The sequence below is a fragment of the Canis lupus genome, chromosome 16, assembly GCF_003254725.2.
Source record: "Canis lupus dingo isolate Sandy chromosome 16, ASM325472v2, whole genome shotgun sequence".
In the NCBI taxonomy this organism is placed as follows: domain Eukaryota; kingdom Metazoa; phylum Chordata; class Mammalia; order Carnivora; family Canidae; genus Canis; species Canis lupus.
The window spans coordinates 36,262,319-36,499,896 of record NC_064258.1 but is presented as its reverse complement, the minus strand read 5'-3'; the positions used below and the strand labels follow the sequence as shown (position 1 = coordinate 36,499,896).

The following is a 237,578-nucleotide window of genomic DNA, read 5'->3' as shown; positions in this document are numbered from 1 at the left end:
AACTAGTGGATGCCTGATATTTTCAACTTAATGGTGACTCTTGAGTTTTGTTGTAGCCTTTGCTCTGGTAGGCAGTCAGGTGAGTTACTGGAGCAGCTTGATCCTCTCAGGGTTTTAAGGTTTGAAGGGTCTACAGTAGCCTTTACTCTAGACCCCCCCCCCCCCCCCCAGTCTCGGGCTGGTTTACCTCACAACTTATGCAGGACACCTCTGGTGTCTCTACAGCATATTCCACGTCTTCAACCCTTCCTCCCCTCTGGCTGTGGGGCCTCCTCGTGTGTGAGGCTCTGGGAATTGTTTGGCTTACTGTTCCTTTTTATTTATTTTTTTATTTTTAAGATTGTATTTATTCATTTATGAGGGACACACAGAGAGAGGCAGAGACACAGGCAGAGGGAGACGCAGGCCCCTTGCGGGGAACAATGCGGGACTCGACCCGAGGCCCCGGGGTCACGCCCTGAGCGGAGCCACCCGGCCGCCCCGGCTTCCCGCTCCTCCCGACTGCTCTTTCTGCGCCTTGCGGAATTTCACAGGCCCTTTATCCACTGACGTGTCCAGTCACAGGCGCAAGAGCACCCCCGCGTGACTCTGAAGCTCTTCCCCCACGAAGCCCGCTTCACCGACTCCCAACAGCTCGGCCCGCCAGGCCCCCTAAAGGCCAATCGCTGTCCCCTCCACGCTGTGAGGCCTCGGTCTTCTCGGCGAGACCCGCGGGCCTCGGAGTTCCTCCTTTTCTCTCAGGCAGTTTCTCAGAGCTGCCTCCCGCTCCGCGTCTGAAAACAGCGGTTCCCTCTATTCTGGTGAGTTTTTAGTAAGTCCAGACCCGCTTGCTCTTGCCCAGGAGCGGACGTGTCTCAACCTCCTCCTGGAAAATGCCAACGGTCTTACGGCTGTTCCCCGCCCGCCGCGGTCCAAGTTCCCCTCTCCAGCCACCGCACGCCTCGTTCCTCTTCCCTGGTGATACGGCGACGAGCCGGGGCACCGCGGCGGGGGCTTCCAGGGACTAGACTCCCGCGTGAAGGCGACAGGACGGCCGCACGCCCGCCGCGCCGCGCCACGTCAGCCCGGACTCTCCCGCGCGGGCCTCCGCCCCCCCCCTCCCCGCCCCGCGGCGGCTGAGGCGCCAGCGTGCCGCGCGCACCCGCGCACTGCGCCTGCGCGGCGTGTGGACGCCACACGCTCCCGGAAGTGGGAGGTGTCCCCTCGAGTTTGTGTGGCCGCCGCCGCGGGAACGCGAGCCCGGTAATTTTTCAACGGAGAAAGGCGAGGCTTTCGGGCTTGGCCGAGTGAGAGTGAGAGGAAGTGTGGGGCGCCCGCAGCTCTCTTCTGAACGTGACAGCCGGCATGGAGCAGGAGCGGAGCACACAGCCTGGCGGCGAGGCCGTGGCTCCCGCGCGGCTGGAGTCGCCCCGGCCGGAGTGTGGGGAGGAGCCGCAGCACCCGAATCCCGAGGTGAGTCGGCCGCCCGCGCCCCGCCGTGGGTGCCCGGCGCTTCCAGACGCCCGCACTAGCCCGCCCGCCCGCGCCCCGCTCCTCTGGGGTGCTCCTCAGAAACCGCAGCCTGCGCGCGCCCGGCCGCGCCCTCCCCCGGCCCCGGCTGCGATGCCTTGGTTGTCACTGGGGCGCCTCTCGCGCGGGTTGCCCGCTGGTCCTGAGGAAGTAGAGTCAAGACGAGAAGCGGGTGAACTGTGCTTTTATAAGTTCTGGTGGGAATTCTGCCCCAGCTCTTCTGTGCACGCTGTTGCCGCGGTCCCCCGGCCGAGCCCGTAGAGGTAATCGGCAGCGTACGTTTTAAAAATCGCGCCCTGCGCTCCTAAGACCCGAAGCCCATGACCTCTCAGCCCTAACAGAAGGTGGTCGCGCCCATGGGTCGGAACTTTTTGCCCATTTGCTACTTTTTCATGCGGACCTATCCCGTGACTTCCTCTCGGTGGTGATTTTGACAGCTCCGTGGTAGATCCTGGTTACCGAGCAAAAGTGTAAAGACGGCCTTAAAACTCATTTATTCACCTTGTCTGACAGAAATCATTGTTGACCAGCGAGGCCGATTGTAAATAACCGAAGGCTAAAACCGGTCATTGCATTTCAGGAACGTGCTGAGCAACTTAATAATGGGTACTTGCGGGAGGCTTCGCTACTCTTGGTCTTGCATCCACAGTGAGGTCTCCACATAGCAGGTAGAATAATTTTTTTAAGATTTTATTTATTGGGATCCCTGGGTGGCGCAGCGGTTTGGCGCCTGCCTTTGGCCCAGGGCGCGATCCTGGAGACCCCGGATCGAATCCCACGTCAGGCTCCCGGTGCATGGAGCCTGCTTCTCCCTCTGCCTGTGTCTCTGCCTCTCTCTCTCTCTCTCTATGTGACTATCATAAATAAATAAAATTAAAAAAAATTTTAAAAAAAAAAAAAAAAAAAAAAAAAAAGATTTTATTTATTTATTCATGACAGACACAGAGAGAGAGAGAGAGAGAGAGGCAGAGACACAGGCAGAGGGAGAAGCAGGCTCCCTGCAGGGACCCCGATGCGGGACGCGATCCCGGGTCTCCAGGTTCTCGCCCTGGGCCCAAGGCGGCGCTAAACCACTGAGCCACCCAGGGCTGCCCGTAGAATAATCTCTTAATAACATTAAGTCTGTGTTTCTTCCCTTCCTAGTCTGCGGTTTGCTGCCCTGCAGAACCTGGCTCCTGCTTCCATTGCTGACTTCATACCACACGATTGCTTTCCTTTTGCTATAAGAGCCCCTGGCTTCACTTTTCTGCTCTTGTGTTTTTTTGTTTGTTTGTTTTAATGTGGATAGTCTTTCCTATTAAGGGTCTTTGTATGCTCCCTTTGCCATGCATGCTCTTCTTTTGGATCTTTGCATAGTTATTGCATTCTCTTAAAGATGCTGCTTTCCAAGAAGCCTTCCATGCCCCTTCTCGCTAAAGAACCACTTTTTTACTCACCTTTCTCCTTCAGTCTGAGATACTGTCAATAACATCATCCTGTAAGTTGGTTTAAAAAAATAGTTGAGTATACTTCATTATATTTGAAAGTCTTCAAACTTTGAGATCTAGGGACTTAAGTTTATGTTCCAAATTGGTTTTAGTGAATTTGTTAAAAACTTACTGTTGGATACTATTAATAAATGGTGATACAGTTTTCTTTTTCATTCTCAATCAAGCAGAGTATTCTGTTGGAACTCAGCTAAGTACATTTTCATTATCCCTAAAGTCAGTTGTTTTTGTAAACTAATAGGTGTTGCATTTTTATTTTTCAGCAAGTAGGTTCCAATTTCATCAGAACTATTCTTTTGGAAGAATTTTAATCAAGCTAAATTACACTTCTCAGGCTTTTTTTTTTTTTTCATATGTAGTTGCAGGGGTTATTTTGTAAGTAATGCAATTTTTGGCAATAAAATAATGAAGACATTTCCAAAATAACTATTTTTAAAATGTTCTTGCTACAGAGAAACATTTCTTTTGATAAGTATTTACCTTTTTATCTTATTGTTGAAACATATTTTCTTTCAGGTTGAAATGACAAGTTGTGTTTGTTAAAAGAAACCTAAATTTCAAGCTATTATTCCCTTTCTCATTACCGAAATGACAGCAGTTTTGTAATACCTGTCTTGTAAATGAAAGTACATAACTCAACTTGAAGACCAAAACCATTTCTAAGTACTTAAGGCAAGATAGTAAGCCTCTTTTTGATGTAAAAGATTTTTATGGTCATTTCCAATATCTTCTTATTTAGGATAACAAAAATCAGATAGTCATTTACGTGAACACAGGAAGATTGCAGAATGTCACAATACTGTGAATTTTCATACTATGGAATCTGTCTACCCTTTCCTCATTGTATGTCCGGTACTTTTTGTGAGGTGTGACAGGTGGACATAGACATGTGGAAGGTGCCATTGTCAATCTATGTATTATTAGTCAGCTAATCAGCATTTTAGTAGATTAATAGTACTGTGGGGTTTCTAATATTTTCCTTCTTTTCCTTAGTGGATTGATTCCAATTCGGAAACCATTGGTGTAGACCTTAAATTTGGGAGAAGAGGCTGATCAAAGAAAATCGGACCTTGACTGCCCTGAGCTTCCCTGAAAGAGCTTGAGTTGGATCTGAGAGAGGAAGCAGATCTTCCTTTACAGAAATCAAGATTCACTGCAGATTTAAAATAGGCCTTAGTGTTATTTGTGGGTAATTTTTATAGCTACAGTTTTAGATAAGAATTAAGCAAGTGAATCAGAGAGAGAGAGGACTTAGTCAAAGAGTAAATTTACTTAATTGACTGAGCCATCTGTTTTGGTAGAAAAACTGTTATTCATTGCTGACCTAAATTTTAACCTGACTGAAGATGAAGTTCAATTTAAAGACAAAAGAGAAATTATCCTGAGTAAGTTCTAGTGATAAATTTAATGGTATAAATTTAATGTCTTACTGAAAGCTAGTTATTTTCTTAGCTTGAGTCAAGGATCAGTGTAATAAAGTTATTAAAACATTTGTCAACAAGAAGCTTCAATATAGTTACTCTTCAGTTTATGGACAGTTCACACAGTGGGATTGCTGATCTTTTCCTCTGAGGAGACAGGAGTAATTCTTGAGTGCTCTAGTATGATACCTAGTGTTACATTTCTAGTAAGCATGTGTTGTATTAAATTGAGAGCTTTGATGGGGATCCTTGGGTGGCTCAGCGGTTTAGCACGTGCCTTTGGCGCAGGGCGTGATCCTGGAGGCCTGGGATCGAGTCCCACATCGGGCTTCCTGCATGGAGCCTGCTTCTCCCTCTGCCTGTGTCTCTGCCTCTCTCTCTCTCTCTCTCTCTCTCTTTGTGTCTCTCATGAATAAATAAAGTCTTTTAAAAAATAATAAATTGAGAACTTTGAGAAAAGAAATAGTTCCTGAACCATTAGGATTAGTGCTAAGTCAGGGTCTTTGGCATGTCCCTGGTTATCCCTTCTTTTTTTTTTTTTTTGGTTATCCCTTCTTAATCTGTCATTAAAGTTCACATGGGGACAATGTGAAAAATTATGACTAGGTTAACAAATTTTAATATGGATTAATGGGAAGTTCCAAAGTCTTTTTGAAAATTCTGGAACATACCTAATATTTGTGACATTGCATATGGAAAATAATTAACTTACAAACTTTAATATTAGCAAATTAATAATTCTGGACTACCAATTGAGTCATGTTTTTTCTTAACACGGATTTTGATTTAAGGAAAGAGGAAAGATTTATGATACAGTAATTGTAGTTCTTCTGAATAATTGTATACATATGAGTTTTAGAAATTGTGTGTTTTAAAACCAAATACATTTCCTCCTTTGCTTTGAGTTCTAGGAAGTTTTGAACTAGATTTCTATCTAGTCCATTTTGTCCTTATATTGGGCAATTTCTGTTAACTTCGTGAAATGAAATCAGGTTAAAAAATTCTAAGGGGACGCCTACGTGGCTCAGTCAGTTAAGTGTCCAACTCTTGATTTTTGGCTCAGGTCATGATCTCTCAGGGTCCTGGGAACAAGCCCCGCATAATTCTCTGTGCTCATGGGGACTTTACTTGAGATTCTCTCTCCTTCTTCCCCTACCCCACCCTTACAAACTCTCTCTCTCCCCCTCTCTCCCTCTCTCTTCCCACTCCCCCCTCTCTCCATAAATAAAATCTAAGAAAAAATTCTAAGGAAGTCATGGACAGACACGCATAATGTTGTAAAAGTTCACTTAAAAATTGGTTTGTTTGTAAATTTTAGAATGTCATTTGTGAAAAGGTCTGTTCCCCAGTCTATGATAGTAGTAAAATTTCCTTTAATAGGCACAGTGGGTATGGTGTCTAGAGCCTGATATACATAATCTCATTTAATCCTTCTAATAACTTTGTTTTTTAAAAATTTTTTAAAAAGATTTTATGTGGGCGGGGGGTGGGAGTGAATGGGTGACGGGCACTGGGGGTTATTCTGTATGTTAGTAAATTGAACACCAATAAAAAATAAATTAAAAAAAAAAAGATTTTATGTATTTGAGGCAGAGCATGAGTGGGGGTTAGGGAGGGCAGAGGGAGAGGGACAAGGACAAGGACAAGCAGACACCTACCCACTCCCTCCTATTGAGCAGGAAGCAGGGTGAGGGGCTCTTTCGAAGTACCCTGAGATCATGACCTGAGCTGAAGTCAGACGCTTAACCAACTGAGCCACCCAGGCACCCCTACAATAACCTTGCTTAAATACTATTTACCATTATCAAATACCAAATGCCACTTGGAACAGTTATTATTCTTTATTTTATAGATAAGGAAACTGAAGATCAGAGGCTAAAAGTAATTATCTAAGGTCATGCTGCTAGTAAATGGTCAGCTGGGGCTCTGTTTTGATGTGCTCCCAACACCAGTGCTATTTTTACTTAGCTTCATTTCCTTTAAGAAATCTCATGACTCAGAGCAGCAGGGTACATTATATTAGAAACGTCTTTCTTCTTTCTATGCACTTTTCATTGAACATGTATCATGAATAGGCCTCAGGAGTTTGAATCTTTAAGATGTTTGTATTAATTTAGCTGTATCTTTTTTTTTTTTTTTTTAGAAAAAGCAACGATGTAGATTTGATGGTCAAGAAACAAAAGGATCTAAGTTCATTACCTCCAGTGCAAGTGATTTCAGTGACCCAGTTTACAAAGAGATTGCTATTACGAATGGATGCATTAATAGAATGAGTAAAGAAGAACTCAGAGCTAAACTTTCAGAATTCAAGCTTGAAACCAGGTAATCAAAAATAACTTTTAAAAAAATTGACCATTGCCTGTAATCCTGCTGTAAAGAGATAACTATTATTAACCATTCGGATAGAGCTATAATTTATATTCTTGTAAATGAATATTTATATGTAACTGATTATTTCTGACAGTCTCTTAGATGACAGACTAAGATTGCTGAGTTGAAGTCTGAATATTTTGACAATCTACCGACAATGTATAGGAGTAGCTATCTTGTACTACATATGTTTTGAATATTTTTAGTTGCTCATTTGATTGATGGTCAATTATACCTTATTAATGAGATTGGATATATATATATTTTTTATTTTGTCCATTTGTGTTATTTTTATAAAGTGGGTTTCTTTGAAACCAAGTAATTCTTTAAAAAATCACCTACAGGGAAATATTTTTTTCCATGTTAGTTTCTAAGAGTATGCAGAATGATAGTCTGTATTATGTGTAACTGTATATTGAATGAGAAAACAATGTAGCTTAGCCAACTTTGTGTGGGTATGTGTGTATCTTCAATGAGATATATACATCCTAACTTTTTAGTAATTTTTTGCAAAACAAATACTTTATTTCAACTTGGGGCATGGGCAAGAATGACCTTTGGAATCCAGAAAGGTATACATATATTTTTTTAAGATTTTATTTATTTATTCATGAGAGAGAGAGAGAGAGAGAGGCAGAGACACAGACACAGACACAGAGAAAAGCAAGCTCCACACAGGAAACCTGATGTGGGACTCGATTCTGGAACTCCAGGATCATGCCCTGAGCCAAAGGCAGGTGCTCAACCACTGAGCCACCCAGGCGTCCCAAAGCATGAATATTTTTGGTAGACAATTGAATTGCTAGGCATCAAGAAAAAAGTTGACTGCCTACAGTAGATGAAATCTATTACTACTTTTGGGTCTCCCTATATCGTTTTTCTCTTTTCAGCAATATTCCTCCTTTGCTTTGAAATAGAGCTTCTCTGCTTTTCAAAAGAACATATGTGGACTTTTGTCCCTTCTAGATTGTCTGCATGATAACTTGTGAAGAAAAATTTTACCTCATTTCCCTTTGACTTTTTTTTTTTTTAAAGATTTTGTATATTTATTCATGAGAGACACAGAGCGAGCAAGCAAGAGAGGCAGAGGGAGAAGCAGGCTCCATGCAGGGAGCCCAACGTGGGACTTGATCCCGGGTCTCCAGGATCACACCCTGGGCCGAAGGCAGCGCTAAACTGCTGAGCCATCTGGGCTGCCCCCCTCTGACTCTATCACGAAGATAGAGCCTGTGAGGATTTTCTGAGCAAAATTTTTGTCTTTCCTAGGAGTGAAGATCAGTTGCTTACTTGTGACTTGCATGGCAGTTAGAGATCTAATTGTATGTTTGTACATTTTTTCAACAAGCACTTACTGATTTCTAAGCAGCAGACTAGGGACTAAAGTTATAAAAGTAAAATAGATATGTATATTCCCCACTTTGGAAAGTAGACCGTCTTTTGGGAAGGCACACAATCACAATACAGTGTGACCAGTGCTGTGTTGGGAAGTATGGCCAAGCACAGCATGCAAATAAAGAATAGAGTCTGTCTTAGGAAATCAGGAGTGACAATTGATAGGCCAAACAGAAAAGGGATAAAGGGCCAATTCAGGCAGAAAGAACTCAGAACTTTTCTAATTTCTGTAGGTATGCTTTCTGCTAAGTAATCTTGCTTTTTCATCAGCTGCTGTACAAGCAAAGTCACAAAACAAGAAAGCATATCACATATTAGGCAGCAGCTCATACAGTGTTTTATATGCAGTGTTAGTTGTACTATGGGGGAGTGGGACCATCTGAAGATGATACAGAAATGATAGGTTGTAGCCAAGTTGTGAAGGAACTGTATGTTGACGTCTTTGTAACTTCTAAGTACAAGGGAGTCACTGCAGGTATTTTAGCAGGAAATTGGCATTAATGGGTAGTTCTCAAGTAGGATAAAGAATGAAGAGGAGGGTTGTGCATTAGAGGTATTTGCCAGAGTCCGCAAATGGAGCTCATGGGCTCCATACCAGAGACAATTCAGAAGAACCAGATTCTGAATCTTTTTCTGAGTTAGAACTGGCAAAAGTAGGGATTATTTACATGTATATTAGCAAAGGAAATGTTAAAGATGACAAGTTTCTCTCTGGAGCACTTGGTTATTTTTGTGTTGCCACGAGGTTTGCAGGCACCCCTTTAAGTAAGCATAGCTTCTCCAAGAAAGAGAGAAATTAAGACAAAGTAATCAAGAGCTGTCCCATGACACAGAAGTCGCTCACAATAGTATGAAGGGAGTTAAGGGATTTCTGTCCTAGATTTTGGTAATTTAGAAAATTTCAAGCAAGTAAACATATTATTATTAAAGATTTTATTTATTTATTCATGAGAGACACAGAGAGAAGCGGGGACATAGGCAGAGGGAGAAGCAGGCTCCATGCAGGAAGACTGATGTGAAACTTGATCCTAGGTCTCCAGGATCACGCTCTGGGCTGAAGGCGGCTCTAAACCACTGAGCCACCGGGGCTGCCCACAAATAAACATTACAACTTTTTGGTTAAAACAACTTGGTTAATTTCTTATGAATAGGATTCCTTTTCATTGGTAGTTTAGAAAGGAAAATAAAAGGTTAAATTTTTTTTAATAGTTATCACTGATGTGACCAAAATGCCTGAGTTGTCTAGTGCACACTAATTACAATTTAAGTCCTTTTATTTTTACTGGCATTTTGTATTTGTTAACCATTAATAGGACTCAAGTTTAACACTGAAGGAAATCATGAGCACTTGTGATTTTTAATCTTTAGAAGCACATATGTTTGAAAACGTGAGTGCAATTGCCAGCCATCATTATCTACTTAGAACAACCCTTTTTCCAACCAACATTTGTGGAATATATATTTTGAAATACTTATATCTCCTGAATTAAATTCTACCCATGGTAAATTAAGAAACCTCCTTCCCATTGAGAACCTACTAAGTATGACAGTGTTCTTTTGGATGTAGTTTACACTAGGGTATCTTCTAAATGAATTTTCTTAGGTAAGTAGCTAATAGACTTTCAACTTTATATGCTAGGCTCATAATGTTTTCATATTCATAGAGATATTTTAGTTATCTGACCTATAGAAACCAAAAGAAAGGAAAGAGACAAGCATAAATGTTCCATTTACCTGAATTGTCTTACTCTGAAATTTGTGTTTGGTCTGTAGAATAGTTAATTAACTATTAATAGTTAATAATTAATGTAGAACATTAATTTCAGTTTTTATAGTACATAAATGTCATCTTGGTATATAAAGCAGTATGGCAGTGGAGGTGATGTATGCTAACAAGGCTTAACGGTTTGAAATCCCAGTATAGGAGAAATGTTCTTAAGTACTTCAAAAACAAAAAGTTACTTCTGAAGGAAAATATTGATGCTGTGTTACACTTGATATTAATTCTTTGCTATTTTAGCTTTAAATCTTTCTTTATGCTTAAGCTGATATCTGCTAAATTACGCTGTGACTGCTCATGTTCATCCAAGTTCCAGCATGTAAAGAGTTCAGATTCTTAATTGCAAAATTCACCTAGGAGTTAATTTTCTTCTTCTTTCCTTAGAGGAGTAAAGGATGTGCTAAAGAAAAGACTGAAAAACTATTACAAGAAGCAGAAGCTCATGTTGAAAGAAGGCAATTGTGTTGACAGTTACTACGACTACATTTGTATCATTGATTTCGAAGCCACTTGTGAAGAGGGTAACCCACCTGAGTTTATACATGAAATAATTGAATTTCCTGTGGTTTTACTGAATACCCATACCTTAGAAATAGTAAGTAAATTATTATATTTCAGTTTTATTCTTAGCAGCAACTATTCTGGGGCTCTCAGCAGGATCTCATCTGCCGGTTTAAAGCTAGAATGAGAATTCAGAAATGGGCTGTTTGCTCTTCTGTATTTTGTATCAACGTGATTAATAGGAAAGCTATAATGAAGTAATTTCAGGTTATTTCTCTTCTTTTCCAGTAGCTAAAATTATAGTGTTTTTTTGTTGGTTTTTTTTTTTTTTTTTCCCCTGTTTGCTTGGAACACTTATCTGGCTGGACATCAGAATCTCCTAGGGAGTGAGGAAAAAAAAAAAAAAAAAGATGCCTGACCCTTATCCCAGAGATTCTGATTTAGTTGTTCTGTGGTGGAACCCCTGACATCACCATGTTTTTAAAGCTTCTCAGTTGACATGCAGTCAGGGTTGAGAACCACTGCTATAGACTGCTGTATGCTGTGATCTCTAAAAATGGCAAATTATGGAAATCAACTTAGAACTGACCATCTTTCTAGTAAAAAGTTTAGGGTGGAAATGACACTCCTAACCTTGGTTTCAAGCCATATAATACATGTGCTTTAGATATTTGTGGTCACTGTGTTATTAGTTCAGGAAGTCAGCAGGAGTTCTCTAAACACTACTGTTTGCCTTGTAAAATCTGAGCAAGGTATATCAACATCTCATCTATCCAGAAATTACTTCTGTGCCACCAACAGTTGCCACCAACGTGTTAAGAGCAAGTATAAAAAGGCTTGTGTGTGTGTGTTTTTTTTTTAGATTTTATTTATTTATTCACAAGAGGCAGAGGCAGAGGGAGAAGCAGGCTCCTCACAGAGCAGGGAGCCAAATGAGGGCTCAATTCCAGGACTGTGAGATCATGACCTGAGCTGAAGGCAGACACTTAACCGACTGAGCCACCCAGGTGCTCCGAAAAGGCTTTTGTATTAAAATGCATAGTTTTTTTTTTCTTAGTGTTGTTCAGAGCATCTTTTAGTTATAATTAGACTATTTTAAATAATTTCCTTGTCCAAAGAAGATTAAAGTCAGTAAATTAAAAGGAAAGTTGACAGCTATGAAGGTAATAAGTTTGTATAATTCACTAGGTTCCACTTTTACTAGATTCCACATTCTCTTTCTTAAGGACATTGCTCTAGCAATTCTTCTTTTCTTTTTTTTTTAATTTTATTTATTATTCATGCAACACAGAGAGAAAGACAGAGAGGCAGAGGCACAGGCAGAGGGAGAAGTAGGCTCCATGCAAGGAGCCCGACATGGGACTCTATCCCGGGTCTCTAGGATCGCGCCCTGGGCTGAAAGCAGGGGCTAAACCTCTGAGCCACCTGGGCTGCCCACAATTCTTCTCTTTTGTTTAGACATTAATGATTTATTACTTTCTACTGTATTGTTCTCATCACATACAGACATGCTATTTTTCACATTATTATAAACCTTCACCCTATCCCACTTCTCTCCCAGCTACTCTATTTTTTAGCTCTTTGAAAAAGGTTACAAATCTCTGTTTCCTCCCATTCTCTCTTAAACTCACACTGTCTTCAGTCCCAGCACTCTACTAAAATTACTCATTTGTATCACCTTTACCTAATCCTGGTCTAGACTACTCTGTCCTTGAAATATCTTCTGCAAGTTACTATCAGTACACCTCATTCTCTTGTTTTGTCTTTGACCTCATTGGGTTCCCCTTTCTAGTTTCCTTTGCTGGTTCCTCCTTTTCTTCATAATTCCTAGTATTGGATGCTCCAGGATTTAATCCTAGGTCCTCTTCTCTATATAGATCGTCTCCCTTAATCTCATCTACTTCCATAGCTTTTAGAAACTGTTTGCTAATGACTTCCAAATCTATATTTCCAACCTGGACCTCCATCCCAAATCCAGGCTGCTTATTTATCATTTCTACTTGGATATTTAAATAGACCTCTTAACATGTCCCAAATGGAATTTACCCTCAACCTGTTAAATGTTCAGCCTTCTGAGTGATGGCAGCTCTGTCTTTCTAATTACTCAGTTCAGAAACCTTGGAGTCATCCTTGATTCCTGTTTCTCTCCCAACACGTATCCTGGCGAGCAGCAGCTCCTGTTTGCTCTGCCTTCTGAATACATCCAGAACCCCAGCCACTTAACTGCACTGCTATGACTCTAGTCTGAACCCCAGTAATTTCTTGTCTGGATTTACTGCATTCACCATCAGACCAGTATCTGTTTCTTGTCTTCTACAGCCAATTCTCAACATAGTGGCCAGAGTGATCCTTAAATGTATATATCTTTTAAGATTTTATTTATTTATTCATGAGAGACACACAGAGAGGCAGAGACACAGGCAGAGGAAGAAGCAGGCTCTATTCAGGAAGCCCAACGCGGGACTTGATCCCAGGACCCCAGGATCATGCCCTGGCCAAAGGCAGGGGCTAAACCGTTGAGCCACCCAGGGATCCCCTAGAGTGATCCTTATAAAATACAAGTCAAATCATTTCCCTTCTTTGCTCAAATCCCTTCAGTGGCTCGCGCTTACCAATGCACCCCTTATCACCTGTTAACTTATTATGTAATTTACTTAAGCGATTGCTAAATATTTGGTAAGGGAAGTTGCAGCATATTTTTGAAAGATTTTCTTTGAAAGTTATAAAGATATTGATACTTAAAATACTTCATTTATCTGAAATTCAATCAAGTATAATTTTTTATTCTGCAATATATCTGGTAAGTAAAAAGCATCTAACTTTTAAAGTTCAAACATTCTTTACTGTTCTTTAATTTTACTCTTTTACAATAGTAACCTTTATAAGTCTTTGAGTTAATACACTAGTGTGAAGTAAGAATTTGTTCTTAGGAAATGAAACCTTTACTTTTCTTAATATTTGAATTTCTGTCACAAAAAATGTTCTTTGTCTTTTTCTCTGTATCTACCTGGTATTAATGATTGCTGCCTTTAGGCTTTGAGGTTGTCCTTAAGTTTTAACAACTGATAGCATGTTTTGTTTAGGGAGACAGTATTAGGCTCTAGGAAAAAGTACTTTGAGATCTGAGCTTGATGGTAACAGGACTGGCCTTAAGAGTTCACAGACTTGTGATTATAAGTTGAGAAGGCAAGTGTGAAAGCTTCTTGAAGAGGTTAAAATTGCTACAAAAATATAATATTATTATCACCCTTTAAACTACTTTTAACTACTTTTAACTACTTTAAACTACTACTAGTTCAATTTGATTATTCAGAATTTAGTTTAATGGAGTCAATATAAATAAGGAGTAGTCAAGAGTAAATGAGAATAGTAATAACTAAAGGTTGGCATTTCTTCAAGGAATTTATTATTATTTAAAAAGCTGTTAGTATATTGAAGTTGAGGTTGCATTATTAAGCTTTATGGTTTCATATGATATTACAAACAAAATTATCAACATTTGATCCTCAAGAAAATACTTAATCTTTCATTTGAAGTCTTGCTTTCAGATACTTGCTTTATCTTAAAAAAAAAATTTTAAAGACTTACTTATTTTAGAGTGTACATGCAAGTGGGGAGGGTAGAGGGAGGGACTCTACAGCAGGCTTTGCACTCAGCATGGAGCACATCATGGGGCTTAATCTCATGAGATCATGTCCTGAGCTGAAATCGTAAGTCAGTCACCTAAAGACAGAGCCACCCAGGTGCCCCATCTTAAATTTTTTTTTAATTAATTAATTTATTTTAGACAGAGTGAGCGCAAGTTGAGGGAGGGCCAAAAAATGAGAGAATCTCAGGCAGACTTCCCACTGAGTGGGGGGCCCCAATCAGGGCTCGATGTCATGACCTATGAGGTCACAGCCTGAGCCGAAACAAAGAGTCGTGGACACTTAACTGACTGAGCAACCCAGGCAGTTAAAATGTTTTAAACTATGGAACATAATTTTAAAAATTTTAAACTATGAAACATAATTAAAATTAGAGTGCTTCGGGAGTGGAGAATTATCCTTAAATTGTTAAAATTCTAGAAAGGGTTATACCATGAGCACCTATAAAATTACAGCCTTCTGTGCCTTAATGTTTTATTATGTATCTTGTATAATGTATCTGAAGTCATAGAAAATACTTTAACTTGTTCTCCTTCTTTTGTAGGAAGATACATTCCAGCAGTATGTGAGACCAGAGCTTAACACACAACTTTCTGATTTCTGCATCAACCTAACTGGAATTACTCAGGTTCTAATTCTTTGTTTCTTTTTCTAGAATTTGAAAGAGGTTTTGAAAGTAGGGTTTATTTAGTAGTTTAACAACATTATTATTGTAAGCAATTAAATTAATGTACTTTTTTTTAGTTGATAAATATCTTTCATATTAAAATATTAAAGTAAAAAAACACATTTTGTACCTGGTAAAATCTTGCCCAGCCTTTCCTCTTAAGGACTTGTAGTGATGAAACTAAAGGTTTAATTTGGATCATTAGTAAAGTAAGTTTTGAAATTTATCTGTTTATAACTTGACATGATATATAGCTTAATTTTTTTTAGGTCTCTAATTTTTTTATTGTAGTGCAATGTGGTTGGCTCTTTGTTCATTTATTTAGTTCCTTTATTCATTTACTCATTCATCCAACAAGTATATGAGTGCCTACTGCACTATTTGCCAATGTGCTGGGGATACAGAGATTGTCAAATCAGTCTCCTCAGCTCACTCAACAGTTTATATTCAGGAGGACAGATAGACTAAACCAGTGGTGACACAGTATGGTTAGGAAGACTGACAAGTTGGTGTTTTATCTGGGTATCATGGGCAGCTTATGACTGAGGGAATGGAAGGCTGTTCCGCGACTTCCTCAAGTTAATGAACTTGGCTGAATCATGATAATAGGAAAGAATGACTGGGCATTTCAGGTATGGACAGCAGAACTGTAAGTAGTCAGGGATGATTCAAGTGTGAATGGGCTAGTAAGAAAGTGGTTGAAAATAAAGCTTAAGTGGTAGATGGAGGCCACGTCATGAAGAGTCTGTGTGTCTTATCCTGAAAGCCTTGGGGAATGTTTGGAGGATTTTAAGTATGGAAGTGATGTGACAGATCAAATTAGGAAGATCAATCTGGTATATCATCTGTTGTGCAAAGATCTGAGCTTTAAGATAGAGAGACCACGTTACAGAGCCATAGCTTTCAGCTATTTCCCTTTTCTCCATTCTGGAGAATTAGCCATTGGGTTGAGGTCTTAAAAAAAAAAAAAAAAAAAGGGAGAAACACTGGGGATGATCTTGAATCTTAATTTTGGGAGGATTATATACTTCACTTGAAAGTGTCCCTAATGCCTGGCTATGAAGAATTTTTAATTATCTTAAAAACGAAATGTTAGGTGGATCTCAGCTAAGGAAATCATGTAGAATTTAAAATATCATAGTGAGGCTTTCTTTTACTGTTTCTTTCCTTTCAACATTCGTATTTGGGTATTTGTAGGACTACATGTAGCTACCCTTATTTTTATAAATTTTACTTTTATATCCTCAGGATCAGGTAGACAGAGCTGATACCTTCCCTCAGGTACTAAAAAAAGTAATTGACTGGATGAAATTGAAGGAATTAGGAACAAAGTATAAATATTGCATATTGACAGATGGGTGAGTATTTAGGAGAATTATCTTTTTTATCTACTTTTTTAAGATCAAAGATGTTCATATCCATTTAACTTTTAGGATAACCACAAAAAACTGTTTTCTGATAGTACTGGGGTCTCCCACAGGAGACCATATTTTTCCTTTCAAATTTTTATTTCTGCTTAAACTTTGTGTTTTTTTGTTTTGTTTTGTTTTTTTTGTTTTGTTTTTTTTCTACTTAAGCTTTGCATCCTAGAGCTCAAAAGAGGAGGGAAAAGAAGGATAATAGTCTAATTCAGGACTGGAGGACTAGGGAAAGATAAATATTAATATGTAAAACGAAAATGCCTTTACTGAAACTTTTTATCATGACACTTCCTTGCTCAAAGAAGTCCAAACTCTTCAATATGGCTTTCAAGGTTCTCTTATCTAACCCCCGCACTCCCCCCACCCCCACCTGTGTAGCCTGATGTACCTGTCATTCTTGTCCACTCTGTGCATGCTGGCTAATGAATCACATGGTGTTTCCTTTCTCTGTGCACTTATTCCCTCTACTAGAAGGCTCTCTTCCTTTACTACTTCTTTATTATTATTCAAAGCCCTTCTTCTGTTTTACTCCACATACTACAACTCACACTTATCTTTTTCTTTTTTTCGATGTCTTACAATTTTTATATATACCATTTGTGTGGCCATCTAAGTATTCTGATGTCTAAACTTTATTTATGTAAGACTTGTTTGCAGAGAGATTAAAAATCCTTTCAGAGTAGAGACTTCTGCTACTTGATAGTCTTCCATAATGCTTCTTACTGTAGTCTGAACTCAGAATGTATGCTCAGAAAGCATTTGTTAGATGAAAAGCTTAGAGGGAAGATCAGAAAGATTGAAACAAGGATTATAGGCATTGTGCCAAGGCAGCTCCCATACCATAATACTATTAAGATTGAAGAAAGTCCTAATCAACTTCTGTTTCAAACTATGGACAGATTGTACACTAAAGCTGAGATGTCACTTACATAAAGGGTTTAGTGACCCTTACATAGGAAAAGTAGTCACATTATAATTGTGTTTAAAAATAGAAATTGGGGGAAATGTTGGTGGACCTCTTTAGAAATCTGTCAATTTTAAACGTGAATGAGCAGTTTCCTGCTAAAGTATGTAGATGTTTCTGTCATAACATAGTATATGTAATTCTGTAAAAACCTCACATTCTGGGACATATCTCAAACATCCAGAAATAATTTGGACAGCATGGGCAGGCAGCTCAGAATTAGTGGAAGTTGCCTCAGAGGATATTATAAATGTACAGAAGCAATAGCATCCTGGGGACAAGCACTCATTTTTTATTTTTTTAATATATACCTGAAAGTACTCCTGTTGGTAGTACAGTAGCTGAGTTGAGAGCTTTCTTCTTTCCTGCTGTAGGTTATAATGTGTGCAGGTGTTGTATTGCCTTCTTTTCCCTAGGAAAAACCATGTATGAACCAATACAATTTCCATATTATACAATTAGTATTTTCCTACTTATTTAAGTTGATTAGTGTTGTAGAAACATATGCTGTAACAGAACACATTGTGTTCTTACCACTTTATACCAACTACTTTCATTTTTCATTTGGTTTTTTGTTTTGTTTTGTTTCAAAGCACACTCCAAAAGAACTTCCTAATACCATAAACCTGGCATTAAAAGTAAACTTAGCAGAGGTATTTCAGGATTATGAAAAAATAATTAACAAGATAGAAGTCTGCCCAAGTAATCAGAACCATGACATTGATCATGATAAGTCTAGTAAGAATTGAAAAAAAAAAAACAAAAAACCGGATGTACTTGACTTCTACTTCTCTTTGTTATTTTTGAATTAGTATTTTGGAGCTAGTGAGGTTATTTTTCTAAGCTTGATAATATATATAAATATCAGAAAGAAAGGTGACATGTAAATAAAAAATAAATAGAATGACTTAATATACTACTAAGAACAGTACAGCATTTATTTTACCATTTTTCCACCCCTGTTTTTGATTTTACAAGTTCGTGGGATATGAGTAAGTTCCTGAATATTCAGTGCCGGCTAAGCAGGCTCAAATATCCTCCTTTTGCTAAAAAGTGGATCAATATTCGAAAGTCATATGGAAACTTTTACAAGGTAAAATTTCTCTATTTTATTGATTATACTGCCCTTGATGATAAATTTATTACATTTTGTATATATGTTAAGTTGTGATTTACTGGGTGCTTTTCACAGAAAAAGGCCATATACTTCAATTGTAATTTTTTATAATCCAAACATGAGGATGATCATATAAATTTGGAAAATTGAGCTATTTTTCTTTCAATCTGTTACTATTATTTGAATAGGTTAACTGTAAATACATGATCTTCAGGAGAGGTTTGAAACTGTAGGGATATTCAGTATGTGAATTGTTTATGGAGCAAATATTCCTCACTGAATTTTATCAGTTAGTACATATGCATAGTGTAAATTTTTAAGTAGCGTTATAAGGTTTATGGAAAGTGGCATTCATCCACTAAGGCCCTCACTGGTACTGGTTCCTATTCTCCTGAGGCAACCAGTTTCAACTTTTTTTAGCTATTTCTTCTAATATTTACCTTCGTATTTCTAAATGATTTGTTTTCCTGTTTCTTGAACTTTTTGTCTGAGGTATCTGTGGAGTTCCTGCAATGGAAGATAAATAAAGATTTAGTTCTATGAAAAAACCACCATATCTGCATGTCCTTCCTCTCTGTGTGTCTTCCTAATTAATTAGTTACATTATCTTTATAATCAAATCATTATTTACTGCTTATGTTCTTGTAGCAGTGGAGAGTATTCACAACTTCTCCCTAGATTTTACAAGGGCCTTTAGTCGTTTTCTTATCCCATTAACTCTCCATTCAAACTGTAAGTCATTCTTAGTATTCAAAGCACTTAGTGGTCGGTCCATTTTCTTTTTTTTTTTTTTTTTCTTTTTTTTCCCCCCTTTTTCCTTGGAGACTACCTTCCTAGAGCCTTTAATCCTGTTCTAATCTGAACTGTTTGTTCTTCAGGCTTCTTCTAAAATCATCCTAGGAGATGTGTTTCTTGCTTTTCTATCATGTGTTAGACTTTGTGTTGGCTTTCTTCCTTTACAACCTCTTTTTGGTGAAGTATATCCTAAAGTAGTTTTGTGAGAAAAGATGCTTTCCCTTAACATTTTTTGTACTTTTAACATTTTTTAAAGCTAAGAAATGTACATTCAGAAAAACGGAGTTTTAAAGTGAAATTCATATAACTTCCATTCACATAATCCCTTTCCTTTCTCCCAGAGCCCTCCCAAATAGTCCATACTTCCATGGAAATCATTCTCTTGTTTTTCTTTATAGTTTTAATATTATGTGTGTATCCTTATACCATGTGGTTTACTTTTGCTTTTTTTTGACTATGTATAATTAGCATTGTACTGGCTATATTGTTCATTTTGCTTTTTTCCTCAACATTGTGTTTGAGATCCATTGATGTTGTGTATATAGCTGTAGTTTATTATATTGCTGTGGAGAATTTCATTTTGTGAATATACAGGGGTTTGTTCATCTGTCCTACTTTGGCTGGCCATTTTGGAGGCTTTTAGGAACAGTGGTACTCTAAACATTTCTTGTGCATCATTTCTGGTGCCTTTCTGCGCTCATTTCTCTAGAGTATAAACCTGTGAGTAGAATTGCTGGTTCATATGATATTGCATCATTGATGTTAGGTAATGCAAAAATAGTTTTCTGAGGGGGTTGTACCAATTTGCACTCTCCCCAGAAGAGTGGGTGAATTTATAATTGCTCTAGGTCTTCATCAGCATCTGGTATTGCCAGACATTTTAAATGTTTATAAATCTGGTTGGTGTGGGATGCCACCTCATGAAGGTTCTAATTTGCATTTGCCTGATTACTCATGAGGTTGAGCTTGAGCTTATTTTTCTGTGGTTATTAGCCATTTGAATTTGTTTTGTGTAGTCCCTGTTTAAATCTTCCCATTTAAAAAAATTGAGTGGTCTGTCCTTTTGTAATTGTAGATTACAATTTGTGATTATTTATACATATTGTGATTATTTATACATATTTATTATGGATACTAGTCCTTTGATTATATTTGGTAAAATTTTTTCCTTTTCTGTGAATTTATCTTTTCACTCATTTTGCGAATTCTCAAAAAAAACTTTTGTTATGGAAAATTACAAATATATACAAAAGTTGACAGGTGTAATGAATCCTCTTGACCCAGGTTTAAGAGGTATAATCTCATGGCCAGCCTTGTTTCATCTGTATCTCCACCCACTTTCCCCTTTCCTTACTTTTTTTTTTTTAATTTTAAGACCGTATATATTTATTATTATTATTTTCTTTCCCTACTCTTTTGAAGCAGATCTCAAATGTTACTTCATTTGATCTGTAAACATTTCATTAGTAACCCCCAAAAATAAGGAATAGTTTTAAAAAACATAACCATCATACCACTATCACACTTAGAAAAAAATCAACAGTAATTCCTTAATGTTGTCAAAAAGTCAGAGTTTTCAGGATCCCTGGGTGGCGCAGCGGTTTGGCTCCTGCCTTTGGCCCAGGGCGCAATCCTGGAGACCTGGGATCGAATCCCACGTCGGGCTCCTGGTGCATGGAGCCTGCTTCTCCTCTGCCTATGTCTCTGCCTCTCTTTCTCTCTCTCTCTCTGTGTGACCATCATAAATAAAAATTAAAAAAAAAAGTCAGAGTTTTCTTTTTAAATTTAATTAGTTAATTTTAAAAATTGAAGTATAATTGACATCAGTGTTATTAGTTTCAGGCATAGTGGACAGTTCTGTATGTTACACCATGCTCACCACGATATGTGTTACCATCCACTAGCATACAGTGTTACTACAGTATTATTGACTATGGCTGTCCTGTACTTTTCATTCCTGTGTAACTTATTTTATAACTGAGAGTTTGTACCTCTTACTCCCCTTCACCTTATCTTTTTTTTCTTGTACCTTTTGTGTTTTGAATCAGGATCAGAATAAGGCCCACACATTTCCAGTTGGTTGACATATCTCTTTTAAGTTTTTTTTTTTTTTTTAAAGATTTTATTTATTTATTCATGAGAGACACACAGAAAGGCAGAGACATAGGCAGAGGGAGAAGCAGGGCTCCTTGTGAGAACCCTGATGCGAGACCCGATCCCAGAACCCCAAGATCACTCCCTGAGCCAAAGTCAGACAGATGCTCAACCACTGAGCCACCCAGGTGCTCCTTTCTCAGATTTTTAATTTCTAAATTCCTTTTCCACCTCCTTTTTCTCTCTAGTGATTTATTGTTACTATTTTTATTAAGAAATGAAGTCATTTATCTGGTAGGTTTTCATACTGTCTACATTTTGCTAATTGTGTCTTGTGATATTAATTCAGATATGCCTCTGTTCTCTGTGTTTCATGTAAATTTGTAGGGGCGCAGTTGTCTTTAGGTTTGCTTTTTAAAAAATTTTTTAATTTTTTTGCTATACTTCCCAGGTGACAATGAATCCTTACATTAGGATGTCTTTCTCAAACCTTTAACTTTATTCTAAGGATAATTATTTGTGATTAATAAAGCCATAAAGTAATTTTCACACTGCATAAAAATATCCACAGCTCACAGTACATTACAGTATTGAGAAACTTGTAGATACATAAGGCAATAATGTTGCCAACACTCTTGAGTAGAGAATGGTATTTTTTTGTGGATCTATTGATGTTGACCAATTTATTAGGCTGCTCTTTTCTGTGTGGTTTTCCCCTGTTCATAATAGTTATCAACAATAATGCCAATTAGTGGAAGTTGAGGAAACTTAACATTTTTCTTTTTAAAATATTTTCTTCTTTTGTTTTGTTTTGTTTTTCTTATTCAAGGACACCTAAAAGTCTTATCACAAATTTTTACTGTATAGGATGCTAACAATGTATAGTTTTTGGTATGTACAAAGTATTCTTTTCTCCTTTTTAAAACTAAAAATGATTTTTTACCCAACCTTTCTTGGGAATGGAGATAGATCATGACATTTGAAATTAGGGGTGCCTGGATAGCTCAGTCAGTAAAGCATCTACTTTTGGCTTAGGTCATGATTTCAGAGTCCAGGGTTTAAGCCTCGAGTAAGGCTCCCTGCTCAGTGGGGAGCCTGCTTCTCCCTCTCTCTCTGCTTCTCCCCTCCTGCTTGTGCTCTCCCTCTCTCTCTCTCAAATAAAATCTTTTAAAAAATTAATCTCTTTTTCATAATTTTAAGAGATTTATAAGGCAAGCATAATACTTTTCTGTTTAATAGCTGGTTTGAACTTAAAGTAGGTTTGAGTTTTCTATAAGTAGGCTAAAACAATATGAATAAAGAAAGATACAGGTTACAGACATAATTTTAGACAAGATTTTAGAAAATAAACTTACGTGTGGCATGATCATACTCAAATGTAGGTTTAGCATTTACAAAATTATACAAACATGTTTTTTATTTCCTTTGTAGTTCTGTGTGTGCATTAAAATGTCGTTTTTGAAGTAAAAGTAAAGCATAAACTATATTTTGAGAAGGCAGAAGCTGTTTGTTTTTGTTTTTGTTTTTCCTGTACAAATACTCACTTCTGGGTTGGATTTGAGATAAGCTCACACAGATTTTGTTTTCCACTGAAATTAGACAACTTCTGCCCTTATTCTTTATATTGTTAAATAAGTAGATGCTTACTTACACATATAAAAGGTTGAAAGCTGCAGCAAAATGTTCATTGCTTTTCTATGAATGACTGGACCCTGTTCTTATGCAGAAATCCACAGCTATTCTAAAGGCAGGTCGGTAAATCTCTCTAGTGTATGCTCAGACTGTTACTGTTACTGGCTTTTTTCACTTACCAGTGTCTTCAGGATTCATACATGTTGTAGCATATGTAAGAATTTCCTTCCTTTGTAAAAGGCGAAATAATAATTCCATTGTTTTAGAAGTTCCTTCTTTTTGAAGGCTGAATAATATTTCATTGTATTTATATATCACATTTTGTTTATCCATTTATCTATTGATGGACACTTGGATTGCTTCCACCTTATGGCTGTTGTGAATAATGCTACAGTGAATGTAGATGTACAAATAACTGAGTCCCTGCTTTCATTTCTGTGGGTATATACCCAAAGGTAGAATTGGATCATATGGTAATTCTGTGTTTAATTTTTTGAGGAAATTCCATGGCACAGTGGCTGTACCTTTTACATTCGCCCAGCCAACACACAAGGGTTCCAATTTCTCTGCATCCTTGCCAACACTTATTTTTCATTTCCTTTTTTATTTTCTTTTGTTTTGTTTTGTTTTCTTTCTTTTTTTTTTTTTTAATAATGGCCATCTAATGAGTGTGAAGCAGTATCTCATTGTGATTTTGATTTGTATTTCCAGAATGATGAGTGATGTTAAGCAGCTTTTTGTGTGCTTACTGGCCAGTTGTTTTTGTTTTTTTTTTTTTTTTTTTTTTTTTTTATTTATTTATGATAGGCACACAGTGAGAGAGAGAGAGGCAGAGACACAGGCAGAGGGAGAAGCAGGCTCCATGCACCGGGAGCCCGACGTGGGATTTGATCCCGGGTCTCCAGGATCGCGCCCTGGGCCAAAGGCAGGCGCCAAACCGCTGCGCCACCCAGGGATCCCGCTTACTGGCCAGTTGTATGCCTTTGGAGATAGGTTTATTCAAGTCCTTTGCCTATTTTGAAATCAAGTAGTTTGTCTTTTGTATTGTTAAGTTTTAGGAATTCTTTATATATTCTGATTATTAGTCCTTTTTCACTCCATGATTTCCAAATACTTTCTTCCATTCTATGGGCTTTTTCTTTTGATAGTATGCCCTTTGATATACAAAAGTTGTAAATTTTTATGAAGTCTATTTTTTCTAGGTTTTCTTTTATTTCCTCTGCTATTGGTGTTGTATCCAAGAAACCATTGCCAAATCCAATGTCATGAAACTTCTCCCTTTGGTTTTCTTGTAAGAATTTTATAGTTTTGACTCTTAGGCTTAGGTCTTTAATCCATTTTGAGTTAATGTTTTATTAGTGATTGCATTGTATTTAAATCAAGTTGGGTATTACTGATAGCTGAATAATATTAAATCTTTCAATTTATGAACACAGATGTCTTCCCATTTATTTGTATTGTCTTTAATTTCTTTGAGCAACATTTTGTAGTTTTTTATTTACAAGTCTTTCACCTCTTTGGTTAATTTTTTTTTTTTCTATTGAAATGGAATTGTTTTCTTAATTTCCTCTCTGGATTCTTCATGGTTAATGTATAGAGATGCACCTGATTTTTGTGTGCTGATTTTGTGTCCTGTGACTTTGCTGTCTTTGCTTATTAGTTCTGATAGTTTTTTGGTGGAATCATCAGGATTTTCTACATATAAGATCATGACACCTGCAAAGATCACTTTACTTCTTCCTTTCCAATTCAGATCCCTTTTATTTCTTTTTCATACTTGTTCTGGTTAGAATTTCTGATACTCTTTTGAATGGAGGTTGTGAAAGTGAGCATCCCTATCTTGTCCTGATGTTAGAGGAAAAGATTTCAGTCTTCTCACCATTGAATATGATGATGTTCACTCTAAATTTTTTATATATGGACTTTTTATTTTGAGGTAGTTTTCTTCTGTTGCTAGTTTGTTGAATTGGTATTTATGAATTGGTATTTAATTTTATCCAATGCTTTTTCTGCATCAATTCAGGTGATCGTGTGTTTTTTCCCTTCATTCTGTTAATGTGGTTTGTTATATTGATTGTTTTTTTGTATGTTGAACCATCCTTGCTTTCCAAGAATAAATCTCTCTTGGTCATGGTGTGTAATCCATTTGATATGCTGCTGAATTTGGTTCACTAGTATTGTTGAGGATTTTTGCATCAATATTTATAAGGGGGATAGAGGCTCCTGGGTGGCTTAGTGGTTGAGCATCTGCCTTTAGCTCAGGGTGTGATTCCGTGGTGCGAGGATCGAGTCCCACGTTGGGCTCCCTGCAAGGAGCCTGCTTCTCCCTCTGCCTGTGTCTCTGCCTCTCTCTGTGTGTATCTCATGGATAAATAAATAAAATTTAAAAATATATATTGATAAGGGATAATAATGGTCTGTAGTTTTCTTACAGTGTCTTTGGCCTTGATATGGGGATAATACTGACTTTGTCAAATAATTTACGAAGTGTTCCTTCCTCTTCAATTTTTTGCAAGAGTTTGATTGGTGTTACGACTTATTTAAATGTTTTGTAGAATTCACTGGTGAAACCATCTAGTCCTGGGCCTCTCTTTGTTGGGAGGTTTTTGATTACCAGTTGAGTCCTCCTTACTGTAGATCTGTTCAGATTTTCTGTTTTCTTCATGATTCAGTCTTGGTAGATTTTGTGTATCAAGAAATAGTCCATTTCACCTAAGTAGTTCATTTTGGAAGTTATTTTTGGAAGTTTTTTTCTAGATGATATTTAGTGAAAGGACCAGAATGCATTACAGCATTATAGTTTTAGGATAATTATTGATGTTTATCATGGTGCTTTTATATAATTTGATTTGTGATTCTCCCAATAACCTAATGAGTAAGCAGTATGACTATTAGTTTTATTTTACAGAAAAAGTAGCTGAGGCCCCAAGATGTATAGTTGACATAGCTATACAAACTATAGAATATAAAAGTTAACATATACAGAAGATAAAATAGTGGTCTCAAAAGTGGAGGGGCATATTGGAGTTCGGGGAGTGAGATTTTTACATTTATCAAATTGGAGCAGGTATTTAAATTGGTTGAAAAGTACCATATGATAATTTCTTTTCATTCTTGAACTTCATCATCTTTAGTCATAGAAAGGTTACTTGTGTGTGTGTGTGTGTGTGTGTATTTATCTAAGGATTCTGTCAAGTAAAATAATATATTGTAGTAAAGGGACGCCTGGTGGCTCAGCGGTTGAGCATCTGCCTTGTGCTCAGAGCATGATCCTCAGGGTCCTGGGATTGAGTCCCACATCAAGCAGGGAGCCTGTTTCTCCCTCTGCCTATGTTTCTGCCTCTCTCTGTCTGTGTCTCTTGTGAATAAATAAATCTTTTTTAAAAAAACATTAGAGTAAAATACCATGGAAAAGAATATTTGGGTTAAAATGGCAGAGCTTTGGGCACCTGGGTTCAGGTGGTTAAGTGTCTGACTCTTGATCTTTGCTCAGGTCTTGATCTCAGGGTCATAAGTTCAAGCCCTTTGTTGGAATCCATGCTGGATATTGAGCATATACTTACAAAAAATGGTAGAGCTTCTGCTATAAATCCAGAACAGTATTTCCTTTCATAAATGATTGTCACATTACAAAACTGCAAACTCTTTAGATGTCTTGATGATTCTACCTATTTGTATTTTCATCTATAACTTAAGTTTTTTTTAAAGCTCTGAGGGTTTGAGTTATTTATTTGCTTCATTTAACTAAGAGTATCTGCCCTTTGCTTAACTTTAGCTATTACCATTAATTTTCATTTTCTTATTTTTCACAGTGACTTAATAGAATACGAAAGAATTATTTACCAAGCTGTTTATTTTTCAGGTTCCTAGAAGCCAAACCAAATTGACAATAATGCTTGAAAAGCTAGGAATGGATTATGATGGGCGGCCTCACAGTGGTCTTGACGACTCTAAGAACATTGCCCGAATAGCAGTTCGTATGCTTCAAGACGGATGTGAACTCCGAATTAATGAGAAAATGCACGCAGGACAGCTAATGAGTGTGTCTTCTTCATTACCAATAGAGGGCACTCCAGCTCCACAAATGCCACATTCTAGAAAATGACAGCATTTTTGCCCTTTGCCCATGGATCATTCACTCTAACTGGAGTTGCTACAAAGAGGTAGCAGATGAATACTTACTGAATTAGTCCTGCGGTGCAAAATTTTAAGCACCTTAAACATTTACAGTCTTACTGCAGTTAATAGTTCTTTATATAAATGTGTGTGAACAGATCTGTGGGGAGGGCATATTGAATTTTTTGTCACCAGCACTTTTGATATGAGCAGTATTTGTTACACAGTAACAGTTCCTGCTTAGAATTGAATTTTATAATTTAAGGTGTCCAAAACGTATCCCTTTTGGTTTTAAAATGTAAAGGCTTATTGGCCTTCCCCCATCCTTGAGTGTCATATCTTATTGATGTTAAAATATATAATGTATTTCTACATTAACATCATTAGATCAAGTCATTTCTTACAATGCAGGAAAGGCCTTATCTAGCCTTTGGGTTTTAAGAATATCATAGTCCTTTTGATTTTTGAATTCTGTATGTGAAGTTCAGCGGTGCATGGTGAATTTCATAAAGTACTTGGTACACATATCTGCCTACATTTCTTTTCAATTTATAGTTGGAAGACTTGTGGTGGCTTATAGGGTCTTGTTAAAAATTCAGTTACTGGTGAGGTTAATGGAAAGTCAGAAGAAAATACCACTTAAAGGAATATAAGCTCTGTAGCTCAAACTTTATAACACATAAACATATCAGTGGGGGTTTTTTTGACATCATTTTTTGATTCCCCTCCATCTTTTGACATTTATCTGCTCTAATTCTTAAATCTAAGAGACCATGCTTTGAAATAGACTAAAAATAAGGGTCACCATTTAATTTTGTATTTGTTTTCAACATTACAAGTAAGGTTAATAAAGTCAAATAATGCTTTTTTTAACATATCATGTGTTTATTATAAGTTGATGTAGGAGTGACCACTAAATATTGAATAATTCTTAACTAATTCTAAAGACGTGTGTTTATGGAGTTGAAAAAGCAAGCAAAACTCTTATTTAGAAGCTAAAAATATTTTCTCAGTTGAGTTTCCCCAGATACCTTTCATGGAACAATTTGCTTTTTTTCTTTTACTTTCTATTAGTAGTTGTGATGCTGCTTTATTTTATTGATTTATATATTAATTAAATGAATTTAAAGAGGCTTCTAACCCTGCATAGAAAAAAGGCCTTTTTCCTCGTCTGAGAATTCTCTCCACAGTGCTGTAGAAAGATTGAATTTCTGCCTTTGAGTGGTAGCTGTAGAATAAGAATAAAGAATAAAAAGTGGGTAACAGAAGGCACAGGGGAATGTGATACCCTCAGACAAACTGAGGTAATAAAACAGGGAAATCTAGATGTGTTACGTTTATGTAGTAAACTTTGGTAGTGAAATGGATATATGCTGAAATTTTTGTGAATCCCAAATAGCACCATGTAATATACCATAAAGTATTACTGAAAGTTTCAAAGGATTTCCTTCAAATCCTTACTGAGTTACTGGACCAGGGCAGAGTAGTAGAGAACAACAAATCATTGTTGAGATGTGGAAGCCAGGAGGTCCACTGGCATATTTTTTAGGTGATTTTTTTCCACATGGCCACCTTACCTTAGAATTCAATTTTATGGCATAGCAAAATCATAATTATCTGTTGCCAGCTTCTGTAGTTGCTCATGAGCAACTGAAATTGCAATTGGGAAATCTGAGAATGGCAAAGAAATATTACATCGCCCTATTGTTTTGTTTGTTTTTAAGTCTGACTTCTGATTTCTCTGCCAGTTTTTCTTTTTTGTGAAGTAACCTAAAGTACTGAAAAACTATTGTATTTCTTTTTAAGACTTTAGCATTATAAGCTGTCAGTATCCTTTTGACTCAGATATTTTATTTGGTGATGCTTTATTCTCATTTTTTAAAATTATTGAGGAGTATTTGACAAATGTAAGTGTATATATTTAAAATGTAAATGTGATGATTTGATATACATTGTGGAGTCATTACCACAATCATATCACCTCATATAGTTAACTGTTTTTTGGTGGTGGCGAGAATGCTTAAGGTCTACTTTCAGCAGCTTTGAAGTATACGGTACCATGTTATTGACCATAGTCAGCACTGCTATACAGCAGATCCTCAGAGCTTACTCTTTTAACTGAAAGTTTGTACTCTTGGATCTACATTACCCTCTCTCTTCCATCCCCAGCCCTTGGCAGCCATCATTCGGTTATATTTCTATGATACTAGCTTTTTTTTTTTTTAATTCTACATATAAATGATACCATGAAGTATTTTTTGTCCATCAGGCTTAATTTCACTTAGCTCTCCAGGCTCATCCACACTGTTGCAAATGATAGTATTTCCTTTTTCTTTATGGCTGAATAATAATCCATTGTATATGTACCATTCATTTCAAGATTTTTTTTTTAGTTCTCTTGATTTCTTTTTTGATCCGTTGGCTCCTCAGAAGTGTTTTGTTTAATTTCTACATACTTACAAACTTTTCCAGCTCTCCTATCATTGATTTGTAATTTCATACTATTGTGGTCAGAAAGATAGTTGATTATGATTTCAGTCTTCCTGTATTTGTTGAGACTTATTTTGTGTCTTAACATATGATCTATCCTGGAGAGTATTTTGTGTGTGCTTGAGAAGAATGTGTATTCTGCTGCTATTGGTTAAAATGTTCTGTATATGTCTGTTAGGTCCATTTGGTCTAAATTATCACTCAACTCTGTTATTTTCTCACTGATTTTCTGTCCAGATGATCTCTCCATTGTTAAAAGTAAGATATTGAAATCCTCTGCCATTACTGCATTGCTATTTATTTTTGCTTTCAGATTTATTCATAATTGTTTAATATTTAGGTGTTCAATATTGGGTACATAAATAATTGTTATAGCCTCTTGATGAATTGGCCCTCATTATTTGTTATATAATAACCTTCTTTGTTTATTGTTACAGCTTTTGAGTTAAAGTGTGTTTCGTCCCATATAAGTATAACTACTTTTGTTTCCATTGGCATGGAGTATCTTTTTCTATCCTTTTACTTTTAGCTTATGAGTGCCCTGAAAGCTTAAGTTAGCATCTTATTGGCGACATATAGTTAGGTCTTGTGTTTATATCCATTTAGTCAATCTGTGTCTTTTAATTGGAGAATTTAAACCATTTACCTTTAGGTTAATTATTAATAGGTAAGGACTTACTATCTTCATTTTGTTAATTGATTTCTGATTGTTTTTCAGTGCCTTTTTTCCTTCTCTCTGTCTTTGTGAGTTGATTATTTTTGTAGTACTATGCTTTCTTTTTATCATTTGTATATTTCTTAGCGGCTTTTGCTTTGTGATTACCATGAGGCTTTCATAGTACATCTCAGTTACGATAGTCTTGTGTAAGTAAGCAAGCTGACAACAGCTGAACTTCAAAGGTTAAGCATTTCTTTAGCTTTTCTTATAAGGCAGGTCAAATGGTGATAGATTCTCTCAGTTTTTGTTTGTCTGGAACAGTCTGTATCTCTCCTTCATTTTTGAAGGACAGCTTTGCTAGGTAAAGTATTCTTGGTTGACAGTTGACAGTTTTTTCTTTGAGTACTTAGAAATATATCATCCTACACTCTTCTGGCCTCTAAGGTTTCTGCTAAGAAATCTGCTGATAGCTGTATCAGGCTTTTTTTCTTTTGCTGCTTTCAAAATTCTTTTTTTTGTTTGTTTTTTGAGATTTTTTTTATTATAATGTATCTCAGTAAAGAGTTCTTTGGGTTGACTGTTTTTGGGAATCTATGAGTCATTTACCTGGGTGATCATATCTCCCCAGATTTGGGAGGTTTTTAGGCATTATTCTTTAAATAAGTTTTCTATCCCTTTCTTTTTTTTTCTCCTTCTGAGACTCCTATAAAGCAAATATTGTTTCAGTTGATGTCCATAGTACAAATAGGCTTTCTTTACTCTTTTTAAAAAATATTAAAAAAATATTTATATGAATGATAGTTTTCTTAAGGATTTATTTATTTGAGAGAGAGTACAAATTGGGAGAAACCGAGGGAGAGAGAGAATCTTAACCAGAGTCCCCACTGAGCATGAAACCCAATGCAGGGCTTGGTCCAAGGACCCTGGGATTATGACCTAAACCAAAATCAAGAGTTTGGTGCTTAACCCAATGAGCCACACAGGCACCCCTGTGAATGATACTTTTTAAAGGGAAGGCGCACCATTGAAGCCTAGTGAGGAAGGCATTAACAATTTTACTTTCTGAATTGTGAAGCCAGATTCAATGGCTGAGCCAAAGATATTCTGCTGCTTAGAATCCAGGTCCCCTTTTCTAAGTCTTAGGGTCTATAAGAACATAAAAGTTCCAGTCCTGTGGGCCCAGAGCAGGGGCTTCCAATGGTTGCTGGTTGTGGATTTCAAAGAAAAGGGCAACCTGCACACCAAGATTGGGGGCAGAGGAGAGGGTCCTAGTCCTCCAAAGCCCTTGGTGCCCAACTCTAGCAAAGGATGTTGGGGTGGGACAGTGAGACCCAAATGAGAATCCCCAGTAAGGCAGCTTTCTGTACCTTGTCCCTACCTAGCACAGTGCGCATACCAGTGTGGACACCAAAGGGTCCTGCACCTCCCAACCCTCCTTACAGTGCAGATCATCAGGCCCTTGTCCTGAGCTCAGGGGCCAAGAAGGGAGGACATCTGGCCCATGGTGATCTGAGAAGTGGCAGAGTACTGTGTTCTGGGTGCCCAGCTGAGTGCAGAGTCACCAAGGAGACTAGTCTCCCATGGGCAGTGCCATGTCCACTGCAGATGAAGGTGTGGGTTACTTAAACCATGAACACCAAGCATCCTCTCTTCCCAGCAGTGGTGGTCCTTGCTACCTTCCTCCTCCTTCCTCCTGCTATCCAGCTCATACCTCTTGCCACCGTCCCTCCTCTGGCCGGAATCTGTGCTGTCTATCCACACTTTTTTTTCTCTACTTTTTTTTATCCTCTGGATAGTATCAAGAGAGCTCAGATTTTTTTCTTCTGCCTTTTTGAGCCTGCTGTTGAAGCTGTCTTGCATTTTTTATTTTATTCATCATATTGTAGTCCCCCCTCTATCCATTGAGGATACATTCTAAGACCTCCAGTGAATACCTGAAAACACAGATAGTTCTGAACCCAAATATGCTGTGTTTTTCTTAAGCACACTTACTTATGATGAAGTTTAATTTGTATGTTAGGCACAGTAAAAGATTAACAACAGTCACTTATAATGAAATAGAACAATTAGAACAATATGCTATAATAAAGGTTATGTGAATGTCATCTCAAAATAGTGTACTATATTCACCTTTCTTCCTGCGATGATACAAGATGATACAGTGCCTATATGATGAGATGAAGTGAGGTGAATGATATAAGCGCTGTGATGTAGTAGTGCTAAGCCACTGTTGTCTTTCTGACAATACGTCAGAAGGAGGATCATCTGTTTTGGATGATCCTGAATCATTGAGCCATAACGATGTCAGTGGTTGGATATCAGGAACAGACAATGATGATTGAGGATCCTCAATAGTTGAAGGTTTTTTTTGCTGAAATCTTTTAGAAGAACATTATAATCAGAAATGATTGTCTTTCTAACTCATCAAAGTATGATGTAGAGGTTATAATCCTTTGGTGATCATATGGGTGACTTTAATGCTGCATTCCATCTAAGGATTGTATTCCATAATTTTGTCCTTTAATGTTTGTGCAATTTGATACACATCAGCCAATTTTGGGATTGTCTACATTGCTGGTTCTACTTAAGTTTCTTCTTCATATTCCTCTTCCTTTTTTATTTTTTTAAAGATTTTATTTATTCACGAGAGACACAGAGAGAGGCAGAGACATAGGCAGAGGGAGAAGCAGGCTCTCGACCTGAGCCAAAGACAGATGGTCAACCACTGAGCCACCCAGGCACCCCTCATCTTCTCTTCTACACGTGATTCCAGAAGTTCTTCTAATTCTTCATTTGTTAACACTTGTTGATGGCTTTCAGTATGTTCTTTCACTTCATCAAGAGTGTTGGTAATTCCTCTTTCAACAACTTGTCTTGCTGCTGAAGGATTCTCCTAACTTTTCCATCAGTCCCCAGGAAGCCTTGAAAATTAACCACGACTTCACTTGATAAGTTCTAGCAGGCATTTACAGTTCCTGGTTTTAATTCATCCACTGCAGCTTTGATGAATGTTACTGCATCAGCATAGTGAATGATTTCCAGCCCTGCGTTATGCCCAGATTAGGGTCTGCATCACTTGATGGTTGAATGCAATCAAATACGAGGCAGGTGTATGTGGCTTTCTTTTTTTTTTTTTTTTTTTTTTTTTTAATTTTTATTTATTTATGATAGTCACAGAGAGAGAGAGAGAGAGGCAGAGACACAGGCAGAGGGAGAAGCAGGCTCCATGCACCGGGAGCCCGACGTGGGATTCGATCCCGGGTCTACAGGATCACGCCCTGGGCCAAAGGCAGGCGCTAAACCGCTGCGCCACCCAGGGATCCCTGTATGTGGCTTTCATAAAGCAAATGATGCCCTGGCCATGGGGCTGAAGCAGTGAGGTATTTGGAGGTTAAAATGTAACTTCAACATTTTCATTTTCATAGCAAACATTCAAGATGGCCAGGTACTGGCACTGTTATTAATAGGACTTTAAATTCCAACCCTTGCTCTTCCAAGTATTTTTTCTCTTTCAGGATGAAGCACTGGTGGAACCATTCCAGAGAAAAGATAGCTGTCACCATGCTTTCTGATTATGTTGCCAGAACATGGGCAGATAATTTTTGTTTTCGTTTTTGAGAGCGCACGGGTTCTTTGCTTTGTACGCTCTGCGTGGGATTATCCTATGCCTTGCACAAATGTTAACACATAGTAGGAGTTAACTTGTCTTATGTTTTCTGCCCTGGTACCCCTCTTGCACTTTTATGAAGGTATGTTCTATTGGGCATCTTCTTCCAGAAGAGCCTGATTTCATTGCAGTTGAAGACTTGCTTTGGATGGTGGTATCCTTTCTCTTTTTTGGTGGGGAGGGTAGGGGCAGAGGGAGAGTAAGAGCAAGAATCTTAAGCAGGCTCTACACCCAGCATGGAGCCCGATGCTGGGCTCAATCTCATGACTCTAAGATCATGACCTAAGCCAAAATCAGGAGTCGGAGCTTTATTGAGCCATCCATGTGCCCCAAGTATCCTTTCTCTTTAATCAACTTTTTCAACTCTACCAAACATGTAGCAACACCTTCTTCATTGTTAGTCATAGTCTTTCCAGTAGTTTTTATGTTTTTTAGTCCAAACTTATTCTTGAATCTATGTAATAACCATCTGTTACTTGTGGTAAATGGCTTGGCATCACTTGTTTTAGGAGATCCCCCATCATTGGAGGGGCCAAGCTCCCACTGTCTCTGCAGAGGTCCTGGGTGTGGCAGTGGTGGCAAGGGCCATTGGGATCCTCAGAGCCAGAGGCTCCTCATCCTCCAGGTCTCCTGAAGCCTTTACAGGGCTCAGTAAATAAAGCACAACATGCTGGCACAACATGCTGCCATCAGTCAAAACATTTTGTGTTCATGTCCTCCACCCATAAATTTGATGCCTTTTCCATCTTAACTAAGCACTTATACACTGTGCCTGTAACTTCTGCAGTTTGAGGTGCAACAGCAAAACTAGCACAGATTTCTTTTTCCTTCTTCACAAATTTATGGGTGGAAGATTAATTCTTACTGGAGATCTTAGCAGCCTCAGCCTACGATTTTTTTTTCTTGTTAAGTCGAAAACTTTACTTTTCACCGAGAAGCATCTTAAGGCTTTTCTTTAGCTTCTCTGATTTGCCAGTCCTGCCCTTAGGGGCTGTTATTTCATAAAATAAGGGTTACTTAGACACAAGCACCTCAAAACCACAACAGCCCATCTGATAAAGGAGGTGGCTACTCGGTGACTAGTGGGCGGGTAGTTTGTGCCATGTGAATATGCTGGACAGTGGGATGATTCATGCCTTCAATAGGGTGGAGCAGGACAGCTTGAGATTTCATCATGCCATTCAGGGCACGATGTAAAACTTAGGAATTACTTGTTTCTGGAATTTTCTGTTCCCTATTTTTGGACTACAGTTCACCACAGATAATTGAAACCGTGGAAAGCAAAACAAGTGTCTACTGTATTCTTCAGCTCCAGAGTTTCTGTTTGGTTCTTTTTTATGATTCCCATCTCTTTCAAACTTTTGTTCATGTGTTGCTTTCCTGAGTTCATTGAGTTACCTATTTATGTTCTCTTGAATCTTGCTGAGCTTCCTTAAAATGATTATTTTGAATTCTTTTTCAGGTAACTCAGATCTATAATTTTGGGTGCTCAGTTACAGGAAAATTATTGTGTTCCTTTGGTGGTATCTTCTTTCCATGCTTTTTCTTGTTTCTGATGGCTTTGCATTGATGTCTGTACATTTTGCGGGAGCAGTGACCTCTTCCAGCTTTTTTTTTGGCCTGGCTTTGGCTTTGGTGGGAAACTTTCACCTGAAGCTGGCTGTGAGAGCCCTGGCTGGCTGGGGTGCAGTATCTTTGGTTCCTGGGAAAACACAGCGGCTTACTCTCTGTGCAGCCCTATTAGCCAAGGTCAGTGTTGGTACAGACCTGAAGGGGTCTTCTGTGGCCAAGACTGCAGAGGTCCTGTGGGTGGCAGTGGTGGTGAGGGCTATTGGGATCCTTAGAGGAAAAGGCTCCTGGAGTCCTTCAGTTCCCCCATTTTGCCCATGGGAGAAGCTGTCCCTTCTAGCTGAGGGGATACCTCCTGGCACTTGGTCTGCCATCCTGGCACTCTGAGCAGGAGTAGAGTGGAGTCTTGGGATCATGGATATGGAACCACCACAGCAACTGGGTCTGTGGGCAGGGGTGCACTTGGCAGTAGCACTGGTGTCTGAGGTGCAGGTATGTGCTGATCTTCTGTGAAACCAGGGTGCTAGTTGGGCTCCTTTCAGTGACTCAGGTGGAGTGGTGGGGAGGGAGACACAGCAGCACAGGCCCTTAATGACAGGGTGCGGGAGTGAGTGGCTTGGGCCCAAGGGAGTAGAGTGCAGTAGCAACATGGCATAGGGATGGTGGGTCTGAGTTCTAACTCTGGGCCCAGGAGGCAGTCTTGGAAGAGCAGCCACAGCAGCACATCCCTAGTGGAGGCCCACTAAAGCCACATCTTGGGACCCAGGGGGAAGGTTGCAGAAGAGTGGAAGCTTAGCCATTATGGTGATTTCAGAGCCGTGATCTGGGACCTGTGGGGGCCCATCTCTGAGTAGTGCAGCCTGACCCCGGTGCTGGCAGGGAAAGCGTGACCTGGGATTTTGAGAGCAGGGCACAGAGCAGCAACAGGTGTCCCAGAGACAAAGTTGCAACACAGTGGGTAGAGCACAGAGCACTAGCAGCTCTGGTCCTGTACATGGCAAGGTGCTGTGGCATCCAGAGCTCTGAGAGTAGGGCATAGCCACAACAGGCCTCTGGGGGAGGAGGAGATACAGCAGCTAGAATTGGTGTTGGTGAAGACTGTGAGGTCTTCAGCAGCAAAGGCTGCAAAACGTCCACAGCAGTGAAGCTTGCTGGGGTTTCCCTCTCCTCATTCTCATGAGGTGAATCTCTGTGAGAACCCCTCATGGTGCCCAGCTGCTCTGTACCAAGAGGAGGTGACACAGCTAAAATGCTTCCGGTGCTTTTCCAGATGGCTTCCCATGTTTTGTTTTGTTTTGTTTTGTTTTTAAGATTTTATTTATTTATTCATAGAGACAGAGAGAGAGAGAGAGAGAGAGGCAGAGACACAGGCAGAGGGAGAAGCAGGCATCATACAGAGAGCCTGATGTGGGACTCTATCCAGGGTCTCCAGGATCACACCCTGGGCTGCAGGCGGCGCTAAACCGCTGCGCCACCGGGGCTGCCCTTCCCATGTTTTTTTTTTTTTTTTTTAGCTCTGCAGGGTTTTTGCTGCTCCTTAGTCCTCCAGAGTTCTCCCTGTTTTAGGGAAACATAGTTTTCCCTGTTTTTGTCATTTTGTAATTAGTTGTTTATCATTTTTGTTATTTTTGTGGGGGAGATGAGCCTTAGTCACCTCTTAGCCCCTCCATTTGCAGACACCACCCTCTTCCTAACCATTGGTAATTGCTCTGTTGAGTCTCCACCCTCCTCTCTAATTTGATATTCCTTCTATCAGATTGACTTCGTGTTTGGATTTTGCTGAGACTAATCATGCCTGTTCTGATGAGATGATCTTAAACATCAAGAGTACTGCTTTCTGTGGTTTGACTTTTGTTGTGTTCTCTTATCCTTGAGGTATTCAGTATTGCTAATTCTTGCAAAAAAAAAAAAAATGCTTAGGAGACGAATGCCATTTAGTATTCCAGAAAATCAGCAATATTAGTAATATTTTATTCTTGTCATTTTTTTTACTATTAACATTTTAATGTATACTATTTACCATTATGATATTAATATTTATTAATTATTATTTACAAACAACCCTTTGTTTTTTTCTTAGTCATTAGCTATGTTAATTTCTTTGCTTTCTGATATTCACTTGTTAAGACATATTGGCATACTGGTTTCTGCTGTATTATTTTCAAATTAATGATCTTTCGAACTGAGATATATGCCAGAGCAACTTTGTCTGTGTTTTGTTTGTTCCATGTTCTTTTGGATAAAGCACTTCAAAACATAAGCTGTGAAAAAATGTTTTTCTGAAGTGTCCTTTTTGCCTAACAATGTCCTGTTTAATCTGCCTCCTGGGGACAGATTTCTACCTGGATTGAAATGAAAGTCCATAGAAGCCTCTAGTGAATTACCTATTAAAAGGGAGATGTTGGGTCCCCTGGGTGCCTCAGCTATTGAGCGTCTGCTCAGGCTGTGATCCCGGAGTCCTGGGGTCGAGTCCCACATTGGGCTCCCTGCATGAAGCCTGTTTCTCCCTCTGTCTACCTTCTTCCTAACCATTGGTAATTGCTCTGTTGAGTCTCCACTCTCCTCTCTAATTTGATATTCCTTCTGCCTATGTCTGTGCCTCTCTCTGTGTGTCTCTCATGAATAAATAAATAAAATCTCTCTTAAAAAAAATGTATCTTTGGAGACTAGGTTAAATGGTCATTTTTTATAAAGGTAGGACCAGTTGACCTGCTTTTTAATTTTTTTTATATATATACTTTTAAAGATTTTATTTACTTATTCATGAGGGACACACAGAGAGAGGTAGAGACATAGACTAAGGAAGAAGCAGGCTCCCTGCGAGGAGCCTGATGATGGGACTGGATCCCAGTACCCTGGGATTATGACGACCTGAGCCAAAGGCAGATGTTCAATCACTGAGCCACGCAGGAGTCCCAACTTGTTCTTTTTATTTAGTAACATCACTATGAATGTTACTCCCCAAATGGTCATGCAAAACAATAATTTGGGGGAGAGGGAAAGAGTGGGTCGTGAAATTATTGAGAGGGAGCAGTAAAGATAACTGCTGTTTGGTGTAGGCTGCAGGCGGGCTCACCAAAGAAACTACATGCTGTGAATGCTAATCGGATATGTTGTATTTTGAAGACCGACTTCGTTTCTAAGACACTGTGGAGAATATAAACTCCTTGAGAGCAGGGACTGAGACTTCTACATCTTTGATGCCAACAGTGTGGGATCCCAGGAATGTTCTGCACGTGGTTGAGTCCAGTGTTAGTAAATGAATGGCAGCATTAAGTAGTTCTTTTTCTATTATATACTTAGAAGTTTCCTCTTTCTTCTGCACCACAAACCCATATTTCAAATTTCCCTGCCCCCACAAAGCTTCCAAAGCCGATACACTTTTGAGTCTAGAGCTGCTGGTAAACTACCACCCATTGGCCAAATCCAGCCTGCCATCTATTTTTGTATAGCCTATGAACTAAGTCTGGTTTTTACATTCTTAAATAGTTGAAAAAAGTCAAAAGGATAATATTACTTTGTAATATGAAAATAATGTGAAATTAAATTTCTGTTTCTGTAAAGTCTTACTGGAACACAGCTACCATGCTCATTTATTTCCTTGTCCTCTCTGGCTGTTTTTGGATTGCAGTAGCAGAGTAGTTGGAATAGAGGCCATCTGGCCAGGAAGGTTGAAAACATTACCGCCTGGCCCTTTGCAGAAAAAGTTTGCCTACTCGTACCTCCTTGGTCTATAGAAATGTAGAAGCTCCATCAATAAATAAGAAGTCAACTGTGGTACCATGATAACCTAGAGCTAGATGTTCAGGTGCTTATCACTGAATACTGTGAAAGCACTTCAGTCTATTATGAGAATCCTGTAGGGAAGGCATTAACTCCATTTTACAGATGAAAAAATTGAGGTATAGAGAGGTTACCTTGGCAAAGATTAAGTATGAAATTCCCATACTTAATATGAATTTCACACTTAGGCAGTCAAACTCGAGTCTTTGCACCTTACTCCTCTGCTACACCACCTCCTCTTAGAGACCTCAGCTCATTTGATATTCTGAGAACAAATAGGTTATTCTGGATGGGATGAGTGTTCTCTTGCTGCAGCTTAGACTTTTCAATATCTGATTGTACTAAATATTACATGTCAGAAAGTAATTCGGTGTTCCTTTTGAATGGAATTATGAAATACTCAACATCAAAGGTAACAAGCTTGCAAGACTTGTTGGGGATGGAGTCAATGGGGAAGGAAAGGGCTATAAAATTTTTTCACTATGTTCTCAAGGTGAAGGCTGCAGTGAGGCTGACAAGGCTGAGAGGTGGGGGTAATTGTTTTATGGATCCTATTTTAATACTTGGGTAAAGGGCTGATGATTCTGAGGTATTAAGCTAGATCTGCTTTTGAATTTCTAAGTGTTATCAAGGAAAATTTGAATTTCTTTAGGATGAAAACTGAAAAATCATTGTGGACTCACATGCTCACATTGAGCATACTCATATATAGTATGCTCAATAACAAATTTACAATATGAATCCTTATCCGCCCCCCCTGTTGAACAAGAGAACAAAATAGTAGAATTAAATGGCAGAGAGAGGATTCAAACCCAGAGCTTCACTGCAAAGCCCATGACCTCACCCCCTATGTTTCTTTGGCACCATATTGCAGGATAAACTATGCTTTGCATGTTCCTTACGGGAAATGTGGGTAAGACTGGAAGGTATTTCTAAAGAACAAAAACAATAAAATACCCTACCTTGTTGCACATTGATCTCAGAAACCTTCCTGTTTCTCCTAGGGTAAAATGCAGATCTCTGCTGGCATTTAGGCCCCTCCACAGTGTGGTTTCTAGCTACCTTCCAGCTTTTATAGCAGCCATCTGTTCTTGGCTAATCACTATTCTACTCACCGTCATACCTGCATCATACCTACACCAGCCTGTTTCAGTCCCCAGTAAATTGCCTATCAATCTTGTGCTCTCATTGGTTTTTTTAAAAGACCAACTTTGATTCCAGCCTTCTTGCTTCCAGATTACCCAGACCTTTGGCAATACGTTCCTCTATTTGTTCACTCATTGCACAGATTCATATTTATCTCCATGTTTTTTATGTCTCTCCAACAAGATTGTAAATTCTTCAAGTGCAGGTTCTTAATATAGTGTGTCCTCAGAACCTAACACATAAGGGATGCTCAATTCAAAGTAATTAATGGTGGTAAAATACATTCCATAAGATTAGTACCTTTTTCTGAAATTGCAAAGGGTGGAGAGCATAAGTGTTGACTACTCTCTGAGAAAGGAGTTGTTATGTGGGCAGAGTTCTAGATATGGGCTGTTCCCTACTCTTCCCTGTTACTATGCACCATAAATACATTTTTAAAGACTGACTCAGGCAGTACTGTTTAATCCCTGCCTATACTTGGCTTTCCCTCTAGGTGCCAGGAAAAGCAAACAAATGCTAAGTTCTCCTTCCTAGTTCAGTCTATGCAATGCTGATTAAAAAAAATCTGCTCCCAACTATCTTTGGCTTTGAAAAGGTCATTGCTTACTTTTCCTTTGTCTGGAGCAGTGATTTTTCAAACTTTTGTGTGCAAGTACTCCCTAATACTTTTTTAAAAACTAGTTTTAAAAGGGAACTATCAACATTATACTTAAAGCTGTCCCTACGTTTAAATATTGGCAAAGGGATATAATTCCCAGCATAGTATAAATATTGACATTTTACAACAAAATGTTCATTACTCTTTCAGGTATACCCAACAGAGTTGAGATATCGTAGAATTTAATACCATTAACCATTACAGAAAATAACACAAATATTTAAAATTTCAAATATTTGTTTTTTCTTGAAATTATATTTTCATTGCAATTCCCTCACAAGACTTTATACTAATGTAACAACAGCAAAACCCTACCATAATACCTACATGAGACCTAAAAAAATGGAACTGTGAAAACGTGAGGTCATATTATTAGAATAATAATGAGGGAGAAAGTGTATGTTTTAGTCTGTACTGTCACACAGGACAAAAGTAAAAGTAGTGAGACTTACTGTACAAACTGACCAGGCACTAAGCTAAACTAAGTGATCACAAGGTGACCACTTTCTAACCACCACCACCAGCGCATGCCTTCCCCAGAGAAGTTTACAATATTTGGGAATAGGAGGCTAGTTTGAGGGACAAGGGGTCAAGTTCATTAGATTCGATTTTCATATTTCTGGAATTGGTTGCCTTAAAATTTTACTATGTGTTTTTATGCTTGAAAGTCCTATCGATCACATTGTCCTACATCTTTGCAACAAAAATGAATATATACATTTAAAATTTTATTTTCTTGTGATCTTAAAGCTGTGCTAAATTTCTTCTATTTTGAGTTTAAATTATCTTATGTAATTGATCAAAATATACATTTAAAAATTTGACACTTATTAAATGGAAAGTTTTTGAAAGTCTTTTTTTTTTTAAGTCTACTTTTAATGAGATTATTTTCTGATTAGTTTATATATCCTTGGATAAATGGCATTATTAGAATGAAGGAGGGTTCAGCATTAATTCTATATCTAACTTGCATTTCTATCTTTGTAAATCCTGACAACAGCCCCTAAATAAAGGGATGGGAATGGAAGTAGCTTTATTAAAACAATTTCCCTCAATTTTTAAAATTCCATGTCAAAAATCGTATTGTAGTTTTAATCATCCTTCAGCTGACAGTATGGTTAGTTTATTGTTCATTTTTTGTTGTTGTTGTTGAAAACAGAAAATTGGTAGCTAACATTTAGCAAAGTTTCTTACTTAGAAGTATTTATTCTCAAATTTGGGGACATAAACCGAGAGGGCTTTACCAAGACAATCAAATGACTGTTAATTGTAACTGTTACTCTTTCACTTAGAAAAGCTTTATTTGATTTAACATATTTAACCCAGTTGGGAAATCCAGTCTGTTACTTCCAAAACATCTTTCAGATATACTCTTTTGATAGAGTTAGTGCTTTAAATATATTTTCATCATAATATTTATTTCACTAAATATGTAATTCATGAAAACCTTGGGACTGCAGATTTAATCACTTTATGGCAGATGTCCACCATATAATGAAACCAAATCAAATATCCACCATCTCATGATTAAATAGCTAAATCAGACTTCTGTCAGGAAGCCTGACTTGAAAATTCAAACGTTGTGTTAAGAAATTTTGAAGAATATTATAAAAATCATTAAGAACATCACCGAAGACTTCTTGTCTAAAATTAGTCAAGGCTTAAAATTACATAGATTTAACATAATTTAAGAAACAAGATAAATCAATTTACTACTTCTCATTATTTAACTTGTAACAATCACAGTTCTCTATAAGCTAAAATTACAAGTTATTTATAATAACTTCTAGCATGTAGGGTGGCAAGATATTCTTACGATAAAGCTGTGTGCATATATTGAATGAAGGTGTTTGGCTTTTGGTAGAATTAGGAATCAAATACAACATTAAATGTATTAGATAGGATCAGACTTTTCTATGAAATACTATAGGCTGCTAAAAACTAACTGATGTTGCAACTAGAATCCAGTTTACTTTCTCTTAATGGTGGTAGGAAATATAAATCATCTCATGAGATTAAATAAATTGAGATTGACTATTTGAAATGAGTATTTCATGATATGATCATGAAAAGTTTTGTTTGCAGTTCTTAATTCAGTGCATCATGAAAATTCTATTCATCCTGAAAGATATTTTAAGTTACAATTAAAATGATCAGCATCTCTAAACTATTCTTGTTTTGACTGCTCAAGGGTACTTTGTTTTCCAGTCAGTGATAATTCTAAAGAAGAGTATTTTAAATAGCAGGAAAAGTTACTTATGAGACAATCTGTAGCATTCAGTGTTTCTTACAGGTACTTCCTGCTTTGCTGGTAGGGCTTCCATCAAGAAGGATCTAGTTCTTCCTTGGCAAGAATCTGAAGATAGAAAGTGGCCAATTTGTTAAATAAAAATCCTTCTTACTTATGCTGTATCCCATTTTACCACATATCCAGATTTTTTTTTAAGATTTTTAAATTTATTTATTCATGAGAGGCACAGAGGCAGAGACATAAGCAGAGGGAGAAGATAGGCTTCCTGCGGGGAGCCCGATGAGGGATTCAATTCCAGGACCCTGGGATCACGACCAGAGCCAAAGGCAGATGCTCAACCACAGAGCCACCCTGGTGCTCCACATACCCAGACTTTGAACACATTCTAATAATTCCCCAAACACCCATCTCTATATCTCCCTAAACAGAAATACAGAATAGGGAAAGTCAGGAAGCCCCAAGGACTAACACTCTGTACTTAGACCTTAATGCCTCAGGCAGTACAATCTGGTGTAGGTTGGGAAGGTGAGCAGTGTGCCTTTGAATGGAAGGAATATTGTGAATACAGTGTTCTGTTTTTCAGACTGCTCAGTTTGAGGGAAGGGTATGTATGAAAGGTAAAAATGTGCAAGAAGATTCCTTTAAAATTATCCTTGCTCAAGGACCCCTTGAAAGGTTTTAAAGTACCCCTCATAGGGTTAAATACACCCCTTATGAAGGCATCTGGTCCAGAGCATTGAAAAGTTCTACCCTTATTTCTGTGTGTTTGTAAAACATTTCCATCAGTGATACTGTGGGGTTTTTTTTTTTTTTTTTGAGTCCACATTTGATAAAAGTTCTTATTTAGGACTTCCTTAGTGAGCACTGAGAACACTGGGTTAATCTTTTGTAGGGGAGGAGAGTGTAAAACAAACTAGCCTGCTTCTGCCTCATTAATGTCATAGAGCTTATCCATCAACCAGCCAACACCAAGCCTTTTGAGTTCCCTTTATCAGATAATGTCAAGAACACCTGGGTTAGCGCTCTTCCCACCTCAGTCTAGTGCTTATTCAGGCCCAAGCTGTGTTGAAACTGCATACACACTAGGTGGAATGTTAGGAAACAGTTTTCAGTGCAGACAGCTGAAACCCAATCACTTTCTCTGTTGAGTGTTTGAGCGATTACACTGTACTTCTGCTAGCTTGCTTAAAATGCATACGGGGCCCCTTAGGGAACAATGACCAAGACTTTTGTTCATTCTGTGTATATAGGGAGAAAAATGTGGGAACTACAAACACTAACTTGATGGTGATTCAAGAAATTCAGGAAAGACAGGTAAAATATAATAAATAAACCCTAAGTCCTACCATTGGTGTTAAATCCTGCATTCCTTATGCAGGCAACCTGTGTTCTGTTGGTTAGTGTTTGGGGAGAAGAGAAAGGAGGAGAGTTTTAAAAAATCAGGTGTAGTGTGTAGTACAGTTCCAACTTAAAATTTAAAACATTCTTATAAGTGACTTTGCTCAAATTACAGAGATCAATGCAAGTAAGAATCTTCTGTCTCAGATACCATAGTTCTTTATTCTTGAGAAGGGTTATTAATCCGTTCAAACACTGCACTGTACTACAACATTTTTTTATGGCCTTGCTGAGTAAAGGCATTTATTCCAGAGGTCTATTTGACTGTCAGGTTTGGGGAGAAAATTTACTACTTCTGCTCAAGGTAGAAAGGAATAGAATAAGATAAGCATTAGGAATTTCTCAAGGCTGAGAGGAATCTCTATACAAAGAAGAAGAAAAACTTGGGGATTGTATAACCAGAATGTCTCAGACAGTATATATTTCCTTAAGCTTGTGTCCTGGTCCTCACCTTGCTTTACTGTCTCCCTGAGACGCACAAGATTTTATCACCTCCCTGCAAAAAGTTCCTAAAATCTATTGCCCTGACCTCTCTTTTGAGTTCCAGAAGTTCTTTACCAGCTTGTCGGGTATTTCACGAATGTGTCACCAGCATCTTAAATTTAATGCATTAAGATATAATATATGGTTATCCCCCCCATTCTCTACCCTCCAGCCTATACTTCTGTCACCTGCTCATCACTCACATTCAAAATCTGTGGCAAAGCAGCCAGTTCCCTGTTCTTTATGCTTATGGGGATGCTTCATTTGTCACATTGCAGTGTGCTTTGGCTTTCTGCCCTTGGAGGAAGTCTAGATGTGATTATCCTCTGCATCTAGAATGAAAAGTTTGCTAATGAAGCTGGCGGAAAATGTTATACTTTCAGGAGGTGACACCTGAGCTTGCTTGAAATCAGCCCTTCCCTCTATTGCTCCCAAGCATAGGTTCTTATATCTGCCTAGTGCATCTGTTATCTCTCCAAGGCTCTGCACTAGTTTGCTGTAGCCTCTGGAGAGAAAAGATTTGACTATTGATTCCTTGCCAACTACATTTTATCTCATTTGTTGGAATAGGTGGGCTTTGCCTCTATTCCTTTTTTTTTTTTTAAGTTTTTCTTTAAATTCCAATTAGGGATGCCTGGGGGCTCAGTAAGTTGAGCATCTGACTCAAGGATCCTTGAGGAGTTGTGCAATCGAGCCCAGAGTCAGGCTCTGTACTCAACAGGGAGTCGGCTTGAGATTCTCTCTCCCCTCCTTTTTGCCCCTCCCCCAGCTTGTGCGCGCGCATACACACACACACACACTCTCTCTCTCTCTCCCTTTATCAAAAATAAATAAAATCTTTAAAATATATATATTCCAGGGATCCCTGGGTGGCTGCAGCGGTTTGGCGCCTGCCTTTGGCCCAGGGCGCGATCCTGGAGACCCGGGATCGAATCCCACGTCGGGCTCCCGGTGCATGGAGCCTGCTTCTCCCTCTGCCTGTCTCTCTTTCTCTCCCTCTCTCTGTGACTATCATAAATAAATAAAAAATTAAAAAATATATATATATATTCCAGTTAACGTACAGTTTCTGGTGTGCAATACTAGTTTCAAGTGTGCTTTATGTCTAAGTGCATCTCATTGGGTTTCTAGCCTTTGAACTATACTTGAGCAAGGAGGAAGTACAAAAATCTAATATTTTAAATTTCCCTTCTTCTTCCTCACTAACAATGCAACCTATTTTGGATATCCCCTAGAACTCTTGTGTCTTCTTAAAAATCCCCCCATTAAGGCGAATGATGAATGTGTTCTGTGTGGGCTGTCAGATATGTGGATGGTATGTATGGGGGACCTGTGTATGTACTGCTCTCCCCTAACTGCCCAATTTCAGGCTTGGCTTGTATGACTCCGATGACTCAATTATGAATATTCTGAGGGCTGTGGCTGGTCCCGTCACTCTGTCCTCATACAGCACTTGCATGTTCTCAGACCCTACCATGTAGGGGCCACACCTAAAACAAAAAGCACCTTGGAAGTAGGACTTCCTTGGAGTTCAGTTGTTTTATAGACAATAGTGGAGAAATCTTTTCCTCATCCATGTTTAGTAGAAGAGATGCAAATAAGCATAGTCTCACGTTCTGTTGGAAGCTTTCAGATAAATACTTCTAGAAAATTATTTTGTACTTGATAACTGATAGGAAGTTGGCCACTTAGTTCAGATCAGTGATGTATTATCCATAATTGTATATATTTAACCAACAAATACTGAATATTTCATTCTAATTCAAAAAATAAGGCATAAACAGGGAAAGATAGCTAACTATGTAAACTACTCTAACCATAGCTAAATAGCTAATTATGTGAAGTAAGTTTCAAAAGGGGCCTAAAGTACAGCCTGGTGTTTAAAAGCACAAGGGTTTGGGATCAGATCTGGGTTTTGATCTTGGTTCTGACACTGGTGGTGTGGCCTAGGCAGATTCATCTTTGTACTCCCAGTTTTCCCTATAAAGCTTTCTTTGTAGGCTTGTAGGAGCTAAATGAGTTAATACCTGAATCATGCCTAGTGAATTGTGGCTGATTTAGCTAGAGTATCATAGAGTAAAACTCAAATAAAACATCTTCAGAACTCATCACGGTGCTAAAGGGTGTCCTAACAAGCATGGCATCCTGGATGCAAGGCCACAGGTTTAGGGCTTCTTAATTTTCTGATTAAGGGATGAGTGATCCCAGAACCTAGAATGGCATTGAGATTGGTGGCTCTGACTGTTTGAAATAAAGGGGATGTGAGGGACAGAAGGGAAGCCAGGGGCCAGATTAGCAAACATGTCACTGCATCAGTTCAGTAGAAGGACAGTCATACCAACCCCCATACAAATAGATTTAGTCACCGAAGTGCCAACTACCCATCATCAGGTGGAGATGTTGGAGAAGTAACATTATTACAATCCATGATAAGATCACAGTACATAGAGGATATTAAAGGAGAAGAATCAAAGATGAATAGACTAGGAGTCAGAGAAGACATCTCTAAGTGGAAACACAAGTTAAGTCTTAAAGAACAAAGCAATAGACATTAAAAAGGAGAGGTAATAGTTTATCAAGCAGCAGAAACAGCATGTTGTAAGAGACAAATACATGGGAACCAAAACCCAGATTAATTTTCTAACGTGGTTTTTTTTTCCCCCAGTGGAGTTTTGTTTTTTCCCTAGCATGAAGACCTAGATTTTTTAAACCTGTTCTGGACTCTCACACTGACCAGAGTACCTGTGCCATCTGCTTGCCTAACACTGAGCCAGATTTCACCTGGTAAGAATTGTTCTTAAAATTTTGGTCTAAAAGTCCTGACCATGAAGCCTTTAAGAATAGTGATATTAAATCTGACTCTGAGCTGGCTTCTCAGATTTCCACTAGACTGGTTCTACAGCAAGTGCTCTATAGGATAGGGAGTTCCCCATCCCACTCACATACATTCTCACTAAAATGAATTGCTCACTCTAGCCTTAGAGTAATAGCCTCCAACAAACAGCAGATAGCTTAAGAGGCAGTCTTTCATTAGACCTTCGTAGAAAGATTAATGGATATCAGAGAGTTTTGTCTCAGTAGCTCTCAATCTAATTTATCATCAGAATTGCTTGAGGAATTTTTAATGCAGAGTCCCAGGCCCTACTCCTACAGATTCTAAAGTGGGGCCTGGGTCTATATATATGTATAAACTCCCACAAGTGACCCTAGTCATCAGCCAGATCTGGGAGCCTTGGTTGAGAAGACAGCCCCTGGGCTATCTGTCCACTGACCATAGCTGATAGAATCTGACCAGTCACATTCTTTTTCTTGAGCATCAATACTGAAAGCCACGAGACATTTTGGGCACATTTTGCATGGAAGTGATGAGCACTGTGCTCTGACGACAGCAGCATTTCTCCTTGTACACAAAGGCAGTACAAGCCAGTGAGCAGAGAGAGAAAAGCCGCATACATGCAAAGCTTCACAGATGAGAAATGGCAGACGTGTTCTGGAGCTTTCCGTTTCCCATTCCTTTCTGAAGCCTGGTCACCCTCCTGTCTTTGCTTCTATGAGGTATTCCTTTATACTCTAATAAATTCCCCTCTCTGGCAAAGCCACCACAAGTTGGTTTCTGTTACTTGCAATTGAAGAGCCCAACTATCACAAGTCTTAAGTAAAAGAGCTTCTCTAAAGAATAATCAAAGCATATACTTTATACACACTATACACTAGTGTGTATACACTTGAGATATACACTATCTCAACTTTCTCCCCAAACGAGTCTGGAAATGGGCTCAGGGGAGGAAAACACAAAACACTCCTACTGTTGAGTAGCTTATTCAGTGATTAACTTAGTATGAGGAGTACTCCTTTATGAAAAAAAGAAAAAGATGCTATTTTGATTGGCAGAAATGAAAGGTAGCAATGAGAGCCACATGAACAAGCAGGGCCCAGATGGGCCTCCCTAAGGGAAAAGGAAATATAGCCAATTTTATGGCACTGATGATTTTTGAGGCAGAGCCAACCTCAGTTACACTGATCTCAATCTGTACTTCAGCTTCACCCTCTCTGGATCAGCCCAAGGCTGGCCGAGGTCTCTCAACCGAGCTGGGATTTTTTGATCAGTTGGGTTGAAACAATCAACACTTCTAAGAAACAAATAGAGCACAGTTGCTCTCAAATGAAAAAACTGGCAAGCTACTCTTTCCCAAAGGGAGCCATCCTTGCCAAGCCAGGATGCCCTAAGGGTCTTCCTGCACAGGGCACCTCTACTCTTGCACAGGAAACACGTTCAACCCTCCGGCCACCACCACACACCTAAAAACCAGAAACGGGAACCCTGGGTGGCGCAGCGGTTTAGCGCCTGCCTTTGGCTCAGGGTGCGATCCTGGAGACCCGGGATCGAATCCCACGTCGGGCTCCCGGTGCATGGAGCCTGCTTCTCCCTCTGCCTATGTCTCTGCCTCTCTCTCTCTCTCTCTTTCTCTGAGTATCATAAATAAATAAATAAATAAATAAATAAATAAATAAATAAATAAGTAAGTAAGTAAGTAAGTAAATAAATAATTAAATAAATAAAAATAAAAACCAAACAGAGACATCCATCCAGCCAGGGGACTGGAAATTTAGAGCAGCATCTTTTGGGAGGGTTGGTGCTCTCACTTAGTGGCTGTTTACTCCACTAGTAAGCTGAGGCCACAGAGGCTACTTGGGCCAAGGAGCCCTGCTCTGTTAAGTCCTGTGGCCACAGTGCAGCCCTAGAGCCCAGTCAGCAGATGCCTGCCACTGAAAATGAGATTAGAAATGGGCCAGAGGGGCACCTGGGTGGCTCAGTGGTTGAGCATCTGCCTTTGGCTCAGATGGTGATCCCGGGGTCCTGGGATCAAGTCCTGCATCAGGCTCCCCACAGGAAGCCTGTTTTTCCCCTCTGCCTATGTCTCTGCCTCTCTCTTTCATGAATAAATAATTTTTTAAAAAAAATCTAAAAAAAAAAAAGAAGAAGAAGAAGAAGTGGGCCAGAGTGGTTCTGAGGCAGAAAAAGCCACCACACAGAGTAAAATTGGATTCAGAATGTCATTACATGCCATGCTGGTGGTCTTCGAATTCTTTCCCAGAATTCCCAAGGGGTTCACAACACACCGGGCAAAGAGAGTGGGGTCTGAGTCTCCTCCCAGCCCTGGTTTCCAACAGAGCAGTTCTGCCTTGATTTATTCACTGGGCTTCTTGTCATTTTGTCTGCAGGATGGATGCATAACTAATAGTTCCTACCGAGTGTGTGGGTGCATGAGGGCATGTAAGCACATGTGCACCAGACACTGTGCTGGGTGTTTCAGATGCCTCAGCTTGATTCCTTCAAATAAGTCCAAGTGGTAGGTTCTGTTATTATCTCCATAGCATAGTTGAGGAAACAAAAATATCTTGTCCAAGGTCACAAAGCTAGTATGTGGGAAAGCCAGAAATGGAATCTGGCTCGGCTCCTTCAGACCCTGGAGCCCTGACTGATACTGTCTCTGGGATGGACCACAGGAAAAGCCATCTGAAGGAGGAAAATAAAAAGTGAGCCCTTTTGCTAGAGCAGTCATTCTCAACCTTGCCCACACATTGGAATCACCCAGGAGGCTTTAACGATTATGAATGCCAGGCTCTTGCCTCTGGAAATACTGATTTAATGGATCTGGGGAGCAGCCTGGACATAGGGATTTGTTTTTGAAGATTGAGAGCCACTGCCTTAGAGAAACAGTGATAGGAATTCAATAATTAAAATTACACGTCAACACTGATTGGAGGGTGTCAAAGATAGGAATTTCCCTCATGGCAAGTTACTCAGCTGATGGCATAAAAAGTATCCTTTAAGAAGGAGAAAGAAATACAGCAAAACTGCAGCTTTGGAGGAGGGTGGAGGAGACTGTTTTCTTCTCCTGTGCAGCTCAGCTATGAACTTGAGTGCACACAGTGGTCCCTTACTTGGGGGGCTGACACAGAGGATAGCTGCTCTGTGGAGGAGACAAGGAAAGGTGGGAAAAATGTCACCTGGAGATCAGGGCCCATCATCTGTGATTCTGGTTTTTATTGGACTCAGTCCAGGACCAGGATAAGCTGAAGTGGGTGAGGCCTTGAGGACAAAATTAAAGGGGACTCAAAACAAAAACAAAAAACTCATCTGTCATCAAGATAAATCATGTTTTAGTGCCATATTTTAAAAATAAAGATCAATGCAAAAAATATCCACGATGAACAAAATGTTGAGAATTTTAATACAGACAGGATCCAACAGGGCTTCGATGGGGCAGGGGTGGGTTGGGGTGAGTGGTGCCAGTAATTGTAGACTTGGATCTCCTGTCTTTATTTTGGGCATCAATCTTGATTTTTAAAGCTTTTGCGTTAAAGCATTATTTTTCTTAATTTTTTTGCCCTACCGTCAGTCCCAGTAAACATTCCTGCTAAGGGAGTAAACCTCTTTTTGGCTTGTTCAGATCCTTCTGGATTGAGGGAGGGGAATATCACAAAAGCATCAGAAGAACACTAGGTTCCCAGAGGCCTGATGGGATTTCCTGTACCAGGAAGACTCCACAGAGAAAGAGCCTCATTGTTCAAAGCCAGCAGGTAAGGAGGGAGGGAGAGTGAAAACCATGCACACAGAGGCTAAGGTCAGCCTCTGTGCTGAGGGCAGGCCTGCTGTTCCTGTCTCTGTTGACTCACTTGGCTAGGAGAACACAGGGGCCCGTCATACAGGATTCTAACCGTTCCCTTGGTCAGTTAACCTGTTTAACCTTCAGATCCCTTATCTGTAAAATAGAGCTAATAATATATCCCTCACAGGGATATTTTGGGGATAGATGAGGTAATATCTACAAAGCACTTTGCACGCTGCCTGGTACATTTTAAGCGCTAAAACATGGCATTTAGCATAAGATGACAACTCCATCTTCTAAGTCTGTTCTAGAAGCTCTACCTTCTTATCTCAGTCCACTTTTGGAACATTTCACTGCTCACCGATAACTCACTAGAGGGGTAGGCCAAATCCGTCAGGTTTGTTGCTTGTTAGTAAATCTGAGCAGTTGAAAAAAAAAAAAATCTGAGCAGTTGTCACTAACATGGGTCAGGATTAGAGAAGACAGGAAGAAGCCTGGGTTCTCGTCTCACATGTAGGACTTGCAAGCTATGTGGACTTCGGCATACCCCTTCTCAGGGCCTCTTCATATCTTCTTTACAATGAGGATTTTAATGGTATCTTTCTTGTTCTCTTGGAGGATCAAAGAGATAATGGTGCAAAAGTGATGCACAGTTGCCACTCAGGTAGAAATAAGCTTTAAGATATAATTCTTGAAGTGGGCTCAAGAGATGAGCCTGGTTCACCTGGTTCTAATACTGAACTTCAATAAGCCTTGAAAGTAGATTCTTTATTCAGGACATTAAAATGATGGCAGAAAGTTTTGAGAGGAACAAAATTTGGACTATGATGTGAACTATATATTATCTGCTAAATTTTTACTTCAAGTAGAGAGACTAGACCTAGCTCTGGTGCTAGCTCTATTACTTTCCTATGGGGCATTGGGGGTAACTTTAAGAAATATGACTAGGGGAAATGTCTCCCCCTTGACCCTGCCTACAACTACTTCTCCAGTTGTCCCAAGTTTGTGTATTTTGATCTTCTTAAATATCCACTGTGGTTACACATTCTCCATGGGTATATGTTCGAATTATCACTTTTTTTTTCTCAAAGGCTATACACTAAATCATGAGAATTTTTGGTCTTTTTGACTATAATTATTTACAATTCAAACTGTAAATGCAGAGTCACTTTCCAGGCATTGTTACAGAGTGAGTGTAATGGACTGATAGCATGAGCTCTGATATTATGCTATGTATGCCTCTAAATAACTGGCCTTCCTTTCCTCTCTTACATGGGGGCTCCATAGCTCGGATCTCATAGGATGGTAGTGAGAAATAAAAGAATTAATATTGATAAAGTGCTGAAAATGGTGCCTAGTGAATAGTAAACACTTAATAAATGTTGCCATTATCGTTTTGATCTCAGTTTGTGAGAGCTGTTACACTAATCCGTGCAAGTCTGAAACTTAAACCTTTTCTATGGGGCAATGCCTGTGATTCCAAATACTGTTGCGTATTATACTTCCTTCAAAGTTGTCTCCCTGTTTCCTTGCTTTCTTCCTTTCTTCACTGTGGCAATAGGAAGGATTATACAGACAGGCTATTCCAGGAAGTCTTTCCCTCCTGACACTGAATATCCATCATGTCTCCTCTTCTCTCCCACTTCACCCACTCATTGCAGCCTCTGGCAAGTCTATCATTTGGCAGTCCTATGTCCATGATGAATCATCTGCTATAGCACTCAAATTATGAAGAATAAAGTGCTAATAAAATAGCTGACCTTTGATTGGTATCATTAATAAATAGATATTTAGGCTATTTTTTGAAGCCAAATCACTTTTATAAAAACTAAGTGATTCGTACTGCTATCAAAAAAAAAAAAAAACAAAAACAAAAAACAATTCTAAGTTGTATTTGAGAAGTAGAGAAATAGAAATTGCTGTAAAGTACTAGTGAATCAGAACATGGATATTTGGGCGTAGCTGATGACAGGATGATCAAGTTAGAAGTGTGACATAATTGATAAAGAAAAGAGATTTATCCATCAAGTATTCATTGAGCACCTGCTATGTGCTGGCTTGTTTGGAGAAGCAAACAAGAATAGGTCATAGACCTTGCCCCTGGATTTTGATTCTGAACAGTAACACATGCTGTACCAAATGATATGGCTTATTCTTAAGTATAGTATTGCAGCAATGTATTTCATGCTGTCTCAGGCTTTCCTTAGACTTATAAAATGAAAAATAATAGTGTAGGGTTCTTATTATCTTACTTCCTGCTGTTTTTTGTGTAGAAACGAATAAAACTCTACAATGATTTGCACCTATATATATTTAAAGATTGGAATTATTAATTGAATCAGAATTTTAAAATAAAAATCTAACAAAAAAGAGTGTGTGATATGAAATCCTAGTTGATAAACACTCCTGTGCTAATTTATTTTAAAATGACATTTTTATTTTAAAAGACATGAGTGTTAATGTACAAACTTGAGAACTATAGAAAAATACTAAGAAAAATTTAAAAATCGCTTATTATCCCATTATCCAAAGATGGTTAACATCCATTTTCTGTTCTCAGTTGGAAATAAGTGTTGCAAGTGTACATCATTTAGGAAATGACAAAGCATTTTTATCAGATGATCTTCTGTGATCTTGACAGAAGTTCTGAGGTGGGCAGTTTATATTCTAAATGGAAACAGCCTCGGGTGCCTGGGTGGCTCAGTCGGTTAGCCATCTGCCTTCGGCTAGGTCATGACCCTAGGGTCCTGGGATCAGAGCCCTGCACTGCATTGGGCTCCCTGCTCACTGGGGAGACTGCTTCCTCCTCTGCCCTGACCCCCTGCTTGTGATCTCTCTCTCTTGTGATCTCTCTCTCTCTTGCTCTCTCTCTCTCTTAAATAAAAATCTTTTAAAAAGTAAAAAATTATTTTAAAAAAAATGAAAGAAAGAAACTCAGCCTCCAAAAGGCTGATACTTGGTCAAGTTCAGAGAGTTGATGAATCCAAGAACCTGAGTTTGTACTGGAGTCTTTAACTTCAAATTCAACATTCTTACCAGACACAGCAGAGTAGATTTTGTATGATGTTCTAAAAGATACAAAACTAACCTATGGGAATAGAAGTCAGATCAGTGGTTGCCTGGATGGTGGGGGCAAGGAAGTGTTGGGGAATTAAGAGAGGGACACAAGGCATCTCTGGAGGAATGGAAATGTTCTCTAACTTGATTTAAGTGTCAGTTCCACAGATATATGCATTTGTCAATACTCATCAAATTCCTACTTTTAAGATCTATAGCTAAAAAAAAAAAAAAGATCTATAGCTATCACTGCATGTATATTTACTTCAATTTTAAAGATCATTTTTCTATTATAAGTGATAGGCTATTAAATATGGAAAATGGGCAGTGAAGTAATAGCTTCATAATGCAAAAATATCATTGTGTTATTTCATTTGTTTTCATGCAAACTATTTTTATTATCAAAGTGGTCATCTTCCCTTTCCTGGCGTATTAGTTTCCTATGGTTGCTGTAACAAATTGCCACACACTTAGTGGCTTGAGATAACCTAAATTTATTACCTCACAGTTCTAGAAGTCAGAAGTCAGAAATGGGTCTTGCTGGGCTCCCCTCAAGGTGTTGGCAGGGCCATGTCCCTTCTAGAGGTGCCATGTGAGAATCCGTCTCTTTGGTTCAAAAAGAAGGCTCAAAAAAAGAACTTCCAAATGACTCCTAAACATACGAAAAGGAAAAAAACATACAAAAAGATGCTCCACCACATTAACAATCAAGGGAAATTAAACACAATGCTGATCAATCGCCAAATAGATAAATAAATGGTGATCTAGTCATATGATGGTAGGCTATACAGATATGAAAATGGATGAACTGCAAATATAAACAATGACATGGATTGTAGATACACTCAAATGTAATATTGAATGGAATTAGCCAGTCACAGAAGACTTACATAGTGCATGATTCCATTCAGGTAAGATTAAAATAAAAAGTGCGGCCCTGAACCATGTATCAAGTGGTATACTGTGGTTAAATAATAGGAATCTAAAAAGAACTGAAGCTGCTGGAACAAGGAAGAAGAAGGAAAATGAAGGGTGAGTGGAGAGAAGGGTGCATGGTGTTTGGAAAGAAGATGAAAAGGCTTTGGGATGCTGGCAGTCCCTGTTTATGACCTGGGTGGTACTTACATGGGTATTTATCGTGAGATAGTCATTATACTGTATGTTTTTGTTTTGTGCACTCCTTTGCATCTGTGCTCTACTTCACAATTAAAAAGTTAAAAAAACAAACAAACCAAACACCAAGATGGTTCAGGATAAAAAGAGAAAGCAGGATTCATTAGGAGGCATCCAAGAACCCAGGATGATATTGGAATAATAAAGCACAAAACTTAACTTACTGGTTCACAGGGGCCCATGCAAAAAGGGAAACATATTGTACTATATAACTCCTGTTGCCTGATAAAAATAAGCACACATGTTTGCCTGGAGAGAGAAATATTTCTCTGACTCTAAATTGTGGGCAGAATGTTAGGCTCATTACATAAGGTAAGAACAATGTATTCAGTTGCAGGTTTTCTGAAGACCACGGAATGTTCCTTAAATGGACATTACTTAACTGAGTTCTTGATAAAGCTGAGAGCATGACGTTAAATCATAGCTCAGTGAAGGTATTTCTGAGGGAAACTGAGTTGACACAGTCCTGTGACTTTCTAGGGTAAGGACGTACCAGTGCTGTAGGGATTCTTAGGAATTCTAAGAGAATTCCAGCTGTTTCTTAAATGCAACTTTCTGTACTCTTTCACATGCACCATCGCAGGGAACGGTCAGTGTCCCAGGCTGACTCGCTCTTTGTGGAAGTTTTCCTCAGACCCTTATTACAGGCTTGGCCTCCTACCATGGCTCTGTTGGCTTTCTCTTCCTTGACCTTGACCTCTTCTTGGCCTTGAGCACAGCTTTCTCTGGCTTAGCATGCCTGGCTCATCAGGTTAGGATGGAAGCTAGACAGGATTTCTCAGCATGACTGGCTCTGCATACTGTACTGAATGTAATGGATGCAGTATCTTCTTACACCTCTTCCTCCTCTCCAAGGCACCCTGCCCCTCGGCCCCCAACTCTGCAACACAGCAGAATGGTTCAAAGTGTGGACTTTGGGCTCAGACTCTGTGGGTTTGAATCCTGACCCTACTATTTAATGGACATATCCTGTGTCTCATTTCTCTCTTTGTAAAATGGTGACAATTACACTGTTTACCTCACGTGTAGGTTAAACCCCGTGAAGTGGGGAGACTGTACTGTGGTGTGGTTGAAAGCATAAACTCAGAGACCAGACTACTTGGGTTCACATTTCAGCTCTACCACTTATTAGCCATGTGGTCTGGGACAAGTTTCTTAGCTCTTCATGCTGCTGCAGTTGGCTCACTAATAAAATGGGAATAACATAGCATCTGCCCAAGGGTTGTTGTGAAGATTGAGTGGTCTATAATGTACCCAAACAGGGCACCTACCAAATGCTTTATAAATGTTTGCTAAATAAAGTGTTAAATACCTGACATATAATAAATTTCAACAAATGTTACATATTTTAATTCTTTTTTGCTTATGTGACTCCTTCCATTTCCTTGGCTCTAATGATTGATCAAGGAGTAAGAATCTGAGGGTAAACCTTGGCTATCCTTCTTTCCTTCCTTCCTTCCTTCCTTCCTTCCTTCCTTCCTTCCTTCCTTCCTTCCTTCTTTAGATTTATTTATTTATTTTAGAGAGAGCATGAGCTGGGGGAGGGGCAAAGGGAGAGGGAGAGAGAGGGAATCTCAAGCAGTCTGCACTGAGTGAGGAACCTGACATGGGTCCTGACTTGAGCCCCAACAGGCAGCCTGATCTCACAACCCTGAGATCATGACCTGAACTGAAATAGAGTCTGATGCTCAAACTACTGAGCCACCCAGGCACCCCAGCCTTGGATATTTCTAACTGAACTCTTAAGATGGGGTGGTGGGAAGACCCTTTTGCCCTCCACAGTGTCAGAGAAGAAGCAAATTAGCAACAAGAGAAAAGAAAACTGGCACAGAAAAGTAAACAGTATTTGAGAGGAGAGGGGCAAAGAGAGCAACAGAGACAAAGAGACAGGCAGTGAGAGACAAAGAGACAGAGACCTAATGGTGTTGGAGTCATGGTTCTCATGTCTGGAGTCCCAGAAGTTTCTTGGTTTTCTATCTTTTCTGACTATGGTTCTATGGTTGAACAAAGAGCTCTTCTTTTTATTCTGTGAGCTACTTTTTTTAAAAATAAATCTCTAAGCAAATTTGAGTCAGGTTTCTCTCTCTTGCTACCAAAAGAATCCAGAAGAACACCACTAGTTTGGGAAAAGTCACCTTCTAAAATACATCTGTGAAAGATGAGTGCACAACATCAAGTGGCATACAAAGTTCTAAGACCCAAAACGCTACCTGGTGCAATCATGAGCTCCCATTTTTTACATTCACAGATGAAACTTATCCAATTTCCGATATATTCTGCCAAAATTTTTCAGAGTGGATCCCATTATCTTACTGTGTCAAAGCAATGCTGTGGGATTAGATGTATTAAAAGTAATATAAGCTGATGTGGTAAGGCCATTTTGTAGTATATTTACAGTAGCCTGTGACTGAACTATCTCTATGGCCGACTCTCATCATAAAGCAGCTCTGAGGGCCAAATGATGCCCATCAAGACATACCATTATATGCCATTAGTCCTAATTCTGATTTACTTTTTTATAGGATTCAACTTTACTGTTCTACAAATACATTTGTTATCTTCTATCCTTACATTTTTGTTTATATTTATTCTTTATGTGTTTAGGAGTGAGATGACTCTGGGGCCTTAATTCATAATGCCCCTTGGCAACAATGGAGCCTCAGGACTAGTCTTTGGGTGCCTACATGCTTATGGTGCCTGGAACTGCAAGGAGAGATTGTGAATAAGAGTTTGGAAATAGTAGGGTTTCTAGACATTGGAACTACAATCTTCACCTGCAGGAGAACAGAAAACACCATCAGTCTTTGAGGATGTGCAACTCAAAGGATGGGGTCAGACAGCCTGGGACCCAGCACAGTTCTGTCCATATTTCACCTGCCTCCTTCCCATCTTTTTCCCTAATTGACTGGTGGAGGAAGGGAGTTCTATAGCATCACATTAGGACTTTTCCATATTGTTAAAGTATTAATGAGTCATTAAAGATGGAATCAAGTTGATGAGCCATGTATAGTTTACTTAATCATTTTCTTATTGTGGGTCATTTAGGTTGCCTCCAAATTTTGCTTTTGTAAATACAAATGTAATAAAATCTTTGCTCATAAAGTTTTTTTTCCACATTTCGGGTAAAAATATGCAAATTAATACTGAATATTTTAAGTCTTTTGACAGATTCACCAAATAATTTTCCAAAAGGGCTCTATTTTCTAAAGGGCAGTCTGAAAGTACATTTTTCTCTGTTCCTTTGCCACCATTGAATATTATAATTTTAAAAACCTTTGCTAACACAATAGTTGAAAAATGATCTCTTTGCTTTAATGTATATTTCTTTGATTATTCTTGAAGTTAAACACTCTTCCCTCATGTGCTTGTTAACCACTTATTTCTTCTTTTCATATACTTTTCTCAGCTCTGGACTGTTCTCATAACTTCTAATTGCTGAATGAGGTCAATGAATGCAGAATTCACTGGGATTGGGAAACACTTCAGCAGCCACATGGAAGAGCCAGCAAACAGCTCAGAAATCCACCAACTTTTTGGGTCCCCACTTAGAAATCACACTTGTTGAGGTGCTTTAGTCAGTCAAGCAACTGACTTCTGATTTTGGCTCAAGTCTTGATCAGGGGGTCATGGGATCAAGCTCCCATGACAGGATGCATCCAGCTCCCTGCTCAGCACAGTCTCTCCTTATCCCTCTCCTTCTGCTCCTGGCCCTGCTCCCATTCTCTCTCAGTCTGTCTCTCTAAAAATAAATAAATAAATCTTAATAAAATTAAATAATCACACTTGTCAACTAGTTTGTGGTTTACAAAACAAAGATTAGGCCATCTACATTCATTTGCTTATTCACCAAATAATTCTTCTGGGCATTCTCTTACTGAACACTGTTTTAGACACAGTGAAAAATAAGACAAAAATCCCTCCCTTTATAGGATATAAAGGAGGGATTCTTATTTAAACACAGAAAGTCTGATATTTTGTAAGTGCTAGGGGAAAAGAAGAGCTGAGTAAGGGGGTTGAGAGCACTGGGGAGGATGGGGGTATATGCAGCAATTTTTTAAAAAGTTTTTATTTAAATTCCTGTATAGTGTAATGTTAGTTTTCAGGGACACAATGTAGTGATTAAACACTTCCATACAATACCCAGTGCTCATCACACAAGTACACTCCTTGATCCTCATCACCTATTTCACCCATCTCCCCACTGACCTCGCCTCTGGAAGCCATCAGTTTGTTCTCTATAGCTAAGAGTCTGTTTCTTAGTTTGCCTCTCTCTCTCTTTGTTTTATGCGGCAATTTAAAATATGGTGATAGGGGTAGACCTTTTTGAGAGGTGGCATTTGAGCAGAGACTTGAAAGAGGTGATACAAGGTGCCAAGGACAGTCTGGAAGTAAACTGCTTTGGGCAGAGGCACCAGCCAATACAAAGGTTCTGAGATACGAATGAATATGCCTGATGTGTTCCAAGAATAGCAAGGGAGCCAGGTTGGCTAAATAGAGTGATCAACATGTAGAGGAATAGAAGTTGAGGTCGCAGGAGTCAAAGGATTGGATCCCATAGGGTCTTAGGGATCATGGTAAGGATTTGGGACTTCCTCAGTGTGAGACTCAAGGCACTGGAAGGTTTTGAGCCAGAGGGGTGACATGATATGTCTTGTGCTGCATTAAACACAGACTTCAGGGAGTCAGGGGCAGAGGCAGGGAGACTAGTTCAGAGACTGCTGCAAACACCCAGGGGTCACTCCTGGCAGTGGAGGTGGTGAGAAGGCCCCTGGTAGAGCCACGAAACTTTCTGATGGGTTAAATATGAAGTGCGATATGAGGTGGAGTCAAGGACTAGTTCTTTTTAAGACTTCCTAGGTCTCTCTACGTACAATAGAACCTTAATTAATGTTTCTGAATTTATAGAGTCATAAAAAGTTATAGAGTTAAAATGAGAAAGAAATTTGCTCATGGAGAGACCTCCAGGCATTAAGGCCATGAGAACTCAGAAGGGGCAGTGGTTTTATCCATTCTAATGAGATGACAAATAAAAGTGATAACAAGATTGTAGCAATTGGTCCATCATTTACCATCTTCATATATTCCTGCTTAACTTTAGTTAATTGGATTAAAATGAATATTTACTATCTGGACAACTGATTGTGGTTCTTATATAGGATTTATGCCTGATATCTTGTGAACACACCAGATAAGTGATTGCAATGATTTGATTTACTTTACTGTTCACATCGTGTTTGGACTGTTAGGCAGATTCAAAGTGGGTCACGTGTTTAGTCAAAAATGAGGGCTGTGTAATGTGAGTCATCATTTTTAGATGAAGGGGTTTAACATATATTGTGTATTTTATTTTCTTATCTAAAATTCAAAAGAAATTTTAGACCCCTCTGCAGACCGTACTGCAGAGAATAAATGTGGTTCTGTGGGTTGACAGTGAAGCAGCAGGTTGAACATCCATCCCTGTAATAGCTTCTATTTTATGAAAGTTTAGAAAATGCATTGCCTCACCATGGTGGTGTTCTCAGTGACTTGAGCTGAGCTATGGAATGAGCAGAACAGAAAGGTGAGATGAGGGATGAGGAAAGCACTGCAGCCTATAGTTACTGTAGTGGCTTGGCATTGTGGCGGGTGGGAATGAGTGCTGGTTAACTGGGAAAAGGTCCAAGGACAATCCACTGCTGTGTAGACTAGGGCAAGTCATTTAACACTTTCAGTGTCAAGACTATTCATTTGTAAAAAAGAAATAATTCAGAGGCACCTGGGTGGCTCGGTTGGTTAAGCTTCTGCCTGTAGCTCAGGTCATGTTCCTGAGGTCCTGGGATGGAGCCCCCCCTTTGGGCTACCTGCTCTACAGGGGGCTTGCTTCTCCCTCTCCCTCTGCCCCTCCTCCTGCTCATGCTCTCTCTCTCAAATAAATAAAATTTTAACAAAAGGGAATAATTCATATTGCCCTAGCTATTTCTTAAAATCACTGTGAGGCTCAAAAGTGAAAGTGATAAGGGATGCCTGAGTGGCTCAGTTGGTTAAATGTGTGACTCTTGATTTTAGCTCAGGTCATGATTCCAGGGTGGTGAGATCAAGGCCCACATCAGGCTGCACACTCAGTGAGGAGTCAGCTTGGGATTCTTTCCCTCTCTCCTTGCCTCAACCCCCTGTTCACAAATGCACTTGTTCTCTCTCTAAAATAAAATCCTATTTTTAAAAAAGTGTAAGTGATATGATATAAAATTGCTTTGTAAATACTACAGCATTGTATGAGTTTAGGTTTCTGTTATTGATTTACCTTTAAGGGACATTATTCATACAGTGGTCCCCCCTTATCTATGGTTTTGCTTTCTGCCATTTTATTTACCTTTAGTCAACCACAGTTGGGAAGCAGATGATCCTCTTTCTGACAGATCAGATCATCAGAAGGTGGATGGTAACCTAATGCTCTGTCACAATGCCTGTGTTATTTGCCACACTTCATCTTATCATGTAGGCATTTTATCATTTTAATAACACAAAAAGAAAAAGAGCAAGTACATAAGAAGATATTTGAGAGAGACATGGATTTATATAACTTTTATTACAATATATTGTTATAATTGTTCTGTTTTTTATTAGTTACTGCTGTTAAGTCTCCTAATTTATAAATTAAACTTGATCATAGCTACATATGTATATATAGGAAAAAATATAGTATATATAGGGTTCAATACCATCTGTGGTTTCGGTTATCCACTGGGGGTCTTAGAATGTATTGCTCCACAGATAAAGGGGAACTACTGTACATAGAGAATATATATGTTATACCCAAAGAACATAGACACATTCTTTCATCATCCTAAAAGCTATATTAAGTTTTCTGGATTCAAATAGTTTATTATTTTATAATCATAATGTTTTCCTTTCTATGGACCTGTTCATTTTATAAAGATCATAATGGGATTTAACCTTTAAACTCTGTGTGCGTGCGTGTGTGATATGTTCATAGGAGGAGGGAAAAAAAAAGAAATGTGGACAAGGCCTTACAGAAATTGGATGAAGCCTTACAGATGACTTAGTCCAATTACTTCATTTTAAATTGAAGCTAGAATCCATGATTTAAATTGAGGCTAGAATCCATGATGTATGTAGTTGATACCCCCAAATGCATAGTTTATTAGAGCAGAATCAGTACTGGAAGCCAGGTCTAGCTCATTTTGCTTCTGTCAAGTATCATACAATTTTCCTATACATTTTAGCATAGAATGTTATACCACCTTTATATTATATAACATTCCTCCACCAACACTCTCCTCCAAGCAAAAAGTGTCCACAATCTAACTTAAAGCTTTATAGCTTAAAAAAAAGCAGAGGAATCAGAGGACATATATTTTCAGAGCCAAAGCTAAGCCAGAATTGCTTTTCCCTTTATCATTAATTTACCTCCTTTGAAATTCAATTTTTCCCCAGATATCTTTGAAATCTTATCATGTGTGATTCTCCTAATACTGTCTCACTTTTGAAGAACTATTTCTGGATGTCTACCTCATGACTTTCATTACATCTCACATGCTACCCTGATTTTCCAAAAGGCCAGGGAAGATGAGTTTGGTTTTGTGCTTTATTTTATTTTTTAGTTAGAGCTCTTTTTTATCAAGGATGAGTGGGAGGCTGGATATTGTAAGGGCATTGAACCTCTCTGCCACAGGGATCTTTCTTGACACCACCAGAAGCAACTTCTTCCTCCCTTGTCATGCCCATGGTGTAATTTCATTCTTAGAATTTATCATGTCTGGGGGCACCTGGGTGACTCAGTGGTTGAGCACCTACCTTCAGATCTGGTCGTGATCCTGGGGTCCTGGGATTGAGTCCTGCATGGAGCTCCCCACAGGGAGTCTCCCTCTGCCTATGTCTCTGCCTCTCTCTGTGTGTCTCTCATGAATAAATAAATAAAATCTTTTTTAAAAAAAAGAATTTATCACATCTGACTTTATCTTCTCTATTTACCTGTGTGCATATTCATTGTTTTTCTCTCTCCTCAGGGGAATATAAGCTTTCTGAGAGCAGGAAGCTGGTCTGAGTTGTTCATCAGTGTATCTTGAGTATTTAGCAGTTGATAGGTACTCAACTATTATTAAAAGAGTAAAAGAATTGTGGGCTCAGTGAGTTGAACATTTATAAGGTTTTGAATCCATATTATCAAGTCATCTCTCAAAAATGTCAAAATGTATAGACTCATTAGCAATGTCTATGAGGATCCTTTCCTTTACATCCTCTATGAACCTAGGTATCACAACTTAATAAGAAATCCTTGTTACTACAGTAGGCAAAATCTTTTTAAAATAATTTTTATTATTCCTAATTTTAATGTACATTTCTTTTTTGAAGTGCATTTTTGAGAAATTTTGTTCAGACTAGTTAAGATTTTGTTTTTTGATTGTGGTAACATAAAAGGATAAACTTTAGTGGTCAAGAAATTCAGTTAATCTTTGTGAAGAAGTTGTGTAAATCAAGGTTACTGTATCAGCCTCTCTCAGTTATGAAGATCAAGCATGTATGATGGCACTTTAAGAAGTATAAACAAGTCATACAATCATAATGATTTGTTATACTCAAGATGGGAATGCAGAGAACAATATGGTTTTACTGAAATAACATATTTAATAAAACACAGTACAAGTACTTTGTTATATTTGGTGGGACATTGGTGGTGTTCAGAACTACCAGAACTACCAGTATGTACAGAAAGGAAGAAATTGATTGGCCCTTATCCCAACCACTTACTTATTCACCCACAGAGCATTCATAATTAATCCTCATAAGAATTCATTGCTCATAAGGACCAATTAACCCACTTACCCTATGCATTTCATCCTTGCAAATGCACATAGAAAGAGAACCCTTGATATCTGAAGGGCTCTAGCTCCAGTCTTAGGCGTATAGGTCAAAGTTAACTTTTTTAACTGTGGTTTGTGAGCTATGTTCTCATCTTGGGGCTGACTTCATTTTAAGTCTCTCTTTTCCTTGCCATTGTGGCAGACCACATGTGAAGAGCCTAGCAGGGATGCTGTGGTGGTGGTGGCAGTCAGAGGGTGGGAAGAGAACCTTTCAAGCGCATTGCAATCTGCTCTATTACTCTGCAGCTCTCCAGAGACTGCAGGGTGACCCAACTCAATCCTTTCTCTACTCACTTCTTCTGCGTGTTTTGGTCTGTTGATTTTCCAGTGTCCGTAACCCAAAGCAACATCTTTCTTGGCATGTTTGGAACGGGAGCTGTTGCTAAGATTACTGGACTCACAAGGGAAAGTTTTGGTGTTTACACAGTATAATGCAGGGCATTATTCTAAGCTGAAGCTTTCATGGTTCTAGACATCTGCAAGGTCAGTTTTTCCTAATCATTTTAATAAAACTAATGGGAACCAGTACACTTGACTTGGTCATTTCTCAAAGGAGCTTTGGTGTTTGATAAATACTTTTCCTTTTCTAGAGTTTATAGTCTAGCTATTACATTTGGAAGCAGAATGCATACTCATCACAGAATGCCTAAGCTTCCTCTTTAGAATTCAATATAATTAAAAGCAGAAAGTATTTAAGTTCTAATAATGTCAGCCTATGTGAGGAATTTTGGGGGACACCCAAGAAGTACAAGTCCTGTAAATGGTGTCCTAATTATATAAAGGAATAAAAACCCATTTCCAGTTTTCAGTTCCCATTTCATTTGCCTGAGAAATGCTTTCTCCAGGTAGGACAGCATAATTTGCTTCTTTAATTGGTCCCTATTCCACAGGGAAACATGGAAAATGTTCTCATGTGATTCATTCTATGGTTAATACCTTCCTTTCAGGTGTATGGAGTATAACACATTTATCACACCCATAGGTTGTGAACTCCAACAGGGCAAGGTAATTCAACTTGGGAAAAGGCAGTATCTGGAGAATGAGAGAGTCACCCAGTTCCCGTAAGAGATGTGAAATGTGGAATATAATGATTTTGAGTTTCTCTGTGGTCCTTTACTTGGCATTTGATTAATACTTTTGCTTATCAGGGTCATTGATACCCAGACTTTACCTTCTAGCCCTGTGAGATTACTGTGTTAAGGCTTACTCTCACCTCACATTGACCCTTCTCTCTAATTTCTTGTAGGCTTAAAAACAAAACAAAACAAAACAAAAAAACCACACCATCTTTATTGCTGTGTCATTCATATACCATACCATTCACTCATTTACAGTGTGTATTCATCGTGTGCAGCCATCACCACAGCTGGTTTTAGAACACTTTTATCACTCCAAGAAGAAACTGAATATCCTTTAGCTGCCACCTCTCTGTCCCCTCATCCCCTCCAGCCCTAAACCACTAATCTATTTGCTGCTGTTGCTTTAATCTCTGAAGCCCTCATGAATCAGCACTTGATAGAAGTCTCCACTCTTTTCGATCCATTCTTCCCCAGACTTTAATGTGTGTTCTCCCCTTCAGTTGGAGCCAGTGTGCTAAGGGAACAGAACGATCTACCAACAAAAGTAGCACCCCAGAGAGAAACTGAGGGTTGGGGTTAGCGCTGAGTGTCCTCAGGTGAACTGAAAATCTCAAACCAGCATTTGGAGAGCCTCCTCAGCCTTAAGTCTTTCCATGGAGCTCAGACTGCAGGGGATTCATCTTTTTGCCTCTTCTGAAGTACAAAACCATGCTGTGGTCTAGCTTTTCACTATCCCGTCACTCTGTGGTTTCCTTTAGTTTATTTTCACCTTCTACTCTGCTCACCTTCGGGACTTTTCATCTGTATCCAACACCTTCATCCAGGAACCTATGAATAATCCTTCCTCTGGCTTTTGCTGTCCGTCAATTTGGATATTGGTTGTCTTCTCAGCCATAAACTTTATCACAGCTTTGTCCTCCGTTTGGGAAGAACAGTGAATCAACATTATTTATCTTCGCTGAAGGCTGTATCCTAACCACCTTAAAGTAGCATTAATCTGTCAAATCATCCCAAAGATGCAAGGCATTCTCTATTATCTAAACTGAGAGTTCTTTTCTATTGAAGGGCATTTTCCATTCTCTTATTAAAATATCTCCACTTATGGCCCTGAATATTTCCAATAAGGGTAAGCATGAGAGAAGGTATACATGGGGATATTTAGGTAGGAGGAGGGCCCCCGTGAGTACTGGTGGGCAGGAAAGAAAACAGAGGATAGTAGAAATCATTGAAACTAGCCATTTCTAAAATAACAAGTAGAACGATTTTGATAATATTCTTTTGATTTTCCAGTTCAGCTTTTCAAAAATTACAAGCTTTGGGGGCACCTGGGTAGCTTAGTCGGTTAAGCGTCTGCTCAGGTCATGATCCCGGGGTCCTGGGATGGAGCCCTGCGTCAGGCTCCCTGCTTGGTGGGAAGCCTGCTTCTCTCTCTCCTGCTCCTCCTGCTTGTGCTCTTTCTTTCTCTCTGTCAAACAAATAAATGTAAATCTTTAAAATAAAAAAAATTACAAGCTGTTAATCATTCTATATTTAATTTTTATTTTGAAAGCACAGATATCAGGCTTTTAAAAATGTCACTGAATAATTATATTCTTCTGCTGTGAAAAATTTGTGGTGTTAGAAAGCTTCTCATTTCTTAAATAGGCTGAAACATACTTCAGCTGCTTTCCTTCTGATGCAATCAGAACTGGACAGACTGGAATGAAATTATATCCATGCCACAAGACTTTTGTTTTAGGGTCTTTCACTTTTTAATAATTCATTTCATGAAAGATTCAAGTCCTATAATATCTAATAAAATTTCATGATTCAGTAAACACTATACTTTATTTTTATAGTGCCCTTATATACATGAACACTTCCTGTAGTATTCCCTCCATCACAACTACCTTTTTTTAAATTCTTGAAGTTTTAACTAATCGAGGGTGTAGTCCTCTTGGCTTATTTTAGTTCTTCTAAGGGAAAAATCAGCCATTTCCTTATGTTCTTAATTTTCAGGCCCATAAGAGCAAATTTTTTTCCTTCAACAGTACAGGAGGTAACATAAAAGAGTGACAGGGGTGCCATATATTTACATATATTCATGTAGTCCTGGCTGAGTTCGTGGGTTTCCCACAGAAGTCCATTTTTCCTTTCTTGAGTCACATCAGAGCCAAAGGCCCTATAAGGGAAAGATTCCCTGCTCGGTGATGAAATGCCAGCACATGACATTCTTTCTAATGAGTCACAGTCAATAAAAATTGTTTTCCAAATGAATCTGAGTATGCCTCCACACCAAGCTACATGAAAGAAAAATCTTTATCAAATTAAAGCATTATGTTTCATCAGCCAAGCTCAGATAGACCTTTCACTTTGGTAAGCAAAGTGAAATGTGTTTCCACACAAAGTGAAAATCCAATCTGTCCTTATTTTTCCTTAGATACACATGTTATGTAATATGAGGAAATGAGGGAGACACATATTGGAAAATGTTTTCAGGGTTTGGGGACCAAAGATAAGCTACTGAGGAGTTTTGTGTACGATAATAATGAAGTGTCTAAAGGTATTTTGAACTCCTGAGAGCTTTCACATAAATGTTAGGTGATGGGATTTGTTTATACAGAATAATTGAACATGGTCTTAACTTGGAATAGGACTGACCCTATTATTAGAAGTGGGAAATTATTGGTAGTGCATTTCTGTTGTGTTGTTGCTAAAGAGACTTAGAATGGGCTAAGTGAACCCACAGATGATCTCCAAAGTGTGCACACCTCAGCCATGGACATGTTAACCCTTTGAGCTTTGGAGAATGAAAGTGAGGAACTGCAGTGTAATGATTGCCCAAAGGTTAACTATCATTGCTTGAAAAGGAAAGAAGAAAATTTTAAGGAAGAAGTGCAAATCATGTGACACATATTTCAGGGCATAGCCGAGGGGTATGAATGTCACGGCTGGCATCCATAAAATTCCCCAAAGGGGAAAATATACAATATATAAGTTTCAACTATAAATCAGAGCAAACCCAAGTTAGAATGAGATGAAGGATTTAACTATGACCAAGGCTCCAAGGTATAAGTGACACCATAGACAAGTGGAGAACCTGTTTGGATCTTGGACTTAACCTTTTCTCAAGCATTGCCAATAAAGTTACCCAGCAAGGAAAAGAGGCAGGGGCAGGGAATTACATTCTTATCCATCCATCAAGAGTTTGAATTATCGAAGTGTCTCTGGCAAGACCTTGTGCTTCTCTTTCTGAATATGGGAGAAACAAAATTATATCCAGAGAAGGGTAGAATGGCCCAAAGTTCTAATAAATGAGAAATGGCTGAAAAACCCAGGCATGTTTAGCAACCAGAAGTGTAACCTGGCTGAGAACCACAGGGCTGTCAGGAATGTGAGGAGGAAGAGGGAAAGTGTGTTCTCTAATGCTCCGGAAGGTGGGGTTAAGACCAATGCAGAGCTGCCCAGCATTTTGAAGAGGGCTCTCTGAGGATAACGATAATGGAGAAGATTGGAATTTATTGTAAGGCCGCACCGATGGGATATGGGGAAGTGGATATAGAACCAGGGTGGGAAGAGTAAGGAAAGCTGTCAAGGAAAATACTCCTAATAGATCTCCCTACCTCCACTGTCTCCAATCACCCCTGTAAGCAGACCTGTGTTCATTATTTTCTAAGCATGTTGAGTTGCTGATCAGAACATTTAATTGGCTACCCATCACCTACTGAATCATGCTCAAGCTCCTTTTCCTGCTATTCAAAGCTTCCTGTAATGTGGCTTTAATCCCTTTACCAGCTGTATCATTTGTCATCTTTCTTGCCTATGTGCCATTCACCTATGAATACCTTCCCCATTCAATTCCCTGACTGTTGAAAACTTTTAGGGCCCGTGAAAACTTGGCCTTTCTCTAGAAGCCTTCTCCATCCAACCCTTCCTCATCCCAGCTGACTGCACCACTTCTTTCTCTGTGTTCCCATAGTACTCTGGCAGTCTATCTGACACTGACCACAGGCTCTCTTGTTTTCTAACATTCTATATTTGTATAGCACTTTGCAGCTTGCAAAGTCTTTTCACAAACACACTTATTATCTACCTGGGAGATTTTTATTCCTATTCTGTAGATAATTTGGCCTCTGAGAGCTTAAGTAATTTGTCCAAAATCACAGAGCTAATATTTGGTAAGCTAGAATTCAAATGTGGGTTTTCTAACCCTAAATCCAGGAGCTATTTCCCTCCCTCCTGTGCTGAGGTTTAGTTAAAGAAAAATTAAATATGAGAACAATTTTAAAATTCTGAAGTGCTATGCACACAAACAAAGGGATTTTTTTTTCATCAGACTGAAATATTCTAGAAGCCAGAGACGAGGTCATTGTCCTCTTTGCATATAAATGCACATTCTCAGGCTCACTCCAGACCTGCTGCATCAGACTCCCACAGTCTTTGTTCTGACAAGCCCTCCAAGTATTCTGATGTGTACTCAAGTCTCAGAACTAGGGCTGTAAGAAGATTATCCTTTTCTTGTGGGGACCTTGTCCTCCACAGGCTACAGGGGCATTATTGGATCATTAACAAGTACACAAACCTCAATTCTCAGAGAAGAGGGTGGCTTATAGTGCTGAGTGAGCAAAAATTTTATGGAGGCTAAAAAAAAAAATGTAAAGACAAAACTGGCAAGATTATGAGCTCTAAAGGGTGTTGTCTTACCTGGAAGGCAGGTGTCAAGTGGAGCTTTAAGTGGAGGAGGTAAGAAGACAGGACTTTGAAAGGGAAATTCTTCATGAGAGTTAGTGAAACTCACAGGGAGGGGGGAAAAATATTTATTATGGGATTTTAATTTGGGAACAAATGACATTAAAAAGAAATGCTTTTTAAAACCTGCTGACAGCAGACTTTTGGTAAAAGGGCAGAACAATCCAGGAGGATCACCAAGTTCTGAGAGGAGATAGTGAGGTACTAAAAGGCAAGGTTAGCTTCTTAGTCTGGAGAATGGACTTGGGCAATAGAGTTCCTGTGACCATTTTGTTTTGGAAACACTAATGTGAGTTCAGCTATCAATTACTTTTATTTTTCCTAAGCAATTCATTTTTCTAAGGAGAAAAAAAAAACTGTAAAAGGTTCTGGTTTCTTTAAGCTATTTGTATAATACAAAATGTTGATTGTTACTCCCATTTGTAATGCATACAGAATTAGCTTGCCAGAAAGAGGAACTTACCAAAGTTCAAATGACCACATAACCCACTAGTCTGCTGTCTGAACGGATGGGCCCTACAAGTCTCCAGAAGTCTTCTAGTGTGAACTTTCATTTAATGTCCTGACAGAATGGCTTGGGTCACCACCCATACACACATATATTGTGGGAAGTCCATCACTCTTGCCCTGATCTTCCTATAGGTTTCCATGGGTTCATGTTCTCCTAGTCAACCCAATGTGGTAACTTCTGGAAAGCTCCTAAGGATGGTGAGCTGGTGGCCAGGGGAACCAACCATATGATTAGAGGGTTGGAAGTTTCTGTACCACCCCCTGACCTCTGGGTTGGGGAAAGGGACTAGAAATTGAGTTCAATCACTGATAGCCAATGACTTAATCAATCATGCCCACATAACGAAGCCTCCATAAAAATCCAAAGGTCAGGGTTTAGACACCTTCCAGGTTGGTGGAAGGGTTTAGACACCTTCCAGGTTGGTGAACTTGTGGAGGTGCTAGGAGGGTGACACGTCAGCAGGAGGCATGGAAACTCTGAGCCCTTTCTCACATATCTGGCCCTATACATCTTCCATCTGGTTGTTCACAGTTATAGCCTTTTATAATAAACCAGCAATCTAGTAAGTAGACTGTTTGCCTGAGTTTTCTAAGTCACTCTAGCAAGTTAACTGAACCTAACGGGGGAGCGGGGTGTTGTGGGAACCTCTGAGATACAGCCAGTCTGTCAGAAGCACAGGTGACAACTCAGACTTGTATTTGGCATCTGCATTGCCTGGTGGGGGGATGGAGTTTTGTGGGGTGGAGCCCTTAGCCCGTGGGATCTGATACTATCTCCAGGTGGATGGAGTCAGAATTGGGTTAAGTTGTAGGACACCCAGCTGCTGTCACAGAATTGCTTTGTGTGGGGAAACTACCACACACACATCTGGTGCCCAAAGTACAGCCGTGCTGTAGTAGAGTGTTGAGAATAAAGGAGACACACAGGAGTGTGTCTTTCCTTTATACAGGCATTTAGTGAGGACACTGGCTAATTCAGGGAGACAACGGTGCAGTCCAGGATAGGCTACTGCTTAAAATTGATTGCTATACTAGAGAGTTTGCCAATGAAATATAATGTCTGGAATTTCCTTCAAAATAATTTATAGGGGAGGGAATGAATGGGTGGGGGCGTTCTAGATGAAATAAGATTGGCTGTGAGTTAATTGTTGAAGTGGGTATGGCACATGGAAGTTCATTAAACTAGTCTGTTTACTACTGCACATGCTTGAAGTGATCCATAAAAAATAAAGTTTTTGAAAGTAGATGCTAGATACCACTGTCCTAGAGTCCCTCAGCCATCCCTGGCACAGGCATTTTCTCTCTAGCCATCCTTCTCTGCCTACTGATATGTTTGCTTGGATCTCTCTACCCCTCTGTTACCCATTTCCTCACCTCTTTCTTTCTATCATCCACTAAAACCCTGTCTTCCCCACCTCAGCAAAATGCTAAATCATCATCGTGATCATCATCATCATCACCATCATCATCACCATTAGTACCATCCTGTTCTGTACAAAGCAAACAATTACTTCTTCTTTGTTGGGGCTTCTCATAAGTCCAAACTGGAAGTACCTTCTCTTTTATACCAAACATACCTATTCATACTGTTTTTATGGACAAAAAGCAGTTCTAACCTCATGAAGAATTCTTCATGCTTTCCTTCTGGTCCACCTGCAGCCAGCTATAAAAATCACCATATTTCCCCCATTAGAACTCTAAAATTCATTTAACCTCAAAAGCAGAAGGTATGAATGGTAGATATTTCCTATGATTCCAGGGATGGGTATTTAGTCCCTGTCTAGAGAAACTTTCATCAGGAGAGATCCAGGTTATTAGACTTGACCCTTGATTTGTCACTGGAGTAGGGGCAGGAAAATAGAAATCCCCACAATCTTGGGAAATTGTTGTTTTCTTCAAGGAGATTTCTGTAAGAATAGAAATTTCTATATTTCTCTTCCTTTAAACCATCTTACCCCTTTTACCAGAACTCCTGGCAAGTAACATGTTGACTCACGATATTTTATCACTTCCTTCCTCTGGCTTGCTTCCAGTGGAGATGCTAATGAGTTGTCAAGTGACCAAGGCAGGACAAGACAAAAGTGCCTTCCCTGTTGCAAAAACTTGATTATCTGGGTGTTAACAGTCTGGAACTGGCAATGACAAACCAAGACAGAGTTAGGTTGGATGACGAGATACCTCCTGCCTTCGAGCATGGAATCACTCTTTCTTTGTTTCCTTTGGAGTCCAGATTCTATGGAGCCCTTCTGGATGTACAAAGGATGCCATAGCAGGACTGGCCTACACATCTCAGGGGTCTTAATCTCAGTTGTGTCCAAAGGATATTGCGAAGAATTTATGGTGCTGTGAAGTCTGGCTTCCTCATCTTAGGAAGCATTTGCTTGGGGACATTTAGGCAAATGGCTTCTCTCCTTACCTATTCCTCTTCAAGCCAACAGTCCAGCCTGAGCCTATCCAGGGTTGGGAAGAGTGCCTTTGTAGGAAAATAAGGAAAGTTAATGGCGAAATACCCAGAGAGTCATAATTACAGAAGTCCAGTCTGGTTAGTTCAGGGTGAGGTAAGGTGTGTGGCATGGGTTGGAGAAGAGTAGGGGAGGATGGAATCTCCTAAGTTATAAGTTATAGAAGATAAAATATGAGATATCCACTTAAATGTGAAATTTCAGATAAACAACAAATACATCTTTAGTATGAGCAGGTTTAGTATAAGCATATTCAAATATTACACAGGATACACATATATTAAGAAAGTGGATTTGTTGTTTATCTGAAATTCAGATTTAACTGGGTCCTGCATGTTCATTTGCTGATGACCCTATATAGTAGCCCAGTCATTCTGACCCTTTTTGTTTCCCCGAAATGAAACAACCTGTTATGGTGTATTTGTCCAGGTGAAGCAAACACAATGACTGGAGTAATAGTGCTTTACCTTGACCTACTTTCAGTAAAAAAAGCACTTATTGTTTTCCTTTGGGAATATTGTTAAAACAATGATTCTGCCATGAAAATAACTCCCATCTAAAGGCTTTATTACAGTGTATATGCTTCTTGGAGAGGGCATACCATCGAGCCTTTAGACATTGCTCCTTAAGTCCATTCTTTTTCTGCCTTTCATGGCTTTTAAATTTTTACTTTTGTATTACAAAAAATTCAAGCATACACTGCAGTGGAAAGAACAGAACAATGGAACCTCCGTGTACCCATCACCAGGCCAATAACCACCAACTCATGATCAATACTACCTCATCTAAACCACCCCTTCTGCTCACTGCAACCCCATTATTTTAAAACAAATCCCAGAGAGCTGGAGCTTTATTGCCTTATAACTTTCCATTCCTTGGGTACTTTTTCTTTCTTAGTAATGGGATTGTATGAGTAGTGGCTACCCTAAAATCTTCTGAATGCTACTCTATATTTTTATAGTCATCTTATTGCTAGCTTTCCCAGTAAGAAACCCTTAAATCTGTGTTTCCCAGCCTCCCTTGCTCCTAGGGCCTTCACAGGGGACTTGAGTTTTGAAAATCAGACCAACCTGGCACAAGACTTCAGCTGGGACTTGAGTTGGGAAAGGAATCAGGAGGGATGGGTGGTACACGCGTTCTCTGCAGTGTTGTTCTGGGAGCTATTCCCGGAAGCTGACCCGAGAAGATATTACTCCAGCTTTTCCAATGAATCTGTGAGCACTATAACATGCATTAATACATCCTTCCCTCATGCACTAACTGGAGAGGGTTCCATTGACTTTAACTTGGTAACCTGACTGGTACAAAAGCTAGTCATGCTTATTTTCCAAAAAAACAAGACTACATACAAGTGTTGTAGTCACTCAGAAGAAATTGTGATGATTTGTGTGAGTTTAATAATTTATTGAGCACTTCAGGCTTAAGGGACTATATCCTAGAACAAAAGTTCTCCAAGTGTGGCCTCCAAACAGCAGCATCGACATATCACTTAGAGACTTGTAAATTCAAATTCTTGGGCCAATTCCCAAAACCTAGTAAATCAGAAACCATGATGGTGGAGGGAAGTGCAGCGATCTGGGCTAGATGATTTAAATCTGGGATCAGCAATGACAGCTTGAGGACCAAATCCTGCCCACTGCCTGTTTTTGTAAGTAAAGTTTTGTTGGACTACCTCCACAATCCTTTATGTATTGTCTCTGCTTTTGTGCTCTAAGGGCAAGGTTGAATGGTGGTGACAGAGACCATGTGGCTTATAAAGCCTAAAATATTTACTACCTTGTCCTTTGCAGAAAAAAAAGAAAATTATTGACCTCTGATTTAGATTCACGCTAAAAAATGAGTCAATAAAAGTTAGAGGATGAGTCAAAAAGAGTTGGACAGGAATACCTGACACTAATTCATAACAAAGTTTGGCTTTTGGAAATGGTTTGCATAAAAAAAGCAGTCCTCTGGGGCACCTGAGTGGCTCAGTAGGTAAGTGTCTGCTTTCAATTCAGGTTATGATCTCAGGGTCCTGGGATGGAGTGTTGCTCAGCAGGGAGTCTGCTTCTCCCTCTCCCTCTATCCCTCCTCCTTCCCCCAACCCCCACACATTCTCTCTTTCTCTCCCAAATAAATAAATATAAAAATTTTTTAAAGCAATCTTCTACCATTTAGTGGAGGTCTGTGGAATACGGAATAGCAGGTGACTTCTAACTTCTATCGATGGCAATCTTTGCCACTGAGGACTTAAATGTAACAGAATTTTATTTGATCAAAATACTTTTAAAAATGTGTGCGTATGCAGAAGACAAATAATCTCTCATATAACCAGGAACAATCACAGGAAAAGCAGATCAAAGCCTAACTTCATCCCTAGTATTAGGGACATAACTCCAGTCTTCTTCCAAATCCAAATTTGTCTGTGGTGTTGGGGCATTTTTTACAAATGCAAAAAATAGAGATAACTTGCAAATAAGTTCAGAGGGTGCAGAGGGTGTCTGGGGCAGATTATCTGAGATTGATATACTCTTCAAAGCAAGTAGAAATGACTGTTACTTGGTCATGCTTCATTATACTCTACTCAGATCCTTCCTACTTGAAGAAGAGGATGCCTCACAGTGAGGGCTTCACCCACTGGTCCCTCACTAAGTTAGTCCCAGGATAATAGTGGGAGTGGGGTCAGGGTAGTGAGGCTAGGGGGATGCCATTCACTGGGTACCATGGATCCTGGGCAAGCCTTTTTCCTCCCTCATTGTCAGTTTTATCATCTAGAAAATGATGGAGTGGAACTGGATGATCTCTAGGATTCTTTCTAGTTCAAAAAATGCAATAATTGTTTTGCAAATGGTCTTTTGCTTCTTCTTGCACTGATTGTAGTCTCTAAGAAACTTCAAACCTAGGCTCTTCAAAGAAGAAGGAAATAGTCATTCTTGTTCATTGCAAGTGTGATAACTTCCCTGGAAGACATGTTTCTAACATATATCAGAAGAGTTAAAAGCAGTGCAGTCTCTGTGACCTAGCAATTCCACTTTTAAGAATTTATTCTAGGAAAATAAGATCAGATGTGTTCAGTGACATAGCAACATGCATATTGGTTTCAGCACTGTTTATAACAATTAAAAATTGAAAGCAGCCTAAATGTCCTACCTAATCCATTTATTGAGTGATCTGTGGCATATACATGTTATGGAATATTATGTGACCATTTAAAATGATGTTGTAAAGGTATAGTCATTAACATGGATAAATACCCATATTGTTGAGTGAACAAGAGCTTCAGAAGATCATTTTTGTAATTATGTTTTTCAGGAATGGACTTCCTATAATTTATACCTCTCTATATACCTACAGTATAATTGACAAAAGTATACATAAAAATTCTCAAAATGGTTACTGCTGGGTGGTATGAATACTTTTGATCCCCTTCTTGTCTTATCTTTATTTTTAGTTTTTCTACAGTGATGATGTATTACTTCTGCATCTGGGTTAATGTACACACTCATACATACACACATCTCAGTCCAGAGAAGTAACACAAAATTTAAATGGATAAATTTAGACACCTGCACTCTGTCCCAACTGACACAAATGACCACCCCAGGTAGCTAGATGGGCAGCAGGCCCCACAAGGGTTATAGATAGTTCTACTTTTAGAGAGAGGGAAAGAGGCAGAGACTGGCAGGTATGATACCTGGGGACCCTTTGTTCCTTCCTCATCTCCTGGCTAGGATGACAAACCATCTCAGTTTGCCTGGGACTGAAGAATTGCCCAGGATATGATATTTTCAGTGCTGCATTGAGAAAGTCCCTGGCAAACTAGGAAGACGGTCACCCTATTCCTGGCAGGCTTGGGAGGAATGGCTAGTACTGACGCAGGTATGCAGAGGTATGTTTCTGACTCACTCCGTGGGATGTGGTCTCTTGAGAGATTACTTATGAAAGTGTTGCTGACCTCTGGCTCTCCTGGCCAGCTCAGCAGTGAGGTTCAGTGCTCATAAGAGGCTTTCTAACCCTGAAGAAAGCAGAGCTCACTTTAGGTGACACCTTTTCAACCCTGTGTTTATCCCAATGTATGCATTTGTTCTGTCTTGAGCCTCTGTAAGTAAAATGAAATGAAGTGTGATCTGAAAATAAGGCCAAACAGCTGTCCAATGACTTAATTTCTCACGTTAATTATTATTAAACATTGAACTAATTAATGTTGCTGAAATTGCACTTATTGTAACTCATTAACCCAATTATGCCCATCCCGCCAAAGCATTTTATCAAAGCAAAAGAGAAAAGGGATCAGGACTGGGAACCAGCAAACCACAGTTGGTGTTGAAAGGAAATTTGACATGTGACAGAAGTGGAAGTCTGTGGAAGCTGCCGGGGCACTTAGCATCAAATATTTCTGCCTGTGTTGGCCATGCATACATTTGTGGGTGGTGGGTGAGATGGGGCCAATGTCACTTCAACAAACGGAAATCGTGGTCTCGTCTTGCTGCCTGTCATCCTTTATTTGAAAGTAGCACACTTTCTTTTCTACCAGCTGAGTCAAGAGATGTTCTCATAGGTAGTTTCAGGGAACTTGCCTCATTGCTCATGTTCACCTCAGTGTCTAGAGTGCTCTGTCTGGGATGTCTGAGAGCATTTCCACAAGCAGCCCGAGCACATTCCCCGACCAGGTCATGCAGTGTGCTACCAGACATTCCCTCTGTTTTCTGTGATGAAGTGCAGAATTATATTTTTCCTAGCCCACGGGCTCAGCACACATGGCAGAATGAAATGGCCCATACTTTAGAATGAGCCAGACTTAGGACTGAACTGCCGCCCAACCACTTTCTAACTGTGTAACATCAGGCAAGTTATTTGACATTACTGAGACTCCGTTTCCTCAAATGTACAATGGAAGTAATCTAATTCCTACATCATTCTCATTTTTCTCCTTCTCTACTGAAGTCCTCTAACTTGTGCACCTCTACTGCCTGCAAAACACATGGGAAGAGACTGTAGTTGACCGAGAGGCTTTCTAGATTGTTCTCATTTTCTGGCACACAGTGTCCTAGAGCAAGGAGCCTGGATCCACAAGGGAACTATCGGTTCACCTTTCTGTTCTGATAAGGACTGATGCAGGCAAGGGTCTGTAATGTATGTCCTGTGTGCCACTGGGGCTTCTCTAGTCCCCCAGGTGTTATAGAACTCAGTGTGAGAAAGTGCTCACATTGCTCTGTGGGGAGGAAACAGATGAATCTTACTGACTCTGGCGAGAGCTCTGGGTTCTCCTTTGGAGTCCTGGGAAGATGCACTTTTTTTTCTTCTCCTAGTCACCTCTTCAGTCTTACCAAGAGCCCACATATGATGCCTTCTTGTTCTTGGCACCTCTTCTCTGCTAACAGCAAAATGACAAGGTTTGGGTAGTCAGCAATCCCTGAGGGTTTTGTTGTTTGTTTTATACCGTTAGGAAGAATAGGGGGATTAGGTAAGAGAGTCCACTTTGCTTTTTGCTGAGGAGATAAGAGGTGTGGTGAGATGAATTCAGGTGAGATTTGTTGGTGGGAATCCTAATAAGATCCAGAGGAGGGTGACGTGAGTGTGAGCCAGGAGAGAGGTTCCCTGAAATCACCCATGAGAACATCTCCTGACACGACTGACAGAAAGGAGGGAGTGCTGCTTTCAAAGGAAGGATGACTGGCAGCAGGATGAGATCACAGCTTGTATGTTGTCGACCTGGCATTTGTCCCACCATAATCACATTCCTGTGTGTACGTGTGTAACACAGACACCCGCATGTACTGAGGAGTGAGTAATGACAACCCCACCTGAGTGAGCAAACCTAATCCAAGGGCCCAGGATGCTTGGCTGACCCAATTATCTAGAAACCCAACTGCTTCATCCTCCTCAAATTTTGCCAGAGAACAGGTGGGTGTTGGAGCAGTAGGAACAGAGATGAGGTGAGCTCCAGGGAGTTTTGCTGGTGGGAGGGCACATTGGTGCCGTATTTTAGAAAATAATTTGCATGGATATATAAAAGTCTTTAGAAGTTCTCATTCAGCCTCTCTGTGTCTCTCATGAATGGATAAATAAAATCTTTTAATTTAAAAAAAAAAGTTCTTATTCATTGATCCAGTAATTCTAGTTCTAGAAATCTCCCCAAAAGAAATCATAGGTGATGATGATGAGTGTGTATGTTAAGGGTACTCACCTTAGTGTTATATATGATAGTAAAATTTTGGGAAAAAACTGACATGGCTAAGGATGGGAAGTATCTAAATGTATTTAAGTACATCTATATGATGGAATTACACAGCCAATGAAAATGATGTTTTATTTTATTTTTATTGATTGATTGATTTTTGAAGATTGTATTTATTTGAGAAACTGGCTTAAGCAGGAGGAAGGGCAGGGAGAGGGTCAGAGTGCGATGAATGCAGAGCCTGACTCGAGGCTCAAACCCACGAACCTGAGATCATGACTTGAGCCAAAACCAAGAGTTGGATGCTTAACCGACTGAGCCACCCAGGTGCCCCCCAAAATGATGTTTTAGATGTATTCATTTTCTAAACTGAAAAGTAATCCATGCATATTGTTTAAGAGTCTAAATAGTGCAAAAGAGAAGAAATAAGAAGGAGGCCTCTCTCTCAGTTAGACCTCAGTCCTTCCCTGTAGATATAACTACTCTCATCACTTACAGATTGTGCTTTAGAAAAGAAAGCAGTGAAATAAGAAAAAGACTCCAATGTAATGGTAAGTGGAAGACAGACACAGATAAGACCACTAATTTTGCAGTGTAATTGAAATTTGAGAGAGTGGGATGAAAGTACTATAGAAAAGAAATATTCCCAACTGTTTCTGAGTGGCGCAATTAAGGGTACTTTTTCTATTTTTTTTTTAATAATGTGTAATATTTGCTTTTTAACACTCAGCATTTAGGAGCTAAAGACTGCATTCAAGTTCAGAATTCAGCCAGGAACACAGATAATCTTCTTTAAGTAATAAATGTTTATATTTATGGATATATGTTCCCCTTTGCCTCTCATATGCAAGTTTACAATGCCACTGCAGGTCAATATGCTTCTGTTTCAGAATACACAGAGCATGAATTATATCTTTCCACTGACCCTTCTCCATCATCCCTAAATCAACACATACAAGAAAGTTAGAGTTCTTGCTATTTGTGCGTAAATAAAAAAGTTCCTCTTATTTTACGTTTGAGTGCCAAATGCTGAAGTTTGAATTTTGGCTTTCTATAAATGAATCCATCAGGGAAAACAAATTTTACACTGATTCTTAGGTCAAGGTCTAATGTTATCAGATTTTTCAAAAGAATCCCAAAGAAAATAAGTGTCTGGTTTGTATATGACAGCACTTAGGAACTCTCTAGTTCCCAAAAATGTTAAATGTAAGTTTGAGAGTCAAATGCAGATCATTGGATTTACAACTATATTTCAGAATCCATACACAAGCTTTAAAGAGACAGACATTCTTTGGGGGGGCGGGAAGTACAGACAGAGAGGGGGAGAATCTTAAGCAGACTCCATGCTAAGCACATAGCCTGATGCAGGGGTTTGTCCCACGACCCCAAGATCATGACCTGAGCTGAAGTCAAGAGTCTGACACCCAACTAACCAAGTCACCCAAGCACCCCAAGAGACAGACATTCTTAAAGACTGCTAAAAGGACTCAGTAGCAGAAGTGTTGGTTTCTGCTGTTGGAAAGAGCTTTCTGCACTTACATTGAAGTGTGTGTCTGTGCATTGATTATGAGATTCCTGTGATGTTATGTAAACCCTTAAAGGAGCAGAGTTGGAAGGGTATTGGCCCTCATTCTGTTCAGAATGTTCCTGTTGACACCACTGTCATCACTCATGACCAGTGGTCAGGTTCACTGAGTCTGGGCTGGAACAAGAAAATATCTCATTTATATTCAGAAACTGGTTAATTGGTCAAGTAGACTGTTAGTAATTACTTGAACTAAGATTTGCTTTTGCCATAGATAAACAGATATGGGACTTAAGTGAAGATTGCTTGGCACCACAGGAGCAATTTTTCTTTCAGTCCTTCCCTACTTATCAATTTATGAGGATAACTGTGACTGCTGTGAGCCAAGGCTGTGGGTGGGGGTTGGCCACTAGAACTAGATTCAGATTTTTACTTCCTTGTTCGTATTTTGAATTCTTGAGACCTGGTGACTTATATATGTATAGACGTATCTTGCATTAGTTTACTGGGGCTACTGTAATGAGATAACACAAGTTGGGTGGCTGAAACAACAGAGATTATTTCCTCACAGTTCTGGAGGCTAGACGTCCAAAATCAAGATGTCAGCAAGGTTGGTTCCTTCTGAAGGTGTGACGGGGAGACCTGTTCCATGCCTGCTTTCTAGCTCCTGGGGATGTGCTAGTCGTCTTTTTTGGCTTGTAGACGCATCCCCCCCCCCAATGTCTTCCTTCATGTTCATATGGTGCTTTCTCTATGAATATGCCTGTCTCCAAATTCCTCTTTTTTTATGAAGACACCAGTCATATCAGGTTAGGTCCCACTCTATTCCGATATGACCTCATTTTAAGTAATTACATCTGCAATAGCTCGATTTCCAAATAGGGTCACAAATGAGGTACTGGGAGTTAGGAGTTCAACATATGGATTTTTAGGGGCTACAATTCAACCCACAACAAATGTAAACAGATAATGTGCATACATGCTTGTATGTATAATGTTTTTGCAGTGAAGGCCAATTCGTTTTGCTCTGGACACTGATTGCATGGTGGAGTCTTACTGGAATCCTATAGCATTATTATGACAGATGAGTGTATGGTGCCAATTACAGCATTTATGCATTACATACATTTGTGGCATCGCCTCTGAATTTGATGGTACAGTGATGTTTCATGTATCAGTTATTTTTTGGCAGGAATAATAGCCACATATGCATGCAACTAGCATGCGGGCCAGTTGGAAAGCATGAGATGTGGTTTATGATTTCACAAAATTTCTTCCATTTCTCAAGGTCATTAGCATGATTTACTTCTTCATTTTGGTTTAGAAACTTATTTATTCCACAATAGTTTAGTTTCAATTTGGGCAAGTCTGCAATTGCCAGAGCAGGCCCTGGTGAACCTGGCTCAGACGCATGGTAGAACTGGATCACCTAGAACTTAAAAAGTTCTACAGCCTTGTGGTGACTAAGTAAATGCCGTTTTGTGGTGCTCTAGGCTTGCCACATCTCAGCAGTGAGTGTGGTGCGCCACCCTGCACCAGTTGAACAAGAGAAGCTCTGTGACATTGTCCCTGCTAGTTCTGAAGATCCAGAATCTTGTTTGTTCTGTGAAGTCATTCACATAGAAACCAAGGGGGCACAGAGAAACCAAGGGGGACCAGTACTGGTCCTTCAGAGAACAGATCTGGGTTGATCTGGATTAATTCATCAGGGGTCAGGAAAATAGCACATCTGTCCAAGAGAACAGCACACTTTTAAGGAAGCAGAACGTAAATCCCTGAATATTCTAGGGAGCTTTATCTACCAGAAGACATTTGCTGAGTGTAGGGTATGGATGTGAAGACACCGAGGGACTACAAAATGAAGAAGCACAGCATCCCTATAAATAATGTTTATAAAACAGCTTAAGACTTTAAAAATAATTATTTTTTCAAGGAGAGAAAGGGGAAGTTCTGAGTTTTAGGAGAGGATGCTAACGCATTTTAAGTATTTTTTATCATTCAAATGCAGAAAAATACCCACATGTCTATCAGCTAGCTTCAACAATTATTAATAATTGTTTTAATGTAATTGTTTAATGATGACAATGACAATAGTAATCATCAGCAACTTAAAAGCTTTGCTGGAAAATATTACAGATGGCAGACAGAGCATTGAGGGAAGTAGAAAAATTAGCTATGCTATTTCTTGACAAGCTCCAATTCTTAAAATAATATCCTATTACATTATGGATGTTGAGGCTCATTGTGGACTCTTACAACAAATCGCAACAGCCAGCAAATCATCTCACTCCTATTCTCAGTGAACATTGAGCGACGTCCCAGAGGCCTCCCTACAAGAGTTAGGGATTGATGTTTTACCTAGCATTCCCTCTCTCTCTGGTCCCTGGAAGCACCGAGTCTCAGACTTTTCAATCTGTGAACCTCTTTGATGAGGCAAAAACCCTCCAACCATCTGTCCTACCTGTTTGCTCTTGCTCTCAACACAAGGGAGAGCTTGCCTTTGCTCATTCTTTCTGTCCAGTGTTTTTGATGGATGGTGAGTTTCCAGCAACCCAACTGCTCAGAACAAAGACCACATCTCCTTTTCTCTTTTCTCTTTGCACTGGTTGGGGAACATAAATGTGTTTCTCATTATTTGCTATGTTTTACAATGTGAGTTCCTGCTGGGGTTCATTGCTTTTGGGATTACTAGCTATTTCATCTCATACAAGACTGGCCCTTCCCTAATGTTTAACAATGGCTGTCTTTATGAAGAAGACAGGAAACCCTGAAGTGCTTTGCTAGATTTAAAGGCTCAAAAATACTAAGATTCAGATGATTTTTCCTATTCTCAAAATGGTTGTAATCCCCTTAGGGTTGATGTGTGTATGTATGTCTTATGAGTGTGGTTGTGTGGGGGTGTGGGATAGGGGGGTGTACCTGGAATAGGGTAGTGTGTGGCAGGAAGACCCAAAGATAATTCCCCAGTTAAAAGCCATCATAGCAGAATGGAAAAAAGAGCAGACCTCAGAGCCAGAAGTTCTGACTTGAATCTTGATTGCTTTTTACTGGCTGTTGGAACAGCTAGTGACTTTGAGAAAGTTCATTCACTTTGCTGACCTTTAGTTTATCATCTGCAGAGAGGAGGATAATATAACCTGCTCTTTGGATCATAAAGATTAAATGAGATGCTGAATGAAAGCACGTGGCACATTATGGATGTTCAGTAATTGGTACCCCTTATTAGCTTCCTGTGTAATGGCAAGGAGTCAGCAGTGTAAATAGGGGACCTGTGACCAAGGGATACGCAAACCCATGATATACGTGTTTGTAGTAGTTACAGTTTGCTCTGTGTTTAAGGATCATCTTTGAGGACAGGGAGAAGACATTGATTAACCCAGCTCTGTGACCCTGGGCAAGTCACTTAGCCTTAGTGACCTTGTTAAAGAAACATCCATTGGGCCCCTGCCTCCCAGCTACAGGGCACTGGGCCACATGTGATATGGAAATCATAATAATCCCGACTTTCATCATGGGGTTGACCTGGGGATCAAATGAGATAATGTGTGTGAAAGTGCTTGGTAAACTTCGAGCATTATCTAAATGTGGTGCTGCGGACTAAGGCAGAGAGAACACTTACTGTCCCATTCATGAGGCTCAGATACAACTCTCCATTCCTCAGCATTCAGCAGAGAGCAAACACTTTCTGTTTGGCTTTAGCATTGAATGAAAAGTAAACAGTAGCTTTTCAGTTGCTTTGCTTCCTCTCTTCTCTGTTCAAAACAAAGCCAGGCCCTTTAAGTGCTTCCTGCTGAGTTTAGAAAGGGAGTTGGATTGCAAACCTGCCCCAGTTCATAGGCCCTTATAAGGTGGAGAAAAACCAGGCATCAGAACAAAGATGTCTAAAGACACCTACACTTGCTTCTGAATTAAGGAATGAGCCTTTTCACCAGCCCCAAACCAAAGCCAAGTGCCCCAAGGCAATTGCCTTTTTCTTGCCTTGGGATCATCCCAGGAGAAGCACTTGGACAGTTATCACTGCTGGATTGTGTATAGGGTCACCATGAGGATGAGGATAAGAGGGGAGGGGCAGCAGCATGGGGCTGGCCAGGAGGCTTGCTCGAGCAGCTTGACTTTGGTGGTACCTGTGGCATCGCTGGAGAAGAGTGCTCAGTGCACCCGAAGTCCTGTGATCCTTGTCTTGGAAATGCTCATGACTTACATCCTGTTGCTGTTCTCCTTCCAACTTCCTTGCTAGCGTTCTTGCTAGTCTCAGTGGTCCATCCTGCCTGTCCTAAATATGCCTTTGCTATGGGAATTAAGGCTTGTAAGCCTACTTTTCCCACCAAACAAGCTCCAGGCCCTATCACATCTTTGCCTGTACTCTCACTGACACTCCCTTTGGAGGCCCTCTCATTTTCTCTCTTCCTATTTACACCAATGTTCAGGACGCTTTGAGTTTTACCTCCCTCTGAAGCCTTTTGTGACAATTCCATGTCTACTCTTTTTCCCTCCTCTGGTGTAGTATAGTATACTTTCTATCATATTTTCCGTACTGCTCTTCAACCTGTAATGATTTTCTGTTCCTTACTCATTCATTAACAATTTGCCTTTGTAGCCACTGTACTAGGTACGGAAGATCCAATGGTGAACCAAACAAAACACGCTCTCTCCTCAGAAGAGATTTACCATTTAGTAAGTAAGAAGGGAGATTTCAAAAAAAAAAAAAAAAGAAAAAAAGAAAAAAGAAAGAAAGAAAAGAGAAAAATAAATAAGCAGTTCATAACATATTGTAGAGAGGGTGGATTTTATTCTGAAAGCAATCAAAGCCATTTTAGAGGGTTTTAAAACATTTTAAATATAGCTTTATTGAGGTATAATTGACATATAATAAACTGTATATTTAAAATATACAACTTGATGAGCTTTGATATGTCTATATCCATAAAATCATCATCACAACAGAGTGAGCATATTCATCACCCCTCAAAGTTTGTTCTGTTCCCTCTTTCCCCTACCTCTTACCCAAAGCAGTAATCATACTACAACACTACTGATTAGCTTGAATTTTTCAGGATTTTATATAAATAATCATACAATATGTATTTTTTTGTGTGTGTGGCTTCTTTCACGCAGCATTTTTCTTTTGAGATTCATCCATGTTGCAGCATGTATCACTAGTTCATGCTTTTCACTGCTGAGTAGTATTCCATGTATCATATACCTTTTTTTTTTTTTTAATCCTGTTGATGGGCTTTTGTGTTTCCTCCACTTTTTAACTTTAAATAATGCTTCCACTTTAAATACTGGTGCTCTGAACCTTTGCGTGCTGCTATTTATGTGGATGTATGTGTTCATTTCTTTTGGGTAGACACAAGGAATGGAATTTCTCAGTCATGTGGTAGATTTATGTTTAATTTTCTAAGGAACTGACAGGTCTCTTTGTCCACCCCTATGTTGGTTTCATTTTAACTGTTAGTCTGAAAATCTAAGCAAAATGTGATATGCAAGGTACATTTAGGAAAATTATTTTTATATATTGCTCTAGAACTCTGTAGAAATCATTTATAAAGTTGTGCAATCCAAACATATGACTATTTTATTTTTATTTTTAAAGATTTTATTTATTTATTTGAGAGAAAGAAAAAGAGCCCAAGGAGGGATGGTGCAGGGAGGAGGCAGGCAGAGGAAGAGGGAGAAGCAGACTCCCCACTGAGCAGGGAGCCTGATGTAGGACTCAATCCCAGGACTCCGGGATCATGACCTAAGCCAAAGGCGACCCTTAACCAACTGAGCCACCCAGGCTCCCATATATGACTATATTTAAACTGTAGTTCTTTTTTACTAGGTTTAGATCATAGTTCTTTAGAGGATCTCCTCCATCAAAACACAATAAATGGGATTGACTAAGTATTTGAAGGTAGAATGATATATAGCAGAAAGAATACAAGTATGGGAGTGAAAAAGACTTAGATTGAATAGTTGATCTGATGTTTCACAGTGGAAAAGCTATTTATTTTCCTCATCTGTGGAATGGAGATAGTAATGTCTATTTTAAAGGGTTTTAAGGACTAAAGAAAATTATCGGTCAAAGCCTTAGATTCTTGCTGTCAGTTCCTAGTTACTTTTTCTCCTTCACCTTCTCCTTCCCCTCCTCCCTACTCCCCCTCCTTCTTCTCCTTTTCCTTCTACTCCTCTTTTTTTTTAAATTTTTTTCTTAAAAACTCATACTTTCCCATCCTCACTTAAAATCTAAAGCTTTTCCTGCTTGGGGTTGGCAATCCCTCCCAAACTGTATGCAAAATTTTGTATGTTTATACATAAGCATTTTGGTGGGAAAATGTCCCTGGCTTTTGTCAGCTTTCAAAGAAATCCATGGTTCAAAATCAACTCAGAACCACTGCGAGATTAGTTGTCATCCATTTATTCATTCATTTATTCAATATATTTAAGGAATACTCACCATGTATGTCATGCATTTTGCACAGATCAACTCTGTCTCTCCCTGACTTTAAGGGGGGTAACAGTTTACTAGTCTATAGAGTAGTAAATAAAAAAAACTGCAGCATTTTGTGAATTTGTGAGTTACTAATTACATACATACATTACATACATGAATCAAAAAGCAGAAAAGTCCTAGTCCTAGGAGGTAGATAAAAATGATGCCGTGTAAGCAGGGAACCAAGCATATAAACCACCCTGACTGTCCCCACGTTATTTGCAGTTAGCTGCTCCATTTCTGTGGAGACCCTGCAGGTGTGGAAGTGCCAGAGAGGAGGAACGGGTGAGCTGGGAGGTGAGGCCCTCAGACCTCTGCCCACCTGGAGGAGGCTCCCTTTCCAATTTGCTCAGAGGTCCTCTGAGGGCTGCGCCCCCCCCCCCCCGCCCCCGCCACCCAGTGTGCTCCTGCTGTACCATGTACAATTTTCCTAGAGTAGTTTAGCTTTAAGTAGATCGTCTTTGGTTCAGGGCGGGGAGGGGAAGTGTGCTTTTTGCTCAGTTGATCTCTTAGAGGACATGGTAAAGATAACAGATCACTATGTCAACAGTGTTCAGAAAACAAAGGTGTCTTTCAGCTTTGTCTTCTAGACAGTGAGCCAGGTGAGCTGGAAATGTCCTAAAGCCGGAGGGGGAATTTGAGTATCATGTGCTTCAATTCCCTGGTTTTTATAGGTAAGGAAACTAAAATATGGGGAAATTAGGTGAGTTCTCCAAGGTTTCATGGCCTTTTCTTAAGCACAAGGCTGCTGTCCCTAAGCGTAGCCAGCTGGAGAGCGGGTGGTTGATGAAGGCATGTCCTGGCTGATTCATTCTAATCACTGTGGGCTCCTAACACTGGGCAAAGCCCCTCTGCTGTGAACCCCACGTCTGCCGACCTTGCCCACAGTGACCAGCTTCACCGGCTCCATCACAGAGCCTGTGCATATTTCTTCTTTTGAGTCTTGTACTTTGCTCTTTATTTTTACTGGCCCTGCACTTGTGTTTGTTCTTGTGCTCTCTTCATGCATATTGCAGGAGTTCCCATGTTTAACTTGAGCTCAGGCCTAAATATAACTGCTGCTATCACCAGAGGCATCCATACATGTCAGCCCCTCTCAGTGTGCGTGTAAACCCCACTCCAGGCTGCAGGCGCACGGCAGCCACCAGTGCTACTTTCACGGGTGTTCACTTTTAAACGGAAACTATCCCCCAAAACACGGATGGCTGGATTCAGGAAGAAATCTTTGTCTCTTGTGTACAAAGAGCCCTGGGCTCCAAATCATAAAGTGGGGAAGCTAAAAAGGAGCACACCTAGGGCCCTTCTTTTCCACTTAACAGCAGGGCAGGTACCCCTCCCCCTGACTCCATCCCCATCCTGTGGGTCCTTTGAAGGGAAATAGACAGTGTCCGTAGCATCGGTCACATCCTTCCCTCCTTTAAAACCTTCTAAGCTATCCCCGGAAAAGCCCAGGTAGTGTTTTAGGTAATGCCACAGACTGGAGACCCAGATTCTCAGGAAATTTTACCATAGTCCACAGTAGACAAGGATAACCTTGCAACCCCACCCCCTCCAGGAAGTTCTTTCTACCTCTCCTATCAACAGTGCTCTCTCCCCGCTAAAGTAATTATTGTGCTAATTAAACATTGTGTGGTTCATAAATTATTTTGTGGTTTTAATCTTGTCAAAATGAGAGCAAAATCTCATCAGAATCTGAGTCTGTGTCTTCTGCTTCCTTTTTTCCCATCCACTCTCCTCAGTCCTGACAAAATAGTGGGTGCTTGCCACTTTCTGGAGAACACGGAAGAAGTTCAAGCTAACACGTCCCCCACCCTTCTCTAAATGTAGTAGAATCTGCTATGACCTCCCTTACGGGGCTGGTGAATTATAGACAAGAAGGGGTGGCCTAGAGTGACAGCAGGACCTCTTCTACAAATCTTTGTAGTGAGAGAGAAAAGAGGATACTTGCTCAGCCAGCTGAATCCACCTAGGAGCAGTGAGAGAACAGAACTTGAAACCACATTGTTGTCCTACCACAAAGTGGGTCTGAAACCAGATCCTTTCCAATTTCTCCAAGGTCTCTAGGCTCAGAGAGTTGCTCTTTAGAAAGAATACAGTATGTGTTGACATCATTTCCCAAACCAGTCCGTCTTTCCCTCCCTTCCTTCTAGCAATTATGGAGCACTTACTATGTGTGAAGCTTTGGATTAACAAGAAGGACCAGCATGTGCCCCTTGTATTCATGGAGCTTACTATCTAGGATGGAAGCCGTAACCACAGCTTTAGGAGACGAATTTCAACGTCTAGAAGAAGTCATTTTGGCAAGGGTTCAGAGGGAGGGAAAGAGCTGAGAAAGAAGACGGTAAAGAGAGATGAGAGGAAGGTTTAGCTTGTTTGATTGTTTGTTTGTTTTCAAGCTTGTTTCAAGCCCAGGAAGCTAAGTGAGTGGAGAAGGCAGGGTTGCAGGTACTGCAAAAGGCATGCAAAGAGCAAAAATGTGGCTCCATGAGAAAAGGCGAGAACACAGGTGGTGGGCAGCCAGCAGCACCAGCCTCACTGTGTGTGCTTCTCAATCAGGATTATTTCTCATTGCTTTCTCATGCTATATAGATGTATAACCAGTGATTTTTTTTTTCGTGGCTCGCCAGCTACTACGCCTATTCTCAAAAATTGCCTTCTCCATTTTTGTGTTAGCTGTAGGAGAGGAAGAGAAAGGGTTCTTGCTCTTTGCCCTCAGATCTGTGTGTAGAGTCACCCTCATGCTATCAGGACTTGAATGAGAACACAGTGTCTGACACCATTCATTAGAACAGTTCTGCTCAGTGTGTATCTAGAATTGGCTGCAGGGTTGATGGTGGGGGGGGGCGGTTGGTGAGTGCTGATGGCCAGAATTGGAGAGTCGCTTGGCTTTGACATCTTCACAGCAGCTAGTGGACCTGAGGTGGCTCAAAGAGGGCATCTTCATTGTACAGTTGAGAACATAGAAGATGAGACAGCCTGTTGACAAGGAGTGGGGCTGGCTGTGACCTCATGATGGAGCCTTTTGATTTTCAATGATTCATGGCTAGAACCAGAATTTCAGGGTTTCTGTGGCCTGGAGTCTACAGAGGTAGGTGTGAGAAAACTGGAATTACCAGGTCATTAAGTGGTATTGAATGTAGATATACTCAGGAGTGTGGAAGCTTTACCCAAGCACGCAGAGCAAGATCTCTCTTCTGCCTCAGTTGGATGTGACATCACATTGGATGTCCAATCACAGCCCACATCTCCCTTGGAAATAGGCAGTAATGTCTATAAATAATAAACTGAGATGAAAAAAAAATGCCCAGCTTATGTTTTAGGCCAGATCGAAAGACCAATTCATTTAGCTCCCTAGCATATGGGTTTTGTTACTGCACAGCCAATGTAAAATGAGAGGAATTGTGTGTAGCCCAGGACCAGGTGGATGTTCATAAATGCTAGTTACTTCCCTACCTCATACCACCTGTTCCCCAGAGAAGGAAGTCTAAACTCCACACACTTTGAGGCCTTTCTGCACCAGCTGGCTCCATTTTTTGTGTTCAACAGATACATGAGCACCAATTATATGCCTGGCTGGGGAATACAGTGGGTAAAGTTCTTGCCCTCATGCCATTTAGATTCTAGTAGGAGAGAAAGTCAAGAAACAAAACAAAGTACTGTGAAAAAAAATAGAGCAGGGTACAAGGAGAGAGTACTTGCTTTTATGTCTTTATTGGGTGCATTTCAACAATTTCTTTCACTAGGAATGCCTTCTGACCCCCTCCCGCCCCCCGTCTTGCCCACCTACCGTTCTGCTGTCATTGATTCAGATCTGGGGGCTGTTTGCACCTTACTTTTTCCTTCTTAAAGTCCACTGTTTTCATTGAGGATCAGTGAATAGCATATTCTCTTTGCATTTATCTTATTTCATGTCTACTTGTGTTTAGTAATTTAGCCTTGCAGAGATTCCAGATTAAAATTACTTTCCCCTCGGTATTTGGAAATATTCTTCTATTGTCTTCTAATGCCTATTGCAGGTATTGAGAAGCCTTTTATCAGGCTACTTTTTGTCCTTTGTATAATGTGTCTTTTTCTCTCATTGTTTTTTTTTTTCTCTTCCCTCCTGTCCCCTTCCCTTTTTCCCTCCCTCCTCTTCCTCTTCCTTCTCCTCCTTCTCTCTCTCTGTTTTTCTTCTCTTTTCTTACTTTTTCCTGTGGCTACTTTTAAGTCATTTGTAGTTGTCATTGTTCTGTAGCTTTGCCATGGTTGTGTTGGTATATATTTATTTTTCTCTTCTGTCTGGGACTAATGCCTCCTCCTCCTTATTTTTAAATATGAATTCCCACACATTTTCTCGAAACTTAAACCCCAACTAAATGTTGGTCCTTCTTTTCCATCTTCTACTTCTCTTGATGCTTTTTACTATTTCTGATCTCTTTTTCTCTCTGGCCTTTTAATGAGTAACATGTGCATAGCCATTTTGCAATTATAAATTACCAGGACCTATTTTACAAGTCACATATTCTCTCCTCAGTTTTGCTAATCTGTAGTTAAACTGTACTTTGCATTTTATTTTTAAAATTTTTAAAAAGATTTAATATATTTATTTGAGAGAGAGAGAGTGTGTGTCCATGTACATGCATAGGAAAAGGGACAGAGAAGGAGGGAGAAGGACAAGCAGACTCCATGCTGAGTGGAGAGCCTCACTTAGGGCTTGGGCTCCATCTCACCACACTGAGATTATGACCTGACCTGAAATCAAGAGTCCAACGCTTAACCAACTGAACCACCCAGACACCCCAGTACATGCATTTTAATCTTGTCATGACACTTGTCCACTCTTAGAAAAAATTTTCAAATCTTTGTTTTTTTTTTCATAATGCCTTGTCTATACTTGGGGTTTTTGCCTTCGGGATATGTAATTATTTTAAACATTCCTTTTATATTATATTTTGATTTGCCATTCTATTGAATAAAGTCTTAATTTTTTATTTTGTTTTGCCTTGTCATTCTTGCAAATAGTGTGTTGTCTCCTCATGTGTTTTGTAATTGTTTATTTGTGCTCCAGTAGAGATTGCGTGTGTGTGAAAAACTCTCGTGACATAGGTTTTGAGGCAACTTCTAAAGACTGCTTCTAATGGTTGCTCTCTGCCAAAGACTCTGGTATCACTGGCTCAGGATCAGGCTTTTTCATTAATTCCCAAACTTAGTGTTTTCTCGACTACACGGGTAAATTTGAATTCTTCATCCATACTAGATGTAGGCTAGAGTTGCTATTTTTTCATGGGAGACAGTATTTCCCTACCCAGAGTCCAGCCCAAAACAGAAAAACTTCCTCATGATATCTTTGGTGGTGCATTTTTCTAGGTTATCATTTACCTGAAGAGGAAACTCTTATTAGGGTTCTAACTTAATGCAGGGATTTCAGTTCCCAGCTTCATATCTCTATCAGGCCTTGTTGAGTTTGAAATCACAAGCTGTTTACTTTAAAACCCAATGCTGCCAAGATCCTAAGTGGTCCCTGAATCAGCAACATTAGCAGCATCTTGAAGGTTGTTAGAAACTCAGAACTTCAGTCCCTCCCAGACCTAGAGAATCAGAACTTTCCTTTTAATGAGATCCCAGGTGATTCATGAGCATGTTGGAGGTTGGGAAGCACTGCCCTGATCACCATGTTATATAATGCTCATTTTTCCAACCGGTCCCTTGGAGAAGGCGCAATAACAGCTAGTGTGGATTCCGGGTTTGTTCTTGTTTTTGTTTTAAAAACTTTTTAAAACCTCTGTATTCTTGGGAAATGAGTATTTCACTTTCTTTCTTGGGAGCTCATTTATGCATTTAAAAACAACTTTCGTTAAAACCTTCTTAGTCCGCTGTATCGCCAAGGCCTGCTCTAAGTAGTTAGCTTCCCATGCTAGCCTGCAGTTTGGTGGTTTGCGTATACAGACAGACACTTAGTAACTATTTGTAGCTTGTGTGTTTCAATGATGGATTAGAAATGTTCTTTTGAAAGTTGTATAATCAACAACGCAAGAAACAACAGGTATTGGTGAGGATGCGGAGAGAAAGGAACAGTTGGAGAAAAAGGAACAGTTGTGCACCGTTCGTTGGAATATAAATTGGTGTGGCCACTCTGGAAGACAGTATGGAGTTCCTCAAAAAGTTAAAAATATTACCACCTTATGCTTCAGCAATTGCACTACTTACTGGGTATTTATTCAAAGAATACAAGAACAACAAATTCAAAGGAATACATGTACCCCTATATTTATAGCAGCATTATCTACAATAGTCAAATTATGGAAGCAGCCTTAGTGTACATCCATTAACTAATGGATAAAGAAGATGTGAAATATATATAATATAATACATAATAATATATATAATATTTCAATATTATATTGGAATATAATCCAATTGGAATATAATCATATATATAGGATTCCTATATATATGATTATATATATAATATAGATAGGAATATTATATATATTATATATAGGAATATAGGAATATTATATATAGGAATATAGGAATATTATATATAGGAGTATATATTATATAATATATAATATAAATAATATAATAATATGTTATTATGTATTATATATTATATATTATATATAGGATTCTATATGTGTGTGTGTGTGTATATATATATATATATATATATATATATATATATATAGGAATATTATTCAGCCATAAAAAAGAATGAAATCTTGCCATCTGCAACAACATGGATGGAGCTTGGGTGTATAATGCTAAGTGGAAAAAAAAATAATGCTAAGTGAAATAAGTCAGCCAGAGAAAGACAAATACCAAAGCCTGGGTGGCAATCAGTTAAGTGGCTGACTTTTAGTTTCCACCTGGGTCTTGATCTCAGGGTTGTGAGATTGATGTAAGAATGAGTTAGGGACAGATGGGGCTAGACAGGGAAAGATAAGGGAAGAGCCCCAGAGTCAGGCCATCCCAAGAAAACAGAGATAAGACAGAAAAAACAGAAATCCCAGATGTAGAGAAATGTTATGGAGGAGATATTAACCTGAGAGAAGGGAACACCTTGTTTGGACTCATGATATTTACAAAAACATCTTGTTATTATGATAGTTGTTAAGTCCACCATGTTTGTTCCAAATATCCACCCTGATATTGACAAAAATTTACCAAGTCCCTGGTCAGTTTCCTATAAAAGACAGGCCATAAAAGCCCTCAGTGGCAACCCTGTCAGGACCCCTCTCCCTTCTGAGAGCTTTATCTGTTTGTCTGCTTAAAAAACTCTCAGTTTGCTTAACTCTCTCTTGTCGGCGAGATTTGAGATTCATTCTTCAGCTCCGTGAGACAAGAACCAAGCTCTCCTGTATCAAGATCTTTGCTAAGTGCAGAGTTTGCTTGAGATTCCCTCTCCTTCTCCCTCGACCCCCTCCACTTGTGCTCTCCCTAAATAAATAAATCTTAAAGACAAATACCATATGATTTCATTCATAAGTGGAATTTAAGAAACAAAATGAACAAGCAAAGGGAAAAAGTAAGAAAGAAAAAAAAAACAGACTCTTAATTGTAGAAAACAAACGGATGGCCACCAGAGGGGAGGGGAATCGGGGGAAGGGTGAGCTAGGTGATGGAGTTATTAGGGAGTACACTTATGATGAGTATGGGGTGATAAATATGGAAGTGTTGAATCACTGCATTGTGCACCTGAAACTGATAAAACACTGTATGTTAACTAACTGCAATTTAAATATAAACTTAAAAAAGAGTTAAAAGACAAAAAGACAATTGCATTGTTAAGTGCAAGGATTTCATTTAGTTCCCTTTGCTTCCGTCGTGGGAGCATGTTATCTACTAATACTTTCACCCATAGCATCCTGTGGCCCTACTCTATACGTTTTATGAAGCTGGGTCTGGCTCAAGGCTAGGCACCTTCTCTTGCTCCAAGGAATTTCTGTAGTGAGATAGGAGAAATGAGTTGTGCTTTCGGAGTTACAGACGTTGAACAACACAGCAGGGGCCAGTTTATCAATAGACTTCTCTTTCAGAGCTCCTGTTGAAGAGCTGGTTATGTCAGCTCATGCCCTGTCAACCTGCATGTGGAGGCCTGAGTAGTAAAAGCAACAGTGGAAGCAGCTTGATGCAGGTTGTTTCCATGGACGATAACCCTGCACCCATTTGTAGGATTGCTGTATCCTGGACCTTAGGACACCAGAAAGGGTAGAAGAAAGCAGGTCCTGACTTTGGAGAACTTACTATATCAAGTGGTAATGAGACACCCATATGCAAAAGAGTGAGAAGAAAAATCCAAGATGTTAGATAAGCAAGTGCCTCCGAGAGGTAGAGAGTGTACAAAAAAATGGTGAGGGAACATCAAGTAAGGAGACGGAACTTCATGGAATAGGGCGGGGGATATTACTCCTTCATTTCCTTAGATTGCTATACAGTCCTTATCCCCTGCCTGCTTCTGCTTGGGGGCAAATCATTCTCCTTTGTTTCAAAGAGAAGGAAAGAGCGCTTCTGCCATCCCCTGCCTGGGAAATCTATCACACCAACCATGGAGACCTTGGCTTTTTACACCATTTGGGGGGCTTTGCTTGGCATAAAAAACATACCTTCCCTGCATGAAGTGAAGAGGGATTTCTGTTTTCTTCCTACCTCCTGTAGGGTACATCTGGCCTACAGTCCCTGATCATTGTTTGCATAGCTTTAATCCAAACGTGTACATTGTTTTTTAAATCCTGAAAGGCTGAGCCAACAATAACCTTAGGTCTCGATCTGCTCCATTCCTCTGAAGGGCAGGATTGTGATAGGAAGCAACTTTCCAGCCAGCAGTGCCATGCCCTTTGTTTCCTGGGAAGCCAGATCATTGCCTTTGAAATTTGCTCACAGCACACCCCCTGACTCCCTCACCAAATCCTACCCATTTTAAATGCCCACCTACCGGAGTGACTTTGTATCTGCACTGATTATTTGAAACTTCAGTTCAGTTTGTATCGTTAAGGATTGTTTTCACCTTTCTGGCTTACTGCCCCGAATATATTTTAAGCTCTTTGAAGGCAGAGAGCTTATAGCCTGTAGCACAACGGCAGACATAGAGCAAGTTCTCAATGGTTTCAAGAAAGTCTGTTGATTTCAAACTAATGTTCTTATTAGTTATCAATATATACAATTATTCACATGCTCCAATGAAGAATTTCCAAATGATGCCTGTGTTGTTGTGGAAATTATACCAAAGAGTGCCTAAGAACCTATTGCTGTCTTGTTCATAAAGTTATAGAAGATGATCCAGGTATTTTCCTGTGTGGGGAGGTGGAATGCTTCACTCGTGCTGACCTAAATACAGTCCTCACTCCATCTCCACCTGCCACCAGAACTTCCCACCACTACCACCTTCTCATGTAGGGTAATAAAATGTCACATGCAATGTCCTCATTTTATATATTTGTTTATATATATTTATATGCTTGGAATATATATATGCTGTATATACTTTAATATATACACATGCAATTTTTATGTCTTCCTAATAAATTGATACTTTAATTCTTATGAAGTCAACTTCACCTAATGTTACTGCTACTTAGTCTTATTATGCTTACTGTTTACATAGTATGTCTGTTCCCATTCTTTTACTTTACTTTTTCTATCATCTATCTATCTATCTATCTATCTATCTATCTATCTATCTATCTATCATCTATCTATATTTTAAAGTAAGCTCTACCTCCTATGTGGGGCTTGAACTCACAACCCTGAGACTAAGAGTCACATGCTCTACCAACTGAACCAGCAAGGTGCCCCACGTCTTTATATTTTCTGTGCATCCCTTGTAGACATTATGTATTTAGGTCTTGCTCTTTTATCCATGAACACAATCTCTGCCTTTTAATTGAAATGTTTTATTAATATTTAATACAATTATTATTTTGGTTAGATTTGGGCCTATTGTTTTTCTATTTGTTTTCTGCTGGTCTCATCTCCTTCTTGTCCCTCTGCTCCTCCTTTTCTTCATTCTTTTGAGTTAATTGAACATTTTATTTATTTTAAAAAAATTTTTAAATAGTATTTTACTTTTATTTGAGAGAGAGAGTATGAGCAGGGGGAGGGGCAAAGGGTCAGGCAATCTCCCTGCTGAGCACAGAGTCTGAACAGGGGAGCTCGATCATGACCTGAGCTAAAGTCAGATCTTAACCGACTGAGTCACCCAGGCAGCCCAAATTAATTGAACACTTTAGATGTTTATTTTTATTTTTTTAAGATTTTATTTATTTACTAATTAGAGACCAAGAGAGAGGCAGAAATATAGGCAGAGGGAGAAGCAGGCTTCCCATGGGAAGCCTGATGTGGGACTCGATCCCGGGACTCCAGGATCATGCCCTGAGCCAAAGGCAGACACTCAACCACTAGGCCAGCCAGACATCCCTAGATGCTTATTTTAATTTGTCTATTGGCTTTGTAGTTACACCTCTATGAATTAGCTTTGGATGGTTATTCAAAGGATTAAAATACATATCTTTAACTTACAATCTCTACTTTATACCACTTCACATTAAATATAAAACCTTTATATCTGACAGGTCCTTTACCTCACCTAGTCTTTATGATACAATTGTCATGCATCTATACACATTACACACATTCATATATACCCATTTATGAATTTATGAAATTGTATATACACCGTTTATGAAATTCAGTGGGAAAATATTTCATGTTTACCATTTTCACACTCTTCATCCCTCTTTGAAACTCCAAGTGGCTATAGCTTTTTCATTATTCTAAAGAACTTACACTATAGCATTCTTATAGTTCAGATCTGCAGGTGATGAATTATCTTAGGTTTTGTTTGTCTGGATATGTCTTTATTTCACTAAAGACACTTATTTCCTTCATTCTTGCGGAATATTTTTTATTGGATATAGAATCCTAAGTTGGCAATTGTTTTTCTTTTACACTTATAAAAGATATTATTCTATGGTCTTCTGTCCTTCATTGTTTCTGGTGAGAAGTCAGTGAAAATTGACATTGATGCTCTTCTTTATAAAATGCTGTTCTGCTAACTGCTTGAAAGATTTTCTGTTTGTCTTTGATTTTTAGTGATTTGACTACAATGTGCCTAGACTTTCTTTGTATACATCATATTTGGGGATTTCCTGAATTTTTTGGAATTTATAAGTTATTGTCTTTTGCTGAACTTGGGAAACCTTCAGTCATTATTTCTTGAAATATTTATTTTCTGGCCCATTCTCATTCTTCTTTCCTTCTGGGACTCCAATTACTCATATTAGACCTTTTGATATATGCCACAAGTCACTGAAGCTCTGTTTTAAAAAAAAAAATGCTCATTTTTTTTCAAAATGTTCCTCTTTTTAAAAAAATTGGATAATTTCTACTGACCTATTTTCAAGTTTGCTGACTCAATATTCTCTTTTGTCTAATATGCCAAGCACATCCAAAGAATTTTTTAGTCAGATATTGGGTATTTTGTTCCAAGATTTCTCTTAGCTATTTTTTAGTTTCTTTTTTTTGTGCTGAGATCTCCTCTTTGTTCACTTATTATGAATTTATTTTTTATGCCTTTGAGCATAGTTATAATAGATGCTTTCAAACCCATTTCTGCTCATTCTAACATCTATATCCTCTCACAGTTGTTCTTCATTGATTACTTTTTTAAAGAAAAGTATCACATTCTTTATATATCATTTAATTTTAGATTATATGGCAGACATTATGATAATGCATTATGGACAGTCTGGATTCTCATATATTCCTCCAAAGAGATAAATTGTTGTTGTTGTTGTTGTTGTTGTTGTTGTTAACAGGAGAGTAACTTGGCAGGCCTCAAACTCTAAAATCTGTATACCTTGTAATGAGCAGAGGCTGAAATCTGTGCTCACTTCTTTTAGCCATGGGTTGTTTGGATTTTACCCCACATTTGCAGAGTTCAGGGGTCAGTCAGAGATTTGGGGAAAATTTCAATACAGAATTTGGGTCTCCCCAAAGTCTTAAAATAGGCAGGAACTCCTCAAGTGCCTTTTCCTTCTTCCAAGTGTTGGTTCTTCTACTTTCTGCTTGCTCTTGGCCATTCTCCTGTGCTTTTGGTAGTTGTCTTTGATATTTTATGCAGAGTTTATGGCTGTTATCTGCAGGAAGATTGATCTGAGAGGGGGCTATTCTATTGCCAACTGCCTGTTTTGGAGAGAAGGAAGTTGAAGTGGAAAGAGTGCTAAGGCTTAGCTGGAGGGATGTACATGCCTGTGTCAATGAGACAAATATATCCAGGCTGGGATCCCTGTCCCTGCTCAGCAAAAGTGCTCATAAGGTCCCTCATCTCGGGATACTGGCCTCCAGCGCACAGAAGAAGGTCCGCTTGGTTATGGGGCAGCCTTTGAGGTGACTTTGAGTGGAGCTGACTAACATGCAGAAACCAAAATAATGATGATAGCTTATGTATTCTTTGCAAGGCACCATGGTAAGTATTCCATAGACAGATCTCATTTAGCCCTCCCCAGAATTTTTTAATTCGGTCTAGTTATTATCCTCATTGTGCAAGTGAATTAGTGAGACCTAAAGAAATCAAATGATTTTTTTCTCTCAGTCACACAGCTGGATGCATGTGGAAGAAGGACCAAAATCTGGATTTCCCTGACTTTTAGCACCTCTTTTCTTGTAAGCATAAAGTAGTTATAGGTTTTACCTCTCCTTCTCTGTAGACAAAACATGTCAATATAATTCATTGTCATATAAATACATAAATATTTACCTTTCTGATTCCCTTCTCTCAATTGAGAGAATATCTAGGTCCAAGGGGCCCTGCAGTGCCAGGAACCCCAAAGGGAGGGAATCCCTGTAGTTGTAGAAGGCATGGGTTCATCTGATAAGGACTCTGAGGATTCTGACTGTAGTCCTCATTGTTGCCAACATCCTGGTATGATGCTGGGCAAGTCACTGTGCCTTTCTTGACTTCCTCATCAGTAAGTCTGGGTAAACTCTGAGATCTCTTCCAAAGCTGTTAACAGCCTAATTCTACGGTTTATTTTTGGTGGCCAGGAGCTAGAAAGAAGCCTCTTGCCCAGATCTTGCTTGTGAATCACGAGTTTAACAGTATCTAGAGTGTCACTGACATCTTTACTTCCCAGATACCTTCCAAAAACTAAACATGAATAAGCAAAACCAGGATCTTAACATGGTGCTCTTCAATCTCTGACTCTAGCTAAAGCCTCCCTGCCCAGTCAGTGCTGTTGGCCTATCTGTCATTACTTAGGGGTACCTTGATATTGGCTAGGCTACTTTTTGCTTCCAGGGCTCTAATTCCTACAGAGGGACCAAGCTCAAAGGTACAATAGTCATTTCTTTTGGTGGCCTGTGCTCTGGGGTTGAGTGGTTAAACTTTCCCACCTACAGAAAGAATCGACCTGCTTAGGGTAGGTAGGAGGAAAATATTGTTTACATTTCTAATTCCTCTGTAGAACTCAGTTTCCATGTCTGCTTTTCCACGTCACTATGCTCACTTCTAGGCTCACAGCACAGTAGGTTGGATGTGGACCTCTTCTCTAAGGAATTCATCAGTGTACAAGTTTTTGTTTCAGATAAATTAGGAATGAAAGTCCTAACTAAAATGCCTTCTTGGCATCAAAATCTTGTCAGTTTCTGGAATCACCAAGATCTGCCTCTCTCCTCCCCAACTCTGGCTCTCCCCCCCCCCCCTATTTTTAATAATCATGCTGGAAAAGGCATCCTGTTAAGGGGAGGAAATGGAGTAGAAGGAGGTACATATAGGGTTGGAGCAGTTTCTTTGAGAATGGCAGCTTGTGACACAGCCAGGAAAGGCCTTCACATGCTTTATCTTCCCAGAAATGGCTCTAGTAGAAGGTTAGAAGCATAAACTGCACTGTCCTTTTGACTCACTGTGTAACTTTGGGAAATGAATTGAACCTTTCTGTGGTCCTTGCGAATGATAGATGCCAAGGTGTTGCTTCTCATAATTTTGTGTCAGTGAAGACCCTTGAAATATTACTAGAGGCTTGGAAAAATAAAGTGACCCTACAAAGGTGACGTTTCTGGTCATTGCTAAAACTATAACAGTATTTAAACGGAGCTTTCTGACTTGTCATAAACGTACGTCCTCAATTTACTCAGAGATCGAACTCTCCAGTTCATTCTGGGGATATCTAAATCAGATGTTGACGTTTTATCGTCTTTGTGCCAAAGATGGCAAAGGGCAGACATTCACTCACAGGGGGCCAGATGTCACCACTTTTGCTTACAACTTCTATTTGCCTTCTCCCTTTTCACACTTTTGTTGCTTCCAAGAGTGGATCCACGTTTGCTAACTTAGACCTGGTCGGGGAGTAGAGTCAGCAAAGAATAAAAGAAGGCCCTCATCTTGGAAAAACTTTTGAAAACTTATGAAAAGTTTCCACTTCCCTTATCTAACAGATGACAATATTCATGCCTTGGGATGGCAATTTAAGTGTCCCCGGACTGCTGTAGTAATCACCGATGGATAGTTAATGCTGTTAAATTCTCACAGCAAGCATTTCCTAGAATGGCAACAGGTGACTGGATGCAATTTAACTATTCTCGATCTTCATTTTCTCATCTGTGAGATGAGGCAATAGGAGTCACAAGTGGTCCTTGGTTCTGTCCTGTATTTACAGTCTGTGTCTTTTTAGTATTATTATGTTCATTTATCATTATCAAAGCTGGCGTTGTTCAAAAGTATCCCATTTTATTACTTTTTTCCTAAACAAAATAATCTGCAAGCTCCTCTACTTCCTCTCACTTTATAAAGTACTAAGATTAGTAAAAAGCCTATGTTACTAGCTCAGCAAGATACAGGAGGATTTCACTGTCTTTAGGAAATATTTCAGATCTTACCATTCACTTGAATTTTCTTCAATGCATACAATATTTTGGGAGTATTTTATTCATAGTTAACACTATTTTCTCTGTGCTAAAGACCCACCCAAATATTCTAGCCCTAACTTCTCAGCAAAGTTCCATTCTTACATTTATAGCTACTCAGGGGAAATTTTCACTTGGGAAGAATATCTCACCTGAACTCAATCAGCACATATTTTTTTTTTAAGATTTTATTTATTTATTCATGAGAGACAAAGAGAGAGAGACAGACAGACAGAGACAGAGACACAGGCAGAGGGAGAAGCAGGCTCCATACAAGGATCCTGATGTGGGACTTGATCCTGGGACTCCAGGATCATGCCCTGAGCCAAAGGCAGATGCTCAACCACTGAGCCACCCAGGCGTCCCAGCACATATTTTTTGAGCAACTATATTATATATCTAACATTACAAGTAATCTACAAGAAGCATTAGACATCACCTCTGCTCTTAATGACCATAAATTGAAACTGGGGAGAAAAAAAACAAAGCACATTTAGTTGGGAATCCCTTGTTGTGGTGTATTTGCATGGGACACCATGAAGCCTGAGGGATAGTGTGCAATATAGCCCCACTGTCCAGAAACTTTCCTTTTATACATGTTGTATTGGAGTAATTATTATTATCAGTCCTTCTGACCTTTAAGAGTGTCCTAGTTTGGATGATAATTTATAAAGTTGCCTTAATGATGGGGAATGGCAAGGCCTTGGTATCCTTACCCATGGGAATCAAGTCAATAGAGAAAATTACCATGGCAACTAAGAACTATGATGATTAGTGCTTTGTTAACATGGGAATAGACATCATCACACCCTGGGTATTTTTCAGTTTGGATGAGGCAGTTCTTTTCACTAGCTGAGATATTTGTATGGGCTATGCTGCTGTTGTTGGTTAAACCCAATGCAAAAGGTTATTTCCTCTGGGTTAAAATTCTGACCAGCGTCTATGCCTCTGAGATAGGATTAACCTATTGCTGAGACATGTTAGGCCTCTCATTTATGGGAAGTAGATTTTAAAAAAAAAGCCTTACATTAAGGAGGGCACATGATGTGATGAGCACCGGGTGTTATACTATATGTTAGCAAATTGAATTAAAAAAAATAAAATAAATTAAAAAAAGAAGAGGAATCCTTAAAGAATGGGCAACAAGTAAACTCTAGTAGCTTGTGTAGTTCACAATAAGAAAAGGATTAGCTCAGCTCAACAACCATGCCTGAGTGTCTCTATAAGCCAAGGACTGGGCCTTTAGTCAACAGGGCAGAAGGAATTTTATGAGCAATACTCAGAGGTAGGAAATAGCGTGGGTTACGTGGGGACTGCCAAGCAACGTGGCTTTGGTTGAAGGTGAGTCAGCGGGTAGTAGTGGATCTGGCGAATGGAGACCATGGAGGTAGGCAGAAGCCAGAGAAACCAAATGGTGGAGAACCTGCTTCAAGCAGTGTAGTATTTTTTAAGTTTCAAATTGAAATGGGCCTCAGATATAGCTCCATCCTTAGGTCCCTGACTACCCTGGCTGCCACCACAGGTTCAGCAACATGATCTCTTTTTCAGGGCTCCTGTGGATCTCTGAAAACCCTCTCTGCCCTCTCCAGGGCTCTGTCTGCCTGCATGCTGCACCCACATGCTATAGCACTTAGCAGGCTGATGAAATAGTTTCTGCAGATCCAGGACAAACACTGCTAGCTAGGAGGGAACACCCAGCTCTGGGCAGACGTCCCCATGTTTGGTGTCACCTCCAGGTGCTACAGATGAACTAATGCAGCAGGGACCATTGATTCACTGGGTCAAGGTAGCGGTAGTGTTTACGTTCTTCCTGAGAATGTAGAAGTTGCTGACAATGCCAGGCTGGCACTGAAGATCCTGCTGGTTTCTTTAATTGTTCCTCCCACTGGTGGACTTGGATGGCCCCAAAGGCCATGTGACTGACCAGCTTGGTGTGCTACTGCCAAGCTGCTGGATCCTGAAGTCCCTGCCCCTCTGAACTGTGGTATACAAATCAGGTGATCTTATTTATTTACCCTGGCAACAGAAGCAGAACAGTATGGGCTGGTGTGTAAATACAAGAAATAAAAAAAAAAAAAAAGGCTCACACCAGTTTGGCATGAGCAAGTAGAACTCACCAAAAGGGCAAAATATAAGACTAGCATGAAGAACTGTGAGAGGAACATGCCAACAAGGATTTTGCTCAAATAAGAGGATTATTAAGAAGATGACCCAAGGGGTGCCTGGGTGGCTCAGTTAGTTAAGCGTCCAGCTCTTGATTTTGGCTCGGGCATAATCTTGGGGTTGTGAGATCGAGCCACCTGTTGAGCCCTGTGTCTGTGCCCAGGAGGGGATGGGGGGTTCTTGAGATTTTCCTCTCCCTCTGCCCCTCCCCCTGTTTGTACTCTCTCTCTTTCAAATAAATAAGTCTTAAAAAAAAAAAAAAGAAAGAAAGAAATAGATGGCCAAGAACTTTTATAGTCAAGGGAGTCAAGGAAAGATGTTTGTTTTCCAGTTTGCTAGACATAAACTCTAAGCATGAAATCTTCAAGAAATATCTCTTTTAGCTACAAGGAGGGTTTTCTTAATGTTGGGTGAAGTATTTTTCCACACTAATTCACTTAAACATGCTTCTTTGATTGATATTTTTTTTCTCCATGGCAAGGGTCTAACCAGTGTTCATTTGGTGAAGATTCCATGATGAACTAAGGGAGAGTGGAGAGGCATCCCCTCCTCTGAGGATTATGAGGATGCCAAGAGATGGAAACCAGAATAAGTCCATGAGGTGATCAGTCCAGCTCACACTGGTGCTGGTCACTTCATCCAAAATACCTTGAGGAGTAAGTTCAGAGCTGGACACTTAAGGTCATATAATTATGATTATTTTTAACCCTGACTCATGAGAGAGAACTCCAGTTTCATAACCTCCTTTATGAAGTTTCAATCCGTGTTTCACTGTCATTTATAAATGTCATTTGCTGCTCAAAGTGTCCCTGGTGAGAGGAGGGGCTTGGTCAAGAATGTGATTCAATGTTCTCCTTCCTTTGTGGAGCAAGTCAGGCTTGCACAAACCCACCAGTTGAAGCACAGGTGTGCTTGGTGAGGCAGCTGATGTGCAATACGGCTCACGCTCCTCCTCCTGATGGAGGATGGTAGCTTTGCAGACCAGCGTCTGTCTACAGACTGCCACACACGTTATTCTCATTTAAGTCATCTTTACAGCTTATCATTATTAAGCTGGCTTAATTTAAAAAACAATGAATTTTGAACCAATTTCAAACTTGCAGAAAAGTTGCAAGAATGCAACAAAGAACTGTATACCTCTCATCCAAGCCCCTTTAACCCCTGATGTGCCTGCCAGCAGGGTCCAGTTCTGGATCGCATGATCTAGTCTCTCTAGTCCTAGAACGGGTTTAAGGTCCTTGACCTTTATGACCCTCCACGAGGGTTTGTCCCCTGCTTCCTTATGACTAGCCCCATGTTATGCACTTTGAGCAGGAATGTCGCAAAAGTGATATTGTGTTCCTAATGCTCTCTATCAAGTGGCCCCTGCTGTCACTTTGTCCCTTTAACTTTGTGTCCCAGTAGTAACTTTGATCACTCGATAATGAGTGTGTCTGCCCATTTCTCCACGCAAAGGTGCTTTTTTCTTTTATAATTAAGAAGTGCCATGTAAATATCCATTACTCATTCTACTTTCACCTATTTGTATTAGCACCCGTTGAGGTTCCTTGCCTGAATTTATTATCACTATGATGTTTGCCAACTAGACAATTTCTGATTGTATCATTCCCTACACATTTATTAGTTGGCATTCTATTGCGAGGAGGAACTTTCTCATCTCCCATTCCTAAGTTTGTTCGTTTGCTTATAAACAAATGAGTTATTCTGCATGGGTTATACCACATTATTATCAAGAATTATTTTCATGCTCAAAAATGACCCAGATTTTGACACCAGAAGCCCCGTGAACCTGGCTTCTGTGCCCTTTTGACTCATGCCCATTATTATCGAGCACTATCTCCATAACAAGCTGCTCCTGGCTTACCTTGTAGTTTCCCTGCCCTAGCTCTGGATCAGCTAGTTCTCTCAGAGACCTTGATTCCTTTTCATGGACAGTGATACTGAGAAGCCAAGATTTGGTTGCTCAGTGTGCCCTCTGCTACTGGCATGTTGCTTGTCACAGGCCCTCTCAGTGGACAGAGCTCAGAAATGCATGTACTTTTATATATACACACATGCCCACCCACATATGTATGTATGCACACGTACCTTTACATCTGTTCTTCCTTCTGTTTCTCTGGTCTCACTATCCTTAGTAGGTTTACTTGCTCAGTTCTCTGTATGTAGCCATTCCCCCAACTATGTGAGGCCACCTCTCTCCCGTGCTCTGACACTGTCTTTGTAAAGTTGTCATTCCTGGCTGTCACCAGCTGCCCCTGCCACCTCATTCCAATACTATCCTTACCCAGGCCCTGTGATCACTTACTTGTACCTGCCCAATGACTGCTGGACTAAATTAGAAAGAAGAGGAAGGAAGCTAAATTTGTGTTTCTTAATTAGAAGAAAAAATACCAAAGACTAAATTGCAGTTATCCTTAATAGTCACTTCTTGGTTCACTGATACACCTTAGGAATTAACCACAGGACAGCCCATCTACCAATACGGAATGGCTACTGACATAAAGGGGTCTTATGTGTCTCTAAGTCTACTTCAGGCCTGTAATTATCACCAGGAGGGTGGAAGGAGGTAGTGCTTGTACACTCTGCAGTGCATTTTGGCCTCAGCTATAGCAGCAGGAACAGGGCTATCAGCACCGATTTTAACATTGCTAAATCAGCAGAATGCTTTTCAACTGGTCTAGACATGCATCGTGCCTAATGAAAGATGAACAAAAACAAACAATTGATTTTTCAGTAGTTCTCACCAAGTGGTTATACTATTCATCCTCAATGCCGTATTGACTTCTGTTGTAATGAGCACCGGAAAAATAAATGTGTTCCTATAGTCAGGATGAGGGTTACCTAATGATGAACTCACATTTCCTGTCACTTGAGCAATAAGTACTTGCTGGCCCTTCCAGGTTGATTGTAAGCTCCTTGAGGGCAAAGGACAGGATGGTACACTTAGGCAATCACCCACAGTGACTTGCAATTAGTGGCTGATTAAAGTTTGTTTGTTTTTATTTTGTCTTTTTCTTCCAGCTAGCCCATTCACTGTAACACAGAGTTAGGACTCATGTCCATTTTTCTCTAGTATATTGGTCACCTCCATTGTTTACATTTTAGAAAGAATGGAAATTTATAAACTGCAGAACTGGTCAAGGCAGTCAGAGGGACAAATAAAGCCCTATTCTATTTCACCTCCTCACCCGGCCTCCCTCCCTGCCTCTGATACAGAGGCTAATAGAACTGATGCAAGCAGGACCCTGATCCAGGTGAGCAAATGGCCCTGCTGTGAATTATGCTACTAGAAGTTCAGAGCCGAGTAGCAGGACTTTACAGGCTCAGGACGGCAGTCAGGGCCCTGGTTACAGGCAAGCTTCTGCCATAAACTCTGATCAACTTTCAGCAACTCTCCTAATTTCTCCAGACTCATTGTGTGCATCTGTCAAATTGGAGATTGGACGTCATGATCTCTAACAGTATGTGGTTCTCGAATTTTTTACTCTGCCTTATGAAATATTATGATTCATGGCCACATCCTGAACCACAGCACAAAGATGGCAAAGCGACAAGGAAAACAGAGAGTGAAAGTATAGTCTATGATAGCACTAGAAAGACCTTTCTTTGGATACTAAGATCCAAATCTCGCTTTCTCAGTGTGTGTGCATGTGTTTGTGTTTGTGTGTGTGTGTGTGCATGCTGATGAGAATGTGAAGAATTTGCATTACAGTAGGAACATCGGAAAGCCACTATAGCTGCTGCTGTAGATTATTCTAAAATTCTTATGAAAAGACACTCCTTAGAATAGCTAAAACAGTTGTGAAAAAGAAGAATAAGTTGAGAAGAATCACTATCCTGATACTAAGTCTTACTATATAAAGCTGCAATAGTCAAGGCTGTGTGGTAATGGCAGAGGGATAGACACATACCCCAATGGAACAGAATAGAGCACCCACACATACAGAGGCTTTTTGACCAAGATAGAAGAAGGAGGACAGCCTTTTCAACAAATAGTGCTGAAGCAGGTGGATTTCTATAGGCAAAAGGAATGAACCTGCACCTAAGCCTCTCAGATTATACAAAATATAAAATGAACTCAAAATGAATGGTGTATTTAAATTTAAAATTCAAAAACTGTAAAACTTTTTAGAACAGAACATAGGAGAAACTCTTTGGGATCTGGTGCTAGGCAAAGAATTCTTAGACTAGACATAAAAGCATCCCATAAAGGGAAAAAAGGGTAAATTAATAAAAAGTAAACATTTTTTGCTCTGAGAAAGTCCATGTGAAGAGGATGCAAAGGGAAGCTATCAATTAAGAGAAAATATGTTCAGACTACACATTTGATGAAGGGCTGGTATTTGGAATATCTAAAGAATTCTCAAAACTCAGTAGTTAAAAAACAAAAAAATCTCTGAATAATCCAATTAGAAAATGGGCAAAAGACATGAATGGATGTTTTGCCATAGAAGGTACATAGAGCAACTAAGCCATCTGTGAAAGGATATTCAGCTTAATCAGCCATTAAGACAATGCAGATTAAAGGCACAGTAAGATGTACTACAGTCCTCTCAGAATGGCTAAAATTAAAAATTAAGACACCCTCAAAAGCTGATGAGAATGTGAAGAAATTGCATGCATTACTGGTGGCATTATTAAATGGCACATGCACTCTGGAAAGCATTTTGGCAGTTTCTTAAAAAACTAAACATGGCTTGGGTGTCTGGGCATCTGCCTTCAGCTCAAGTCATGATCCCAAGGGTTCTGGGGTCCAGCCCCATGTCTGATTCTCTTCTCCATGGGAGGCCTGCTTCTTCCTCTCCCTCTGCCTCTCCCCCTGCTTGTGCACACTCGCTCTCTCTCAAATAAACAAATAAAATCTTAAAAAAACAAAACAAAGCAAAACACAACTAAACATGGCCCTACCACATGACCCTGCAATATCACTCTTGGGCATTTACCTCGAATAAATGGAAACTTATGTTCACATAAAATCCTGCAGGTGACCATTCATAACAGCTTTATTTGTAATCACCCTAAATTAGAAGCAACTCAAGTACTCTTCAAGATAGTAATTGTTAAACAAACTGGAACATCTATGCCATAGAATATGCTCAGCAATAAAAAGGAACAAATTGATACATGGGAGGATTGGATGGATCTTCTGGGAAGTATGCTGAATGGAAAAAACTAGTCCCCAGAGGCTACATACCGTATGATTCCATTTATATAACATTCTCAAAAGTACAAAATTATAAACGATGGACACCAGATTCGTGGTTGCCAGGGGTCAAGGCCTGGGGTGGGATAGGGGTGGGGGAGGGGAGGAGGAACAGAGGGAGCAAGGTTGGGCGTGCCTATAAAGGGACAATATGGGAAGCCTTTGTAATGTCTTGACCATATCAATGTCAGCATCCTCATTGTGAAGTTGAATTATATTTTCACCAGATGTTGCCATTGGGGGAATCTTGGTAAACAGTACCCCGGTTCTCATTATTTCTTCAAATTGCATGTGAACCTACAATTACTTCAAAGTAAGAAAGTCAAATTTTTTTTTTTAAAGGAAACCTGAATACTGTCTGTCTGGGCTTAGTTGTTTTTTGTTTTTTGTTTTTGTTTTTGTTTTGTATTGTTTTTAAAATTTTATTTATTTGAGAGAGAGAGAGAGCACAAGCTGGAGGGGCAGAGGGAGAGAGAGAGAAAATCCACAAGGAGATTCCCCCTGAGCACTGGGCTTGACCTGGGCTCCATCTCACGACCCTGAGATCATGGCTTGATCTGAAACCAAGAGTTGGCCACTTAAGGGACTGAGCCACCCAGGTGCCCCAGGGCTTTAGTTTCATGCAGGTAAATGGAGTGAAAGCCTGTGCAGTTCAGGAGAAGAAAAGGCTAACAGTACTAACAAAGAGACTGTATATAGCTTGGTGACGATGATTTTATTTTCTTTCTTTTTTTTTAAGATTCTATTTATTTGACAGAGAGCACAAACGGGCAGAGCAGAAGGCAGAGGCAGAGGGAGAAGCAGACTCTCTGCTGAGCCAAGACCCCCGCCCCCCAACACGGGGCTCAATCTCAGAACCATGGGATACATGACCTGAGCCGAAGGCAGGCATTTAACTGATGGAGCCACCCAGGTGCCCCAATCTTTTTCTTTCTATATTCCCTGGAGCACTGGGCCCCAACTACAACCTTGCTAGTAGAAGCACTCAGTAATTTTGTTTTGTGTATTATTGTTAGTATGGAATAGAATTTGCCTTGTCATGAAGTTTAATATTTGTATGTAAATGTGAGACACTTACCTATGATAATAGGCCACTCCAATGCAGTTCTGGTGAACAAGCCAATGATTTTTTTGTGAAAGAGGATAATAATTATCTTCCATAACATAATCGAGTCCTTTTGCATAATATGGGGTTAAATTGTGTTTTGCTCCTCTAGAGGTTTTGTTTCTCAGCTTTGCTTTTGTTTTATTTTACAGGATATCCTTGAACTATACTCACTCGCATAGGAAGCAAGAGCCTTGAAACTTCAGTGCTCTAAAGGAAAAGGTTCTCAGTCATATTTCTGGGTCCCAGAGCTCTTAGGAAGTGCCATTGGTGTTGGGGGTGTGTGTGTGAAATGAGGGTGATCCCCTGCTTCCTGCAATTTCTCCCTTGGGCAGCAAGGTGGAAATTTATTTTAATTTATATTTTATTTTATAGAGAGATTGAGAAAGAGATCACAAGCAGGAGGGGCAGAGGGGGAGAGAATCCACAGGCAGACTCCCTGCTGAATGTGGGGCTTGACATGGGGGGGGCAGTTCTATTTATTTTACAAATTAGGTTCAATTTCTTTTCTATTTATTTTACAAATTGGGTTCACATCAGATTGATTGATTGATTGATTGATTGATTTACTTATTTTTAAAGATTTTATTTATTTATTCATAGAGACAGAGAGAGAGAGAGGCAGAGACACAGGCAGAGGGAGAAGCAGGCACCATACAGAGAGCCTGATGTGGGACTCAATCCCGGGTCTCCAGGATCATGACCTGGACCAAAGATGGCGCTAAACCACTGAGCCACCCAGTCTGCCCTCACATCAGGTTTAGTTTAGGAACAGGTTCCAGGGCTTCAGAAAACATTTGGAGACCACCAGCTACTCCTGTCCAAGGGGGCCGTCCCTAAGAGCTGAAGTTCTTGGAGAGGAGACCGAGACTGTGTGTCTCCGCATTCCCTGCCTGGGGAGATAGCAGGGACCCAGAGCAGAGAAGGAGTGAGAGGTGCTAGAAAGGACGAGAAGAACAAATGACTTGTACAAGTCTTCCCTGCTCCAGCTACTGCGGGCAGCGGTGCTCATTCAGGGCTGTTCTTACTCCTGGCTACAACAGAGAATGCCTGGTCTGAAGCTCTAGGGCAGAAACTCCCCTTTTAAGAACAGAAAAATGAAGCGATGTGAAAGGGATTTTTGAAAAGAAAATAATTTTCCTTAATTTTTCCTTTCAGTGTGTGTGTGTGTGTGTGTGTGTGTGTGTAATGATAATGCATGAGGATTCAAGGTGGTGCGGTGATTGATCAGCAGATGGAAAAGCTCCTGGAGACTGGAGAATTCAAATTAACAAATGCTTGATTGCATGAGCAAATGTGCAAAAACCATGTGCAAAAAGAATTTCCTTTTTTTTTTTTTTTTGCAAAAAGAATTTCCAAACATACTTGGGTGATGTTTCAATAGATAATTGATTAATGGTGAATGATTAATAATAATAATGATAACGTTTGGTAAAACGGTGTGATATAAGACCAGTGAAACGTCACCTGGATAGTTGCATGTTCAGATGGGACCAAGGTGTCTACCAAAGGATAAGTAACAAGGTGGCCCCCGGGGATGGGGCCAGTAGTGAGAAATTTCTCTGTTTCACCAACTGTAACAGCGCAGGTTGTGATGTGTTCCTATTTTCTCTGAAAGAGGTGTGGACTCTGGAAAGCTTCACCCTCCCCACCCCAATTGGTGGTGGAGTTCCCTTTGGGTAAGCTGCAGCTTCATAAAGGGGTAGTGGAAGGGGAGTGGGTGGGGGGTTGGGGTGACTGGGTGATGGGTACTGAAGGGGGCACTTGGCGGGGTGAGCACTGGGTGTTGTGCTATATGTTGGCAAATTAAACACCAATTAAAACAAACAAACAAACAAAAAACCTTTCCAAATCCCCACAGCATTAAGGTCAGGGTTTTCTTGGCATTACAGACCTTCCTTTGGTTCTAGCTGATGGTCAAAGAAGGAGGAGGGGGTGACGGATTAAAAGGAAGAGCATGTGTGTCTGCATCACAAAGATGGCCAGCAGGAAAGGAGGCCGAGGGCTTTGGAGAGGAAGTTCCACCTCCTTGATTTCCTGTGCTTCTTAAGGCCTCTTGAACTTTCTGGGCCAGAAAGAGAAGAGCTGAGACCCTGTAGTTGGCTACGTTCCCAGGAGCACTTTAGCCTTACTTTCTGGGGACTGGGGCTTGCAGTGCTGCTAGGTTCAGCCTCCATCTCCGTCACAGTAAACAAGTTTCTCAGGGAGCTCTGCTGTGCCCTATTTGGTAGGGACAGGGTGGAGAGGAAAGAGGCAGCAGGACTTACACGTCCAAACCATTAATAACCCCTTTCCTTTTCGAATTGACTGGAGTTTGCAGAGGCGTTTGGCCATCAGTATTACAATTAGGAAACAGAAAACCTAACCAACATAAACACATCTAAACCACCAGACAAAATCACCACTCTATTATAACCCATCCAAAAAAAAAGCACTATCCAGCCAGAACTGTGATTCCAGCTCATGACTAGCCTGGGCTTCTGGGCTCCCCAGAGGCCTGAGGAGATCCCACAGGCCCAGGATGCGCGAGCACCGCCAGGACTCACTTGGCAGGGGTTGCTTGGGCTGCTCGAGCTCACAGAGAGTGCTCCCTGGTAATTCATAGCAGCTCTGCTCCTTCTCAAGAGCATTCACATTTGGCCTAGAAACTATATGGTCTCTAAATGAACAAACAGATGTTGATTCCAGACCTCGGCCGAGGGTCTGGGAGTCCACTCTGAAGTCTCACTCTTTCTAGATGACTCTTCAACCAGGATCAGCAAACAGCAGCCAGCAGTTCAAGTTGAGCCCTTGGCCTGATTTTGGACTTTTCTATAGTCCACAGCTAAGAACAGTTTTTACATTTTTAAAGCTTTTTTTTTTTTTTTTTTTTTTTTTTTTTTTTTAAAGAAGTCTATGTGACAGAGGCTGCATGTGGCCTGCAAAGCCTAAAATAGTTACTCTCTGGCCCTTTACAGAAAAAAGTTCCCGACCCATGATTAACCATCTGATCTTGCATTTTGGGGTGGAGGGCCAGGATCCCGGATCATTATGAAAGTTTTTGACCACAAAGAAGAGTGAGTGTTGTGCATTCTCATCCTACCTTTGCCAAATTCAAGTCCAGCAGAGGGCCCGAGGCTAGGGAGGGACATCCGTGTTTGTCAGATGACTGATGCCAACTAAACATGTCACCTACCAGAGAGAATCCCAGGTGGATACAGACCTCTGTTGAGATCTCCGTCTCTATCTCCTGACCAAGGGCTCTTCACAGTGAAGGCAGAGGTAGGAGGGTTAGAGCTTTCCTGTGCCATGACAGGGCTTCCCTTGTGGTGAAAGATAATACTGAGGCCATGAGTCCTGCCTATGGGCTAGAATACCTCTGTAGCCATAGGCCCCTCTGGTGGATTCCTGACACCGATCATGTCCATGGGCCCTTGGATACCCAAATCATGTACTGTTTGCATTCATGCTTCCGTGTGGCCTGTGGACCTCACAGATGCTGAGGAAGCCTTTGGTCGGGAGGTGCCATTTGCATCTACAGATGTGCGTGTTCACTCCTCCCCAGGGGATCGCATCTCTCCAGGGGGAGGGACTGATTTTCAGAATGACCATTTTAGTGTCAGTTCTGTACGAGTGACTTCAGTGTTGGGGGGACAGTCCTTGGAAAAAGAATAAAGGACCCATGTGGTCCCCCTGGCTTTGTCACTGATAGGCTCTGTGACTTTTGGAAACACTCAGGGGACCTTCATATCTCTACCCATAAAAACAAGCTGGCATCTCTTCAGTTTGAACACTGGTTTTATGAAGTCCAAGCCGTCGTCTGGAATGCTATTCATTCCTGTGATTCTCATGAAGAATGGGACATCGTACACGTGGTATTTCTTACAAGTTTATATTTAGAAGCATTTTTCGAATGTACATGTTGGCTGACTCTTAAGTACTCAGGGCACCACCAGGATCCCCTGGTTGCCTTATCCCTGCTAAAACCACGCAGGGCCCCTTTGGTAGAGCACTGAACAAGGAACAACAGATTCCAGGCCAGGACCCAGGCTTCCCGACTCCTAATACCGAGAGACAGGAGGAGACACTGCTTTTCCTGGCTATCAGAGGATTCACCGAAAACATGAATATCTCTTATAGGGGTTGGGTAGAAAAAGTACCTACCACTGCTTTGCACGTGGTAGATAAGCAGCAAAAGTTCAACCAAATAATTCAGAGCTGGATATTTGCTATTCTGGGGACATTGCCCTAGAAAAGTGTTTTTTTTTTTTCCTTTTTCTTTTTTTTCCCCCTCCAGACATCTCCAAGATGTTTATCTCACCAGTTAGGATTATGTAATGATTATGAAAACCATACTGAATCTCGAATAGATGTTCGTAAAAACCACTATTGATTTCCCCCTCCCCTTTCCCTTTTCTGTGAAGGCAAACCTCAGGCAGCGTTTGACGGTCTTGAGAAAGGCAGTTATGCCATGTGCGTAGCTCATCGCAAAACTTTTTTGCACTTATTTACTAGGTGTGGAGGTTCAATACTGCTCAGCCTTCCCACTGCAGGTCCCCTACTGGCCTTTGCAGCGTGGCGCAGACTGAGTGACAGGAAACATCTGGCAGCAATTTGCCTCTCCTTCCATCCCATCTAACTTTGAAATAAAACATCTCTGGAAATCTTACTTAGGATGAGTGTCTGACACCCAAAGGAGAAGAAGGAGGTCCCACCAGGAGCTGCTTTTTGCTGGTTACAGTTTATCTGGACAAGCAGTTAAAAGCTACCATGGCCATTTAGAATTTTCCCACCTTTGAAAAGAGTAAACCCAAACTAGGCTTCCAGAGCAAGTGAGAGGGTAGGAGACATGCCCTCAGATCAGTACAAATGGATTTGGAGCAACACTGGCCCTGTGCTTCTCTAGCACTTACTTTCTTAGCTATGACCAACCTTGACCACTGTGACGGCTAACAGGCAATTACCACCTCTCCCGTGTCTTAGCTCTCTAACTCAGCCACTGACGGACATCCATCCTCTGAAAACCTACATTCTATATGTGGAGACACACTCATTCAACATAATTGTCCCCAGGGACCTGGCTGGCTCAGTCGGCAGAGCACACAACTCTTGATCTTGGGGTCATGAGTTCGAGCCCCAAGTTGGGCACAGAGATTACTTTAAAAAAAAAAAAAAGAAAGAAAGAAAATTCTCACGTCTCTGACTCCCAGAATAGAGTCAGTTTTAAAATAGAACAGTTTCAGTTTTGTGTTTTCTACCTTTATTCCATGTTTGTGTTTGAGAGCCGAACCATCCACTCTCTTAGACCACACAAAAGACATCGATCCTTGGGATTTTAAAGTGCATTTCCCTTTTAACTTTGTGTACAAAAATATTTATTTATTTTAAAACGCGCGGACATTTCTTGACAAGGCACTTTCAGGCATCGGATGAAGACGAGCCTTCGGGTGTACATTCACGCTGCGGTCCTAGTGAAACACCGTCGTCACAGCTGCCTTCCTGGAGTCCCCACAGCATCAGCGGGCTCTAGGAACCGGGAACTGAAACTGCAGCGCCCTTCACAGCTTGACCAGCGGGGCTGTAATGCTTTACCATATGTTCCACTTGAGGAAGTGCAGAGAAGCCGCCAGAATGTCTTCGATGACACCTAAGATCCCATTACACTTGTGACTTTTTATGCTCACTCTCAGTGATCGCGATGGGGGCCTCCCAGAGCAGAGAGCCAGGAGGCCTACCCTGGCAAACCGCACCCAGCGGAGGAATTTTAAATGAGGAAACAAATGAAGAACAGTCAAGGTTTTCTTTCATTCACTGTCCACCGAGAGGGAAGACCCAGAAGATGGCACTTTTTTTTTTTTTTTGGCTTATAAACATATATGTAACCCATTTAACATCCAAGTGACTATAGTAATGCTTGTTTTTTAAAAGCAAATTATATGCAGAGATCAAAACCACAAAACATTCTTTCAGCAGTTCGAAATTTACATCTTGAAAGGACTTTGAAAGAGTAATGTTTTGCCACCAGTAAAATGAAAGCTTAGAGAAAAAAAACAAGTTCTACGTTGACTCTGAAATGGTTTTGATTTCTGGAGAACTACAGAACTCCTATTATTTCTCACCAGTTCCCCTATCATCAGAATACTTAAAAAAATAAAAATAAAAAGAAACCCATTCAAATGCTTCCTTTCTTCCAGGAAATACTGAAAGCTTATTTATTACGTATCTTTCTATAGTCCAGCTTATTTATTGCACCTAATTTGCGAATGCTCCCCAGGGCATTTGGGGGAAATAAATAGGAAACGAAATGAAGCTGCTTCCCTATTTCTGGACAACAGCACCAGTGGTGGGAGGCCCATCCTTTGGGGGCAACTTGGAAAGGGCATTGGGGCTGTGGGGGGCAGGGGACATTTGTCACCATAAGCAGCAGCTGCATGAGGGGGAAACCCCCAAGCCAGGCCGCAATGACGTCTCCAACTAAGAAACCTATACAGTCTGAAGTGTGTAGACCTGTTTACTGATGGTGAGCTCCGGATATAAGGAGCGGTTCTGTAGATCCCAGGCCCCTGCTGATATTCTGGGACAAAACTGGGCCCAAGGGAGAGAGACCGACTGGTGAAAAAAAGACAGTATTCTTCCGATGTCTCTGCCTCCCTGAACCATGATGCTGACAGGGGAGTCTTGCAACCACATTCTCTAGTCAGAGGAGGGTCTTTGGGAGCAGGTGAGGACTTGCCTGGTAGGGCGAGCATCCCAGGTGGACTGGCAGTAGAGGCGGGGTAGTTTGCAGCCAGTGCCCCCAGCAAAAAAGCTGGGGTAAGCTGGGAGGAAGGAACAGGGGCAGGGGAGTTTATGGCTGTTTTAAGAGATATTTATCGCTGAATTACCATATTTCAACTTTTGACGTGGGAATGTCTTAAGATCATCATTACTGAAAACCAAACAGGAGACTCTTGAGGCATTTTTCTTTTGAATATAGATGGTCTTGTTACTCTTAGTCTGGTAACCTGTCAATGGCAGTGCACCTTGTACCTTTCCTGACTTGGAGGAGGAGGAACTGGACTTCTTAAAACAAAACAAATTCACGACCTATCTACAATGGTTTGTTTCCCTTTGATTTTGATTTGCACTGTCAATAGTTCTGATCACCGTATTTGTAACACTGAACATACCGTTTGCGTACGTGATATAAGACAGGTTTAGAAAGAACACAGTTCTGCCCAATTTCAGCATAAGATAAAAATGCAACTTTCCCATAAATTATGTAATCCCCAAGTCCTACCCATCTGGGAGAGGCATAAAAAATAAAGCACTCGATTGCAGACTAGTAACAGCCAGTTTTAGGAACAAGAATTACATCAAATATCACTTAAGAACATTTAAAAAATCAAAACATTTTAAAGTTCAAAAAAGAAGGGGGAAAAAAAAAGACCCGAGCCACAGAAACCAGGAGGTCTTTTCTAATTGATCTGGAACATGCAAGCAAAAGAAGACTCTGCTTGCAGGGTCCAGTAGCTGTGCCTCCAAATCCAGGCAGCTGTGGATGGATCAGCCTTTCCTAAGATCAGGCAAATGGAAAATAAAACATTTAATTAAGCTCCAAAAGCAAAACAGAAAAAAAAAAAAAAAAACAACCCAATCTTCTCCAAATATATATGTAAAAATATTTTTTACACCCCTGCCCCAGTACAAACCAATCTTCCCCAAGAAAAAAATCACAGGGTTTGGGGATCCATCTGTCAGTGAAAGTCCCAAGAGTCTCATGACAGTATGAACCAACAGACTTTTAATTCATTGTCCAATATGGTTAAGAACAATTAATCTCTGATATTTCAGAGTTGCCAAACATTGAAAATAAAATATGAGAACTTGGTAAGGGTTTTCTCCTCTGTCCCTTTATATATACTCACACGTCATAAATAAGAACACCCAAATCAAAGTCCCCGGGTGCTTGTAAAGAGTCCTGGATATCGCAGATCACAGTCAAAGTAAAACCAAACATTCACCAAAGGCTCTGAGGATATATGGGATCTGCAAGTCAAAATGTCCTAACACAGCATGAAGGAGGGCTCTCTAGGAAGGAGAGTCTAAAATCCCTTTGTGAAGCATGGGATGCCTGCAAACCAGCTGAGCGAGTTCAAACAAATCTTGTAATTGAGCTATCTGGTGACTCAGGGTAGGAGTGAGTACTTCGAAAGCCAAGAGGAAAAGCTGCAAGTGTCCCACTCAGACTGTCCTGCCTGCCAGAAGTCTAATAACCCGGTGCAGGAGCCAGTTACTTTTGATAACTCAGACGGTGATCTCTGCTGGAAAACAGATGCAGGGTCAGAAAGAGGAAGTACCTGCTTCTGTCACAGGCTAATAATTTGCCTTGATTATCTTTTCCTGAACATTAGATGAACTGTGGAGAAAACAAAATGAAAAAAAAAAAAAAGCAAACCCAAAAAACAAAACACAGAGATCAAGCGTGAGGTACATGCTGTGGACACAGAGCCACATCAACAGGCAGGAAGGACCCGGCTGGGTGGAGAGCACCCAATAAATGAACGGCAGAGGTCCAGTGGGAAATGGCTGGGGATGGAGTGACTTTCAGGTGGCTGACTTTGCACATTCCAGGGGAGAGAGGAGTGGCTCCTCCAGGAAGCCAGGGCACACTCCTCGTTGCCTCCTTCAGCTTCGCCGGCAATGCCTGCAGGCCTGGTTCCTGCCCAAGGCTCTTCCAGCACCTCTATGGTGCTCGTGGCCACCCTGGGTGCCAAGCAGACCGGGCACTCCACATCTACTCTGAGTGTGAAACCGGTCCTGTGATCTCAGCCTGTCTGGTTTTGCTGGCTTAAGAAAAAAGTGAATAGGATCCTTTCTTTGCAAAGACCGTGCATAACGGCAGTTCACCTTTCATCCTGGCTTCCATCTCCACCTGCCTGCGACTGCAGCGAGGCTTCCCTGCGCTCCATCACACACGGTCACTAATAGTAGGGCCCTAGCTTTTCGTATCCTAAGTAACTAGGCCACTCTGGGAACAGACCGTAGGAACACCGAGGGCTTCCAAACTGGTCAAAGGATATCCCAAAATCTGGTCCGTTTTGTGGCTCGGCTGTTCCCTGAGCGGACTTCAGTTCGGCTCGGGTGATCCTATAGTTTTTGCCCTTGTTACTGTCCCAGTAAGTCTGTCCGCTGCACTCGAAGCACACGGCAAACTCCATCCTCTCGTAAGACTGGATTTTCTCAGGTAAGCTAATGTCAAAGGAGAAAGTGTCCCGGTCTGAACCGGCGTACGTGTCCTTCACGTACCGACAGGGAAAGTCTGTGAAGCTTTTCCAGGTGTCAAATGTCATTCTTATTTTCACCATCTTCTCGAATGCCAGGTTCTGCACCTTCACTGTGCCTGCGATGGCTCTGTCCTTCAGGACACAGTTTTCGAGGCATACGTGGTCGGCCTGAAGCCGATTTCGGAAGTCCAAGTAGTCGGCGGAAGGCTGCGTGAAATCCAAAACGAAGCTCTCGCTCTCCGGGCTCGTCAGGCTCACAAGGTTGTCTAGGAGCTCAGTGATGTTAAATGGAATATCTAACGGCTCATCAAATTCTGAGAACACTTTGACCATAGTCAGGGCCAGCCCTTGGTTGTCTGCGAAGGACACCCTCTTTTTCACCTTTTTCTCCTGGACGGTGGGGGCCACCACCCCGCTGGCTTCATTCTTGCTGCTCAGCTGAATGCAAGGCCTCAGTGGTTCGCTCGGCTTTGGCGACGTCTTGAAGGTGAACCTCTCTCTGCGCAGGGAGGGGGCCATGCAGCTGTATCTGTACTCGATGTCCACAGCCATCATGGGGTTAGAGGAACAGGCGAGAACCCTGGCCAAAGGAGGCAAAAGGAAACGGCAGTGAGATCAGATGGACGTTCCAGCATCACCCCGACAGGGGCTGGTGAACGGCGTCCGCCTTCGTCTCTGCCCGCACGGCTGCAGTGTGCTGTTAGCCCAAGTGTGGCCCAGCATGACCTTGGTTTCAGGGGAGGTCAAGAGCGTAAAGTGGGGCGGAGAAGAGGACTGAGGTTAACACAAACAAAAAAGTAAGGAGCTGCTGGTTTAAAGACTAAACCTGTGGGATCCCTGGGTGGCTCAGCGGTTTAGCGCCGGCCTTCGGCCCAGGGTGTGATCCTGGAGTCCCAGGATCGAGTCCTGCACCAGGCTCCCTGCATGGAGCCTGCTTCTCCCTCTGCCTGTGTCTCTGCCCCTCTCTCTCCCTCTCTCTCTCTCTGTGTGTTTCTCATGAATAAATAAATAAAATCTTAAATAAAATAAAATAAAAAATAAACTTGCAGGTTTTTCCATCAGGATTTCTTGGGGGCCCTTACTATGCTAGAGTGCCTTAGGGAATAACAACAAGAACATGCTGTCTGTAGGGGTTCCCAAACTTAGCTGACTAAGGAACCCTTTTTTGTGGAGCATCTTGCAGAACACATGCTCTGAGGAATGTACTTTGGTAGACACTGCTTTAATAAGATAAAAAGAAAGGAGTTTTTTTTTTTTTTTTAAAGATTTTATTTATTTTAGAGAGAAAGAGAGCATGAGCAGGGAGAGGGGCAGGGGGGATAGAGAGAAGCAGATTCCCCACTGGGCAGGGAGCCTGACTCTGGGCTCCATCCCAGGACCCTGGTATCATGACCTGAGCCAACGGCAGGATTTAACTGAGCTACCCAGGTGCCCCAAAAGAAATTAATTCATCCCACAAATATTGATGGGTATTTACTAAATGCCAGGTGTATAGAAAAAGAGAATACTCGCTTTTTTTCTATAGTGAAGATACCGTTTATTAGAATAAAAGGCAAAGAGTATCGTGCTAGAGATCAGGTTAAATGAGACTTCGTTAAAACGATAATTTTCTATAAGTGAAAAAAAATACATAAAACCAGAAGATTAAAGACAAACTGGGAAAACACTTTACAAAAAGTATGGCAGCAAAGAGTTAATACTCTCATATACAAAGAGTTCTCACAAAACAATTTCAAAGTCAAATATTCCACATGGAAAAATGACCAAAGAGCATGAGTAGAAAATTCAACAAAAAAAAAACCCTAGAAAATTCAACAAAAAAAAAAACCCTTAAAAATGGCCCATAAATATGCAAAATGTCCAACCTTATAAAGAATTTAGATTAGGAAACAATGCCTACTTTTACTCACTCAATGAGTAAATATTTTTAAAGAAGATATGAATACATGGATTAGTCTAAATCACCACAACCTTTCTAAATATTTTTATCATTTTTGGTTCTAATATCACACACAAGTATTAATCTTAAGGCATTAACAAAAAATGCACAGAGGTTAATGTACTCAATGTTCAGTGCAACATTATGGGGAGGAAAAGGTGAGAAAACATAAAGGATCAAAAACAGGTATCTAGTTAAATCAGGTATATGATATCCAGCAATAAAATTTTGTATCATCATTAAAACCGTTATTTGGAAAAAAGGTTTAAATGGCATGGAAAAAATTTGTAATACATTGTTAATGTAAAAAACCAAGAGGATAAAATTGTACATAGAGACTAGACTTGTGGGGAAAAATATTAGGTATATGAACAGAAAATATACCCTCTAGTCTTTTTATATACATAAAACTGAATATCCAAGTCATGTGATTTTAGGGAATTTGTTTTCTTGCATTGTGTTTCTTATATTTTTAAAAATAACATCCCTTTTATGATCAAGGAGAAAAAAAATGAATCTAATGAAACGCCTAAAATATTCAAGATGGGCCCCAAACCTATCCCATCCAACACTCCTGCCTCACTAAAGCCAAATAATTTTTATCATTTAATTACCATAGCAAATTTATATTCTGATCTGATGTTACAATGGGCTAACTGAAGAAGTCAGTGATGAAATGAGGCTTACAATCTGTAGTCTGAGAACCTCAGATCACAGGATCTGGATTAGTTCCTAACCCTCTCTCCCTTCGCTATGGCAATGGTGTAGGCATGTGGTGGTGTTTGGGGTGCTTGATCTCAGACCTCTGCTAGGTCCTGCCCACTGGTGGGGGGCTTCAGGGTGATGGTGGTAGTTAAGGAGAAGCAATAAGCAAAATGTTGCTCATCTTCTGACAGGAGCTGAGACCACTGTTTCAGTCCAATAAATATCTCATTTTCAACTTCTGATTTTGATTAATCAAATTTATAAAGAAAAATAAGAATGAAGACACAATGGGTTTGATCCCATTTTCCAAAAGAAATACAGCCACTCATAGGATGCAGGAACCACTTAATGACGGCTGACTAGAAAACACAGAGATACAAAACAATAATTTCTAGGCACAGTGTACTTATCTAAACATACATTTTAAAGGAAATTTGTCTTCCTGTTTCCCTTCTAACAAAATCAATGAGTGAAAATTTTAGGAGCAAATTTGCTTCCTAATCTGTTCTTGTACCCGTGCAATTGTTCTGGAAAGGAAAAGTTCTCACCGAAATGGGCAAGATAGCTTTACACAGGGTCACTAGGTTGGCTAATGGGTTCAATGTGAAAAAAACAAAACAAAACCAAAACCCAACAACCATATATGTACTAAGCATTTGAATTTTGTTTTTCCCTTGTCCATTGCAAAACTTCATTAGAATGCACCGGAATTTATTTTTAATTAAATGTGAATTAAAAATACCCCCAAAGTGGTGGGCAAAGCCTTGCATCCCAGCCCCCCACACACACACTCTGCCCACCCGTGACAACCTGGGGTGAACGGAGGGAGGCAAGGTTCCTTCTCTGACGGCTACAGCCCTTCCTCCTTGCCTGAGTCAGCGCAAGGTCAACTGTTAAGTTCTCTATCCTCTTCTCGATCCCTTCCAGCCTCCAACCCGACCTCAGTACGTGCTTTCCGGCACTTCACACGTGCTTCCCCACACAATGTTAAAACAGCTCATTAGAAAAAGGTTGGGAAACTCTCAAGGTCCTGTGGAAACAATTCTAAAACCAGTGGATCAGTTAGAGAATCTGCATACTTGCAGATGACTAAAGTCCCTCTCAACTTTTAATCTTACAGACTAAAAAGACTTAGTTGAAGACGTTGGTAAAGCTTCACTGGTTGGACCCAGTGGGTGTAAATTTGCCCGAGACCCCTTTTATCACCAAGCTGTAAAAGCTAGGGGAACCGGGACTCGGAAGGTGAGGTTCTAGTCAGAGCCAGCTAATTAAACAACCCCACTGGCACTTTCTAGAGCCTCATTGGTTTTGCAATTATCTTCCACGAAAGGCAAAAATAAAGTTAACTACCTGGTGGCCCAAGGGTTCCTACCAGGGCGCTGCCTCAGGGGCACTGCCTAGGCAACCACTGCCCAGGATCCCTTCACTGTGTAAGTGTCACCATAACTGGAGGTGAGGACGTGAACCCCTGTGGCCTCAGACAAGTATGATCTGACTGTTGGCCTCCTGCGTATCCTCACAGGTAGAGTCTAGCTTTTATGAACTGGATCATTCTATAAGAACTAGTGTACCAAATGCTGATTTGATGTAGGCCTTCCAGACCCTCTGGCTCAGGAATTCCCCAGCGGACTGTGGCAAGGGGGAGATCATTGCCCAGAAGTACCCCTGGCAGTGGAGATGTACAAGATACATTTCCTAAGTCTCTGAAAGGAAGGCACCTGCACAGGTGTTTTATCCATTTGAGGATAAATTTGTTGGCTAAACGATTAGCGCCAACACAGTAAGCACAGGCTGTCCTGAGGCCTCCTCTCCCGACACACTCTCCTGACTGCTCAGCCCTTTCCCAGGCCAGGGATTATGAGTCACCAAGGTTGGCCAGGGAAAAAGCCAGAAGGAGAAGACAGAGACACATCCGTGAACCAGCAGAGTATGAAGTACGATGGGATATCGGTTCGCTGCAGGAACTGAGATCGTGAGAGTATGAGCGGCTGTTACTCAGATTCTCAAAAACTTGGCTTCCACATAGATCCCTACGAGATCACTTCTGCCCCATAAGGCAATGGGCCATGCCCAAGGGTAGATTTCAGTGTTCCTGGTCAAAAGAGGGCAACCCCTAACACTCCATGACAACTGAAGCGAACAGGGATGGTTTTACATAAATACTTTCCCTTTTCCACTATTGACAACACACCTCAAGAGAGCTCATCGGGTTAGAGGTTATGATGGTTTTTCTTGTGGAAACTCTAGCCTTGCATAGAAAATAACGACATGACCTTCACAGTTTCAGGCAGCTGAGTTACTTACTTTTTGGCTATGCCTTTACTAGGAAGTAAAAAAAAAAAAAAATTTATTTTTTTATTTTTTTGTATTAAGGCCAAGACATTTTTTTCCCCTCCATTCTCATGCTCTGATAGGAAAAGACAGAAAACTCAGATGTGCCAAGAACCCACCAGGAATACCGAAACTCCGTTAGGTCAAGCATTCACAACCAGGTTACCAGGTTGTAGTTTCTAAAAGACATGTCCATCTACCCTTTGGCATTACTTTACTCCCTCCTGAAGGGCTTGGCTGACACCGTATGAGCAAAATGGACCTATTTTCCTTTGTACTCAGACCACGGGGCCCTTTATTCACAGCCTTAATAGCCACTTGTGCTCTTTTGTCACCATCATCTAAAGCATCTTTGAGATTCACATACACACGCGACTGCATATTACAGGAAAGAGGTTAAGTTAAAATGCCACAGTACCTGCCACCTAGAAGTGCCCAAGGTCAAATACAGAGCACTAGCCTAGGAAGGCCTCCACCTAGCTGGGCCACTTGGAGCAAGTCCCTGAACCTTTCTGGGCTTAAGCTTTGTCCTCGGAAGTCCCTTCTAGCTCTGACTCCTGGTTGCTAGTAATGCCCAGTAACTTTTCTTCTCTTCTTGTTCTTCCCTAAATACCTTTACTTTTGTGGTGAGTCCGCTGGCCGGCTTCACTTTGGTCTTGGCTGCGGGACAACCCTACCAAATGAACCATTTCCTCTTCTCTCTCCCCACCCCCCTCTCTGCTCAAAGCCCTAACTTCTCTTCTCCCGGGCCCTGGGTCTCCCAGGGAGGCCTGGCCACACCCACCCACAGGCTCCAACACCTTCCAGCAGCTCCCCAAGTCTTCAAGTCAAGTCTGTCCTCAGTTTCCTCCTCTTCTGCAGGGAACAATCCCCAGACGTGCCCCAACACTTCTGGTAGGGCGTCCGGGGTCCTATACCCTCTGTTCTGCTAGCGGGCGCCCCTCCACACCCCCTTTCTCTGGGCTCAAAAGGGTGGCAGGAACAGGGCACGGGGCAGGAGGCAGGCAGAGCTTCCAGACTTGGAGGATCGCACAGGTCAAGGCGACCCCGCCCCCGGGGCCCGCAGACCCGGCCCCCCCCAAGCACTCCGCGAGCCTCCGAGGTCTGTCCCGCACCCACCTTTCGGGCCGTGGGGAAGCCCCCTCTGCGGCTGGCTCGTCGCATCGGAGCGCCTGGAAGGAGGTGGCCGGGGAGGCTGCCGCCACCGGACTACGTGAGCGTCGTGTGTCCGGGAGGCAGGGCCCGCGCTCGGTTCCCGGAGATATGACCCGCAGGGGGAGGAGGACGACGAGGAGGAGGAGCCCGAGTTATCACCCCTGGGCGGGGCGGCGGGGCCACCCCGGTGGGAGCCGCGCGGCGCGAGCGTCCCCGCGCGGCAGCTTCGGCCCCGCAGGCCCGGGGCAGCCCCTGCCGGGGGCGGGGATCGTGACCGGGGATCCTGCCGGGGGCGGGGATCGTGACCGGGGATCCTGCCGGGGCGGGGATCGTGACCGGGGATCCTGCCCGGGGGCGGGGATCGTGACCGGGGACCCTGCCGGGGGCGGGGATCGTGACCGGGGATCCTGCCCGGGGGCGGGGATCGTGACCGGGGATCCTGCCGGGGCGGGGATCGTGACCGGGGATCCTGCCGGGGCGGGGATCGTGACCGGGGATCCTGCCGGGGGCGGGGATCGTGACCCGGGGATCCTGCCGGGGGCGGGGATCGTGACCGGGGATCCTGCCGGGGCGGGGATCGTGACCGGGGATCCTGCCGGGGCGGGGATCGTGACCGGGGATCCTGCCGGGGCGGGGATCGTGACCCGGGGATCCTGCCGGGGGCGGGGATCGTGACCGGGGATCCTGCCGGGGCGGGGATCGTGACCGGGGACCGTGCCCGGGGGCGGGGATCGTGACCCGGGGATCCTGCCGGGGGCGGGGATCGTGACCGGGGATCCTGCCGGGGGCGGGGATCGTGACCGGGGATCCTGCCGGGGGCGGGGATCGTGACCGGGGATCCTGCCCGGGGGCGGGGATCGTGACCGGGGATCCTGCCGGGGCGGGGATCGTGACCGGGGATCCTGCCCGGGGGCGGGGATCGTGACCGGGGATCCTGCCCGGGGGCGGGGATCGTGACCGGGGATCCTGCCGGGGGCGGGGATCGTGACCGGGGATCCTGCCGGGGGCGGGGATCGTGACCGGGGATCCTGCCGGGGGCGGGGATCGTGAACGGGGATCCTGCCGGGGGCGGGGATCGTGACCCGGGGATCCTGCCGGGGGCGGGGATCGTGACCGGGGACCCTGCCGGGGCGGGGATCGTGACCGGGGACCGTGCCCGGGGGCGGGGATCGTGACCCGGGGATCCTGCCGGGGGCGGGGATCGTGACCGGGGATCCTGCCGGGGGCGGCGATCGTGACCCGGGGATCCTGCCGGGGGCGGGGATCGTGACCCGGGGATCCTGCCGGGGGCGGGGATCGTGACCGGGGACCCTGCCGGGGCGGGGATCGTGACCGGGGACCCTGCCGGGGCGGGGATCGTGACCGGGGACCGTGCCCGGGGGCGGGGATCGTGACCCGGGTATCCTGCCGGGGGCGGGGATGGTGACAGGGGGACCCGCCCGGGGGCGGGGATCGTGACCCGGGGGATCCTGCCGGGGGCGGGGATCGTGACCGGGGACCGTGCCCGGGGCCGCGCACCGGGGCGGGCTCCGTGTCCCATCGCGCTCGGCGGCCCGAGAGGCTCCCAAGTGTGTTTCCTCGCGTACTACAGGGAAGCCGGGGGGGGGGGGGGGGGGGGGGAGACGCGGCTCCTCTTCCTGGTCCCCCACCGCCCGGCTTCGGTGACACCCTCCGGGAATGTCGGCTCCCGGGCTGGAAGCACCTGGGTGGACTCGCGGCTCCGGCCCCGCTCCATCCCACCTCTGGTTCCCGGGCGGCACGTCCCACCTGGGAGCAACAGCCTCCTCCAGCCCGTCTAGACTGTTCACCCCCGGAGCGTGGCTGCAAGCGGGACAGTGAAGGTGCAGGTGGCAGGAAGTCAAGAAGGCGTCCCCGGCGCGCCCCTCGCCGCGGGTTCTCTGCCCGCACCGGGGCCCGACGTACCTGGTGCAGCTGAGCAGCTGGAAGTGCCGACGCGCCGGCCCGCGGCAGCATCCGCGCGGGGGGGGGGGGGGGGGGGGCAGCGGCGGCAGCGGCGACGGCGGGGCCGGGACTCAGCGCCGCAGGTGCGCGCCCTCGGCGGCCGGACGCGGCGGTCGGTGCGCGAGGACAGGCGGCTCGCTCCTCCCGGGGCCGGGCACGGACTCGGGCTCCCCGCCGCCGCGCCGCTCCCTTTAACTTTCCAGCACCTCGCCCCGCCGGGGAAGCCATCCCGGAACCCCTTTCACGTGAACGCCCCCCGCAGCCAATGGGGGCGCTCGGGTCGCGAGCCGTCGACCAATGACCGCGGGGCCGCGGGGCTGGAGGGCATCGCTTCGCCGCGTGATGGGCTGCGCGCCCGGGAGCTGGGGCCGCGGGCCAGGGCTGGCGGCGGGCAGTGGGGTCACCGTGCGCCCGAGGCCCGGCCGGCGCCAGGGGGCAGAGGCTCGTCCCTGCAAAGGGCGCCCCGTGCCAGCACGACGGCGGGCCCGCCCAGGGCTCCCGAAGCCCCTCTTCCCGGCTACGTCCTGGGGGCCTGAGCTCCCTGTGGGGCGGGCCGCAGCGCGGCCGGGGCTCACCCGGGGCCCCTAACTCCCCCGCCCATCGCCGAGAAGCCCCCAGGGGTGCCGAGCGTGGTTTGCCTCCGTGCTCTCTGGGATCGGCATCTCCGGCTCTGAGGATGGGTAGTGTCCGGAACGATTCCACTGGCTTTGTGCTGGGCCGGAGGCCGGGGGTGGGGGGTGGGGGGGTCTAGGTGTTACAGGGACACCGTTTTATAAAGTTGTTACCGGGGCCATCGCACAGGGTACCACATCTATAGGTACGTGGCCAGGTGCATCTCGGAGGAAATTACCTGACTTGAATCTGTTACAACTACCTGTACCTGCAGGGGCCCCACGAGCCCTGTGCTACACCTTGAGGTCTGCAGAGAAGGATGAACCTAGAAGAGACCAGCCCCTTCCTCTCCGCGATAAAGCTAACCTGAATACATAGTCATATAATCCTATATTAATCTCCTTGGTGCTCAGCTCTGAGCTAGCCACTATAGGGATGAGGAGCCTAGTTTTCTAGTTTCAATGAAGTTTGGAAATTGATAGAGGGTTGCCGGCTCTTTAAAGTGTCAAGACATTAAAATAAACAAACCTTACTATCTTTTGCTACTGACCTTCTATTTAAAAAAACAACAACAGCTCTTTAACAGCGATAAAAACAAAATAACAAATAATATCAGAGTAAAGGCCATTCCTTCACGGTGCATGTTTTTAGCTTTACGAAAATTCATTGTGTTGAACGTGGCATTTGGGAATTTCTGCTTTGAGGGATATGAGAGCATGTTCTAATTTTACTAGAAATGTAAAACTAAAAACACGGGTAGGTTGCATTAATCCAATACAGGCCTTCAGCTCAAGATACAGTCTCCCCGTCTGAAGGGCAATTATTAGTCCTCTTCCTTCTCCTTTAATGGGCATATCTGAAAAAGGACCACCTCTGAAATCAGCTATTGGTAGGCGGTTGGCAAATAAAGTTTCTAATGCAATACTCCCTTTGCCAACCCTGGACTCCTTTCATTAGCTGATGAGTAGGTTGGCGATTTATTAAGCCAAGTGTTGGCGCCGTTTCTCAAGCGTAGTGAGCATGCTAGAGGAGTGGGCAAAGCTAAAGAGCCAACTGGTATTGCAAAACGAAGGCAGGCTAAGGGTGATCTGAACCAAACCGAGAAGTCGGGACAAGTAAATCCAACCTTATAGTATTGAGGTTTGGAAGCATCTTCCTTACATAGATCTAGGAAACCGTGCGTAGTAATTTCCCCTGTGGTTTAGATGACTATTTCAGAGCAGGAGAGTGGGGCTAAACTTAGTTGTGGCACACCACAGTCTTGGTAGGTAGGAGTGTGGCGTCTGTGAGTTTGCAAAGAGCGCAGTCTCCTTAGCGATCAGAATCGAGCTGGGATGCAAGCTCTGGAGCATGGTTCGAGCCAAACTCAGCAGTTCCAGGGCCCCAGAACCTCAGAGCTGGACTGGCCCTTAGTTCCCGTACAATCTTGTCTCGCCCTCATTTTATAGCAGAAAAAAAAGTAAAACCGCTAAATATCAACCTTTCAGTCACTGCGTATCAAGTTCCTTTTATAATATCTGGCATGGAATTTAGCCTTCATTTCATTTAATAACCCAATCCTCCCCACAAAAATAAACCAAAAGCCTAGCAGTAGCTAAGCAAAGCTAATTATCATTCTCCCTTAAAGAACTTTCTTTTTGGTGGCTGGTAGTGGCTATTTGGTGCTATCTTCCTTGCACTTGGGCTCATCTGTGACTTCTTCAATCCTCTCTTAAACATTTGTTTATTCATTTAACAACACATTATTGAGTAACTACTGTTAGCTGGGGTGCTGGAAGTGGAAAAATGAGTGAAATATACTCTTACTCTCAAGAAGCTCTTAGGCTAATAAATAATGATGTAGGATAAATGTGTAGAGGGTAATTCTCTATATTTGGGAGCCAAGAGGAGGACTGCATGTGTGTGGCCATGGAGGTGGGGTGGGAAATGAGGAAGGCCAGCTGAGGCTTCTGGGGAAGTGAGCACTGAGCAGGATCCTGAAGGGGGAGTCAGAGTTTAGGGGTAATGGGAAAAAGCATGGCAGGAGTTGTTGGCAAAGGAGTAGAGTTCTGAATGTTCCTCCAAAGAATTTCCACTCTGTTGATTAAAAATTAAGTCTTCTTTCTGGCTTAAATATTAGAAAATGTTTCTTTATGCGTGTGTCAACATCAGCCTTTTGTTCATCCAGAACGTTTGAAGAAATATTATTAATATCTTATCTTCTCAACTGAACACATTTGAAAACAACCCCAACCTAGGTCTTTCTTCACCCAAGATTTTAGAAGGAAAAAAGCTTTTTTCTTCATAGCATTCTAACCTTCCTTCTCTTTGAATAAAAATTATTGCACAGTGCATCTAAATATAAATAACCAGCACCAAGAGTCAGAACTAAAGGAGCAGACATTCTTTTGCCTGATCAGAATAGAAAGTGGGAAAGACTGTTTCCAAACTGCCTGAGTGAATTTATATTTAGACAAGTGGAGTTGTTTGCACCTGTCAGAGCGGCAGACATGTTCTGGGCGCATTATGTTACCTGGGGCCCTCTGCCCCTCTTTCAGATTTGACTGAAAATGACTTGCTAGGTCACATTTTATGGGACAGCCAGAATACTAACAGAGGGATTCCACGAGCCTCCTGTCTGGAGAATGTGTCCTTAGCATGGGAGACAACCTTGAATAATTTACACATCAACGCTCCTAGAGTTCACCAGGGCACTTAACTCACTGTTGAGGACTTTTGAGTTCCCGAGTGAGGTTGATATACCACTTTTTAATTTAATTTTTAATTTAATTATTTAATTTTTCTTCCAAATTTTTATTTAAGTTCTAGTGAGTTGGGGCACCTGGGTGGCTCAGTGGTTGAGCATCTGCCTTTGACTCAGGTTGTGATCCTGGGATCCTGGGATCGGGTCCCGCATCAGGATCCCTGTGGGGAGCCTGCTTCTCCCTCTGCCTATGTCTCTGCCTCTCTCTGTGTCTCTCATAAATAAATAAAATCTTTAATAAAACGAAATAAATAGATTCCAGTGAGTTAACATATAGTGTAACATTGGTTTCACAAGTAGAATTTAGTGATTCATCATTTACATATAATACCCAGTGCTCATCACTACAAGTGCCCTCCTTAATCCCCATCACGCATCTAGCCCACTCGCCACCCAACTCCTCTCCAGCACCCCTCAGTTTGTTCTCTATTGTTAAGAGTCTCTTCTGACGTACCACTATTTTAAAGGCTACGTATACAGAGCAGCTTCCGCAGCTTCAGGCCTTGTGCAATGCTTTGAACAAACCCTGACATAATACCTTTGGATTGTATTATTATTTTTTATGATTATACAAATAATATAAGATCACTGTGGACACTATGAAAAATACAGAAAAGTATAAAGAGGAGAATAGAATCAGTGCCGCCCAGTAATATGATTAATTATATAATTAATTCACTATCTTTCAGTATTTGTTCTATGCATTAACATTATATTATCAGGATCATAGTATAAAAAAGTAGAATATGTTAAGTTTTTACCCATGGCAGCGTCTTATTTTGAGTATATTAATATTGATCTACTTTTTCTGACATGCTTCTTAATTACTGCATGATATTCCTTCATACAAAGATCATACTTTAGCTACATTCTTTTTTTTTTTTTGCTACATTCTTATTGTGGGACACAGATCCTTTCCCCCAAATTTTCTCTATTTTTAATAGACTTTGATAAGCATCTTTATGTTTAAATCTTTGTCCACATCCCCGATTATTTCCTATCGCCCTATTTCCCAGAGCACAGACCATGAGTATAGACAACACTCTTTGGACTCTTGGTTTATATTGCCAAGTTGTTTTTAGAAAGAGCAATGTTGATTTTTCATTCTCACTATTGGGGGAAAATAAGAATTCAATTATCCTAATAAGGTCTTGGTTTGTGGATTTGGGGCAAATGGCACCTTATCTTGCCAAAAAAATAAAAGCCAATGAGAATTTTTACTAATGAATCATATACTCTGTGCCTGAGTGAAAATAGCTACATACCTCATCTTTCGCTTTAGCTTTGAATCTCAAAGTACACAACCAACTCGTGTTATGAACGAAGACTTCACAACCCGTATTACTGACTTAAATGGTATTAAGTGGTAGCTGGTCAGAGAGAAGGTACAGAAGCTGGGAATGAGGAAATAACTTTGCCACAGGCTTAAAAGGAATTAGGCAAGACTCTGTATATATTTATATTCTTTGCTCCTTCATCCCCTGTTCATGACTGCTGTGCTCATAAATTATATTTAAACGTGTAACTATATACATGTGATCCAATGTATAACATCCAGAGTTTCAAGACAAGTGGCATGCGTTTTTTGGAGGAGAACAGTATGTCACACTGTTTGTAGGACTGTGACAACCCACTTGGCCGTGGTGTGCCTTGTACCTGAGGTCTGGCTGTTTCTGCTGCCTGCCTCTGGGGTCAGATGCCTTGGGTACTGCAAGCACTCTGGGTTTTGTGTAAGCAACTGTATTTTAGCTGCTTTCGTCCTGCTATTTACCAAACTGCCTGGATAGCACTCTTAGAAACAGGCAACGATATGATTTGTAATAAGAAAACAATGAGTCACTTGAGGGATGAGAAAAAATACTAAATATTTATGTACCGTGATTTCTGAACGTACACCACCACATTCTCCAGCAACCTTTAATTTTCCATCACTCCTCTTTTTCTTTGAAATTTAGAGTCAGACGCTGAACCGCCTTCACGGTTTTCCTTATGATCATTCGATATCCTCTAGAGAATTAGGACTTAAAGACTACATTCTTCCTTCTTGAAACTCATGGTAACAATTTCTCCACATGGAGCCACGAGCTGTTTGGGAGCTAGAAATTGAGTATTTAGAGCTAGGAAGTCACCCCATGTGGGGAATACTCCTCTGCCCCTCGCCTTGCCTATGCTCTCAAGGAGCACAGATTTCAGAGGGCAGAGGGGGCTCATCGTCTAATGCGGTTATTTTACCTACTGCATAAAACAAAGCAGAGGACAATAGAGCATTTGTTATAAAGGCTACTCAGGTTTGTTATAAAATTACACTTCACTAAAAACAACAACCCGATAACTAACTAGTATGAATCTTACTTGGTGAGTAGCCAGGACTATAAAATATACAAAGCCCACCTTTGACATTGCTTCCATCGAAAACTTGGAAATTGATATAGCTATGTATTAAAGCTTAGCAAAGATATTTGGCATTGTTCCTATTTTCTTCTGTTAATTCTTTGGTCATCTTCAAATGCAAAGTCCCTAAATGTAGGGTCTGTTGTTTCCTATCTTTCTCAAGGCTCATTGCTCCACACAGTGCAGTAACTCCTCCTTTCTTCCCCGATTTTGGCTTTGCTTCTTTCATCTCCTTTCTTTCTCTCTCTCTTTCTTTTCTTTCTTTCTTTCTTTCTTTCTTTCTTTCTTTCTTTCTTTCTTTCTTTCTTCTTTCTTTCTTTCCTTGAGTGCTCCTTAATTTGTAAGATCCAGAAATTTCTCTCTCCTTAGTATAAGTAAGCATTTCTCTTTCTTATAAATCAGCATTTTCCATCAACTTTCAGGGACAATCCAAAGTCCAAATGTTATAGAAGTATATTTTAAAAATACAAGGAAATTTCTAGTTGAACTTCCTGTTAAAATTCCTAGGAAGACACATAAAAAGATGAAGACTCCCATAACCCTCATATCCGGGATTAATGACATACAGCGGTTAAGAGCTTGGCCATCTGGTGGGCCTGGATTTCAATACCGATTCTGCACAATGGGCTGTGGACCTTGGGAAAATTATTCCTGACTTTGTACCTCTGTTTCCGTAACTGTAACAGGGGAATACTAATGTCTGCCTGGCAATACTCGGAGGATTTCCAGAAACATTTTATGTGTAATCAGGATGACTTGTTCCACGGAACCCAAGTGCAATGACAGTCACATTTCTTGAGTATTCTTAGTGCAATAAAATCTGGATCTGAACACTCCACTTACCAAAGCCAGGAAGAAACTTCATATCAGTTGGCTTATGTAGCCCCTGAAGTCGGCAACAAGCCCTTTGTTCTTAAGCTCTGTGGTTACTGCCCTTGATGCTGCTTCTTCTACAGCCCATCTTCTGTAGAGGCCTGGTCTTCACCACCCACCAGAGCTACTGCCCACCTAGTAGGCCTGGTGTGGAGCTCATGTACCGCCAGATCCGAGCCTCTTTCACGGAAGCGGGGAGTCAGTTTCTATCACCTGCAAAAACTTCAGATCTCACAGTCACAGGAGATGCACCCACCCCTTCTCTGGGCTGAAACTTTCTGCAAACCCATTCAAGCGCCAGGCTCTAAATCTCTCCCACTCTAGAGAAGTTCGGGACACTTTCTGTGCGGATCCAGAATTGCCAAACAACACTTTGTACTGGGGCAGTTTCTTCCGAGGCTCCAGAAATGTGAAGGAGCTGTTGGCACTTCCTAAGGGCTAAGAGTGCCAAGGCTTTAGGGGGGAACAAGACCTACCTATTTCTATAGTGTAAGGTGTTGGAACGTATGAGAATAAAGCCCAAATTTATATGCTGATATACTTGTAAACTATCAAGTGTATGGTAAATATTCCAAGAGCATCACTAGTTTGCCAAATAATACCCCCTTATTTGAGGACCGGTGAATGGAAATAACAACTAAGATATAGCTTATGAAAAAGACAAAGAGATATTTCTAAAGACTGAAAAGAAGCTGACCTCCAAAATGGGCTTACCATAGGAAACAAGAGAAATTTAAGATATCTTGGATCACTAGAAGACATGGTCTTTATGAATTACAGAAAACCACACAAAGAGAAAAGATTCAGATGAAGAGTTGGTGAGATAATTCTTTTTCTTTTTTAATTAAGAAAAATTTATTTAGAAATATGTGAATTTATCCAATATAGTTCATTGCTTTCTTAGGTAGTTGTGTCATATAATAATTTTTGTAGCAAAACTTTAAGTAAAGCATAGCACACATTTTGAAAAGTGAACAGATTCTAAGTGCATAGATTAATAAATTGCCATAGTGCCTATCCACTAGCTTTACAGAGCCCCTTTTATTCCCAGCTGCCTACCAGAGATAAGGAATTACCCACTGATTTCTAACACAATAGCAAGATAGTTTCTTGCAAAACTAAACATACTCTTATCATACGCTTCTTGGTCTCTACCCAAAGGAGCTGAAAACTTAAGTCCATATGAAAGTCTATGCGTGGATTTTAACAACGGCTTCACTCACAATTGCTGAAGCTTGGAAGCAATCAGCATGTCCCTCTGTGGGTGAATGGGTAAAGTGTGGTACAGACAGAAAACAGAATGTTATTCAGCAATATAAAGCAATGAGCTATCCAGCTATGGAAAGACATGGAAAAGCCTTAAATGCATATTACTGTGTGAAAGAAGCTCACCTGAAAGGGCCACATACTGTATGACAGTCTGGAAAAGGCACAATCATGGAGGTGGTAAAAAGGTCAGTGGTTACCAGGGTGAGGCGGGTGGGAGATGCATTGGCAGAGCACAGAGGATATTTAGCGTGGTGGAAATAGTCTGTACGGTATTCTAATGATGGATATAGGTCACTATACATTTGTAAACCCGCAGAATGTACAGCACTAAGAGTGAACCCTAAGGTAAACACTCTATTGACCACAGGGGATTGTGATGTGTCGATGCTGTTTCATCCTCAGTAAAAAGCATACCATGTGGTGAGCAGTGTGGATCGTGAGGGAGGCTGTGCGGGTGTGGAAGCAAAGGATTTAGGAAATCTCTGTACCTTATTCTCAATTTTATTGTAAACCCGAAACTTCTTTAAAAAAAAAAAAAAAAAAAAAAAACCAGGTCTTGAAAAAAGTCAGCAAGATGAGCTAGGAAGAGAGATGAGATAGATAAGAATGATGGCCCAAAATGCAATCAAATAACTAAATGCAATCGTGGATGTGGAAATCAACAAAAATGACACTGTAGACAATGGAATCAATGATTTGGAGGTTAATCTTGCGAAGTTTCCTGGGATGTATGGGAAAAGAATTGAATTAGACATGACACAAAGAATTACTGAAAAAAGAGCTACTGAGCAAGAGAATGGGAATCCAATTTATGAAGGAAAAAACCCAGAATAGAAACAGAAGTGATAATAACTTTACTGAAGAAAACATTTCCAAGCTAGAAAGAGTCCAGAGTAAATAGATTGAATAGGCTCACATATTTCAGAGAAAATCAATTTTAAAAGACCCACCCAGAAACACATACTAATGAAATTCTCTTTAAATTACAAGGACAAAAACAGAAGTCGTGCAAGTATCCAGGTAGGAAATAATTAACCCCTCCAAACAAGTTATTGATGGGAGAACAAATACCAGCCTGACTTCTGACCTCTTGTAGCAGTGAACACCTTAGAGAAGCATCTGAAAGAATTTTGTACTCAACTGAGGTGACTTTCATGTGGACATGACCTATTTTCCTAACACTTCCCAATTTTCTTACCAATTTTCCCTCACATCACAAAATACAGCAATAAGACTGAATAGTACTAAAAAGAAAGAAAAAAAAAGAAAAAGAAAAGTGGTTACAGCAAATCCACCCTGCTAATTTAGTTCCCTGATGAGGTTCTAACATCACATGTGGAAGTCTCTTCCAGGCTCCCATTTCCCTCTGGTTTCAGGGATCCTGACATCTGGCAGTGGTAGTGTTATTTGCTGCTGAGAAAGGTCTCCCTCCCCATGATGAGGACGTTTTAACCTCACCCCCCCCCACTCCAGGGGTGGTCCTATTGTTTCCTTGCTGGTGGGAATTTACACTTGGTGGGTGTAGTGTTTGCTCAGGTGGAAAAGCTCAACATACCAAGTTTCTGCTCCTTGATTTCACTCCAAATGCCAAGACTCTAGTTTACAAATCTTATTGAAACATAATAGGCTAGTAGAGTTAAAAGGACTTTATATCCTTTAGTCCAGTACCCTCTGTTTACAGGTGAAGAGACAGAGATCCAGAAGGGTGCCATCACTTGTTTAAAGCCATAGATTCAGATACCGTTTGAGTTGGAACTAACTAGGCTCCTGATTTTTCTGCGCCCACCACCAGGCAGGCTCTGATGGGCAAGATCTATTGACAGGCCCACGCAAGCCAGTGCTCACAGTGAGGGAGAGGCTTATGTTGGCCAGTGCCCAGAGCCCGTGGAATGGCCCAATGCAAAGCTAATACTCACTAATCAAAAGGCTAGTGAAAAACAACAACAAAAAAAGGCTAGTGAATTTCCAACAGTATGTGGAGATACACCTTCAACATGGCGCCTCAAAGCGGCTGACAACCAAAGATATTCCGTGTAGAAGAGTCTGGGGACACAGATGAGGTGCCTCTGGCCAGTTCTTCTTCAGAATTCTTCAAAGATTGAACTTTTAAGGGCTCTAGTAAGAAGGACATTTTCCTTCTAAACAAGCAGACTTAGCTCATGATACCTGGCATCCTGTCATCAAACAGGGGTTAAGGTCATGGCCTGCGTTTGGAGATTCTGTAGCTTTTTTACTTGTACTTGGGTAAGTCAGACACTCATTAAGTTGCAAAAGAGCTTAATCAAATAAATAAGAAGAAAAAAATAAGTTGGTTCACACATCCAAATACCAGGAGGGCAGGGGTATGCTTGGTCCTGGGATTAACTTCTCTACATTGTGGGGAACTGCTGCCCATTCCTGGGCCAACACCCATCCCAGTCAGAGTGCAGAGAGGGAAGAGGGCACCTCTCCCCTGACGTCAGTATACAGAATTCCATAGAGGACACTGAGGGATTGTTCCAGCCTGGTTCCATGCTCACTTCTCTTTGAGGAGCATTTCCTGTCACTAAATTAAAGGCAGTGGGCAGGAAATGGGCACAGGGCAGGTATAAACAATAGTCATGTGTTGGTTATTATCTGTAGCAGGTCTCATATAGTGAAATACTATTGTTACTGCCACCTTGTCTGTCCAAAAAAGGAGGAAAAAATCAATAGCTCCTGCCGTTTGCCTTCCCCTTCACTACCATCACCAACCCTACTTCCAGAAGGTTACTTTGGATGCTGTCTCCTGGCTAGGAAGGACTGCAGAGAGCACAAGTACTTTGCATCTTGCCCTGAGTAGCCAGGAAGTCACTGTGCCGGGGTGGTGGTGGTGGTGGTGGTGGTGGTGTTGGTGATTTCTACTCCCTCTCAGAGCCACTCCCAGGGGTCTTGGTGGGGCTCTCTCCCTCCCTTACATGTGAGAGCCACCAGCAGGGCGGGCAGAAGAAGAGGCTCACCTGGGACCTGGCAAGAAACAAATTCATCATGCGGTCATTTTGGAGGAGGGGGAGACAGCCAAGCTGGAGTCTCCAAGATGCTGCCCTCATACTTGGTCGGGTGGGCAGAGCCGGGACCCTGGTCAGCCCTTGGCTCCATCCTTGTGCAGCTGGCTGGTGCAACTCAAGCAGAGCGAGTGCCAGAGTTCTCCATGGGGAGCCCCCTTGCCAGCTCTTCAGCTTCATTTCTGCCTTTACACCTTATAGGCCCAATCAAAACAGGGCATCTCATCATTGAGCTCACTACCAGGCACTTTGCACACTTTATACCAGTAGCCTGAATGGTGGTTATTCCTATTAACTCCCCTTCATAAGTCCAAAAACCAAGGCCCAGTGGAGTTAAGTAACTCTCCTGAGATCACACAGTAGCAGGTTGCAGAGTCTTGATTCAAATTCAGATCTGTCAGGAATGGACGCTGTATTTTGTCAAATGCTTTCTTGCGTCTATTGAGAGAATCATACAGTTCTTGTTTTTTCTTTTGTTGATATGATCTATCATGTTGATTGCTTTACGAGTGTTGAACCAACCTTGAAGACACCCTACAGAATGGGAGAAGATATTTGCAAATAACCTATCAGATAAAGGGCTAGTATCCAAGATCTATAAAGAACTTATTAAACTCAACAGCAGGGAAACAAACAATCCAATCATGGGCAAAGACATGAGCAGAAATCTCACAGAGGAAGACACAGGCATGGCCAACACACACATGGGAAAATGCTCCGCATCACTGGCCATCAGGGAAATACAAATCAAAACCACAACGAGATACCACCTCCCCCCAGTGAGAATGGAGAAAATTAACAAGGCAGGAAACAACAAATGTTGGAGATCTCGGCTGTGGAGAGAGGGGAACCCTCTTGCACTGTTGGTGGGAATGTGAGCTGGTGCAGCCACTCTGGAAAACTGTGTGGAGGTTCCTCAAAGAGTTAAAAATAGACCTGCCCTACGACCCAGCAATTGCACTGCTGGGGATTTACCCCAAAGATACAGATGCAGTGAAATGCCGGGACACCAGCACCCCGATGATTATAGCAGTAATGTCCACAATAGCCAAACTGTGAGGAAGCCTCGGTGTCCATCAAAAGATGAATGGATAAAGAAGATGTGGTCTATGTGTACAATGGAATATTACTCAGTTATTAGAAACGACAAATACCCACCATTTGCTTCAACATGGATGGACCTGGAGGGTATTATGCTGAGTGAAATAAGTCAATCGGAGAAGGACAAACATTATATGGTCTCATTCATTTGGGGAATATATGAAATAGTGAAAGGGAATGAAGAGGAAAGGAGAGAAAATGAGTGAGAAATATCAGAGAGGGGACAGAACATGAGAGACTCCTCACTCTGGGAAACGAACGAGGTGGGGTGGAAGGGGAGGAGAGGGGGGATGGGGTGACTGGGTGATGGGCACTGAGGGGGCACTTGATGGGATAAGCACTGGGTGTTATGCTATATGTTGGCAAATCAAACTCCAATAAAAAATATACAAAAAATAAATAAATAAAATACATAAAGTTTAAAAAAAAATAGAGAGTGAAAGGGGCATTATCATTATGCTGACTTAGGTCAGGACGAAAGAATGAACCAAAGTAAACCACGCTCTATGATCACCATAATTTTAGCCAAATGGTCTGGCTGTTGATAATTTGAAAACACAACCAGAGTGAATATTTTTTAAGTGGTTTGGATTACAGTATTCACCATTGTATTTCTGACACTTAGAACAATGTTCAGTGCAACATTGATATTCAATATTTATCTAATGAATAAGGCATTTCAAAAACAGAAACAAAAAAAAAAATTCAAATCTGTCTCCCATGCCTAGGCCACTTCCAACCACACGAGACTGCAGCTCGTAGCACCCAGGTGAAAAGGCTGAGAGTCCCACCTTGGGGACTTCTGGTCTTGCCTCCTCAGCTTGTTAAATGAAACGTCAGGGCCTTCCCCGGGGCCCCAGCAGAGTACATTTTGGATTTTGCAGGCGCAGCCCTCGATTCGATTCGACTGCCAGGACAACCGGCTCATTCACGGGCTGGTGGTAACCAAAGGATAATTAGGTTTCTCGTGGCCATGGCTCAGGCTGGAGGGAGAGAGGCTTGGAGCCTCCCTGGACCGGCTGCAGCAAAGTGGGCTGGAAGGGAATCTGGGGAGCTGGAGAGGGAAACCTTAGCGCTGGAGGAAAGGGGGGAGATAGGCAACCGGTGGGGAGGAAGCTTCCTGAGGCTTGTGCAGGGTGAAAGGGAAAGGTCACACAATGGATGAACAGACGCTAAACATCTCTGTTTTCAGGAGGAAGGCAGACATGGAAAGAAGTCCTCTGACCCCAGACGATTCTCAAGTACACCCTACATCCTGAGCCAGCCCGAAAAAGAAGTGGACGGAACAACCCACTATAAACACAGTGAAGGTAGGACATTTCATAGTAAACCCGGAGGAACTCATTTGGTCAACACTGCTTTCGGATGGGTGAATACCTCGGGGACAGGGCAGCTGGCACTCTGTTGGCTTCTCTGGTTTTGTCACAAGCTGGAGGCGCAGAGCTGTGTGTGCAAAAGGGGTATCACGCTTGGGTCTGTGGTCTGGGGGGCGGGGGTGTTCCTGGTGATTGACCCTGGTCCTCTCATCTCTGGGCAGCCCTCCACAGCCCCCAGCCAGGGCTGCCACCTGTCATCCGGCGTGCGAAGCAGTGGCTCTTGAGAGGCATCAGGACAGAGAAGGTGGCTGGGGATGGGGAAGAGGGCACAGGGTGCCGGTGGGTCACCTTGGACATGAATTTTTTTTTTAGATTTTATTTATTTATTCATGAGACACACATACACACAGAGGCAGAGACACAGGCAGAGGGAGAAGCAGACTCCATGCAGGGAGCCCAACGTGGGACTCGATCCTGGGTCTCCAGGATCACACCCTGGGATGAAGGCAGCACTAAACCGCAGAGCCACCCAGGCTGCCCATGAATTTTATCTTCCACTGATCTTTGGGCCTTGAGGACTCCTGGGATCTCCAGATAGATAGATGGTTTTCTAAAGGGGTCCTACCAACCACAAAGACATCCTATCAAAACAAAAATTAACTTTAATTCTGATTCACTCCAATTTAAAACATGAATATGGGGCAGCCCTGGTGGCTCAGCGGTTTAGTGCTGCCTTCAGCCCAGGGTGTGATCCTGGGGACCTGGGGTCGAGTCCCACATCGGGCTCTCTGCATGGAGCCTGCTTCTCCCTCTGCCTGTGTCTCTGCCTTTCTCCCTATGTGTCTCTCATAAATAAATAAAAATCTTAAAAAAAAAACATGAATATGGGTCAGCAGGCATTTTTATAAATGAGAGGAAATGTTGCAGAAGCAAGTACTAAAAATTCCAAGGCTCCCCAGAACACTGGGAAGCCACCAATTTAGGGTTATAAGGATTCTGGAAAGTCTTTTACTGGGATATGTGTTTCTAGTGTTTATCTGATCACTGCTGGCTAGGGAACAACGATGCAGAGAGAAGCACCTCTAGATCCTGTGCTCATGCCGCCAGCTGCCAGGAATGTTCTCCTCCTCCTCTCCCAGGCCAGGCAGAACATGGGCTGTGACTGCCCTCCCGGGATGCTCTGGGGCCCTAGATTTCCAGCCTCTCTCTATCTGCCAAACACTTACATGTATTTAATCTAATTTTAATTTCAAATCCATTTAATATCCATTTGTTCAAATCAGACCTTTTCATTAAGAGACACCAAAACTGGGTAAAGGAAAATCATCTTATATCCAAAGAAATGTTGCAGAAAAGATGTGATAAACAAAGAGAAACAATGAAAAAGCTTATACGTAATGGCTCTCCCAAGTGCGTTGGTCAAAACCTTCCTCAGAGAAGTTTTCTGGGATCAAATACATCTGGAGACTCTGATAAACGTTGGCAATTCCCAGTGCTCGAGAGCATCTAGAAGGCTCTGATAAATCCTGCAGTGAGGAAACCTGGCTCCGTTTATCTAACCTGGCATTTCCCAGACTGACCTGGGAACTAATGTTTCCTGCAGAATTATATTTTACTATATGGCAAAGAGTAAAAGTGAAAAAAAAAAAAAGAAAAGAACATAGGTGAGCATGACTGAAATTTTAGAAAAGGAAGTCTAGGGGTGCCTGGGTGGCTCAGTCAGATGGGCCTGTGTCTTCGGCTCAGGTCATGGTCTCAGGGTCCTGGGATCGAGCCCCACGTTGGGCTCCCTGCTCCATGGGGAGCCTGCTTCTCCCTCTCCTTCCTGTTCATGCTCTCTCCCACTGTTTCTGTCTCTCTTTCTTAAATAAATAAAATCTAAAAAAGAAAAAAAAGTCTAGCAGAACTGGGACACGTATCATGCATGATTTACTTCTGTGTGATGTTTGGAGAGAAGGACAGAAACATTTTCTTAGGACAGGACAATCAGAAGGGTGCCTTCTGCCATGCAAGACCAGAAGCAAGTCACAGTGGAAGAAGTAGAACCAAACAGGAAAGATTAAACCAAACAGTTCAAGGCTGATCAGTAGGGCATGAAAGCATACCAGAATAGCCGTTCTCATTCAACAAGGCACATGATGGCAAGACTCAGGTGCTTCATTGGATATCATGTCTAGTACTAGACACAAACCCACTGCATTAACATTCTGTACAGGGTTGAAAAGGAAAACTCTTCCTTCTTTCGAAAATAGAAAAGTTTTGACAGAAACAGAGAAGAAGGCCATATAAAGATGGAGGCCAAGATGGGAGTGATGTCGACACAAGTTAAGGGACACCTGGAAGAAGCAAGGAAGCATCTTCCCCTAGAGCCTTCGAAGGGAGTCTGTCCCTGCCGACACTCGATTTTGGATTGCTGGCCTCCAGAACTGTGAGAGAATAAATTCCTATTGTTTTAAGCCAAAAAAAAAAAAAAAAAAAAGATCATTGAAGGGTTTTTATCTTTGTAGAATCAACATTCATTCACTCACTCATTTGTTCATTCAGCACAATTGATTGAATGCCTGTATGTGCCAGCCAGAGCTGAGGCTGCAGAACGAGCTAGCCAGGATGCCTGTTGTGTCGGCTCTCACACTGGACAGAGGAGTGATAGAAGCATGGAACCACAGGCCACCACGTTGGGATCTTTCATAATGTGGCGACTGGGGCCACTGGACTGAACCCGGAATGGAATCACCCACGTGGCTTGTCTGCTTTGATTCCCACAGCAACTAAACAGTGCTTTCTCAGTCACTGAAGCAAACCAACAGATGGTTGTGATTGTTTATAAAACCAAACATTAACTACTGGGCTTGGCAATATATCTCTTCTCCTGAAGGTTCTGGAAGCAGATATCAGACAACACTCTGGAAGATGCTGAAAACATTAAAAGATAAGACATGGAAACTCGGAATTCGACTCTGGCACGGTCCCACTTTATAACTTCTGTCAAACTGCAATATGGAGTTTGTTCAAGGGTTTCACAGGAGCACTGGACAGAATGATGAGGGGCTTTCAACTGCTCCTTGTATAAATGGTAAGATAGAAAGCTACCCACGAAGCCTCTTTCTGGAGATGAAGGGTTTCTATCAAGTTGCATGTTGGCCAAAGATGCGTTGGGAGAATTCACTCCACACCCCCCCGGCCCCGAGAGAATGTGTAGTCTCCTTGTTCCTGGCCACATGTCAATGTTGCCCGCACTTTGGTCTATGAAGCTTCTGTCTCTTACATAAATGCTATCCGTTTTAATAAAGGGATCATTGCAGTCATGGGCAGGGCACTTATGTCACTAGTAATCACATCCACACCACTTGGCCTAATCCTCTTAAATAAGCTATTCCTTGTCCACAAAACTCTCAAACTGTGCATATTATACTAGACATTTGCAAACCATGAGAAGCAGCCTGAGAGTCACCAGAGGCACCTCATCGTCCAGCTGTCACTAGCATTCCCTAAGATCTGGTTTCAAAGGGTGCCCTTCTGTGGTGCTACCATGTACATGTTGCAGGAGTTGAACACCCAGCCTGTTTCTGAAAGACCCAGGCTGAAGTGTCCCCTCCCAGTCTGACAAATACCATCCACAGAGCCTTGGCAGGCTTCCCTGCCCTGTGAGTGTGGAATCATACTTGCCTTCCCCTGGCAGCCTCTTCCTTATCCTCCTGGGTTCAACTAAAATATCACATGCCTAGAGAGGTCCCCCCATGCCCCTGCATCCCTGCTAGTCTAGCTCCTTCCTCTTTGATTTCTTCAGAGCAGTTGTCACTGTCTGTAATCATTTCCACGTCGAGCATTATCTTATTTGTAGTTTGTCTCAGGGTCCGCTTGTGGAGGAACCTACACAAAGACAGGAATCTTAAAGATCTGCCCTTTTGTTTAGAAAATCCAATCTGGTAGCAGTGCATGAGATAGATTGTAGGGCTGAGAGATGTCCTGAATAGAGCAGAGAAAGGATGATGTAGCCATCTGATGAGGGGGACCAAGGTAAGAGGATGCCTGAAGGAAACAAGAAAAGGGAAGGAAGTGAGATGGCCATCAAAGATGATAAGGAATGAAAAAAAAAAAAAAAAGGAATGGCATGCAGATGAGAGAAGTTAACTTGGTTTTAGAAATATTGTACTTGAGATGCTGATGCTGGTATGCCATACAGGTGAAGTTGTCCATCGACAGGTGGATATTCAGGTCAAGAGGTATAGATGGAAGATCTGGGTATATGGCAGTAGTAGTTGAAACAACGGAAGAGAGTTAAGGGAGAGAGTACTGAAATGCAGAAATTCACTAACAATCTCTGAGCGTGTACACTGTACACTTTAACCTACCAGACATTATGCCAGCCTAGGTCTAGAAAACACAGACATTTACAAAATTAAACAAGGAGGCAGATGGTTGAGAACGGCATTCAGCAATGGCAGATAGCAGATCTACCGATTACCACCACTCTTCCTGGCTCTACCCACTGCAGACATCACTAGTCAATTGTGACAATTTTCTCAGAGTCCTTCCCAATACCATGCTCCAGGAAGCAACACTAATTAATCTGATTTGGGAGATTGAGAGATCTCAATCTTGAGAGAAAAACTCTTTGCTATCTCTGGTGCCATAGAAGCCAAGAGAAGAAAGGCCTGTGCAGAGGAGAGGGAAGGTGGGAGGCCTTTTTTATAATAAGCAGAAGACAACAAAACCTGAAAAAACTCAGCTGGAGTGAATGAATAGAAGGTCCCATGGACCCGTAGAGAGCAGCAGGACTGTGGTCAGAGTGCAGGATTCCAGCAGATGCTGGCATTCCTGTCTGTTGCCTGCTCAAGGGAGCACTATACTTGGAGCCAGCAAATTTAGGCTATAATTGCCAAGTTCCTAGTAACCCACGGTGATGCTTTATCTCAAGGAATAAAAATGACTAGATTTTGAGAAGCAGTTAACAATGACATTTTCCCTCTGTGGATAAAATTTCACTTAATTTTCCAAACCCACCTTAATAGTACAATAATTACGCACCTCATCTCTAAGATGTATTAGATTGGCCATATGTGGTGTGCATTTTTTTTTTCATATTTCACCATTGCATTTGGGGGGACATTGGAAAAGCTTTAAAGAGAATCCCCAAATGCAAGTGGCTGCTGATGCAAGAAAAGTCTCTGTCAACAATATCTTCTGCTTTCTCTGTCTATGGACTTTTGACACAAAACACATCGAAGCAAAAACCAAGGATGGCCTGGAAATGGACGCTGTGAGGGATTCGGTCATAGGCATCATCCGGGCTCTCAGTTGGGTTTGACCTTGGGCAAGCTGCTTAACTTCTGTAGTCCTCTGTTTCTTCATCTGGAAAATGAGAGTCCTGGCCACAGGCAGTCTAGTTGAGAGAAAGTCTATGATTCATCTGTGGCCAACCCACCTTTACCCCCCAGGCGAGTCCTCATCAATAATTTATATACACCTGCAGGTCAGCTCTGTGTAGAATCAAGTTTCCCCTTCTTGTTCTGCTTCCAGTTGAATTAAAACTCCCAGTCCCCTGCCATCTAATGATACACCCAAAGTCTGTAGAGGTCACAGTTGATGACATTCAAGGTGCTTTCAAAGTCCAACATTTCTAGGAAGGGACCCATCAATATTAATTAAGTGCTGGCAGATCTCAAGATTCCTTAGTTATTCTAAAAAAATGTGCAAGCTTACTCATCGTGTGTGCCCGTGAGGAATTTGGATATACCTGCAGATCTGGTTACTGTATCAATTGGGCCACATCCAAAGGCCACAACATTCTGCTTCCTGAATTTCAAGTGGGTTCTTACTGAACATTCTGATGAATACCTAAAGGATTCAGTGAGCTCCTAGCCAAAACCATTATAGTCATTGGGTAAACTGGAAAAAAGTAACAGTAATGTATCATTATTATTAACCCTAAGTGATAAATCAGCCAGCAGGGCTTCACGCTGGCCCATGCAACTCCTTAAATGTCGTATAATGAAGAGCTGTGAAAGAACCCAGAGAAGGGAAAGGGACTCTATCCAGAGACAAGCATCCCTCAGAGCGGATATTTTTGCATCAGGGATGGGGAGCTCTCAGCAATTTGGTCCCTGGACTTGTCTTCTTTCCATTTCCATCTCCAGGGTCTGTTTCCTCTGTCCATCCATCAAAGGCTGGTATTCCTCAGGATTCTCTCCTTGCTCTTCCTTTATACCTAGAGTACTTACCCTTCCAGGGCTCACTCATTTTTCTGGGCTTAAAAAATGCCTCTGTTGCTGATGAGACCTGCACTTCCTCCTGGTCCCTGAGCATCCCCACTGGAAGCACAGAGATGGCCAGGCAGGGCGGGGTGGCTGGTGGTGGGGAAGCATGAGCCCACTGGCCCTCCAGCTAATTGCAGTCTAAAGCTCAGTGAGTGGGTCCATCAGCCAACGTGTTCTCTGGCCTTGAAATGTGGATGCACTTCAGACTTCTTCCCTCTTACCCCTAAGAGGTGATGCAGTCTTTTCTGAGCCCTGACCCCTCACCCCCTCCTCCACCGCTGCCACCTTCTCTCCATCTCGACTCCTACTGCCTTAGCTTAGGGCTTTGATCGCGTCTCATCTGAACTATTTCCATAGCATTAACTGATGTTGCCACCACCACCTTGCCCTTTCCACTGCAGCTGGAATGATCTTTCTCGAGTGAAAATCAGATCATGGTTTCTTTGTTCCAAGTCCTTCCTTGGCTCTATAAGCTGAACCCTTTGTTTCTACCTCCGGAACTTCTTGCATCTTCCTGTGGCAGTTTCAAGCCTCTGCACCTCCTCAGCTGTTACCCCTGCCCGCATAGCCTCTTCCTTTGTCTGCCTGGGGGGCTGTTATTCATGCTTCAAGACCCAAGTCGAGTTATACCCTCTTTGTGAAGACAACATTTACCCCAGCCCACCCACTTCTCCACAGGCCAAACTGTGCCTTTGTCTTGCCTCCAGCGGTTACTGGCCTTTGGTCGGGTGGCAGGCAGACGGTGGCTGGGACTGCAACCATCTGAAGACTCACTTGCGTGTCTGACACCTGGGCTCCGAAGACCGTAACAGCTGGGGCTGCTCAAGAGGCATCTCTCTCTCTCTCTCTCTCTCTCTCTGCCTCTCAATGTCAGAATAGCCTGACTTCGGGGCACCTGGATGCCTCAGGGGTTGAGCATCTGCCTTTGGCGCAGGTCATGATCCTGGGGTCCTGGGATCGAGTTCCACACTGAGCTCCCTGCATGGAGCCTGCTTCTCCCTCTGCATGTGTCTCTGCCTCTCTCTCTCTCTCTGTCTCTCATGAAGAAATAAATAAAATCTTTTTTTTTTTTTTTTTTTTAAAGAAAAAGAATGGCGCGTCAAAGGTGCAGGGAGAGAAGGAGGGAAGGAGACCATCATTTAACCTTTTATAATCCACTCTCAGAAATCTTGCAACACTGTATTGATCCAGACCATCACAAAGGCCGGCCCAGGTACAGGGGAGAGGACATAGACTCCACCTCTTGATGGGAGAGTGGCAAGGTTCTAGAAGAGCATGAGGGTCTGGAAATATTATTGTGAGCGTTTTTGGAAAGTACCATTTGCCGCACTTTCTTCATTAACAAGGGTTCATCTTACTGTGAGTTCTTGGTTATCATCATTCCACTCAACAAGTGCCCTAGTAAATAATATGTCTACATAGCTATGACAGATGGACTTTGATGATGGAAAAGGCCATCCAGAGTCACTGTGAGGCACCCGAGCACCTGCTGAACCACCAGAGTGCCTGAGATTTTTCAGAGTGACCAATAGATGATATTCATTTGCTCTCCACTTGGAACTGAAGGATCAGGGGAGGCATTTGGGCTCCCAGGCTGTTCGGCCACAAACCAGCTTTGTGACGTTGGGCAACCCTGAGTCTCTGGATCTTTGTATAAAACCCAGGGGCTGACCTAGATGCTGCATGGGGCCATTCTGTGATTGGACTGGTATAAACCTGGTTCTACCAAGTCCCAACAGTTATCATAGAGATATTTTCCACTGTGTGGCTCTTAACCTGGTTATTTGCGGCCATCTCCTCTTGGTGGGAACCAAAGGAACCACACATCTACCACCATGGACACCTGGTCCAGGCAAAAGCGGAGAGAAATCATCCCAAGGCAGAGGAGCCACAGGAGGGAGAAAAGTATGGGGAGAGAAAAAAATAAACAGAGAAAAGGCAGACTGATTAAAAGGTTGGTGAAGTTGGCATTGGCTCAGCGTGACCAGTGCTGGTGACCTCAGCTGGTCTGGTAAGATAAGGAAACTTTAATGAATTTTGCTTTAACTTGCACCTCTCTCTCTCCTTCTCCTCCCCTCCCCCACCAAACCAGCTGTTTCCCTCTTCTAGGTTACAATATTTAACATAAATACACAAGGTTTGCTCAGCCAATCTATCCCACCGAGGAGACCCTCGGGTGGTTGGAATTAAATCAGATTTTTTTTTTTTTTTTTTTTTTTTTTACTTACTTGGCTGGAGTTGGTACTTGCCCATCTGGCTGAAACAAGAGGTGTATTTTTCTGCTGTGCAAATGCATGTTAATAATAAAGCTGAAGAATTAAAAATCAACTTTTCATAAGAGTTTAGGTAGTTCAGAACTGTAAGGAAAAGAAGTAATTTGCTTATTGTCATTACTTAAAGCAGCAGCATTGTGTGTTCTTTGGGTCTTTGCCTTTTTGCTGGACTCATACCTATGGCCAGGAAAATAATCATATAGAGAAAGAGTCTAATGAAAATAGTTTGACAACAGTCTTGACCAGGACAGCCTGGCAGCTTCTGTGGATCCTGCTCTGTACCGTTGATAAGCCTGGCATCGCCATCTCTCTCTATGGATTATTCATCTCAAACAGCATTTATTGTGTGCTTTCCAGTAGGCCCTGTACTGGGGACAGAACTACTAATAAAATGTTCTTCCCTACCAAGTTTATTGTGTCCCTTAAAGTAATACATGTATATTAAAGAAAATTCGGGGGGAAAAATCTAATATAACTGCTGGTAGCATTTTGATGTATTTTCTTCCTGGGTAACATAAAATATGTATGTGGTTATAATAATGCTGAATATAAAACATTTTATCCTGCTTTTTCTGAATGAGGCCTTTTTATTAACGCTAGCGGCTAGGATGCAAAAAGGTAGAGGGAAGAGTTTCCAGAACATTCCAAAGTCCAGAGCAGGTTGATCCATCAATGCAAATGAGGGCCTGGAGTATTTTGAGAAATCATCTTAAGGGTCTTTAAAAAAAATTTATTTAAATTCAATTTGGCAACATATAACACCCAGTGCTCATCTCATCATGAGCCCTCCTTAATGCCCATCACCCCATCTCCCACCCACCCTCCTCCCCTTCTGCAACCCTTTGTTTGTTTCCCAGAGTTAGGAGTCTCCCATGATTTGTCTTTTCTAAATTTTCACCACTCAGTTCCCCCCCTTCCCTTATGGTCCTTTTCACTATTGCTTATGTTCCTTAAGGGCTTTGTTTGTTTGTTATTCTAAGATGTTCACCATTCCCCTCTTCCTCATTCCCCACAACACTATCCCACCACACTATTGTCCAGGGGGCAATGAGCTAAGGATATGCTAATGATTCAGAGTCTGACACCATAGGCTGAGACAACAGTTTCTAAGGAGTCAGCTGCTAAGCCAGCTCTCCACCTCCTCCTGAGGACACAGGTGGTCTCACAGGTTACAGGCCAAGAGCCCCCAATGGTTGAAGTGCTGCCTTTATCTCTCTCTCTCTTTTTTTTCTTTTTTAAAGGTTCTAGTGCTGCCCAGGGAGTGGAGATTATTTGAGGCTATAATCTTTTTTTTTCTTTAAAGATTTTATTTATTTATTCATGATAGTCACAGAGAGAGAGAGAGAGAGAGAGAGAGAGAGGCAGAGGGAGAAGCAGGCTCCATGCAGGAAGCCCGATGTGGGATTCGATCCTGGGTCTACCAGGATCGTGCCCCGGGCCAAAGGCAGGCGCTAAACCGCTGCGCCACCCAGGGATCCCTAAGGCTATAATCTTGCATCAGATGCTAAAGAATCCCCTTTCGCTCTGTTCTGGTATCGGTTGTCAGTACATAAAATAATAAAAGCCTACAAATAACTTCTTGGTAGGGGACCCAGTCCAAACTCTTAAAATAATGCCAACCTGCGGCAGAGGTCAGAGCCTCTGAGGAGACCAACCTCGATGCCTCCTCCTGGAGTTGGTCTTGCTCTGTAATTCTCATTTGACTTACCTGGGCACCAGGTGCATCCAGGTGTGCAGAGCTTAGAACTTGTGCAGTCTGGGAGCCCTCTATACAGGAAGCAAATAAATAAATAATATAGAACTTGGTACAAAGTTTTGGAAGTGTCCTAGGCAAGTGAGAGGCCCCTTCTCTTGACTTTCTTAAATTCTCATGAACCTACTGCTAGCTGTCACTTGTACCATCCTGCCCTGTGGGAGGTGGCTTCCCTGTCTCCATGTCAGAGGGGTCAGGTTGGAGCAAGAGAACACTGTCTCCCCATATCAGCTGGTATTTTCAAAATAAACATAAGCAAAATGCCTGGAGAGGGTTAGAGAAAATAAAAATGATGTGAAAATTGTCAGGATTCCACAGTGAAGTGTCTGAGTCCACAGAGAGGACTAGGAGAATCACCATACTGCCTGGAATCCTCTTAAATGGCATGAGCTACATAATGGCCCCAAAGATCTCATTCAACGTTCTGTAAGTCTTGTCGCCTGGGCTTCCTGCTCCCACATGATGAGTACCTTCAGTGTCCCTGGTCTGAGGAGGGACAGGATTGGTCTTGTTCTTCCCTGATATCCCTACAAATTCCCATCCTGTCAGAGCTCAGAACATTGATGGAGTCAAACCTCCCAGAGGTTCTGTTTCCTGCAGGGGGTTTCCTGCCAAGGTCCTCATGTGTGTTGAGGGGGGAAGTAAGTTGTTTACAATGGTGCCTGGCACCTCATAAGCTCTGTATGTTTGTCGTTACTATTACTAATAGTCTAAGGTCGGCTGACCTTGGTGATTCATAAAAGGGCTTTCAAAGGAAATCCAGATTCATCCATAAGCCCTGAATTCCTGAATTGTGTTTTTAAAGGTCCATCCACAAAGGTTGTAGAGCCTAGGGGCTGACACCATATATTACCACATGTAACAAGTCATCCAAACATATGGTCAGGAGTGGCGGTGGTGATCTTTTGGAGGAGCTCTGGGCTTGCTAACACAATTTAGGGTCAGTTCTAATAAGGCAATTCCTACAGGGTTAATTAACCTCACCATACAACATTTGAGATTTCCTCTCTCAGACTATCAAGCATCTTCTAAATCTAATATGACACATTTATTGTGGTGTTTATTGAGCTCCTACTATGTACAAGGCTGTGGGTTAGAGACAGGTAAGGTATATGAGATCATTCATATAACAAGACCTAAATTATTTTATACATATAAGTACCAGGCAACACACGATGTGCTTTAGATCCATGGGCTCCTTTTGACGCTCAGAGTAGTCTTTAAGGTAGAAATGATTAACCCCATCATAAAAAGGAGAAACAGAATCAAAAAGGTTAAATACTTTTTTCCAAGGTCATATTCTAATGGCTATTGGAGTTAGGATTCATACCCTCGTCCCCTGCTTTAAACTGTATTTTTATCATTATGGGCATCATAGATTTGAAGAAACAATGAATTGCTGTCTTGCTACCTCAGCATGTCTATGCCTCCTTAACTGGATAGATTTTGAATCAAAATGAGGAACTAGATGTTATTATTTACTGGATTGAAAAGCAAGATGGGATTACAGATGTATTTTTTTATTTATAATTCATTTTTAGTATACAAGTAGTTCATGCTTATGGAAGAAAATCTTTTGAATGAAGAAATTGATTAATACAAAAATAATTAGTTAGCCATTATTGTATTGTCCAGAAATAGCAATTGTAAACATTTTGGTGTACACTTCCTTCCCTTTATTTACATCCAATAATTTGTTCTTAAAATTGGAGTCCTATTACATTTTTGGCTTTATAATCTACTTCTCTAACTTAACATTAGATCATGAATATTTATTTCCCTGATATAGTTAAAGAATAGTTTGAATATTTAAATATTCTGTAAAACAAAATTTTGATGACTTCCTAAAATTCCATCATATGGATAGACCATAATTTATCGATTTGTTCCTCAGTTTCCTTACTTCTAGAGACAGGCCTTTCATAAAGGAGTGTGCATTTTGTGTGTTGCTGAAGGGCTCCCGTCAGTTTGGGGGAAGGCTGAAATCCAGCTGGGCTCAGGGTGGAATCGGCTAAAAGGAGCAGGCCAAAGAACATCTTTTTCTAATTAATACAAAGGCTCTAGAAGCCAGCAACAGCCTTAATAATAGATAATACTGTGCTGAATTGAATACAGAAAAGTCTTGAATATTATCTGCTATTTGCAATTTCTACCAGCAGAACCTGAGTTTTATGGTTTCAGGTCTTACATTCAAGTCTTTGATCCATTCTGAAATTAACTTTGTATACAATGTAAGATAGTGGGCCAGTTTCTTTCTTTCTTTCTTTCTTTCTTTCTTTCTTTCTTTCTTTCTTTCTTTCTTTCTTTCTTTCTTTCCTTTCTTTCTTTCTTTCTTTCTTTCTTTCTTTCTTTCTTTCTTTCTTTCATTTATTTATTTTAGAGAGAGAGAGGTAGAGAGTGTGAGGGGAGGGGCAGAAGGAGAGAAAGAGAATCTTAAGCAGGCTCCATAGCTTTCTAAGTATACTTTTAAATCAAAGAGTATGATACCTCCAGCTTTGTTCTTTTTTCTCAACATGGCTCTGGGTATTTGGGGTCATTTATGGTTCCATGCTAATTTTAGGATTCTTTATTCTAGTTCTTTGAAAACTGCCACTGGTATTTTGATGGGAACTGGATTGAATCTGTAGAATGTTTTGGATATGTGGATATCCATATTAATGCTATCGCCTGCATTAAATTCTGTGCCTCTTTTTACAAATGAAAAAATATATATATATATTTTTTGGTAGCTCCAGGGTTTATTATCCTGTGCCACGGCACAGGCACTGGGGCTTGCCCACGGTGCTCCTGATGTATGAAGCCCAGACATTCTGCCAATTTTTCTTGAGCAATGACAACAGGACATTGACAGCTACGTGGATGTTGTACACAAGCTCATCATCTGTCATCTTCACATGGCCACCAGCCAGGGCCAGACATGGCACCCTCTTCATCTGGTAGTCGATGGTGGACTTCATCTGCTTTGGCCACCATGTTCTCGTTGTGGGTCAGCAAGGAAGGGATCTTGCCAGCCTCATTCAGGCCTGGGACTAGGATTGGAGGGATCTGCTTGATTGGAGATTCTGAAACCAAAAAGGCATCATACTGCTTGGCTAGCTTCTTGACTAATTTTTTGTTCTTGAGTCTCTTCAGTATCTCAATGTCCATGTGAGAAATATCCACTGCCTTGACCTAATCACAGTGCTGCTGGTCCCCCAAAACACATACGGAGAACGTGGAGGGCAGAGAACTTGGGGCGGCCTGATGGTGCCTGAGAAGCGTCTGTCCTGAGCGTCATAGTTCTTCAGGATGCTCTACAACTCCAATGTCTCCAAAAACCTTGTGCTTGTGCTGGTTCTGGTGGAGGACTTCCTGCACTGCTTCTACAGGGTGTCTCTGGAGACTTTGCTGCTCATGGTTCCTTGTGCTACAGTAACCAGAAAAGAGAAAAATTCATTATTTTTATGCGTTATGAAATGATCCCCACGATACGTCTAGTTACCATCTGTCACCATATAAAGCTATTGTGATTTTAATGACTGTATTTCCTATAAATGACATTCTCATGATTTATCTCAAAACTGGAAGTTTGTACCTTTTAATCCCCTTTGCCTATTTTGTTATCACCCAATGCTGCTCCTCTGTGGCAACTGTTTGTTCTCCATATCTATGAGTCTGTTCCTCTTTTCATTTCCTTGTTGTTGGTTTTTTTTTTTAATTCTACATATAAGTGAAAAAATATTTGCCTTTGTCTGACTTATTTCACTTAGAATATATACCTCTAGGTCCATCCATGTTGTTGCAAATGGTAAGATCTCATTCTATTTTATATATTATAATAATATTCCACTATATATATGTATACATATATATTATATCATATCTTCTTTATCCATTCATCTATTGATGTACATTTAGGTTGTGTTACTTCCATATCTTGGTTATTGTAAATATTGTTGCAATGAACATAGAGGTTCATACATCTCTTCAAATTGATGCTTTCATTGTCTTTGGACAGATATCCAGAAATGCAATTGCTGGATTATATGTTAGTTCTATTTTTAATCTTTTGAGGAACCTCCATACTGTTTTCCATAGTGGCTGCACCAGTTTGCATTCCCATCAACAGTTTATGGAGGTTCCCTTTTCTCTGCATCTTTGCCAATCCTTGCTATTTTTTGTCTTTTTGATAATTCCTAACATGTGTGAGGTGAAATCTCATTGTGGTTTTGATTTGCATGTTCCTGATGGTAGGTGATGTTAAGCCTCTTTCATATGCCTATTTGTAATCTGTATGTCTTCTTTGGAAGAATATCTATTCAAATTCTCTGCCCATTTTCCAACTAGGTTGGATTTTTTAAAGTATTAGCTTCTGTAAGTTCTTTATATATTTTGGATATTAACCTTTTATTGGATATATGATTTGCAGGTATCTTCCTCCATTCAGTAGGTTGCCTATTTGTTTTCCTTCACTGTGCAGAAGCTTTTTAGTTTGATATAATTTCCTTTGTTTATCTTAACTTTTGTTACCCTTGCCTGAAGAAACTGGTCCATAAAAATATTGCTAGGATTTTTTTGCAGTATTGAAACATACTGCCTATGTTTTCTTCTAGGAGTTTTATGGTTTCAGGTCTTACATTCAAGTCTTTGATCCATTCTGAAATTAGTTTTGTATACAATGTAAGAGAGTGGTCCAGTATTTATTTATTTATTTATTTATTTATTTATTTATTTATTTATTTATGAGAGAGAGAGGCAGAGAGTGTGAGGGGACGGGCAGAGGGAGAGAAAGAGAATCTTAAGTCGGCTCCATAGCTTTGTAGTATAGTTTTAAATCAGAGAGCATGATACCTCCAGCTTTGTTCTTTTTTCTCAACATGGCTTTGGGTATTTGGGGTTATTTATGGTTCCATGCTAATTTTAGGATTCTTTATTCTAGTTCTTTGAAAAATTCCACTGGTATTTTGATGGGGATTGCATTGAATCTGTAGAATGTTTTGGATATGTGGGCATTTTAATGATACTAATTCTTCCAATCCATAGCATGGTATATTTTCCCATTTACTTGTGTCATCTTCAATTTCTTTCATCAGCATCTTTTCAGTTTTCAGAGTATAGATCTTTCACCTCTTTGGTTAAGTTTATTTCTAGGATATTTTATTCTTTTTGATGCAATTGTAAATGGGATTGTTTTCTTCGTTTCTCTTTCTTACAGTTCATTATTAGTGTACAGAAACACAACAACTTTCTGTCTGTTAATTTTGCATCCTTCAAATTTACTGAATTAATTTATTAGCTCTGATAGGTTTCTTTTGTGTGTGTATAGCCTTATCTATATGTGGTATTATGTCATCTGCAATAGTGACAGTTTTACTTCTTCCTTTTTAACTTAGGTGCCTTTTATTTCTTTTTCTTGCCTAATTGCAGTGGCTAGGACTGCCAATACTATGTTGAATAAAAGTGGTGAGAGTGGGTATCCTTTTCTTATCCTGATCTTAGAGGAAAAGCTTTCAGCTTTTCACCACTGAATGTGATGCTAGCTGTAAGTTTGTCATATATGGCCTTTATTATGTTGAGATATGTTTCTTGTATACCCACTCTGTTGAGAGTTTTTATCATAAATGGCTGTTAAATTTCATCAAAAGCTTTTTCTGCATCCATTGAGATAATCATATGATTTTTATCCTTTGTTTTAATAATGTGATTTTTCATGTTACTTGTAGATTTTGAACCATCCTTGAATTCTTAGCCCTAGAATAAAGCCCTCTTGATCATGGTATATGATCTTTTTTACATATTGTTGAATTCAATTTGCTAGTATTTCATTGAGGATTTTTTTTTACATCTATGTTCACAGGAATATTGGCTTGTAATTTTCTTTTTTGTTGATGTCTTTGTCTGATTTTGGTCATTTTTTTACTACTAATTCCTCTGTATCATTTAAAAAAAAAAACAGTTATAGTTACTCAGAATCATAGTTCTGCAGGTAATGAGAGTTTTTTCCATTTTCCTTTTATTTCCACAATGCAATGTCATCAATATTTTAAATGTGGCCAATCCATACAGCCATTAAAGATCATTTTTAGCAATGGCAATTATTACTGATTGAAGTATACTAACATAGTCTACACAATGGTGCCAAATTTTTAGGTTTATGTAATCCCGGGGAATTCAGAGGACTTCTGTGCATTTGAGAGATGTGATTGTCATGCTGAGCAGTGCTGAACTTTTCCCAAATTGGTATCAGCAGGGGCAGAAGGTTGTCACAGTTTTATAATGTCCTGCTCCATTAGAGGTGATAATGCAGAATTATAAAGGGGGAAAACTGTGGGAGTTATGATGATTCTTTTTAGATTAAGAATTAAAATGACATTTCTTTGGAAATGTTTCTCTGCCTTTCCCACAGGAAACTTGTTGGACTATAAATTATCTAATACATTTTGCATGTCCCTGATTTTTGGCTAATATACCAGTCTGTTTATGGAACATCCATTTACATGATATAAATCTGCTCTGAGCACAGCTCAGAGACCAGACACCCTAGTTTGGAATTACTGCTGTTGTCCAAAACAGCATCTGGGAGCAGGTCTCAAAGGGGCTGCATCTGACTGTTTTAATCCTCTGCTTTGGACAGAGAAGCTGCAAATGTCAAGACCAGTGCTTCGTGCTTGCCTAGGATCAGATTTTCATTTTCTTTCTTTCTTTCTTTTTTTTTTAATTCCAATATACTTAGCATATACTGTTATATTAGTTTCAGGTGTACAATATATCAGATTTTCATTTTCAACCAAGAAATGCTAGGGAAATACAGATGAACCATGACTTAATAGAAAGGTTAAAGTATGGATACTTGCCAGTAGTCTGCAGTAACGATAGCAAGTTCATCTTATTTTTCCACTAAGAAGTGTGAGTTTTAGACATTCCTAAAAGTTAAAGAAACACATAGCAGTAACGATAGTCTGTGAATCAGGGTGGAATCATGTAGTTCTTTAAAGGATCTCACTTCAATTTCAATTCACTTTGCACTGTAATAATAAATGTTGGCCTTCATGTAGAAAACTGATATAAGACAAGCATTCTAAGTACTGTTCAATTGTTTTAACCGATAAGTGAATGTGTGTGTATGTGATGGATCAGCCTTACTATAGCTTGTCAGGAGTAGGCATACGGAGCTTTCCGTTTGTTTTCTTTTTCTTTTCCTTTACCTGGTAAGAGTTGCATATCTGTATAATGAGTAGACTTGTTTGAAATATTGGATGTAGCAGAAAGAGAAGCAGTGGAGTAAAATTTAGAGTGACTTATGAGCAAGGCAATTTGGTAAGTTGCCTCGGCTCTTAGAGCCTCAGTTTATGATCTATAGAATACTGATGAGGGGGCGCCTGGGTGGCCCAGTCTGTTAAGCCTCTGACCTTTGATTTTGGCTTAGGTCATGATCTCAGGGTTGTGAGATCAAGCCCCATATTGGACTCTGTACTTAGTTGAGTCGGCTTCTCTCCCTCTTCCTCTGCCCTCTTCTCTCTCTTTCAAATAAAATAAGTAAATCTTAAAAAAAAAAAAAAAAAAAGCATAAGGATGCAGGTTATCACGAGGATTGAAAGGTCAAACCCCTGCAGCAGTGTGGATCACCATTAACACAGGGATGAGAGCACATGGCCATGACCACCTGGAGACAAGGCTGGGACTAGGTTCTTGCCCCCACCCTGTGGCTCTTACTGTTGCCTTATATAGTACAAACTGAGAGCTAGGCAAGCTGGGCTCTCTTCCATAGTTACCACCTGTTAAGACCGTGAGAAGGTTGTAAAAACTCTCAGAACTACTTGGGGCCCAGCTTTCTCAATACTGACATGACAGGTAGAGACAGGAGATAGGTCATGGTCTTTTTGGAGGCAAATTTGTATAAGTTTAGAAATAAATGCCAGGAGATAACAAATGGGATCCTGCTTCCTCACCCTTAGAGATGAGAAGAAATAATGACTTAGCACTTAGCACTTTGGCCAATTTGGCTGGCTTTTCCCCTAGCCAGTTTTCTTCCCCTCTCTGGTTTTGACCTTTTGATATTGAGCTGTCAGGAAGTTGATCAATGATACACTTTGGATGGCTTGTTTTGTCAATATAAGGTGCTAAAGAGCCACTTTTCCTTTTCCTGTAAACAAGCACTTGCTTATGAGCCCAAAGGGGACTGACAGAAAGTAATGTGTTCTCTGTCAACACACACACACACACACACACACACAGTGATGATACACTTTGAGGCCCAAGAAAGAAGATGAGTTGCAGAGTGACCGCTTGAGGCGCTGTAACTTACTCCTCTTTCATAATTAACATTCACATTCTATTTCAAACTTTTTGTCTTTAATGACACCCCAGGGGCCTATGCATAACTTCAATAGAGTGACCTTTCCAGTACTTTGTCCTGAGTGCCTACAGTGGTTGAGTTGCCCCTGCCTGGCCTTTCTAGGGATTGAAGGTAAGCATTCTGAGTATAATTCAATTGCTTTAATTGTTAAGAGAGTGTGTGTTTCCAATAACAGTAGGTGGATAGTAAATAACTCACCTTTGATTTCATCCTAGGGTGAAGGTGATTTACTCATGATTTCAGGAAGCAGAAAATCCTGTACTTCTCTCCTCAGTCCATGGACAACGTTGCCATCTGATAGGACATTTCAATTCCATGGTGTCTAAATAGCTTTTGCTCTAACTCAGTCCCATCCACTTGGGTGTGCAGGAAAGCAAACTTAAGTCCCTTGAGAGCCACCTGGCCCAATGCCCTGCTTTCAATCTGCCTTTCGACCCTGTGAGTCTGATGACAGTCTCCCAGCAACGCCTGTAGGAGTTGAGATGCCACCATCTTTTCTCATCACTGTGCATGTTGAATGGGGACTTGGGTGTTTGAAGTGAAGGTTTGGGAGTGATTATTATTTTTCCTAACACCACAAAATATATCTGAGTTTTCCTAAGCAGTTAGAAGTAAATGTGTGGCTGTATATTAATGTAAATACCATGTCTCTGATGAAGGAAACAAAAGCAAGGGAATAAAAGTTATGGGAGCTTCGCATGTAATCACCATTTTTAAAAACCAAAAGCTGTCTGGAAAAAAAATAATAAAAGGCAAGACTCAACTGCCTTACTTCAAATACTATATTTGAGCTGGAAAATCAATGGTAAATCTTCCCAGTAATCTTAAATCAACCTCCTTAATAAAACTCTTTAATCCAAAATGCCCCCCTGCCCCTGACTGTAGAATTTACAATAAGACCTTTTATTACAATTATGAACATAGGACACTGGTAAGTATCTTATATTTGGCAAGCAAAACTGTAATACTGTACTCAAGAATTCTCATATTAAAATGCACACACGCACTCCTACTTGGGATTTATTGGTCTTTTGTCTTGTTGCATTAAGTTCTTAAGCTGATTTTTGATATTACTCCTGTGGCATTTTAAAGCTTTTGTGCTTAAACCGCACTTCTTCTCCAAGCACAGATATTTCAAGATGAAGTAGACAGCATTTTATAGAATTTCAGAGATATGCTGGCTAAATGATGAATGAATGTATTTACTGTGTAACAGAGCAATAAAATGGGCCAAGATTTTTCTCCTGCAACCAGATTTTTTTTTACACTTCAATACTCTATTTTAATATTTTCTCCTCTTCGGGACACTGTAGATGGAGCAGGCTGTGTTTTCCCCTCATTTCTCTTGCCTGAGGGTCAAAGCGACAGCTTGATCCAAGCAGGGTGGCAAGCCCTGGCGACTCTACTCTCTGTGCCCTTGCCTGTCCGCTGGCTCCTGTGTTCCAGTACTTGTGAGGACAGCTCAGCAGCTTCCTTGAAACTCTTCCTCTCTCTTGGTTACATTTGATTTCCTTTCTTTAGCCTTCCATTTGGTAGTGGCTTTGAAAGCTCCACGCTACCTGTTCTCATCCCTTGACCTGCCTGCAGTGTTTCCGGAGGTAATCTGATGCATTGGTTTGAATTGCTCTAACAGAGATAGTTGAGTCCCCTCATTAAATCAACACATTTAGTAGGGGAGGAGTCAGGTGCCAGAAAACACTGAGCCACTGGGACCAGCATTGCTAGATATGAGGCATTAGCCTTTTAGAACTGCAGCAAGAATGTGGAAGGAGAATCCACTTTGCTCTCTCTGGCAATCTTGGGGTAGGAAGGTCTCTTGTTTTGCTGTTACTACCCTCAGAAAAAAGAAAGGAGAGTCTGTGCTTTGCCTGATGCAGTAAAGTCAAATTAATATTGGCTTGAACCCCAACTACAGGCTACAAGTGAAGTGGAGGTGCAGCTGGGGGTACTGAAAAGCATTAGCTACGGGTAGGAGAGCAAGTGGAAACCACAGTGGAATTTCCAGCATGAGGTGATGGGTGATCAATAACCCGCTGAATGCTTTAGATCCTGATAGACCCTCTGAGTCAGTGTGAGCAAGGAAAGGACAGGAGCTGGGGCTCTACGGATGGGGTGATTTAGATGGTGAGCAGCTGCGCTGTGACATTTAGCTAAGAAAGTGGCAACAGCAAAGTGGAAGGAACCCCACCTAGGAGTTGGGAGACCTGCCTCTTCTATGTGTGTGCTCGAGCTTCTGTATCTCTGTATCTGTGCTCCAGCTTCCTTTGTGGCATAGGGCGAGCTGTATAACCTTTCTGAATTTTCATTTCCTCATCAGTAAATGGAGCACTTAGAGGACTCATCCATTCCAGAAATACATTTTGAGCATCTGCTGTGTATCAGACACCGTGTTTAGCACCAAGGTACAGCCGTGGGGAACACAGATGAGATTTATGCCTTCCGAGAGGGTAGTCTTCTCGGGGGGAAAAGCCAAGTCATCAGGAATTCACAGTATTGAGAGTTAAGTTGTATACCAGGGAAGTGTAAGGGGCCCTGAGGATATCAAGGAGTGGAAGCTTTCCAGAAGAGATTATATTTGAGCTGAAATTGAGAGATAAGTAGAAGTGAGCTAGCAAAGGTAGATGGGGCAAGGCTCTTCTCAGCAGGGTGGGGGGAGGCAACATTTCTGCTTGACTACAACATTAAGTTTGAAATGATAGAACTCTGATACTCTGTAAAGTTAGGAAGTTCCAGAAAGTTCTACCAGGAAGTTAAGTACTACTCACCAATTGTGTGTCCTTGAGCAACTCCCTTTACCTCACAAAACCTACTGTCTTACCCTGTAAAATGGTGATAATAATGGCATGGATTATAAGAGATGTGTGGATTATATGAGATGATGTATGTCAAGCCCTTAGCATTGTGCCTGGAAGGTAGTAAGTGCTTGATAAACATTAATCACTGGACTATCATTATTGTTACATCTTCCCAGCCTCAGGGACCCTGTGAATCACCACCAGGGGCAGTACACACATCTTTCCCAATCACATGGCTCTCTCTGAGGAGCTGCAGTCTCTCTGTGATGCCAGCTTTCTAAGAAATTGCCACGGGATTAACTTGTGAGCCATTGTTTGCACTGGCTTAGCTTTTCTCCCTATTTCTAGGGTTACTGCTTTAGGTTCGTTTCTCTCTAGCTCTTTCCTGCGTATCACTATACCTAGGCATCTGCTGTGTGAAATCCAGATAAAATATTGGTATATGTAGTTCTATCTCTATGAATAACATGGCCTTCTATCTCTACTATTTTGACACAATGACCAGTGGATGATCAGGACTACCAGGTAGCCTTGGCAAAATAATGTACTTCCCACTGCTTAAAATTATTTTGGTCATCGCATTTCTCCCTGGCACGAAAGGTGGAGTCATAACCTTATCCTCTAGCTTTCTCCTGGGTGCAAATCTCATTTTCAGGTTTGAAAACTTAAGCCTTTAGAATGTGTCCTTCTAATTCTTTAGTTATAATGAAAGTAATTTCTAAGATTGCCCCATTAGAGAGATGAAGCACTTGAAAAACCTACTTTATCCTGTAGAATATGCATTTGCCGAAAATCTGGCTTAGTTTTTAATTGAGTATATATCTTTTAAGGAATCGCAAACGTGTGCTAAGTTTGAGCAGTTTCAAGAATTGAATTTTTTTTAATATTTTATTTTTTTAATTTTTATTTATCTATGATAGTCATACAGAGAGAGAGAGAGAGAGGCAGAGACACAGGCAGAGGGAGAAGCAGGCTCCATGCTCTGGGAGCCCGACGTGGGATTCGATCCCGGGTCTCCAGGATCGCGCCCTGGGCCAAAGGCAGGTGCCAAACCGCTGCGCCACCCAGGGATCCCTCAAGAATCGAATCTTATTAAAAATTTACGCACCCTCATGGACATATTCCATTCTTTCCCTATTTCCAGCCCTCTCTTCCCCCCTCGTCCACCATCCTCTGACCTTGACTGGTTAGTTCTTCCCTTGCCGGTGAGCCACGATCCAGCAGCAGCAGATCTGTGAAATTTTATAATAGCAAAGGGGATTTACAATTGTTTGTGCTTTTCATCAGCGACTTGAATAATATTCATTCAGAATGGTGTGCAATGCTTCAGTGATGCAGACCTGAAGGAAGTGGGGATTGAAACAGACGGATTTATCTGAGGCCGCGTGCGTTAGTCTAGAAGTTAGATGTACGTGGAATTTCTTTAAACACGGACTGCACGGTTTTCAAAGAGTCCTCACTTTCTCCTCCACCCGCAGCACCACTTTCTAAATGGCTTTGGTTAGACACAATCTATTAATCCTTCAACAATGAGAAAGGAAAGCAGTGGAAGATCGGGCTGAGTGAATTATATATGAATCAATGCTTAAAATATTGGAAGTGGAAGCCACGTACAGACACAAGAAAAATGCACTTTTCGACAAACAGAGAGTATTGATTGAGCTTTGCAAGGAAATGTTTCTTATTTTTCTTTCTTGGATGTAAATTGAAATAAAGGTACTTAAGATATTGGATTGAACTACTGAAATAAAGAGATATATTGAAATAAAAGGATAAATAAATAACATTGAGCAAAGAATCACTGCCACAGATGGTGGCATTAACACACTCTTGCTTGTGGGACGCTTGGGTGGCTCAGTGTTGAACATCTGCCTTCAGCTCAGGGCATGATCCCGGGGTCCTGGGGTCGAGTCCTGCATCAGGCTCCCTGCATGGAGCCTGCTTCTCCCTCTGCCTATGTCTCTGTCTCTCTGTGACTCTCATGAATAGATAAATAAAAATCTTTTAAAAACCCCACTCTTACTTGTAACTGACATGCAATAGTCAGGTTAGAAGTCAATGAAGGGTGATTCTCCAAGCACCTGTCCTAGTGGGAGCTGGGCAGGAGGCATAGGGCTGGAAGCTTCATCAGGTACAAAACCCCTCCCCCCCCAACTTAAAGCCAGAGCTAAGTTCCTCTTGTGATCCTGTTACCCATCTCTGTCCCCAGTGGCACCTGCAGGATCTTTCCTTTTTATCCACTTGGTTGCTTGCAGTAGAGCCTGCACCTGGAACTAGAAGCTCCAGGTGGTATAGATGGGTTTCTCTAGGAGGTAGTACAGAACTTCTCTTTGTTTTCAGTTTCCACTATGATGAAAAATTGGTCAAAGAACAAATAGAGCCTGTTGCTATAAACTGGTTCCATGTTCTATGATGTTTTGAAAAGTCATACTTTTTGTTTTGGAAGTTGGAAAGAGCAGTGTGACATGGATATGCATAAGCCCTCCCCCCACCATGTTGTATTTATGGCCTGTGCCCTTAGACCAGTTCTTTTTTTTTTTTTTTATTGGAGTTCAATTTGCCAACATATAGCATAACACCCAGTGCTCATCCCATCAAGTGCCCCCCTCAGTGCCCGTCACCCAGTAACCCCCACCCCCCGTCCACCTCCCTTTCCACCACCCCTTGTTCGTTTCCTGGAGTTAGGAGTTAGGAGTCTCTCATGTCCTTAGACCAGTTCTATCCAAATCCTAAAGGCACCATGTCTCTGATTCTGTTCCAAGCGCCCCTAACAGCGTCCCCTAACAATTAGCCTCTTTTGCAACTAATCGAGAGGCTGTGTTTGGAACAAACATTTGAGCTTGCCTTTCAGAGTCTAACACATTGGAACTACCATACTGGATTACTTGTTTCATATTGTAATCAGTGTTACCCAGCAGCTTTTGCGAAAGATGGACATGTACTTGGATACAGATCTCTTACCCCCTGGAAGATTGTTGTTTTAAAACTTTATATCTGGAATCCAACCCGAAGATTCTGATTCAGTGGGTCTGGGATGCGGCCCAGGAATTTGTAGTTTTAACAACACCTCGGATGATTCTTATCATCAGAGAAGCCTGGAAAACACTACTTTATTGTATACTCGACTTTTCTCTTTTCTACTCCAATCACACAGACCTGCGAAATATCTGCCCCATAATACATGCTGCCTTTGAAATGAAGGTGGACGCTTCCACTGGCGGTTTGAATATAATGTGGCAATTTTATACCCTTATAATTTTTTTAAAAAAGGAGTTCTGCTGGATTAATCTTTTCATACACCTTTAACTCATCATGTGTTCCTTCGTGAACTGCTAATTGTTGAACAACTGGGATGTCTTATATGTTTTTTAATCTGGCATTTAGTTCATTAGACAAACTTGATTCTTAGTAGCTCTTCAGTGTAGTGGTTGAAGTTCTTACTTTTTTGATTTGTTCTTTTCAATTAAATAGTTTTGTGGCAGGGGGAAACAGGGACTTATTGCATGGGCATAGAGGTTCACTTTTGCAAGATGAAAAAGTTTCTGAAATGGTTGCACAACCATGTGAATGTACTTCACATTACCGAACTCTACACCAAAAATGATTGAGATAGTAAATTTTAGGTTATGTGTATTTTACCTCAATTAAAAAAACAAGTTTTGGGGAAGTGCTCACAGGTTTATTATACAGATAAAGGACAAAATGAATATGTATATCCACCATGTGGCCAATTTATTAGATTTTTAGTCCTTAAACGATCCAGTTCCTATTACACAGATAAGGAAAGAGAAGTTCCTGAAACTTTAGGGCCAAGATGGTCACTCAGTGCTATAGCCTAGGGTTCCGACCCAGCTCTGCCTAGCCCTGCACTCGTGCTTTTTCTAGATGTAAACTTCTGCCCTCCCAGATTTCCCTGACTCTTTCGAGAGCCTCAGAGAAGCTTGAGTCATGTGCAGTACACTCAGGCTGGATCGCCCTTCTCAGACACATCTCTGTGTAGTGTGCTTCCCCACTGGGACATCCAGTCTGCCCCCCAACCTCCCCGCCGCGTCTTGTGAGTCGGTAAGATTTAATGCTGGCACACTTGAGAAAATTAATTCTTACTTTTAACAAAATTGCTCAGGCATGAGGGACCCTCTAAATGGTTTAGTTGAGAATGACAGAAGCCCTGGTATGGAATGTTGTCTACACAGTTTACCAGCACCCTGAGCAAAACTGTGTGGATGACCAATGCCTGCCAGAAAGCATGCTGGGATTCATTGCTGTGCCAGGAAAGATCCAGGCGCCGGGTGTCACTGTGAAACCCTGAGCCCGTGGTGGCTGAAGGCAGTGTCTCTGTCATGTGCATCTGGACTTTCTTCTTTGTTGTCTTGCTGCCACTACTCCACGTCTTCTCTGTCTCCTGCAGGTTGGAGTCGGAATGCTCTCCTCGGCATTATCAGACCTCTCCCACCAACCGTGGAAACTTCCTTGCCTCTGAGTGCAGTTGAATCAACTTTAGAATGGAATGTCCTGGTTTCATTAACTCTATTTCAAACACTCAAGAGATGGCTTTCTGTAATGTGCTCCCCCTCAGATCTGTGCAGTTGCCAGAACTTCTCTTATGTACTTGCTACGGTGTAAATCTCTTTACGTCTCCTACTGTTTATGCTGCAGAAGTAAAAGGGGGTGGTCTGTTCCAGAAAGAGATCCACATCTAGGCTGAGGGGTTCCTGGACAATCTCCACTGGACAGAAGGATTTGACACATCTGTTGCACAATCAAACCTGACCTTCTGTTTCTAGTCTCTTAAGACCTATATCCCACCTGGCAACTATTTTCCTACTGAGATTTCATCTTACATAAATCACTTTACCTCTCTCGGTCCCAATTTTGCCTTTATTAAATGAAAGGCCCTTCTAGACTGAGTAGTCCAGCACTGCACTAATTTTCCTCTCTATTCCCAAATACCATCAGCCCTGGGAGTGCTTCTCTTTACTTTGGAGCTCTGGTACTCCCAGGAGTGTTGACCTAGGCCCTCCTGTGGCCTCTCCTACGGGGGCCTGGTATCTCCTAGCTTTTCAGGGCCAAGATGATGGGACCCTTCTTTTCAGAGGTGCTGGCTGGAGCTTCATTTTAGGAAGTGACTCAAAGTGGCCTCGTCAGAGCTAGGGGTGGTGTGGGACTTACCTCAGAGAGGCTGGTGTCACAGGAGCCCCCATTACACAAGTTGCCCCAATGTCCTTACTCATATAGCTTGTCAAGTTCCCACTTGTAAAATGAGGTTACAATGATACCATAAAAACCTAAATTTGCTGTCATATAACTTCTGTCTTCTGCTGACAACCAATACTTTTCTTAGACAACTTTCTCTTCAGTTCCAGCTGGCTTCTGAGGAGTGATTTTCTCCCCACAGAATTTTAAGAAATGCTTCCTCAGCTAATTGAGAAGAAGAAGGTACATGAAATGTTCTTGCTCTCTATCTCAGTGACTCAGTCCAAAACATTAGTTTAGAAGCCTTTGTCATTCAGACAGAAGCTTCAGAAAAATGACAGCATATAAAACCTACAGGATCATTTCAGAGTACACTAAACTGAAAACTTAACCAACAGTCCTCAAAGACCTGTGTTGGTGAAGGGCATACCTACGTCATAGGTACCATGATCCATGGGAGACATTCAAGATGGTGTCAGTTACAGAACATTAGAGACCACTTGGTCTTTATATAGTAGGAGTTCCTGAAATAAAAGAGCATTACATTTTAAAAATAGAATTTGATTTTCCATTGACATACTTATTGATTCCTTGTTGATTCTGTATTGACTTACTGATTACGAATTTCCTTCATTCACATCCTTTTTCATTCATTAAAAAATCATCTCTGAGTACCTGTCTGCCATATGGCAGGCTCTGAGTGAAGCTCTGGCTTTAGAACGCTGAACAAGGCTTGCGTCTGAGAGAAGGGTAATAAGCTAACTAGTAAATGAATGGTTGCAGATTGCAATAAATGCCAAGAAGCAAACAAATAACATGACACAATATTAAAAGTCAAACTAGAAATCATTGAAATAAAAATTTGCCTACCTTTTTGGTTTTCCAAGGCTTTGGAATGCTTTTGTTTTCCCATGCTCTTTCCCATTGTACCTCCAGACCAATAGTTCCCCAACTCAAGTTCCAATAACTCATTGTAATAAAACAACCAAGAAAATGTCTAAGAGAACTGCTTTTGCATTTGCAGATAAATAGGCCTCCTCATTAACCTATCCTGATTGTATCTTCTGTGCATTTTGAGATTCTTCAAAGTAGGTCACAGTTTTTTTTTAAATCACAGGATCCTTATTTTTTATATATGTATAAATTGGATTCAAGACAGTTAAAAAGGGGTTTTCATTTGACATAATTCCATTCAAATTCACAATGCTAATTCTCTAAAACAACATTGCCAGAAAAGATGAGAAATAGAATCAACCCATGTCTAAACTATGGACTATCACAGAACTTTATGATCTCACCAAGGCAAAGAACATCTTGTTCCGCTGCCCCCTACCTTTCTGTTCTTTGTTCTGGCCTGGTTTTCTAGAACTTCCAGTTCTGATTCAGATTTTCCTACTGATTGGTGGATACTGAGCAAAGTATTTACCTTTCAACTGATTGGTGGACAAAAGCAAAGCATTTACCTCTGGTGTCTTCTTATCTCTCATTTGCCTCATTTGTACGAAAGTTGCCTGGTTTAGAGGAGTTGAGCCTTTAAAAATGCCATTTATATAGGTTTTTGTTATTTTTCTGTATCTTCGAATATAAGTTAGAATTGCTCATGCATTTCAGTGTTGTCTTCAAGTTTTGTTTTTGCTGCAAAATAATTAAAAAGTAATGAGATTTATATAAGTAAAATTCAACAGTAAACCTCCCCCAAAGCTCATGCCAAGACAATAAATTATAACTAGTATTTAAAACAACCAGTCTGGTACTGAGGAAACCGAGTGGCTCCTTTCAAGTGGAAGAAAGACAGGAGATGTTTTCTATATTAACAAGCGGCTCTGCTTTAGTTCTATCGGGAGGGATGCCCATGGTGTATGAGGCCACATTATATTGGGTTGCAACATCTGTCACTGGCTTACATAGCTGTTAATCTTTCATTTCAAATTCAGACTTATCAATATTCATTAAAAACTCTCCATTTGTGCAAGTCCTTTTGGGAAAAAGTACCCTATCTTAGTGTCTTAGATATTTTTTTTCTTAAAAAAAAAAGGTTCCATTTTAAACACATTTTTCACTCTGTAGCAAGCAGCATCTGGCAGCAGGAGTTGGGAACTTGTCATGCATGCAGATGACCAAGCAGCTTGTCTCTAGAGGAAGTTTAGTGTTGGTAGAAGAGGGGTTCAAATTAAAATTTAAATTTACTGATTGCCATTTTGATTCCTCACCTATAAGAAAATTTAGAAGTTGGTACAAATGGCATTCCATTAGCCCTGCTCATGAGTCTTGCATATTTTTCTTGAGAGGTTATACAAAGCCTCTAGTTGGAGTGCCTGGATCATTAGGGCAGCATCTCATCTACTTGTGAGTCCAGGCACACACACAATGTCTGAAAGTCTAAACAGAAAGATAGAATGTCCTGCCCCAGCAAAAATCGAATGATTTTCCATATCTGTAGCAGAAAACTAATACAGCAGGGATTTCTTCTACCAGACCTGCTTTGCAGCTCTGGTTATATTAAAAATGCAAGAAATGTGCAAGGGGACCCGTTGCTGCTTATTTCACATTGATAAAACATAAATATTCCTAATGTTACCTATATAGCAGCCATCATTTATTATCATATCTATAGTCTCTCAGTTATTCAGAGAGGAATTAACCTACACTGAATTTTTCTGTGTAGGCAAGTATATTAGAATAAATCTATTGGATTTAGTATGAACTGACCCCACAGCCAAAACAACCTTTATAAAGGAACATCAAATATTGGGTCTGAATTAAAGCTATATTCATTTAGATGGAATGAGATGACTGGACTTCAAGGAATGAAAACACAAAGAAGAAACTTCTGGAACCTCTAAACTGCTGGAGACATGCAGTCTTGCAGGAGAAATGGACTGTGCAACAAGATGCTTGGGGAGGAAGAACCTCCACTCTTGGCTCTTGGGCTCTTCCTCTCTGCACTCTTTCTGGTCTTTGGAGGCTCCATGAGGATGAGCAGTTGCCCAAGAACCAAAATCAGTTTCTTCTTTTATTGAAGGTCCAATTCTTGTCCTCCTTTCAGAGATCACTTGAGAGTCTATCTGCCTGGCTACAGATTTTGGCCAGCAGATTTTCTTCAAGTTGATGATGAGAGCCTGGAAGCTCTCCCCCCAACCTTCCATCTGACCATTCTTAGAAGTTTCCACTAGAGTCCTGAATCTAGTACCATAAACACGCCTTTTTTCAGCCTGTATTTTGAAGAGATTGGACTTCGTCCAGGTTTAGTTCAATGTGGCCAGAGAACAAAAAGAAAATACAAAGGGGAAAAAGACAAGAATTTTGCTTGTCCCTTTGCATACACTTCTAATTTTCTTTTTCATGGCTCTGAGTATAGAAACTTTTGAGTTCCCTGAATTGCCTCATGACTATGAGGATGACTGTGTCCGTGGAGTGTATCATCTCATCTGGACTCTCAGTCTCTGGGAGCCTAAACTACTGTTATAATATATGGGTATATCATAGCCCAGTGAGTTCCCAAGCTCAAAACCACAAGGAAAGGGCAAGGGAGCAAGGCCATATTGTCTATCTCCAGAAAAGTATGGCTTAGAGAATTATTTTTCTTTTTTTAACTTTCATTTTGAAATAATCTCAGGGTTAAAAAATATTTAAAATACCATATATGTCTTATCCAGAGTCCCCAAATTTAACATCTTACATAGCCATAGTGATCAAGATCAGGCAATTAACACTGATGCAGTGTAATTACCTCATCTCCAGACATTCAGATTTTTCTGGATGTTCCTTTAATGTTATTTTCCTGGTCCAGGATCCAGTCAAGGATTTTACCTGACATTTCATTTTCCTGTCTCCTAGTTTCCTTTAATCTGCAGTGGTTCCTCAGTCTTTTTTTTTTTTTTTTTTTCTTTCATGACCCTGACACTTTTGGAGCACAGGCTAGTTATTTTGTAGAACAACCTTCAGTTTAGGTAGGTCTGATGGTCCTTCAGGAATAGATTCAGGTTGTACAATTTTTGTGTGTGTATCAGGATGTTAATATGTCCTGTTACTGGTGAAGTTCACTTTGATGACCTGGTTTAAGATGATGTCTTCCAGGTTCCTTTACTGTAGTTCTTTTTTCCGGTTTTTTTTTTTTTTTTTTTTAATCTGATGAGGAGACACCTTGTCAACTACATTTAGCTTCCTTATGATGTTTACCTGAAGCAGTTATTACAGGGATGTTTTTAATTTTATCATTATTTCTGTTTATTACTTGAAATTATACAGTAAGGAAGAGCTTCCTCTTCTTTTTTATTTATGGTAAAATTGTTTATTTATATCAGAATGGGCTTATGATTCTTATTTTCTTCTATGACTTATATAATCCACTACCATCATGATTTATTTTCTTGTTCAAATTACCCAGTTTTGGCTATTGGGAGCCCCTTCAAAGAGGTTCCTGTGTCCTTGTGACATGTTCCTATCATTCTTTGGGCACTCTCTTACTTTCCGACACATGAAAATGTTTCAGGCTAGTCTTGTCTTTTCCCTGCCCCAGCCCTGGAATTAGCCAGTTCTTTGAGGAAGCCTGTTCCTTTCCTTGGATAATGGTATTTAGAATCTTAAGATCTTGGAACTGGTTGTTCTCATTGCTTTTGGTGTGTCATTTCTTCTGGGCTCTCCCAAGGGCAGAGATAAGAAATATATGTATTATAGATTCTAAATGCCATTCTCCAAGAAAAGGAACAGGCTTTCTCAAAGAACTGGCTAATTCCAGGGCTGGGGCAGGGAAAAGACAAGACTAGCCTGGAACATTTTCATGTGTTAGAAAGTAAGCGAGTGCCCAAAGAATGATAGGAACATGTCACAAGGACACAGGAACCTCTTTGAAGGGGCTCCCAATAGCCAAAACTGGGTAATTTGAACAAGAAAATAAATCACGATGGTAGTGGATTATATAAGTCATAGAAGAAAATAAGAATCATAAGCCCATACTGATATAAACAAACAATTTTACAGTAAATTAAAAAAGGGAGAAGAGGAAGCTCTTCCTTACTGTATAATTTCAAGTAATAAACATAGAAATAATGATAAAATTAAAAACATCCCTGTAATAATTGCTTCAGGTAAGCATCATTTGTTTTTGTTTCTGTCTACCTGTGCACATATTAAAAACCATAAGTGCATTCTACATCCAGTTCCAATCCAAACCCATGGGGCTCATTCCTACCTTCCTCCTTTCTCATCTGTAGCTCTTTTCTTGGATAGTTAGAATCCTAGTCCTCATATATTTACATACCTGCTTAATCTGAAAATATACATAAAATCATTTAACATCTCACCTTCTTAAGTGCCTGGATATAATTATAAAAGAGAAATTATATGTGAACTTAAACATGTCATTTAAAAACTCCTCACCTTTCCTTCTTACAATATTACTCTTAGTAACTTTCTATAGTAAAGCAAACTTTACCTTTTATTCTTTTTTTTAAGATTTTATTTATTATTTATTCATGGAAGGCAGAGATATATGCAGTGGGAAAAACAGGCTCCCTATGGGGAGCCTGATGTGGGACTTGATCCCAGAACTCCAGGATCACAATCTGAGCCAAAGGCAGACACTCAACCACTGAACCACCCAGGTGCCCCACCTTTTATTCTTCCAGAGACAGCAAGGCTGTCTTATTTCTTACTTAGGATCCCACATTTATTAGAGGCTTCTTTCAAGTAACTTTTACAGAGGGAGTTTTGAGGGTGAGATCACAATATATCATTTTTTCTTTCTCTGATTTTATTTAGAATACCCCAGGCAGATCACAAGAGGACTGTTACCCATCCATCTATTTTGCTTCAACCTTGTCTTTCATATAGTTTAATTTTATACAAACAGCATAGGGAAACATCAGAGCTTCCAACATGCAAAGCATGGACTTCTGTCCAATTTCTGAAGAAGTTAGGGCAAGAGAATGCAAAAGTTTTCTGGAGACCTGGAGATCTGTTGGGAGTACCCTCAAGGATACTCTCCCTTGAGCAAGGATGCTATCTCCGTGTTAAAGAAAAGACAGAATTGACAAATGCAGCTTTCTTAGTAATTCTCTGTATTTTCTAATAGTTTTATTACCTTATATATATTTTTGGCATGTTGGTGAATAAAGCTTTATGACTGTGATAGGTTTTGTGTGATTGCATCTTTTATTATTTTTAATTACCATATTGTCCTAGTTAGAAAATTTTGTTCTTATTTCTCCTTTATGTGATAATCTTGCCATCCTGCTGTATTTTTTATTGTCTTAGTATATCTTGTACCATCCCTTTATTTTAAACCTTGATATGACTTATTTTTTAAGTGCAATCTTAGGTATGCAGCTAAATTGTTGCTCTGGGTCCTTTAAGACAGGCTATAGGATAACATTGCTGCCATGTCTGTTATCACTGCAGAAGAGCTGACATATACTGAAGTGTTGTCAATGTAGTTTTTTCAACCCAGAAACAGCCCCCAGACCTCTACTCTGCCTCCATTTCACTTAAGTACTGGATGCAAGTAACAGATCTAAGTTGAGGCAGTTAGCAACCCAGTTTTGTTGCCCCAAGTTCACCAATGTCCTGTGTTTATTCAGGACAAAGTTGACCGTTTTCTGCAGGAACAGCTCTAGATAAGAATAGGAACTAGTGAGAAAAACTTTACGGAATATATGAGCTCATCACCTTGTGTTTCCAAGATATTTGTACTATATTTTTAACAGCACAAGTAAGTAAAATCAGTCAACATGAATAGGTTAAGATCTGTCAAAATAAAGACTCTTAGAGTGTTTCAAAAACAATTTAGCTGCATACCTAAGATTGCACTTAAAAAATAAGTCATATCAAGGTTTAAAATAAAAGGATGGGACAAGATATACTAAGACAATAAAAAATACAGCAGGATGGCAAGATTATCACATAAAGGAAAAATAAGAACAAAATTATCTAACTAGGACAATATGGTAATTAAAAATAATAAAAGATGCAATCACACAAAACCTATCACAGTCATAAAGCTTTATTCACCAACATGCCAAAAATATATATAAGGTAATAAAACTATTAGAAAGCTTATGAGAATTTAATAGATTCCAATATTAGTGGTAGATTTTAATATTACTCTTTTAGTGTTAAACAGATTAAGTAGTTTAAAAATAAATAAGACTTTAAATATTTTGAATGTATAATAAACTTAATTATAGATATATAAAATTTTTTCTTTACAGAGATTTTTCAAATCTCCAATGAATATTTGCAAAAGTTGGTCATGTACTAAGTCACAGAGAGAATCTAAATAAAATGCAAAAATGAGTACTATTAAAGGATATATTATTTTATTGCAATATAATTAAGTGGAAATTAAATATTAGAAGATGACAAAAGTGGTCTAATTACTTAAAAACAAAAGCAAAACTACTTTTTACCTATCTCTTAAGTAAGGAAATTAAATCTAAAACCTAGAAGACTCATAAATTATAAAAATGAAATGGCACACATCAGAACCTATAGGTATTGATACAGCCAAAGCCGTACTCAAGAAAAATTCATAGCCTTAAATCGTCTTATGCTCAAACAAGAAAAATGAAAATTACGTAAAACTTAACTCAAAAGGTTATAAAAAAAGACCAAAATAAAGTTGGATAAAATTAATAAATAATTAGAAAACAGAAATTTGAAATTGACAAAACCATATAGCCAGCATTTTAAAATGTCAAGAGAGACATACTGCTGGTAAATCTGGCCATGAGAAAACTTCAGAAGGCAAATGCATACAATTTTAAGAATGAGAAAGGAAGGTGTATGTGTGTGTATATATATTTTATAATACATATTATATGTATTATATATTTTATATATAATACACATGTATAAAAAATCCAGATTTCAAACCCATTAAAAATGACAAAAATTATAGGCCAAATACATAAAAAAATACAAATATATAAAAATATATATAAATATCCTATACAATATTAGCAATTTAATCTAGCAAAGGAATAACATGTCATGATTCAAGCAAATTTCTTTCAGGAATTTGAGAGTTGTTCAAATTTAAGAAAAGTATTAGTTATGTCTTATTTATAGATGCCTCTGCTAGGCAATCTCCCAGATGGCCCCCACTGATCCCTGCCTTCTGGTGTTCACTTTGGGTAGTCCCTTCCTCTTGAGTAACTTGCTTCCAACAGCAAATTAGGAACATTGAGGGGGATGTTATTTCCTTGATTAAGTTATAAAAGATTCTGACTTCCCTCTTAGTAGCAGACTCTCCCCCTTGCTGGCTTTTATGAAGTAGCAGACTCTCCCCCTTGCTGGCTTTTTATGTTGGGGGGGGGGGGGTCCACATGGCAAGGAGCTGAGAGTGGCCTCTGGTCAAGAGCCAGCTAGGATTTGAGACCCTCAGTTAGGTCAGCCCCAGTGGCCTGCCTGATTCCTGCCAAAAACTACATAAGTGAGCTTAGAAACAAATATTTCCCCAGTTAGGCCTTTACATGAGACCTCAGCCCTGGCCAACACCTTAACTGCATAAGAAACCCTGAACAGAGGACCCAGCTAAGCTGAGCCTAGATTCCTCACTCACAGATACTGTGAGACACTAAATGTGTGTTGCATTAAGTGGCTAAGTTGCTGTTAATTTGTTATGTAGCAGTAGATAACTAATACTGATGCCTAACAATATTGGGCAAAATCAACTAACCATTTTTGTGAGGGGCACCTCTATTCAGTGAGCTTCCTCTTTCCATAAAGGAATTTCTAATCATATTGTGTCTGTCCTCTCTCTATATCTTCCTTTCATGGGAATGTCAGGTGAATGTTGAAGAAAGGACAGAGCTCTTGCCTCTGCCCCTTCTGATCTGTTTTAGATGGGCTTACTTTCCAAAGAAGCTCTTTTCTGGAATGTTTTTCTCCATGTGATATTATATTTACCAGGGCAGCTGTGCCTCTGTGGAGGAGGCTTGCCATTACCCACCCTACCTGAATGAGCTTATTTCTAGATGAATAATTAGGGAGCCACCTGAGTCCACACATCTATGCCACATTCTCCAATTGGTCTTACCAATTTAGCTGGTGATTTAATCTGCATCAGCCTGATTCTTGCTCAGAATTAGTTTTAGACTTAAAGTAGGGAACAGGTAAAGTGATATTCATCAGTGCTCTAAAACCCCAATTAATGCTAACAAAAATTCTTAATATGCTAGAAATCGAAAGAAACTTTTTTGATATGGCAATGAGTGCTCACTTTGGCAGCACATATACTAAAATTGATATGGCAATGAGTATATAGCAGAAACCAATAGTAGCCATTGTATTAAATAGTGAATTAATAAAGGAATCCTATAAAAATCAGAAACAATGCCCCCCCATTACTACTAGCATCCAACCTTGTTATAGAGACTATAGTCAGTGAAATATGGGAAAAATGGAATACAATATACACAGATTGGAAAGGAAGATGTAAACAAATTTATTTTCCAATGATTTATTTTTATATAGAGAAAATCCAAGATGATAAGCTGAAAAAATATTGATACCAATAAGTATGGCCAGTAAAATGTAGAGAAAAAGTAGGTACAAAACCCAGTTGCTTTTCTTCACACATCAATTATCTGTTAGAAAATCTAATGGAGCAAAGGAAACAATCAACAAAACTAAAAGAAAACCTACAGAATGGGAGAAAATATTTGCAAATGACATATCAGATAAAGGGCTAGTATCTAAGATCTATAAAGAACTTACCAAACTCAACAGCCAATAAACAAACAATCCAATCATGAAATGGGCAGAAGATATGAACAGACATTTCTCCAAAGATCTACACGTGGCCAACAAACACATGAAAAAATGCTCCACATCACTTGCCATCTGGGAAGTACAGATCAAAACCACCATGAGGGACAGCCCCAGTGGCTCAGTGGTTTAGCACTGCCTTCAGCCCGGGGTGTGATCCTGGACACCCTGGATTGAGTCCCACGTCAGGCTCCCTGCATGGAGCCTGCTTCTCCCTCTGCCTGTGTCTCTGCCTCCCTCCCTCTCTCTCTCTCTCTCTCTCTCTCTGTGCCTCTCATGAATAAATAAATAAAATTTTTTAAAAAACCACCATGAGATACCACCTCACACCAGTGAGAATGGCTAAAATTAACAAGACAGGAAACAAAAAATGTTAGCAAGGATGTGGAGAAAGGGAACCCTCTTAGTGAGAATGCAAGCTGATGCAGCCACTCTGGAAAAACAGTGTGGAGGTTCCTCAAAGAGTTAAAAATAGCACTACCCTATGACCCAGCAATTGCACTGCTAGAGATTTACCCCAAAGATACCCCAAAGGTGTAGTGAAACGACAGGACACCTGCACCCCGATATTTATAGCAGCAATGTCCACAATAGCCGCACTGTGGAAGGAGCCTCGGTGTCCATCGAAAGATGAATGGATAAAGAAGATGTGGTCTATACATACAATGGAATATTCCTCAGCCATCAGAAAGGATGAATACCTACCATTTGCTTCAATGTGGATGGAACTGGAGGGCATTATGCTGAGTGAAATAAGTCAATCAGAGAAAGACAGTCATCATATGGTTTCACTCATATGTGAAATATAAGAAATAGTGAAGGGACTAAGGGAAAGGAGGGGAACTGAGTGGGGAAAATTAGAGAGGAAGTCAAACCATAAGAGACTCCTAACTCTGGGAAACAAACACAGGGCTGCAGAAGGGGAGGAGGGTGGGAGGATAGGCTGACTAGGTGATGGGAACCTAGGAGGAACCTAATGCCTAAGGAGGGCACTTGATGGGATGAGCACCGGGTGTTTTACTATATGTTGGCAAATTGAATTTAAAAAAATAAAACAAAACAAAGAAAATTTAATGGAAAAGAGATCCATTCACAATAGCACTGAAATCATAAAATACAATATACTTAAAAAGAAATGAGAAAAATCTTTTTGAAGAAACCTATAAAATTTCTCTGATGGAAATAACAGGATGAAAGACAAATAAATGGAGAGGAGTTATCAGTGGCCAATGGCTTACGCTACTCTGACAGGACAATGTTTACTGCATAGCTCATTAGCTGAATGGAAAATCAAATAATAGCAGTATAGGGTTCTATAGAATGTGATTAGAAAATATTAATGTGGCATCAAATTTTCAGATTCAGTAAGTTTTTGAATTATGTAACACTGTTCAATACTTTTTATAGTTTTGGGATTTGGACTAGGCATATGTCACACATAATCACTTGACAATGTTATCACTCTTCAGTGATCTTCCCTTAACCCTAAATGGCAGGACAGACTCATCATCACTGAGACCCTGACTCAAAGCAGAAATCATCTACTCTATGTCTTTTCTTTGCTGGAGAATGACAGTGTAGAATTACATGTGCAATCAAAAGGAGATTAACCAGATCCAGCAAGCAGCACTTTCTCCCAAAGCTAAAGAGTGGTTCCCAATGGAGTCAGTCAGAGAGTTGATGAAGCATCTGTCCTTCGAGCCCCATCACCTATGTGAATCAGGAACAGCTTTGGACAGCCTTGAACTGTCTGTAGAGCCTGTGCCAGTTATGATCTGAGGCTCCAAAAAGTTGCCCAAATCATATTATTCTTCATTTGGTAGGTCTTTGGGTTCCAAGACCATAATCTCTATTTGCCAGATTGTCTATTTTGGGCAATAAATGTTTTGTTCACATCCATGACAAGTATACCAAGATCTAAAATTCAAGCAGTCAAGGCCCATTATATGTGAAGGTTCTGTAGAAACCAAACATATAATAAATTAGGGGTTCCAAACATATTCCTCTGGAGGTATCATGACTGTTCTTTTTCTCACTCTCCAGTGAAATCCTATAGGCTATACCTTTAAAACATTCAGAGTTCCACCACTTCTTCATTACTTCTGTCCCAGCCTAGGTAGGCCACCATTGTTTCTTGCCTAGCTTAAGTTGTAGGAACCTCTAACAGATCTCTCTTTTTCTACCAAAGCTCTCTTCCTATTAAATAAAAGTCAGAATGCTTGCTTCTTTGCTTTAAATCCTTCAATGGCTTCTCCCTTTGCTTAGAGTAAAAGCTAAAATCCATAAAATGATCTGTAAGTAAAGTGACCAAATAATTTGTCCTAAAAACAGGGACAGTTTGAAAAGGGATAATTATTATGAATTATTCCAGAACAGTAGACATAAACAAGGCTATCATAGGCAGATAAGATGTATGGTCACCCTATTTACAAAGTCTTATGTGAGCAGCCCTCGTCACCCACCAGTATTACCCTTACTCTCTCTGCTCTGCCCAAATGGTCCTCCTTGCTGTCCTTTGAACATGCTAAGTATGCTCCCACTTCAGGGCCTTGCTCTTCCCTCTAATTGGAATGCTCTTCTTTTAGATAAGTGCATGTCTTTCCTTTGTCTTCTGGGGCTCTGCTCAAATATCCCTTATTAGTGAGACCCTCCTTGACCATCCTGTAAATTACAGCAATCTCTTTTCCACTCTCTTCCCCTATTATTTATCTTCCTCATTCTGCTGAATTTTTCTTCTGCTTTATTTATCATCATCTATCACATTAGATATTTATCTTTTATTGTTTATGGTTTGTTTTCTCCCACAAGAATGTAAACTCTGTGAGATTGGGGACTTGTTTTGCTCATGATTATATCTCCAGCCCAGAACAGAGCCTAGCATGAAAGGAATACTATATAAATATCAACTGAAGGAATGAACGAGTGAAAAGATATGAAGAAATCATGACATTCCTGTGGAATGGCATAAAATATTTATATTTAACTCCATTTTAGCAAGTAGGAACAACTTATCAGCAGTAAGTATGGCCATATGATGTTTATAACAACAAATTATAAACACATATGTCCACAGGCAACATCATCAACAAAAACATAACCCAGCAAACTGTTGAACTAAGAAAGATGGACTATTTCTAGGCATTTATGTTCATATTTGCTTGTACCTTATTAATTGATTTATCCTACTTTTACTCTTGCAAGTACTAAAGGTCTTATAAAAGAAATATTGGAGAAAAAAATGTATCATTTTGGACATTCTCTCCATTAGCTTGCCTGAAGACAGCTTTTGCTAGATTTCAGTCACAGAAAACCCTGGAATGTTCTGTTGACTTGGAGTGTAAGAACTGGTGTGGTAAATCACACCCAGTTTCAAGTAAGTAACCCTTTGAGATCTTCTCCTTCATTACACAGGCAAGGAAATTGGGATCAGACTGGTTGTGACTTGCCTCAGAAAGTGGACCTCCAGTAAGGCTGTACCAATATTACAGTAGTATCTGAGAATGCCCACATCACCACACTTTTACTTATGTTGAGATATGTAAAAATATTAGTTAATTTAATAAAGGCAACTTGATATCTCATTTGAATAATTTTGTTATAATTTTAATTAATTTGCTTATTAAGGAGATTGAACTTTTCCCCATACATGTTTACTATTTGTGCTTTTTCTTCTGTGAATTTCTATTAATCTCTTGTGTCAACTTAGCTATTGTGTTAGTCTTTTTTTTTTAAGATTTTATTTATTTATTCATGAGAGATACAGAGAGAGAGAGAGGCAGAGACACAGGCAGAGGGAAAAGCAGGCTCCATGCAGAGAGCCTGATGTGGGACTCCATCCCAGGTCTCCAGGATGACGCCCTGGGCCAAAGGCAGCGCTAAACCACTGAGCCACCCAGGGGTCCCTTGTGTTAGTCTTTTTATTCTTGAATTATTAGAGCCCTTTCTCTGTAAGAGAGCTATTATTATGCTATTGGTGGTCATTTGCTTTGTACTTTTGTTTTTGATTATTTTTTGATACATAAAAGATGAGTACATAAATAATTTCCTGTATAATTTTTTGCCTTTGATTTTATATTTATAAATCTTTCCATCTGTGTGTGTATGTGTGTGTGTGCATGGTGAGGGAAGTTTTATATGGGTGTATGTGTATCTTTGTTGCTCTTCTCGTTAAGTGAGGCAAAAGTCATATGGGTAATAGTTTGTTACACACACATACCACTCCATGTCAGTCAATCAACCAGGGAGTAAATCACACTGGCTTTCTTTGTTTGTGTCAGATTGGTGTGAAACAATTGGTGTGAAACAAGTGCTGAGGACCAGTAGGTGTTCCACCATGGTAGCCCTAGTCTTTTGTGTTGGGAGATAGCCAATTCTAGAAATAAGGGGATGTAATTTGAGGTTCATCCCTGCATGCTTTCTTGCCTTTCTTGTCCTTTCACCTTATCCTTCCATTATCGTATGCCACCTTCCTCTCCTTGAAAGTTTTTGAACAAGTTTGAAGGAATTGGGATTGATTTGTCTTGAAAAAAGGCTACACACTATAGTTTCCTAAAGATGGGACTATATTTTATTTATTTTTGAATCCTCAAAACCTAAAATAATAGATCAATTCTACATTGTTGAATAAGGTGACATAACTTTGAACTTGAAGCAAATAAGGAACATCTTTAAGAGTACTGATAAATATACACATAATTTCATGAACAAATTTTCATCAACATTGAGAGTTTTGAGTCAGATATAAAACATAAGTAGAAAATAAACAGTAGACTCAGATATAGAGGGAAGTTTTAGAATCTTACCCCAAAACAAATCAGAGAAAAGGCTTTTTTGGAGTGCTTTTACTTTCCTTACTGGTCTTTAGATGGGACATAGACTAGCTGTCCTGTAGGATTTTTTTCCAGATTTCTGATGCTATCAAATTTGGTAGGAAAAGACTAAATGAGGCAAAATGTCTTGCAAATGGTTGTTTAGTCTTTGCAGTGTTCTTTTTCTGTCTGAACATGAGGCTTCCATTTGTGGGCCTGGCCCTGCTGCTTTCCTTCCCCTGGCAATGACCTTGACTGTAGACAGCAGAGAGGGAAGGTTCTAGTACTTACATCAAATCCATTTCTTCCTGGTGACTCTTCTTTCCTTTGTGCCCAAGTCTGATGACTGGTATTTGCCCTGTTTTCTCTTTCTGTATACCACTATTCTGTAAAGTCTGGGGTTCTATAGTCTGAACCCTCTATTGCTCTTCACAGGAGTTCTGAACTTTACCCTGGTCTCCACACAGGGTTGGGCCTAAGCTTCCTGCTCTGTTGCTTATCTAACAGATGCTTGCTAGGAATCAGCCATCCCCCATGACTGAGGAGAGGACAGCCATGAGTCATGTCAATCACAGCCAGCCCCAGCACTGACCATGCTGCTTTCTCCCATTGGGCCTTTGCCTGGTTTCTCGTGTTTTTTCTACCCTATCAGGCTGTTTCCCCACACCTTCAGCTATTCTCCACCTCCGTCCCCAGGGGTAGGTGTAGGCAGGTTGAGGATGCTTTCAAACTGCTCCATGTGGCCACGGCTAACTGGACTCTACTTAGCCCTGACCCAAGATGCAGCTGTGGCAATGAACTAAAGAAACATGACATCAGCAAACTCAAAAAAATTCCTGATAGAGAGGAACCACGGTTTTACAATGAGCAAGATGATTTGCCTTTGGCTTTCACACTGAGCTCTTCCCATTTGCCACCATCTTAAACACCATTTATATCTCCTCCACTTCTTGCTTAAAGCCTATTCTTTTTTCATTGAGGTTCTTCTAAAGAACAGCTCAGCAGAGTGAAAGGATGAAAATTTAGAATGTGTAAAGGATGACAATTTTTTTTTTTTGACGAGGCGGGGGAGATGGATCATGCAGGCTCGCCTCTGCAGCTGAGAAATCTCAAAGTAAGATTTATCTCTTCCTAAGCTGGATGGAGCTGCTCTATTTAACTTGTGTGTCTATAATTGTTCATGCCCCTTCAGTACTTGCAAACAACAAACTCTAATTACTATAAGCAGAAAAAGAACTTGCTGGTAGAACACAGGGTAGCTAGCAGAGTTAATAGGGAGGTTGAAGAATCTGACAAATGCCAAGGGAAGTGGATGACTGACATAGGCGAGGCCCTCACACATCGGGTACAGGCTGGAGAGGTGCTGCTGTGCCACCAATACCGCTGATATGAGTGCCACAGGACCTGGATGCTGCCAGTGGTTCCACGAGGAGGAGTTCTAAATTGCCCCTGCTCCTAGGAGTCACTGTTCCAGACTCAAAATCTTAGGCAAGAGTGAACTATGGCTGTATTTTGGTTATAGCCCCATATCCAAGCTGCCTTCCGTGAAGGTTCCTATTAAGGTATAACTTACGATAGGGGTTGGGATGTGGGGCCGCCAAAATATGGCAAGTGTTTACATCTCTCCTAGTAACTTTCTTGAGAATATATGTAATTAATTAGTTTTCTTGAAGGGGGACAGTGAGAGAAAGCTTACTTTTTCCAAGGAGGGGAGCCAAGCTGCAGTCTTGACCCCTGAGAGTCAAATGAGACCGATTCTTTCACTTCTTCTTGGAGGGGAGGTGGGAAATAGAAAAATCTATGAGCAAGAGGTAGAGGCCCTGTAGGGTTTTTTGTTTTGTTTTGTTTTGTTTTGTTTTGGCCCTGTAGGTTTTGATCCCCATTTTGCCATTTCATTGCTTAGAAAAGTTTGTTGACTTCTCTGGGCCTTAATATTCTCACCTTTAAAATGGGTGGAATGAAGAGAGACAATACCTTTAAAGTCCCTAGTATGGAGTCTGGTGCATACTAGGTGCTCAATCAACGGCCATCATTATTATTATTGTTACTTTAATGTTTATGCCTTCAGTTCATTTCTCTGAACCATGCAGTCATATCAGCCTCTTCCCTCCTCCCACAAGAGCTTTTTACTCTGCAGCCTGCAGGTAGTATGCCATGCTCAGGTCCAGCTGCCTGCAGTGGCTTAATATGTTGGCTCCTAGGTGGAGAAGAGGGATAAGGTAAAGGACCAGAATGTTACTGAGTGAATAAATTGAAATATAACCTCTCTACTAGAATTTTGGGGTAACTTGGGGATTATTATCAGAGAATGGCCAGTTATTGGATAGAGGAGTAGACACACTTTTCTCCTTCCTCATCTTCTGAATCCCACCCAAAATATGGAAAAATAGACACAAAAGCTCCATCTTCAATTAGAAAAAACCTGACACAATCCCAAATTCACCTAGAACAAGTTAAAATCATAGGTGGTGCTCTTAGTGATATTACTATTTATGATATTACTAATTAACATTATTAGTATTATAAAATATTAATATGAGTACAAGGACAGAGCAATTAAATCATTTGACTTAATATAGGTGCAAGTGACAGAAAAAGAACTCAAACCTAGGTGAATCAGTTCCACTGTTGGACCTCTCAACCCACACTGTGATGTCTCTCTGACATGCCTCTCTCTGAACTTGAGCATCCCCAAAATGTATGAGTCAGAATGTTGAAAGATATATCCAATGGCCGTTTAATTAGATGGCCAGGCCATGGAAAAGACAGGGCACATCACTGTAGAGAACAATTGTTATCTTGAAAAGGAAAGAGGTGGAGGGGAAGGACAACCATGCTGATGATCCATTTCTTTTGTCCCAGGCCCAGGCTCATAGCCAAGGGAAAGTGCCAGTGTGCAGGCCAAAGTGGCAAGGCCACCTTACCTGGTTCACAATGCAGGAGGCCTTCGTCCAAGGGCACTTTATGGTGATCCAGACTGTTTTTGTGACCCTAGAACCCTGAAGAGAACTGTGCTCATGGAGAAAATAAGCAACAGATAGGCTGAGGGCATTTGAGATATCCAACCACAGCTGTAGCTATGGGCTGACCTTCCCATCTCATTTCACCTTAAAGTTTTTTAAAAAAAGAAAATGGCCAGTTGTAAGACAAAGTCATAGTCTTTAGCATGTTTAAGGGCATTTAATGGTTGTCTAATTCCAGATTCTACATAAATCAACTGGTCCCAGGAGCTTTTCATTGCATTAGAAAAAAAAAATATCATTTGGGCAGGAAAGATGCAAAGTGGGAGAATGCTCATGAAATGCATTGGGATCATCCTTTGCCAGGTGTTCCAAACTGTATTTTCTCAATTTCAGGTTCTTAAGTACTTATTCTTAAATTCCACAAGTGGCTCAATCCACATAAGGAAGCTGCTCCTCTCTTTGTATGGATGAGAAAGGCAATGAATAGACCTGGAGGCAGTAATTCAAGGGAGCCTTGTTGTGTGTGTATGTGCTTGGCATGGAATGAGCTTGACTGTGAGAATTGGTACCTCACATCACTAGAGATTTCCTAAAAGTTGTAAATATGTAATCCCTGGTCTAGCCACCTTGACCACTTCCAGGGTAGTGACCATTAGGGCACCAGAGTTTGCTGGCTTTCTTCTGCTTTTAAAAATAGTACATCAGCCACCCAGTTAACTTGAAACAACAAATACATTAATGTCTTTGGGATGCATTCCTTGGCCAAAGCCACATCACAAGGGGAAAGCTCTTGACTTCTTTTTAGGGGAGAGGATGAGGTGGGTGTGCACACCACCACAGGCTGCCAGGTATCAGTAAAGGCTCGTAAACAAACATTAGCCACTATCAGAATAAGTTACTTGCATTTATTCCAAATAATCTCGTTTACTCTCAACAGTTCATGCAAATTGTGTAAGGTTTTTTATGCCCAAGCTTGAAAAAAAGATTTTCCAGTAGAGGAGAGGCGGCTCCCCATCCTGAATTACGGTATTTATGTATGTGAGGAAGATCTTACCAGAATTCTTCACTTGACCCCATTCTAACACCGAGGCAGCTGTGTGCGCGGACGGAGGGGGAGACGGCTGGCACAGGTACAGGCGCGGCCTGCTGCAGCGCCCACCAGAGGTCTGGTGATGACATCATCTGCGGGGCCCCAGCCCGTGGTTTACGGGGGGCAGGGCGCAGGTGCTGCTGGACACCCCCTTCTAAAGTGCAATGCAAAAGGGACATCATATATATGCAGCTTGACACAGCTCAGAGCAGCTCCCGGCCCTCCGGAGCCCCAAACCGAACAGTGAACAGGTAGCCCTGGGCCCCTGGATCTCTCCCGACTTTCAGACTTGGCAACAGAGCACAGCCACACAGAAGCGCACGGGCACACATGAAGCTCTGTTCCAACTGAATCATTTAGTTTCCCTTGAAGAAATGACTGAGAAAACAACTCCGGAGAAACATGGCCCGACACAGCATTCTGAGTGTTGTGTGGTACACAGGCCCCTCACGGGACCGGTAATAATGCCCATCGATGGGGACACATACGGCAGAGGGTTAACATTCCATGCATACAAATTCTGGAACTGCAAAAGAAAAACAAAAGCAAAAAAAAAAAAAAAAGATCCCAACAAACGCTGTTTGTTTAATTAGAAAGTAGCCCCCAAATAGCTGAGAGATAGGAAGTTGAAATGGAAAGAACTGGAATCTGCCTCCCATTCACACTTGACAGACTCGTTATCTGCCCTCTCCCAAATGGTAGACATCATGAGGTCAGGGACTGTGTCAGGGGCATTATACCCCAGTGCCTCTGAAAGAGTATTACAGTTTTAACTGTGCTTCCCTCAAATTTATATGTTGAAGTCCTAACCCCTGTAAATGTGACCTTATTTGGAAATTGGGTCATTATAGATGTGATTAGTTACAGTTAGGTCATACTGGAATAGGGTGGGCCCCTAATCCACTGTGACTGGCATACTTATAAAAAGGGGGAAATTAAAAAAAAAGGGGGGGGGAATTTGGACACAGATCCACATACAAGGAGAATGCCATGTGAAGATGGGACTTATGACACCACAAGCCAAGAAATTACTAGTAGCAAGGAGAGAGGCCTGGAACAGATCTTTCCCACAGAGTACCTTCAGAGGGAGTATGACTCTGTTTTGATCTTAGACTTGCAGACTTCAGAAATAAGAGACAATAAATTTCTGTTGTTTAAGCCACATAATTTGTGGTGCTTTGTTATGGCAGCCCTAGCAAACCAATACAAAGGACCTGGCACAGAGAATAATGAACATTTGTTCAAATGAAAGTTTAAGTTCTTGTTTTGTCCCTTACTAGCTGTGAGATCTTGATGAATTTTATTCCATAATATAAGATGAAGAAATGTCTTATTGCATTTCTTTAAATCAAATATATTCTGCTTCCCATCCCACTAGGTTGATAGTAATTTTAATGGTATGATGGTTCCTCTCTGCCCTGTATCTCAAGGTATTATGTAGGTCCTTGGGGTCTTATACCATCCAAAACCTTAGGAGAAGTTTTTTGTTCTTTGAAAACATGGAGAACCAAGCCGGAACCAAGCTGGGTTTCTCACTGAGGCTTGTATCCTTGGCCTCTCCAGGAATACCTCAGAAGCATGCTCCTATGAGGTCTTGCCACCTGCAAACCCCATGAAGTAGCAAAGTTCAAGTGATTCTCACAACCTTTGAGACCAGATGTTCACCTCTTCCTCTTCAACACCACCGATGATGCACCTTTTCATCACCCCTCCCCCAACAAATCCTTTTCCTTTCTCAAGCTTGAAAAATAAAATCTCTGTCCTTTGCTTAAAGCTTCTCCCCTTCTTTTTTCTCCAAGGCACTCACTCCTTTCCTCATCTCCTCCCCCAGACCCTGAGACATCTTTACTTGCTTGGACTTTCTAAAATCAAAACCAGCAAACTATGCTGGTTGGACAACACAAACCCTTCTGAGGCAAGCAAATGCAACAGTTGGGCTACCTTCATCACTGGGAATGGCAAAATTCAGTATGAATGAAACACAAATTAATATCCGCAGTAGAATGCATTCTTGTTCCCAGTTATTCATTCTCTCTTTCTACAAATAGGTTAAACATCCCCACCTATTGCTGTAACTTGCCATGCTCCCTTGTGAAAAACATAGTTTTCTGTCCAAATGATGTCAGGCTTAGCTTGAGACTTGGCTTTGATCAATAGAATATGAGCAGACATTACATGATAATCCTTCTCCTTCTAAACACTGTATTTCCATTAGCTCGCCTTACTTTTTCCCCTGTGCTATGAGACTAGTATCTTCCAAATAAAGCCTGCTCTTTCAACCTTGATTCTTATGAAACTGACCCACAGCCAACGTATAGGTTATGCAAAGCCCTAGTCTGGAGCCACCCCATAGCCACTATGCAACATGAGGTCAAAATAAATCTTTATTGTAAACTACTAAGATTTGGGGGCTAGAGTTGTTTGTAATCATAGCATAATCTATCAAAATCTTACTAGTGAAATATCTAAATAATTATCCTTCCACATTGGGAAAGGTTGGGTCTTTTCTCTGAGCCTCTGTTTCATTACATGTGGAGTTGACTGGTTGAGCCACAGATATCTTAAGTCCTTTCCAGTTCTAATCATCTAGGATTCTAAGGCAATGTGACCAGCTTCCTTCCTCATCTTGGGTCCATAGGGTTCATCCATGAAAGCATCTTCTATCTTCCTGCTCCTCTCCTCCCCATTACAACCTTCATTCTCACCTCAACAGAGAGCCAACAAAATAGAGTGGAAAGAACTGTGGTTTAGAACACATACAGACTCAGTTCCAATTGTAGTAACGAATGATTGTTTGACCATTGGCAAAAGATAGATCTACCTAACTTCTGTGAGCGTTCATTTTTCCATTTGTAAAATGGGAACGATAATAGGATTGTGATGATGGAGTAATACACATAAAGGTTCTAATCTGGGTTCATCACATAGCAGGAACTCAATAAATGTTACCTTCCTCATCCTTTCCAATGTCTCTAGGGGTTTCGTCATCCAAAGGATTTGTAACCTAATAGAAATCAATGTCCTAAGATAAAAGGAAGGAATCCTCAAAATTCATTTCAGATATCTGCAGTAGATTGAGAAGGTGATTTAGGAAATCCCATACATTAAACATAGGGAGAGATGCGGCATCTCTCTCTTTCACTTACTTTCCGTGGTCAAGCTTGTTGTGACTAGGACAGAAAGATCTTATTCTCTCACGGGGATAAGCAGTGAATAGTTGGAACAATACTATACCTACCCCAAGGGTTCCACACCCCTCTGTTAAGGAAGCCTAGAAAACAAAGTAATTCAAGAAGCAGGGAGTGGTGAGATAGATCAAATGCTGTTGAGAAGTTGAGTAAGATGAAGCCAGAGAAGCGCCCATCGGGTTTGGAAATACAGAGATCTCCTGTTTCATCAGCAAGTCATTCTTCTAAGCTGACATATTAAGTACATATTAATGTGTACTTTCAGTGCTAGAAGCACATAGTAGCAACACTATTGTCAGCTTGCCCCCTGAAGAACAATTTCACTACTTCTGTATTCTGAAGATGAAGCAGATTAAAGTTCAGTGAGGCCTTGGAGCAGCTTATTGGTCCAATAATCAATGGCATTTGGTTATAAAAATAGAAAGTGTTAAATTGATTAAACAAGAGGATCATTAGACTGATCTGGTTCTAATACCTTAGCAGCCTATTGAGCAAACCAACATCTAAACCTGTAAATGCCTCAAGGTTAAGAAACTGAAGCCTAGGATAACCAATCACAAGCAGCCAATTAGATTTTCCCAAATAAGGCAAACACTTAAACTATAGCCAATCAAACAATTTCCTTGTTTTTAACAATGGCAATCTGAATTTTGGTTTGTCTAGTCCTAATTACGTGCATTCTTGGAGAAGAGTCATTGGCTAAACAAACAACAACTAGTTTCCCTTCTGAACAAATTAGTTTGAGTTTTTCCAAAGACCGGAGAAAGCACTGACCAATAGGTTTACCTTTCATGGAAGATTCTCTACACTTTCTCTTTTGATTAGTCAGATTTTCCTTGGGCCATCCCTCACACTTGCCGCAGACCTAACTCTGCTTGTTTAAGAGGAATCTGTGCATGAGTTTACAGAGTTGGGGGTAGGGATCAAGCTGGTGAAGCAATAGCACTGGTATGGAGCTGAAATGCTGACTCCATGTATTTCCAGCTTGGGGTTGAGGACAAGCACAGGTGTCATTTTGATATTTGGCAAGGTACCTGAAAAACCTGAAATTTCTCCGTGTGATTTCTATCTACTTTGACATTTTAAAAGAACTGTTCTTTTAAAATGTAAATCCTAACCCTTTGATGATTTTTTTTAATAGTTCAGACTGTTAGGGATGGTAAGGAGATCTTAAAGGTATTTGGGCTCAGCTATTCAAAAAAACAAGTAAGAATCTCTACGACTCTGACAAATGTAACCTACCTCTGCATATATCTGGAGATGAGGGAGCTCATTGTCTCAGTACCCAAGGGACAAAACTACCTTTTGAGTAATGGAATTCTAACTTTAAGGTCCTTTCTGCTATTTAATTAAAACTTGTCTCCTTATAACTTCCATTGAGTTATCTGCTGAGGATAATATATATGCATATTAGTCAGTGTTCTCTAGAAACAGAAACAATGCATGTATAAGAGATTTATTATAGGAATTTGCTCATGCAGTTATGTAGGCAAAGAAGTCCCATAATCTGTGGCTGTCTGCAACTGTAGAATCAGAAAAGACAGTGCTATGTTGCAGACATAGGCCTGAGAATTAGGAGCTCTGATGTCCAAGGGCAGGAGCTCTGATGTCCAAGGGCAGGAGACGACAAACATCCAACTCAAGAAGAGAGAGTGAAAATTTACCCTCCCCCTGCCTTTTTGTTCTGTTGGGGTCTTCAGTGGACTAGATAATGCTAGCCCACATTGGTGAGGGTGAATCTTTTTTTACTCAATCTACTAATTCAAATGCTAATCTCCTCCTGAAATACCCTCACAGACACACCTAGAAATAATGTTTTATCAGCTATCTGGGCATTCCTTAGCCTGTCAAGTTGATGCATAAAATTAATGATGACAATGTGGTATTGTAAGAAATATATTTCACCTTTGTCCCTGGTTCCTGTCACAGAACTCCTAAAACCCTTGGAAAACTCCTGAGTGATAAAAGTGTTTTTATTATTCATAATGAGCCCCTTTCTATCACACCTGAGTTTATGCTAATGAAGTGGCTTAAGGTGGGACCTCTAGAGATAGCTACAGGATGGGGTCCAAAGGTCAAGCCATCATTTGAGGTTTAGAGCTTTCAGCTCCACCACCCTGACCCCTGGGAAGGGGAGGAGGAGGTGCAGATTGAGTTCAATAACCACTGGCCAATGATTAATTAATCATGCCTCTGTAATGAAATCTCTATAAACACTCATAAATGACAGGGTTTGGGGAGATTCCAAGTTGACAAACATATCTACGTGCCGGGAGAGTAGCATACCCCCAACTCTAGGGAGACAGAGGCTTCTGCACACAGGACCATTTCAGTCTTAAGTTTATGGACCTCTTAATCTGGCTGTTCATTTGTGCCCTTTATAATGAGTTGTAATAGTAAGTATAGCACTTACCTGAGTTCTGTGAACTATTCTAGCAAATTATCAAACCTGAGGGGAGTAGTTGTGGTAACCTCTGAATTTTTAGCCAAATCAAGGAGAAATGCGGGCAGCCTGGGGACCCTGTGCTGGCACCTGAATTGAGGACAGTCTTGTGGGAATGGAGATCTGTTAGCTTGGGATTGGTAGCTAGTGTCAGAATTGAATTGAATTGTTAGGCTCCTAGTTGGTATCCAGAGAATCAGAAAAATAGGATGAATCTACTCCATCTTTCCCAGGAGAATCCTTTGAACAGGTCAAACATCTTTATTTCTTCAAACTTTCATGAAATAACTGACCAACTGTTCATCATCCATATATATTTGCTCATCACTCATTAAAAACTAGTTTGTCAAAGTTCATCCTAAAATGCTATATTTATAATTTAGCACACTTCTCTGGTTGTGACCTAAAGAGGACATTATAGGTACCTTAGGCAGGTTAATAATTTTATGCTTCTTCAAATGGTATATGTGCTGCCAAAGTGAATGCAGTGCGTCTTCAAATGGATGTGCCCTAAACATTTGTCTATTACCTGGCATAAGGCTGGAAAGGTTGGCTAGCAGTAGCTCTGGTCTCTTTATTGCCCTGATCAGTTCAGTTCTTGCCCAATAATGAGCACCCTACCCATGGAACACAAGTCCTATGGATAATAACATCTACCTCCTTGAAAACTAGTTAGTGACCCTCACTTATAACTCAAACATGTCTTCAGAAAGCTCAGCTCTCATGCCATTGAGCTTATCAGAAACCATCAAGTTCAACCAAGAATTCTAGTAAATGGCATTTTCTCCATCTTCTTACATACTCCATGATATTTAGCATCTAATAGTCTGGAGCCCTGGACACTGGCATGGCTGATGCACTTTTTAATTGAGCTTTAGATCTGACCAATTATTTTCTGTGTTCTAGGTTACTATACTGATGGTGTCAATTAAAAACAAACAGACAAACAAAATAAAAACCAACCTGTCACAGTATGGCTCTTAGAAAACTGTGATAAACTTAAAAACATATATATATATTTTTTTTTTTTTACAAAAATTGTCAAGCTGATCTCCCTCGTTTTATATTTATGCTTGACCTTTATAAGCCTGAATATAGAATTTTGGATTTAGCCTAATTGATTTTTATTTTGTAAAAGCCAATTAACCATTTTAATTTGTCAAAAACAGTTCAAATTTTTATTCGAATGTGTCAGTATAGGATATTTTAAGCAGTTACATTGTTTGTTTAAATGACAAGGACTTGGAGGTGGAAATTTGATCTGTATATTAGGGAAATTTCTTCCTTCAAATTCTAGAGTTGTGCTATCTAAACTGTTGTCATGAAACTCATACAGCTTTTAAACACTTGAAATGTGGCTAATTCACTTTACGATTGCACTACAAGTATAAAATACCCACCAGATTTCAAAGCCTGAGTACAAAAGAAAAGAATGTAAAATATCTCATTAATAACCTTAGAAATATTGATTACATGTTGAAATGATAATATTTGGGGCATGCTGGGTTAAATAAAATGTATAAAAATTGTTTTTGCCTGTTTCTTTTTACTTGTTAAAATGTGGCTAGTAGAAAATTTAAAATTACATCTGTGGCTCACATTTGTGGCTCACGTAATATTTGCCTTAGACAGTGTTACTCTAGAGATTGAAGTGACCTCTAGCTTCTCTCCATTGTAACTGGGTAGAACAAAGTGGGCTGGACAGGAAGCAGTGGACATTTTCATACAAGACCTGGTGTGTTGGTGTGTGAATAGAGGGGGAAGCAAGAGGTAGTACTGGACAACCAGAGAGCAGCATGTGTGTACATAGTGTGCATATAGGAGCCCGAGATGGGGCAAGAGATAAGAGACAGAATCTAGAAAGGCAGGGAGACAAATGCAAATTGGAGAGCAATTTGCTATAATTCCTATGCAATATATTATCCTTGCTGCTGTTTGGGTTGAATGAGAGTTTATGCATGTGGCTCACTCCACAGCTTTCCCCCAAATGCATCCAATCAGAAAAATCTAGGCTGCTTCTGTCTAGCCTGGTACCTCTTTAAGCCCACCCATGATTTGCTAGCAGAGGGAGAAGAGAGGAAGTAGAGATTTGTGCCCTGTTGTATCCCCTCCTCCACCCAGGTAAAGCAGACATTCACTATTTGGTGTCTCCAGTGTGTGGTTAGCATACTGTGTGTCACACAAACACAGAGTGTAGACTCGAGCTACAGATAACTTAGCTAACTGCCAGCGCTCATACCTCTCTGTTGAATTCTTAAACTATGAGGGCAACCAGGTAGACCTTAGAGTAAACGTTCCATGTGTGTCCATTAACTATCAATTCTTATGCAAACAGGAGGTATTAATCCCCTTCAAGATGGGAGCCATGAGTGTGGCAGAGGTTTCACGTTGGCAGCCTGAGGTTGAATATGACCCTCAGACATGTTTTGTTTGGCTTTCACAATGCTTTAAAAAATTAAGCCAGCCTTGGAAAATTAGAACATCTTACATAAAACTTTTGAGTTTGAGCTTCCCTTGAACACTCCTAAAATAACATTGGGTCAGTATTCCCACAGGGTAACAATGAGCCGGAGTAGAATAACAGTAACCCCATCATACCAGGCCTGTGCCAAGATCCCCAGGCATATGCAAAAATGCCACCAAATCCACACATTGGAGTTGTCTAGCTGGTTCATGGAGTCATCTGTGTTCACTCCCATTAGATCTTCCTGATTGGAAAGCCAGAAGGAATCAGCCATCAGGAAAGTGACATGACACAGGCTTTTTCATGATGGCTTTATTGCCAGAGAGGTGTAAGAGTTAGGTGAAGGTGGAGGTTCTAGGAGGGAGAGAATAGGTCTTAGACATTGCTCCTAACTGGTTGTGTTTCTAAGAGGTAGGGTAAAAAGAGGAAGGCAACGAAGTATAGAGTTGAGGAGAGAGAAGTCTTACTCATCTTCTAAGACCATCTATAACTCACCTCTGTTGCCTAACCAGTAGAGTAAGGAACAAGGAAACCTAGTTAGCCACTAGCTGAAAACCACGCAATTGTTTCAGCTTACTTACAAGAGTGGACTTACCATTTAGAAGGATGTATTTTTCCTACAAATTAAAGGAACAGACAGTGTAGCAATAGCATGGGGTCTGTGTGGGTAAGAATAGGTTACACAATGGTTTGCTGGCCCAGCCACTGAATGGAGGGATGTCCTGCTCTCTGAGTGATAAAGGGCAGGCAGGTCATGCCCCCATTGCTCACACATTCCAAGGTTCAAAGACCAGGTCAGTACAGTGCCCCTGTGTGGAAGCCTGGGACAGAGAAGCGAGAAAAACTCTTCCTTGTTTAAAACAATCATCTCCTATGGTATTCCAGATACTTGGCTTTTATTTTAAAGTAACAGAATTAAAAAAAAAAAAATAGCAGAAAAGCAATGGTAACCCAAACTCAACAGCAGCTTTTTTAATTTTTTTTTAAAGCAAATTGGATAAAAAGATACTGCTTAAGAAAGACCTGAGTTTCCTTCACATTCCTGAGGTAGAATCTAGATAGCTTTTATAAACTTGAGTCTACTCTGGTTGCTGATTTTGGCCTAGTTTCTTTTTAGAGAAAGAAAAGACTTTTGAAAGTCTCTCTGCCCGTGGTGTGTTTTCTCTCCCCAGCAATGTCTAATTCAGGAGGCCAATTTTAGCCACACTGGGCAGGTTCCTGAGGAAGGGTCAGATCTCACATGTTCTGTAATGACCAGTTTGTATTGAGAACCAAACTAGACCCTTTTAAATGACCGTGCCCCCGGCCAGGATCTAGTTTCCCACTGACAGTGATCATAGTGTGAGCTGGCCATTAAGTCATGTGTTTGTTTGCCTATTTATTTGGAGTGGGGACAGGGCTGAAAGACCTGATAGAAAGTGAGAAATTGACTGAAATTTGACTTGCGTTTTATTATAAACCTGTTTAGTGCTTTTCTACTGAAACCCAAATCTCATGAGTGCATTCTAAAACAAACCAGTGAGGAACAAACAACCACGGCTAGCCCATTTTGTCTTTGTCCTTCCATGCTCCAAAGTCTCTCTTCTTCATTTTCCTTGCCCTGGGAGCTGCCTATGAGGGGGGCTCTGAATTTGCATCCTTTACTGCAGCCTCTAATTCTGAAATAATTGCAATTTTCCTTTAAGGTCCTACATGGGCAGTTATATACCATCACCTTAAGATAGCCTTTGCATGGCTCTGTAGTTTCAAGGTGTTGTTTATCTTTGAACTGTATTTGTATTGTCTGCTCAGCTAAACTCTAAGCTCACTGAGATTAGTGAGTATGTTGAGATACCTGGGTGGCTCAGTCTGTTGAGCATCTGCCTTCAGCTCAGGTCATGATCCTGGGGTCCTGGGTTGGAGCCCTGCGTCAGGCTCCCTGCTCAGCAGGCAGTCTGCTTCTCCCTCCACCTCTTCTTCTCCTCATGCTTTCTCTCTCTCTCTTAAATAAATAAACTCTTTTTTAAAAAGAGAGAGATATTAGTGGGTATATATTGCACCTTTGTGTGTTGGCCACAGCTCCCTGGATAGCACTAGGCACACATTAGGTTCGCAGAAACAATTTTTTGAAGGAATGGTACAGTGATTGATTTGGAACACATTGATTTGCCTCAAATGGTGATCACCTTTGCTCTTGTGGAAGGTGAAGTAAAGGGACTGGGAGATTTATTCAAACAGTAATTCAGAATCAGAATATCACCTGCCTCGTGCAGGGCTTCTAAGTCTACAGCCCGGAAAGAAGGTATCCTCCACAAGAGTGCCATAGCCTATGTCCGACTTTCCCTGGTTCTGTGTTCCCTTATCTGTGCACCTCCCACCCCACCCCACACCCTCACACCACACATACACACACACCACATACACTTCTCTGTTTGGCTTCTCTGTTCTTCTTATCTTCCCTTCTCAAGAAGTGTTGACTTTTATAAAAGTTAAACTCAGTGCCTAAGGTCAAACCCACTGAGCTGGTATTTCCCAGAAACCACAAATTTAGGGAGTGGATTATTAAAAAATTATTTTTTAGTATTTCAACTAAATAGTTATCTGTAATTCAAAAGTACCAAGGATTTATGCACTGTATACCTTTTATAGTAATGTAAATTTTATGAGCAGCTTGAGGAGCCAAGAAAGGAGAGACCTCTTGGGAAGGGAAAGTCTATTACGTCATGTACGTACAGCACCCCAGGCTGTCTGGGGGACTCTGAACAATGGAGGCAATTGAAGAATTCAAATGAGTAGGTGATCTTTTACATCTTTACAAGGCAACTCCTGGAATACCCCAGCACTGGGATTTCAGTGGGTCCTGAGACTTCCTTCCCTTGGCATGATCTTCCCATCGTGATGGGCAATGGTTCAAGATCTTTATATTACACATGCCCAGGCAACTTTTGAGTTTATTCTCAAAATTTGTTTTAAATTAAATTGTTTTAAAAGGAATATTCACCACCACCACCCCCAATCCATTTTTATTTAGAAGTGCCTATTATTGGCTAAATTGTGTCCCCTCTTCTCCCGGTTCATATGTTGGAGTCCTAGCCTCCAGCACCTCAAAACCTCACTATATTTAGAAAGGGTTTTTAAAAGAGTAATTAATTAAGGTAGGATGAGGTTATATTGGGTGGACCTTATGAAACATGACTGATGTCCTTATAATAAGAGAGTAGTAGGACACAGAGATATACAGCAAGAAGACCATGTGAAGATACAAACAGATGGCCATCAACAAGCTAAGGAGAGAGGCCTCAGAAGAAACAACCCTGTTGACCCTGGTCTTGGACTTCTAGCCTCCAAAACTTACAAGAAAATAAATTTCTGTTATTTAAGGCATCCAGTCTGTGGTATTTTGTTGTGGCAGCCTGAGCAAACTAGTATAGTGCCCCTACTCATTTTCTTATCATCTCTGAGAAAAATATTCATTTTTCAGGTAAAAAGTACCCCATGAAAAAGTATATCCAAAGCCATGAGGATAAGCAGGGATTGCAATGATCAGATTTTTCGAAGTTCTAATTTTTCCCCCATTCTACATTCATAAAATTGTTTTTTATTTATTTTCATTTTATTTTAATTCTATTTGCCAACATAGAGCATAACACCCAGTGCTCATTTCATTGTGTGCCCTCCTTAATGCCCACCATAAAATTCTTTTAAACAACAAACTTGATTCCTGTGGGATAATAGTTCTTAAACCTGGATTCATATTACAGTCAACTAGAGAGATTTGGAGGACCATTACTGATGCCAGCTCCATTTCCAGAGGTTCTGAATGATTGATCTGAGTTGGGTGCCAGTACCTCACCCCCCCGCCACCTAATGGGTAGCTAGAGGCGAGAAAAATTGCTCCAAAAATCAGTTAATTAGAAATACCCTGCGAACTGAAAGTTTACAGAGAGAATCATTGGATTTCTATCTTTTAAAAGACTCAGATTTCATAAATCATTTTATATTGCTCCACCACTATAAATTACATTTCTTAGTCCGAGGATGTCTCCATCCTTTTAACCCCCAAACCATCGGGGAGTTGCTATTGCACCATTTAGTGAGAACAGAGACTAGTTAGCAATTTCCTCACCACTGATCAATGCAAGTTACAAAATGGCAGTTAGAGTTTCAGGGAGTATTTAAAAATCTTCCAGTTTCAGGGAGCATCTATGCCCAGAAGAAACTCCATTTGGACAGGCATGCTCTGCATCACCCTAATTAGCAACATAGCAACACAAGCCCCATGGAGAACTGGCCTAATTTGGTAGAGCGGTGTTGAGAGCCAGTTCTCTTGGACTTGGCAGCAAGTGAAAGTGCTTTGGATGCCAATTAGCTGGAGTTGCCTTCAACCCGTAGCTGCTTAGTAGCAGCTTTTTAATGTTTGTTGGTTTTTCATTAAAGATTGATCTGACTCTGTGGATTTCTAATGTCCTTTTATTTGGTAAGTCAATCGCAGCTTGGCAGTGTCACAGACACAAGATGTTAAAAAAAAAAAAAAAAAAAAAAAGTCTTGGCAGAAAGTGCCTTTCAAAATTCAGCTGAATGGTTCCAGAAGAGAAGACAGGGGCTAAGAGGACGGTGGAGTGAGATGCAAGACCCTCATCCAAGGCTGAAGTGTCTGTAGGGCTGAGAACTGTGGCTGCTCATGGACCCTGGATGGGGGGGACTTATAAATGAGTGAGAAGTGACCCCATGCAGTCATCCCCAAAGGACAAAAATCTGGATGCTTCAGGTCTTTAAGCAAAGGAAACTAAGCAGGAGGGTAGTTCGGCCCACTGGAGAAGGAAAGAGAATTTACAATAGTACATTCGTGCTTCATTTAGACCTTCTTTGCTAGAAGGCGCTGCAGCACCAGGTTGGACAAAATTGCTTCAACTGGTCTCTTGAACTAACTACCCTTAGTCCCCCCCTTATCTGTGGTTGTGGTTTCACTTTCTGAGGTTTCGGTTACCTGCGGTCAACCAAGGTCCAGAGGCAGATTCTCCTCCCCATGACTTAGCATCAGGAGGTCAGTAGTCACCCAACACTGCCGCACAATGCCTACATCACTGACACACTTCCTTTCTTTAGGTAGACATTTTATCAGTTGACGTCATCACGAGAGCGAGGTGGGTGCAGTCCAATAAGACATTTTGAGAGACAACATTCGCATAACTTTTATTCCAGTACATTGTTATAATTGTCCTATTATTAATTATTAATCTCTTACTGTGCCTACTTTTTGTGTGTGTGCCTACTTTTTAAGTTAAATTTTATCATAGGTGTATACCTATGATATAGGGAAAAAAACATGATATATATTGGGTTTGGCACTATTTGTGATTTCGGGCATCCATGGGGTATTCCAGAATGTGTCTCCCATGGATAAGGGGGACTACTGGATTCCGATTGGCTACACAATGCAACCTGCTAAACCAATCAGACCGAGCCTCTCTGGGGCAACTCCAGACTAGCTGGGAATCAAACCTCATGATTGGCAAAATTCCCACTGTCAATTTATCTTGTATCTAAGGAGGCATCCTGACTATAATTTCTGGCAGGAGCTAATAATGAAAGTACTTGCCTCATTGATAACTTGCCCCAAGTGGAACTGTTCTTCCATCTGCTAGGGCCAGTGTTGCTTCTGCTTTGGCAAACAAAACCGCCTGGGGCTGATAAGCTAAGGCGTGATATCACCTGCCAATATGGCCAAGGGCGAAAACAGTTTAAGACTCAGTTTGGGCCTCTAAGGTCTGGGTAGTGTTTGGTTTAATATGGCTCATGTTTTACAGCTTAGATAGTCCTGCTTCCAGGGATTCAACAGTAGTGTCTGTTAGGAGCAATCTTATTAAATCACTGTGTGTGTGTGTGTGTGTGTGTGTGTGTGTGTGTGTGTGTGTGTATAATATACATCATTATATATATACATATATTTTGAGAGATATATACTTGAAAAGTTAGCAGTAGTGTGTGAATGCTCTCCTTATTATGTATTATAATGTATAATCTAGATTACATAGGATAGGCAGGACTTTTAAGTTGATATAAATGTACATTTATTTAAAAAATACACATCTCAGTTTAAGAAGCCCTGCTTTCCAGGATTCAACAATGTGCCTGTCAATGCCCTTCTCAGCAGGGTCTTTGCTTGCTGTTGCCTCTGCCTGAAATGTCTTTGCCCGAGACATCTGCCTGGCTCCCTCTCTGACTTCTTGAGTTCTTTACTCAAAAATCACCTTCTTCCTAACCACATAACGCAAAATTTGAGAGCCTCCTCCATGGGCCACATTTCGTATGTTATCATTTTTTCTCCTTAGCATTTAACACTAATGTACTCTACCTCTTATTTGTCTTTTATGGTCTGTCTTTCCCCCACTGGACCACAAAGTCCATGAGGACAGGGGTTTTGTGTAGCTGACACGTAGCAAGCAGTCAATAAATATTTAATCAGTGGATAAAATAGTCCTAGATTTATTGAAGGCCTGCTGTGCTCAATGCCCCTTGCTCTTTGCTACGGGAGCTACAAAGGCCTCTGAGACAGCCTATGCCTTCCAGGACCTCACTTATTACCAGTCAGCAAGGAAATGAGAGCTGACGATACAAAACAGTTATGGCAAGTGCCAAACAAATGTTCCAGATGGTAATACAAGCCGACTTCAGGGGAGGTAGAGACTAAGAAGGGCTCATGTGGTCAAGGAGGATACCGTGGGTCAGGTGGGCCCTTGACCTTGACCATAAAAAAGAGGGAGGTGTTAGCTAAGCATAGAAATGGGAAGGTGTTTTCGGTGGGGACTGTCTCCTTCAGCAACTTTGAGCTGTGAATGCAAAAGCCACCAGAGGTGCTCTCATTCATTTTCCAGCCATATCTCGGGCTTGTTGCCATCTGGCTAGCCTCGAGAAAATGTGCATGTGCCTTACGAGTGTCCTGGTCACCTCTGGGCTGAGCAAGCTGTATGACTGCTTCTTTTGTGACCAAGGGGAACACACATGCTTGCCTAGTGCTGGCCTCCTGGAGTGAGTATATTTTAGGACATGGACAGTCTAATTTAGACCCAGGCCAGGCACATTCAACAGAGGCCAATTAATCCTGAGACCTTATCTCTATTCATGAGTTAAGACTATCTCATTTAAAGGCATTTCTGGGTAGTAAGTAGTTCAGTATCATTAAAGTTTACAGATAACTTAAGTCTGTTGTTTTTAAAACCAAAGCTTAAAAACCTATTGGGTGCATCTCTTGTGGAACTGAATTATAAAAATACAGGGCGATTAAGGGTGCCTGGAGAGTGAGGTCCTTACTAAATACTCCCCTGGGCTTTGAGGGTTTCTTAGTTGTACTCATATTAATAGTTTTTGGGGTTCTCTATCATTTTTAGCTTCTGACTCATCATTTTTCATTCTTAGCTTTTGTTTCTGATTATTTGTGGACTGAGAATCCAAATGAGGTAAGTTATCTTAACTATTATTTAAGAAGAACATAGGCATTGACCAAGGGTCTTGCAAGCTCTTCTCTGAGCAAAAGACGTGTCTTTCAGTGCCTGGGATGTGAGTCACCTCTGTTTTCCACTCGGGCCCCATCTCCTTCTCCCTGATAGTCATCCTGATTTTTTAGCTGTGAGCAAGACAAGTGAGATTGTCAGGTGGCTAATTTCTGGACATGTGAACTATTACTATGGTTTGAGTCCAATATACCACAAAGAAATATGATAGATCCTTACTGTACCAGTGCTGTATTCATTGGCAGGAGCCAACTAAGAAGTAGATTTGAGTAGACAGTTTGTATGTCTGGAATCTGGACCTCTAGCATTTCCTATAGTTAGTTATCTTATCTACAATATTCTGCACACATGATAAGGATTGATCCATCCTAAGGTAAGCCGGTACCTTGAAACTGTCTCTACTTGGGGAGAGATGGGCTGTGGTCAGGCGGTGAAAGTGAGGCTGATGGCTGAGTGTTCAAAGCCTTTTATAAAAGCACTAAGGAAGGTTCTAGCAGCGCAGAAGGAGTAAGACCCAAGAGAAGCAGTGGTAAGCACATCATCAAAGGTACAAGGGAGCTTCAGGATAATAGAACATTTGTGAAAGAAGTTGCCGATGGTAAGGTGCATCCTGCGGGATGGCTGCTACACCCTGGAGCCCCTGTTCATTATCTGTGGCAGCACTGGTGGTTATATGTGGTTGTCAGCTGGCACAGAGAACAAGTCACCTTAACACTAGGTTCCCTTCCTGCTGAACTCAGCCAGTTTTGCAAATGGTCAGGGAGATAAAGCCATGTAGGCTGACTTCATGAGGATTCGTGAGAGTTGTCATCACCGTCATCACTATGGAGCCTTGCCTGACACTGACTTGTGGCGTGGTGCATGCTCAGTGCTTCTGTGTCAAGGGTAAGTTAAAGGGGAGGCCTGGTTCCAGTCTTCATAGGGCCCACATTCAGGGACAGTCACGCTGTGATGGATCCTCCACTAATGTAACAATAAGGCTGTGAACAAAACATCCCATCGTTCATAAGCTTTATGATTTAACTTCTAAAGACTAGAACCTAAATTATTAGCATCAGAGCGCACCATGTTAACAAAGAGACCCAAAATGCAATGGCTTAGATAAGACAGAAGGTGATTTCTTTTTCACCTGACAGTCCAGGATGGGTGCCCTGGGGCAACAGAGACTTGGTCCATGCAGAGATTTAGGGACCCAGATTGTTTCTATCTTACTCTCCATCCTCTAACCCATTTTCCTCGTCCATGTATGCTCCATGTCCTGCAGCCAGCAGGAAGAGGGAAGAATGTGGAGAGGCATGCTTGCCAGATGTTACACGCTTGTCTGGAAGTGGCACACTTCCTTCTGTTGGCCGGAGCGTGGTCACATGACCATCCTTCCCTACAAGGGACCACGAGAGACATAGGGCTCGCCTGGGCTGCACATCAGCTATAACTCATCACCGTGGAAAAACGCATGAGTGGATTTCAGTGAAAATCCATTATATTCCACTTCACCCTACATTTTGATCTGGTGGTTCTTTTTCTTTTAACTCAACAATACGTTTTAGAATTCAACAATTTCCTATCCCTTTCTCGTGCTTGTATATTAACTCTGTTTAGTTTTCTGAAACTTCTTTATAGTTTCTTTCTCAAACCCCTCAATATACCTCAATTGAAAACATTAAAATACGTTTTTTTATTGTCAAAATTAAAAAAAAGTATTTAGACTTTTTTTTTTTTAGAACAGCTTTAGGACATGGCAAAATTGTAGGACAGGTGTAGAGATTTCTCGTATCACCCCGTGTCACCTCCCCCTTCCTTTTCTATTATCCTCTGCCAGAGTGATACATTTTTTACAATTGATAAACCTACATTGACACATACTTACCCACAGTCCATAGTTTACCTCAAGGTTAACTCTCGGTGTTTCATATTCTAAAGAATATGATTTGGAAAAATTACTGACAGGTTTCCATCACAACAGTATCATTGAGAGTAATTTCCACTGGCTCTGAAGCCACCTATTCACCCCTTCCCTCTCCACCCCCTCCAACCCCTGCAACCACTGATCTTTTCACTGTCTCCATAGTTTCGCCTTTTTTAGAACATCGAATAGTTGGCATCGTACAGTACGAAGCCTTTTCAGGTTGGCTTCTTTCACTTAGTCATATGCATTTAAGATTCCACCATTTCTTTTCATGGCTTGATAGCTGGCCTCCTAGAATGGGTTAGGAATACTTCTTTTTTAAGATTTCCATCTCTGCTTATTTTGCCCATCTGTTCTTGCATGCTGTCTACTTTATCCATTAAAGCTCTTAGCAGACTAATCATGGTTGTTTTAAATTCTTAGTCTGATATTTCCAACATCCCTGCCATATCTGGTTCTGATGCTTGCTTGATCTCTTCAAATTGTTTTTTGTTTTTGGGGGGAGTTGGGGGTTTTGGGGGGGGTTGTGTGTTTTTGTTGGTGGTGGTGGTGTTTACTTTTTGGTAGGCCATGTCCTTTTTTCTTGATAGCCAGGCATGATGTACTGGGTATAAGTAGACCTTCAGTAGTGTGGAGGTGTGGGAGGAGGGAAGTGTTCTACAGTCCTATGATTAGGTCTCAGTTTTTTTAGTGAGCCTGAAAAATTTGAATTTGAACTTCACAAGTGTTCTCAGATTTTTTTTTTCTCCTTATTCCCCCATCCTGTCAGTGAGACAGGATGGCTAGAGTGGACTCCGGTTGGGTATTTTCTTTCCCTCCTGTCAGTTAGGCTCTGAAGATACCCCAGTAAGTTAGGCTCCGTTAGCTAATTTCCCCTCAGGGCAGGTCTTGTTAAGGAGAACAGAGTGCTTTTGCATATTTTAAGTGGCTTCATTCCTTCCCGCCTTGCTAGAAGGACAAGGGGATTTTTCTCTAATATTTACTGTGGGAACCTAACCAAGCTCCTGGGGTTAAATCTCATAATATTGTGAGGTCTCCCCTATGACTGGATGCCCGTGGAGTTTTCAACTTTCATGGAGTTTTCAACCTTCAAGTGTTGCCTGCACTAAATCTTCAGCAATTCCTTGACTACAGTTCACGTTTTCCTACACTGGCACTGGTTCCCAGGGCAGTTTCTACTAGCAAGTTCCTGCTCCTGAAAGCCAAGCCGCCTGTGTTCTTCTGTCTCCAGATCTTGGGGGCAGTAGTTGGCCTAGGGTCCTTCGATCTCTAACAGATCCAGTAAGAGTGGATTTCTGTTTCAATCTGTTCAGCTTTTTAGTTGTTCAGCTTGGAGTGGCAGCTTCCAAGCTCTTAGAAGTAGAACTTGAAGCCAGAGTCTGCCTCCAATTTTTAAGAGAGAAAATACACTCTTTAAACTCTAATTTAAATGAAGTAGGATTCCTGGGAGAATCTTCCAACATTTCCTGAGATAGGGTTGCAAACTGAGGATTAGAGTTGTCAGGTTTAAAGACTTGGATAAGAAAAGAGTGACCTATGGAAAGGGAAGAAATTCTAGAGGCTGTAGACACTGAGAAGTGAATGGACAGTGAAAGTGCACAAACTCCCCACAAAATGAGATCTCCACTGGAATATGAGATTTTCTTCTTTTAAAAAAATTTCATTGAGATATAGTTGATATATAACATTGTATTAGTTTTAGATATGCAGTGTAAAGATTTGATATATGTACATATTGTGAAATGATCAGCACAATAAGTCTAATTAACATCCATCATGTCACACACATAATTACACTGTGTGTGTGAGAGATAAGATTTTTTAAGAGCTACTCTCCTAGCCACTTTCAAATATACAGTACGATACTGCTAACTATAGTCACTATGCTGCTCATTAGAACTTGTTTATCTTACAGATGGAAGTTCATACCTTATGACCACCTTCACGCATTTTGCCCACCTTCCCACTTCCTGTCACTGGTAACCACCGATCTATTCTCTGTATCTATCAGTTCCTTTTTTAATAGAGAGACACAGGGAGAGAGGCAGAGACACAGGTAGAAGGTGAAGCAGGCTCCCTATGGGGAACCTGATACGGAACTCGATCCCGGGACCCTGGGATCATAACCTGAGCCAAAGGCAGATGCTCAACTGCTAAGCCACCCAGGCATCCCAGTCTTTCTCTGACTTATTTCACTTAACATAATGCCCTCAAGGTCTATCCATGTTGTTACAAATGGCAAGATTTCCTTTTTATGGCTGAATAATCCATTCTTTAAACCACATCTTCTTTATCCATTCATCTGTCAGTGGACATTTAGACTGTTTTCATATCTTGACTATTGTAAATAATGCTGCAATGAACACAGAGGTATCTTTTTGAAATAGTGTTTTTGTTTATTCCAGATAAATATCCAGAAGTGGGGCTGTTGAATGGTATGGGATTCTATTTTTAATTTTTTGAAGATCCTCCATGCTATTCTGATAGTGGCTGCACCAATTTATATTCCTGCTGACACTGCAAAAGGGTTTCCTTTTCTCCATAGCCTCACCAACACTTGTTATTGTTTTCTTTTTGGTAATAGTTATTCCTTTTCATTTTGTTGGTGGTTTCCTTTGCTGTACAGATGCTTTTTAGTTTGATATAGTCCAATTTGTTTATTTTTGCTTTTTTGCCTTGTTTTTATTGTCTGCTTTTGCCCCATTGTGGCTGACTCTTGTCCAAAAGGCAGGGCACTGGCTGGTTAATTATGAAAGTAAAATCTGTAACACAAATTCAGCTAAAGAGTCGTGAGAAAAACTGCTTCAGGTTAGGCTAGGACCACCAGTTAGTGCTTCTTTTCAGTTTTAACCAAACTCATGTTAATATCAAGACAGGTATTTAAGAAGGATAAGATGACAGTAGGAGATTCCTCCTGTATAAACCAATCTCCCCAGACTTGGAATCTCACTTAGAAAGAGTAGATTTTTAAAAAAACAGTTTACCAGAAATATTTACATTCCTAAGTGACAGGGCCTCTCTTACTCTTTTTTTTTTTTTTTTTTCTAGGTTCTGACTCCATGAGAGTAAAGGTATCCTATTTGGAGACTTGGTCCTACAGCCCCAAATATTCCTGCTCTCTTCTTTGAAGAACTCTTGGAAACTTTTGGGTTACTTGAATCTTAAAATTCACCCATGTGGTACAATGTGTAATCAATCAGGGAGATTTTATTTTCAAGGGAAATTAGATAACTCTGTGGAAATTGGTTTTTCTACTTCTTCCTTTTTCATCTAGTACAATTCAATAGCTCCATTCATACCTCTTCTAACACACACTCTCTCAAATAGATAGTTCCAAATCAACGGTTTGCCATTTAGTAAGGTGTTCTCCTATCCTTTGATTTGATTCTGTTGCATTTAAAATAGGCCTTACACTTCCTTGGAAGGTATAACTAAGATTCAAACTCGGCCCTCCTTGGCCTGTTCACAAGGGAAGTTTTGCTGTAAAAGATGAATTGCAAAGTAATAGCTGACTAGAGCCAAAATCGTCAATGCAATTACCCTTTGGTACATTTTTGGGCTAATGATATTTAAATCAATTTGACTGAAAAAGAAAAATAAATGTCAAACCAAATACCAAAGTATGAATAACCTACTGCAAGATTACTAGAATTACAAGCAGTTCCCTGTGCTCTAAGATTGCTCTGAGAACCATGTCAATATGCTAGTCCCATGGTAATTAAAAAATCTAAAAAGCCAATACTTATTTTGTCAAAGGCACAAATGTAAATCCAACTTGGACTATGAAAAAATTAACACAAAGTTCTGACTTTGCTCAAGCTACAGCAGCTAGCAATTATTCTTAAAATAATATTTCTATAAAGAACTCTCTTTTAAAATTCAAAATACTAGAGAATCATGAAAGTTGGAAAGGACTTGAGAAACCATCTAGTTCCTTAATTTTATAGTTTTGGAAGCTATGGTTCATTAAAGTTGAGTGACTTGTCTGTGGTCACACAACTGGCCTGTGCCTCTTGATTGGCCAATGAGTCTTTAAATTTGTTTATCTGATGTTCTTCTCTTAGATATCATCCCAATTCTCTCCTTCCATTCTATTGTAAAATAGCTCCTCCCTCAAAAATTACTGTCAATTTTGGAAAAGGAAGAAGTCTTAAATTTTTCTGTCTTATAATGTCAAAGAAAAGTCCCTTTGGATTAATCACAAAAATGAATAAAGTGAATTTTGCACAGACACATCCTGGCCATAGGATCTGGCCTTTCAGTGAGACCAGATTGGCAGAAGAACTCCTGTAGGAACTTGGTAAGTGTTCACAAGATGAAGAAATGAAGAAAAGACAATCCAACATTGGTAGCTTTTGAACACAGGAATACCACAGCCTACACAGGAATAAAACAAGCCAAGAAAAAAAATAGTATCAAGAATCCTTAAAATAAGAAAGCCAAACCCATACCAGAGAACATAGATGGAAGAAATTGGATTCCTAAGACAGGAAAAATGAAGGAGGACACCAGAAAAATGGATAAGGGAGGTGACACTGAAAAGGACTGGATGTTGTCAACAGGTTGGGAGTGAATTGGGCACTTGATCCCAAGCTTTTTGGGTCAACAGAGTGGACCAGCTGGTAAACCTTCTAACCGTTAGGACTAGGTAGGGCCTAATGGAGAAATCTTGGTCCCAAAGTAGAGTCCCATCTCTGGCCATGATTTGCCTTGCTCATTTATTTGTATAATATTTATAAGAACTCTCTGTGCCAGGCACAGTGTTAGGTAGCAGGCGATAAGTCAATGAATAAGATAGACATAGTGCTTGTCTTTCCAGTCTCTCAGGGTGATAGATACCAAACAAATTACTGTATAGACAATTATATCTTTGTGTTTGTGGCAAAAGTTATGAAAGAAAAATGTAGCATGCAATGAAGATTTATTAATGGGGCATCTAACTTTTCTTGAAGGCGAGGGGAAAATTATGGTATCAGTTTTTAAAATGGAAATAAATACTGAATGGAAGTTGGTTAATTTGCTTTTTACATTTATAGATGTACCAGCTGTTACTAATCAGGAATTTGGATGAAAGTGTGCCCCTGAACTGACCATGTGTACTGGGGCCTAGTGACGAGGCTGTCAGAAAGAGATTCCACAGTGGGAGCCAGAGAACATAGGAATAGCTGAGTCCCCGATGCTGCTGGATGACAAGCAAAGATGAGGCTCCTTCTCACTTCCGCTTACAGGCTGCAAGGAACTGGGTTGCTGAACTTGAGTCAGTGTCTGTCTGACTCCAGTACTCCAGTTCTGATTCCTGCCATGTGTTTTGGTTTCCCTAGGACTGAGGTCTGCTGTGCACCCTAATTTCTTAATTCTCAGATGCAGAAACCCAGTTTCTCTAAACGGTCCCTAGACTCTGGATATTGCTCACTTATGTGTTGGATCTGCCCTGGAAAACAGCGGGGCCTTTATGAGGTAATAAGTGTGTTTTGCTTTTGACAAACATGTAGACTGATCTTTCAGTTTTTGACTTATCTTTGGACTCAGGCTCCCATGGTCAACCCTATACCTCTGCCCACACCTGTTAGACCAGATGCTAGAACACCAGCCCCTGCCAACTAAACTGGATTCCTTAGGACCTCATGACTGTGTATGACTTGGCCCATAGTCACCAAGCCTTGGCCCTAAAATCCCTAAAAGCCCTGGTCCTGATGAGGTCCCCACTGCTGGTTAAGGCTGGAACATCAGAATAGGTTGACCAAAGTCCACAGGATGCATGTTGGACTATTGCTGTGTTGTCATATCCTCCTAAAATGTTTCTTGACTCCAAGATACATATGTATGAATTGGAGGGTGTTAACTGAGGCTTTCCATCTTATGGTAGTGCTGCAACAGGCATCTGAGTCACACAGTTGTCCAAACGCCTTGCACTGCCCTAAGAGAAATACAGAATGAGGGGTTATAACTCCACACTGTTTGAAACACTGTGTACAAAATATCTGATCCTGGATGGAGTTTTGAGTTCCATTCTGAGCACAGCATTTAAAAAGGGATTTAGACAAACTGGAAAATATAATCAGATTAGTGAAAGGACCTGAGATTATCCACGTGAGAACAGCTGAGAGTGGAGGAAACAGGATGTTAGACTGAAGGAAAGAAAGCAGCTGCTTTCACAGGTTAAAAAGACTCAAACTGTCACAAGGATGAGCAGAAAAGCAAAGGAAGACAGATCTTCAAATCAATATAAGCAGAGTCTTCTAATAATCTAGTTTGAGTAGACGTTTGCAGAGATTAGAGCTGTTGCAGGATGCAGAGCTTCCCTGTTACTACAGGTGTTTGGGCTCAGAAGGGCCAGCAGTGGGATAGAGTGGGGAGGATCCAGGCACTGTATGGGCACTTGGACTAGCTGATCTTCAAGATTCCTAGTAACCCTGGGAGTCTTATTCTTGACTCTTCTGGTCTGACCCAACAAACTGCCACTCAAACTCTGATTCCAGTGTTTTCTTGGGTGTTCCTGACAATCTAGCCAAGGGGGTTTGCCCCCACAGAAGGTCAGCTTGATACTGGCAGCCTGGCCATGAGCTGATAGTATAGTGTGAGGGCAACCCAAGCTCTGAGACATGCAGCTCAGCCTGTAATGCTGATGGATCCTGGCCCTTAGGGGCCACACTAAAAACCAAAGACTCATTTGTCATTGGTCCTTTGAATTAAACCCAAATGGACACACACAGTAGGGCAATACTTTTTCCCCATATATATATTATTTCCAATTGGCGGCTTGTATTCTGTAGAGACTGACCCTCTACCCTGTTGAAGTAGCTGTCTCAAGCTGAGAATAGCCACAGTCTATCTTCTTTAAGCAGAAAATATATTTTCTTAAAATCATGAAAAGTGGCTTCAAATGTGTTGTTTTCATGTCTCAAATGGAACAAAACAATAATAAAAATCCAACTGTTTTACCCCCAACTCTTTTTACTGAATATGAGAATCTTTAGGGGATGCTTTAGGGATTTTAAGACCTCAAAGTACAGCAAGAGACAGAGTAGAGAGAACTCACATAAAAAGAATTTGAAAAATGGAATGTAACTTTTAAGGGAAGAATGCTCACCCTCTTAAGATTAAGGGAAAGCCTACATGGTCTTGTCCCTATAATCATGTTTACATGTAATAGTACTAATGGCACAGATTCTAGCTTTTCCCCTACAAAATCTGTCATCCGAATCAACATTTCCTCTAGGCAATAGTGAATACACAAAGCTGATCCTTTCTTGACGTAAAGTGGGCTGAATTAATAACAAATACAACTAGTTGAAAGGTAGTGGGATTGGGGGGACACAGGAATTAAGCCAGACTTAGCAGCTACCGGTACGCAAAGCTTGGGTGGTAATTCTTTTTTTTTTTTAATAAATTTATTTTTTAGTGGTGTTCAATTTGCCAACATACAGAATAACACCCAGTGCTCATCCCATCAAGTGCCCCCGTCAGTGCCCATCACCCAGTCACCCCCCCACCCCCCACCCACCTCCCCTTCCACCACCCCTAGTTTGTTTCCCAGAGTTAGGAGTCTCTCATGTTCTGTCTCCCTTTCTGATATTTCCCACTCATTATTTCTCCCTTCCCCTTCATTCGCTTTCATTATTTTTTATATTCTTGGGTGGTAATTCTTAAAAAGAAAGAGATTAGCTCCCATTTCTCTCAAACTAAATGTGGATACATTTCCTGGACTCCTTCTTCCATGTTTACCAAAAGAAGCATATATTCTTAACTCCTGCCTAGTTGAAGCACTGGCTAAAAGGAGAAGTCACTGGTCCCTCTGGGAGACCCTTTGTCCACCAGCAGGCCGAGTCAGCACCAGTGTGACTTTGAAGGAAACTTGAATGTGTAAAGTTTGTCTAGATGATCCTGATGATGATGATGATGATGATGATGATGATTCTACTATTAAGGGCTTCTTGTGTGCCAGGCACCTTGCTAAAGCACAATAAAGCATAGTGGCTCATGATATCCTTACAACTATCCTGTGAAGGTTATTATAGTCCTTATTTCCCAGTGGAGGAAGCAAAAGTTCAGAGAACTTTCCTGCAAAATCACTCAGCTGTTGAGTGGCAGTGGCTTGAGCCTGTGCTCCCCAGCATGGTGGCTCCGAGCTCATCTCCACCTCAAAGACCAGCTGCTCCTCCTTCCAGCAGCTCCTTGCCCTCTTGGCTCCTCACTGTAGGGCAGCCTAAGTGGGCTTTACCCTGTTCTGGTCTCCCAACCCCTGAGAAGGCTCTGTGGCACATAAGAGTCTGTGAGTTAAAATCACACTGACCTGGGTTTAAAATCCAACTCACCACTTACAGAAATTACTTAATTTTTTTTAGGCTCAACATTCTCATCTATAAATATTTACTTATTCTGCATAATGGACTCTTTTTTTTTTTTCAGAGGTTGGGTTCTAAAATGAGCAAGTAAGCAAAAAAATAAATGCAGATAGTTAAGTATGTCCTTGATAAATCCCGTAAGGAGGTGCCACTTGAAGCCCTTAGTAAAAGCCAAGCACCTTTCTCCAGAGGTGATCGAGACAGGCAAAGTCCCTGCTAATGGGGTCCAGCCTTTTGGGGAGGGTGACAGTCATCACTCTTCTGCTGAGTATTAAATACTACTCACAGACTTAAGAGTGAGAGGGAATGATGAGGATACCACCCCAAGAAAATGGTATTTCAGTGCGGATCTGAGTGACAAGAAGGAGCTTCCCTGTGATGATGAGAGGAAAGAGCATCCAGGCAGAGGGAAATGCCAGAAAAAAGCTCCTAGAGAGAGAATGAGCCAGAGTATAGCAAGCTAAGAGGTGAGTGGTCTGAGCTAACACTAGGCAGGTAGGTGGAGAATTACATCATTTAGGGCTTATTTATTTTCCAAGTGTGCTGTGAGTGGAGGGTTCTGAGCAGGGCAGGATGTGATGAAATCCCCTTTGGAATCCCCAGCTCTCTCTGGCAGCTGTGTGGGTGAGGGATGACAGCATGGCATGAGGGAATCATGAGGCCAGGGAAGAAATTCCCAGCAGTGTAGGCAGGAGATAGGAGACGCTGTCAGTTCAGACTTGGGATGGTGGTGGGGATGGGGAGTAGCAACTGATTGAGTTTATGCTTTGGAAGGGGAGTGGAGCGGATAGTTGGTAGATTGGATGTGGGGTGTGGGAGAAAGACAGGGATCAAGGATAAGTCAAAGATAACCATTATTTGCCACTAAGTCCAACACGAGTTGGTTTTTTTCTCCAGGGCCAATAATGTTTCTTTAATGGAACACCTGGTGAAGTAGTTGTCTTCCAATTGGTGGCCATATTGTGTGGGGGAAAATGTGTATCTCCAAAAACTAGAATCACTCACAGCCTAGGGTGCTGCTCACACTCTGAGAGGCCCCCAAGACACGAGACCAACAATTTCATGCTTCTTTCATTTCATGCACTCTGGGACATATGGTTCCTTAAGTGGGATGGCAGGGATCCCATGGTATCCACGGTATGCAAATTTAAGTTTACTCCCAGTCTCTCTCTTTCTCTCATTTTAAATTAAGATCAGTTAAATGTGCTTGATAAATATACAGTGACTCCATGATAATGAAGATCATGCCTTATGTTAGATCATATCTTCATTAGAACTCTGAAATCCTTCCTTGGCACGTAGTAGCCAGTGCCTGTTTTATTCCTTCTTTCCTCACCCCCATCCCCCAATATTTTCGTCCCGCCTATCCAGATGCAATTTACCTATTCAAGAGTTCATTGTCTCAGAAATCTGCTCTCAGATGTTTAATCTTGTACAATAATTCACATCAGATCATTATTGGGTGTTCATGAATCCTTTCCAAGGTAAAATAAGTAAATCAATAAGTCTGTATTTTAACAGATACCTTCTGAAAACACAATGCTTCAACCAAAAGTGGAAATCTAGTAGTGGAAGAGTAGATATTTGGAGATTGCTAGAGAAGAGGTTTGTGGGTAAGGGGATTTTCAGTACCAGAGTCTCACCCCACATGCAGAGCTAACAACCCCAACAGCTCAGATACAACAGACATCGTAGCCCCATTGCTCTCTGAAAGCCAAGGCCCCTCTGCCTGGATGTGCAGAGGGAATGTCTTGGAAAGGAAGAGAATTTAGTGATGGTTTCTTAAGAGAAATAAAACCCAGGAGGGAGTGGACATTTGAGCAGAGCAGGGTAAGACCGGCAAACTTGAGGCCTCCTGTGTTGATTCTGAGTCTCCACAAAGGTCTAGGTTTCCAGCTAACCACCCTGTTGTCCTCAGTTAAAAGTCTGACACTTCCATAGTTTCTTTGACCATCGTTCCATCCTCATGCACCGGAGAGGATGAAAGAAAAAAAGCTGGAGAAAAAAAGCTATTATTCTGCCTTCTAGTTTGTATTTTGTTAACTACCTAAGAAGATGTGCTGTTTGTTCATCTCCTCACAGGTAGAAAGGGACCAACACCTTCATCCTAGTGTGGTTGTTACGAGGATTACATGAGGCTCCACATAGTGCTGGCACACTGGGAGAACCCAACCAAAGTTGGGCTTCCGCCCTCTTACCAAAGTACCTTTGACAATTCCTAATAGGTTATTCATTCAATGGCTATTTATTGAGCACGTACTATGTGCCAAGCACTGCTTCGAATACTACATAGGTAGCTGAGCTCAAGACAAAGTTCCCGTCCTTGTAGGGCTGACGTTTTAGCAAGAAGAAAGAGGCAAGGACCTGATAAGCAAATAAGTAACATAAATTCAAATCGTCAATGAAGATAATCAAGTAGGGCAATGGGGTTGAGAGTCACAGTAGGGCTCTCTGGTGTGATGGAATTTGCACTAAGATCCATGATTTCTAGTGCAGAAAGTTTCCCTCTTGTCTCAGCATTGTGATTTACTATGCCCATTATCACATTCAAATAAAACTTTGATTAAAACAGAGGTTTGAAGAATGAATATTTTAATTAACTGACTTTTCTAGTCCAAAGAATGTTAATTCTCAAGTACTTTTTTTTTTTTACAATGTTGTGTGGGATTGTTTATAAATACTAATGTGTTTAGTTCATGTTCCTGATGGAACAAATATAGTGGAAAGAAGGGCTCGTGAACCAAAAGCATCTTGTAAGATCTGAAGTTCAAGATCTGGATCCTATTTTAGTGCTTGAGATATTGATGTTGTTAAAAAGAAAGCTTGGGCTGAATTGGATATTGATTCCAGTTATAACCTATACATTCTTTTTCAAAGAAATCAGTGTTACCTACTTTTTATCTAATAAGCAAGTTGAAGGGAAAATTACAAAATATCTTTGCATTCACCTAGTCCTTCATTTTTGAGTTCTTCACCTTTTTCTTCATCATCATCTTCTTTTTCAAAGAAGAGAGAGAGAGAGCATGTGAGTAGGGGGAAGGGCAGAGAGAGAATCTCCAGCAGACTCCCCACTGAGCATGGAACCCAACTCCATGACCCTGAGATCATGACCTGAGCCAAAATCAAGAGTCAGATGCTTAACTGACTTAGCCACCCAGGCACCCCATTTCTCTTGGTCTTCTTGACTCATCTCCTCAAGCATCCAGTGAGTTTATATTCTGTTTTGGCTATCAAATCCATGGTCCAAGAGGCATCTGTGTGTCAGTTAGAAGAAGTGATTGAAGCTATTATAGTAGTTTCCTCCTGTTGCTGTAACAGATAGCCACAAACTTAGTGGCTTAAAACAGTATAGATGTATTCTTTTACAGTTCTGGAAGTCACATGGGTTGTATTTGCCTAAGGTCAAAGTCCTAGCCATGCTTTGTGTTCCTATGGAGGCTCTGGGGAAGACTTTGCTTCCTTGCCTTGTCCAGGTTCCACAGGCTGCCTGCATTCCCTGACCCATGACCCTTCCCTTCATTTTCACAGCCTGCAGTATGTTATCCATAAATCTCTGACTACAACCCCTGCCTTGTTCCCATCTCCTCCTGTGGTTCTGACTCCACCTCTAGCAACCTGTGTTATTATATTGGGTTCTCTGGCTAATCCAGGATCACCAACTCATCTCAAGAGCCATAATTGAATTTTGCCCCTTTCCCGTGTGAGATAGCATTGTCATAGGTTCCATTAAGATGTGGAAACCTTTGGTGGTGTAAGTGGTGATGGGGGCATTATTTCATTTACTATAGCTGTTGTCCATCCGGGAGAGATTCCTTAACAGAGGACAGAGCTAGGATTCATATTCCCATTTTTTTTTCCTAAGTCAGTATTTAAAACCAGATGAATGGATAAAGAAGATGTGGTCTATGTATACAATGGAATTTTACTCAGCCATTAGAAACGACAAATACCCACCATTTGCTTCGACATGAATGGAACTGGAGGGTATAATGCTGAGTGAAATAAGTCAAGTGCACTCAGTGACGGGCACTGAGGTGGGCACTTGATGGGATGAGCACTGGGTGTTATTCTATATGTTGGCAAATTGAACACCAATAAAAAATAAATTTATAAAAAATAAAAAAATAATAAAACCAGTATATTAGTTTTCCATAAGTGGTCAAAGTGACAAATACAGTGATTAATAGTCCAGAACTGATCCTTTACCAGATCATGTTCCAGGCCATAGGTCCTGATTTGGGATTGAAAACTGTAGTGTCCAGATCCAAGTTGCATTTTCATATTAGGCTGATCAGAGGGCCCAGGTATTATTTGTAAGCTCAATAGATCCTGAAGTTCCTTGGGGCTGCATAGCATTAAACAGAGGACCGACCAGGCATAGTGAAAGTGTTCCTGTGGGGGGGGAAGGGGGAGGGGCATAGGGCTCTCCACATAGTTTTACACAAGGAACCAGAAGTTAAACTCATGTCTGATCATTTAGATCTTAGGAGCACTAGAAAGGTCACTACTTTGCATGGAATTGTGACTGCATTACTACCAGGGAACCATGTGTGGCAGCTATCTTGCCACAGACATTGAGCCAAGACAAAGTAGCCCTTCAGTTCCTGGGTCATCTGGATTTTCTCTATGTCTAGGGTCAATGTAGACCATCCTGTCGGCTCTGCAACCTTAGGCAAAGGACCTGGAAAGAGGAGCCACATGCCACACTGGCATGTTTTATGTGCGTGTATGTGAACTGACCTTATTTTAGGGACGAAAAAAATGCCTCTGTACACTTTTAGATAAGAATGGCCCTGTGGTTAGTTATTCAGGACAAAGTCTCTCCTTTCTTTTTCTTATATAATCAAATCAAATACAGTTTAATTCTGAAACTAGGGAAGAGGCAATAAGTTGGAAAACTCTTTGGCCAGCTCTCAACTTTGGGAAGAACTTTAAAAAAAAACACACACAATTCCAGTCTTTTCATTCATACAAGGATCTCAAGTTTCCTGTTTGAATTGCAGCTTTTCATAGATTATAGTGTATCAGTTCTTCGAAAACATCTACTTCTTGTCTCCCACCCCCAATATATTCATTCATAGTTTTATTTTTTAAATTGATTAACTGCTTCTTGTATGTTTATAATGGCTTGAGGTTGTAAAGCATAGTTTCTGGTCTTATTCAACTTATGATTTAGAAGGGTAGACCAAAGTGCCTTTGAGTGCCAGAACTCTGGACTACAGAAGTGGGACTCTTTGATGTTTCTGCCACAAAGGAAAACCTTGTGAGAGAAGGTGGTATCTGGAAGACTAGATACTCAGATGTTTATTGGTTGAAGAATAAAAGCATTGTTTGGGCCCCCATAGAGCCCATTGAGAAGACATGAGCCCAGGTGGCTCTCTTGGTGAGTTTGTGGTAGTGTGGGGTAGAGGAAAGAATGGCTCCTGGAAGTTAGAGGCCTGGATTTGAGATTTGCCTCTGTATGTCACGACACCCTCTGGACCTCAGCTTCCACCTGTAACACAAGAGACTCAGATGATGATCCAGGTTTTTTGCAGTTATTGGTAGAATCACAGACTAACTCATCCAGCACTGGTGGGAGACAAGCAGATCTAATCTAGAAAATGCTGTGATTGATTGAGTAGTATAACTTATGCCTTACACAGAGAACAACTTGAGAATTAGAATACCACGTATGTGGCATTTGAAACCAAAAAGAATGTAAGCTCATTTTCTCTTGAATCATGAAGCATTTCAGGGCCTGGCAGCTGCTTCTACCCATTTATGAAAGACCCAGCATCATGCTGCTCTTCTTAGGTAGGCCTTTTCCTCCCACTCATTATAGAATTTAGACCTTAAGAGAACCTCCATTATCATCCAACCCTTAGTGAAGAAAAAACCAGACCAGCATTTCCAGGTTGACACAGCTGATAAATGGAGAGCCAGGAAGAAAATTCAACACTCCCCATTCTCAGACCCTTTTGTACCTTACTGTCATTCCTAACCTTTGTTATACTTTGCCCTGGCCCTGGCACTGTTCTGGATGCTGAAGATAGAACAGGGGGCAAGAGTCAGGGAGCGCTCATCTTGGTGAGGAAGACAGAACACAAACGAACAAAATCATTCATTCTAGGTGGGCCAGATGTTGTGAAGAAAGCAAATCACAAGAATGTAATAAAACAAAGGACTGGGCAGGAGTGGGTAGTTTGGGCTTGATGTTGGAGAAGGCCTCTCTCTAAGTAGATGCTCTTCTACTGTTCACTGGTAGATTCATAGACTTAATCAGAATCCACTTAGGAAACACTGCCACCCAACATTGGTCGGAACTGTGTTGTTCTAACCTGTAAAACGTTGTAATTTTTCTAGATACCATTTGAGTTGACACCTGCATGATAAGAAGTTCCCAACCATGTGGTTACTTCAGAAAGAGTTTTCCACACAGAGGGAACAGCAAGTGCAGGGACCCAGGGGTGAGAACAATGAAGAAACAAAGTCTGGTGTGGCTGCAGGTTGGGGACCAAGAGAGAGGGAGTCATGTGGTGAGGTCAGCAAAGTCGGTAAAATCCAGAACTGCAAAGCCCTGTAAGCTATGGTAAAGAGTTTGGGTTTTATTCCATTATGCAATCAGGAGACTTTGGAATGCATTAAGCAGGGTAATCACAGGATACAACGTCTCTGTTTAAAAACTTGCCCTGACTATTGTGCGGAGAATGGACAGGAAGAGGCTGCGTGGACCCAGGGGGGAGACCATCTGGGAGGCTGGTGGGAGAGTGAGAGTGCAGGCAGAGATGAGGGCACCATGGGCCAGAGGCAGAAACGGAGATACAGATACATGAAGGCTTCAGGGAATTTGTTGGAAGTAGTGCCAATAGGACCCGACGATGGGATGTGAGGTAAAGGAAAAATCAGGGAAGCCAGTAGGTGTAGAGGCTAGGAGACAAACAGTTGCTCTAGTGGGAAGTGACAAGTTCAGTAGCTCTGGTAACTTGGATGGCCTGTTAGACATATATTTCTTTAAACATGCTCTCTTTTAGTCTAACATTTGCCACTATTTGTCAGAATTAAATGAACTCCACTTCTTATCTGTGATTCTTGGACAAGTATCGATCATTCTTTAATGGCAGTAGCGTCACAGTAGACTCAGAAAGATGTCCTAATTTCCCACTGTGAGATGTCCTTCCTGGTCTCTGGTTTGGACAGCTTTTCTTTCCCTGTACGGACATCCACACCGCATGGATGTGGCAGCAGGACCAGTTAGACCAAGGAGATCCGTGGGTAGAGAGACAACTGGGTCATAGACCCCAGCATGGCACTCTCAAGGGCCTAGATGGGGTGGTTAGCATTTGGTCTTCTTTCTATTTGTGTCAAGGCAAACAGTGGATAATCTAAGCAAAGAGACTGTACAAGATGAGATGCTTAGTCTGGGGAAATCTGAAATGAGGAGAGAAAGCTAGCATCCATCCACCTGTTGGGAGAGAGGGAAGGGGATCTGGAGTCCCTATTCATGCAGTGGGAAGAATTCAGAGGAGGGTCTTGAAGAACCAAAGAGATGAGCTCATTCCCCAGGGACCAGCCATCTGGAGAACTTGAGTTGTTGGGAGATACAGATAAGACTACAAAGAGATGTGGGCTCCCCAGAGAAGCACGTAGCAGAAACCGGGCCCAGGTGGAAGGTAGATTTCAAGGAGTAAATGAAGCCCAGCCTGGCTTTGCTGGTTTGTAGCTTTTCCAGTGCAAAGTTTCTACAGGCAACTGATCTGAAACCTCAAGACCATATATATATGGTTTTTCCTCAAGGATCTTTTTTTTTTTTTAAGATTTTATTTATTTATGAGAAAGAGAGAGAGAAGCAGAGACACAGGCAGAGGGAGAAGCAGGCTCCAGGCAGAAGCCTGACGTGGGACTTATTCCGGGTCTCCAGGATCATGCCCTGGGATGAAGGCGGTGCTAAACCACTGAGCCCCACAGGGATCCCCTCCTCAAGGATCTTTATATTGGTGATATTCCTAGAATCCTCGCATAGCTGAAAGTTAGTGACTACTCACTACTTTCTTTTGATGAAATGGTAAAGAGCATGGGCAGAGGGGTCAGAGAGCCTGGATTTGAATCCTGACCTGCTACCTACACGCTGTGAATTTGGACATGTTACTTACACCCTCTGTGTCCCACTTACCTCATCTTAAAATGCGGCAATGATAGTCCTCGCCAATAGGTGGTTGTGAGGATAAAAGGAGTTAATACATGTTAAGCCCTTGAACTAATTTTTGGCACAAATCAAGCCCATTAAAATACCGTTTCCTATAGGAAAAAGAACAGAGGAGAAAACAGGGCAATACATTATAGCTTCTCAGCCCCCCAACTCCTTGTGAGATTGAGAAAGAGGCCAAATTGAACATAGGAGACTATCATGAACTCGTCTGGGCATTCTGGCATAAATGATCTCCAGAACGCTTTGCTTCATTGGAGGAAGTGGGAAGCTACATTAGTCATTTACACAGCATGTGAAAAATATAAAAACAGCAGCACCATGTCCAAATGTGTCTCCCAAACCATTGCTAAGTAATTCACCATGCCTGAGACATAGGCAGGTGGTGAGATCCCTCCAAACACCACTGTGAAGTATCCGGAGGTTTTATGGATTAATAGCATTAGAAAAACGCTATTAGAAAAATTCTGCATTAGAAACTGCCAATGCCTGACCCTTACCACTATTCCCTTAAGTTTATGCCATTTCTCCCCTGAGGAAAGGAACTTTAAAAAATTATTTTTAAATATGATAAGCAGAATTATCAATTCATTAAGGAAAACAAACCCTTTCTAATTAACAACCGTGCGCAGGGAAATAGCTTGCTGCTGCAAGGCTAGATACGTGCCAGCCCAAAGCTATGGAAATTGAGCCAGCAACACAGTCCAGTTCAATTATTTTGTCCTCACTCAGCCAAGTAATTGATATCTGATTATTTTTGCCTGGCGGGTGTTGATGGAGAGGGAGTGATTTCTCCTTAGGCTGGACCAGCATCATGAGCAGCTCTGGACGGTTGCTAAAGGAACAAAAAAGAATGTACAGGGTAGGCTCACCGGGAGAACGTGTCCCCAGATGAACCTGCCTGAGAAAATGAAGTGGGGCAAACATCCCCACTAGGTCAGAACAGAGACTGTACCTGGTCAGCCTTCTTGCTGAGAGTCTGGACCCTTAAATTAGCTTCCTTGACTTAGCAAAACTCTCCTGTGCAAGATCTAGAACCAACTGAAGCAACTTTCTACTTGGTGAAAAGAAACGAGATGGTGATTTCTTTCCCCTCCTTTTAGCAGCAGTTAATGACAGTAATAATGAATGTTGCCTTAAAAGCCTATCTCTAATGAGTGAGTGAGTGCTTCATTTCGTTCTGTTTCATAACCTTGATAGTTAAATAGTTGCTTAATGAAGGATTTGTAAGTGCCGTTACTTCATATTCAAAAAGCTCAAGGGAAAGTATCCTTCAGATGCCCATCTCCAGAGTGAAGGAGAGAGGACCTCTGAGCAGCCCGTTGGGTTATTAGGTAGTCTAATCACAGTCCAGGGACATGGGATTTCAGCACTCGGCTCAACAAAACATCAGATTATGCAGCTAATTATCATCTTGCATATAAATAAATTCAAGCCATTCAAATCAGCTTGTGTTCAAAACTGGTGTTTGTTTAACCTAAATAATACCATAGGATTTATTGATTTCAACATCCTATTTGCTGGAAAAGCCTCCATAGAAATAAAGCACCAAGTGCCAAGTAAATACTGAGACTGAGAAACATCAAAGAAACACCTTGCCACGTTAGATATTTTCGTAGAGCCATCAGATGGACAGCTGACAACAGCTGGACTCTGTCTTATTTAATAACAACTCAGGAAGCAGAACTCTGAGACACCTGCCATCCCAGTGAATTGCCTTCTTCCTGAAAATAATTAGCACAGTGTATTGGCCAATAGAACCTATGCTGTTAGGAGGAAAAACACATTTGTAGTTTTTTAGAGTTGAAAGGTGATGACCTTTTGGTCCAACTCAAAGAGGTTAAGACCCTGTGTACCCTGGATCACACGATGAGTTATGGGCAGTCCTAGAACATGAAACCGAGTTTTCTGGACTGTGGGTTGGAGCTCTTTCTATCTTACCATGCTGCCTCCTAGGAAACACATAGGAATCTCTTGAGTTAAAAAAAAAAATCAACAGAAATGTTCAACTTGCTTTACATATGAGGTAGGTATCAAGGAAAAAAAAAGCCTCTACATCTCAGAACCTCACCCCAGATTCCAGGAGGAAGCACCATTTCAGGATGGAGTAAGGGGGCAGGCAGTCTTCTTGGCAAGTCTGGAAGACAAACTGCCGATGGCCCTACAAGGTCCTAGTGATCTTGAGCACTTCAGGAAGCACTACTGGCTGATGACCCACAGACTGCAGGAACTGAGTGACAATGTGGAGATCGTTGCTTTGGTAAAGGACAAGATAGAGAGATATGGTCTCTTCACAAGGGGAAATTCACATAAAAGTAAACTCTTTGAGTGTATTTAACTACATAGCAGACGCCAACTGTTTACTCTATGGAATGCATTGCATCTTTTCATGAAAAGTCCTATAAAAAGAAGTGTGGGTGGCTGGAAGTGGGGATTGGAGAATAGAGATTGTGTTTAGTATGATACTCACTTTCCTTAGGGTCCTAGGTCAGGTGCAACACTAGACTCAAAATGGAAATAGTGGTATAGCACCTCGTCTCAGATATAGCTAGGGCCACTTTCCTTTTCCTTATGTTTTCAATTATATTATAAGTCATTGAAGAGGAGGAGGAGCATGTTGTCTGTTTAGAATTTCCAGCATCTTCTAGAAAAATTGGGTATTCTGTATATACGAGACAGAGTAAATATTTGTTGAGGAATGATAATGGATTGATGAAAGAATGATTTGCAATATCTCACTTATTTTGACTCCTTGGGAAATTGTGTTGGGTGCATGATTTTCCCAGTTAACTAAGACTTCCTTCCATAAATGTGAAATTGTATTTTAACCATGGTATGTGGACATATTTTTAACGCTTCAGTCAGGTTTCTTTCTTCTTAAATATATTTTGATGAACATAATTTTAGCTTTTCTGGGAAGTACCATTGATTATTTTGCTGTACACAACTGTATACAGATTTTGCGGCTCTCAGTGTGAGCTGTTTGCACCGCCCCCCCACCGACCACCACTAGATAGTAATATTTTTACTCGATGCTTCTTCTGTCTCCTTCCTTACCTCATTCTTCATCATGAGTGTGAGCCTACCATGACCCAGACATGCTTTAGTTACCTGGAAACAATAGCAAACAAAACAGGTGTGGTTACTTTCCTTTCCGAGCTTCCAGTCTAATCTGAAATCCAAACAAACCAAACAAATAATTAGAGTCCAAGGCAAATTCTACGAAGATAACTGCTAAGATAGTGAATATTAGAGAAGTGGTGTTGCTGCAGTGGGGTGAGCCATGAAGGCCTTCTGCAGAGGTGACAATAAACCTGGAGGAGGAGAAAAGTCAACCATGGGGAGAATTCCTTGCTCCTTGTAGTAACCCCTTCCACTCATCTTCCCCTCACTCTTGTTGCTAAAATCTGCAAGCAAATACCAGAGACACATGTTTGTTAAATTATTAATCTCATGTTCACAGAAAACAGAGATGTTGCTCTTAAGGGAATTTCATTTCTTTCTTATGAGAAAATATATAATTTTTAGAACAGCTACTTTATTCACTCTTCATTTCACTTTGGAAAGACATGCAAAGTACTGAGCACCGGGGAATAAAAAATGAATAATACATGGTCCCCTCTACCTTAGAAATCGTATTAGTTAAGGGAAGTTAGCCTATGTGGCAATAACAAGGAATCCCCAAATCTCAGTGGCTTGGTGTAGTAGCAGTTTATTTCTCACTCACTCAGTCTTCAGTGCAGGTAGGCAGCTCTCTCACAGGTAGCTGTCTTATAAGTAATTACTTTGAGATCCAGGCTCCTTTTAGCCTATGATTCTGGCCTCAATCCACAGAAGGTGAAAAGAGGACTGGAAGCTCATCAAATATTTTTAAAGACTAGCTTTCTAAAGACCATCCCAGAAGATATTCATATCATTTCTACCCTGATCCATTAGTCAGAACCTAACTAACTGCAAGGAGGACAGGGAAAATGAGGTCTTCCTGTGTGCTCAGAGAGAAGAAATGGGATGAATGAAGATATAGCTGGTCTCCCTTCTAGGAATTTAGCAGCCTAGACAGATTAGAAGACATTAAAGTATCTTTATTAGGGGGTGACTGTTATAAGCATTAAATAAAAGTGGAAACAAAGATGGGAACCCATAGAGATGAGATTGATTCATTCTGATTCATCAACACAGGATAAGAAAAGTCGGCTAGAGGAACTGAGTTAACTTAGGGTTTTTAATGATGAATAGGTATTAAAATGGCAGAAATAAAAGGGTCAAGTGAGACAAAGGCACAGAACTATGAAAGTTTACAACATCCAGAAACACTGTGTCATCTGGTAAGACAGGAGGAAACAAAAGTGGAGAGGGAAGAGGGGCCAGATTCCAGTCTTAGATGTTTTGTTAAATAGTTTGAATTTTATTCTGTAGGCAATAGGACATCATGAAACCTTTTTGAATAGATAGTAACATCATCAGATTTATATTTTTAAAAGGAATGTTTTCTTTTCCATGTATTTTATTGTTGGCTGAGATCAGCGGAAAGCTAAATGACTGATAATGGACTTCCAGCTTCTTCAAGAGTAGAACAAGAGAAGGGTGCCTGGGTAGCTCAGTCAGTTGAGGATCCAATTCTTGATTCCAGCTCAAGTCATGATCTCAGGGTCCTGGGATCAAGCCCCACATCAGGCTATGTGCTCAGCAAGGTGTCTGCTTGAGGATTTCTCTCCCTCCCACTCTGCTCCTCTTCCCCCACAGCTCTAAATAAATAAATAAATCTTTTTTAAAAAACATCAAGTGCCATATAGGGAGAGTCAAATGTCCCTATACAACCTACTTTACTGAGCCGAGAAAACCTCCTGCGGATGGCACAGTGTAAGTAAGGAGAGTTGCAGACTGAATCATTTGTTGGCATGGTGAACTCTATCCAAATGCTTTTGGGAGAACCAGAGCAATTGCCAAATCTGTGGGATAGCTTAGAATCTGGACATTAGATTTCAGAGAGTTACACAACTTTCTATGTATTGTCATCAGCACCTTTGGGTTGCAGCTGAGGATAACCCATATCTTTATCTTTAAGCTAAAAGATAAATATCCATTTCTTCATGGATTCTCAGTCCTATTGCTGCTTCATAATATTGATAGTTAACTGCCTTTCCCTATTATAGCACTTTCCAAATGCATGGAAATTTAGTTGAAGTCCTAACACTGATTAAGTTTCTTTAGTTTCTTTGCATCTCCTCAACAAAGGACTAGGTCCAGTCCTTTTCAGTCCTGTATCCCCAAACTAGAGAACAATAGAAAATACAGAAACGTGAAAACCTTGATTTGGGGACACCTGGGTGGTTCAGTGGCTGAGTATCTGCCTTTGGCTCAGGTCGTGATCCTGGGGTCCGGGGATGAGTCCTTCGTTGGGCTCCCGGCTGGGAGCCTGCTTTTCTCTCTGCTTATGTCGCTGCCTTTCTGTGTGTCTCTCATGAATAAATAAATAAAAATCTTTAAAAAAAAAACTTAATTTTTATGTGATCTGTCTTCAGAGAAGTTTAGCACACTTGGGTAGAAGTTGCTGTTGGTTCTCCATCCAATGGTCAGTTCTTTCCTTACTCCTTGCTGTCAGAGCCCTGGTTCTGTCCAGAGGGCCACTTTTCCCTAACCTGACTCAAGAGCAAACCCAAACCAGTCTAATCTAATCATGGCAATCCTGAACTCCTCCTTAGTGATGGGTTTAAGGTTGACCCAGTTTTGCCCAATGAGGTGTAAGTGCAAGCCATCATAGGGACTTGTGGGAATGTTACCTAGATTGTTTTTCTTCAGTTTTATTGAGATATAATTGACATTCAGTGCTATATAAGTTTAAGTGCACAGTGTAATGCCTTGACTTACATATATTGCAAACTGTTACATTAAGTTTAGGTAACATCCGTCTTCTCATACAGTTACCAAAGAAATGGTTTTTTTCCTTGTGATGAGCACTCTTAGTTAGGGTCTACTTTTTAAAGAACTTTCAAATACATCAACCAGCAGTGTGAACTAGAGTCATCATATGGTACGTGATGACTTACTTATCTTTTGTCTGGAAGTTTGTACCTTTAACCACTTTTATCCACTTCCCCCACTCCATGCCTCTGGTCACCACAAATCTGATCTCTTTTTCTATGAGTTTGGGCTTATTGTCCGCTTGTTTGTTTCTTAGATTCCACATGTAAGGGAGATCGTATAGTATTTGTCTTTCTGTGTCTGACTTATTTCATGTAGAATAATGTCCTTAAGGTCCATCTGTGTTGTTGTGTATGGCAAGATTTCCTTCTTTGTGTGGCTGAGTACTATTTCATTATATAAATAACTATCCATTATATATATACTATATGTATTATATATATTCATATATATTCATTATATACATACATATTCATGACATATATTATGTTTTCTTTACCCATTCATCTGTCAATGGACTGCCAATGGAAACTTAGTTTACTTCCATGTTTTTGTATTCTAAATAACACTACAATGACTGCTGGGGATTTACCCCAAAGATACAGATGCAGTGAAACGCCAGGACACCTGCAACCCGATGTTTCTAGCAGCAATGGCCACAATAGCCAAACTGTGGAAGGAGCTTTGGTGTCCATCGAAAGATGAATGGATAAAGAAGATGCGGTTTATGTATACAATGGGATATTACTCAGCCATTAGAAACAACAAATACCTACCATTTGCTTTGACGTGGATGGAACTGGAGGGTATTATGCTGAGTGAAATAAGTCAATCGGAGGACAAACATTATATGGTCTCATTTATTTGGGGAATATAAAAGATAGTGAAAGGGAATAAAGGGGAAAGGAGAAAAAATGAGTGGGAATATCAGAAAGGGAGACAGAACATGAGAGACTCCTAACTCTGGGAAACGAACTAGGGGTGGTGGAAGGGGAGGTGGGAGGGGGGTGAGGGTGACTGGGTGACGGGCACTGAGGGGGGCACTTGATGGAATGAGCATTGGGTGTTATTCTATATGTTGGCAAATTGAACACCAATAAAAAATAAATTCAATAAATAAATAAATAAATAAATAAATAAATAAATAACACTGCAATGAACATAGGGGTACACATATTATGACATAGTGATTTCATTTCTTTTGGATATATACCCAGAAGTAAGATTACTGGCTCATAGGATAGTGCTATTTTTAAGTTTTTGAGGATCCTCCATACTGTTTTCCACAGTGGCTGTACCATCTTATGGCCCCCCCACCAGTGCCTAAGGGTTCCCTTTTCTCCACAGCCTCACCAGCATTTGTTAGATCTTGTCTTGTTTGATAGTAACCATTCCAACAGGTGTGAGGTGATATCTCATTTTGGTTTCGATTTGCATTTCCCTAATGACTAGTGATGCTGAGCACCTTTAATGTACCAGTTGGCCATTTGTATGTCTTCTTTGGAAAAATGTTTATTCTGTTCTTTTGCTCATTTTTTATTGGATTATTTGCCATTTTTTTGCTATTGGGTTATATGAGTTCTTTTTTTTTATATGAGTTCTTTACATATTTTGGGTATCAACGCTTTATCACATGTATGGTTTGCAAATATTTTCTCCCACTCCATAGGTTGCCTTTTCATCTTGTTAATCATTTCTATTACTGTGCATGAGCTTTTTAGTTTAATGTAGTCTCACTCACTTATTTTTTATTTCATTGCTTGTGCTTTAGGTGTCATACCCAAAAAATCATTCCTAAGAACCATGTTAAGGAGTTTTTTCTTATGTTTTCTCATTATCTTTATTTCGAAGAGCAGTGGAACATTTGTTCCTCTTTTTCCAATGGATGCTGTTGTGTCTGGATATGGTACCTGGAACAGCAGTGGCCACCTTGCAGCCCCAGTTGAGCCCAGTGAGGATGACAGAGCAAGGAGACAAGAGGAACACAGGGCACTGGTGGCATTGTGAAATTATCAGCTTAATCAAGCTTAGAGGTATTCTTTACCAAGACCTCTTTTATATGAGATAATTCACTTTCTTTACTTTTTTTAAGCTATTCAATTTTGAGTTTTCTGTTACTTGCAGCAAGAGCACTACAATCAATAATAGTGGGAGGGTTTTTTGTTATGTTTTTGTTTTTTGTTTTGTTTTGTTTACCTTCCTGGTGTGGAAGGCATATGGCCAAAATCAGAGTTCTCACATTACATATCTCTAGGCCATAATGTGATCAGCACCGCTGGAGTTGTACAAAGCAGGTTCCAGAACATAGGCAGTGAGCAAACAGATTCACCTGGGTCACAGAAAGGATCAGTAAGAAAAACAGGAAGAGCCCAGGCAAGACAGGGGCTCCTTGAAGTCTAGCTGGGGTGTGGGCCAGGCACACCTGCTCTAGTTCTTTATGCTTGTAGACTTTGGCCATTTTACTTGACATCATGAAGCTTCAGCTTTTCTCATCTGTAAAATATGCACCTTGCAGATTCTTATAAGAATGCAAAATCACACATGGCCAATCATCTAGTGTAGTGATCACAGCCCATACAAAATGGGCATTCAGCAGAAGAAGCTTTTATTTTAACTAGAGCAATGATTCACAGACCTTTCTTCCTCGGATATTTCAAGGCAGCAAAGAACCTCTGGGCCATTTACCTTCCTATTGTCACTTGAGACCATAAATTCATAGGATAGAAGGGAAGGATAGGGTTGCACAAAGAGACTCAATTCACTAATTCCTGCCTCCCCACCCCCCGACTCCCATCCATACAGCTCCATAGCTCCATCTCATATATGTGAAAACTCACGTGGATCAGGAAGGATCTTGGGACCATACCCAACAACCCATTTTAAGATGTATAACATGTTGATTTGACACACTTACATACTGCAAAATTATTGCTTCCAATACCTCTACCATGCTACATAATTTTTTTGTGATGAAAACATTGAAGATCTATTCTCTTCGAAACTTTCAAGTATATAATACAGAATTATTAACTATAATCACCATGCTGTACATTACATTCCTAGAGCTTATTCATCTTCTAACTGGAAGTTTGTATTTTTTGACCAATATGTCTCCATTTCCCCCACCTATTGCTTGATAATCACTATTCTAGTCTCTTTCTAAGAGTTTAGAACTAGGGGTGGTGGAAGGGGAGGTGGGTGGGGGGTGGGGGTGGGTGGAGTCCAAAAAACCCCAGCAGGTTTTTTGGACTCCACCCACAAGTGAGAACATATAAAAATTGTCTTTCTCTGTCTTATTTCATATGGCATAATGTCTTCAATGTCCATACATGTCATTGCAAATGGCAAGGTTTCCCTTTTTCATGGCCAAATAATATTCCAATATATTCACACACACACACACACACACCAATGTCTTCTGTATTCATTCATCCACTGACACTTATATTGTCTGCATATCTTGCCTGTTATGAATAAAGATGCAATAAACATAAGAGTTTAGGTATTTCTTTGGGTTCCTATTTTCATTTCCTTTGGATACATACTCAAAAGTAGGATTACTGAATCATAGGGTAGTTCTATTTTTAACTTTTTGAGGAACATTCATACTGTTTTCTAGAGTGGCTGCACCAATTACATTCCCACCGACAGTCCTGAGAACCCATTTTTAAAGCTATATTGCCACCTACAAACTTAGAGGAAAACCGAGTTTGTAAGAGTCATTTCAGCTGAGTATACTCCCCATTAACTTTTTTCATAACTCCTTATTAGGCTCCAGTTTGAGAAAAGGAGAATAAAAAAAACCTGGAATGTTCTTGCTTGGAATGATAATTGCTCATTAGAACCCCATTTCGTTATAATTGTACAATTCATTATGCTGAGCACTTCATTAGACACATTGTAAAAATTCTGACAACTTGAATATGTTACATTGAATATCAAAATGAATCTGATTTAGAGCTTTGCTGTTTCTTGAGGGCATTTTCTAATTAATAAAAGTCTGAGAAGCCAGGAAAGTGAGAGTCTCTGCATTTTCTTCTGGGGGTCATTATTAGAGATGTGCTTAAAGCAACATAATTTTGAAATAGGAAACTTTCTTTAGAAAGAAAGAAAAAATAGTCCATAAACTTGAAATGGTCACAATGAGGCCACATCTGTCTTTACAAATACAAATTGCTCAGAATTATCTACAATTAATACCACACCAAATCTTTTTATCGTGCTGTTAGGGATTTTTGGGTAAAGATGGCAGATTGAACATTTTCATTTATCTCTCTTTCTTCTTGAAAGCCCACTAAAATGACAGTAACAGGGGCTATTAGGGGGTCTAAACCCACAAGGACAGAGGGAATGAAGGAGCAGACAGGAGCAATAGAATCCTGGAAGCTGGAAGCTGAAGAAGGGCAGTTGGTTTATAAGCTTAAGAAAGGAGAATCCCAAGCTGACAGAGTGAGAAGTGAGAAGCAAAATCTACTGCACCCCAGCATCCCCCTAACTGGGGATCTGGTGATTGCAGATAAAGGTGGGGTTCTAAAAGCATCAGCTGAGAGTCCACCCAGGGACCATGATGATCCCCTCCCCAGATCTTCTCTTCTGCACTGCCCAGCTGAAGGATGACCTCATCCCCACTGGATGGGAGGTCTCTACTTCTGGAGAGTATGAAACAGAGATCACTGGACTGGAGGACTCCAGAAATAGTTGATGGCAAGAATACTACAGTAAAACAGAAGGGTCAGATGGTGACTTACAAATCCAATGATGAGACGGTCCCTGGTACCCCTCATAGGATAACAAAATATAGGAGCCAGAACTAGACCTTGGGCCTGAGATTGGGACGCCCTTGGTTGAGGATTCTGGCCAGCCCAGAGAGAAACACTTAAAGATCATCTTAGAGAGTCCCCAAGAAAACAACCAGTCATAGCAGCAGTTCCACGAACCTGCAGCATCAGCACCATGTGGACACCTCATAAAAATCAAAATTCTTGGAGCACCTGAGTGGTTTAGTTGGTTAAGCATTGGATTGACCCTTGATTTCGACTTAGATCATGATCTCAGAGTCGTGAGATTGAACCCCTGCGTGAGGCTTGGAGCTTGCTTAAGATTCTCTCTTCCCCTCTGCCCAATCCCTGCTTCCACTTTCTCTCAAAAAAAAATATTAATTAATTAATTAATTAATTTTTTAAAATGCAAATTCTTGCACCCTGTTCTAGACCTACAGAAGGGAACCACTGGCCCTGAAATCTATATTCAATAATACTCCCAAGTACACACTGAAGTGAAAACCACTGTTCTTCCACAAAGCTTACCATGGATGCAAACTTTCCCTTCCTTAGAAATATGGACAATTAAGGATTGGCATATATCAGAAGAAAGAGAATAAAATAAACGGGAAGAAATAATCTTGGCAGGGGGAGAGATCACGTAGGAAAAAAATCAAATTTGGGAAAGAGTTAACGTTAATACTCTCAGAAAAGTAAGAAAAAATATTTCACCCATGAAACAAGAGGCAGCTGTTTTGTTTTTTAAAAGAAGGGGTCCTTTAGAAAACAACAAAAATGGGCTTTTGAAAATTTTAAAAATGGGAGTAGAAATGAAGGATTCAACAAAAAACTAAAAAGTAAAGGCAAAAGATGAGGAAGATAGGAAGAAAAAAGAAAAATCTGAAGATCAGTGTAGGAGAGTGGTTGAGTATTGCCGGTCTAGGTGGATGAACATGCAAATAATAACTCCAGACAAAGGAAGTAGAGAGAGGAAATGCTCAATGAAGTAACTGACAAATGTTTCCCAGCATTGAAGAATATACATTCCCAGATGGAAAGAGTCCACCGAATGCCAGGCCAATAGATGAAAACAGATTCATATCAAGACACATCATTGTCAGATTTCAGAATGTGGGAATAAAGAGAAGATCCTGCAAGTTTCCAGAAACAACTAGGCACCTACTAAGTAGTAAGAACCAGAATGTCTTCAAACTTCTCAGGAGCCACATTGCATCCTGGACAACAATGGAGCAAGATTTCGAGAGCCTTAAGGAGATGATTTCCAAAGTAGAATTCCATATTCTGGTAGACAGTCAAATGTGAGGACAGAAAAAAAGCATTAAGCAAATGCACAGAGGAAGAATAGAGACACTTAAAAATAGGCTAAGTTTTCAAAGCTCTTGGGTCAAGACATTAAATTTTGTAGTAAGAACTGGATAGTGGTCACTAAGTACCAACTCTGTTTCACAGAGAAACTTCTCAGAGAAGTGCATAAGCCAGGGCCTTTGTGACAACTGCCATTTTGTCCTGTGCATCTGTTTCATCTCTCTTCTACCTCTGTTCCACCTGAGACCAGAGAGTTGTCTCCCCTGAGGACTTGTCTCCCCAGCCTGCCCCTATATCCTAAAGCTTGTAAGCAAACCTTTCTGTTCTCACCAAGGCTTCACCTTGCTTCAGCTCTAGAATCACAACCTTGGAGGGATGTGGGGTAAACTCTGGATGTGGGCAGTAAGGAGGCCAGTCCCCGGATCTTATCTTAAAGCTGCATTTCAAAACAAGCAGATTCTTCAAAACTGAAATTTCTTATCTCTTTAAATAAAGTTTTTCAACATGATTTTATTTACTCTAAACAAAAGTTCAAGAAAATATCAGTTGCTCCTATCAAATGTTATTTTTATCATTTTTATTTGGAGTGGGTTGAAGGACCAACGAAGCCTGGAGCTATAGGCCCAAGGCCCTCTCTCAGTGCCCCCTTGTCCTGCATCCTGGGGTGATGGCAGGAGCCAAGACAGTGTTCACAAGAGGTAGCCCTTGAAGCTGTTGGGATGTACCTTCTTGTTCCTAGAAATGAATCACTTCAGGTCTGGCCATTCAAAGCCTCTCGCAGTGAAACTTCCCCTTAGAAGCTGCTCCCATAACCTGCCTAGCTGGACTTCTTAGAGTTCAATTTCTGCAACACTGTTTTTCAGAGAACCACTCTTTATTAAAGAGATTTATTCAAAGATTCCCTAGATTTGCCTGGACAGGGATTCTGGGTAACAGCACAGGGATATGCTTCTTTCTTTCTCAGCTTCATTGGTCCAACTTTTAAGATAGGGCCCAGATCCACTGACTTTCTGGTGGACTTTTAGAATAGCAGGGTGTTTGAGGGCCTGGGCATTGGGGTAGGATAACAATGGGTTCAAATCCTGCCCCTGCAAGCTGTGGCATGGGACAAATTAACCCATCTCAACTGGTGGTTGTGAGGATCAAAAGAGATCATGTACACAGGGATTAAGCACATTAAATCCTCAATCACTGATAGATCATTAATAAAATAAACTAAGAACTCTGTAAAATTTCATCTTAGAGGAAAACACTGCAGAAATAGTCCCTCTGAGTTTAGGGATCTAGGAAACAAGACAAGAATCCCTAAATTCCTTCATTTATATTCTCACCTTCTCCTCTCTTTGCCCCCCATATTGGGCTGGGAACTCATCTACAAACTCAGTCAAGTTCAATCTCAGCACCAGCTCTAACTATCCCCTAGCCTGAATTATACAAAAATGGACATGCCAGATGGTTAAAGAAAATTTAAAAGAGAAAGTGAAACACAATACAAAGCTTCCCCTCCTTTTTTTTTTTTCTAGAAGTGTTTCCTTAAGTTGTCTCTAACTTTTACCAGTAAGTAGAATGGTAAAAAAAAAAAAATTAAAAAAAAAAGTAAGTAGAATGGTAATAATGATGACAGACATTGTTAGCTGAGTCCTTACTATGTGCCAGAGTCTTTCTCAAGTTTCTTTTCACAGGTTTTACTAGGGTTATCTTATTTAACCCTCGTGGGAATCCTAGGAGAGAAGTGCATTTGTTATTCTCTTTTTTGCACATTAGAAACCTGGGGCTTGTAGATGTGAACTAACTTAGGAGAAGCAGACAGCATCTCAGTAAATGGAAGAGTCTCTCGACAGTTTGAAGTCATAGTGATCATCCTCATAAGGAAGGAACTTTCATTGACTCTGCCCTTCTCCTTTTTACTGGCTTCTAGGAAAGGTGTGGGGAATGGTTAGTTTTCTTCTTACTTCCATGTAGCTAGCAGGGTACCTTCTATATTTTCAGGGATATTTCTCTATCCTCTGCCTCAATATATAGAGCCAAGAAGTAGGAGCTGGTTCATGAGGACTTTGAGATGGACTAACAGGGCTCAGGAGGACTCTAACTTGGCTCCGTTCATTTACCCACACTCCAAATTCTTCTGAGGCAAGGATGGGCCTCAGATTCTCTTGTCTTCCCAAAGGTGCTGAACAGCCAAAGCAACTATTCCATCCCTGCCACCCACATTCATGTTTGTTTTGTTTTTCATAAACCTTTAGTTCCTTGTAGGGTTATTCCCAACAGCTACATCAGGGAAAAGCCTGGACTAAATGATCTGCAAAGTCCCCACTAACTTGGGAAGTCTGCTATTCTGTTGTTATATAATGTAATGTTACATAAAAGATAAAGGTATGCATCACAAGTTTTAAGGGAATCCAGAAATGTCATGGCATATTAGCGCTTTCTTGGAATCTCTTTTAGGCATTGACAGTTGGGGTCACTTTTCCACAAGGCTGAAATCAGAAGGGAAATGACTTTGTGCTGGCTGCCACCGGGCCATTCCATGGTCAGCTGAGAACTCTCCTTTGCTGCTGTCATCTGGCCCAGGCCTGAAGGGTCCAGGCAGAGTGGCTATGGGTAGGGCCACTTTCCATGGGAGCACTATGGGTGGAAGCCGAGCTTGAAATCAAACCCCCCAGGGTCCAACTCTCAGCTCTGCTACTGACTCATATTGTCATCTAACCTCAGTTAGATGTTTGTTTGTTTTTATTTTTTTTTTAATCTGCAAATGGAGGTAATGTCATCTCTTTGAGAGAACTGCGGTAAGAATGGAATGATCCACCTATATGCCAACACCAAACGTAATGCCCATCTCGTAATAAGTACTACATCATTGGTAACTGTTAGTAATCGCATCGCTAACAGAATCAAATTGCCCTGCCTGCTGTACAGGCTCACAGCATCTAACACAGAGCTGAGAGGCCACTGTCGTAGACACTGAGACTTGGATTTTATCAGCAGTGACTGTCTTGGATTTGTAAGAACCAAAATGGGAGTAGTTAGGACCATCCCTACTGTCATAAAAAAAATCATAATTAATTTTGTAAATTTGAATGTATCATTAATTTGAGTTGCCTGTTATTGCCAGTTATAAAGAATTTTCTTACAGGTAAAGTTAACCAAGAATGGACTCATGGGTTCAGTGCTGTGAGGGCTCATCACCATGGCAGGAATGCCTTAGGGTAGGGTCAAGGACCACGTGGCTAGCACATAGCAGAGGACATTGAAGGATCTGGCAAAGGTTTATATTAATGACTTTAAGTTCTCTGAGGTTCCGAATGGGCATGACAGGTCTCTAAGCAGCCCTGGCAAGTTATCATTTTTGCTTCAAGTTTCTTTGGTCTTATAAACTACCCATCAAGTAACTGAGAGTCTGTAAATAAACATTAGAAACAAGCCCCATAATTGATCGACTTTCAGGTTTCCTTTGGTGAGTTTTCTTGAAACTTGGTTCCTCTGTATAACTTTATTCATATAGCTCCTTGGGGAAAGAACACTCCCGTGATCTTTGAGGAGGATAGCAGATGCTTCCTAAACATCCCTCTGGCTGCAGAGTCAAGCCAAGGGTGCAGGAGTGCTACTTACAGATGAGAGCTGATATTTTCAGAGCTGACACGCTACGCCTGCAGAATTAATAAAATGTCTGTGCAAGTAGCAAAGAGGAGGACAAATGGCTGCCAGGCCTGTGCATTTACTGAATCAATGCCAGTTCCTGGCCACACAGCACCGTACACTTAGATGCTTCAGTTGGATTGCTTGAGTATTGACATAGTCTTGTAAACTGACACTCTTCAAAGAAGTAAAAAGAAAAAATAAGTTTAGAGGAACATTTACATAGAGGTTTCCCTTGGGTTCCAGCTGCCTAACTGAATTAGCATCAAACCATTGCCCTGGAACAGGGTCATGAGAGTTGGTTTTCCTGGCCTCATACTATGGAGCACAGTCAACATGGGTGCTGCCTGGTTTTCATTTAGGGAAAAATTTACATTTGATCCCATCCTTACCCCCAAACTTCTGTGCTTCTAGCCGCTTTACTCTGTCATTCTAAGACCCAAATATCTGCAACAACGCCTCCACTGTTCTTTCCCCTGGTGACTTGGCTATAAAATTCCTCTCCCTCCATCTTTCTTCTATCCCAAGCAAAAACTCCCATCCTTCACTTCAGGCTGGCATCAATTAGGAGTTTGGAGGGAAAAGGCTGAGTGAAAGAATTCACACTAACAAGCAAATAGCTGATAAATCCTTGGAGCAGGCCTAACAATTTTTATGAATTCAAGTATCCTAGTTAAATGGTTTCAGGGTCTGAAGTTTAACCTCTTGAGTGGTGGCATTTCCTTCAGTAAGATCCACGGCACAAAGTTTTTATGTCTTGAGACTTATGTCCCTTCCTCATGCTCCTTAATCTGATGGTATGGAAATGTCACATCTGGGAATAGCAGATGATATTATTAACCCCCAAATATTCAGAGGTCCCCAGTCAGAATAGACGAGAATCATGGAAGCCTCTGTGTGACATACAAGAAAGGGCTTCAATCCATGTAGGGTCTGTGCATTCCCAGTTCCCATCCTAAGGCCTCATGAGATGAGGAAGTCTCAGGAATGGGCTGAAGTGAC

The 237,578-nt window shown here is 41.0% G+C and overlaps 2 protein-coding genes and 1 pseudogene across 10 annotated transcripts; 1 reads left to right on the top strand and 2 right to left on the bottom strand.

Annotated features, from left to right (window-relative positions):
* The first annotated feature begins 1,145 nt into the window (after positions 1-1,145).
* Positions 1,146-118,621, top strand: ERI1 (exoribonuclease 1). 8 transcript variants are annotated; one of them, XR_007402549.1, is made up of 11 exons: positions 1,146-1,452; positions 6,561-6,739; positions 10,344-10,554; positions 14,652-14,735; positions 16,023-16,132; positions 18,138-18,252; positions 26,660-26,960; positions 47,682-47,800; positions 51,472-51,601; positions 110,646-110,819; positions 111,164-118,621. XR_007402549.1 is itself a non-coding variant. In XM_025415851.3 (9 exons), the coding sequence occupies exons 4-9, from the start codon at positions 6,687-6,689 to the stop codon at positions 26,900-26,902; spliced, it is 816 nt and encodes a 271-aa protein (XP_025271636.1). In that variant the 5' UTR covers positions 1,147-1,452; positions 2,090-2,177; positions 3,990-4,181; positions 6,561-6,686; the 3' UTR covers positions 26,903-27,786. The 8 variants fall into 8 exon arrangements, 5 of the variants coding, with proteins under 5 accessions (XP_025271427.1, XP_025271636.1, XP_025271551.1 ...); XR_007402548.1 differs by having other exon boundaries at positions 110,646-118,621; XR_003123820.3 differs by lacking the exons at positions 110,646-110,819; positions 111,164-118,621 and adding an exon at positions 59,267-59,583.
* PPP1R3B (protein phosphatase 1 regulatory subunit 3B) lies at positions 116,234-128,389 on the bottom strand. 2 transcript variants are annotated; one of them, XM_035699779.2, is made up of 2 exons: positions 128,310-128,389; positions 116,234-120,836 (listed from the first exon to the last, which is right to left on the bottom strand). In XM_035699779.2, the coding sequence occupies exon 2, from the start codon at positions 120,809-120,811 to the stop codon at positions 119,954-119,956; it is 858 nt and encodes a 285-aa protein (XP_035555672.1). In that variant the 5' UTR covers positions 120,812-120,836; positions 128,310-128,389; the 3' UTR covers positions 116,234-119,953. The 2 variants fall into 2 exon arrangements, with proteins under 2 accessions (XP_035555672.1, XP_025290020.2); XM_025434235.3 differs by lacking the exon at positions 128,310-128,389 and adding an exon at positions 126,351-126,511.
* A 26,311-nt stretch (positions 128,390-154,700) lies between these two features.
* LOC112671125 (60S ribosomal protein L10a-like) lies at positions 154,701-155,354 on the bottom strand (annotated as a pseudogene).
* Positions 155,355-237,578: the final 82,224 nt, after the last annotated feature.

Coding starts and splice junctions, on each gene's coding strand:
- ERI1 (XM_025415642.3), top strand. CDS start 1,345: ATGGAGCAGGAGCGGAGCACACAGCCTGGCGGCGAGGCCGTGGCTCCC. Junction 6,740..10,343: donor GAATTCAAGCTTGAAACCAG/GTAATCAAAAAT, acceptor TTCTTTCCTTAG/AGGAGTAAAGGATGTGCTAA. Junction 18,253..26,659: donor CATATGGAAACTTTTACAAG/GTAAAATTTCTC, acceptor TTTATTTTTCAG/GTTCCTAGAAGCCAAACCAA.
- PPP1R3B (XM_035699779.2), bottom strand. CDS start 120,811: ATGATGGCTGTGGACATCGAGTACAGATACAGCTGCATGGCCCCCTCC.